Source organism: Copidosoma floridanum, unplaced genomic scaffold (genome assembly GCF_036245765.1).
Source record: "Copidosoma floridanum isolate Cflo_tuat_1 unplaced genomic scaffold, Cflo_Japanese_pri ptg000013l, whole genome shotgun sequence".
Taxonomy (NCBI): domain Eukaryota; kingdom Metazoa; phylum Arthropoda; class Insecta; order Hymenoptera; family Encyrtidae; genus Copidosoma; species Copidosoma floridanum.
This window is the reverse complement of record NW_028321890.1, coordinates 20,096,921-20,385,278: the sequence shown is the minus strand read 5'-3', so window position 1 is coordinate 20,385,278 and position 288,358 is coordinate 20,096,921. Positions and strand designations below refer to the sequence as shown.

Here is a 288,358-nt window from a genome sequence, read left to right as displayed (position 1 = left end):
TATTATACAGTACTAGTGAATCGATTTTCGCGTGTCGATCACCCTCTTTGTTACTTGCGCGAGAGGGTGGATGTTGATTTCGCTGGACTGATAAAATTTTGCTTTTGCAATACGACAATCTGTACATTAGAAGTATACGGAGGCTCGTTTTTTCTTTGCACGGTTATTATATACCGTGCCGCCAAGTTGGTACCTGTTACCAAATAATCGGGGTTTACGCTTTAAATAATCGTATGTTGCAGGTATATTTGCTAAGCGTTGAAAAAAAAAAGCGAGTAAATTCATTCAGAAATTAAATTTTGCACGACTACCAAATTTTTTGCAACAGCGACAAGTACGACCATACCTGTATGAGTTTTTTAAATAATTTCAATATTAGAATGATTACCTCAGTTTTCCAACTATTTTTTTACAAATTATTATTATTATTATTACTATTACTATTATTTGGATCATAGTTATCACGTTTTCGATTAAAGTGAGTATTACAAAAACATAGATAAAGATCCACAACTTTCCTCGACCACACATGAATCTAAAACATGTAGGTTGTAGCAAAAATAAGCGATTTTTTCATTTTGCGAAACACTTTCTTTAATTTTTAGAGCATTTAATGTATCTTTCAACGGTATATACCTAAAAATATAGAGAATTTGCATTTTCTTAGGATCTACAACTTTTGTATCCACATCTAGTGTCAGAGTTGAAATGATCTTAAAGATTTATTAACTTCTAAATAAAAGTGTGCAAAATTTTTTATTTCAGTGAAATCTATAACTTTTCCGATCACATAAACACCTTTGATGAAAATAATAAAAGATATTTCATTGTATTTTATTTTAGTTAATCATCGGGCAAAATACAAAAAGGCCAACTTATAAAAATATACAATTGTATGGTAGTTTATTGGCACGACGCATGTTCATTAGTAAAATTATACAATTGATAAAGTGCATGGAATATTATACATAGAGATGCATGGATATAACAAAAGTACAAATATGATTCAGGAAATATAAGTTCAGATAAAGTGAAATTTTTTTTTTGCTGTGAAACTTACTCTTGTATAGATATTTTCTACTCTTATTTTACAAAAAAATGAAAATAATAAAAATAATAAAAAAATACCAAGAAATGTTATTATTTAAACATCTGAATACAATTATTCGATAAAAAAAAACATTTCATAGGTTATTTTGGTTTAAAACATAAACAATTGACGTTTTGATTCAATGATAAGTTGATATAACTTAAGAAATATCACTGAAAAACATGAAAAAGTACTGTTTTCTTTCTACCAAAAGTACATGTTGCTGAAAATAAATATAATCTACTACTGTTTAGTGGGTATTCATCTGTAGTTAACACCAATTTATAAAAAGCTAGCATTTCTTTGGAAGCCTTTACTGTACTATACGTAGTTTATTCCTTTTTTTTTCCTTTAAAAATTTTATTAAAATAATATTGCTTCCAAAATGAATTAAGGAATCATTTGGTAGAAATTTTTCTCAAAATACAAAAAATGGATAATCTGGTAATTTAAAGAATCTTAGTAAATTATTATACGACCAAAATTCACACAAATTTGGTAAGAAAAACGTACATGCTTTAATAGGATTTTTGGTTACGTTATTGATTAGATGTTTTGTTAGTTGATTTACTGAATTACTGTTTAACAATAAACAATTTTGACAGCGTCTCTTACGTTACATGGAAGCTCATCTTTACACTTATACTATACAAAAAAGTCACTGTAAAATTTAATGCGAAAAAAACATGTAAATTACCAATTTCAATTAGTCACTTGAATATGACGCTTGTTAACGCAAGATTTCCTGATTTTTTACAAAGATTCTGCATGATTTGATAGACATATTTGTCTACTGGCATTTCTGCAAAAAAAAGCGTATTTTCTGCATGACGTTGTCCAGGAACTCCCACAGGCTTTGCAAAAACTCTTGTGGGTCTCTGTAGATTTCCCTTTATTAGTCCTACAGGATTTTTTACAGGTACTACAGATTGTTTTTTTTACTTGAATTTTTACTGTTTTTTTATTTTTTTCATAATTTTTTGCGACTCTTTCCAAGTCTCTCATTGTTAGAAAAGACAAAATCTTCCAAGTAATGTGATGGTGCAACATGTACATCCTCATTGGTATCAAAATATCTTGAAGAGCCCAGTTCAAACATTTTTTTGCAACATCCATTAACTGTCTCTTCTCGATTGCCAAATCGAGGCGAGTTTTAATCGCATATTGGTAGTAATTAAGGTCATTCTCGTCACCAAGCGATAAGAGGAACTCCTTACAAGCGTAAAAATAATATGTATTATTTAACAGTTTGACTAGAGAATCTAGTTCCATCGTGAGTAAACCAAAAATTGATATTCTGCCTATTTTTTCTTTTTTCAATTCATTTAATTTACTGTTGCAAGAAGTGAGCATAATGGACAACCCACTATGTAACTTGAAAAGTCCCTTTAATGGGATGAATACTGAATCCAAATTATTTAAACGTAAGTTAATGGCATAGTAGAATGTCAACAAGTAAGTTATCCTTCCAATCCTTTCGCACGTAATGAAGAAAAAAAAAACCTCCTCCATAATGGTACACATCATTAAATTATCTCTAAATTCCCACAGTAAACATGGTATTCTCATATCACTCATTAAGCTTAGTTGTCCAAGAAATACTTTTTCAGAATTTCTGTAAATAGAAAGCATGAGTTGTAAAAAAAAAAAATATTATTTACAATTATACGTATAAAACTCTATTTTTTTAATAACAAACCTGTTGGTTCTAATACCAGCCTTTAACAGCATTTTGACCATAGCGTAGTTACCTTTGTTGACAGCTGCAAATAAGGCAGTGTTAACGTCTGATGACTGATTCTTGCTTTCCAAGTTCATTCTATCTATTTCAAGTAGACGATCAACTAGTTGCTCGTTTGTTAGTGCGATGGCAATGATGAGTTCGTGCAGGTTCGGTACACTCTCGTCATGGCCAGCAGTTAAATAGTATACTATATTATTTATAGTTGAAAACGAATCAAAGGACAATGATTCACTTATGCGGACTCCTGCGATTTTGTTCAGCATGAAGTTTATCAATTTCATGTCGTATGACATTTCTACAGCTTTAAAAAATGGAGTTTCGTCGAGAAAGTTATGCGCACGCAGATCGGCTCCTAAAAGAAAATGTGTAATTTTTTTTCGTTCAAACTGCTCCCATCACTCGAAATTACAGAAGAACGTATAGGTAGTGCATGGAATAATGAACTCATGAAACAAAAACTCATCTTAATTATATAATTTACCTAGTTTTCATAGCATCGTTGTTTTTCAGTGAATTTGACAATACGCTGATACAAAGACACTAGAATAACTCCTTACCTGTACTACTAGGTAAAGATACAAATTTTTTTTTATCGAATTGAAGTCGTGTAAATAACTATTTAAATTTAGTAGTTTTCGTCGGATAAGTACCATCGTCTCCGGGGCTATTTTCCGATCCGAAGGTCAGAGGGACGTATAAGGTTGCCGCGGTGCGATGGCGCTTATGCGGCGAATCCTACGCTTGTGTCCCGAAACCTCAGGCGTTTTTGAGAGTCGGATGTGCTCTCGGTAGAAAAAGAATGAAAAATCGGTATTGTATGTACGAATTAATCGGTGCTCAAATTGTAATGCTTGTCCAACTCACCATATTCAATGAGGAGCTTAGCGATGTCGAAGACCCATTCCTCTCTAATGGGCTCATTTACTGCAAACAGCAAATGCAGTGGTGTGTCACCAAAATTATTTCTCGCATTGACATTCGATCCCTTTTCGAGCAAAGATTGGACAAGTTCTTTGTCTCCATTTCGGACAGCTCTATGAAGGTCAGATTCACCCAAATCGTCGTCGTCATCGATGCCCTGCTCCCGTAGATACTTTTTTAGGCTACATTTATCCAAGTGTCCTTCGTCGTGGTGATATGTCACCATATAGCACTTGAGTGCTTTAGGCGTGAAGTGACCGTGCGAATCTACTTTAGTCGCGTGGCTTAGCAGGTACTCGATAAGCCGCTGCAGCAGCACAAGAGTTGAGCTGCTCACATCACACAGTTCTAATAAACTTTTATAAATATTCGTATTCTTTACGCTAAAAAATACCAAAAACAACTAAATTAATTAATTAATATTTAATGAGATGAGATAAGATATGTAATGCAGTAAAAAAATTTTAGCGCCATACCCGAGGTCTACAAGCATTTGCACTAAATCGAAATCTCTGAAGTAAATGGACATATCTAAGAGCATACCATTTTTATATTTAATAACATTAGAGTCTAAGTTCATGTGTTCTATCAGAATCTTTATAACATTGAGAGGAGTTTGTTTCAGCTGATCAATCATCTCGTCTGTGGCCCAAGCTGGATCAGCTCCACTTTGTAGAAGGAGCTTGATGCCATTGATCTATGGATTTGAAACGATTAAAATTTTCAAAATTTTAACATTTCATGAAATACACACATGTCTTTTTTTTATGGCCAAAGAAAGTGGTGAACTTGTGAATTTTCCTCGTATATTTACATCCGCCCCATAATCAATCAGTAGTTGCATAATTCGCAATCTTTTGTGAGGATAATTAGACTCATAGACTAAATGTAATGGTGTTTTAAAATCAAGATTATAGTCGTTCACACACGACGAGTCACTGAGAAATTAGAAAACACATTTACAACTATATAAATGGGAAGTACAATAATGTTGAAAAAGAAATAGGCACTACCTTTCTATAATATCACAAACTCGGCCAAAATTGCCAGTACGAACTGCCTCGTGGAGGTATCCCTCTGTTCTATTTTCTTCTTCCATAATTGTTTGACCTTTTTACTTTTCTGTAATTGCAATGTAAAAAAGTCAGCCTGGAAAAGCTAAGTTACCTGATTGGTCCTGAGTTTATGAAACTATTTCTGAAAATATTAATAAAAATATAGAGAAAGTAATAGTCGATATCCATGGAGAGGTGAAACTCAGTTCTGCTACATAGCCCTTAAGATTTTTATTCAATATTTATGTTGCTCAAATCTATTTCATTATAGTCAGAAATAAATATTGTTTGATTACTAATATTTTCATTATCATTCGAATTATTTTACCGTTATATTATTTCATACAAATTTAAACTTAATAAAATTCTTTACTTTTTATTGCAATAGGAATAAAGTATGAAATGAACTCAATAAATTCATTCTCCCGTACAAAGTAATTTAAACTTTTTTTATTATTAATTACATAATTTAAATATTTTACTTTAAATTTAAAAAAAATCTTAATAAAATATTTCGTATCGATTTCATTAATTTATTACACAAGTAATTGGAGATTCGTCTTTATTATTTATATAAAGAAGCCAGGAAAAAAAGTAACAAACTTTCTAGAGCCCAGCTTCTATGCAAAACACCGATTAAAAGTTTAAGTATAGTTCTAACTCAATACAAAAAGTATGTATAAAAAACCGAAATGCTTCGATAAAAAGAGATGGAATAAAATTATTGTACAAAATATAAAGATAATTGTACGAAACGAGATAAAAAACATTATTTTAAAAGTATAAAAAAAACTGTACTTACGGTTCTGGCTCAACACGTTTTGTATCTACAATCTCTGGTTTTACTTTACAACTGTACAAAGGGTGCCCGAATCGACTAAAAAAAGTAAAACCACGCACGACACTGCAAAAAAAAAAAATTAAACAAGAGGTGTACAAATGATATCGTAGACCACTGGGAGAACTGTGAGCTGTGCGAGACACGTGGCTTTTACAATGATGTCACGCTTGACTCTGAAAAATCAAGCTTTAACAAACGTAGAAGACTCTAAATTTGTTATCTTTCTAAAGATAGGTGAGTTAAAAATCAGTCAAAGTCTCATTAATCACTCATTAACAGAATAATATTCTAGGTATTCTATGAAGTATATCATTGATTGTATATTTTACTTTTCATCATAAAATTTTTTACTTATCACTACGACATACACTTGAAGGTAAAAATTAGATATTTCCATGGGAATAACGGAGGATAAAAAATCAGAAGCACTTAAAAATAACGTTTAAAATGAATTCCATAAAGATATATAATATGTGTAGTATGTATGTGCAGCAAAGGTCACATGAAAAGGATTTTAAAAATTCATTAAAAATTGAAAAACTCAAGGGGCATCTTATTTAGCTATGTCATCATGAAAGTATGCGTCAAATATAACTTTATATTACTAAAGTGCGCATAGTGTCTAAAGATCACACATCAAAACGCAAAAATCAATGAATTCCCCAATAGGTACAACCGTCGAGCAAATATTATACTTGCAATACAAAATGGAGAAAAGGAATGCACCGCAAATTGTGTTAAGAAATATAATTCCATGAGTTTTAGAACGACGAGAAAATCGTAAGTAATGCAGTCAAAGCAAGCCTATACGTCCCATTTTTTCACATTACACGCGATCAAAAAAATGAAAGGTCAGCGAAAGTGACATAGTGAACACCATAGCTCTTTGCAGCAAATAAATAAACTTTATTGCTATTAAGTTATTTTTTATTCCCATTCTGAGAAAATATACATGAGGTATTCTTCAAGTATATTCCACGTTTTAGTTTGAATGGTCAGTTTTATGCGTACCGTACCGATTTTCTTTGCCTACGCTACTACACTACACGACTTTTTTCGTGTATCCAGTGCGAAATAAGTCCCCCCTCCCTATCTTTTACACTTCCATCAATGTTACTCCGTAATTGTTAACTTTTTCACAAAAGCATCCTTTAGTTTCTTGAAGAGACAGTAGATACACCAATAATTTTTAAAAGATATTTTCTGTCACTACGGCCGTGGTCACTTAAGCCCATGAGAGTGCGGCCCAAATCGTGCTTCCCCATTCAACTCAAAAAGTTCAACGCTAGGTAAATTATAGGTATTAATTTTGAGCAATGAAACTCTAAAAATGTAAATAAAATAAGGGTTTCATTACCAGCGCCATCTAGCGTTGCGGATTTCTGAACTAAAAAGTGGCCCTAAAATTCTGAACAAAACACGACGGTCACAATACCGCTTAATCCAGTTCTGAGACCGTCATTTTTGCAGGAGGAAGGAAAATTGACTCCCGAGCGCAAAAAAACGCGCGACGAGTTACTTGCCCCCACCATTCGACTAAGCTACGCTTTGATTGGTTCGGAGTAGCTGTCGATTTTTGATGCACTCGTCTGCTATTAGATGTGTAGTGCCTACTCCGAACCAATCAGAGCGTAGCTTGGCCAAATGGTGGGGGTATCTGACTCAATTTTGGTTTTCGTGACGGTCAATTTTTCTTTCCCCCTCTACTTTTTTATCGAGGCAGCTTCATTCTGATTGGCTCGGAGTAGCCACTACACGTCCAATGGGAGACAAGTGCACCAAAAATCGACAGCTACTCCGAACCAATCAGAGCGTAGCTTGGCTGAATGGTGGGGGTATCTGACTCAATTTTGGTTTTTCGTGACGGTCAATTTTTCTTTCCCCCTCTACTTTTCTATCGAGGCAGCTTCATTCTGATTGGATCGGAGTAGTCACTACACGTCCAATGGCAGACGAATGCACCTAAAGTTGACAGCTACTCCGAACCAATCAGAGCGTAGCTTGGCCGAATAGTGGGGGTCTCTGACTCAATTTTGGTTTTTCGTGACGGTAAATTTATTTTCCCCCTCTACTATTCTGTGCGAGGCAGCTTCATTCTGATTGGATCGGAGTAGCTACTACACGTCCAATGGCAGATGAATGCACCTAAAGTCGACAGCTACTCCGAACCAATCAGAGCGTAGCTTGGCCAAATGGTGGGGGTATTTGACTCAGTTTTGCTTTTGCAGATTTTGAACTCGGGTCAGTCAATTTTCTTTCTCCCTCTTCTCTACTGTGAAAATGACGGTCTTAGAACCGGATTGGGTGGTATTGTGACTGTCGCATATTGTCCAAAATTTTAGGGCCACTTTTTAGTTCAGACGTTCAGACAGAAATCCGCAACGCTAGATGGCGCTAATACTAAGCCCCTTTAATTTATATAATTTTCCAATCAAATATCAATATCATATTTGCCTTTGGCATATTTGCACGATTTTATTACAGCGCTTATCAAAACGTTAAGTGAGAGAGTGTCACAGAAATATTTACAACGAACGTTCACCTGTGTATGAGTGATTTTTTTACAATTAATTGAACTTCAATCTAAAAAGTTTGCTTTGCATAGTATACTTATACGTACAGTGTCTCCTGCGTCCTGACTCGGTGGTTCGGCTGGTTCCTGCTTCTTGCTATCAAATATAAGATTTCTTGGGATCAAGTGTTTCTCCGGGAACGTAGAAACGTTATCTAGTTATGGAAGTTGTGAGAGACGGAATTATTCTCGAAGCTGCATCTAGCTGTCTGTAATGGGGACATTACTGTGATTCGATCACTTCTGAAGCAAGGAGCAGAACCGAATGTAAAAAATGTCTTTGGTGACACGCCGTTGCACTCGTTAGCCAGAAACCATTCTTTCATAAAGTGTAGCTTGGAGCAAATTATGGAAATCTATCAAGTGCTTATTGAGTATGGTAAATTGCAAAAAATTCATCGTTACAAATAACTTATCTTCCGAGAAGTATTTGAGGAATCTCGTATTCCATAACTTTTTACTTTCAAATAAGTTGAAGAAAAAAAAATTTTTTGGCAGGTGCGGATTTACGGGCGCACAATAATCTCGATGAAACACCATTTTGTTTAGCTGTAAATAAAACAAAAAATCCAGATTTGGTGAAATCAATGTTGGCCAAAATCGCAAGAGTCAACGAGACGTCACTTGACTCTTCTGCAGTAAAAAGAACGTTTAGCTTGAGAATTCCTTATGACAAAGACGAATTGAAACTAAATGAACTTCTTGCTGCTATCACCTTTGGTTACGAGGACATAATTGATCGATTGGTGGACATTGATTACATCGACTTGGTGAAAAACAATTATTCTTGCGAGGATGTCAACTTGGCACTAGATATCGCTGCAAACGATGCCCTGTATTTTACCCTCAAAAGGCTGTTGGATGCTGGCTTCCGGACAAACAGGTTTGATATTCAAACGATACTATCTAATGAACATTGCTATAAATTTATAATTGAGATACATTTATAATTTATAGGCGTTTTCAAATGATTCTTTCTTATAAAAGACGATATTATGAAAAACATGTGAAGATAGCATGCTTGCTATGGGAATTCAAAGATTCCATAATTTTATATTCAATGATGAATTATGCCTTCTCAAATCTTACAAATAAACAAATACTCAACAAACTAACTTATGTGTTAGTTTTTTACTATGCCATCGACTTGTGTTCAAACGACTTGAGTGCAGAGTTGATTGGACTGAAAGGAGTATTTAAATTAAATGATAAGTTGGCAGAAGTACTATCTGTTTGTAATCAAAAACTGAACGAACTAAAACAAGTCCAAGTAAATAACGGAATAAGTGTCTTTGACATTATGACGATGCCGCTAGATACGTTGGTCAGATTATTAAAAAATGCTGATATCAATGATTCTTGCAGAGATTTTTGCTCTTTACTGAAAGCCAAACAAACACTTGGATATGACGAGTATGCGATAAGTATTCGCACCAATTTAGCATTAGAGAAAAGAAAAATAATGGATTCTGCTGAACAACGTTTAAACAAGGTTCTTCAAAGTATTCTCGAGACAATGAATTTACATAGTCTTCCCGATGAAATCGTGTTGAGTATTTTTGCTCATCTGAATACGAGAGATTTAGAAAAATTAGCAAACATTGATAAAAACTGAGGTATTTAAACTGCAATATCAAGGCTCTGAGTAAATATCCCTCATTAGTTTTTTTTTTTTATGTTCTTAGATGAGCTGTGTTACAGAGGAAGACATCAACATCTGAAATATTTATACTGACTTGAAATTATAGAATTTCTTTAACTGCATGGATTGTCTCGCGTAATTTATTGTCTTGTAAACTTACGTAAAACAAGTAAAAGTTAAAATAAATTTTGTATAGGAAAAATCCGTAGTATTAAAATGAACCATCTTGTCCCTAGTACAACTGAAATTTTCCGTATTAAAAACCTGTCTGTTTTACATTCAAGTCGCAAGCCTCTTTCCCCTAGACACATGCAAAACCAACTTATCGAGTCCTTGAAAGTGAAAACCAAAAGTACAAGTATATATCTTTAATCCAGTTGTTTCACGTGTATCCATATGTAAATGCTACCAGAATCCAAAGTCGTACGCCTTTATTTGCATTATTTCAAGTAAGTAAGTAATTCCAATTTTCTAATCTGATGGCCTTTCTTGCAGGTTCGTCGGCAAGGACAGAATCATATCCGGTCTAGATTTTCTCAAAGTGCCACACTAGAGCGAAATACCTTGCAACAACCGGAACAGCCGGAGATAAGGACGGGTTTCTCCAGGTGCATATATGCATACTCACTTGCACTTTGTAAAACCGCATTACCGAAAAATCCTTATCATTCCCCTGAATTAAAGTTTTCATGCATCACCCGACGGCCTCCTCCGGCGAAGTGGAAAGCGAAATATCTCGGGAGATACCTATCACACATGCATAAACGCCCGCTCCCCGAGAAATGAACGGGTGATGCGTAACTAACGTGATTCGACAATAAAACGCGTTACGGTCTGCGGTACGAATAGGAATTCGTTCATCATACACCCGCGCCAGTGAGCGCATATTTGGGTGAGCTGAGCAAGGACGTCTCCTCCTTTTTTGCCTCGAGAAAAGTACCTATACAAGAGAGAAAGGCGAGCGAGTGTATTGTTGTATACTTGAAGCGCGCGATTTCTTATGCGAGAAGAAGAAAAAAAATCCTTGCTTTGTATTCTTCTCTCTCGTTGTTTCGACGATGTCTCGGTTTTTGCGGTCTTTTGTTTGGTTTCCTTTTTTTTTTTTTTTTTCTTTGCGAATTCCGCTGGTGGACGTGCGTATACTTGTTTCAGATTTCGCGAGCCGATTCGCTTGCGCAATCCGATTTGGGTCTCATCGTGGCTTACCTACCCATTATAAGTCTCTTTTTTTTTTTTTGCGTGGACATTCAAATTTTTACTAGCTGATTTGGGATTATAATTATATTCTTGCGTTACCGAAGGGTAACGCGACGAAATTGATTGTACGCAAGTTTCAAGTAGTGATTGTGCACAAATGAATGATGCGGTTTAAACTTTTATACATCAATCAAGTGAAAATAATCCTCAGGTACTCATGTATGTGTTAGTGTCGACGCGGGTGCCTTCAATACCTGATGCAACCTTGCGCGAGCAGTTTTTTTTTTTACGCCTAATTTATACAGTTATCTCGACATGATCTGAAGCCAGTAAATCGAGTATACATTGTTCACGTAATTTTACCCATTATCTTTTTTTTCTTTCAAGCCAGAGTAATACCGTAAACGTTTCACGTTCGAATCACCAGCAGCGATTCACGTGTGATGCAATGTCGAGAAAAAAAAGAAACCAACGAGCACTACTGTGACTAAGCTATCAAATAAAAAAGAAATCTTCATATGTTGTTTTTTAGATACCAGAGCAATTAAACTAGATGGACTAGATCTACTATATAAGCTGAGTATACACTGATTTTCTTTCCAAAAATCCAGCTCCTCTCTTCAACAAAAGAAAGTGCTATCGTCGCTCCTTTACAAATTAGAGAGACAAAGTGCCCAGGATTTGCATGAGAAAACAGAGAAAACTTTTCCAGCTCCTCCTGGCATCAGCCAAATTGGCGCATCCCACTTCTATACGCTCGCTCGATAAAAAACATCAGACGGTGGATATGTTATCCTTTTTTTTTTCACTATTCACAACTGTGCGCTCGCAGAGTTACACATAGGTCGTTTAACTTGAGAGATGCGGTTCTCCCCCGAGAAAAAGCCAACGAGAAGCCAGAGGGCGTTTCTCGACCCTCGTCTCGTCAACTTCCCCCAAGTTTGGCATCAGCAGCGAAGCCTCGAGTTCAAATTGAAGCAATACCGTACCACCAACTTCGCCGTGACATTAGCCCGGATTACTTCGCACCCGCGAGCTTCTACATAAATGCAAAGTACCTGCATATTGCACACGTACCAACTCGAGAAAGCTGGACGTGTGAGCACTTGCTTGACGCATATACACATATATTATGAATAAAAAAAAAAAAAGAGCTTCGACCTTTGACGCGTTTGAAGTGTTTCTATATTACTTTAGATTTTTTTTTTTGTTCTCATTCGTCGTCAAAATGAAGGGAAATGAAAAAGAAGTCTCTACACGCTCAAAGAAGTTTCATTAACTCGAAATGTACAGCTGCAGGGACGAAGAATATTCTCGCGCATGTAAAAATGGCTCGTGAGAAGAAAAAAAAAGGGAAAAAGTATAATACAGCCTCTGGCGAGAAAACGCGCTGAGAGCCGCGGCGAACAATCATCGATTAAACGCTGTAACGATAATGTGTCGGGTGTGCGTGTGTGCAATATAATTGTATCGAGGGGCTCCAGCAGGTATATGGTTCTCACGACTGATTTGTTCGTACATAAATGTGCCAAACGCGTGTGAGTGTATATACTGGAGTTTCTAAAACTTTTACAACGTACTTTATACCGATCTATATACCAGCGTTAGTAAAAAAAAAAAAAAAAAAAACATGCTTGTCACGAGCGAGAGAGCGTGGACTACTATATATATATGTCGTCTCTCTAAACCGTGACAAACGAGGCTGATCGACCTGTCGATGAAGAGTATAAGCCTACGAAAAGATGAAGAGGAGACGGTGGCTCTGCGCCGAATTGGATTACTCGTAATAAAAAGCCGATCTCACACCCGACGTTTCCAACTGCATACACCCGGTTATCCCCAATTTACGCGATTAGCCTACTTTTCGGTCCATCCGGACAAGATCGCCCGTTGCACCTAATATACATGTATAACGTAGAGGAGAAAGTTCATTAACAGCGCGTACACGGTTCAAGTATATAAGTATGACGCTGCGAAAAAGTAAGTACAAGCGGGTACATATTGTCCCTTGCTCCCGTTGATTCGCGCGTACAGTGAAAAAGTATTTTTCCATCGGTATTAATGGCAAATCGAAAGCGTGTGCATTTGCAACGTACGTTAACCGGGCCTCCGCGCTAGATATCTTACAATGCACGCGCGCACAGGTGTACTTGTCATTGTCCCCGGGACGTATAATATACATGGGGGGGAAGTTTAGAAAACTTTGGACTCGTTCGATCGGTACGTGTATATATATATGTACAAGTATTACAGCGACGCCACGCAAATATTAATTACACGGAGTGAAATTGAATACACCCCCCTATATATATGTATATATATACCATGGGATAATGGGTTTTTAGAGCGGGCGCGCGTGTGCGGTGCATCTATGATATCGAGGTGGATTTTCGAGGAAACGTGTACCCTATAAATATATACATCGGAATTTCTACGAGGAAGTTGATTGCGTATGCAACAAATTTTTTTTTTTTTTTTTTTTTTTTTTCTCTCCTGCGCGCGTTTGCGGGCGAAAATACAGCTAGTTAATAACCGATCGTGCATTGTAATTAAAATTTTAGAGCGGCGAGACGGAAAGAAAAAAAAAAAAATTAAAATGCCGGTCGAGTGGTAGTACGAATTAACGAGAGAGTCGTTATTAACGGCGATGATCAATGGCGAAAGTAAATTTAATAAGGATGAAGAAGAAGAAGATGCTATATATGGTGTGGGTAACGAGGGCAGTAAGTATAATAACCATCTGATTTTCCCGTCATGCTGTAAATACAATATATAACAGGTATATGAGTATTCACAGTGAGTACATGTTCGTTAAACGCAAGTGATATAATTAACGCGCGAAAGTTTCGAAGGGGTAATTAATTACACGCATCGATACATCCATAAATAGCTTATCGTACACGAGGTATATCGTATCATCATCAAATGCCTTCTGAAACTTCAACCTCAAAATGTACCGGCTTGGCAAAAATTATTTTTTTCAATTACCAGACCCATTAACCGATCATGTGACTTCGGGGTAATGCCCACTCTTCCCTCTACAAGTCGTAATCTCAAACAAACCCGAAATACTCGTCCGTTTTCACTCTCGTTTGGAGACAAGTATGCATAAGAGGTACTCCAGCGGAGTCGTTTTTCTTATTTTTTTTTTTTTTTTTTTTTTTCTCGTTTCTCGCAATGTTTTTCTCTTCCGTGCGACAATGGCTCAGTGACAGAGTTGCTAAATGGGCGGCACAAGTACCGAGTTACACGGCATAGTTTATATACATGTATTTGCATCGAGACAATGGCGTCATTGTTTTGAGGCGAAAAACAAGGACCGCCTCCTTAAGCGTACAAGTACCGGGGGCTGATTCTGCTGGGCGACGTTTTCAATTTTTCGCTGTACTTACACCGGGGATTACGCAAAACCGATAAAATATAATTATATACATGATAGCTACACACGCGTGATTAGCCTAAGCGTTTGCGGAAACGCACGTTTTCATTTAACATTTTTTTTTTCTTTTTCCTTTTCGTTTGACTATCAAGTGTTCCGGGTGTTTTTTATTTTATTTTATTTTTTTTATTTTTGAGAAAAAGAGCTCGGTTCGCCAGAAAAAGAGAAACTCACGGCTTTCCATGTAAAGTCATAAAAGGAGCATACGGGTACACGCGCGGGGTGCGCGTAATCGAACTAGTATTTCGTGTCCAGTCGATCGTACGATCGCAGCCGCAAATGACTCATTTCTGGTTCATCGAACTCTCTATGGTTTTTGTCGATTGGACGCATCGTTACGCAAAAGGTGCGCTACGCGAGTAGTTTTTTAGGCCTAAAATGCAAAAAAAAAAAAAAAAATAAAATAAATTCATGCATAGGAGGAGCATCAACGCGTGACGCAAAAATTTCAGTTCATTGAACCAGAGCGTTTGTCGAACCAACCGATCGCTGTCACGCACCACATGGACTGACTACCCGGTATTACAATCTTCCACATCCCATCCTTCCTTTGCTCCCTCGCATGTATAATAATATACGTATATAAGTATGCAAGCCGCGAAGACGCCGTTATCTCGTCCTCCACGTCGCGTATCCATCTCCTGTCTCTCTTTTTTTTCTCTGCTTTATCTCTCTCGTCATTCGCATGCCGACTCTGTCCGCGTCTAGAATAAGCAGTGATTATATTATACACATGGGGTATTGAAACGGACATCCATCCACGACAAGGAACAAAGCGTCCGCGGCTCCCGACTTTTTGTCTCGTGTACCTGACCAATGCACACCCAGCCGATGCCCCACTTTCCCCCCAACCTCGATGCCAACGTGTGCTCCAAGCGGAATCTCACTCTCGCTCGGACACCCCGAAGGACACACGTGTATAACTTTCCTCCTTTCCTACATCACCTATACCCGTGAAAATCCGATTCGCTGTATATACGTAAAGGAGCTACGAGCGCTTCGAGGTACAGGTATACCGCGTGCACACACGGCAATTTTGACCGATTGCACCGCGAGGCACGCGCGCGAGGTTTCTCTTTCGTTAGCTATCGCCTCGCGAGAGTGGACCCTTGGGTACGGAGGACACTAAGTGCAGGGTGGATGTAAACTCGAGGACTAACGCAATCAAGTGTTTTTGGGACATAAGCTGCGTAACAAACGGACTTTGCACCTGACGCCTCATCCCCTTGTTCCAGTGGACTTTATTCGTATCTTTCCCCCGGCAGATGCGGGTGCGCTAGCGATCTTCATTGAGTGCGCCGATACCGATTTTCCACTTATCTGGTTTGCAGGAGATTGCCGTGACTCCGACGGTACGAGAAGTCTATGTGGTATATATGATTGGAAAATCGTTACGATCGTTATTGGTGTGGGTGCAATACACCGATTGCCGATCGATCGAATTGGCAGTGCTCTATACAGAAGCCTGATGTATTTGCACATCTATATATAGCATCTAGAGCAAGGCTGTATACGTACTTCATAAAATGCATGATTCTTTTTTTTTTGTTTTTCGCACTATCTTTCGCTACCGTCTGTGTGGATGAAAAACAAAGCCTGTACCTATACCACCCGAGCGAGATAAGAAGGGGCACGCGGTGCGTGAGAAATCCCCATCTGATTTTTCCCCCGGAATATTATCAGCTCTGTCGTACCATGCATAACTCGTGAGCCGTGGGCTTTGCGCGGTACTGCGCAGCAATTAAAACTTATACACGTTTGTCTGTATACCACGGGCCGCAGGTGTTATTGGAAGACGATAAACAACCCGTTGTTTCGATCCAATAACCCGAGTTCTTTGTTTCCACGTGTGTATACATGAGAACATTTTATTATAACTGTTACCCACAGCGTCGATAGCGTGTGTAATATACAAGAATGCGGAGACGCTTTTGCGCAAGAGGACAATAAAACGAGTACACCTATATGCAAGTACTATATGCCAATACCGACCACTGAAAGTCGAAATTCTTCCAGTTTCGCGATCCGTTGTATCGTAAACGCAACTGAGCTATTACAAGGTTGTTCTTTTACACCTTCGATTTTATTTCCCTCCCCCCCCCCATTTATGGCGCACGTTGCTCTTTCGATCGACCCACTTCTTTTTTTTCTTATCACAAGTCATAATAAGAAACGCACGCGGGGGGAAAGCGACACCAGCTGCCGCTCGATCATGTGTAACATGTAGATGCGTGTACTCGAAAATCGATTCGAATCATCTGTATCTGTTGTTCGAGCGAATGAGTGGAACAAAAAAAGTGGAAAATGATTGGTGGAAAGTGCAGAAGAGCCGGCAATCGGGTGACTGGTCGTTTTTTCCCTCCAAGCTGTCCCGATTTCAAACCGATTTTCGATACATCATCTGTGGTCGGACTCGAGTACGATTTTGCGGGTGTCTCTTAGTTTGCAAAATGTGAAAATGTATGTAATGTCATTTGGCACTTGCAAGACGAGCTAGTTGCAGGTATATATATATGTACCTATACGAGTACCGGAAACAATGCAGGAGCCGTTACGAAAGGAGGTGGTAAAGGATATATTTTCCCGATCCTGCAGTCCCCCATGGTGTGAATACACTGTCGTCCGCGGTGTATACAACTAAAGACAGGATGTAGACTGTCCACGGGTTGTCGTATCAGCCGTCGTTACCGCGTGTAATGGCTGTAAAGGAACATTAGTGCCTTGCAATCTCTGTGTTTTTTTTTGTTTTTTTTTTTTTTTTGACGAATGTCCGCACTTTCACTGCGACAAATTTTTTTTGCGTTTTTACTCGACGTTCCATATTTTCCCCCCACTGTATTATTTCAGTAGCGAATGCCGGTATATGGGCTCTGATCAAAGTGCCTTTAGACGTTTAGCGATTTTTAAACTTGGCGTACAGTGGACACTGTCTCCTCGACAAAAACAAAATCGCTTCGGAAGAATCGGGTTTTTTATTTAACTCTCTGTGATAGACCCCATCATTGATCGAATATCGAGAATACGTGCAATTGTGAAAGAATTCCTATAACAGACGTCCTTTCCAATCGGTTCGATGTGAGGGAATCGAATTTCTTTTTCCGAATCCAAAGCGAAGGCAAATCGAGATCGGGTTTTTCGAAAAGGAAAGCAATTTTCCACGTTTTCCCCTCGAATCCTCGAAAAAACAAAAGTCGCTCCAACAAACGGACTATGTGGATATGAATTTCGAGATCGATTCATCCCCACGAGCGCTCTTTTAAACATAGGTATATACACGCCCGCGTTCGCGATTCATCCACTCGAGCGCAATAAAACGCTTCAACCATCCGAGCGCATGTATACATTTATATCACAGCTATAACGCACGAGTAACACACCTGCCGTAAGTATACTAATTTCGCTCGATCGACCACCAACTCTTGGCGTTAAAAGCCCCCCGACGTGCTTATTAGTTCGATCAGAGCCGATCTCTTGTATACATGCATCTGGTCCTTTTGTCTCTCGCGCTCGCACACGAGCCTCCATTTACCCGTATAAATTACATATACCTCACACTTTGGCGCGCTCCAAAGCTATGTAATTTCCTTCCGATCGCGCCTCGTGCGTTGCATCGAACGTGTTTTACCCGCTTAAGGATCGAGCGTTAGTTGCGTAAGCCAGATATTATATTATTCCCGTCGCAACAAACGCACGCGAATCATCTAAATAACTAATCCGGTGCATACATGCCTGCGATACGCCGGTGTAATTAGCCGATCGATCCTATCTCGGGGAAATGGTGCGCGGACGAGCCTCAATTGCACGCTGCACGTAAGCTTTGTTGTTACCGGTCCTCTCAATGAGGCCTTGATTAGGAGGAGAGCACTGCACGTGGAGGGTATATACCCTCACTTGCTGTACCAAATACCTATATATCATTTCCCCCCCCCCCATGTACACATATTATGCACAAGCACCAGATTAGTAGCCCGTCGTGGTCCCGCAACTCACGAAAATTCGAAAGTGCCCGTGTATGTGTTGTATATTTTTCGCGGTGTGCAAAAAGTAGACGCGAGAGACTTTTTCCTTCGGCGACCGCAAACTGCTCCACATTGGGTTACTATCTTGTTTTACTTTTCCTCTCTTATTTTCTCTTCGCGCAGAGTTTCTTCCAGCCTTGATGTGTGTTTGCAAGGTGTATACACAACACATGGAAGCAAAAAAAACTTGGCTAAATTTCACGACGCTTCAAATTTGCACGGCTTGTACACACATTTGTTTTGTTTCTTTTACAATCAAGGTTTTTTTTTTTTTCGCACGTGATTTTCCCACTTTGACGCTGAAGTTTGAGCCGCGCTCACATGGAGCGGTACGTAAGTGCGTGCGATTAATTGCGCTCCCCCGTGCACGTACAATATGTACTTTGTAAAGTACGCGAGTGTAAATACGTGTAAAGATGGTACTGCGTGTATACGCAGTTATTTACCATGCGATTGCCGTATAGTATGCGTGCACAGCGTTCATGCCCAATCGCGTTAAATTCAGCGCTCGTGATAGTTGTTAATTATTTATTATACTTCGAGCATCAAAATTATTAACTCTCGACTTATTGCGCCTCGATCGCGCGAACCGCACAACTGCTTATCGAAAAACAAAGGTCACAGCTGATACTTGGGCCATCATTGATTAATCGGAGTAGGTGTGGGTACAATTGAAGCGGCAAGCACGTCGCGGTGCACCAGAAACCAGAGCGAGAGCAATAAAAGAAGCACAAGAGCTTCGCGGGGAATCTCAATGATTATAACAACTGCGGAGCGCCATCGGAGTGCAAGGGCTGTATTGGAAACTCCTTCGTGGGGTACACCGGGGGATGGAAAGCTAATTAAAAGTCCGGAATAATCTCGCGCCCTCGCCAATCTCCGAGAGACTGTGTAAGTAGAGATACTCTCTGCAATCGTTATAGTGGGGATTAGTGCCCGTTTAAACGTGGCTGTTATGCAGGGGTGAGCAAATTACGTGTTTGACGTATCTGTAATATGGAGCTATACTCGAAAGATGCTTTGTTGTTTTCATACTAATTGCACTCGAGTGCATTGTCATCATCGGTATTAAATCTATATACTATATGTGATCAAGTGCCTTTTTGTCTAAGTAAAATTACAAAGTAACGTTTTTTTCCAAGTAATTACAATAGTTACAAACGTGTGTTTGCAAACAATATATTTTTAGTTTCAGTTTATTTTTCAATATTCATTCGTCATTTGTCAAACGGTATTTTTTTTAAATACAGTGATCAACGAATAAAGCAATCTACAAATGAAACTAATCCTTTCGAGGACGCCTCACTGCGTCATTGACGATGACGATGAGAAAAAACGCGTTTCATGATGCGTATCGCGTTAAGGCAGTGTTTTTTTTCCGATTTATAAAGAAAAAAAAAAAAAGGAAAAACAGGAATAGCCAACGAGTGCGCGTGAAAGTGGAAAGAAATGGCCAACAAAAGAACCGGAGCTTTCTTTCGAACGCGGGATGAGTCGTAATAAAGTTCAGCTCTCGCCGCGCACGTGCACACGTATACACGTATTAAATGCAACGGCTATAGCGCCTTATCGTTGATACACATATATTACATTACATACTCGAGTTCTTTATTTCTTCGTTTCTTATAACTGTCACGGCTGGACATCGTACCTATACTCGCATTTTTTGTTGGCTCCCTCCTTTATTCCATTTTCACTTCGTTTTCGTTGCGAACTTCAAAAAATAATACTCCATCTCGAGTATGAGAACACTATACTTATGAAAACGTAAAATTTTTTTTTTTCCTAAAACCAACAGCGGTCCCCCTTTCTTTTTCTTTTTGAAGAGCAAGTATGGGTGCACACAAACATGCGCGCATACCCGCTCATTCATTTTGCCGGTCGGAGGCTTTCTAATTTAAAAATTATACATAATTCATCAAACGGGAAGTAGTTTAATGAGTAGAAAAATTTGTTTTATCTGCAGCACGCCTGTAACGAGAGAAAAGGAGCGAGTTGAAAATATATGCCACGAGCACCCGCGAGGAGTATTTGTGTACGGAAAGAACGGCTATTATGTTCGCATAATTCAACGCGATTCCTTGTTTTTTTTTGTTTTTTTTTCTTCCTTTTTCAAACCCCACATCGACTCTTTGAATTTGAAATAGTGAAAAATTGTTATTATTATTATTACTGTTATCATTATTATTATTGTTACAAAGTTACGAGTAAACAAAGAGGGAAGTTGTAAAAACGAGAGCATGTTCTACTGTATACAAAAAAAAGGGAAAATTAAATTTAATCTAGTAAAAAACAAAAGAAAAATGATGCCATACGGTCATATCGAGGTCAGTCGTGTATTTGATGGTTCCTCAGTATACTTTTACATAAAGTGTACACGATTGTCATAACGAGATAAATACGTTATAAGATGGAACAAATTAAACAATTTAAAGCGAAACATCATCAGATCGTCGCTATGATAAAAGGTGCATATCTTATCAACCGAAAAAAAAAAAAAAAAAAAAAAAAAAAATACACTACAACCTACTTCATGTAAGTTTCGCGAGTAGTGAACGGGTGTAATTGCATCAATTTGCAACCTCCGAGCGGCGCTTGGAAAATTTTCCGCCGTAGCCTGAAAAATGGTTCATTAATGGAAATGTCACTTACGTGTACACATCCACTCGCGCCTCGTGCGCTTTCGCTCCCGTACCGAGTTGCGAGAGAAAATTAGTCACGATTTCTGATGATGTGCACCAAAAGGCAAAATTTACAGCTTGCATCTCGAAAGCCACACACACAAAAAAACGCGCGAAAGTCTCGTACAGTTTCCCCCAAACATCGGATTGCTCATTTACATCCACGATGAAAAACCGATCGCGTAACGATGTAACGGAAGGACGTTGCGTCGAACATCTCATTTCCCCGTTCAATCAGCCGTCCGGGGAGTCCATCGGCTGGTTACGAAATTCCAAGAGCTTCATTAGCACGCCAGGAGCTCGAGGAGGCAAATTTGCTTTTCATCGTCTGGTCTGGCGACGGTCTTTTGCGGACGGAGCTTGCAACGTAATTAATACAGGGGGCCAAGAGCTTTCGAGAGTCTCTCTCTCTCTTTCTTCGAGGCGAGGGTTACCAACACCGTCTTTGCATATAATTCCCCAAATGATTTGGAAAAATGATCACCCGTATCCCCACCGCATACACCATCAAAGGGCACACCGAGTCTATAATTACGATACCGCACTCGCGTGTACATAAGACTTGGCTCTGCAACCGCATCGCTCGTAAACCCCACAAAAGCCCCACAATGGCACGATAATTAATTTCCCACGGGCCTCGAGTGATATTAGAAGATTCGTCGGAAACCAGCCTATCTTTCCTCGCGCGCGTAAAACATGCACTGTACCCGTACTCGATAAGCATATAAATATATTTGATGCGCGTGACTTTCGTAACTTATTCATTATACACATTTTGCGGTTTCTTTTGTTTGGGTGCATAATATAATATATATGGTCGGAAATATCGTGACGCAAGACCCGCTACGAAAAGATCCTCAAAAGATGCGGCTATTCGCCTCGTACAGGTATACAGATTACATGGGCGTGCGCGTGTGTAATGATCGAGGGAAGGCTTTCTTGATCCGCTGAGCGGAAAAGAGAAATTGCTGCCGATGCCTTCGCTCGTTCCTTTTTTTTTTTTTTTCTTTCCATGTGTGCTTATCTCTCGCCGTGCGTGTGTGCACATGGTACGCTTGGATTTTGTACGTAGGTATTGTGCTTTGAGTGTTTGATGGATTCACAAAGGTGTCGTAATGTGATGGAAGCTTTTACGATTTTTTTTTCTTTTTTTTTTTTTTTTTCAACTCGACGCTCGCTTTGAATTTCCCCGTGACAGAATTTACCTTTGAATAAGAAAAACCGAATAAAAATCAATTTTAATTGCTCACCATCTGGTTAAAAGACCCTATTGAAGTGATTCGTTGGAGTCGCCTTTTTTTTTCAATTCCATCATTACCGAAACTTTCGATGAAAGTCAATCCGAGGAATTAACAGAGAAAGAAGAGAGAGAAAAATTTATTGAATTAATTAAAAAGTGGGTCGTCGAAGCACTTTCTCCTCCCGACTTTGCTACACCAGTTTATCCCAAATAACGATACACCATGCCATTGTTCCGCCCACTGCACTTTATTTGTACCACTGAAAACAAACTTTTTTCTCCTTTCCCACTATCCCTACCCCCTATTTTTCTATTTTTTGATTTTTTAGTTGGACTTTTTAATTTAATGTAATCTTCCATTGGATGTAGTCGTCACCCGGTTTTTGAGGTCCATTCCATCGTAAAATTCATTGCAAAGTAGATGGATAAGCATAGCCATATCCCTAACGCGAGCACGTATCCTGTTCGCACCTTGCGATTCGCGTTTTACGAGCTTCTCGCCGCATACCTTTGTAAAGCTAAAGTGCATTGAACCTTTCCTTCGCAGCAGCCCATAAACGCACCGAAGTGAGCAACATGTGTACGCATAACTTTATTTCTATATGCATATACACGTACCCGAGGAGGCGACGCAAAGGATCGTTCAGTAATGCGTTGCGCGTCTCTCGGTGCATATATACATATTATACAGACGACAGGACGCGGTGGTTTGTTTTTACATTTTTTCCCTCCACGGGAATATACTTTTATTATATTTTTGCTCCATCAAATAAACTTTATTGCTCGAGGGTATGTGTATATTCAGAGAGTTATCGCGTCACGTGAAATTCAAACTTTTACGTGCATGCATATCCATCGAAGACCTTCCGAGAGATCGCGTCGAGAAAACATCCAGTGATACGGAGTCGTCGATCGACAATAAAAAATGCCACTTGTACATAAAATCCCCAAGTCGCGCCGATTTCTCGAGCTGATGGCTTTTTTCCAGTTGAACCAATAAAATGTATTAAAATCGTAGTCACGCGACGCCGTATAAGAAAGTCCGAGAGTTTCCCGAAAAAGCCATACACCTCGGAGGTTTTTTAAATTAACTTTTTTTTTTTTTGTTCCCAAAACGCAAGTTTGAGCAAAGGCCTTGTATACTAAAAGTATGAAGGAAAAAAACTCTGCATTCGATAATAGCACGCGAAACAGCGCCAACACCAACAATAAAAACAGCATCAGCAGCACGATAACAACGAAAGGCGCCGGGCGCTATACGTATACATATATATGTATACTATGGGCAAAGTGTAACGCGCCGCAACCTAGATCGCCGATCGCTCGACGCGCGTTTCCGGCTTTTCCCTCGCTCACACGTATATATATGCGCGTGTGTGCACGTATGGACGGACACCTCGCGTCCTCCGTCCGTTTTTGTTACAATCCGCGCGCTCGCCGCTATGATTTACGACTCTTTGGCCCATTCACGTGCACCGCGCGAGGAGAAAAGTGCTCGCCAGCTGACTCCGTCGGGAGACAGTGTGTGGCGCGTCCCGAAATCGGTTGACCCCAAAAAAAAAAGAGGAGAAGGCCGATGATGGTTTCGCGATCGTTATCCTAGTTCGGAGGCGTAGTTTCACGGATTAAAAATCGAGACGGCCTGCAGACGCCGAGGCGCTTCACGCTTTCTGAATCCCCACTGCACGCCGAGTTTTACTCCATGCAGGTTTTTCTTTTTTTTTTTTTTTTTTCCTCCTCCCTCCTTCTCTGTGTGGCTGCTTTTATCGTAGCTTATGGTTGGAAAATCGGTTATACGATGGGACTCTTCAACTTTGGCTCGGAAGCGGCGCTGATTTTCTCGGACGCGGTAATTTTAGGGTTGGCTCTTGCGATCGAGGAAAAGAGCCGTCCGCGTCTGCGAGAGTTTTTAATGCGCACGTGTACGTGGATTCAAAGAGTTTCACTTTCGATTACGGGTCAAATTGCTGGTTTCGACTATTCATAGGGAGCCTATCCGTGTGTGGTGCAGGTTTTATTTTTTTACGTTTTTTCACGTCAGGAGAAGGAAATTACGCAAAGGTGGTTGCAACGTTTATCCAAGCTGATGATTTTTCTAAGCTTATGCTGGTTTTGTCAATAATTTTTTTTAATTTTTTTTTTAAATATATATACATATTTGAAAACTCATTTCATAAAAGTAAGCGCTTGTACACGAGATACCATTGCACGCTTTGTCATTACAAGTCAACTTTACAACGGTTTTAAGGACTTTTCATTCACAAGTATTGTAAGCTAAGGGAAACAAAATCATACTTCGAGAGACAATAGACATAATGTTGTAATGATCTTGGAGAAAAGACAATTTTTTTTTTTTTTTTTTTATAGAAAGTATCGGTTTCAGATCGTTATCGAATTATTTCTCATGAATCGTCTTTTCTCTTATCGAGACAATTTCACGATTTTTGTTATCACAATAAACAGTTATTCCTGCTATTGCTGTGATCAATATGAGAATCAAGTAGTCCAGACGAAACAACCCACGTGTAGGGACCAAAGTGTATATTTTTGTAGAAAAACATCGCCAACCTCTGGTGTTTTTTTTTTTTTTTTCGTAAAGAAAGGACTCGCAACGGTGAAATCAATTTACTTTTCTGAACTTACCTACAGTGTTTTCCCGCATAGTTCGTAGTTCTATGGTAAAAAATTATTCCCGATTACAATTCGATCGAAAACAAAAAAGCGATTCGAGGGGCGCGAAAATTCAAACGACCGAGCCGAAAACCTCAAGCTCGCGCGCGCAATATACAGAATGTCTCGACTCACCGAATCAGCGTCCTTGGAACTCCGGCATCCAAACTCCAGGGGCAAACGAAGGGGAAAACTCACACACTGTGCCAGCAGGTAACCGTCTCGCGATTCCGCACTAGTGAAACAAAATTGGAGGAAAAAAAAAAAAAAAAAAAAAATGGAATCGAAGCACCAAAAAAAAAAAAAAAATAGCACCGATACAACGGAGTCGTACACGGCATACAATGTACAAGTACACTTGGATCGGCCGGTCTGTCCGCTCGGCTGGGACTCACTGGCCGAGCGGCCGTTTAGCGTGTCCACGGGGCCCCACCGACTTTTCTCTCGGGCCTCGCGCGCTCCACCTTGAATCCACGCGCACCAGAGGGGTCCCCACCTTTCCTTCGCCCAAGAAAGAAAGTAGGCTTCCACCTGACGCGCGCGTGCTGATGTCCTTCCCCTCCCCGGCATCTCGCGTTAAACCAACTCCCCCTCCTCCCTCCCTCGTGTTTTTGTGAATCACCTACTTGTGTATACAGATTATTTGTAAGTGCTCATATGTACGATTATCGCGTGCGTGGGTGAGCTTGCTCTCTTTGGCTACCTGCCGTCTCGCGAAAGTTATTGAGACACATGCTTGCATCGAATGGAACACGCGGATGGCTGCATCCGTCATTATTACGAGGACTCGTGTCGTTTGGAGACCATACGTTATAAATTAGCTCTCGCCTGGGCAGCGTCTCATATGTTGATCGATCGCGACGTTTAGTCACAGCGAAGAGAGCAGACACCGGTTTTTCTTTTTTCTCCCACGCGATGATCGATCGTTGATTATTACGTACTCAATTCACTGATGCTTTTGCGTTTATGTATACGTAACGATTTATTGTATACTCGAATGTAGCAAGTAGGTACCTAATTTGTAATTATTATTGCAGGTATAAAGGAAAATACCCGGGACGTCGCGGTGAGTTTTCCAAAAATACAGATTTACCGATTTCTCCGAAGATCGGTATTTTCTGAAGAAGGAGAAAGGGCGTGTGTACTATATTATGTACCTGCTGACCGCGACACGATCGCGCGACGATAATTTTATTGGAACGGGTGAAAGTGGTGATTCCCCCCCCCCCTGATATACTTTATGCGTATCGGAAGCATTTTTGGCGTGCTTTTTTGTTGGGGAGACGTTGAACTTGTAAGTATACGCAAAATTCAAAATGACGCTGTATGGTTACGTAAAGCCGTGACATTTTTATCGAGCGCGATGAGTGAATTTCTCGGTGAACAAATATTACGGCAGGCGTGATCGAACGCAAGAAAGTTGCGGTTTTGTAATTTACGTCCTTTACGGAAAATTTTTTTTAATTACTACTTACAATACAGTGCCTATAGCAAAATTATTTTCCAGACAAAATAATGCAATACAATGTGAGAAAACAAATGTTATACTTCAAACATACTTATCAACAAAATTTATTGCATTTATCTATCAGAAAATAATTTATTTTCTTAATGTTGTATTAATGAATAAATTTATTTTTTCTGTAAAAAAGCTCTTTATTCAGGAAAACAAATTTGGCTTGGACACGGATACTTTTTCAAATACTGCATGTTATAGTTTTTTTCTACAAAATCACAGTAACGAGGTACTTTTTTAAAATTTTTCCTATAAACAATGATAAACTATATATTTTTCAAAAAAAAAAAAGTATTTATAGTGTAAACATATTGCACTATTTTTTAAATCTTTTTTGGGGAGTCTAATTGTTGTTATGTAGGCCAGTTCTGTTTGTACCCAACAATATAAGTATCATTCGGAAGTAAAACAAGAGAGCCGAGTTTCCCGCGAGTTTACGACTTTTTGGAAAATGTATCGATAAAAGTGCCAATTTTCGTAAACGCCGGAGCCCGAAGTGAACACGTTCTTGGAACGCGTTTCCGTGCCGGTCGAACGTTGCGACGGGAATCCCATCGAGTAACAACGGGTCGCTAGAGTTTCTCTGCAAATAAATCAATGATATGAAAGTTTTTGCGGAACGACAGGGGGTTAAAAGTGGGTCAAGTGGAGGGGGATGACGCCCCCCCCCCCCCGATTAAAAAGTGTGCTATTTGCTCTGCTTTGATTGAGTGAAAAACGTCTTGACGATTTTGTTTTTCCGGGGTCATTGAGACGTTCAGTTTCTTCGCGATGTAAATTAATGTGGACGATAATAACTTAGTTCCGATCAACAACAATTTGGACACTTTTAAGGTACATTAACTTTTTTTCCATTGACGTATCAAATGCACTATTTTCGCTGGAAAAATTTGTCGTCATTGCTTACACAAAACAATGTTCAAAGATTTTTTTTTTTTTTAGCATCGTATTAATTTTTTTATTTAAAAACAAATATTTTGAATTCCAAGACAATCGTAACGGTGAATAACATTAGTCAGTATTGTATTGAAAAAATCCGTCCTCGAACATGCTTACCTTTGTTCCCTTCATAATGAATATTTATTTATCACCCAATCGATGTTTGTACACATCTCAGCTGTAACATGATAAACAAAGAGAATGTATTGCAATGAAGGATGTAGGTATGGTCGGATAGAAAGGAAAAATGAATCAATAGCAACAACAACGGTGGTATTTTTTTAAATTTTTTATTAACTATATTCCACAAGGACGAACGATGACGATCTACGAAAAGTCCTTTCTCCTGTGAGTGTCTGTCTGTCTCTGTGTTTAGGTGTATGTGTGTGGCTTAGCGATGAGAAGTTATACGTATAGTAATTTATTATCGCGAATGTATACTTTTCGACTCAACAGAGTCGCCTTATTGTTATTACATTATACTTGACGCAGATTTACACACGAGTTTCGCCCATGACGGGCTTACATTCTATATATATATATTATACGTTATATATATTTTTAACGCATCGTGATTAACGAGATAATCGATATAATATTAAAAAATAACAGATCGTTAGAGCTATGCGAAAACCAACAAAAATAACAATTATAATGATCGCTGCAACAGGTGTGTCTTACCTATACATATTTAACGAAGTTAATCAAGTGTAATCATACCCGTACACGCGATACCGCAGGGATTAATAGGACGCAACTGTGATACGGTGTGGCGGAAAATAAATTCGAAAAAACAACTATCGTCTCGAAGCAACTTATGTACCTATGCGCAATTTGAAGATGACGATATTTTTGTCTCGCTCTCGTCTTACACAACCAATCACTCGATAAATTCGAATTTATTGCTATAAACTAATGTACTTACGCGTGGCATCAGAACAATTATGAATTTAACTTTAGAAGCGTGCACGTGCGCACGTGTGTGGAATATCCGCGCCTCTTTGCGTCTGTTAATAATATGCTTATAAATCAACATGGCCGAAGAAAAAGTAGTGAGATCAATTTTTGAGTTTTCGAAACTCTTGTTTTTTTTTTTCGTCTTTACGCGTAGCGAAACTATTGAAACTCAGTTCGCACCAGATGTTACGTGAAAAATCACCGAGTACGAGTTACAGAGGTAACTTGTCCACTATACCTGCGCGAGATGTTTGACGTAACAATCGATCCGGAGAAACGAGAAATCAATATTGTGTGTTACCTAATATGTACGCTCGCACCGGATAAATGGCTTTTTCATGAATCCTGTGTAAATCACTCGTGGGACGAGAAGTCGGGGGTCCACAGATTTTTACCTAACGATAAAAAATTTAATGGAAAAATTCAATCAAAGGCGCTTGTTTCTAACTATGTCAGCCTCATTTTTGCATTGGAATTTTCTCAGCGCGAGAAACATCATTTGTACCCTCTAAAAAGGTTTTAAACCAACATAATCATGTATAGGCGACATTTTATTTATTTATTTATTTCTATTTCTTTCGTTTTAACCTTTACAACTACTGCGATTTTTTTCTATTAAAAAATCGTATTTGTTTCGACGCGTGCCTCATTTACGTACACTGGACTTTTTAAATTTATTTTTCAATCCTCCATTGTAATCAACGGCACATACGGTAACAGTTAAATACTCTTCAATCGCCTAAGATAATTTTTTATTTTTTTAACTATATAACATAATATTAACAGAAAACACATTTTCACGCGCTCCGATAAAAGTTTCTATTATAAACGGTAATCACTTTTCTATGATCAACGGAATATATAGTTAAGCGATCTTATCCCTAGAGAATATGTAATATACGCGGTGCGAAAACAAATATTTGCAAACGACGCAATTATTAATGCTTTTTTATTTTTTTAATCTTGTAGCACAATTCACTTGGTGTCTTTTACTGTTTGTTTTTACATCAACCAATTAGGCTAATGACCATCTTACATTTTATAAATGCGATCTACATTGTATTGTTGTTGTACGTTGAGTAACCAAACAGATGTAGAATTTTTTTTTTTGCTCCGCAATGCTATATTACTTTTACGCTATTATATAGGTTCATAGTATCTAAAATTTTCGCAGAATCGTACATAATTTAGCGATAGTAACTTTACGTATAATATAGACATTACTTTGGCAACTGTTTATTGCCCTTCTTATATATTTATTATTTTCTTTTTGTTTTCTTTGCTATACAACTAAACCACTTATCGTTACACGGAAATGCGAGAAATTACGCTATGTACACATTAAAATCTAACTCATTACCACGTACGCTAATGTTTCTACTATACATACTTATACATTCTCTTTAAATTATGTAATTGGTGTAGATTTTTCTTCTTGTATATGCCTTATATATACAATCCTTCAAATGATTACAATGTACGTCGATTTCGTAGTCTAAAAGGTTTAAAAAACACACTTTTGGCGTGATTAAAAGTTTTGTTACAATGTTACGTCTTTCTAAAAAAACAAAAAAAAATCATTCCTTTCAATAGTTTCGTCAACGATTGGGTAAATCATAATTCCGTAAATCTATACGTCGGAAAATCCCTTTTGGACTCGGTTTCCTTGTTAATTGTATCTGGCTTTGAACGCGCGAGTTTTACAGGACCAGTGACCACAAAAGTGCCTACATACGATGAAAAAAAAAAAAAAAAAAAATTCATCAAAAAAAGTGATCGATACCACCACAGAGCTTGTAACTCTATAGATACACATGGCGGTCAGTAGATAGATTTCAAAGGAGTTATAGGTACCTTTTTTTTTTATTTTTTCAGTTGTCCAGTCTGTGATTGGCTGATGACGTAAGAGAATCGTTTCCAACGTCACATTATTTCTCCTATATTTGGCGTAACGAACTATATAATCGAGCAAAGGAAATAATAATTGTCAAACCGATTTGGTCCCCAGCTATAATTATATTGTATTGTATCTTCCGTATGCGGTGCATGTATAGGCGTACGCGTACGTTATATTCTCAGTGCAATTATTTGGAATGTACTTTTAATTTTTTTTTTTTTTTTTTTTTTTTTTCAAATGCAACCGCTACGTCAATGATTTTTCATTTGTTGAGTTTAACACTGTCGTTAAATGCATTACGTAATTTGTATGAAATAAAATTGATCATACGGTCTAGGGGACTTTCTACTGTTTTCTCGATAAAAGAGAGTAGGTCAGTGTGTAACGGTAAAAATTCCCCAGACAATGAAATGGCACCAAATTACTTGAGTTGGGACAGTCATTTTTTCGTTTCTTTTCTCAATTCATCAATCAACTTCGGTAAAAACGCGTACAAATCCCAAGTTTGCGTACGGGCTGATTAATTAAAAACTCGCACGAAAAAATCAAACCCGCACATTTATTCTATAGATGTTTGTTTTTGGCCGAAAATCAGTTATTTCTTTATGCAAGGACTGTAATATATATATCAAGCCCTCGCCCTTTGAAAGCAGTAGTTGATAAAACAATAATTTTTTCAAGAGCGTCTCTTCATATCTTTCCCGAGGCGCTGTTACCCCATGTATTGAAGCTTCCACGAGTTGGGCGTTCATTTATTTTATAACAGCCAACAGCGTTTGGTATATCATTATTACCGTATAATAAACCAATACAAATGCCAATCATACAACAATAACCGTTTAGCATAGATCGCTGCTCTGCATCTCTGCTCTCATCGCTCGCCTAACTCCTAACTCAAATACACGTCTTTTCACCCGATTCTCCTCGCACGCCCGTAGTAATAATAATAATAATGATAATCATCGTCACAACATTACACTATGTTATCTTTGGTACACGCTAAAGGACGCGCTAGATCGAGAAGTTATCACACTAGAGTCTTCCGCGCGACGCTGCCCCTTTAGGCGGCCGGCGCCGCTACCAGCTTGCGTTGACGTAGCCTCATCACCACCACCAGGAGAGTTCCGCCAGCAGAACCCTGGAAAAAAAAAAACACCAACCGTACGCGCGACTGCGTTAATTTTCCTTTTTTTTTATTGATGCTCGATTATTCGCAATCAACTCCGATGCCCGGTTGGGTCGTGCTTTGAGAGAGTCGCTCGGAGTTGAAATAATACCGGAGGAAACTTCCTCGGAGAGGAAAAAGAAAAAAAGAAAAATCCGTGGCAGGTCGAAATGGGCTCTCGGGTTGCAACATCGGAACATAATACATATACAACGCAAACGAGCGTAGGTACCCACTCTGTATGCAAATGTGCGCAATTAGGTACGGTCCCCCTCTTGATTAGTATGGTTATTGCACCGAGTCCCGGAACAACAATGCGATTCTCTGGATTAGGAATGCGCCCCGAAAGGTGTATGGCAAACGTAACAGCTGCGCGTTACGTGCGCGTATTATGGGAACTGGAAAAAAACACGGAGGTGTATTTTTACTTGTACGGATGGAGGCGTGTATACCTATCTGTGCGGCCGATCCAATTAGGCTCTTATCTGCCCTGTACACCGCTAAACGTGGACTTTTAGTAAGAGCGTATAAATGCTCGAGCAAGTATTAGTTAATGTCCACGTGAATGGCATCTTTGGGTTTTTTTTTTTTTATTTTTTCCTTTTAACGGTTCGCGGTGGCTTTTAACTACTTGGTTTTATTACGGAACAACCATTATCAGGTATTTCGGTGTATAGGTATCTTTACGGCAATTTAGACCATATTATGTATGCAGTTCTAGTAAAAACTCTGAAAGAAAAATGAAAATTCTGATAATCCAAATAAACGTTTGTATGAATGTAAACTAAAAAAATTATGAAATAAATATCTATTGAATGTTATGTTACAAGTAACATTGTTTATTTGATGTAAATGCACATTGTTTAATAACGTTTATTTGAATTGACGAATTTTTTTTTCAATGCATCTGTCAAACGGATCGGTTAAAAAAAAAAAAAATTAATAAAACGAATCATATGGCAGTATGGTGATCAGCAGCTTCGCAAAAGTGAACGCTTCCACTGTTGCTCTATACTTGTAGACTGAGATACCGATTTTTCACACAACTCCGTGCGATACGACGGGAAAGCGCAATGTACGTGTATATACTCTTGCGCAACAAAGTGTGCCTCTCTCTCAACTCTCGTGCTAAGAGGGAGGGGGAAAAAATTAAGGCGAAAATTGTTGCGCGTTTGCAGAAACGACTCACCTGTCACTTGGTCTTATATCTGAGAAGTTTCAGCTGCACCGGATTCGAGACTTTCACGTGAAGCGCTATGTCCTCGACCGAAGCTTCGCGCAGGTCCGTGCCACCTACGGATATGACTCGATCGCCCTTGGTGATTTTTCGGCTCTCCGCTGCCGTGCCGCCCTCCACCTGTTGTTGGCACGTTTAAGATATTTTTTTTTTTTTTTTTTTTTAGGGGACTTTTGAGTGTATTAATCTACCATGGATTTGACCATTGGACCGACAGCTCAATGAAAATCCGTGTATCGTATCAAAGTTTTATATTAAAAATGTATCATGGAAAAAAAAAAAAATAGCTTCATGTAATTCTAACGTTTCTCAGATGGATAAATTTTTTCATTTAGCGATAAAATTATTTGTGTTGCGAATGAAACTGGTCATTACTTATATTATATCGTAACGCATAATTTAACGATTCCAAAGCATTAGTGGACAAATCTGTCAACTGCAACCAACAACTAACAAAGATGCGCTCTTTCATCCCTATCAGTTTGTTTACGTGAAAAAAAAAAAAAAAAAAAAAAAAAAAAAAAACACTTTGAATATTTTTCAGAGACGCGGTTCAGGGACCAAATGTTCTCTTTGCAAAATATCTCACCACTTCAGACACGTAGGCTCCTTTGCCGTTCTTGTAGCCCATCAAAATGAGGCCGGAGCCCTTGCCCGCCTTCTTTGTCAGCTCCACCTCGATCTCCTCCTGTTCTCTCTCGTTGCGATGCACTATCAGTATTACCTGAAACAATAGGAAAAACAAAATAAAAAAAATAAAAATTTCAAAAGGCGTCAGTGCAAACAAATTTGTTTCCTCTCAATGGTTGTCGGATAAAAAAACTCACAGGTCCCTGGGTGATCCTCATGACGGTCTGGTAAGCCGTGTCGTGGTCCATGGTCTTGGTGGGCTGCTTGTTTATGTCCACGATGCGGTCGCCAGTCTGCAGACGACCGTCCTTGCCCGCAGCTCCGTCCGGAAACACGTCGAGGATAAACACTCCGGTCTACGCGACGAGACAGAACATTCAATAAGTATACCTATATATACCTTACAATGTAAGTACGAGACAGGGACTCACGTTGGGCGTGTCGGTGCCTCCGATGACGGTGAAGCCGATCGGTTGGCCCTTGTCCTTGGCCATCTCGAGGGTCGTGTCTTTGCAGTCCTTGACGGGATCGGTTTTCGGATCGGCCGGTTTTTCCGGCTCTTTCGGCTTCTCCGGCTCCTTTTTAGCTTCTGCAAAAAAAAAACAAAAAAAACAACATAAACGCTCTCATCACGTGTACCGATCTCTCTTTGATGAACAACAAATAATCATCATTCGTACCTTTGTCAGACTCGACGGGCTCTCCTTTGGCCTTTTTCGCCTCGTCCTCGGCCACTTTCTTTTGGTTCGGATTGCACACTGTCAGCGTGACGACGCCCTCGGCTTTCTTCAGAAGCGCCGTCGCCTGTGACATATTTTTTATTTACGCACGTGATCGTTTCGCCTCTAAATTATAATGGCTCTCGGCTCACGTAGATAATATGGTAATACTCACCTCGTCGTACGTCGCTCCCATTAGAGTGTCCGCGTTCACTGCCAGTATCAACTCTCCGACGTTCAGGCCGGCCTTTCAAATAATTGCGATGGTTAAAATAATATACATCACATTCTAACAAACAAATTTCTCGAGCACGAAACTGTACAACTCAGACTTGGGCACGTATATAATCTTTCCAGTTATTTTTTTAAAATATGATTTCTTTGTTTTTTTTTTTTTTTTTTTTTAATTACTATACTCATGGCACAAAGTTCCTTCCAGATAAAACGGTTGCATTATAATTTTAAGGAAAAAAAATAGTCTGTATTGCGAATAGTGGTAAATAAAAAATTTTTCAATTATTTAGAAATCTATGGAATAATTGTGCCCAAACCTGCTACGGTTCAATCGTTATCGAGTTTTCGCAATTGAAGCAACAAAAATAAGATATAATAACAGCGAGAAAATGAGTAATGGTCCCGTTAACGAGTATAGATATTATTACCTGTTCGGCAGCACCTCCTTCCTGCACGTCCGACACGAAGATGCCGTGTCCGACTTCGGCGTGCTTTCCCTCGATTATCATTATTCCCAGGCCGTAGGTACCCTGGAAGAAAATTAACAACAACATAATTAAGATAACAATAATTAGATGCGTAACAACCGATCGGGCGACATTATACGTTGCTCTAGCAATGAATGCATACCTTCTTTATCGGCACCAAGTGGACGCCTTTGAATTGACTGTAGTCCTGAAACGTAAACATAATATATTAGCACAGGTTTGTACAGCTCAAACAAAACATTCCATCATTTGTTAATATTGTACATTTGGAAGATTATCTTACTTCTCCCGGCAACGGGGTTGGGAACACCGTGACTTGCGGCACGGCGCAGCTCTGGATGGCATCTGGTCTCCTGAAATGTTCCCAACGGAATCATGACATCTGTACACTTTACTTTTCACTCGTACCGATTTTATCTCAACGGGTCTCGCGTCGAGTGCAAACGCCCGTTGCGCAACAAGGCCAAGGTCGACCGCGTGACCGGCAAGAAAGTGAAATTCAGTGTACCGTGTATGGAGCGGAAGAATAAAGGAAAGTTTGACTCACCGCACTACGATGAACTTGAAGCTGGTGAACGGCATTCCCTTGATCATCGAGGTGACGTTCAAGTGGCACCTTCCTTGGAACACGGTGCCGTTAACCTGTGGCAAAGATAGAGAGAAAGAGAAAAAAAAAATGTTTTCCCAAGGAACATAATGGCCAAAGAAGCGAACGTACCTCGAGTATCTCGTCCCCGGGCTGGAGGATGCCCTCCTTGGCCGCGGTGCCGCTCGGGTCGATGCCGCAAATGAAAACGGCCATTTTGTTCCTGTCCTTGTGACCGGCTAGGGATATGCCCATTCCCGAGCGGCCTTTCTCCAACTTGGACACAAAGACTCGCTTTTTCAGGTTCGCGTATTTCTTGCGTATTTTCACTGCAAACGAAGCCATTGATTGTTTTTACGACTTATCGAGAAAAAGAGACAGAGAGAGAGAAAGCCGTAGACTCACTCTCCGTGTAGCCAAACTCGTCCTCCTCCTCGGGATCAGCCGCGATCTCCTCTTTCGTCCGCTTGACGTTGCCGGCGCTCCTTCTCGATATCTATTATATATTATTATTAGTGTTACAATATGGGCATGTATCGTTTTGAATCAAAAAAAATTTACAGGTCCGCGCGAAAACTTTCAAAGAAGAGCTCGAGAGCGCCAAGTGTTTCCCTCCCTCCCCGGGACGATTCGCAGCTACATGACGTTTCTCTCTCTATTGTTATTTTTTTTTTCGCTAAAAAAACACCCGGTGACCCTTTTCTCTTTGTTTTCACCACGACCAGCGGGATAAGCCGGGATGGAGATTCGGCTGTTATCGCGACTCACTGCGAGGCACGAGCCGCTGTGTTTACGGTATCGGATCCACAAATAGAACCCGCTGGGCTGTCGCCCCCTCACCCTACACGTGTATATATGCAGTATGTATCTAAGCTCCGCATCTCGAGAAGCTCCCTCGCGATGGTACCGATGCCCCGCGCAACAACTCGCTGATCGAATATGCATGTATATAAATTTAATTTAAAAAAAAAAGCTCCGCGTGCTTTGGGGAGCTTTGACGAAAATAACGGGGAGGGGGCGTTTTTTTAATAAGCGTGGGAGGCCACACGCACGCACGGAAGCGTGAATTTTAATCAGCGAGCTATGCATTTGCGGGGGTGTACACGAGGCGCGAGGAACGGTGAAAAGCTCGGCGGGAGCTTGCGGGAGAAAAAAAAAATCAGTGACGTATACATAGTTCCTCGGTCGCGTTTTTTTTTTTTTTTACAGAGCAACACTATAGGGGCACGTCGATATACAAGGCGCAGAGGTGATGTTGGGGTTGCAACACTGACCTCGACGCCGTTCTTGGTGTAGACGTTGCCCTCGAGTTCTCGAGTGTCCTCCTCCTCCTCGGAGCTCTCGCCCGACGAGTACTTGTTCTCGGGCTTTGGCTGCGCCGCCTTTGGCTTCTCGCCGTCCCTGCTCGACTCTCGGCTCGTTGGCGCTCTTCTGCGGATAGTTTGTTGGATTAGTTTGTTTTACCCACTTTCAGTTACTTACAGTGAACCATATTGCGGCAGAGACTGTTTTTGTGCTCTTATGAAAACGATACTACGTACTTTTTGTCACTCGGTCCGGGACCATCTGCCATTCCACTGGTTTGCCTCTTCAAATCCCTCTTTCCTTCCTGCAAGCGAAAGTCACGCAAAGTAAGTACACACACGCGGCACTGTCAACTCGGCTCTACTTATATCGCGAACAAAACAAAAGCCCAGTCGGCCAAAGTATTTTCCCGGTACTCGTGTTCGCTCGTTGTTGTTATTACATCGTCGTCATTGTTGTCGTCTCCTCGAAAGCTCCTCTCACATTCAAAAGCTCGGGTATACAAACATTCGTTGCAGCGAAGAGATATGTATACGGCGAAAAACGAATGAAGAAAAAAAAAACAATCCCTTTCCCCGGAGTTTCTTATGACCCGCGGGTGCAAGCTTTTATATTTTGCTGCTTCTAACAAGGTGAGAAAAAAAAAAAAAAAGTGGCAGTACGGGTGAAACGGGAGCGCGGGTATTTTCTTTTTCACGAGTCTCACGAGCCCATCCATCGCGCTGGTTGCCAAGTTGTTTTGGTGATGCGTTTCAAGCTCCATCCACCGAAACTTGGCGCATACTTTGGCGAAATCAATCGCAACAAAATCCCCCCGAGCACATTTAGTGTTGACAATGCGTGTATACCGACCTGAACGACCTCGGGCGACCCGCTGCGGAAGGACGACGGCGGCGTGCCAGGGCGATTCCTCGTGCTCTGCCTGCGACTGCCGGTCCTGTGCGCGCCTCCACCGGCACCACCACCAGCAGCGCCCTGCGCCTCATTATCCGGGCTCTGCGAAAAAAAAGCAAAACAACAGCACTCGCGCAGCCCTCGCGTCAAAAGACACTTTACTCCCTCCTCGAAACTCCGAGGGACGGACGGTAGGCACGAAGCCATAGCTACCGACTGACAAACACGCATGTGGCGACCCAACTTTCTCCGCGTCATCGTGCATTACTCACTTTTCGTGAGGTAACTTGTATACTCATACGGTTTGCGTCATACATATACACATCACTATGTTGTTGTTTCTTATTAGGTCCCCCCCCCCCGCCGACGTAAACGAGGCAAACGGTATACAACATAATTATTATATGTGCCAATCATACCTACACGCGAGCAAACGAGTCATTACTTCGATACACTTGGATTATTCATTTGTCGTGGGGTGCACGCAAGCACTGCTGGGCGCATCCGACACCGAAAGCTTACTACCCCTATATATTGTTCTCTCTTTGGCAGCTGCGCGGATGCTGCTGATGTTTTGCCCGCCGAGCTTGCGGCGCAAGCGCCACCCCCTCTCCTCTACCTCTTTGGGGGGAGGGAGGGGGGGAGTAGCAGATGCTATCGTACGTGTTTTTTTTTTTTTTTTTACGTCGCAAGAGGTTTTGGTTTTCGTTGAAGGGGAGGGACGAGAATCACCGAGTTGATGAACTAATCGTGTCGGAAGCCATACATCACTTGAACGCGGGCGGGATGGAAGCTGCTTTTTCGATCCCACCCCGAGTGGTAGGGAATTCGCTTAGTTTGCTCTTCCATGAATCGTTATCGTTACCCACGTATTTCTACCGAAAAAAAAAAAAAAAAAAAAAAAACCCAAGAGGGGTCGAAGTGAATCCTCGGTTCTTTCAACCCCGTTGGACAATTCCTTGATACGCGAGTCACGATGATCTTCAAATGTATTATAACGGCGGGTAGTGGTGCGCTTTTTGCTTTTTCTGCAGCCCTACACGTGAGCGGAGAAAGAGAGAGAAAGCTCGTGTTTTGAAAGCTCGCGTGTATAATTTTCACTTGGAAACAAATACCGAAACAAACGTTATTAACTGAAAGTTTCGCGAAAACACAACGCCATCGGAAAAAATCAGTACGTTCGAGCGTACAGGTGGACCCTGGACGATATTACTGAGATAAAAACAAGTAGGGAAATACACGGAATTATAGAAAATAAATCAAGGCTGGTGCTTCGTCAATAATCAGCCACAATGTGCGGGCGATTGTTCCAACCCTCCGTCCAGAGCACCATGAAAAGGAAAGGAACAGCGTTTAAACAGAGACACGTACGAAATTGACGCACTTGCGGGAGCTGCGAGCAAATAGCCGCGGCATGGTACAGCACACCCAACAAACTCGAGGGCCCAAGAAAATAAGAAACGCGCGAGAGAGAGAGCAGTGGCCCAGGGGCCGCGCTACAAGCTACTAAAAGCTCAGTCGGCCAATACCTAATAACCCGTACATCGGGCAAGCTTTCGCTGTATATGTATACAACCATGGACGTACCAAGGGAAAAAGAGAGGGAGGACCACACTGGTGTCGCGTGTCCGCGAGAGGGGAAGCCGGCCGTCCGAATCGGGGGTGCAGCGTCCGATGGACCGCGTCTTTTTTCCTTTTATTTATTTTTTCCACCCCCTCCCCCCCTTTCTCTCTTCGGCCCCGTCGTCGTTTTGACCCGCGTTTGTGTGTGTGTACCCTTTCGCCGCTGTGTTTACTCGTGTAATCTTCCAGAGTGATGAGTTATTGGGTTGATTCTCCGTGTGAATGCGCGTCTGTGCACGAGCTTCCATTAATTTTGGTATTGATTGGACGTGCGAATCGGGGATGGGGAGCGCGAAAGAAAAGTTTTTATTTTTACTCGGAGCACTTGCAGGTACACGCTTGATCTCTGGGAATAAAGTCATTGCGACTTTACTGTATCAAGTGGTTTTTTTTTTTTTTTTTTTTTTTTTTTTTATGCTCATTCTGACCAACGTGGTTTACGTTTCGTGTATATCCTTTTTTTTTCGTCCATTTAATCTGCCTCTACTCGCTTTCGATCTCTCTAATCGTCATCAACTTGTGCGCGCAAGATTCATTCTTTTGTTCTTTTGTGAGCGCCAATGCCACTTGCTCTTGAGATTTCAATTGTCTCGCTTGGCATCGCAATATACGAGTACACGCCCGAAAAAATTTGTATTCGTTTGTAATTCAAGATTGAAAAAAAAAAAAAAAAAAAAAAAATACTCCTCAAAAGCCACGCGAAATAAATCCACACTTTGTCCTTTCGTACAAAAAGTAATTGTTTCTTCGAAAGGAAATGGTAGGAGTGAAGAAAAAAAAAAAAAAAAAAAAAAAAAAAAAAAAAAAAAAAGAACACACACGAGGCTTTCTTGTACAAAAGAAGCGAAAGACTCACCAAGGTGACGAGCGACTGGACGGTGAGGCGCACAGGATTTCCCGCCGCTTGGATCGCTTTGACGGCCCGGTCGTGCGTGCTGTTGCGCAAGTCGACGCCGTCCACCTCGATTATCCGATCGCCGATCTGTGGGTGCCGAACAAGATTTACCAAGGATGAAAATCACGTACAAAGCCAATTCGAGGAGTGAAAATAGGTGTATGGCCAAGGGTTTCTTTATTTATTTATTGTTATTATTATTTTTTTTTTTTCTCAAACCAATGGTATTGAATCAAACTCTCTTTTTACTACACGCAAGTAACAATAAAGCGGTGAACTGTATGCCGATTCGTACAGCCGCAGATGAGTGACGAGTTGCCAAACAAAAGGGTCAAGGGTATACCCTTGGAAAAGAGAAAAGCGAACAAGAAGGAGTTTCCCAAAAAATCGCAACACCACACATCGCAGCGAAAGATCATTGAAATCTCCGATCAAAACGTTTGTACCGTAAGTGTCATCGGCAGGTGCACGAAAACTGAAAACTCGGCTCTCTCTTGAGAATATTTCTCTGGTATGCTTTGGTGGGAAAGTGTTATGCATAATATATACACTCACGTGAGAGATATCCATTTGTACGTATGTACACAGAGTGCACGATTTGCATGGAAAAACGAGGATAGCACAGATGGAATTTTTTTTTTTTTTTTTTCCATGCCATGCATGTACATATATACAAACGGGTGCACCGAGTTTGTCATATATACACACATGTATGGTATACATTCGTATGTTCGCGACAGGATATTGGACTCGTGTATACGTACAGGTATGTGTGCACTTGACGATCGAGAAATTGGACGTTCGGACTACATAACGATTCAAAGCTATATCATGATGTATACGTGTAGGTATATTGTATATATGCTACAGCGAAATGGGGCAGCTTTTAATGCACCGAGAGTTCTCGGTTAATTACTATTCTGGCATGCGCCTGATGGGTTTCACGACCTCTGGGTTTATTAACCGGAAGAAAATACTCATAATGTTATACAAAAAAAAAAATAAAATAATAATAAAAAACAAAAAATTAACTTATCGTGTGCAATAATAATGTAGGGAAAAGTAAATAGGGATTAGTGTTTTCGATTGGCTGAGAAAAGTGTTGAAAACATTTCAATTGCGTTTAGCAGGAGTTGAACAATTTTTTTAACAACTTTCTGTGCTATTTCAAATGCAAACAAACATTTTTAATGCAACTGTAATCAATTACACTAGTTCTCGACCATAGTATTTGACATAAATGTTTAAACTGATACAATGCTTGCACTTTAAACGATTCAATCAAATTTTTATTTTTTTTTTTTTAGTATTAAAAATTGTTTATTTCAAGTTTTGTATTTAAAACAAAGTAATATTTTATTTTACTTACAGTCTTTTGAATTTAAATTGAAGCTCATTCAGAATGAAAAGTTAGGAAAAATAGTTTCAATGAACCATTGTTTTCAAACAAAATATTCAGCAATGCATTTCATTTAAATGCTTCATTGAAACGGAGTGATAAGGCGTCTATAAGTGACTTTAATTGAAAATTTAAATAAAAGCGAGTTGAATTATTTTAAATTTTCTAAATATACCATCCACATCTATCTATTTCAACGGACGTGCGACCTGATATTTTTTTCATTTTATTTTTATTTAATTTAAATTTAGAAAAATGCTTGTTCCTGCAAAATAAGCTTGGAAGAGTAGCAATCATTTTTTGTTATTAAATAATTCACGATAGCAGTGAAAAAAAAAAAAAAAACAGTAGGTGCAACTTCATGATAAAGTTGTACAAATTTGACTAACCTGCAAGCCTCCGGATTTGCCGGCTGGACTGTTTGGTATGACATTTTTGATAAAGATGCCGGACACGTTCTGCGTTGAGCTGCTGCTCTCTTGCAAGTCAACCTGCAAAACCACATCTCGCGTTCAACGAAAGCAAGAAGAAAAAAAAGAAAAAAAAAAAAAATCTGCGCATTGGGAAACTACAGTAACGTACGCGCCCTCGGTTATTTCTTCAGCGAAATTGAAAGCTCGATTCGCCCGAAAATTCAACGCCGTGTATATACATAATCCCCCCAGCGGCGCTGTCACTTTAATTACACTTTTTAATTGAAAGAACAGCACTGTACCCCAGAGTGCATTAAGTATGTACACACGCACTCTCGCTCTGTGGCATTATATCAAACGTGCATTAACTATATATATGCACGACTCGGTGCATACTATTCAAATTCGTGCGATATCGGACGTGTAATCTCTCGGCGCGATCCAGTTTTGCAATCCAAGCACGTACATTACACATATATATCTGCGTTACCGGCAATGTATCAATTTCGCTCGACTGGCCGTTTTGGCATGGATCTACTAAATTTTTCACTAATTAATACATCACAGTAATCGGATATCAACGAATGAAATAAAATAATGTAATTTGTTATTCAAACGGAGTATAAGCATCATTGCATCAAGAGGGATTTTTATTTTTTATACGAGATAAGGATTCCCTTCTTTTTTTCTCTCGAATTATCCATCGAAATTTCATGATTTTTAAATTTTTAAAAAACACATTAGAGAAACGTCAAAAACAAATGTCTTTAACGACATGTTTTCAACGCACTATAAAAATAACCAATAATCGTTAAAAATTGATGATTTTCAAACGTAACATATTATTATTATTATTCCTATTGTTTTTTTTTTATTCTGCCACATATATAATCCGTATGATGTCAAGCGTACTATACGTATGGAAGCGAAATACTCAAAGGCACGTGAATAACCCTTTTGGCTCCCATGTGTATAGAGGTGTAAACGAAAAGGCAAAAGAGCTGACCTTGCCACCGACGATGCTGAGCCCGAGACTGGTCATGGGCTCGCGGTACACCTCGACGAGCCTCTCCGGGCCCCAGTGCTTCGCCCAGACGACGTTGCCGTCCTTGTCCCGGTGCGTGACCGTCATGTCGAGGGTGCGGCTCAGGCCACCGCCGCCCTTGACCAACACGAGCACGGACGAGGGTCCCCCCTCCTCGGGCTGGGGCGACAAGCTCGTCGGCGATGCGCTCTCCAACGACGAGAACTCCCCGACCCTGCAAAATACACCGTTTTACCCCTTTTTCTCCCTCCCCCCCCCTCCACGAGCACTGGTCACCCCTCACCTCTGGGTGGCTACGCTCCTCGACTCGGGGGTCTCCACCGGCTGCTCGAACTCGTCAAAGTCGCACTGCGTCCACTGGGTGTCCTGGCCCGTCTGCACCTGGGCCTCCCTCCTCGGGCTGCCGCACTGCACGGCCTTGGACTCCTGCTCGGTTTGCACCTCGGCCTCGCGGCGGGGGCTGCCGAAGCGCTCCTCGACCAGCGACTGGAGGCGCCCACGCGGGTACTCCTCCTCGAAGAACTCGGCCAAGTCCTCGAGCTCGTACTGGGTCGACTTGTGCTCGCCCTGGGTCTGGGTCTCGGCCTCGCGTCTCGGGCTGCCGTACGACTTGTACGACGCGCTCAGGAGGCTCTGGGTCGACGAGTAGAAGGTCTCGGGCTCCGGGGCTGGACTGCTCGGGTCTGTAAGCGGACATTGCCTACTGGTCAATTTTCGTCGTTTGGACGGTCAATGATCCCTTATAGTTTCAGAACTTTATGGGTAATGTAACATTTATTCCATTTGTGGTCCTACGATTTTTTTTTTTTTTTTTTTTTTTTTTTGCGGTTCAAACGTGTGTTATTTATTGGAGCTAACGTTTCTTTGCTTTCGAAAATGTTGAAAAAAGAGAGGGAAAAGTTTTCTTTTTTTTGAATGTTTCTAAGCTTGGGAAACATGTTTTTCTGTAAAATTAGAACCTCGTCTTACTACAACATTTTTCAATTTCACTGTTTGGAAGCCTCGAGCTGTTACTGGGTAATGACTATTGAACGCGAGTTTGATAAAGATACGATAACAACGTTAAACCGATTCGAATTTGTGACAAGTATATTGATACGTCAACTCGACCTCGTCGAGTGTGAGTTTGTAAGGTAACGTTGGGGTGTGGTGGGAATGACTATTATTATGCTATTAACGATATCATTTTTGTCACAGGCTATCCAAATCAAAAAACGTACCGTTTACTTTAAAAATCCGCCTTCGTTTACGTCTACTCGTACGAATCGCACGTTTTAAACAACTTCATGAAAAAAGTGGAATCAGAACGTAGTTTTTTAACAAGATTTAATAGAGTGATATTAATAATCATAAATACTTAACTGTCGTTGTTCTCAAGTGACGCGTAGAAAGTTGGGGTTAAACTGTTAAACTTGTCAAGACATAAAGTGTTACCTGTATACTGTTTTGAGACGAACACTTCCCAGGTAAGTTGAGAAGTGAATTAGTTAAACAATTATGTTACTTAACCAACAAGTAGTGAAATTTCTTGAGGCTGTATCGCTGTTTTTTCGTGTTTCAAAGATACTTGGTTTGAGTTTCAAGTCTTAATAATTGAAAGAAAAATTTTGGGAAGAAGCATCGTGCTACACGTATTTTGGCACTTTTCTTCCATCACAAGTACCCAATCGGCACATTCGTATGTTTTAAACCATTCTGTAAATATTTATTTTTCTTTTCTACAATTTTTTTCCAAACGTAACGTCCATGAACTGTCCCTCAGATGCTTTAGCTTCACTAAACTTGAACCAAGTTATTTTTATGCCCAAATATTAGCAAAATTTTATTTGTCCATCTTATCCATGAACATTCGATTCGAGAGATGCAGTCGATTTAAAAAACTAACCACAGCCGAAAATCTTTCATAGTAAAATAATTTTTTTTTTTAAATCACGTAAGTAAGTTATTTAATGGAAAAAAATGGATGTATAGTAATAAAAGTAACTATTCTTCCAGCAGCCGTTTCTTCCCAAAGATCATTCCAATCCCGGTCGTTGGGCTGTCAACAATGGCCGAAGGGGGCGAGCCCGAGCACCCCGGGAAAAAGCAAAAGCTCGTCCAAAGCAACGGTCGCTCGTATCGCTGCTCCGTGTGCGAGAGAAACTTGAGCAACTCCACGAGCTTGACCAGACACGTGCTCATCCACACGGACGAGCGTCCCTTCAGGTGCCCCACGTGTCCCCGCGATTTTCGCACTGCCTGCGATCTCAAGGCACACTCGCGCACCCACACGAACGAGCGTCCGTACCGGTGCACCACGTGTCAGCGAGATTTCAAGTACTCGAACAATCTTGCACGACACGCGCGCACCCACGTGGAAGCGCGACCCTACCGTTGTGCCATTTGTCAGCAGAGCTTCAGCCAAAGGTGCAACATGATGTCGCACCTGCGTATCCATACGGGGGAGAACCGCCACCACTGCTCGGTGTGCCAAAAAAGCTTCAGCACCTTCCGCTACCTCATCGAGCACATGCGCAAGGATGCCATTTTGGCGCTCTCCCGGCACGAGCAGAAGCTGCGCGAGGTCAAACCATCGGCCCAAAGCGAACTGCCTACAGCTCTATCGGGGATTTGAAAGTTTTTTTTTTATTATTTCCACACAATTTCAATGATTCGAGTCCTTTTGATGAATTTTAATACCCGTCACTGTTGTCAATCAAGTCAAATACGTTTGATCAAAGATATTGGTAACACCACTATTTTTAGGATTTACATTATCATATTTGCACTCTAATCTTTCGAGCTTAAAATCATCATCTGCTTTGTTTGGTATAATGTTCTGTTTCGTTTTGAAATAAGTTATTGTCCTATTAATAAAAAAAAAATTGTTTTTAATGTGTACAATTGAATAAACCGATACCGAGAAATAAAAAAAATTGTCAATTCAATTACGCGCCTTGGAGTGACATTATACAACATCTTCCCTATAGCCACAGAAGGCAAAGGCATCAAGTGACGCATACATCATCCTGTTCAATCGCATATGGAGACGAGATGTCCTTACCCACCTGTGGTATCGAGAAGCTCCTCGAGGGACACGGGGCTCTCGATGTCCTGGCGCTGGCAGGCGATCAAGCCAGTGGTGTCCTTGTGGTCTGAGGGCCGGCCGGCTGCCTCCCTCGTCGCGGCGGCGATTTCGTCGTCCCGTGGCGAGTCATCGTCCGGCGGGGGTTCCTCCTTGGGGACTAGGGCGTCGCGGATGCTGCGGTCGCGGAGACGCTGGTCGACGGCTTTGAGGCTCGCGCGGTAGGTCGCGCGCCGCGCAGAGGCCGGCTGGCGCTGGCGAGAGTGGCCCTCCGAGAAGGGCGAGCTGTCGGACAAGCAGTGCCGGAGGTCGGACGAGAGCGGTGGCTGATCGGGGTCCCCAGGAGCTGTGCAGTAGCTCACTTCCTCGGTACTGGAAAAGAGATCAATGGTTTTTTTTTTTTTTTTTTTTCTTCTTCCGGGATACCAAAGTTTATTTGTATCGGGAGATGAGCAATTTTTCCTCGAACGCATTGCGTGTACGAGATAATGCGTTTTTTCCAAACTGTTCTCGGATAATGTGTTTTTAATCGCATTCTTTTCAAATGTAGCTTACAAGTGCTATCTTCAAAAGTATAATTTACCTGGTTTATTTTATGCTCAGTTGATTATTTAAATATATAGGTATGTGTTACAGGAAGAAAAAATAAATATTGTGAGTTGTACACTTTACGCGAAGGAGTATCTGAGCCACGAATTTAATCAGTACTGATCCCTTTTCAGAATGAGGGTATATCCCCGTAAGCTCGTATAATGGAGATGTGCCATATACATGTTTGAGTCGTCATTTGCTGTAATGAAAATATAAAAATACCCGAAAAATTCTAATTAGCCGCTGTCACCGGTGTGATTGTGTTCTAAAAGTTTTGTCGTAATCGTAAATTAAAGCGAATTTTTTTTTTCTAAAAGCATAACGAGTAATTTTTTCAGCGAAAAAATAAATTACAATTAGAGTATGACAACCATTTGGAAAAAAATAACAGTCAAAGCATTTGAAAAAGTATTTAAATACTTGACTATAAATTTAAATGTACAAAACTTACTACACTTACGTTTGCCTTTTAATTTTTTCTCAACATTGTATTGCAAACAGTCATGAATAAAAAGTTCTTTTAAAGCAAACGGAATATACTTTGTTCCGAAAAAAAAAAAAAAAAAAAAAATTCCTTCGCATTGTTTAAAAGTCAACGAAGCAATACAATCGCTTCAACACATTTTTGTATCGAAAATCTAATGCATCATTCGTAAGTACTGTACAAGTATATTAATAACGAAAGAAAAACAAAATATCTTGAGAGTAAAGTGACGACACAAAGTATTCGAAAAAGCATCCATAGGTATATATTATACTCGAATCATCGTAAGCCCAAACTCCAAGCGCGTATATAAGCATCGTGTAGGCAAAAGAGAAAAACATTTTTCCGCGAGAAAGCGTTTGTTCGCCCGGTAGTAGTTACCTACTGCTCGACTTTCCGTTTGTCCTTCCCACGACGAAACCTGATATCTCTTTGATCGCACGGCCCCGGTTACATAAGCGCACACGGACGAGCGTCGGTGTTTCGGATTTCAAAGAGACCGGTCGAGTGGCGCACGGAAAGCTCTCGGGTATAGGGGCCGGAGAGAAGTTGAAGTGCGCCAATTCGAGCTTATATGTATACGGAGAGACGTCAATTTCGCGAAACGAGAGGAAAAAGGGGCACCTACCGAGTCGCGGGGGACCCGAAGAAAGAGAGGGTCAGTCGGTGTGCAACACTTTGCATGCATACGTATACCTACAAGAGGAAGCCACGTTTTTTCGCCCGACCTATCGATCGATCGTACACTCGCATCAGGTACAACAGTGGCGGGTGGCGTGTGCACACACAAGGTATATAGCGGCTAATAGGCTTGATACTTCTCTCCACGGGCGGGGATAAAGAATGGGCACGCGGTGGAGGAGGAATCTCTGGATATTTCTGTATTTACGTGCTGGTGTGGTATACGAGCGGTTACGCGAAAAAGTTGGGCTTCGCGAGTGTTTTTTCATTTAGGGGTGTTTTTTTTTTTTTTCTCTGTTTTTGGAGCTAATCCTCTAACGGTTCAATCATTAACTTTAACTTTTTTGTTTCGTTGTAACTGTTTTTTACGGTAAAATAAGGTGATTGGGAATGAAAAATGCGGTAAATACAAGAGGCTAACAAAACTCTTATCTAAAAAAAAAGCTTTTTTTATGCAGGCTTTTTTTATTTAAGAAATGGTACTTTTGCCTATTACAGCTTTTTTTCTAGATTTCATTAAATAAATGAAACTAAGTAACGATGTTCGGTCAAAAAATAACATTTTGGAACACAAGTTATAAGCACAATCAATTAAATTACATTCTTATTTTGATCATTTTTGACGGAAATTCCTAATTTTACAATTTCCAAGCATCAATCACTTGTACTTTAACCACCCAAAAAGTCATTTCGAAGTTTTTCCTTTAACTACTGAGCATATATATTTCAAATTTTCATCCAGCTACAACGAAAAGCTGTTTTCTTAAAAAATGGCATCCAACCCTTGATAGTATCAGTAAAATTGTTTTTCCCCACCACATGATATTATCCGGTATAATACAAGGCTGCATTAAATGGCTCAAAAACCATTTTCCGCGGAATCGCTCGCGTACATGATTTTCTAACGGCTCGCTTTCCATTCGGCTGTCCGTTGCAAGCTCTCGGTTTGCTTCGACAATCTATACCTGCATATACACACACACAGCAAATGGTAAAGGATAAAGGGGGATTCGTTTGATACGGAATGATGTATCGCTGCGGTCGAAAGAGGAAAGATAAATTGTGGCTTTTGCTTGTGATGTATGTTTTTTTTTATTCGTATACACATATGGATATGAAAATACACATGTATCCTCCTCGCTCGACTATTTTACTTTTTTTTTTTTTCCAGCTCCAACATCATTTAAAATCATTTGATGGGTGTACCAAAATACCCTGCCCTACTCAGGAATAATAAGCGTATATCCGTGAAGCACCTACACGCACGGAGAAATTAGGTCCACGTACAACCACAAACTCGTACATGCGCGTCTATTAATAATAACGAACGCTGTACCTTCGATAACTCCTCCCGAATAGCCACAGTGATCACGTGTATCGACTGATTATTATCTCTCGATGACGTTCGCGTCCTTCTTACGCTTCTTTTAATAAAAGTACCCCGAAATCCCTCGAAATGTGCATAAATTCATCGAAACGATGTTTCTTTTTTTTCTCCCTCTCTTTAATCGTGTTACGTAAGATTGTATTGTTTGTAAAAAAAAGTAATCTAGTGGTAGCAAAAGAGGCCTTTGGCGCGCCTTGGACATGGAATCTTAATTGAAAGTGTCGGAATTCCAACGCAGAGTGCCCCCTCGCTTTTACCTTTGAGAGTTTTTACTCGTCGGTACAAGTTATAGTGTAACTGAGTGGTTGGGTAATTGCAAATGACGCGGTTTTCAAAAGTTCATGCGCACCGAGAGTACCTTTTCTTTTTTTTTTTCTTTTTTTCATTAATCCCTTCAAGGAGCATCAAAACTAGCACAAAGCCACGAGAGAGCTCCGCTTCATCTCCCCTTAAATCCCTAAAAGAGCCTCTTGCTCTTCCTCTCTTTTTTTTTTTTTTCGCAAACGCGGAAGTGAAAGAGGATGAAAACACGAGCTGTACGTAGCATTTTTTCCTTTTTTTTTTTGGCTCGCTTCCAGTCGTTGTTTTCGGTCACACCCTCCGATAACGCATACCCCGCAAGCTCGGACCCTATATGTATACAACGTTTTCATCGACACCTGCATCCCTTCATCGTTACACGGATATCATGCGCGAGCGTTCCGCGGTCGAAGACTACATATTCGGGTCGTATCCCCCTTTTGGTTGTTCAGACATTCCACGTTGGCTGGCCCGGTGCCAAGTGCCGGAAGTATACCCCCCCTTTTTTTTTTCTTGGCTCGTGGAGGTGTATGAATTTTTCGCGACCCCCCTCTGATTTTCCGGATGAAAAGCCTAGCTATGGTGCTTGTCGATTTCTTTTTTTTTTTTTTTTTTTCAAACGAAACCTCTGCTGTATTATACAAAGAGTTGATAGAGTGAGTCGCTTGGATAAATTTCTGATCCGAAGGGCAAGGAACTCGAGCGTATCATTTTTGAAAGTTCGAGGATACGATTCGTAAAAAAAAAAAGAAAAAAAAATTCAGCCAACTTTACGATATTTGTATCACTGAAAAAGAGACAGATTGCCTCGGGCTTGCAGCGCAAAAGCAGTGGGAATCTTATCAGCACGGGGTCTCATCGGTGAACTTTTTTTTCCCCATTCGTTGGCTCGCGTGGTCTTACACACAACGAATAACGTACCCCCAACTGTATAAGCGGCAAACAGCACCCAAACAAACGCGATAAACTTTGAGAATAACGAGAAATCGTAATGGTACGATCGTAGGATGGTTTCAAAGTCGGCTCTAACGCGTATGCCCGGGTATACGTGAGAAATCACATCGTGTATATATATACATACGAAACAGAGTCTTCTTCAATTGATCTACTTGACGCGACTCGGCCGAGCGATCGGCAAGGTCGCCGCGATGTACATCGTCCACGTGTCGATATAGCATATACATACATGTATATCTTTCCTCCAAGGCAAGTCGTTTGTTATACGTACAATATACGTGTATAGGTAGGGGCACGAAGCGTTTGACGATATTTGCAATCGACAATCTTATAATACGCAGTTGGGGAGACGGTGGGGGGGCGTGAATATTTCAATCAATCGAGTTCGGTGCGCCACGTGGCGGGGGGGGTGGGGGCGTAAGCGAGGCCGGGGGGGTTTTTACGAGGTGATTCGCGCGGCTCGTTAAATTTCGTCCGTTCGGTAATAATATTTCACGAAGGGCGCGCTTGTGTTGTTTGTGTATAGAGTGCGGTTAACGAGGGAGTCGAGGGTTACTCACCGAGACAAGTATATACATATATACGCACTCTGATGGGAAAACTTTTCCCCCCCCTTGGACCCTGGACTCGGTGGAGTTTTATGGCCGATCCGAGGATTGGGTGGACGAAAGTATACGTTGAAACGAGGGTTGTCAGGGGGGAAATCGATGGTATTAAAAAAGTGTGGGTCGTATGAACAAAAAAAAAATATGTACAACAAACGCCCGTTTGAACAATCAATTGCGTATACATGTAGGTGTGGATTTGTATAAACGAGCGATTGTAAGATCTGCCGACGCTTCTCCGCGATTTCCTCTACACTTGTGTTTTTCAACGATGCTGTGTATATACAGCTGTTCCGGAGAAAGAGAGCAATCGGTTTCACGTCCAATATTAGCACGCGATCCCCCCTACTCCTATCCTTCTTTTTTGTTTGTTTAAGCCATTCGGTCGGATGAAATTGACCTGTACGAATATGTATGTGCACCGATTTACATGTGTATGTTACCGATATGGCTGGTGATCGCGAGCTGTGCGTATGTACATTCGCGTTTGATATCGTTTCCGTGTTGGACAAAACTACGCGAACTTGGAAGGAAAAAAACGGAAAAAAAAAAGAAAATGGTAAAAAATCAATCCCTTCGCGTATACGTATGCGTGCTCCTTGAGCTCTCATTAGCGCTAACTCGATGGAATCCGGCTCTTACGCAATTCCTCTTTGAAAGCCGGATCGCGCCCATCATGTAATATATATACAGTTACAACAACAATGGTCACGGAGGGGAAGAAAAGCGATGGTTGGGGGTGGGAGGGATGTGCTCGAACCGCAACATCGATCGTAAAGTTATGATAAGTTTTAATCACCCAATTTCCCAATATACATATATATACGAAGCCGATGTGTGTACCTATATCGTGTACGACGTACCCTGAACGTCGGATGAAAGAGCGCTTTGCGTGCCTCCTCCTCCTTCCCTTGGGCACGGAATCACCACGTATAGCACTAAATACGAGACACTGCAACACACCCACCACCACCGAAACTTATTGGCAACACCCGCGATCTGTATAAACCCGTCTCACGGTATCTACATATTTTTATTATTTTTTCGTGAAAAAACGCCAAGCGCGCGTACAACTGAGTGTCCCCTTCCTCGCGCAACAGACTCAGAAAAGCTCGCACGTCCGAACAAGCTCGCCCCGAAGAGGCTCTCCTCGTCCGTATAGCGGCGGACCAGCCGGTCGTGCGTCACTGCAAACTGGCTTACGCTGATCTAATAAACAACTCGGCCCGCCACTCGCCGTATACACACTGCTCGCGCGCGCGCGCGCGCACACACGGGTTTGTATGTAAAAAAAAAAAAAAAAAAAAAAAAAAAAAAAAAAAAAAAAAAGGAAAAAAAGAAAAAAAAAACGCGATTCTTATACGTACTCATCCATGAGCGACCCGGAAATACTTACTTATACTTACTTTCGCGATGGTACCGTCTTCGGGGATACGGGCAAAGGGAGGCGATGGGATGTATACCTGTACTCCCCGAGATAAGCAGCGCGTAATGGACGCGTGTACGTAGGTATCCGAGAGCAAGATACGGGAAGATGAATGGGGATGTATTATATAGGGGTGTAGCGGGTGGGTGGGAGTTGTTGGCGCGCTACGAGGCAAATTGATTGGGTTCCATCATAATAATATGTACTCGCTTTGGTAGCAAGAGAGAGAGAGAGTATTAACGATGCCAGTGTTGGATGTATATACCATGGGAGTAGCTGCATGTGCACAACTGTTTTATTGGTTTTACCATTTGCATATGAGGAACAGTTTTGAAGAACGGCAACAAAAAACTTTTAGTGTGGGACTGTGCACTTTCCGTAGACTATATAGGTACTCATCGGCGGGAGAGAGGGGGTGAAATGTCATTCCGTTGATTTGCGAGCTCTGGAGATGAAAGCGCGTCGGGAATAGGCTTTTGGCGGTCAATCGCGTTGGGGCGCGGGTGAGCGAATTTCGCAGTCAAAGTACGGAAAGTCAATAGACTCTAGAGTAGGGGGGCTTTGGCCTGGATTTCTTCCTATAAGCTACTTACTTTTCGCGTTTGAGAAAGTTCCGGCCGCGAGTCGACGAACTTTCGATCAAAGTTGGCCGGTTGTGCTTTTTATTATTTTTTTTCCGTCTACACGTGTGGGGTTGACCATCGCTGAAAAGGGTACCCTAAACTTGAGTGAACATTCAACGGATCGTTGCTAAATACATTTCGAGATGAATCGTACAAGGTAAACGTAGTATTGCACGTACTACCAACTCGATCGCATTGATGTAAGGATTTTTACCAAAGTACAGTTGAGTATAATTATGTACTACAGAAAAAAAGAAAAAAGAAAAATTGTTTATTGCCCATTTTAAGGATCAGCATTGTTTTGATTTAAGACAAGAGGGAAAGACTGGAAGCTACTGTTTTCGAGCCCAAACTTTGTATACATGTATCGTGTACAACGAGATTGCGATTCCATCCAAGAGAGCCATCGACGAAGTTATCTCTCGTCTACGTCGTGCACTGTCGAAGAGAAAAAACAGAAAATCAAACAAAATTTTCCTCGATAGTCGAAAGAAACCGATGTACACTGCCACGTGGGGGGTTGCGTTACCCCCGGCGTTCCTCGTAAAGTAGGTCGCGCACCACCGCCGTTGGAATGACAAAATCGCATTTACTCGAGGGGATCGACTATTCTCCGCGCATAATACACATCTGCTTGCGACACGGAAACGTACTCGGTTGGCTCTGCAATTTTTTTTTTTTTTTTTTTTTTTTTTTCCAAGTGAAATTTCAATACCCAACCGGGAAAACAAAGGGGTGCGTACATAGCAAAGAGAAAGAAAGACACAACTACCCGTCCAAAAATGTATGCTCCGATAAACTCCCCCCGTCGGGGCCCCAAGCGCGGCATCCTCCTCCCTCCGGTCTTATCTCCTCGAGCGACAGATTCAGCCGAGTCTCGAGAGCATCCCTATACGTACGGCAAAAGCGAGGGAATAAAACCGGCGTTTCCGCGTGACCGGCCCGCCGCGGATTCAGGTTGGATTACGCGCGTGACTCTAGAAACCCCCGAGTACTTAATTGCCGTGCTCGCGCGCGCGCTTGGAATCTGGGTCACCCTCTATATATAATACATTTCCGTCCATCCGTGCAGTGGGGCGGGTGAGAGGCTTTGGCGTGTCCCGCAAAGAGCCACTCTCGGACGCTTTGACGAATATTGCGGCTTGTTATACAGTTTACACCGGCAGGTGTGTGTGTGTGCGCGCGCATGATGTATATACATACAGGAACTTTCTTTAATCGTTCATGCGCCGGTAATTAGTGTGTCGAGTTGGTTTTCTTTTTTTTCCCCTTCCCCCCTTATTGGCGCTTGACCGGGAGTTTGAGTGTCAAAGGATTACACCTACCCGATTTTGGATGCGTTTAAGTAGTAACGGGCAAGTTTGGGCAGACGCCGATGACTATTCGAACTCTTGGCGATCCTTTTGCTTTATTGATCGATAAACGATGCGTTGTGTTGATGTTGCATCAAAGTCACGGAGATCGACCGTGGAAGGGATGTATTTTTACGTGGCGAGTCTAAGTACGTATACGTGGATTTGCAAGAGACGGGAACTACTAATCTGTTTACGCTTAGCCGAGGCTGAAATCCGTTTTGTGCACCAGCGAAAGCGAATTATCCACTCTCTATTAGATTTTCTCGATATCTCGATGATAAGGTTATTCCAAATCCTTGTCTCCATACGTATTTTTTTTTTTTTTTTTTTTTAAACAATGAGTGAAAAAAGGGTATCTCGAGACAAACAATTCACCTTTAAAAACGTACAGAATACACTTTTTTATTTATATATATTTTTTTTTTACTTTTTCTCAAGTAAAGATACAACTCGAGATACACTTTTCTGAGTTGTGTGTGCAAGAGCGACTCGCTAAAAATGCCCAGGGACAAAAAATCGAGAGGAAAAAAAAATAGTATATTACGTACCTAGGCCAGAAAGTGGGGCTATTACTGACCACGCTATATTATCGGCCGAGCCGAAGGCGAGGCCGGTAATGCGCGGTCAGATGTAGCCCCACTTTTTGGCCGTGGTACGTATACTTTTTTTCCTTACACCTCCGCCGAAAGTTCGTCACCACGGTTTTAATTTTGTTAAAAATGATGGTTTAAAGATCCAGTCAAAGATTTAGTGCATTATGCATTATTATTGATCGATCGGTCGCTCGAACAATACCACTTAAATGCACGTAGATGAGTGTACATGTGTATAGGTATATCTATATATATACGCTCGCCGAGACTGTAGTATACTATATAGAATCAGATTGGGCCGAGGATTTGTGCAGGTTGCTCGTGCTGGCAAAACGAGAGGAAGAGAAATCCGTTTAAATTCGAATCATGGATCCTATAAAGATCATTTTAAAAATTCTAATGTTTATATCCGTAAGTGCAAAATAAATCAGGTTATTATCAATAACTATTATAATTGTGATAAGCATAATTCGATTAAATAAAAGATTTCATAGTTTATTTTTGTAATATGACATGTATATACTACATTTATATACTAAATAAATCATTAAAGTGAAAGTAACTGATCAAAAAAACATTAATTAGGTAGTTTTAATTTTGTGTTGTGTACTCTGTTCATGTGAAATTAATAAATTTATTTATACATGTAAATTATGCAAAAAAAATATATATATATATACATCCAATAATTTATGTAAATAAATATCCAATGATTTTCTGTGTTGTATAAACTATAAAGGTTTTAACTCCGTTAGCCGTATATATATATATGTATTGTATAACTACTGCTGCTTCTCGGTGCTGAATATATAACTATATATATCTGCGCACTTCGTTCTGCGCATATATGGCAGGACTGATATGAGGCTTTTTCTAGCTCAAAATCGGGTCAGATGGAACGAACTTTCGGCGGAGGTGTAAGGAAAAAAAAATCCCCGCAATGGCACGCACATACAACACGCGCGCGCGAGCACCGTGCCTTTTTTTTTTCCTTCTCGACCCAGAGCTCCGAGCTTTAATGAGCTTACGAAAAGTAAACAAGCCACGCGATTTGGTTTAGCGCTACGCGGGCGGAAGCCATTTGTAAGCCAAGCGGCCGGCGCGCCGCACGCGAATGACAGGTTCATCGGCCTATATTTTACTACTACTTTTCTTTTCTCTCTCTCTCTCTTTCACTGGCGTGACCGCACTGCTCGATGAGAAAAACGAACGAAGAAAAATAAGAAAAAGAGCGAGGGCAGTGGCGACCAGTGAATTATAATTAAGAGCGCGAGACACGTGTATAGGCGCATCGAAGCGTCGGTACATCTGTTTTAGTGGTTATGCCGGTAATGTATACACTTAGGGGCAAGTTTTTAGCCCACGTAAAAATGGAAACCGCGTTAGTTGTGCAACGAGCGCGGAAAAGTATCTTATATTGTCTTGGCGAAGCGAATCGGATTACCCCGAGTTAAGCAGAGAGAGAGAAAAGTTGGATTACAGGTATTAGAAGATATATAGGTGGGTATCTCTGTGTACATACGCAAGAGCAGAGGGGACGAGTGGATCTTTTCCAAAAGGAAAAAAAAAAAAAAAAAAAAAAAAACTGACCTCCTCGACTTTTTGATCGTGATCCTCGTCCCTTCCGTGACTCGCTGGTCCGTCGCGCCGTCCAGTCCTCTGTCGGCACCGCCAGGGGGTTCGGCGACCGCCTCCTCCACCAGATCGAGCCCCACGCTCGTCAAATCGGCCTGCGAGTGGCTCGACGAAGCCGCCTCCTCGTCCGAGTGGCCGCCCAGCTGGAACTTGACGGCGCTGTCGCTGCAGACTCGGTTGAGCTTCCGCTTCCTTGGGAGCTCCTCCTCGAGGAAAAGGGGCCCCGGCTCGGCGGCCGAGACGCGCGACAGGTCCATGAGGATCTCGGGCGCGAGGTTTTTCTCGGATATCTTGTTCTCGTCGGGCCTGGCGCCCCCCAGCGCGTTCTCCGAGGCGCTGGGCTTCAACGGTGCCGGGACCTGCAGCCGGACCTCCGCTGAGGTGGCCTCGGGTTTTTCCTGCGAAGGAAAATTTATATGGGTTCGCTTGTTTTCGACCCAAGCAATGTCTTGCAATCAGTACAAAAACGTCTATTGGGATAACAACTGATTGCCGTCGATGTACCAATGGTGCGTGTATACTTTTAGTGACGGACACGAGTCCAAATTGATATCAAAACAATAGTTTCCGGACGATATTTACTTATTTATCGAGACGCCCAACGTTTTTATACGGATGTACAAAGAAAATTGTGCTATAACTTTAAAATCTGTAAATGTTATTAAAAATCTAGGAAAAAGTTTTACATCCATGACTATTCTCTCGATGAAATATTTTAAAAAGTTTCTATGTAAGAAATATAATCTAAAGTTTATTGCAAATTATTTGAAATCACGTACAATTTTCACTTTTTCAAACACATGGACTCTACTTTTTCTTTTTTCTAGATTGTTTTTTTTTTTTTTCCCCTCTTTATTTTTAATGCCTATTAATGTATACCTATTTTTCAAACGAAATAAGGCAAATTTCGATGACATGGTCGTGAGAGCCCCACGAAATTTTTGTTGTTTGGATCGTAAGAATTTCCGCGAAATACGAGCAATAACCGTGTACGCAATAACACTTTCCCTCGGAAAAAAAAAAAAAAAAGTACGAAACTCACCCTCAGAGGACTCCTCTCCCGCCTGGCCATGTTCTCAACGAGCTCCTCGGCAGTGATTATTTTCGCCGTTACAAGCTGGACCTCCTGCATCTCGGCGCACGGCTGCTGCGACAGCTCGTCCATGTCCACCGAGTCGAAGCTCTCGATACGAAATTCCTCCTCGACCGAGCTGATGCGCACCGTCTTCTTCACAGTCTCCAACGGCAGCGCCGATGCCTTGTCCTTTTTACATGGATTTGCAGAACAACAACAATCATATTTATCAAGTCCAAGGCCAGCGTGATATATTATACGGTGCCGTGTACCTGTGCATCCCTAACCGCGGACTCTTCCGCGTCCTCGCGTCTCCTCCTCAGCGAGCTGCGCTTCTTGGGTGGCGTGCCGGAGCCACCATCGACCTCCGGCACGTCGAGCGCGCTCCTCGGAACTGTAACCTCACCCTCCACCTCGGCGGTGCTCTCGTCCAAGGGCTTGGGCTCGAGCTCCTCGCGGCTGTTGCTCCTGCTCTGCTGGCGTTGGCGCTGTTGCTGCTGGTCGAGGTAACGGGCCACCCGATCGATGCTTTCCTGTTGGCGTAGGCTGCGCCTTCGGGAGCTCGCCGATGGAGCCTCGTCCTGCCTGTGGAGCAGCTCGGCGTCGCTCTTGCGCCGCTTGGACGGCTCGACCGGGGCACCTGCAGTGCTCGCAGAGTCATTTGGGTGACGAATGGGACGTGGTCAGGCGAGCTTTTTTTTTTTTTTTTTTTTTTCACTGGGTGCGTGCGCGGTGATTATTTGTTTGGTGCGTGTAATATATGACATGTGGGGGGTAATGGAACGAGTACCAGCGAGCTTGCGTGAGCTACTTTTGTAAATAATTACGAGACGCCTTGGGTCGTACACGGTAAATTCAATTGCCCCCGGGTACCTAATTTATGGAAGGTCAGATGGACAAAACGAAAAACACACCGTCGAGCTCATCAACTTGGTGTGTTTACACGTGGTTTTTACGATTAGGTACACTCGTTCGCCATGTCTAGAGAGGGAAGTTGTACACCGAGGATTATTTAAAACCCATTTGTTAAAATTAACGTATTGAAATGTCGCGTTGGTAGCACATGGAGAAAAACTGTCGTTGAAAGTGGAATACCCACCTATTTTCAGTATTTATTTCACTCGGCGGGTGTGCAAAGTTTGCCCTGTATGCAAAAAAATCGTCGACGCTTCGACCGATATATTACCGAGTTTTGGCGTTCCTCGACAAGAGGTTACAGGTGGGTATAATATCTCACCTGCTCCAAGTGGCCCTGCGTCCGTGGCATCAGGACTGATCCTCACAAGGGCCCGTCTCTGCTCCTCGAGGAAGGGCGTGAGCTTGATCAGAGGCGAGAGCGCCTCGTCTTTTCTCCTTGTCCTCGGTAGGACCTCCTTGAAGTCGAGGACCACGTTGTCCGTCGACACCGCCGGTGGCTCGACCGCGGCGCAAGTTGCTTTTGGCTGGCCGTGCTCGGGACCACTTGCGTCTGCGTTGTAAGTGTACATTACACGGGGTGGTGAGTACGTTTGGCTTTCATTATTGCATCGTAATTGAGGAACTGATTGTGTTTGATCGTGGATGAAGGTACGATACTGTCACTTTTGGAAAAGCTCGGTATCAGTGAGATGTTTTTTGAAAAAATAACAGAACTTGAAACATGAAAAAGTTTAATGAACAAAGGTACATTAGGTACGAACGCGACCGCAAAGCCAAAACTTTGGGATTTCATATGAGTAAAGTCTCACCTGATCGGGAGGACAGGAAATCGTTGAGATCGGCCGCGTGATCGGTAGCGTCGCTGTCCGGCAGGCTCTTACTCCGCCTGACTATGCACATCTGCGACAGGCGCTGCACAACACAGACATCAGTAATACATTACAGTTAAGCGTCCAAGTGGACGCGCATTCGTTCGATGGTATGGAGGTACATTGGTTCATTTTTTTGTTACTTGCCCGTCTGCACGGGGTGACGTGGTAATCTACCTAATGGAGTACTCGAGGGAGTCTACGGAGAATCGGCGTTTTAGCGACACGAAAATTTACCCTTTCAATTCTTTGCTGACTTTTTCATGGGGTCTTTTGAGGGTTAAACACGGGAAATATCGAACTATGGAACATTATTATTATTTTTTTTTTTAATTGTAAGGACTATCATATAATTATGGTGAATGATCGCAAATCTGGCCGTGAAAATCGAGTGGAAAAATAGTTTTTACACTGAGAAAAAAAAATTTCTTAGTAAGGTGGTATTTTAGTTTTACACTAAAAATATTTTTGTTTGAAATAAATATTTTCTTTAAGTAAGAAGCCATAATCTTATTTCACGAGATTATTTTTATAGACCTCGAAATATTCTAAATGTATTATCCTCAAATTTTTCTACAGTGAGTAGATTGGCTTGATTCTTGTATTTATTAGTGTGAAAGAAGAAATTATTTCTTTAATGTGGATAAAAAATAGTGGAAATGCGACATTGGAAATTATAATTATAAAAATTTACTGAATCGGTAAAAATCGGCAAGTTTTTCAAACAACGTATATATAAAATCTTGAAAAAAAGTTGTGTCCTATTAATTTTTTCAGGAAACCTGGTACATCCCAACTAGTACAAGAAAAAAAAAAATCCTCAATCGAAGGGTGATGGGAAAAAAAAATTATTTTTTCTAACCGTTAAAACGCCAATTATAACGCAACGTTACATTTGCTCTACTCTGTTTCTTCCTTATTTAGCTCTACGTGTACAATATATACGTATACAAACGAAACAAGCCCATTACCCTACACTGTACCCAAGAGGTAACGACCAATTTTTTTTGCCATCCTCCCTGGTTTCTTTCAAAACTTTCGCTCTCTTTGAGCGCAGGAATCTCACTTTTAACCCGCGCGGGGCCTCGGCTGCACAAAGCCTCTGTGCAAAAAGCAGAAAGCGTTGCGTTTATGTGTATAATGCGCGTGCGGTTACGTGTTTTTGTTGCTGCAACGCGTTCAGTTGTTTCGTTCTGCGATTATTTACTCGACGTATCGCGGCTGAGATAATCGTCGAGAAATTCTCTCCGCATCGTTTGGTGTTTTATTGTTTTTTTTTTGTTTTTGTTTACTATTTTTTTTTTTTTTTTCGTGCCCCGGAAAAAAAAGATTGCTCGCCAGGTGTGGAAACGGAGGAAAAAAACGCTTCGTTTAATTACGCCTCGAGTAAATTTTATTGGCGAATAATTGAGAGAAAGAGCTCCTAACGAGTTTTGCTCAAGTATTGAAAATTTAGGCTCAAAAGTTGAAAAATCTCCGGAATATCCCGATTCATCCCACAGTTTCATCGGGATTTTTTATTTGAGGTGATCGTGACGCAGTCTCTGTTTAATTTTCGCACGTGCACTGATACCCTCTATACTGCACAGGTGAGGGCATATTTATCCAGGGGAGGGATCGCTATTCCGAAAAAAATTGTCCTGTTGAAAGTTCTTCAATTATACGGTATTAAAACACGTTTCTATTTTCGCATTCACACTCGATAAAACGCTTTAAAATATCACTTATATATTTTTATTAATTTTTTTGTTCAATTTTTACTATAAATGAGTGAAGAATTTACGAAAATGTGACAGTGTGGTGGTATATGCACGCGAGAAAGATTTGAGTATGATATTCCTCTGAAGCAGAAAGTCTGAAAAATCGATAAAATTTTCACGCTCCAAATAACTTACCGATACAAAACTGCGTGCTCGATTTTCTCTTTCGATCGCGCGCATGTGCCGTATACATGACAATGCCGTGTTTGCACAAACTTTAGTTATCAAAGCCGCAAGTGATGCTTGATGATATATATATTTTTTTTTTTTCGAATTGTACAAGGTGAAATTCGCGAGATCGACAAGTGGTACTCTAATTAAGGAGGAAAGTGTGATTTCGCATACCTTTTTTTTGCCGGTTCATGTTTCCATGAATATAAAAATGTTAATCGGTAATTTCTCGCTCCGCGCGCAGATGCAGCTTTTATTGTGTTTGTAAAAAGTTTCTCTAATTTCGAGACCATGAGGTTGATTATTACTTTGTAACAGTTTGACGTTTCGTTGTCCTATGGATAAGTATTATTAATACCAATAAATCTTTCGTGAAAATAAAAAAAAATAAAAAATGTAGATTAGCATAGAAAAAAAATATTCTATTAGTTTCAGGCTGAAAGTCATTAGATTTCGCGATTATTGCCCTACATACCTCCTAAATTATATCAGTTGTCCAATAAAATGATCGAATGTATTGAGTTTTTTAATTATAATATCCTTCAATGATCACCCGCATCATTAAACATTTATACTGAGCAACCCAAACAAAACAAATCATCTTTATTTTTAGATTGAAAAAAAAAAAAAAAAAAAACTACATTGAGATAAGTATTTGTTTTAATTGATTAATTAAGAAGAAAAAAAAAGGTTCAGCAAAATGGGAATGAAGAAAACGTGTGTTTTTTGGGTCAAGAAATTAGGTTGCCCAGTGCTACAGCTCTTGAACAAACAGTACAAACCAAAAATACCCAGACGCAACAATGGAGCCATCAACGAGACCCTATAATTCACCGAATTCCCAGAAATCACGTCACGTAGCGTACACATTCACGCGTCGCACCAACAGCGCGACGAAGCTCTCGTTTCGCGAGATCCAATTGACGCGCGCCTATCCTATATATACCTTCTATACGTTGTTACGTTCATTTACGCGTGTACTACACGCGCCGGCGAATCATGGCTTTTCTTTTGTATGCTCGGCCGCACAATGACGCTCGTTACGTCCCTCCTCCCTGCAGGCGCTCTTTCCCTTCCCATTACAAACACTCTCTGCTCCGATGGCCTTCGGGATTCGGAAATTATTCGCGAAATTTTGTTTTTACTTCAACGCCGGTTAGTCCGACTGTGCGTTTCAATGAACAGTGGCTCGTTATTCCTCATTTTTGGTTTCATTCATTACGAGGTTGAATCGCCTGTTTGTTGTAAAATCAATTGACCTTGGATTTTTTTTTTTTTATCGAGATCATTAAAAAACAACGAAAAAGTCTATTGATGATTTAAAAATTATTGGTATCTATAAATTTAATGACTTAAAAAACTTGTGAAACCCTTAAATACATCAGAATTTCGACGGATACTTTCACGTGCGCAGCTCCTGGATATATAATTATATAAAAGTCACACGGTAAGCCGATTGCGTTATTTTCGTTTGAACATAAGCTGTTATTAAATAATAATACCACTGCCTGCGAATCGTTGAATTTTTCCATAAAAAAAAAACAAAAACTCTCCTCCTACGCTCGAGATTTAAATCCATCTTAAGTAGTACAAATTGTATTTTATTCTCGAAAACATAAGTACTCCACCGCGTCTAATTGTAAGTATATTATGTATAGAGCTACCTGTGACTTGCTACATCACCTAACATTTTCGTAAAGACAATTAGACAACATGATTAATTATTATACGCTCCAAACACAGTTTTATAAATGCAAATTATAATTATTATGACAATTTAACAACGATAACATTAACTATAATAATTACGACAATAATGATTCATCAAAATGCATTCAAGTAACAAAATCCAAGAGCAAAGTAATAATTTATACTTGAGTAAAAAAAAAAAAAAAAAATTAAAAAAAAAAAAACTTGTCAAGGCAATTTTATCACGCAAAAACAATTGAAATAAGTGTATAAGGACGAAAAAATCGTCATTGGTGAAGAGAAAGATTTAAACTCGTGCGCGTACAAACATGCCAATCATAATTCAAAGAGAGAATTGTATGTGTACACAAAGAGTCTGAAAATTTGAGGGAAAAAAAAATTATTCAAACCAGAAAACGACTTCATTTCACATCATGGGGTTAATAATATTCAAAATGAACAATTAATACATTCTATATCATATTATAGTATGATAAGAGACAAATTTCTTTGCATGTGGCACGGGGAGTGTAAGTAAGTGAACGTGTACTTACCGATCGCTACCCGATCAGATATCGATTTTTTCTACTTTCTTTTCTTTTCTTACAATATACTTATTGTCTAAGTAGTTCATCATAACGATTGTTAATCGCGCACGTATAAGCATAGCAAAAAAAAAAAAAACTTTTATTCCATTAACAAAAAAACAAAGAATAAGATAGATAAACAAAATTAGGATATAACATTGGGTGGTGTAAAAATCAAGCAATATATACCATGTTGATATGTACAATGATTTTCGTCTTTATTATCATTATCATCATCATTATTATTATTAATAATAATCAACGCAACTTGTATATTTGTATATTAATATCGTAGTACTGGTAAAACTGACACCATACAAGGACATATTGCATTTTACTTTTTGTTTTATTTGGTCATAGTGGTTGTGTTATCGAGTTTGATTATCCTTCCGCGTTCCGTCTCTGGAGTTTACAAGTTATTCTGAAAAGTAAGAGAATTTCAAAGTTAGGACCGCCGTCAAATCAGTGACGTCGTGGTATTTTTTTTTGTTTTGTTCTTTTAATGTACTTTATATCAATATGTAATCAGTAATTTTTTTTTTCTAATTGCAGTACTTGATATATGTATATAATACAATAGATTTCAGAAAAGGAGAAAAAGAGACTCAAAAAAGCATGGAAAAAAAAGAGATTACTTTGTACAACATTTGCATCGACCAGATTATCATTGTTATTTATTTGTGTATACTCGCAATAACAAAGTCTTAACAGTAAAAGAAAGAATTGTAGGATAAAACAAACAAACAAACTAGTAAGTATACAGTATAGTAAACAGGAGGGTATGAGGCAGCGGGAAACTCTTAAGTTCCAAGGAGTACGCACCCCAAAGCTTTATAATTTTTTTTTTTTTTTTTAATGTTTCACCAAACGATTTCATCTACTTGGAGATATTATTCAAAGTACATAGGCACACGTTAGTATATAATGCTAAAGATGTGATAATTCAAGCGTACAGGCGAATAGAGTTTTTAGAGCTTCAATCGTATTTGGAGTGATGGTGAGACAATACAGCGGACAGATAGAGGAAAAAAAAATATTTATGCATTCGTTAGTATATGCTTCCAATGCAGTGGTTAGTTATGCTTGATAATGTGAGCTTTTGGTAGAGAATATAAATAAATTTACAAACCGTTTTTTGATAGTCGCAAGTGTTGCGTACTATTATTTATTATGTACAGATATGTATAATTTTTTTTTTCGTACTTGATATTGGTAAAATACAAAAATATTTAAAGTATATGAAAAGTGAAATTTAATGCAAGTTGTGCAACTTTAAGACGCAAAAATTAAAAATTGCATATCTTAAGTAGTAATAAAAAATATACTTTAAATATAGCGTATAAAAGCATTCAACATAAGTAAAAAATAAATAAATAAATAAAACCTTAAAGTAAGTATAAAAGAAAATTATGCAATGCGTGAAATTAAAATAAATCAGAATATCATCCCATTGTTATTGTACAAAAGATCTATCGAATGCTCGCAAAATGCTTTTAGATAAAAATGAAGGGGCATAAAGTAAAAATTTTATAGTACAGGAAAAAAAATGTTATACTTAAATTCCTTCGATTCGGTAATGTACGGGATTTCTTTTGTCTCTTAAAAACTACACTTTGTCCAAATCGGATTATTGAAAAATCGTTTTATCAATAAATGCATTACGAGCTATTATCTATGACACACAACTATATCTGCAAGCGTAAAGTAAAGAAAATAAATACTAACTAAATAAATATGTATGTACAGCTACGATTTCTCATTCAATAATTTCAAAATAAAAAAAAATAAAAAAAACTAAATTCGATTATCCATTCTTTTAATAGGTCTACAAACTAGTCGTTCGTTTATTTTCACTTATTTAGATGATCGTTTTTCATCAAGTTTATATGTATTATCTAGCAAACTATATCCATCCGATATTCAAAAAATAAAATTTTATTCTATTCACAATCTATAATTTTCACTACTTTGTTAAAAATACCTACCTCTAAAAGGCACACGTACTCACTCCGCGTTACTATTGCACTCCCCCATTTTTTTTTTTCGCTCGTAAATTCGATAAAACATGAAAGTATCGGAGGAAAAAATTCGCCCGACCAAAGCAGCTCAGGTGCCACATGAAACACAGACGAAAGTCAGAAAATCCCTCCCATTCGCGAGAGCCGTGGAGAGAAGGCAATTTTTTTTCTTTCTCTCAAAGTTCCTATAAAAATTCAACGGAATGACTAGAGTCAAAATACTCGCACTTTTAAGCGTCGATTCAATCGATCTCGCGGCCATAAAATATACGTGCGACCGACCCAAGTAAGTGTATATACATAGCTATGTCTACTATTGTTCATCTCGAGCAGATCCTCGAGGTATACATAAGTATATACATAAGAGCTATGTCAGGTACGCATAATATTATACTGGACCTGCACTCCGATGTTTTTCTCAAGTACACAAAAAAAAAAAAAATTAATTTCGCTGCGGAGAGTCTTTATTTTATTTATACGTATGTATTCATTATTTTGCACGCCAAACGTCAAACGTTACAAAGGACTTTTTATGAAAAAAACAAAAAAAACCCAAATGACTGATCTCAATTGAAATAAATTTAAATGTGACTGTTGAACAAAAAGCGTTTCTTTTTTACGCTATACAAGTGTAGAGGATCGATTGCTGCATCTGCGCGATACAAGGATGTCAGGAATTCGCACTAGCAGTTTACTCTAACATCGTTACACTGCGATTCTAGCAATAAAATTAAGATACACCATCAAATGTTTACTTATATACGAGAGAAGCGGGTGGTAAAACGTAAGTGTTGGTAATTTATTACACATTACAGCTATCGCTACAAAAGGTATAGGCAAAGTATTCGATACTTGTAGAAAATTTTTGTACTAGTTACGTGAGTATATTGGGCTTGACGGGAGCCTTCGGGGTAGTTGCGGATAGTGCATCTGGAAACAAAACGGAACGATCGTACGCTTTAGACCGTCGTAAAACACATTGCTACGTTTTCCAAGTATATTAAATGCGCTATTTAGAGTAAAAAAAAAAAAAAAACAAGGGTCCTCGCGACGGGTTCTCGACGATTTTCCTTAAGTGGTTCCCGCTGCTCAGACTTCCTCTGCTTCATAAATAATATGTGACATGATGTTGAAAACATGTATATATTGGCGGACTTGTTTCCTTGTCTCTAACATTGTATCAGAGATTCGAGCAGAGCCATGATAACGTATTTACATTTTTTTTCTTTTTTTAGTTAAACATTTATACCTCTACGAAACTATGTTTATTTTACATGTACAATCAGTTTTTGTGACCCTGTAGTAATCGGATTATTTACAAATACGCACTTTCATTTCGATACTTTAGAAAAGTTATATTCAGCAAGAATGGTTTTCATGGTTTATGAAAAATACAATAAATAAACGTGATTAACCTAGTGTGGAAACTTAAAATTAAAGTATGTGTTATTGATTTTCGCTCAAAAAAAATAATGACATATTTTTTACACCAATTTCGTTTCGATTGATGTAAATTATTGATTTTTTTATGTGTGCCATTATTTTTTTTCTGAGCTATGTGACGATCAGGACATTAAAAGGAAATAAAATAAATGGAGGTTCTAAAATAAACAAAATAAAAAAAACGTACGCAACAACCTATTTATTGTTTTGTGGAATGAAATACACAGTATCACAGATTTTCTCCATTGTTTCACTAATTTTAATAAAAAAAAAATTTTAAAAAAAACAAGAAACAAATTGAAAAATCTGTGCGAAAAAGTGGCAGTGTGGTGTACCACTTTTGTTCAAAAGTTACCACTTATTTTATTTTTTTCGTTGGTAACACACGTAATATGACGTGTTTCCCAACAGTCAAATCAATAAACGTAGGTATAACAGCAAGCTTGCAACTTGCAACCGATTCTTCGCTTAGTTACTTCATCGCCGACTTCAGTATAGAGTCAAGCGACATCATTGTATCATTAATTATCAATGTAATATGAGTAAAATGATAAGACTTGAGTGTAAGTAAACGGTGACAGCAACATTGTATAATAACAATATTTATTATACAGACATGAGCTTTCTTAAAATTATTTTGACATATAAATAAGTCTTTGCAACATATACAAGCACAAAAATATGTTATTTGCCACATTAAACATTAATAAGGCACACTCGTTTGGACATGAACAATAGCTGCGTTGATCATGCGCTGAGCTAAAAATTGAACACACTTAACACGTTATTGTTACAAAAATGTGGAAAAACACAAACAATGTAAGCGCAAACAAAAAAATGTGTGAATATATTGACGATGCAGGATGTGATTTGTACAAATAAAACAAAACGTGGTTTGGCCGATGACTGTGTGTATCTACAAATGTTAAAAAACCTTTCTTCCTGAATTGATATGTTTAAACATGTTACTTTCATAGATGTACATTGGTTGTATCAAACGCAATATGTGCGCAAAAGCAGTTACTTTTTGAACATAAGTACATTTTTATTAAGTACATACTGATTTGTAGTACAGTTTTTAATCGCGTTTTCGGTAAAAGCTAAATGTTTAAAAAAAATTTAATGAATAAATGTTTGGATACAACTTGGTGTAAAAATTGGATATCTCCATCATCAATTTAATGTATATGAATCATATCAAATTTAAAATAATATTAACTTATGGTAAAATAAAAATTTTTTAAATAACTTTGAAAAATAATAAAATAAAATAAAGTATTGTGTACTCTTGTATAAATAGCTTTGATTCAATCAATAATTATATATTATATACATAGATAAATTAAATATTACGGATGTTTAATCAGTAATCAGTACTTATACCATATCACCTTTGCATGGGATTGATTATTCAATCCCCAAGATTAAATATGTGTATATTTTAATTGTAATACTGACGTGTTTTATTAATTTTGTTTGTTGCAAGTTTTCCAGATTGTCTACCAAGGATAGCATGCAGTGAAGTTTTCAAACAATGTAGAAAATCAAAAAACAGTAAATAATTAAATCTGAAACATTTTCGTAGAAGCATATAAGTATAATTTTAAATGAGACTTACTCACGATCTCTCGTGCAACATTTTCATCGCAAGCTATCCAAGGCGTATTAGATTGTTTCGTTAGACTTTTTTTTTCTCTATCAACTGATGTAATCAACTTCAAGATATTGCAAATAGTGCTGATTGCGAAAAAAAAAACCGAGAATGAATACAACATCAAAAATTCGGTTCGTTGAAAAGCGTATCAAAAATATAAATAAAATCAGAGGATCCGAAAAAACTGGATCAATTTTTGCCCCTGTGTATAAATTATACGTTACTTAAAATAAAAAAAAATAAAAAATCAACCGGAAGCTCATAATCAGGAGACGCGTAATTCTCCATCGTCGCGCTTTAATCGCGAAGAAAAAAATCATCCCCAACCCGGGCAACTTCACTTTCGATGTTGTACGGCAAAGTTCGAATGAATCACCGAGGGCTTTCACCATCAGCTTTGCTCAAAAGCTCTCGGACTTGACGAGATTGTGCTGATGCTGCAAGCCCTCGATCAAGCCCATCGGATGAGGTATCTGCAGCACATTGATCTTGCGCTCGCGGAAGTACTCGAGCCTTTGTCTGTGGCTGTCCACGAGCGGCTCGAGACTCGCGTCCCGTTTACTGAGCTCGGGGCGCTCGACTCCAGCCAGCACCGACAATTGCTGGTGCTGATGATGCTGATGATGTTCGCTCACCTGTGCTATGCTATCGGGGATGGGTAAGGGCTTGGCGACGCCGATGCGCACGACGCCTTTGGGCGCGCCCTTGAGGGCCTGCACCGCCTGGTCCAGGGTCGCGTTCTCGAGGGCAATGTCGTTGACAAAGAGCAGTCTGTCGCCCGGGATGAGCTGACCATCGACCTGGGCGACGCCACCCGGCACTAGGGATCTTATTACTATCACAGTCTCATTGGGGTTCATTGGATCCTGGATACACGAGAACAAAACATACCAACAACAAGTTACACCACGTACAAGATCAACTCGCATTGTTTGTAATAAATTTGAGATGTATCACCTGATAATCCAAAATGGAGAACCCAAGGCCTCTCTCTCCTTTGACCAACTCGATGATTTGTGGCTCGGAGCTCCACATCGCAAGCCCGGTCAGCGGCTCGAGGGAGCGAGATTTCATTTTATTCAAGCTCGCATCTGTCACGGTCGCGGTCGTCGTAGTCGAGGCCAACGACCCGTCCGACTTGGCCTTGACCAAACGATCCGAAGTCGGCAGCAAATTTTGCAGCGAGCCACCCAGTATGCTCTGCAATATCACCCACAGTTATTCATCAAGTAAAAGAAAAAAAAAAAGAAAAAGAAACGGAACAAAGGGACATTACCCTCGTCTGGAAGGCCGCTTGATGTTGGGCAGTGTCGATCGGACAGAGCGGATCCTGCGAGGCGATGTTCCTCCCGCAGACCATCCGCACGTGAATCGGCAGCTCTTTCAACACGCTCACCACCTCCATGTGATTGATGCCGAGCAAACGATACCCGTTAACCTAAGTAAAAAATCCGATATTGCACCGCAATCGATTCAACGTGAAAGGGAAGGAGTATATACACCGATCGGCTTACCTCCAAAAGCTCGTCCCCGGATCTGAGTATGCCATTCTGTCCGACCGGTCCTTGCGGCAAGATCGATCGGATGTAATGATGCGGCCGCACCTCCTGCCCGTTCTCGACGTCGACCGTACCCTCCAAGCTGATCCCGAGCCCGCTGCCTTCCGCAAACTTTTTCAGCTGCGCCACCTTATCAAGTGAACACCAAAGGGTCAATAACAGCAAAAATGTCCCTGTATAAGTATGTACAGACGAAAAAACAGGAATCGCACACCCACCACTATCTCGATGTCGGGGCCGACGATCTTCTGCCACTTGGCCTTGATGGCGAGCTCGATCTTGGGCGTCAACTCGGTCGAGGGATCGCTGAGCAAGGCCTCGACGTTCAAGGGCAGCTCGTCCATCAGCCCAACGTCCCGATCCATCTCCTGCAGGACCCCGCTGTCGACCGTTGTGTGGGACTCGCCTTCCGGCTCGATTTCCAGGGTCGTGTCGCCGTCCTTGAATCATGAAATCATCACCGTCCGAACAATCGTTATTTTTGTTTTGTTTCAAAATGAGCGGAAAATCCCCAATTGAAACTTGGCGTTGATCCACCACCGATATGAGCCACAAAAATTTGATTCCAAGCAAGAGCGAAAAAATAAAACAAACGTGTACAATATATACTAACAGCGCTGATGGGAAAAGTGGGCAGACTGGCAATGGAGGGCGAGCCGGGCTGGGGTAATCTGAGCTCGCTCGCAGCGATGGCCTGCTGTAGCTGCTCGTACTTGGGTCCACGGAGGTACCTTTCGAGACAAAGCACGACCGTTTGGCCGGTGCTGCGGAGCACCTCGACCGCCTCGTGGTTCGAGTAGCCCTGGAGCGAGTGCCGGTTCACCTCGACGATCCGGTCGTTTATCTGGATCTTGCCACTCAGGTCGGCCGCGCTTCCCTCGCTTATGCTCTTGACGAATATGCCCGACAGCTCCTCTGCAATGAGAATCATATTTTTTTTTTTTTTTTTTTTTTTTTTTTTTTTTTTTTTCTTTCTTTCCCCTCCGGTACAAGTCGATACCGATCCACTTACCCTTCTCGCAAACGTATCCGGCGATGGTGATGCCCAACCCGCAGCTGTCCTTCTTGAGCTCGACGGTGAACTTTTCCATCTCGGGCAGGTCCTTGACGTCGATCTGCTCGTAAGCGAGCTCGCCGATCGGCACCGCGCTAGTCACTACTACCGGCAGTGAACTGCGCCCCACGTCCATGATGAGACTCGAGCGGCTCTGTTTCGACGAAGAACCAATTAGTTTCGCGCGCCCAGAGGGGGGAGGGGAAAAAAAAAAGAAACAAAACAACAAAGAGAACCCCTCGGACGAAGGGGAGGGGCTTGGATCGAAAATCGATTTTCAACCCGGTTTTTCCCCGCTCCGAGGTATTTATCGGATAAGGAAGGGCCGATAATGACTCGGTGGCCCGAATTAATCAAAAGCGAACCTTTCGACTGCATTTAAAATCCTCCCCCTCGCGGATACACGCGGACGGAAATCGGCTTAGTTGGGTGCGCGTTGGCCCTCGAAATGGAGAAAAGTTGTAGTTATTGTACCTGCAAGTCGAGCTCGGACTCGGGCCCGTAGATACTGCCGTTGTCGAAGCTGGTGTCGGGGGGCCTCCTACCGACGGCCCCGTGAGGCTCGACTCCGCTGCGCAGGAGGTACCGGTCCAGTTCCTCCGGGTCGCCGAGGACCTTGGTCGGAACGATCGGAGCTTGGCTGCCCAGTGCCTGCGCGAGGTCATACAAATACACTTGTTACACCGATCGGTAGACCGCGGGTGGAGCAAAGGTTGGTTTTTTTTTTTTTTTTTGTCTATGGGTTGTTGTAATCTATGGTTATTGGTTTGAGGAGTCTATAACGACAAGCACACACGAGTGAGAGGATACCAGTGGGGAGGGGGGAGGAAAAGTCCTCCCACTGCGGGGCTCGTCCCACGCTTCGTTAGGGAGTTTTGCTTGCTCGTCACTATACAATGTCATCATGCGGGCCATTCGTTAGTTTTAATTAAATCTATTTTTTTGTCCGATACTTACGAATGGCCCATGGCACTTTATCAGCCGCGCTCTACCAACACATATACTACGGTATAAGCTATACGCGAGGTCTATGTCCTATCAAAGCCATACTACGCTCTCTTTATTTCTCTAAGACATTCAATTAAAATTTTTTAAATTTTATCATTTTAATTGGTACTATTAGTATTTATTATTTTAAAAGTATATAGGTAGTAAGCGTGTGTGCATTTTTTTTTTTTTTTTTTTTTAATTTTAGTTATATAATGACGCTTTTAAAGGTATATGCACATTTAAACATGAGTAATGCTACGACACATTTTGAGTGCTTCGACTAATGCTTGTATGGAAATTATGTAATATGTGCGGGTGTGTGCGACATTAATTTAAAAAGGTATAGAAGAAAAAAAAATAGTAAATAAAAAACCTGTACTATAACAATGAAACTGTAATGAAAAAGAAAAAAGGAAAAAAAAATAGGAAGAGCAAAACAATTCTCTTTTGTTCGCGAACGTGAATGCAGCAGCGCAGGGTTGAGTAATAAAAAGCTACATGCGGGGAAAATAAGTGTCCACTGAAAAATGGATATGCTGGAGCATGCGTAGGCACGTCGTTTGGAGATGGGATGAAAAGAAAAAAAAAGAAAAAAAAACAAACAAACAAACAAACATAAATTTGTCAAAAGGGCGGAAGAGAAGGGGCCCGTTTGCTGGTGAAAAGCCATATTGGAGGAAAAAAGTAAAATCGCAACAATAATAATGAACATCTAAAATAATTGTTCGAATATTGATTGGCCCAAACTCACTCCGATTTTGTCCCCGAGTACGGTGCTCTGGAAAATTTGTTGTTGTTTTATCGTGTGAGATTTCATGTCCCGCATCAATTAGTTTACTCATTATTCTGTATAATAAATATTCCAATATTGTTCAACGGAAGGTAGGCTGGAGATCATCGATGAAAAAACAATACAATGCGGCATTTCACATAGAAAAGTATCTCAGCCTAGCCTCCGTGGGCTCCAAAAAAGGGAGGGTGTAAAAAAAAAGAAGAAAAAAACACTCCTGGGAGAGGTACGACGAAACCCACCTGGTAGTCCGGGGAGGTTGGCTCGACGGGCCGAGCAACGACGAGGCGCACGTGGGTGCCCGACTGGCGCAGCACCGCAGCGACCTGTTCGCTACCCATGCCGCGTAGGTTGACATCGCCGATCTGCAGGATGTGGTCGCCGCTCTGCAGCCGATTGTCCTGAAAATATAAAATTTTCCATCCAAACGAAAATGTCATCATCTCGAGGAGAACTGATGGGGAGATTGGAGAAAACTCAGCGGGAGTGATTTCAACCCCTTCGTCCCAATTAATGAGAGGCTACGTTTTCGATTAGTTTTCTCGAGGAGCGAGTTATTTGCGAGGCTTCGATCTACTTTCATTGCCATAGAAAGATCACTCGGCCTACTGTATACTTCAATTGGCTTTTCGCAAAAATACATACTAATCGACGTATTGGTAAAGAAAAAAATTGCCAACTCAAAATTACGATAAATTTGATTCCAACGTATAGGTTTCAGTCATTTTTTTGTCACAAGTAATCAGATAAGGTCTTTCATCCATTCCTACAATTGATACAATGAAAACCTGTACCATTTTAATTTTGGCTTGCTCAAACAAATGAAACAGACAGTACTGCCACTACAAAATATGAGGAAAAAAAAAAAAAAAAGAAAAACGAGCACTCCTAGGTAATTTCGACACGCACGTATACGTGATGTACTTACGCGATCGGCCACTCCGCCGGGAAGAATGGTCTTGACGACGACGCCGGTACTTCGTCCACCGATGATACCGAAGCCAAGGCCGCTGCCATCGTTAATCAGGTTGATTACTTCCACTTGCGCCCATTCGGTGTTCAGCTGAAAGTAGACATGTAGACAGTCGTGCAATGAATCGTACAACTACGCCAATAATGGTGGTTCATGCACAGAGAGGTATTGGATCTTTCTCATTTCAGTTCGATAAAGGCTTTTATGCAAAGTCGCATGAAGAAAAACCAAGTGATCATCAGTCTAGCCACCACGTAACAACTGCACGTACCTATGACGATTGAATCGATCGGGAGGACATCAATCGCTACGACAACACTCAAAGAGGGGAATAAAAGAGCAGATATACGTGACGTATAGAGTCATACATGACGCGCGTAATATGCCCGGAATGGTCGAACAATAAACGTCGCTGTTAAAAGCGACGATTGGATCTGTGGGGGGGGGGAAAGGGGTCGGGGAGTATACTACATTGGACTCCGGCCAGACCAACATGGTACGAGCACGCGCGAACCATAGAGCTCTCCGATCCTCCCTTATAACGATCCTCGCGGACCAGGTAATTGTATTGTTTATGGCGATGGTAAAAGGGCGTCTGTTGATTGAATGTCGATGGAGACAAGCGCCGAGGACAATGCGCGGGTGGGTTTTCTCTCTCGGCATCGGAGGTTTATCAAAGTCTTCCGCTCGCGCGAGCAACTGTACACGCTGGTGAACAACGTGTAGTTGTACGGTACGAGCCGGTGCTCAATTAAAGAACGATTTCCAATTTGGGATCTTAATTGAGTTGGCGAACGGATCGGAGGGGGTTGGTTTGGAGAGTTAACGGATCTCTCGAGCGCGTGGCGAAACGAGCTTTTTCATTGTTCGACGCTGGGATGGATTTTCGGTGGTGTAATGGGGACTGATGTTTTTTCATCAATATACAGTTGTCACAAAGATGATGGTTTTTTAATTGACTCATACAGACTCGAGCGCGGATGCTTTTGCAAAATTTTTTGGTTTTTTTGCTAAAATCTACTCGTATAACACAGAATTGAACAAAATTGTATCCAGCGAAAACAGTGCATTAAAATTTGAAGGAAAAAAAATAAATTAGAAATTAAAGAGTCGTAAAGTATTTGAAAAAAGTACTTCAATATTTTTTATCTTAAATATTGTACGATTTTTCGTGTAAAGTGAGCGTTGCACTTATTTTTCAGAAAAAAATTTATATGCATAAAAAAAATGCATTTTTTTTAGGAAAAAAAATTCTTTCAAAGTATTTAAAAATCCAGTAAAAAAATTGTGCTAAAATTTTTGTTTCTAATTGGATCGATTAGTTCTATTGGTTTAATGAAATTTAATTATCAATTAACGATAATTTTTCGCAAATAAAATGAAAATCAACACGGCGAACAAATAATTTCATAAGTTGATTTACGTGTGCACTTTCACAAGGAATTTTCAGCAGCTTGCCAAAAGGTCATCACATTGTCAAAGTAATCTTTTAAAAGATTCATCTTGCCATCCTTCGGTGTGAAAAGCTTTACTTTTCCAGTTCCTACCATTATTTGACAATCACTAATCACGAGAAAACGAAAGAGAGAGAGAAAAAAAATTGGAACAATTGCAGAAAACGTGAGGGTCCAGAGAAAAAAAAATGAGCATTTCAATAACAACGACGACGACGACGACAAAGTTTGGCTCACGTTGAATGGGGAGTAGAAACAAAGAGGGGGTCCTACACTTCGCTCTTTCTAAACACCCGAGCTGAAACTTCTTCATTTTGGGAAAAAAGTGCTTCGCGGCGCATTGTGCTTGCAAAACTAGAGTGCAATTAATTGCCTGGGCTCTTGTGTGTACCTACAGCTGACTTTTTTCTATAGATTGGTGCTAAATCTTGACGATGACCTTTTTTTTTGCACTTTCGTTAACTGAGTTTTCCTCCCGTGAATTTCATTGGTATGCAAAAACAGCACCTAGCGCTGTTTAATTAACAGTTGTGTGACCAATCGCGACCCAATAAAAAAGCTCCGAACAAAAAACAAAATAAAAACGAATTGGTTTTCGATCGAGCAGCTAAAAAACTGCGTGCACGGCATTTTCGATGCGGAATATTTCAATAACACGCGTTCGTGCTCGCTGAAAATCGATCGAAGCTATACGCCCAGTCGAGAGTTTCTTTTTGACAAAACAACTAGTAGCGAAAGTCTCTCGATACGTGAAATGTCAGGATGAAAAAAAAAAAAATTAATTTTTTTTTGACACAGAAAACATGCGAAGAAAAGGGCGGAAAAACAGGAATAATCCGGAGTTGTCGTTTCCTTTGTTTCGCGTGAAAAATTCACCTTTGGCCTTCATACATATACTCTTTTGTGTCGAGCACGAGCGTTTACATCGTTTACATCATTTCTCATCCTCGTGTATCTGTACTATTTTTCTTTTTTTTTTTTTTCATCCAATACCGCCAACGCGGCACAAAAGCACCACCAGGCGACGAAAGAGTCGACAATGCTTCGTTATCAGAGCAGCGCAGGGCTAAGAAAAAAAAAAAAATAAAAAAAAAAAAAAAAGAGCAGGGCTCCGCACTCGTCCGAGGCGAGGAGACTTTTTCTTTGTATTTTCTCGGGAAAAATCGATCTACCATAGAACGCACGGGGTGTAGGTGTCGGAACGTAATTTCAGCCCTGACGGAGCGACGAAATTTTTCCCGAGTTCCATTAGTTGGCTGCGGTGGGGCTGGAGTTTTTGGCGATAGATCAAAAAGATTTTCAAACTCGCGCTCTGCATACGTAGATTCTCTTTGCGCGCGCGCATATGGATTCAATTTGCGTGTGCGTAGCTGTGCGGTGATCTTGTTTGGAAAATAAAACAAAAACTTTAAAAGTACAGACGGCAAAGTCGGAGGTGGAGCGAATATCGGACTTTTATGACATTTTCCGACAGGGGAGCAGAGTAATTTGCATAAGCAGCTAGAAGTTACGATGCAACTATGGAGATCAGCTCTGAGTACTTGAACTCTTGAAAATTTTGCTGATCAAATGAAAATGTAAGACGTTTTACAGTCCGCTTTCAAAACCGAAAATATTACACATCCAGATTCTGCTTACGTCCTAAACACACAAAGAAATCCTATGTGACTTTGCAACGAGTGAAAAAATTTCGAAATGGAAAACAATCAAGCTATTACATAGGAAATCACGTACACTTTTGAAGAGAAAAATACAGAATAATTTTTATCAAATTTAAGACAATTAATACACACACGCATGTGCACGACTAAGCATGTATTTTTTTCAACACACACTTTGAAACTAAAAGAGGTAAACGTAACTAAAAAATATACAAATTGCACGTTTCAATCAAACCCAACGAACCAACAGAGTGAAAGAAACAAAAAAAGAATCCTCACCACCATGTCACCACCCTTGGAAGCGTCACTGACGGCAGAGTTGCTCCTCTCAACGGGCACCGAAGCCCCGACCGCCGGCTGCTGGACCGCCGGCCCTGACGATGGTTGCACCACAGCGGCCGCCGATGACGACGATGTCGTGTGTCCAGTTGCGGCAACCACTGCTGCTGTCGCCGGCTGCGACTGCACCACGCCAACCTTGGCTTCCCTGTCGGGGCTGCTGCTACTTCCACGGGCGAGCACAGACGATACTGCTGCTGCTGTTGATGGTTGTGGGACTGTTCCTGCAGCTCCGCAGGCCCCGACTGCCGCTGCGCTTGCACCCGCCGCCTTGGACAACTCATCCGTCGCCAGAGAGCTCCCAATGTCTGAAACAAAAGAAACGTGATTTTTTTTTTTTTTTTTTTTTTTTTTTTTCATTACTTTGAGTTTTATGGAAAGAGAAAATGAATGTACTTGGTTGCGGGGTATTAATCAGAAATCGAAATCGCCCACCCTTTCTCGCCAAATCGCTGCATTTCAATAGACCAGCCATCCCAAAAACCCAATAATCCAAACATAAGGCGGAAATAAAGAGGTCATTAGTCGTGACCGCTTATCGGGGCTATTCAATTCGAGCCACTGCGCCAGGGTGGCCGTAAAATCGAAGCTCCTTAATCCGCGGTGATATATCTTACTGTGTAGCCTGCATATGTAGGGCGATCGGTGATTTCTTACCCATACCTGCATCTACTACCACCGTACGAGTTTCAGAGGGATCGAAGGGATGGCGTTTGTTTTTGCATTTTTTGTTAAAAACATTTTTTATACAGAACACACCGAGTATAATTGCGTCAAGAATTCTCGTGACTATCGAAAAAACCTTAACAATTAGTTCAACAAGATCTACGTTGATATCTAATTGGTACCAAAAATAAGTAGTATACATCGATTTTGGTCAGGCATGCCAAAATAGTGCAGTTTGGGTTATTCGGATCCACTACAATTTCAGATTCATATATTTATCTACTTATTATTGAAAATTAAGTAGTATAAATTCGCATTAGTCAGGCATGCAAAAACAGTACACTTTGTAATGATTCTGATAACCGTATAACCAAAAATAAGTAGTATAAATCGATTTTAGTCAGACATTCCAAAATAGTACAGTTTTCAATCATTCTGATAATCTTATTTTCCAGTTAGTAAAACCAAAACTCGTATTCCTTTCATATATTATATACTCATTACAAAAAAATAAGTAGTATAAACCTATTTTGGTCAGACATGCTAAAATAGTACAAGTTTGGATTGGTCTGATAATCGTATACTAAATTAGATTCGTATAATATCTTTCAGTACTACAAAATAAGTAGTATACATCGATTTTGGTCAGGCATGCCAAAATAGTGCAGTTTGGGTTATTCGGATCCACTACAATTTCAGATTCATATATTTATCTACTTATTATTGAAAATTAAGTAGTATAAATTCGCATTAGTCAGGCATGCAAAAACAGTACACTTTGTAATGATTCTGATAACCGTATAACCAAAAACAAGTAGTATAAATCGATTTTAGTCAGACATTCCAAAATAGTACAGTTTTCAATTATTCTGATACTTATCTTCCAGTTAGTAAAACCAAAACTCGTATTCGTTTAATATCTACAAAAATAAGTAGTATAAACATATTTTGGTCAGACATGCCAAAATAGTACAGTTTGTAATTGTTCTATTAGCCGTATCTACTGCTCAGTAGAACCAAAATTTGAATTCATGACGTAGAATATTATTCGTGAGCCCAATAACTCTTTGAGCTCTGCTTTTTCATTACGAATATCATTTTGCAAGCAATCGCGCATCCCAACGTAAAAAACAACAAATGCCATCAACTCGATCGAATCAGCATAATCAACTGACAATGATAGCCAAGCCTGGTTAATCGTGCATACGCACCCAAAACGAAACAAGCGCGAATAATCGCAAAGTACTCGTTTTCTATCGACTAATGATTCCTTTTGTTTGCCCTCGTTCGTATTAGCTCGCCCGCATCTGTCTCTCCGAACGCTCGCACACTCACACAATTGTGCAATCGGCACAAATGAGAGCTCGAGAGCGATTTATCTCGAAACGAAATAATCAAACAGCGCCGTGGACATAATTCACGAGATCAAGGATTAAATAGCGCGTCCGATTGATATAGTCCCCTTCCAAATGTATAATATACGCTTCGGTAGTCGAGAAATTCGACGGCCGTGCAATGATTTATTGCAAAGGATTTTACTGGTGGTGGTTCCAAAGCTATTTTGACGTATGGAACGGAGCTGTGCGCATTTTTTACGGAGGAACAGAGAGAACGTGTGCTCGGATGGCCGTTTTGTGTATCGCTCGTACGCCACAGGCTCGCAGGGGCATCGATCATCGTTCGCTCGAGTGATCGGTGTCGCGAGGATCGTCTGTGCCTTTGCGATAACGCTGTGCTGGAGATTATTTTTGTAATTTAAAGTTTAATTACGTTGATGGAGAATTTTAAATAAAATTTTTGTTGTTTGACGCGTGAATTGCATGGTTGGAAAAAAATAAATAACCGTAAGGTAATAGCTTTCGCTCATGGAGTACGGAACATGTTCCGATGGAAAAATAATGCAGCTCAACTATCTTCGAGTAGTAAAGTAATGTTACTATTGGTTATTTACATTTCACAAAAATACCCATAAATAATACAAGTTGCAGTTTACTGCTTTGTAGTGGTAAAATGTCTTGGAAACTGGGCTAATAGCCACTAAAATTAAAATGTAATTTGGTGTAGCCACACGGAAATTGTACATATTTCATATTTTTAATTGTTTGCAGGGGTATTTGAGGCTACTCTAGAAGATAAAATGTATACATTTGCAGTAAAAGAGATCATTAATTAAAATGACATGCAACGAAGAATTGGACTAGATGAAAACTTTTTTCGAAACTATGGGAATCGAAAAAAGCAAAAACAATTTTTTTTATCATTATTAGTGACTCAACTATCTAAGGCTTGACTTACTACAGAAAAGTACGAAAAAATTTCATTTCAGTGAGATTCACAACTTTGGCTCACGACTGCACATACACTTGTATAAAACTTCAAATTGAAAAAAATAACGATGCGTTTTTCTTCACAACTCTTGAGTGAAAGAATTTTTTTTTCTTCCTTTGACCTAATCTCTCTGAATTCAAACCATTTCATTGAAGTCACACGACGGATGTCGTCACATTATTTTTTTTTGTGTCATCGCATCATATTGAAGAATATACGTTACTTCCATAGAGCACTATAGTGTCTAATCTGTTATTCTGTACGAAAAATCAGTTTCCGAAAAGCGAAATATCAATTTCACGAGAGAATCATCCAGTTCGCTCAGTTGAGCCATACCAGCCAAATTGAATTACTCAGCTAATTTCGACGTGAGTTCAATCCTGACTACATTAGCTACTGATTGATGTGAACGCGTTCGTCACTGAATTGAATTTGATTGTCAGGAATTGTATTACTTGTCGGATGCTGTTTTATGTTTAAGTATTTGTTTGTTTCAGAAACATTTACTTTAGTTATACCTTACTCCACTGAATGTGACGCCGATTCACGTACAATTTCAGTTCCAAAAAAGAGAATTAAAATATATTTTATAATTTCGGTATAGTTTCTAAAATACACATGATATGCATATTCACAATAATTATAAGCCAATCATATACCCTTGCATTTATGAATAAATCTTCATAATTCGTTAAAAACAATAAATATACCAATCGTACAATTATATATTTTAAAATGTGTGTATGTACAAACGAAAAAAAACGTATAAAAAAAAAATTAATTGACGTATACACAAAAATAACCCAAAACCAGTAACTCGAAAACAGAGCAAAAAAAAAAAAGCCCCACTAGTGATAAACAAATTCCAGAGGCCGCAGTTATAGCAATTAAAAAACGAGCTCACACCATCGCGTAAGCCCGTAAAAAATGCAATCCCCTGTTTATTAACGCGTCTCCGTGGCAGCACGCAAGACCCCGAAATCCGATTACAAGACTCGCTCGAGGAGAGCTACTTCGCGAACGCAATTATTTTTTCATGCATAATCATACCCGAGCGAGCCCCAAGCTGCTGGCACCTTCATATTTCATCCTCTAATATCTCAGCCGCTCTGCCGCGGTGCGCATTCCTCAGCGGTGGCGGACAAACTTCCGTCTAATTTACCTTCAAGACTCGCGCGTCAAAATTTAAAGGTGAGAGAGCCAACTCTCGGGCCACGTAGTTGCTACACCAGCCCGCGCGATATTCATCTTTCGGGGATTTTTCATAGCACCGAACGTTGAAAGAGATTTTTTTTTTCCGGTGTGCGATTTAGTGGTGGTAATTGGCGCGCGACACCCAATTAAAAGTTTCCAACTTGCGAAGCAGCGCGTAACCCTCCCTTTAAATGGGCCACTATGGGGCTCGAGCCTCTCTGAACCTATAAGGTTTGCAGTTCGCTGAGTCCAAAGAGGGAGAACACGTTTTTGGCACGACTTTCTGAAATCCGGACAGGCTGTAATGAAATGGTATAATTTTTTTTGTTCAACGAGCGCCTATTGGCTGGACATTGATTTTATTGTTTGTCACGGTGGAATTAATTGTCATTTAATTTAAACGACCAAATTCAATGGAACGATGTACACCCACACGAACTCTGAATTGGCTGGAATCTTTGATGAAACTCTGCCGTGATTGCAAATTCCAGGAATTTCTTAGCGAGTACGCCATGGAAGAGCAAACGGCACTGTAATATCGCAGAAAATACACGTCAAAGAGTTTATTGCACCAGGGGGGAAAAAATGTCTTTTATTTGAGAGCCCCGTCGCGGTGAAATTACAAGTTGACTAACTCGATTTTAATGGAACCGAGAGGATGATTAAATGGCCGGGTATTTTTATTTACCCGGAAATGCAATTTAGTCTCGTGAAAGTAAAACGAGAGCAAGGCAAATCATTGGGGCTGGCGTCCATTAGGAGGGCTTCTTGTAGGTAACTTAGACTCCAGCACTTTGAAGTTTATAACTTGACTTAAAACTTTCAAACGAGTTTTTATTGATTCTCTTGTTGATAATTTAAAGTTCCGCGTGATGTATCCCCCTGAGAACTTTCAAGTACCGAGGAAACGAGAACTTTTTTTTTTTTTCATGCAAACTTTGAATACCTTCTTTTAATTAGTACGAATAATGATATGGTTTATCGCGCATCGCGTCGGTGAATATTTTTAACGATGCTTTGTTCGTGATACTTTCGTGAAACATAAAAAATTTATATAAACGTAGCCGAGGGAAAAAATTAAAAATGATATACATCAGTGTTTCAAGCACGTCTGACTGTAGCGGTGTACTTCTATTTCTTTTTTTTCCTTTTCACGTTATTAAAAAAAAAAAAAAAAGAAAAGAAAAAACTCGGGTAAAAAGATGTACTTGTGCTTTTTAAAGCTTGAAGCTTGAATATTTTCCATGAAATTCAATATGATACGTGGCATTTTTTAAATGTTGTTTTGCGTCATTAAAATGTGTTGGAACAAAAGCTGCTCTCAAGTACCCGTATGCGCAGGTTTTATGAAAATACTCTTGGAGAACTCGAGAAATTTTTCAACAAATTATAAACAGAGTATCAAACTTAAAATTTGAAAGAGTTTCTTTAAAATATGTCTACTTCGGAGTTCACTCCAAAACGTAAAAGTATAAAAGTGGTAAAGTGTACATTTCACCGGCGGTATAATTATATACGTACTGCAAAATGCAATATATGCATTGAGAAAGTAATCACGTATTTACGAGGTAAACCAACAAAATTATGGTATTTTGATAGGTAAATATTTATTTTAGTACAGTGAAGTTAAGTTAATTAATCTAAAAAGCATCAACTTGATACGTTATATGAAAGCAGCCAAATTATTCGGAAATTGCTTATTTTCGTAGCCAATCTTCAACAAAAGAATCATATTAACAGTTTTTTTACTTTCCTGTTCGAGATCACAGTAATCAGTTTCAATCTCAACTGATCAGCGCTATGATAATTATTTCAAATCACAAAAAACCTATCGACTCACAGTTAACCCTCGAAAAGAAATTAATATCGACCTAAATATCTCTTTCAAATGTAAAAATTGCTTATTGGGTGAATCATCCAACTGATGTATCAAAGTATATTTTTACTGAAGTTACACAAAAACAGCATCACCCGAAAAAAACTAAAAGCACACACTATACTGCTAACGAAAAACTGTTTTCGACGTTTTCACGGTCCATTCACTGCCGAAAGTAGCTTTTAGCTCGAACTCTGGAAAATTTTGAACAATGTTTAGTGCGCGGTGAAGCTCACGATGCAGCGACATCAGAAAATTGGAACGTCGTACAGCCAAAGTTCGAAATTATTTGGTATACACACACCCGAGGGGGTCACACTCGCGCAGCATTTAGAGCCACGTCCCAAAGAGAGGATATTTTCCGGTCAGGCCAGCTTCTGGAGATATGATTGCACACCCTGCCCACCCCTTGGTATCATTGACGATCCCCTGGGAACACGATTGCTCAATTAACTGCAGGCCACTGAGAGGAAAAATTTCTCCTCCCCCTTTTTCCCCCGCACCCTCGAGCCGGAAGTTCTTTGGGCTTTGATGGGTTTCGAGTGGACGACCAAGAGAGCCAAAGAAAATTGCGCACTCCGAGGTACTTTTGTTTTTTGCGGACAACAAGTGGCGTTCTTTTTGCCTTCAAAAAGCTCCATTAATTTACTGCTGCTGCTGTGGTTGTTGTTGTTGTTGGCGATTGCTTGCGAGCTTTTATGCGACGATTCGAGGAATTAAGGGTTATTTTTCGATCGAAACAACAAAAAATGAGCAAGTCATCGTTCTTACGGAGCGAATGCTCTTTAAGCTCAGATAAATATAGAGACACCGGCAGATCATAGCTGCAGAGTGCAAGTGGCCAGTCATTCATCTTCTCGCGGGTGTCGCTCGAATATCGATGGCCCGATACAACGTACGTGCACCCATGGAGGAGCTGAATTTCGATGAGGGCACATCACGCGCACTCCTATATCCCGGGAGAATGTACAAAATACAGTATGCGCATACGTGATTTTTTGGCTCCCACGCTGTTACGTCAAATTGAATTCCCACGCGGGCTCGGTCTATTTCTTTTTCCTTTTTGTGGAGTCCGCAACAGCAGCAAGGCCACTTTGTTGTGGTGAATTTTCAAAGCGCGAAACCAACAAAAAAACACGCCCCCTCTTTTTTCCTCGTCTTACAAAGATGGGGTGTTTTTTATGAGGTAGCTCCGATGAAGGGGGAAAAAAAAAATTGGATTCTCCTTTTTCCTCGCGCAATCTCTTTCTCGGTGGGCAGTCGACTGTGGAGCAACCTCGGAATTACGCGTGCGAAAAGTGGTTCCGTTTTTTCATCGAGACAAGCTCGATTACGTTTTTGCCGTTGCCTCGAGACTCGCATAATTTGACAATAATGACACTTTTTATCATTCTCAACGTGAGTAAAATTTTTTCAATTTGATGGACAAAAATTTTAACTTGAATGGCAAAAAGTGTAGCGATTGGTTCACCGTGGTACATCAGCTCCCAAAGATTTTACAGCGTAATTTAATCTCACATCTATTCGCGTGAAAAATCCCAAAAGTGAGAAACTTATGCAACGCGCGAGGGTACTCAACGCGTCATCGGCACTCGCGAAATTTATAGTTTAAGCGCGGTGCATTGAAATTTACATGAAACAAGGGCATAAAAAGGAGCCGAAAGCTGGGCGGTGGAGTGCATAATGGTGAAAGCTCTCGTAAAACGGGGATGGGAGAGGGGCAGCAGAGCTGATTCATTTTACGTGTAGGACGTACCTTGGGGGCTTCTTGCAACGATCAGCTCGACTAGGCCCCTCGCCTTCTGCAGTATGGCAATCGCCTGGTCATGGGAGATGTTGGAGTCCAGGGGCTGTCCATCGATCGCCAGTATCTGGTCACCCTCGACCAATCGACCGTCACTGTAACAGACAAAAACAGACAATCGTCGTCAACATTTTATTGTTAAATCAACACTTTGTGCATTATTTGTGCTAGAATATTTATTTTTTACATTTTACTCATTAATACTTTACTTAAAATAATGTTTTGTGGCCAAAATGATGCATGGTGTTTAAAAAAAATTGTAAATTACTTGAAAAAAGCATTAAAATATTAGTTATGTATCCCATTCTGTAATAACTCATTGCCCCACATTTTTTGGGTTCATCGTATTGTGGGTAGCAGTACAAAAACTCGTAATTCCGGGAAAAAAATTGTTTTTTTGTTCTCCAATTTCTTAAAAGTCTATAAAACAATTGTACCCCACCCCTTATACAACACCGTAACAGTAAAAACCCACCGACTAGCGGCATTACGCGTTCCCATATCCCATTACACGGAGCTTACACACGCGAGATCTTGCGCAATACGGATAGCCTGTGGGCTTTTCCTCGGGCATCATACACCGCCTCTAAAAATCCCATGCTCGTGCGATGGGTGTGTATACATAAGGATAATAACCGAGTTTTCGCGTGTGCGTGCGCTTCGACGAGTCATACGGTGCAGGCGGCCAGTTTACCGTGCCAGCAGCGTCCGGCGATCGATACCCCCCGTTTTCATATGCGCTCGTTCTACAAGAGGTGCTTGCCACTGGCTTTTTTTCCTTTTTTTTTTTTTTTCTTTCTTTTTGACATTTCGATATCGGCGTAGAAGGACGGTGGTCGTCAGACCAATGAGAAGTTATTGGGAAAGAGGATTTTAACGAGAAATTCCATCCATGCACTGTTCCGTTTTTTTATTGCTATTTGGGATATAAAAAATGCATATGGAACGAGGAATTGGAAGTATGATGCATACGAAATCAACGAGGGACTTTTTTTATGGCCAATTCTCAAACGAAGTGATTAAGCTCGGATAAACGTAAAGTTGTCAAAGAAACTAATACAATAGAAGATTAGCTTTATAAATAATTTAAAAAGTCAATGCTATGGGCTACGCGAGGCTAAGCTATTGATTTAGTCGTCACTACTGTTAAAATTCAACTATCAAAAATCCCTTTATTTGAGCCATTTCTTTGTAAATACTACATTTTCATCATGCCTCAATTATATTAAAAAAAAAAGTAGCAGATTTTTCCGTCCATGATCAATCAATCCGTCTTAATGTCATGAAAAATCAATTTGTCGCGTACTAACACGTATTACGCGCATTCAATACACATCGTAGATAAACCTATTCCCTCATATTCGCGCCATGTACAAAAGCGTCCTGAAAAACGATGCTCGCACAGTCACGTACCCTCGTATCCCGTAAATCACCAAAGAGCAGCCCCTGTTGCACGAAACAACAACAACAACGACGACGACACACGACATAGAGCGTGTTAGAATGAAAATCGCGTGTTGCTTGCTCTTTTGTATCCCTATACGTATAGTACCATACACAGATGTGTATGTATGTATGTATACGATACCTTCTTCGCGGGCATAAATAACAGCTCGGGTTTTGTATGAAAACATTACACACGCCAGCGGCTAATTTCCCCTATCTTTCATTTGTCTTCCGTATTTTATGTATTTATACACGCGTGGGTAATATATATATATATATATATATATATATATATATATACTTTGTGCTACATAATACATATACTGATACGTGTACACGCGGGTAGGGGTTTGCGTCGAAATAGCTTTATTTCGCATTAGGGTCAGCGCACAATGTATTATGCGCGCACGTGCGTGTGCGAGCAAAAAAAAAAAAAAAAAAAAAAAAAAGGTCTCGAGGTACATGACCCCGTTGGTTTCATAAATTATACCATTGTATGCTTTGCATGTAAGCTCCGGGCCGTGTACGCCGATGCTGCATTTAGAAACAAGTATTTCATGGCACAGTACGTGTACTTTGGCTGGCTAGTGCAAGCCACTGGAAAAATGTTTTCTTTATAAGCAACTGCTTTAACCTTTGAGCAAAAACTGAATGCTGAGGGTGTTGTTTGTTACTTTAAATATGGATTAAACAGCCATTTTTTGTTTTTTTGTTTTATATCAAATTTTGGTTTTTGTTTTGTTTGGCTCCTCTAACTATTAGCTGACGAAACGTCATAGAAATCACGCAGAAAGTTTAAGTCCATTAATATTATATTTTTATATGTATTAAACATTATCTTTTCTGAAATAACAAATCATCCCAAGTAACGCTAAATTAAATATTTACCGTTGTTTTTCTACTGCGCGACATTCGAAAGAGAAACATATGACGCAAAAAAGAAGAATCTATTGAGAGACTTTTTTCATCTACTTTTGCTTCAAGTTAAAAATGCACGAAGCTCAAGGGCGCGGGCGTATGTAAATGCAATATAAAAATAGAAGCAAGTAGATGCAGAGGTACATATGATACGTGTTATTTTTTATGCATGTACTCTTGGTGGCACGTAAATACGAGGCTATCATCTTTGTGCTGGTATCATAAGAACAGCGTGCTAGTCCACGTTGATAAAACTTTAATTAAACACCCCGAGAAATTTCTTTAATCAGCCATTGATAAAAGTCCTTTTTATAACGATCCCTCGAGATATGAAATGACGTGAAAATAACGTGGACACAATTACGTATACCCATCAAACCACACTACACTTACAATTCCTAATGAAAACTTCAGTATTTTAATGACACCCGAGCGCGTATAGCAACGACATCTCTTTCTCTCTCTGCAACAGCTTAGCCTTATCCTAAATGATCTCATTTCCGTAGAGTTTTTCCAATGCATATTTCAACAGCGGGAGACCAGCAGCTGTCCCCCGAAGACTTGCCAACTTTCAAATCCACGGCGAGAAAGAAAAAAATCCTCTTTTTCTCCCTCGAAATAGAGAGTAGTTTCCAATGAAGCCATTTGCATTTTTGGGAGAGCAAAGAGTGTACATGAATCGTCGATCATTGGTGTCACAAAAAAAATTTCGAGTCCAATATGAAGATAGTCAGCTTGACTATAAGATATAACTCAGATAATTTTTATGTTGAACCAAGTTGACGTTTGACACGACTGTGTTTCGAGAAAAAATTGTACTTTAGATAATGTCATTTTTTTCGTATTGTACTTTTTACTCTATAATCGATACAACAAATTGTTTATGATTGCATTGACGAAAGTACAAAACCAAAGTAACTGTAATCATTTTAAAACATAATATTAATCATAACTTTTGAAATATTTCAAACGTTTGAATTTTCGTTTTAAAGACTGGAAATAACTTTAACACGTTTTACTTATTGAAATACATCCAAACACACAGTAGTAATGTAAATTAAAGGAAAAAAATATTATTTATCAGAGTACATTTACACAATATTGAAAAAAGAGCAAACACAAAGTTCTAGACGCACTTCTTGTATTGGGAAAAAACTATAAGAGCGTAAAAGGAAAGAAAAAAGTACACACGCAGCCGGCAAGTGTTGGGTTCAAGTTTCAGCCAACTAATACACTCTCAGGCTGCAGTGCACTCAAAGATTGAAAGTCAATCGAGAGCAGCCGGAGTTTCGACTTTTGCGCGACTCGGATTACACTACATTTTCCTCGGTAACTTCAAGTTTTAATACCTTCCCATCTGTGCTGCCGCGATTAATTCGAGAGGTATATACTGGGAAACCTAAATCACGCAGCCACTTTAATTTAAACGATTCGCGTCGCGCGCGATCGCATCCCATTATAAACGAGCCATTTCATCGCGCCGGCAGAGCTCGACGGTGTTTACGCGTCCCAGCGCAGGTGAAATTTAAAGATCACTTGATCCCCCCCCCCGCGCTAACGGGCTTTGTCCCCTTCACACGGCGTCGTCAGTTTATTTTCGTAGCAAACTGGGGCGTGTTTGTTTTATTTATTTTCTTTTCCAAAGGGCGCCTTGAGCGGAGGCATCAACAGCAGCAGCTCGTGTTTTCTTAGCTCTCGGAGTTTACGGCTGGGCTGACTGGCGTAGTGTGCGTAAGTATACGTACACACGCGCTGGGCTGCATTAGCGAAATTCCAGTCGATGTCGAGGACCACTTAACTGCCCCCCTCCCCTCTTCTCTTTGACTGTACACGGCACACAGCTTGTAAATGCTCCGAATAATCGGTGCTGTTCATAACGCCAACGCGTCCGCGAATACAATGCGCTCGAGTCGATAGAGGAGTGGCTCGGTTTTGTCTCCGTTCGAGCGAGTGCTCGGCTTTTTTTTCTTTGATCAATTGACGAGTCAGAGAGGTTATTGTCTCAAGGTGGGAAACGGAACCTCCCCCTCTTCATATCTACCAAGGAAAAAAGGCTGTCTTTATATTGGCTTGTACTACTTAATTTAGTGTATAAAAAATTGATGTAGCATGATATACCGAAAACGTTTTGTGAATCGGCAGTTTTACTACTTGAATAAGTGAAAAAAATCTTCTGCTTTATTATTAACTTGTTGTATCGATTTGTAGTATTGATAAGTTGAATGTACGATTTATTAGAATCCAAATGCTCCAAAGTATATTTTTCTTTCGTACCGGAAAGGGGAAAAGATTGGCTGACCTAATATTGATTTGTATTACTTAGTTGAGTTTGTGTAACGTGCTTTACTCAATATATCTAAAATTTTAGAAACTTTGATGAAAAAATATGCAGATATCAGGCTGCTTTAATACTGACCCACACTACTTAAACTAATATTCCCAAGTATTAAATCAAAGTGAAAGTGTAGAAGACAATAAAATAAAAAATTCTTTTTTTATCATACAGTATAATTACAACGGATGAATTTAATTTACTTTACATTGAATAATACATTGAGAAAATAATCTGCCTCAATATTGACTTACACTACTTAATTTAGTATACAAACGAATTAAAAATTTTTGCCATTTAAATTTAATTTTTTGTATTAGAATGGAAATAAATGTTGATGTAACTATTCATTTAAACAACTTTATTTAATAAATCTTACGATTTAATCTAGATAGAAATGTAATATGTAAAATATTGCCTGGCATTACGTTGATTTGTACTACAGAATGCAGTGAAATATGTACATAACAGTAATAATATCCAACTGAAAATGTTTTTTTCTTCCGTATCGGAAAGTGAGAAACAATCTGACTTGACGTTGACGTGTACTCCTTAATTTATTAAAGTGTATTACTCAGAAAAGTTTTTTTGTAGTAGAATATGGAGGTGAATTGGTTGTCTTGATCTAACTTGCACGACTGAATTACACATTTTAAAATAACATATCCAAATATTTGGCTTAAAATTAGTAAATTGCAATTATATGTTACATGTACTGAAAATCTTCTACACATTTTATTTTCTACATGAACAAAGGAAAAGTAACCCTAATATTTTTTTACTACTTTATTATATTTACTATGTATTATACCAATAACATCTAAAAAACGAGCTAAAAAATAATTTTTTTTCTACAATGTAAACGAAATGGTCTGACCTAACATTGGCTTGTACTACTGAATCCAGTTTGAAATATTTTGATATTTTTACATTGAAATATGTAAGAAAATAGGCTGTTTCTAATTAGTACTACTTAATTCAGCATTGTAAAATAATCAATCTTAATAAGAATTCCATAAATTAAAAAATAATTTGTAAACAATATTAACGTACTCATTTTTTATTTTTTTTACTTTAACATTACTCACAGAAAATTAGAGGTACGAATAAAATGAGGATTCCCTTTCACGATTGTTACTGTACAAATACCACAGAATACGTAAATATTTATATCGTGGATTATTATTATTCTGAGATGCAAGCCAATTTGTAGCGAAATTTCGTATTCTTTTCACCAGAATCTTATCAAAGATAACAAGTATCAATAAGTAAATTCAACAGCAGCCGTCATACTCCATTCGCGAGCTTGAATTTTCATAAAAGCCCTCACTCATATTGATTTCCCCCAAGCGTTTCTCCGTATTCAACATCACTCGATTCATACTCAATAAAACGAGTAAAAAATCCAATACCCAGAACAGATTCCTCGCGTACTCCGTAGAAAAATAAAGGGCAAAATAAGCTTGATTAATTAATCTGCTTCAGCCTCGTGATCCTTCGGTGTCTAAAAAATAAATGATCCACAATAATTCTCGATTCCAATCCGAGTAAAATCCCCGTCGAGACCTGTTTACCAAACAGCCCGAAAGTTTTCGCACTCCCGAGTTTTTTCTGGAATCTCATTACACCGGCTACATCGCACCCCAATTTTATTTATAAATGAAAAAACACGCTGTATCGAGAAAACGTTGTTTTTGCTGGGCAAAGAAGCCTTCTTGGAAGATAACGCAACGAGGAGAGAAAAAAAAATATGCAACAGCCGAAGCTATCCTAAAACCAGGCAATATTGGATACGGTAAAGGGCCATAATCGGTCGGCCCCGGACTCTCTCCGTGCTCATAAATAAACATGCAAAGAAGAAGAAGAAGACGAAGCAGCTGTCAGAGCTTCGCTCCACGTAAACACAGCAGCAACAGCTGGGAGGGAAAAATATTTTTCAATTTCCCCACCGAGCGACCGGATTCAGTTTCGCTCGAGCAAACGGGAGGGGGGGGGGAGAAAACGAAGCACCGCGAGCGGCTGGATTAGCCGGGATTCGATTTTCCTGTTTATCCCCGAGCAAACAAGAGTAACTCCTTATTACGGCAGAGCCGCGCCCGGAAAATCATTGTACGTAGGCGCGGGAGCCTCGTTTCTCTCCGGGGCACAGACCCACGCGAGTAGTCGCGACCTACATATGCGGGTCTCTTCGTTATTTTGCAGCTCTGCGCACGTAGTATACACTGTCACGGAGTGGGATGGAACGTGCAGGGAGAAACGTAAGGCCGTGGTCTGAAAACGGGCGGATCATTTTTCTCTTCATCTGTGTGTGCCGAGGGACACGAAAAAAGAGCCGGGAGGCAAAACTAGGCTCCGTACATGCGCGCTGATAACGGATAACGTACCACGGCTATCTCTGCGGGAGGATGGATGGGACGTGGAGAGATAAACCCAGCGCAAAGGGCTGCGGAGTCGCGATAGAAATCGGCGGGCTCGGTTTTGTCCTGTTGTTGGGTTTTCTTTTTTTTTCCGGGCTTTCCCGCATGTCGTATAGCTATACGTTAGATCGGAGGGAAGCGATAGGAAAGAATTCGCCAAAGAGGTGCAGACGCGAACTGCTCCGCGGGAAATGTGCACTTGGTGTGATTTTCATTCTGCTGATTTAGCTCTGCGCCGTTGGGACGGCTTCTTCCTGACGTGGGCGACACATATACATACCATCGTCGGATTTTTGTTGGATGCATTATTATGCATGAGCACAGAGATATTGCGCGCGGATGTGTTTTTCATTAAGCTTTTCGCGCGTTCGTGAATTATTCATGCAGCGGGAATTTTTCACGCGGCGTGTATAGTGTATTGGTTATTTGGGGTGGCTAGAAAAAAAAAAAAAAAAAAAAAAAAAAAGAAAAAAGTACATGTACGCTAACGAGATTGGGGTGGAAAATTTACGGCCTAATGCAGATCGAACTTTTTTTTTTTAATACATAAAGTAAAAATAATAAGGGATTCCATCTAATTTTTTCAACATATTCAAACTCGTAGTTTTAAGGACTTGAGCAAAGTTTTTTGACTAATGGTAAAAAGTATTTACGTACAACACCTTAATATGTTTTTGGGCTACGCTTTAGATCGTATATTCATCATAGAGATTCATCACAACTCTTCTGACTGACCGAGTAGTTCCTGCATTTACCGTGAAAGTTATCCCGAAAGCGCGACGCGCCAAGAATTCCTTTGTATACTGCAAAACGTACGCAAGACGCAGGTAAGCAGCTCATACACGTGTTAGCGCAAGCGTTAGAGAGCAGTGCACGTCACATCGGGAGGTACAAGTATGCATCCGTACAAGAGATATTGAAATTCCCAGCATACCCAAGGAACCTCGTGTATGTACCTCTTTCTTTTCGACTCGCATATTCACCGAATTTCGACCCTTCCCTGGTAACGGGAATTCCTCGTCGAGCCCCATTTTTTTCTGAATGTAACGTAATACCCCGTTGATACAAGAAAGAGAATCAATTAATCATCACCTCCTGCCTTGCCTCAAACTCACCAAAACAGATGAACAAGTACGTAAAAAAATAAGCTCGTCGGAGCATGAAAAAAGCCAGTAGCCGTCGGTATTGCTTTCTTTCTTCGCTCGCGTGTGTCTCATGGTACAAAGGCGCGTTTCAACCCGACATACCCCGTACGTGCGAGGTAGGTACCTATAGAGGACGAAATCAAGCACGTTCAGGTGATGAAAGCGCACAGCACCCACACCTCCATGGGGCTCTGATTGCGTTAGGGGAGGAAGGGAGGTAGAGTATAGGGTTGCGGGAGATGCCAATCAGGCATCGACCGGGTTTCCGCTGCATCAGCCGGGCGGATTTTGTAAACGAGGGCTCGTTAGGTTGTATAGGCGAGGATGGATGCTTTTACATCTTTGAGCGAAGAGGTTTACAGATGACGCTTTGGGGCTCGCTGCTTACGTGGATGATTGATGAAGCTCTGGCCGTTGTGTGAAATTTGATCGATCGGTTCTGGGAAGGTTTGCAGCTCTGGGGATTTTTTTTTTTTTTCTTTTTTCATCAAAACTGAACGAAAACACCAGTCGGGCTGGCTCTGTAATTTAATCCCGCCAAGAGAACGGCAGTAGAGGACTTGCAAAGATAACACAGACTTCGCGCGCATAGGGATTTGCAAAATTAACTATATACGCGAGCTGACTCGAGTCGAATTAGCTCGTGTGAGCTGTACAGCTCGTCGCGTTGAACTTTGGCGCTTGCAACGCGCACTTTGCCTAATAACCCGGGAAATTGTATGGTGTTTTTCTCGTTCGCTGGCTCAAAACGCGCGTGGGAGGGTGTATAATTTGACGACGTTAAGGGAAAACGGTGCAAGACGATTTAAAGGGTACACACGAGCGAGATGGACGTATCTATATGTAGTACAGGAGGGATCGTTTATTTGACAAAATTACGGTGCACGGGGCATGTAAGACAGGCTTCTCCTCTTTCCTTTTTGGCTGATCCTTTTTTGCTCATCAGCCGAAGGTCGTTAGGTCGTTGTTTGCTGACGACGATTTCAGCGATGGAGTGAGTGTTTATTCATTTGTGTCGCTCGATATAGCCGCGACGTTTGGTACACCGATAAATCAATTAGGTAATAAAAACTTATACGTAAAAACGATCAATTTTTCAATATTTATAATGTATATGTATTGGCAGTGTCGACGATTAAAAGAGGTTGGGAAGAAAGAATTTCCTTTTAGCTGCTCGTTTGCTGAACGTGTCCGCAGATATATGTACGCGTACCAGAGTGTCGCGAGATGAGAAAACGAGTGGAATATTGATGGCGGGGTCGAAAGTGGTGATGGTGACGCATCGTTCGTGTAATAGCCGGGGATAAAAGGTGAGGGGGGAATAAGGAGCGTATAAAATTTTACGGCCGGTGTAGGGAAGAAAATGGGTAATCCAGCTAAAACAATGTTCAAGTTTGGTTGAAACGTTAGTCGGGATCCAAACATAAATTTAAAGCCATTACAAAGTAGTTTACCATCCGCTTTGCGATCCAGAAAATAAACGGAGCACTGAGCCCCGTTTACGATTTAATTTTAGAAAATTGGAGAATTTAGAGAGAACGAGCTTGCGCTCACTGATATATTTTTCCCCCCTTTTACATTTGGTTGGCACGCACGTTTGTCCAGCATCGATGAAATTAAAATTCAGGTGGCGTAATATAATTTCCGGGACGAGGCATCAGTCTTTATTACCAAAGAGGCCGTGTCATCGTCAGATAGAAACGTACATACTTATACCAGTGAAAAATGATCGCGGGATGCGAACGAGGGGTGGGGCCGAAAGAGCTTTTTTGAGTTTCTTCTCCGAGGCGCGTCAGGTCCTCCTCCTTTCTACCTCTTGGCGTAATTTTGCTTTCAGGCGGACTATACATGCACGACAGTTTGGGAACTCGGAGAAGACGAGGGAGTGCGAACGTGACGGGGTAAGCTCCCTTGAAATATTTCCTCGAGCGCCCTTCGCTCGTCTTTTTGACCTTTATTTTTGTTTTTTTTTTTTTTTGTTTTCTTGTTTCTCACACCATGGTTAAACATTTTTGCTTGCTATACAGCTGAGTATAAATGCAAGGAAAAATTTCTAAAACTACTTTGTGCCTTTGTCTCGGTAAATTGAAAACGCAACTGAATAAGTGCTCGTAAAAGACCCACCGCCAACGGAAGCCAGAACACAACACGTTTAACGCCATAAAAAAATAGAGAACATCGACCAAAAAAAAAGGCACCACGTCGAGTGGCTGACAAACTGCAACGAGCGTCGTCCATTAACTTCGCCTCTCCCTCTCTCTCGTGGGTAGAGCGTGTTGTTGTTGTACAACAGGCCCCGTACAAGCATCGTTGAACCCACGGCCTCGGCCACAAACTCAAACGCGTGTTCGATGCGCTCGTGCAGCTGGCGTACTACAGCAGGTACACAATGTACACGACGTGTAACGCGGCTTGTTCCGAGGGTCTATATTTTTGACAGATGGACAGCACCGGAGAGCTTTGACGTAGCTGGGTGTACGCGGTGTAACCGTATATATGAGAGACCCAAAGACAAGCACGCATCTCGTTGTATACGTGTGAATCTTACCGCGCCAGTGGGCAGGAGTGTGGCTCATCTTTGATAACAATGCAGCCACGTGTGTGTGTGGGATTGCGTTTCTCCGTGTCTCTCTGTGATTTCAGCCGAGCGTTTACGGTCCGATGGCACCCGCGGGGCGTTGATTGTCGTCATTGTCTCGTTCTCTTTGTGTGCTCCGTTCATCTGGCCCCGCTGTGTTGCGACGAGGTGTTTGTGCTCTGATTTTCACGGCAAATGTAATGTATATGTCATTTACGCCGATGCTCGTTTGGTCGAGCAGTTTTTTGTCTCGAGGGCTTTGTTGGTGGTTTTTCTTTTTTTTACGACTGTGGGATTAATTGTATGGATTTTACAGGGCTTGTTTTCGATGCAAATGAAACTACGCGCAGTGTGTACAGGTAGTGTCAAGTGGAAAGCGCCAAGTATATGTATTGTGCATACAACGTATCGTAATTTGGTGTTGTCTACACCTGGTAGCGGAGCGCGGCTTTTTTCAAAGGTTTTGATTCTTATCAGTAAGAAGAATAAATGAGGAGGAGGGAAACAAAATCACGTAAAATGTAGAATTAGGCGTGAAATTTTGTGGTATTTCATATCATGGCCTGTAAGACACTCTCTACTCGATGAATAAAACAAAGGGAAACAAAATAACGCACGTTTACTCAAGTTGTACAATAACGAGATATGACACGTGCAGCAGGACAAATAATCGGTATTGACGCTTCTCAATGGCGAAGGGTAGAAAAGAGGCGAACAACGCATCGTTGCGAAAATTCAATAGGATTCCCGTGAGCCTGGTACATGGTCTTCCCCTGCATTACGATTGTTTCTTCAAATTCCACTGGGTCAATGTTACCCACGTAGTGTTCAAACAGCCTTCAATTCATTCGTTTCCTCGTAAATTCTAATTGCCGGAGTAAATGTTTGAACTCTCGTCCATTGTGAAATCAAATAGCCGAGCCCGAATTTCAAATTTTTATTAGATGGATCAACGAGGGGATGTTTTTTTTTTTAATGGAACATATCTGGGGTCGAATTTTACATTGTAAGCTCGTCAAGAATCGGCGCATTGAAATGACGAGGGAGAGGGGTAAATACCTATATCTTGTTATCGATCGACGTTTTGAGGCAGCGAAGGATGCAATTGTTTGTTTTTCCCCTTTGCAAACCATATCAGCCTCATTACGAATGCTAAGAACTGCGCACTTCGTCGCATTAACATTTTACGCAGTTTAAAACATATTGGCCAACCAGTAATATCCTTTATATTTTGACTTTCAAGCGATGCCAATTCGCTCTGTTGGAACGATTACGCGTCAAAGAGGAGAAACACCAATTCAGGGCCGTGCGTGTAACTTCCAATCGATACCCACCGGTATCATTTTGATCTACATTATCGTGTCCACATAGTGAGCGCGTCAAGTTATAAACTCATCTGAAATTATTGTCTACGTTAATCAAGTGACTCCCTATCGGCATCCGGCAATCCGTACCTTTTCCTCAAAGTTTATTCCAATGATTCTTCGAAATGTGCAAACAAAAATCACACGCTGAAAGCCCCCCCCCCTCAAACTCTCTATCAGTCGGTTGAAATTCAGGACAATGGGACGAGAAAATGAACAGGGAGCTGAGAAAAAGTTCTTCACAAAGGCCGAGAAGCAGCGTAACAGAGTCATCGTGGTAGTAGAAAGAAGGAGGCATCAGGAGAGGAGAAAAATGAGAAAGGCTCGCGTTTCAACTGCCCCGTTCCCGAGAGCCCATTATTTTTCCCTTCGTTCCAACCTCGGCCTCGTCTCGGTATCGCGTTTCCCAGCGCTGCCTTTTATACACTTCACGCGCAGGAGGTAAATTTACAAGGGCAGGGGGAAACGAACGACACACCCCCGTAGGGGAAAAAAAAAAACGTCTTTCGCTGTACTTGATGATCATCTCGTGTGTTCAACTCCTCCCGTAAAATTACACTCAATTTGGTATATGTATATACATATGTGCGTTAAAGAGGTTGACGTAACACGTTACGCGAGTCAGAGTTTTCTTGTTGGATTAATTGGACCCCTCGAGCTGTAACTCCGGAAAATTGCACTCTCAAGTTTCCCTCCCACCCCCTTCACTTGAAACGAGCTTGAAAAAAAGTCCCGAGTGTTGGTACGTGTCAAAAAGACCGTTTATCAAGAGTCGAACGACAAACTTTGCAAAACCACGAGTCTGACGTCGAGACAAACAAGATCGTCCCTAGCCCGTAATCGACCTAATTACCGAAAAAAAAAAAAAAAAATGTATGCCCAGTCCACTGGTTTTTCCCATCGCGAGCAAGAGGAGAAAAAGGCACCCTACCGGAACTGCGGAACAATCTCCCACGTGGCCTTGCTGGCTTTTTTCTCATTGGTTCACGTGCACCTGGGGAAGAAAGCCAGATGGGAAACGAAAAGCACGTCCTAAACCTTACTGCGCACGGCAAAATAATAATGACCGCACGTCTTCCGTTGGCGTGTACGTGTGCGTTTGAGAGAGCGAGGGTGCGAAGTTAAGGGGTCGCGAGAGATAGGTAGACCGTGAGGCGCTTGTATATCGATCTCAAGACCGAGGGTTGAGTCGTGGAAAATTCGCGACGCGACGTTCGGAGGTCCCGGGGCAAAAAGTTTGCTGTGGTTGACGAGGCTACGTTGAGAAGGTGCACGTGTGAAAGAGCGTTTTTGCGAAGGTGCATGTCTTTTCCTTTTTTTTTTTTTTTTTTTTTTTTTTTTTTTGCTGTGGGTGTCTGACCACTTTAGACTTATGAATGAAGTCTGGGGTGGTGGTATTTTCCCGGTTACGTGGGGTATTACGTCCACAGAGATTTGAGCGCGTTTTTTTTTTACTTTTACACAATAGTTTGAGAGGGAACAATTCTACAACATGAGGGAACAATATGTGACAGCAATGTCCAAAAGACATTTTTGTTTCAACAAATCTACTTGTCAACATTGCTGTGATATACATTATTTAAAATTTACTAAAGGGTTTGTTATTGCCAAATTACGAAATTTTTTTTTCTTCTTTTTTTTCAACCAAAAGCTGTTTCGATCAAAGAGCCAGCACTGCTGATGTGCGAAACTAGGACTATTTATATTCATATAAAATACATTATAGTAGTGGTCAATTTTTCTAGGAAAAAAAAAAAAAAAAAAAAAAAAAAAATCATCCGTGCACGATAAACACGCTCATCGCACAAAAGTCAAGTTGCCGCGTGCACGGAGCAACAGCAGAGGCGCGTTTTCAAAGAAAGGGCGCAGCGCGCCCAAGTGCACCCGAACAAGCGCGTAATCGCAGGAGAAACGAAGAAACGAGGAGGAGAGAATCTCCCAGACTGCCCTCGACACTTGCACATATTACACGGAAGCAAAAGCCGCACTGCAAAACCAGTGTTATATACGTGGCGAGCACAGCTGCCGCTGGCAAACTCTCGAGGGCATGAAAAGTTAATTGGCAACATTGGTCGCCGCAGCCCTTCCAACCAAGCGCCGCATCACACGGTGGGCACGTATATGGTTGTTGGCCCGGGAAAACGTGTCGTCGCGTCCAGATGCAAAAGTCACGAGAGCCCAGCCGTCGTGGAACGATCGATTTCACCAGCAGAGTTACGGGAAACATCAAACACTTTGTTCGGTAGTAAGTGCCAGGGTTGGGTAAAATAATTTACAAACTGCCCGGTGGGAACCGCGTCGCCTATAATTTACATACACCCGCGTAAGAGCGGCAAGAAGTGTATACGTTGGAGTGTCGTAGGGTGGAAAAAAAATAAAAACTTCTCTGCTCTCGTTTGGGACAATTAAATTAGCGCGTCGGAGCCTCTCGCGCGAAAATGAACGAAAAAATCGGGGGGGTGAAACTTTTTTTGCGCTGAAAATAACACGGCGAGAGACGGAGGAGGGCGCGCTAACTGAAAGTGCCAACTACCTGCTGGATTGGCCGTTTAAGCGCGAAAAAGAGAGAGGAAAAAAAAAAGCGTGGGCCACTCGACTGCTACTGTAGATTTTTCACTTTTTAAAATACTATTTTTCTTTATTTTTTGTCTCTCTTTGAGGGTCTCGAGTCGCTTCTTTATTGTTTCCTTTTGTAGACGCTTCATTACGTTTTTATCGACTAATCGATCGCCTTTTTTTCGTTTCGTTTCACGAAATTAATGTATGTAAGTATGGACAAGTGTTCCCAACAAAGCAAAATCCAACACATCTTGATGTTAATTAAAACTTTCATCATTTACGGTATGATAACTGATTGATCGACGATCTCATACAAAATCGACCGTAACGACATTATCGTGAAACTTTTTCGAAACAACAACACTACATACCTGCATCACAGACCGAGAAAAATATTTCCTCTATGTCTCTCTGCAGTGGCAGTCTTATCTTTCAGATCAATAAAACACATTTCTCTTCAATTTGCTCGAACGTAAAATTATATATATGTAACCACTCGCGTGTGTGTACGTACGGAACGTACCAATGAACCCCGCGGGGAACGGGGAGGATAAGATTGAATCGATAGCGCACGTGCGTGCACGGGGTGTATTTATAGTGCTCGGTGGTACTTTGAAAGGAAAAGAAAAAAAACGAAACAGGAACCTTTAAAGTGCTTTTTTTTTCGTAAAAAAAAAAAAAAAAAAAAAAAAGTTGAATATCCATTGGTATACTTTTTTTCGCAATCCTCCCTGTACAGAGCCAATTTCATCATCCCCCGCTCGCTCAAAGCTCAAATCCAAGGAATGTAAAAAAAAAAGGCACTGCTCTGACGAATGAAAGGGGATCAGGAAATATAGAGTCAAAGACGAAATCCTCGAACCACCTCGGTAATCCGTCCTTCGCTGTATATATATGTACCCGTTAAATCCGTACTAATTGCGTGTGGTCGTGCAACGAGGGACAAAGGCGTAACTGGCCAGGGTAATAACCGACTCTCCGGTATATAGTACACCTTGTACGCTTACACGATAATAGTAGACCGAGCGTCTATAGAGTCGTACGCGGAGGCGAGAGTTCTTTCATCGTATCGTGTCAATCGATTTTTCGGAGTTCAACGGCTGCGCGCGAGTCTCCCCGCCACTGTATCGGTTAATGGGGGACTGGTCACGTCTATATACATGCACTTACCGTACACGAGCATTTTGCGGTTAGAGATTTCATACACGCGAGTACATACGTGCATTATCAACGCGAGAGCCGATAAAACTTGATTACGAAATGAAAAAAGAAAAAAAAAAAAAAAAGACGCCACAGCCATTGTACTCGGTACCACGCGAGCTTCGAGGTTAACGGAGAGGCGTGGATGATTGTACGAGCATTTATACCCGTGATACGCCGTTCCTTTAGAATTTAATTTCAAAAATTCGCCGATGATGGGGCGCACAATGGGTTCGGGCGATGTGTGTTATCTCGTCGTGCAATCGCGCCCAAAAAAACGAGCCCCGCGGGCGTTTTGTTAATTTTATTCTTTCGGGTCTACGAGCGCCGCGCCATTCAATTTGCATTCAATTACATTTACGGGCGAGTGTAACCGAGCGCGTGACTGATTTTTTTTTTTTTTTTTTTTTTTTTTCATTCGACTATACGCGCACCTGCGCGTGGTTAAGTGTACATCCGTCATCTCGATAATACGAGAGTACGTGGGATAACGAAACGCGTTGGCTTTGAAGAGAATTGCGCCTGTTTTTGTACATGCTGGGTGCTTTCTACTATATAGTCGGTCAGTGCTCCAAATGCCCGATTAAAAAAAAAAAAAAAAAAAAAAAAAAAAAAAAAAAAAAAAAAACATTGCTAATCAGTCCGACGAATGTTGGAGATCGTCGGACCGGCGCGTGTACCTACGTTCATAATAATGTGCTTTATGTTTACCGAATACACGTATTGGGTATTAAATAACGAATCAGCTTGTGAATAAACCTCGTATAGGCGCGGGTGAGACGGAAAATAATATAGAAAGTAAATCTAAGAGAAACAAATATCCCTTGTAGTATGATGCCAATACTCGAGCACTGGATACCTTGCCTCAAAAAAACCTGAAAGAGATCTGTATATCCCCGATCGAAACATGTATGCACACGTACAATCAACCCCATAGAGGCTGCTGCAGTTAGATCGTTTCCCCGCATGAACCCTTACCCGAGCTCCATCACCGCCGACCGCGACAAGGCAAATCGATCAGCCCCAAACCTATATTATGCAACGCTCCGGAAACGGCAAGCTGAGCGATCACGTCACCCCATGTCTTTTGGCATCACATAATATATATGTAGGTATATATACATATAACCCAGCAAAACAACTAATGGAGGAAATCCCAAGAGGATGTAGCATACGTATACACATATAGTTGGGAATTTGGTCGCGTGTGCCAAGAAGAAAGCTCATCAAAGTAATAGCATGTACCAGCTCCTCCCCTTCTTCCCTTCTCCTGCGCTCGCATGTGCACTTGCTCGGAGCATCTCAAATTAGTCGGCAGCTCAAAACTCGTTTGCTCACGTGTACCGCATATATATTAATTGTATACATATATAGGGCACGGAGGAGCGGAAAATCGACAAAAAGGATCCGCTAATGAGACCCAACTTTACTCGGGGCCTTTCTTAATCAGCAACCGACAAGGAACAAGGTATGGATCTAAGCGTCCACCCTCGGAGGACGGGTAAGTGTAATCATATGTAGACGGCAAAAAGAGTAGTACACGTACCTTGCTCATCTAATGGAGCACGTATACACATATTTATAATATATAGACACGCGGCGAGCTTGCGCCTCGACTGTTATCAGCGATGGTACAAAGGGGGCTGCCTATATACCGGAGTTTCGCGTTTGGAATAATCAAGCTCACTCGTACAAATGTGCATTTTTTTTTTTGGGTGACATGAACCTTCGTAGTATAAGGATAACAAGAGCCGTATAGGATGACCGTTCGATTGGTTCAACCATAAAACATAAGTGCCAATTACTGCATCATTGGGGGCGACGCACGAAGCAAAATACAGTCAATGGAGAAGGAGGAGGAAGGTAAAAATGGGTCACTTGTGCCGATTCTTTCTTCGATCAGTCATCCCGCGCTGTAAGAAACTTTTTTCGTACAGCACCAGCGAGTGGGAGAAGAAAACAAAGGAGGAGGAAAAGGCGACCCACCCCCACCGCTATATAAAGGATGTACTTCGCGTGCTCCGGAGGGAAACACAAGTATAAACGAGCTTACACGCGTGCTGGGTGTAGGGAGCTGGTGAAAACAAGGGAAAGCCAGCACGACCTGATTTTACGGCCCTATACCATGTCTTGAAAAGTTTATGTCTGTCGCGTCTGCAGGGAGGAAGACCGGGGAAAATGGACAAAAACACGCGAGTCGCAAGGGTTTCTCTGTGCGCGGTACAACGAAATGCCCTTTTTTTCTCCTTCCTCTGTCGTTATACTGGCACAAAAATTGCTGAATTCACGGATACATCGTGCGCCCGCGAAAAGTATACCATCGATCCACTGGTGGATTAATCTTCGATGAGGTGTGGGGAAGATTGATACCGCGATGTGTGTATATTTATGGACGATGGAGGAATTTCTCTTTTTTTTTTTCGGTATCGATTCGAGACTTGGAGGGTGAAACTTGTGTGTGTGTGTCTTCCAACTGGAATGAAAAGCCATTATTCGCGTGGTCTATAGGTGAGATGGTGCGGTCAAAGTTAAAAGATCACAATTTGTTTTGTCCTGAGAAAAAACATTTTCACTCGTCCTTTTCTCTTTGAAAAGCTCACGTGATTCGTTTGAACGTGTGGACTGGGTGCAAAAATATTTCGAGTTAAAGGGACCTTTTCTATTAAACTGGATTCTTACGGGGCTCAAGTTATTTAGTGCTGCGGTACAGCCCTTGCAATCGAGATAAGCACCATACCCATGTCCGTGGGCCCCTACAGGATCCAAATAATCAAGGGTACACGGCCGAGGGTGAACTGGCGCACGTGGTCTCCACAGGGTGCGAGCCAGAGTATTTACCAAGGGCAAATCGTTCCCATTACACCTGTATATATGGGCTGAATCGTAATCGATACACCGGTACGCTTCCCGTCGCGGAGGAAAGTGGAAACTGCGGAGATGGAGAACCTATACCCCGTGCATCGCCCAGCTCGTGAATGAAATCCATGTACATACCCGCGCGTGTATACACTGTATCCAGCATCGGTGGAGCGCTGAATTGAAAATCAGAGGGGACAACGTAAGAATTCCCAGCCGACGTGGCTAATTAGTCCCTCTGACCAACCCACTGGTGTGACTTCCCTTGGTTTCATATGGTTATGGGTCTTGTACTACACGTCCGTGACGTGGGTTTCATCAGCGCTGCCACCGAGGAGACACGAGGGTCCCTTTTTGTGTAGGTAATTTTCTCGGGCTCATTTTCGCGGCTATTGTGGCTGGATACAAAGATCCCCCCCTCCCCCGAGTTAGGAGGAGAGGCACGTATTCCCTTCAATCATCGGAACAGATGCTCGTGTCAAAACACCATCGAGCCTACGGCCTCGTGTTGGTGGAAACGAAAGGGACGAGTAGATTAATTTTTCCCTCCCGCACGGCTCGTAGGTGCGATCGATAGTGCGACGCTGAGAAGGCTTATTGGAAGCGAAGCTGAGAAACGACAGGATTTCCTTGCGGTGTGCGTGGCAACGAAAGCCACTAGGGGGAGGTGGGGGAAATTCGCCAATCACCGTACGAGAGATTGGTATAATCACGTTATTTTTATAAAACAGGGCTCAATTCAGGTTTACTACCGAGCAGTCGCGTTGAAATCAAGTAAAAGGTGATCTCGATGATAAACAGACGATGACTCTATAGTTTATCAGTACTGAGATATGTGTCTGACCAAACGCGGGGGTCGACTACTGAACAATCGGCTAGAAAAGTGACAAAGTCGGATGAGGTACCTTTTTATTCAAAACCAGCACGGGTTAATTAATATCGAAACGTAGCTTGAAATGAAAATGTTGCAATTTCAGAGAAGACTTGAGACAAACACGTAGTTTTTCTTTTAGAAAATAGGGACAGCCGCAACTTACATTGAAATCTCATGGATGGCAACGTACACGGCTTGCGGGGGAGGGTAACATTTTGGCGCGCTACACAAAGACCCGATTAATGATGAAAACGAAGACATACACACACATGCAAACATGTACCAAATGCGCGAGTTGGTCGATTGTATACAGATGGCTTGTGCGTATATGTAAAGGCGTCAGTCAAGTATTACTCATACTTACGTATGTACATACATAAAAATCGATCGGCCGTTTCCTCGTGCGTGTAAGCCATATACGTATACACATCCATACAATGAGATGTACACGCGTAGCCAAGAGAGAAAGACGGAGGTAGCGAAATGAAAAATAATTTTTAAAAAACCCAAGTATTTATGTTATGTACTAAAACTGGCAAAGGTGTAGCGGAAAATAAAGCCCATTGATGGGATCGATAAATCGCAAAAAGTATATAGGCTCACCGGGCCTAGAGTTGCATGCACCAGCATGAGTCATAGCAGCGATCATCCAGCGGGCTCGTAATCGTTCCCTTCTTCTCCGGGAGGCCGCAACTTCCCCTCGTTTCGCGGGTCACCGCGCTCGACTCTCACGTCGTCTTACCCACCACAACCGGCTCTTTTAGCGACGGCCTGGCCTTCATTAGGCCCTTGGACTCCTCTCTGACGCCGGGACCACTTGTCGCTCCACCTTGTCACTGTGACCCAGGGGATACGCGAACGATCGACCATTCGGAGTACGGCATAAGCGAGGTGGTGTGCAACTCGAAAAAAAAAAAAAAGAAGCAAAATCACGTGTGGGAGAAAGAAAGGAGGTTGGTGATCGAGAGGAACAGAAGAGAGACAGAGAGGAGGAGGAAGAAGAAGCCCGGCCTGCTCGGGCGAGGAGGCTCCTGGAGCTCCTTCGTCGGCGGCTGCTCGTCGGTAACTACCGAGCCGCGCGCGCCACCCTACACCCCGAACTTCCTTTTCTCCCATGTCTCTCTCTCTCTTTCTCCATGTGTGTGTGTATTTCGTCGGCACTGCTACTACTGGTGGTGGTACTTGGGTGGTTGCCACCACCGCGGACATGCGCTCTTTGGGGCGAGTTGTTCATCCCTCTCTCTTTTTATACCCCCCACATACACATACAAGCGACAAACCTCGAGAGGCAGTGAACTTATATACTCTTATATGTGTACGTTATGTGTGCTTCTTTCTTGCAGCTTCTTCTCGTCTGAGCTTACGTGGATTGTACTACTGATGATACGGGAAGCGCAGCTGTGAATCGACTTATCTCGCTCGGGTAAGGTATACAGGGGGCGGGGAGGATATGGATTTTTTGGGGGGTGGGTATAGGTTTTTTTTTTTTTTTTTAATTTGATATTAACAAATAGAAACAAATTGTTTGACACCTTTTTCCCCCTGACCATCGCTAATGTGGTGATTGAGATTGTACGGAGAGAAAAAATTGCAACAGAGTCGAAAATGTACCAAATTTTTTTTTTTTTTTAAATTAATTGATTGTGATTTCTTTTTTAAAATTCACTACGGTACATGCATATCATTTTAATCAAGAGCAAAAGAACAAAGAGAAACAAGAGACGTGACAGACTCTCTGCAAAGAGTTAAATCTTTGCTCTCACGTCTGATGGAATTTTCGTTCTAATGATAGTCAAATAGCAGGTAGTTGTTGAAAATTCACTCGTTACCGCGACAGAGGGTGCTTCGTTATTTTTACATTACAACCCTGAAACCATAATACTTGAGATTTCCTCAAACAATTATAGTTAATCCAGACTTGGGTACAATTGCGTTATGGATTTTTAAATAAAAGTCACCCTCACAAATGTGTTTTAGCTAGACAATCTTTTTTTCTCTTGTTAGGTATTCAACGAAAACTTTACCAACAAATTATCATCTTCAAAATTTGTCTCTCCTTCGAAACATGATGCACTACTTTTGTTAAAAAAAAAAAAAAAAAAGAAAAAGCTCTTCCCCCTATGAAGAGATAGTTTTTCAATTTTTCACGAGCTCGAAATCCATCCTCTTCTTTTGTTATTAGCCCTCGAAAACTAATTTCACCGACTAAAGGTGGAAAAACCCCCAGATAAGTAGCAGAGGAATCTCGGAGGCTTGAAATATTTCGTCCCTTTGGCGTATCGCGTGCCAAGGATAATACGGCAGCCGTCGAAAATCCAAAGCCATCCAAATGAAAAATTCAAACAACTCTCCCCGAAATGTTCCGGACAACGAACCACCACCACCACCACCACCACCACCACCACCACTACCACTACTATATGTACCTACCAGTCTGAGGTAACGGCTCTTTGCGCGGAGCAAAGAAAACACCCCACAGCACGAGAAAAGAATCACATTTGAAAAAAATATGGCCCTCCGCTATACCTTTCCCTCGGTGCTAATCCAACGCGACGGTGCATACCTATATACACGGGGACGTCTCAACTCTGGCGCACAAAAGCCGACTTTTCTTCGGAGGGATACCCTGCTTTCTTTCTTCCCCCGGACGCGTATACAATTTTTTTTCTTCTTTCTTATACCCTCAAGCCTTTCCCTTTTCATCGCGGTCAATCATCTTCGCGGCTACGCGTGTATACACGCGATGCACCGAGACTGGCTGTGTACACCGCCCGCAGGGGCTGGGGGGGGGGGCGATCGCCGGGCTTTCCTTCCTCCCTTTGTTTAAAGCACCACGGGCCGGCGGGCTCGTCTTTTTTTAATGCGCGACGAGCAGCTGCCCGCCTCTGGATAAATTACAAGCCGAGAGACGGGAAAGAAAAAGCAGGGCGGGTTGATGCACGTGCAAGGGGGGTGTAAGGGAAAAAAAAAAAACGTTCGCGCGCAAGTATTTATAGAAGGTGACGGGCCGCTCGCTGTCGCTTTTTTGCCGCACTATGCCCCCCACTCCCCGTTTTTTTTTGCCTTGGTTCGTCTTTCGCTTCGGTGGTCCACTCTCTTTTGCCCGCAAAGGCAGTTTGATTTATTTTGGAGACCCCCAAGTGTACCTGTATACACTCCAACTGTGCTGTGCTTCTGCTACGGTGTTTTTCGTCCATTCTCTTTTTTTTTTAATAAGAAAACGCAGACGAAGGAACTGTATAAGTAAATTAAAAAAAAAAAAACCAATCAATATTTTTTTTTTTTTTGTTAAAAATCGAGATATCACATTTTTTTAAATAAAACATCTTCTGCTTTCGCAGTTGACTCTTCGATCGTCGTCTAATAGCTTTTAGATGAATTTTCCAATATGAACGACTTCATAATAATTCCCTCGTTCTATATGCAACAAACTTCAAGTTTTTATGATAATATCCTTACCACTGCAGTCCGGGGGGTGCAGTGAAACTGCGGTTGAATCGCAAACGCGTCTGTACAATGTGGGGGCAGTACCTGCACGTGTATACGTGACAAGATGAAGCTGTGGAGCTCCTTTTTGTACTTACTTGAATTTGGATCCTTTTAGCTACGGGTCGTTTATTCTCAACAATAAAGGTTATTTTCATCGTCCTGCTTATATTGTGTAGGTGTTTAAATTAATTCTATATTCCTTGTTTGACTTTTGACGTGTTGTGTGAAATCAATTTTGATGTTTGACCTGATGACGTATATTGTCAAAGTAATTTAACTTTTAGTACTCACAATGCAACATATTTTTGAGAGACGCGAGATGTTTGATGAAAACCTTGCAATATTGTGTGGAACAATGTTAATATTCATTTACTCGAAACATCGTTATAACTTTGTGAATAAAAACTTCATTGTTCAAATCAATGATACTGTTTAATCTACTGAAAAAAACCATGCAAATAAAAATGAAAATTCTAGTCTTGGCAGATAATAATTACCGATTTATAGAAAAAATAATTCACAGCCAAAAAACATGTTACTATTATTGACTGTTATTTATTGATGGCTTTTCATTTCTTGCAAATTTTAATTGATACGTGTATCATTGGAGATATTCAATTACACAAAAAAAACGACCTCATTTTCAACACACCTCATAGCAAAACTTCATTTCCGACGCGATGCAGAGAGGAAGCACGAAAAAAAAACAGAAAGAAAGAAAGAAAGAAAAAAAAACAATTGACCTCAAAAGCTCGCGAATTTTAACATCCACACCGGTTCATTGTAAGAAAAGGCAAACTATGTACAGCGTCACGCTCTTCTTACTAAGCTGACAAATGCTCGACAGAACAAACAAAAGTTCCTCGGGAAAATTAAACACACACTGGCGGGACGATAAAAACTTGGTAAATTATTATTCCCTCAAGCGCAGGAAAGAAAAGCTCATTCAGGCGAATCCACCGTATATATACAGGCGCGATTTCTCTAAAGAGGCCCTTAAAAACCGGGGCCATAAATTTTGCCTACACAACAGGAGCAGCTCTCGAGGGTGGGAGCAATTTATCGAACTTGAAAGGGTAAAAACAAAAAAAAAAACCCAACACGAGGAGAGGGCGCTGTGTTGGGCAAATGGAATCGCTTCGTAGTAATCACGCTTGTTTGTTCGCGTTAGAAGAAAATGAGAGAGAGAGAGAGAAAAAAACTCGGCTTGCAGTGGAAGAGCCAGAGGAAAAATGGTACACGTACGACACCTGCACCCGACAAAAAGGACACTCTCGAGTGAACAAAAAAAAAGAGGGAGAGAGCGGAAAATCGATAATTTGCGGACGCATGCACTCGCACTGGATTTTTCATTGTAGGAAGAGAGATGGGAGGGTTGACTCGTTGACGTATTTCACGAGGCGCCTCTTTCGCGTGTACGTCTTTTTATTTTTTCGCTAAAACACGCGACGTCCTGCTTTTCTCTCAGTTTGTATACTCGTTTCCTCTGCGTAAAACGCGAGGGATGTATTCTTTTACGAGTAGCACGTAAAGCGCCCGCAGTAAGCTTTCAGGTATAATTTTACCATGATGGTGTACACGAGTTTTTTTAAATGCTTGCCCAAAACTAGGCTACATCTTTTTGTTGACAGGCAAGTGTAATGATCTTACGAAAACAGACATACACAGAGCACTTGATTAGCTAATACCGATTGCGGGAAATGCGTTCACTAGAAATGTACAGCAGTTAATAATAGAGATCGGTGCATTACCTGAATTTCTTTTCAGCATTTGAAAAGATTAGAGGTATATTACATCAATGAATTCTCGCATTCTTTTTGCAGTCACTCAAGTATCTGCACTGTGGTTTCAAACTATAAAATTATTACAACTATTTTGATTGGTACTTTTTAAAACGAGTAGCTAAATATACAGCTGGAAATAATAAACATAAACGTTGTATGCAAAATAACACAAAACGAAAAATTTTGCATGCATTTAGATTGCATCAACTATTACCTGAAGTAAATTATATAAAAAAAAAAAAATAATAATAAAAAAATAACTATTCTTCTTGTAGGGGACTTTCTGGTTTGAATAGGACTTATTAAATTACAGCATGGCAATACAAAGAAACCTAACCATATCAAGCAAGGGTTTCAATCAAAGTGGAAAATTCAAAGTTCATCTACTACTGTGAAAATCTTTACAATAATCTTCAATTACCCTTACATAACATACGTTTTTCGATGTATTTTTCATTAATTTCCTACTCAATTGGTAAAGGTAAAACTGTATACAAACACAAACGTCTGTTTAACATGTTGCATCACAATAATAGTTTTACAATACTTTCGTAGAAAAATGCACCATTTTACTTGCCAAGTAATAAGTTGCTTATTAAATCTGCATATTGTACCCATTTATAATAGTTATCTTACCTTCCTGCGATTCCATTTGGTTGAATTTCTTGTAAAAAGATTCCCAATTCACCGCGATCTTCGTTTTGCAATCCAACAACACTGAATCCAAGACTTGTCCCTTCTGATTTGAAAAGCTAAAACCATAATAATCATACAGAAATGCAGCAAAAGTTGGTTATTTTTTAGAATAACGATAATTTATAAAATATGTTATACTTGAATCGTAAAAATTTGTCGGCCTTTGGCTGCAGTTTCAATAACTTTTTGGAATTCTATAGCATACGTTGGAGTCATTATTGGAGGCATCCCAATCACTTCTGAAGTTAAACTAGGACTTGTAACCTGAAAAGAAAGAATATTTGCCAGCTATTTTTTAACTTTCTTAAAAAATAAATTATGATTCAACTACCTGTGCACTAGTATCTTCACTACTGCTATGCAGCATTTGTGCCATTGAAACTCTTTGATCATCAACATCACTCTCTTGATATGGATTAGTATAAATTCCTTGTCCAACAGGCTGAACAGGTGTATTGGGAACAGATAGTTCTAGTTGTCCTCCAAGACTGATATCAAAGTCACCAGGTAAAATAGATGGATGTTGGGCAAGCTGATTGTTCAGCTCTGCCAGGGAATCTTGTATTGTAACAATACTACGGAATACAGGATCTTCGAGCAGGGAGATCAATGACTGCAAATCCTGGCTTGTGTGTAGCTGCAACTTTGGGTCATCGCAGTCCTCCACTCGCTCATGCACATGCTCCAGCAAGTGCAGAGCTGTTGAGATATCTGCAGATTGAAAATTACTTGATATAGGGAAAAAGCAAACAAATTTTGGATCTATCTTAATGTAGATTTTCAATAAACTGTACTGCCAGTGAATAAAACTTAATTTTATGTCAATCAATTTTATTATTATGGTCATTAACACTTTTGGAGAATGATTTCTACCTAGAATAGTATATTACAATCATGAGCTGATTTTGTACTGACAACATAATTATTTCTATAAACTAGTAAGCTATGAAATAAGATTTTGAACTTTGACAAGTACTTGATGCTAAGTTTCTCAAAAAATAAACAAAGTCTTACCTGTGTTCAACGTCATTTTGACTGCTTCACACTAATCCCTTAGAAATAACTCTTCCCAGGTGATCCTGCAATCAAACAAACTATGTAAGGTGCCTGTTCACCATCCAAATAACACCCTCGAGTTCTTCCATCACTTTTAACATTTACAAAACACTGAATCTCATGCAACAACAACGTATACCTGGACTCAACAAGGGCGTTTGTTTTCTAGAGACTCTGTTTCAATGAAACCCAAGACATTAGCCCATACAAGATTAGAAAAATAAGTAGTTTGACGTGCTGACGTTACACACGTATGCAAACGAAGAGAAAACAACGCTTGGACGAGTTTAGAAAGCCCATTGTACAGTGTGGTTAAGCCAACTTGTTTACGAATGGGGAAGTGAGTAATAATAAAATAGGTCGACTCGAGGATTATGTAGGTAGGTATAGGGGTGTGGAGCATGCCTCGAGAAAATCAATAAAAACAATTACTCGAAATCAATCGTGGGGGCAGCCACATTCGGAGTTGCAGCGTCTTCTCTTTGGAGCTTTTTTTCTCCTTGCACTTCGTTTTTTTCACCTTTTTGGAGCACTGGACGACGCACACCCAAACCAACCGCTGCACTTCCTAATGGTCACACCAATGTTGGTAAACTCTCTTTGTGTATGCCGTTAGCTTCCCCCGTAGAAGGACGATCTTTATGTATCCTGGAGTTACACTATCGACGACTAATCACTAATTATTGAGCTGCAATAGTCGGATTCAAAGTTCTAGCACTTCCAGCCTTCAACCCAACGTTCACTGTTCACTGAACGTCGTTCAGGCTACAGCCTTCCAAAGCTGTACACTGTATTGTAATATAGTATATATATGTACATCAGCAGCAGAGTAGTACTAGTAGTAGCAATACGGGAGTATGCACCAGATGCACCTGCAGCCTGCAGGTGGCTTGTAGGAACACAGGTACACTATACACACCTGATACACACTCTCCACCCTCTACTCTCTTACAATCTACATTAAATTTGCACTCTGCCAGGACTTGACTGTGTGTATGATATACCAACCTCGGTATAGCAAAGTATATTTTAGAAGATCAAACTGCAGCGTTGTAATGAATAATATTATGAATCATTGTGGATAGAATAGTCATATATAAAAATAAATACTTGAAATGTAAATGCTAATACGCCGTACAGTATTAACTTTAAGTGAAAATTTATATATAGGAGGTAGACCTTCAGATAAAAAAACAGACAGTAAACTTGCCGCAATTAGCACAGACGATGTTAACTTTTTATTTTATACTTATAAGATTAATTGCGGCTGGTTTATAATCGATAACATGGCTCTACTGTGAGTTGTAATAATTTTTGGATCAGCGCCATCTAGCGTTGCGGATTTTTGAACTAAAAAGTGGCCCTAATCTTTTGACTCACAGCATTGGCGCTTGGAGCCATTTAGCTAATTATAAACCAGCCGCAACTTGTTTCGTAGCTATAAAATCAAAAAATAACAGTACATGTGTTTTTGGCGGCAAGTTAACAATACATTTTCTACCAAAAATTTGACCTCCCACGTATTTATACTTTTAAAGATAAATTTTCGAGTAAAAATGTATTGTTAACTTGCCGCCAAAAACACATGTATTGTTATTTTTTGATTTTATAGCTACAGTATGAGTTGCGGCTGGTTTATAACTAGTTAAATGGCTCTAAGCGCCAATGCTGTGAGTCAAAATTTTAGGGCCACTTTTTAGTTCAAAAATCCGCAACGCTAGATGGCGCTGATCAAAATAATTATTATTTTACTACTCACAGTAGAGCCATTTAATCGATTGTAAACCAGCCGCAATTAATCTTACAGGTATAAAATAAAAAGATAACATCGTCTGTGCTAATTGCGGCAAGTTTACTATCTATCTTTTATCCGAAAATCTACCTTCTAAAGAAATTTGGATCATTAAAATACTTAATGCTTATTGTTGGCCAAGATAAACTTATTAATTGCTCGTAGCAGCAGAGAAGAAATCAGGTTTATCTCTTACTAGAGTACAAAATCGGTTCTCACCAGCATTGCAACCGTATAACATTAGAGAATTAATAGAGGTATGGTGTTTCGAATATTTTATCATGTAAATATTTATCTGGAGATGCTCAAGAGGCAGGTGTATCCAGTCTAGGTTAAACATAAGACTAAGTAAGAAGGCCCCGAGCTTACTTGCTTAAAAGTTAAAAGTATTCAAATGTGATCAAACTTGTCATCTCTAATACTTAAAAACTTAATTATTACAGATTTTAGTCAAACTCGGTTGTGTTAAAATAATTGTACAAAAAGTCACAAAGGGTACATTATTTTTAAAGCCAGGCAAAATTGATTTTAGTAAGTAAATTTTGTAAAACCATATGCCACGTTTAATATATTGTTTCAATTTTTTTCATGCAGGTGGTAATCCAATTGTAGTTGCAAACAGTAATAACTACGTTATTGAGTCTGATACTCAGTGTGCATCGAAATTTGGAATATTCCTAAGCAATAGGTCTGGCAACTTCGATTTTTTTTTCGTAGCTGTGATTGTAATGTACACAACATTATGTCAATAAATGCAATGGAAAGATGATTTTATATTTTTACAAAAAAACTTATCGAAGAAAAATGTTTAAAAACTCTGACATTATAAGTATGGCTCTTCTTGTTTTTGATGTATTTCAATTAACAAAAATCAACACTAAACGTTACACTTAGCAAATACTTGAAATGATTATTAAAAGGTTATATGTAAACTTGCCGCAAACAGCACAGTAATTGTCAACTTTTTATTGTCTATCTAACACATTAGTTGCGGCTGGTTTATGATCGATTGCATGGCTCTATAGTAATAATTATTTGGATCAGCGCCATCTAGCGTTGCGGATTTTTGAACTAAAAAGTGGCCCTAAACTTTTGACCCACAGCATTTGCGCTTAGAGCCATTTAATTAATTATAAACCAGCCGCAACTCGTACTGTAGCTATAAAATCAAAAAATAACAGTACATGTGTTTTTGGCGGCAAGTTAACAATCTATTTTCACTCGAAAATTAATCTTTAAAAGTATAAATACATGGGAGGTCGAATTTTTGGTAGAAAATGTATTGTTAACTTGCCGCCAAAAACACATGTACTGTTATTTTTTGATTTTATAGCTACTAAATAAGTTGCGGCTGGTTTATAATTGGCTAAATGGCTCTAAGCGCCAATGCTGTAAGTCAAAAGATTAGGGCCACTTTTTAGCTCAGAAATCCGCAACGCTAGATGGCGCTGATCCAAAAATTAGTACAACTCACAGTAGAGCCATGTTATCGATTATAAACCAGCCGCAATTAATTTTATAGGTATGAAATAAAAAGTTAACATCGTCTGTGCTAATTGCGGCAAGTTTACTGTCTATTTTTTTACCTGAAGGTCTACCTCCTGTATATAAATTTTCACTTAAAGTTAATACTGTACGGCGTATTAGTATTTACATTTCAAGTATTTATTTTTATATATGACTATTCTATCCACAATGATTCATAATATTATTCATTACAACGCTGCAGTTTGATCTTCTAAAACATACTTTGCTATGCAATATCAACAATGAGTGTGCGTGTTTTTTACAGAAACACATACTTCGCATGTATAAACTGAAATAAAATGATCATCTATACTTTGAAGATTTCACACCAATTATGAAAGATTTTCGATGTAAAAAAAAACATTAGTTATGGAAAACGAGACAAAAAAATCTATTCACGAAGCAGTTTGTTCTGGGGAAGTTGTACAAGTTCATATAATATTACGAGAGTAATTTTTTTCTTATAAACTTTTTATTGACTTTGCCCCTTTTTTATTTTAATTCTGTCATCTAACTCTCAGGGATCCGTCTTCCGTAAATGATTATAATCAAAACTTTGCAAACCCGCTACAATTGGTCTATATTCACGTTGCTACAGCTACTCCTACACCAGCTGACGACAGATTGCCAATATTACAGCTGCTCATCGATTATAGAGCAGATGTGAATAAGCGAGGAATAGGGGCTTGGTATGGATCGCCACTACACTTGGCAGTTAAAAAAAATCAGGTAAAATTTTCTTTTATTAAATAAGTTGGGCAATACAAATTTTTTACATTCTATTTTTTAGATTAATGGAGTGAAGGTTCTTCTTAAACACAAAGCTGATCCAAATCTTTTAGATGTAGAACATCATACTGCTTTGGGCGACGCAGTGTTGTGTGGTTGAGATTCCGAGTTGATAAAGCTGCTCCTAGATTACAATGCCAATCCCAACATTGTAATTTATGGGTATTATACACCATTACATACAATCATTTTTGAAACCAAATGAAATCAGGCACAGCTCCTCCTGACTTATGGGTAGGACGTCAGAATTTTCATTTCATAAATTAACATTCTCCAATTCACATTATATTGATTTATATGTGTAATAGTGCAAAGTGTGCTGTCGTTGACAAATCTTTGTTCCAAGCATGTAAGTCAGGTCAGCAGGAGCTCATTGACTCTGTACTGAGGCACGCAAGCGAAATGGATTCTCATGGGCACTTTTCGTTTAAAGCTTTGATATCTTACATGATGACCGAGCCGCATCATTTTAAAAAAGGAACATGCACTATCCTGAAGTTACTGTGCCAAAAAGATGAAACAAAGATTAATAATCTATTAGAAAAAGGAGAATATGTCAATGTACAAAATTTTTTTGGAGACACACCCTTACATTTATGATTTTGTACTCCAGTAAGAGATAAACCTGATTTCTTCTCTGCTGCTACAAGCAATTAATAAGTATATCTTGGCCAACAATAAGCATTAAGTATTTTAATGATCCAAATTTCTTTAGAAGGTAGATTTTCGGGTAAAAGGTAGATAGTAAACTTGCCGCAATCAGCACAAACGATGTTAACTTTTTATTTTATACCTGTAAGATTGATTGCGGCTGGTTTACAATTGATTAAATGGCTCTACTGTGAGTAGTAAAATAATAATTATTTTGATCAGCGCCATCTAGCGTTGCAGATTTTTGAACTAAAAAGTGGCCCCAAACTTTTGACCCTCAGCATTGGAGCTTAGAGCCATTTAACTAATTATAAACCAGCCGCAACTCATACTGTAGCTATAAAATCAAAAAATAACAGTACATGTGTTTTTGGCGGCAAGTCAACAATCTATTTTCACTCGAAAATTAATCTTTAAAAGTATAAATACATGGGAGGTCGAATTTTTGGTAAAAAATGTATTGTTAACTTGCCGCCAAAAACACATGTACTGTTATTTTTTGATTTTATAGCTACTAAATAAGTTGCGGCTGGTTTATAATTGGCTAAATGGCTCTAAGCGCCAATGCTGTGAGTCAAAAGATTAGGGCCACTTTTTAGCTCAGAAATCCGCAACGCTAGATGGCGCTGATCCAAAAATTATTACAACTCACAGTAGAGCCATGTTATCGATTATAAACCAGCCGCAATTAATTTTATAGGTATAAAATAAAAAGTTCACATCGTCTTTGCTAATTGCGGCAAGTTTACTATCTGTCTTTTACCCGATAATCGACCTCCTACATATTAATACTTATGGAGGTAGATTTTGGAGGAAGAGTTTTTATCAAAAAGTTAAATTCGATAATCATTTTAAGTATTTACTAAGTGTAACGTTTAGTGTTGATTTTTGTTAATTGAAATACATCAAAAACAAGAAGAGCCATACTTATAATGTCAGAGTTTTTAAACATTTTTATTCGATAAGTATTTTTGTAAAAATATAAAATAATCTTTCCATTGCATTTATTGACATAATGTTGTGTACATTACAATCACAGCTACGAAAGGAAATCGACGTTACAAGACCTATTGCTTAGGAATATTCCAAATTTCGATGCACACTGAGTATCAGACTCAATGACGTAGTCATTACTGTTTGCAACTACAATTGGATTACCACCTGGATGAAAAAAATTGTAATGATTTCTGTGGCGCCTAATATTGATGTCTTCTACTATCCAATAATTAAATATATTTGTTTATAGCTCAGTGCCACAGAAATCGAAATCTTCCTATAGTCCTCAATAATATGAACCAAATAATGAAATTATAATATTTTTATCAGGAGCGGATTTGCAAGCCCACATCTTTCTCGACTAAACACCGTTTTACTTAGCTGCAGCGCATATACTAGACATAGATTTACTAACTTTACTGCTAATGGAAATCACAGAAATCCATGGGATGATGCCACTCGACCCTTGTGAAACTGAAGTGTTCTCTATTTTAGACATACCCTATAATAATGAGCCAAAGCTGCATGAACCTATTGTAGCCGTTTATTTATGTAACGAGCAATTCGTCGATCGCTTGCTTGACATGAATTACATTTACTTGGTCAGCAATAATTGTTGTAAAAGTGTTCAAAGAGCGCTGGAAATAGCGTTTGTCAAAGGCCTGTACAATATTATTAGAATGATGTTGGAGGCTGGCTTACAATTCATTCAGTAAGATTGTTAATCGATAATTTCACATGTTTATTACGTTTTTAGTAATCAAACAATATTTTTATTAACAGGCACTTACATGTAAGGGATTTTAATCAAACACGATACTACGTGAATCATTTAAGCGTAATATGCTTATTCTGGGAGTTTGGAGATACTTTAATGATGAATAGCTTATTTCAAAGTTCCTTCCACGATGAGACCAAATCCTTTTTGTTCATACAGCTTTTATTACTTTTTTATCACGCCATTGGTTTACATTCAAATAATTCGAGCGCAGGATTTCTTAGAAAAATAAATTTTTTTGAATCACACCCGCTTGCCTCAAAGGCGTTTTCCATTTGCAGTGTCGATCTGAAAGAACTGAAAAAAGATAAACTAGGCAATGACAAATCCATCTTTGATATCATTACAATGCCATTCAAATCGTTTGTTACATTATTGAGTAATGAACAGTACCTTAAAGCTTGCACTGATTTACGTCGGTCACTTGAAGATAACAGAATTCTATTATACTACAATTATGCAATCTTAATCCGCCTTGATCAGGCTATCGAAAAGAGGCAGTTGTTGGACATAGCAAGAAATTTTCCAAGCAACGTGTTTGAAGGTGTTTTAACGCCAATGAGCTTAAAAAGTTTGCCGGATGAAATTATTTTTCATATTATCTCGGTTTTCAACGTAAGAGAGTTAAAAAAGCTTACAGAAACTAAAACCTAGACATTTAAATTCTACAATAGTAATGTCATTTCCAAAAACAATGTACGGTTAATTATTAAATCATACCTTGACCATACGAGCGTATTTTTTTTTTTGTTTTACTTTACCTGTTTTTCACCTACATGTAAATATATTGTTAATTAAATACATGTGTACACATACATACATACATTTTTATCTAGTCAAAATGAGACTAAGGTACTGTAAGAACACGGTATTATAAGAATGTGGCTATATTTATTATTAATAATTTTATTCAACGGAAAAACTAGCGAAGTTACGTTGCAATATAATCAGATAAATCAATACAATAGCTTGGAAAATTTGTCCTCTACTTGAAAGTTGCGTTTTTTGAGAGCTTATTTTTCACGTGACACATGAAGAATCGAGTACCTATTAATAGTATCGAAATTTTTCGTGATGAGCAAAAAGTTTTTAGAAACCCTGAGCGCGGATTTAATCCCAATAAAAAAATTTTTTTAAAAAGATAATAAATTGTAAATTTCTCTTTTAAGACTGTAACGGAAAGTTGGATGAACTTGAGACGGTCAAAGTTAATGGTTAATAAGCTTGTTTATGACATTATTACAATTCGAATAGATTGATGTAAGTTATCATGATGCTTCCGAGGAATTAAAAAAAAGCTCGAATATTTTTAATCGGTATGAAAAAATTCACTTTGTTTTCTATCGAAAAAAAAAAAATAAGAATTGGATACCATAAAAATCATCTGAATAAAAATTTTTTAAAGTATTTTTACACTACTGAAGTTGAATACTCTTCAGCAAATCATGTGGAATCAAACGTACATACATACTATTTATCGCAAACAACGATTTCTGTGTAATTTTGGTAAATCATTTTTATAATTACCTCATCTGATCTAATAAAATATTTTATAAATCATATTATTCAACCCGTTCGATTTTAATTACCATTGATTTAAAAAATACGGACAAACAAATAGTACATGATAGTAAAGAACGTAAAAAGTACGAAAAAAAAGTTTTTATAGCAAATAGCAAAACAATTTAATCATCAAAGTTTGCTTAGGAAGATTGGAAAAAAGATCATTATCTAATACACATTGAACTGTGAGAAAAAAAAAAACATTTTCAATGGATCCACAGGAATGATTTTATACTTCTGTTGATAGTACTGTATAAAAAGACCATTAGACGAGTTTAAGCGTACAACCAAATCTACGAAAAATTTGATGATTTTACGATGAGAAAAAAAAATTAATAATCTTCCAACTCATCGTGCACATAATTCTTTTAGCCCAAGCAACCAATTTTTCAAATTAATTCAGTTGATGGCTCATCTTTTGAATACGCAACGAACAGGAACTCCCCCCCCCCCCATTGTTAAAATTCAGCTCAAAACAATTAAATCCCAAAAATCAATGAACGCAATAATTTCGTTTCAACACCGGCGCGCACCACCTGCCCCTTCCCCATGACCGGTATGACCCTCATTTCTCATTCTCGCCTCGGCCAATCATTCAATTACCATACACCCGTATACGGACATATATCGACCATCCATACTCCCTCTGTAACGGCACGCTCAAAAAAAAAAAAAAAAAAGAGCTAACGAAAATGAAATGAAAAAAAAAAAAAAAAGACTCGCTCCCCCACAATCAACACCACAGCGCCTGACACTTTGATAAGTACATTATACAGGTGTTTTTCAGTGACTCGGCACGTACGTACATGTACCCATGTGCCATTTGTTGCACATGTATGCATGTACCTAATACCTATACATGCCGAGCACTGCAGCACACAGGTGTAATGCTGAAATCTCTAATCCGTGGTTCCGCGCCGCGAGTCCTCCTGTCCCCCCTTCATACATAAGGACACACCATACGCGTGGACTGATGTAGTAAAAAAAAAAAAAAAAAAAAAAAAAAAACATCTGCATACACGCTACACACAAGGGTCCGGCTCGATACATGCATGCATCATCACGGTATAGTCACATATATATAGCGTGGTGTCCCATTGAAGCGCGTATAGGTCAGTCCCGGCGTTTTCCCGGATGTAGGTACGCTGGCGCGGAAACCGAGCACAATGAGACCGACTTCCGGACGACCCCCCTGTGCACACTTGTGTATACGCGGGTCCTCGCACGAAAAAAAAAAAGGGGGGGGAGGGCGAAGAAAAAACAACAACATTAACGCGCTCGCGTCGACAGGATCAAGCAAGGCCGGAATAACGCGCGCTTTACCGGACCCCACCTTTACGGAACAATATATATACAACGCATATAATATGGTCTCTGCGTCTAAATGTATAATGATAATTACTGTATACCCCCCTGCAAGCTCTCTCTCATCGCGCGCGCATTACGCGAGTGCGCGCAACACACATCGTGTGGGTGTTTACTTCAGGATAGGCGAGAGATTTCGGAGCGCACCTCAGTCAGATTACGGGTGCCGGTCGCGTTGGGCGGGCAGGGCCTCCTACAGTTGCCTCTTGTACACTGTTGACGCAATGTGGAACGATACGCGCGAGTCGCGCGCGCGAGGCTCGATCGAGTCGTGACGGGTGTTTTTCGATTTTTCGCTCGATTTTTGATTATTTTCAGCTAATCGAGATAAAGGAAGAAGGATATCGGCTTTTTTCTTTCGTTCGCCCGACCCCCGGCATTCATGAGAGAACGCGCAGTGGTGCCTGTCCTAACGAGCTTGCGTCTGCGATCGGCAGGAGATCGTTATATAAGTAAGCTCCTTTTTTTTTTTTTTTTTTAATTGCTTTTTGTGGAAAATTGGCGAGGTTTTATCAGGGGTCCTTGGGTGGACCATTATCGAGTTGGTTGATTTTTTTTTCTCGGCAATTAACGACCGATCGACTACCGATTTCGTATCTAAATTTCTTTGTTCCTTAACGTATTTATTTTTAAAAGATTTTTTGCATTTGCTCTTTTTTCATGCCATGCGTAGTTTCGTAACACAAGTCGAACAGTTAAAAGCTCAGCGTGAGAAAAAACGCGCGAGTTTGGAGTTGCAGGTTGCATTGTAGTGTTAAGTAGTGCGTGCTTTTGCATTTAATTTCGAAGCCTTTGAAACATAATGTATACTGTAGGTAGTTGCGGTCAATCGAGCCTTTATTGTCAAAAGTCCCATTTTCCTTTGCGCATTTGCATGCCCCACTTAGATCGCGAGTTTTGTTGTGTGCGTGAATCACTTGGTTGATTTGTGCTGGGTTTTTTTTTTTTTTTTTGTTTTTTTTTTCTCGTAATTAGATAAGTTCAGAGATTTTTTCAAATTTATTGCCTGTAGTTCAAATAACTTTTAAAATTAGTTTAATTATTTATCAATTTGATGTGCTAAAGTATGAAAATTAAGAAAGTGTCGTTATAATTTTCAGCATCACCGTAATAAAATTATAGTCTGAATGAATACTTTAGTACGTCATGTTATCAATTGAACAGAGGTATACTTCATTGTACATTAGAAATTAATTAAATTTATCTTGGATGAATGATTTTATGATCGTTATAAAAGAAAGATTCAAATACAAATAATCGAATCAAACGAAAATTTATTGAAAAAATTAACTCGAAGTAACCGTATGAAAAAAAAAAACTGAAGGGTTGCGCGAGTAATTTTTCCGTTGTCTTTTTCTATTTCTTACCATCTTTAAACGCTAAGTATTCATCTTAAATCATTCATTCAAGGTACACACTAATAATATATACAGTTGCTTATCTTAACGCTGAATTACCTCTCTGTACACCAACCTAGCAGCAACTAACTACAAATGGACCTATAATAACAATGAAAATCCTGTATACAAGGATTGTACCCGTAAAACCTTCAAAACGTGCCAGCATCGATTCCGCCAAAAAAAAAAAAAAAGTACAGCACGATAAAAACCAACTACTGCTCATCAAACCGAGACAAAGGCTTATTGCCACAATAAAATCCACCGAGTAGTTCATGTTGGTTTTTTTTTTTTTTTTCAGCTCATGCTCATAGAGTCCCTTTGTGAATCGTAGAACAAAAAAAAAAAAGCCGAGACCATACGCTAACGACTCATCATCATCATCATAGCTTTCGCAACGCGCTATACATACAGGCGTATTATCGTTTCGATCGCGCGCTTAGGCCCACCGCGACCGTAATGGTACGCATATTTATATAGGTACATATCTCCTAAATCCATCGCGAATCATCATCGGCATCCTTGCTCCCGATATGAAAAACCAACCGCGGCCCCGATCCTTCATATATGCGTATAAATAATATCGTCTGACACACGTGAAGGACTTTTACCCAACATCATCGCCATTACGTACGTTGTGTATGTAATAAGCGCAAGCTCGGGCGAGAGATTCCTGGCGAGCGCTCACCCCGAACCGTTTCTCCATACCCACAGTCCACTGCCACCCGAGAGACAGATATGTATAAAAAAAAAAAAAAAAGAGAGGGTACACCATCGTTATGCATACATAGGTATAGACGCCCGCAAAGGCACCAGAGCGTAGTTCCAACTTCCCAGAGAGAGAGAGAGAGAGAGAGAGAGAGCGCATTATTGGGGGATCTATTATCTTCGACAGTTATCGCGAGTGTAGGTGCTTGGTAAAATAGGAAAAGGGAGAGAGAGAGATATATCCGCGCGTGTGCCTTTCGATGTACTTTTTGTCCTCTGACGAGGGGGGGAAGGGGGTTGCTAGCCATTTTTGTGGCAAATTGATCCTGAAATTTGCGCATCGGGATAAGATGATCAACACAAGTGCTACCATTTCGAATTCCTTTTAGTTTTTTTTTCCCATGATGTTATTTCAACTATAAAGCCCCCAAAAAACTTATCATTGCGCAACGTGTTTTGATCGATGTGTTTCCACATGAAATGATCGGTATGTGGTTAAAAATACATTTTTTTTTCCTACCTTATGACACAGGTGGTATTTTTTTTGTTTCTTTTCCACTATCCTACTGTTATCGGAAGCTGTGTATGTGGTTGGAAAACAAAAAATTAGGTCACTTGCCACCACCTGTGGCTTGATAAAAATTGTCATTGTTTGATCAAAGAGTACATGGTGTGCAGCGTTAATCTGTACGTACGTATAAGTAAGAGCAAGAGTTCATATTTGACATGGGCAACTGTGTAAACGCATGTTCATCGCATTCCCTGAAAGGTAAACATCCCGTTTTCCATTTCGAGTACCTCCACGTCGGGCTTGCACTCGTGAATGAAAAGGAGAGGGAATAAAATTTCCCCCCACAGAAAATGGCACTCCGATGATCTCACGCGATTTATCTGGACATTAATCTCCCCCCCTACTTCTCGGGTTTAATAATTTTCACCCAACAGCATCGAGTCTCCGCGCGACTGTCACGCGTTTTGATTTTACCTGTTGTGTCCTATATACATGTATAGCACACGTGCATTGCCGTCCGAACTCCCCCTCGATTCATCGCGCGGTGACAGTACGCTTTTGAAATCGGCTCGGTGAACGTTGTTGGATACTCCCCCGAGAGTTGCGCGTTAAATAAAAAAAAAAAGGGGGATTTTGTTCCGTGTGCGAGTCCACGAAGAAGAAAAAAAATGCCTTTGTGAAAAACACACATCGCTTTTTTTTATTATTATTAATAATGGAAATCATCAGGAGTACGAGTGTGTACTTGTAACAAGAAGTGTTTCCTGTGTTTAGAAAGTGAGATTTTTTTTTTTTTTTCGCGCGAGTTTGGTCTATACGAAATGGGACGAATTTTTTCGCTCGGTACGATGGAGTTTTCACAGTCGTGGTAAGCCAATACATTCGTTGGGCCTGGGGCATATATTTATATTTTTAGGTAAAAACGTGCAGTTCGAGACAATGCCGATTTCTTATTTATTTATTTATTTATTTATTTTCTTCTCTATACGAATGAAAATTAATCGCAACACCAATTGCAGTCCCACTGCGAGTGACATGACTACTTGATGGTGCCGGTTATCAGACTTCAAAATGATAAGGATTCGTAATATGCTCAGTATGGTTCAAGCTATAACTGTTCTCACGGTGTTGAAGATGCTCGTCAACGGTGAGGCCCGCAAGTGTACAATTGAAGCAGTTTTTTTTTTTTCTTACTTTTTCATGTACAAGCATTCGTCAATCCAAATTTTCTTTGCAGCGCAAACTACGTGTAATGGTGGAGCGGGTAGGCTCGCCTACGAAAGACTGCCGGATCAGCAATTGCAGGGCTTTGACGACGACGTGGTGAGTGATGACGATGATCCCCGATCCTATGTGATTTTTTTCATCGATATCTCGAATAACATTGCAAAAAAAAACTCCAACGCATCAGATAAGGGACTCTGCCCCGCCGTTCCGGGTGCTGGAGAGATGCCAGGACCTCTGCCTGAAAGACCGCACGGCCACCAACAACCTGGTGCGCGCCTGCTCCAGCTTCGACTTCCAGCCGGGCAGCAGGATAGCCTCGTTCAGCGGGGCGGCCGAGTACGAGGAGAGCAGCTGTTACCTAAGCTCCGAGCAGGCCCAGCCCGAGGGTATCGGCAACCTCATGATGGTACCGAACAGCGTCCACTTTGCCGAGATCTGTTTGACGTGTGAGTTGATACATGTAATATATATAAAAGTACTGCTTGGGCGCGCGTGTCTCCTTGTACGCCCGACTGTACCGGACGTCCCTCCACTTGAGGAGCCGCGCAGTTTCATAATATACTTTTGCCGATAACCTTGGGAATAAGGATTTTTCATTGCCAATCGTATATTATGTGAGAGAGAAAGAGGACAAAAAGCGATACACGTACTCATTAAGTGCTGGTGTATGTACACGGGAACGAGCCGATGTACAATTATACACCGTCCCAAGTTCAAATTCTAAATTACATACGGAACGCGCCGATTGCTTTGTTATTTTCATCCTCTCCCCCCCGTGGATGCGCGAAAATCCGAAATTCCCATCGGCGAGCTAATCCGAGTTCCGCGTCCATTGTTTCGCGCCGACGTCGACCTTCCCCCCTTTTCGGTGCATCGTAAACTCATCTCTTTCGTAAGTTTACGGCGCGGACAACAATCGTTAAGTACCCAAGACTTTGCGCGGACGATATGATGAGGTAATCATGAGATGATGTGCACGTTCACGCAGTTCTGGATTCTTTATTGTACCTGATGCCTATACGTGTACGGGCGCACGCATTATTTTCGATTCAGCGCGATTCAGGAGAAGAGAGAGAGAGAGAGAGAGAGATCATGCTCGTTTGAATGACAATGGCGCGAACAAAGAAGGCATCGACAATGCGATTCAAAGGGCGAACGGAGCGTGTGCGGGTGGAAAGGAACAAAAATCACACACGCACGCGATCGTCACGCATCGGCGCTCCTGTGTCCACGCGTGTATGTATACATGTACGTGTTTGTGATACTTTGTTGCAGCGTGCATTTTTCACGAAGTATAATATACATGTATTATTGTACGTATACAGAGAGAGGGCAATGAACAATTAGCGCGACAAAAGACGTTTGCGTTGTTTTTTGCGCCCAAAAGAGAGAGCCGATGATTTTTTCGCGTTGCGTCTTTGATCGCGTATAATATATTGACGCATTGTCGACCGATCCGATTGTTCCTTTGCCGATTGACGATTCCCGTAGCCAACCGAATAGAGAGGGAATGCCCGAACCGGCGCTACGTTTTCGAGAGGCACTCGCGGAAAAAGCTCAAACTCCCGGCTACGGATGTGAAGGAGGTCACCGCTGCCAACAGGACAGAGTGCGAGGATCGGTAAGGGATCGTTTTTGCTCTCCGTTGTAGTCGCGTGGTGGTATGATATTTACCATCCTTGCCCCGCTCAACAGGTGTCTGAACGAGTTCAGCTTCGTTTGCCGATCGGCCACCTACGACGTTTCCATGCGCAGTTGCTCGCTCAGCCGATTCACCCGGCGGACCCATCCGGAGCTACTCGAGGACAGCGCCAACTCGGAGTACCTGGAGAACACGTGTCTGAACGGTGAGGCTTTGCGAGAACCTATTCTCGAGATCGGTGGTGTCGAAAAATTAACAATGACCGCTATGGTTTCTCCAGCCGAGCACCGTTGCGACGGTCTGTCGGTGTTCATCAAGGAGGAGAACAAGCGTCTGCGGGGCCCCTTCGAGGTCGACATCTACACCAACTTGACCCTGGACGAGTGCCAAGCGCTCTGTCTGAGGGCGGAAAAGTATTTTTGCCGAAGCGTCGAGTTCGACGAGCAGACTCGTCAGTGCATCATCTCGGAGGAGGACTCGGTTTCCCAGAGGGACGACGTTGGCGTCAGCAACACCCCTAGCTACCACTTTTACGACCTCGTTTGTTTGGACAATCGTACGATTTTCGTTGATAATACCTATTTACGTTTAAGGGAATCTCGTAATCCTGGCACACAATGAGCTTTTGTTCCAATAAATCACTTCTTTTTTTTTCCTTTCATTCATAACTTTGACGACCTGATTTCACAATCGCAAAAATTCCACTTTTGGACGCACCGTCGCACTCATATTTACGCCACGTAATCACCTCCGCACATCTCCCGTGTGTCGCAATAAGTTATAATCACACCTATTCTCTATATATCAATCCACAACCTTCTTGCACGTGTACGTTTCACCGCACCAGGTGCACGTGTGCATACACGGTTTATCGGGAAAATAACAGTAGAAGGAGAAAATTGAAAACCGTAATAAGCCGGCTCGTCGAGGGAGAAACAAAATATTACCACCTACATTATAATTATACACGATGTAAAATATTGTACGAAAGAAAAAAAAGACCCACATGTACATAAAGCCGAGCCGTGCGATGTAACACAATGCTCGCTTACGAAACCCAGATCCATCCATAGCACGAGGCTCCGAGTATCCGGACAATAGCGTCTCGTCCCACCTGTACTCGGACGGTCGCCGGCCGGACACGGCTTTCCAGCGTTTTCGGAACTCACGGCTCAGCGGGGAATTCCACTCCGAGATAACCGGCAGGAGTCTCACCGAGTGCCTCGACGAGTGCCTCAGACAGACCAGCTTTCAATGCAGAAGCGCCGTTTACTCGGAGCACTATCGCACCTGTCGGCTCAGCAGGTTCAACCAGAAGGACGGCCATCGCATCATTTACGACGCCGATTACGACTACTACGAGAACCTCATGCGTGAGTCACAAGTTATTTCTTACTTTTTTTTTTTTTTTTTTTTTTTTTTTTTTACGATCGCTCGCCAAGTATATTTTACACGCTTTACTGCTCATGAACCTTGACGATCGAGTGATTTAGTGAGGATGCGATGGATTATCCAACGGAAGGAGCGACATGCGTATGTATTTGCACACACCGCGTAACAAACACACTTGTTTTATTGCAGATCAACACTTGGATCACGATGGACAAACGGCGTACCGACCGGATCCCTTGGGCCAGGATACGAAGCATGGGCGGCCGTTTCTGGGAAGACCTGGTGAGAACACGAATCCAACGTGTCCCATTTTTTATTTGACCAAGATTCGACAGTAATCTTTTCCATGTGAAATACAGGATATCCAGAAGACTACCCGAACGGAAACAAGCCCAACAACAAGTATAACCCAGCTTACCCGGCCAACCGCTATCCGACCCACTACCTACCGGGCGACGAGCGCTACCCTCCCCCGGGTCGTCCGTACTACCCGCCATCCGGAGATCGGTATCCTTTCGACGAGCGTTATCCAGTTGGCGATCGGTATCCCATTGTTAACCGATACCCGATGGACCGCTACCCGGCTGTGGACCGTTACCCCATGGGCGATCGTTATCCCATAGGTGATCGGTATCCGACCACCGAGGACACCTACCCAATGCGTCCACTCGGTGCTGGTCGTTATCCGAGTAGACCTCCTCCACCTCTGATTCCCGCTCGCCCGGGTCCATCCCGGTTCGCGGGGGTCATTCACCGATACCCAGTGGTTACCTCGCTCGACCGACCCACGGGGTATCCACCTGGTCCGAGGTACCCCCTTGGCTCAACGGGATTCCCACCTCCGCCCGATGAACGCTACCCATCTCCGGCGGTGCCCACGCCGCTGGATCGCTACCCTTTGCCCGACGACTCGTTGGATCGGTATCCCGGGAACATGGACGCAAACCGACTGCCCGATCGGTACCCCGGGGAAAGGTTCCCGGACAAGGACGCCTACCCGTTCGCCGACAGGTACACAAAAAAATTGTGTGTAACGAAAACGACGTGCTTCAATAAAACTTTACGCAATGAAACTCGCAGGTACCCTGGCTACACGGGCAAGAACTATGTCGAGCGGCCCATGCCCGTGAGCAACAGCGGTCCTTACCCACCAGCTCGGCCCTCGACCGGCTACACGGGCGCCAACAACGCCCTCGGTCCAGGAGGCCCAGAGGGTCCGGTCGGAGTCCCGGTAGGCGGTCCGGGTGGCTACGACGAGGGTGGCATAGTCGGTGGGGGCTACATCGGCGAGGGTGGCGTCTACCACAGCAGGCCGTTCGGCAACGGCGGAGGACCGATCATCGGCAGGCCACCCCTGGTGTCGCGTTGCGACGAGCAAGAGAACTTCCGCCAGGTCAGCCAGGGCACGCGGGTGCGCAAGCCCTTCGTGCGCCGCTACACGACCGCCGCGTCGATCCAATCGTGTGGCCGCGAGTGCGCGGACGCCCGGGACTTTGTCTGCCGGTCGTTCAACTTTAGAGCCTACGCCGCGCTTTACGGCGCCGAGAGGGACAACTGCGAGCTCACCGACCGCGACTCCAGGGACATGGATCTCGGCAATCCGCTCTACTACGATACCTCGTCTGACTACGATTTTTACGAGAGGAACGACGGCAGGCAGAGCAACGACGAGTGCCTAGACGGTGACTTACTTTTTTTCACTCTCTTATAACATAAAACAAAGGGTCGTATATCGATTGCTCGGTTATGTCGCTTCAGTGAGCCAAGTTTGCAACGAAGACGGTATGGAGTTCACGTTGCGCACCCCGGAGGGCTTCATCGGGAGGATTTACACCTACGGGTACTACGACCGGTGCTTCTTCCGTGGAAACGGAGGGACGGTCAACGTTTTGAGGATCAGCGGGGCCCAAGGGTACCCCGAGTGCGGCACCCAACGAGTAATATTTCATTATTGTTCTACACCTAAGGTGAATCGCGTGTACTATAGTTGATCGGTAATCGTCTTTTGCTGCGTGTTTCAGTACGGCGATACCATGACGAACATAGTGGTGGTTCAGTTCTCGGATTACGTGCAAACTGGGCGGGACAAGCGCTTCAACCTGACCTGTTTGTTCCGGGGCCCCGACGAGGCCGTCGTCACTTCCGGCTACATAGGCGCGGGGTACGTATACCCTAGCGTTATCTTTACACTGTAAACGTATATACATGCATAGGCAATATCAATTAATCGTGGTAATGTGATTGAACATCTCAGTAGATCCGGTGCACCTATACCCATCGAGTATTTACCAGCCGAGAATACGCTGAGCTCGCGAGTACGGCTCCTGATACTCTATCAGGGACGGCCAACGACCACGATTGCCGTGGGAGATCCGCTGACCTTCAGATTGGAGGCTCAGGATGGGTATGGCTTGAACTTTTTTTTTTTTTTTTTTTTGCACCTATCACCTTTTGCACACGATTCGCTAACAGTGATGTAATGAACCTCGCAGCAGCTACAACTACGCAAACGACATCTTCGCGACGAACGTCATCGCGAGAGACCCCTACTCCGGAAGGAGCGTCCAGCTCATAGACAGATACGGGTGAGTATTATTTAGGGAAAAAAAAATAAAAATAATAATAATAAGTTACGACAGTCTGACCGTGGATTTTTGGATGTCTCTAGGTGTCCAGTGGACAATTACGTGTTCCCCGGACTGGACAGGCTGCGAGACGGCGACAGTCTCGAGGCCCGGTTCAACGCCTTCAAAATACCCGAGTCGAACTTCCTGGTGTTCGAGGCGACCGTGAGGACTTGCAGGGACGGTTGCCAGCCGGCCTTCTGCTCCTCGGGCACGGGCCGAAGCGAGCCCTCGTACGGGCGTAAGCGCAGGTCGATCGACGAAGCCGAGCTGAGGAACGTTACGTTACCCGGGATGGTCAACGCGACCGAGGAGATCGTCAACGGCACCAGTGCCAAGGTCAAGGACGCCACGGAGGCCCCGGAGGAGTTTGTCAGGGAGATGATCGAGGTAGTGGAAAGGTCGTTAAGACGCGCGCCCTGGAATTACAAAGGAGGATATATATATTTTACAGGTTTACGACTCGAGGTACGACATGGCGAACGACAACCACGGCGAGGAGAACACCATATCCGAAAAGAGAATAGCCCCCGTGGTGATCGACACAGTCTGCATCACGCCGAGCGAGTACTACGCCCTAGTGACCGCCGTGGTCGTTCTAGCCGTGTTCTTGGCGTCAATCGCTCTCATGATTACGATCATTTACAGGTACATTATATACAAACACATACAACGAAGATGTAAGTACATCGTGAGAAATCATCATTCGGCTCGCTCTTTAAGGAAATACGTCTACTCGGTGGCAGTGAAGAATCGTCAAGCCGACAGACAATCGCACGACTGCGCCCGCAAATCAGCGGACAACTTCTCCTTCATGCGCTCGGGCATGCAGAACCCGAGTCACTCCTCGTGAGTACATACACGCTTATCGCGATCTCGAAATCACCGACCGAGAATCCGAGTATCTATCGAGTAAATAGCCAATTTGATTTTTACTTCTAGACCGATCGCCCGATCGCTCGGGGGCATGATGGGCCGAAGCTCCTCGACGGCTCTGGCCGGGGGCTCGGTGCACCGGGCGAGCTTCGACCCCAGCGAGCCCATCTACACCGATCCGTCGCTGTTTGAGGTTCCCCGACCCGCTACGGCTGAGCCGAACAATCTACACGACGAGAACTTTCGCATTATGTGAATCGTTATTATCTATTAGTATACGTACTTCGTTGTTGCATTTTGATTTGAAGAGTGACGAGGAAAGTATATAGTAAGTATTAGGAAAATATGCATACATGTAAGCGCGAAAAAAATCCAACAATAGTACATATTAATCTATCCATACATATAACTGGGAAAAAAATACATTTTCCATTTTTAATTTTCACTTTAAGTGGACGGACGTCGCTTCCGTTTCGCAAAACTTTTCAACACACTTCAATCAACCCCAGAGCCCTCAGAGATAAGCTTTCACGTACTTAAAAACACGATGAAAAACCAACAAATAAAGTTACTTTAATGTTAATAATATGATAACGTCGGTACGGTAATTTGATCCCAAACTGCCAAAACTGCATTTGTAAATTGTATACAATAACCATATTTATATATTACATAACTTATACAACGTAACGAAATCCTTAAGTATAATAATATTATGATTATATATCTTAGCCAATAACCTACAACCTATGTATTTTTATATATATATATACATGCACATATTATGTATCAACCACGTGTATCAATAAACTCTGTAAACACAAATAACAATTGTAACGACGCACACGAATAAAAAAAAGCCTCTTTAAAAAGCCCCGTCCTCGATCTTGGCGTCGTCGCACTCGTCCCTCAGTTTTTGCAGCTCGTAAGTAACGCAAATCATGCGCATCCTGGCCTCCTCCTTCCTGTACTCCGCCTCCTCGAGCTTCAGCCGGGCCTCTTCCTTGAGCAGCGCCGCGGTTTCCAGCTTCAGCTGCGCCTCGGATATCGCGTACTCGTACATATCGTTGCTCTTCTGCGTTTTTATGCACGGCTTCGGGGTCACCTTGCTCTGCCTGCACGTGGGCTGCAGCTTCTTCGGGGACGATGGCGACGAGGTCTTCCGCGTCTTTTGCCTCTTCGACGCTGGCTCGAGGCCAGGGTCGTCCACCAACTCGTCGTTGCCCTCCTGCTTGTCGTCTACCGCGTCCTCGTGAAAATCTACACAGAATTAAATCACCACAGGTGTGTAAAATCACATTCCCTAGATGTTGTTTTCATCTCGTGTATGGGTTATACCGTAGGGCTCCTTCTTGACGTCGGTGCAACGAAACGTGGGTACCATGAGTCCCTCGAAAGCAAAGGGCTCGGACTCTTTTGGCTGAAAAACGACGTTCGGCGGCAGTCCCAGGGTACTCGCCGGTGGCAGCTGCATCGTCAGGTCTTGCGCGGATTTACCACTTAAACCCTCGTTGACCCGGTAATCACTGTAAACCCCCACCCCGATCACGCACAATTTTTGTAATCATGTACAATGCACTTGAGCACAAAAGCGGTAAAAAAGGGGCACCGTTTGTCCGCGTCGCGGTTTCTCTTGTTGGCCTTCATGTTTTCCCAGCAGCGGCGCAGTTGTATGGATGACCTCGAGTTTTCCGAGCCGACGAGCGAGTTGTACTCCTCCGTCAGCTGGGACCAGAGTGACTTGCGCCTCGACACGCCCTCGGTGCTCCCGTTACTGCTCCTAGCGCAGTCATCCTCGGTGTTGTTTTCGTGGCCGTTGTGCAGGTGCTTGGCTATCAGGTTCACGAGGATTTCTCGCTCCTCGAAGCTGTACGTTTTACGGGTGCCCTTGCCGCTCGCCGTTGAGGTTGAGGACATGTTCGGGTATACTTATGGCTGATGCTTATTTTGGCTTCGATTGGCCGATGTTACTGTGACAACTAAGGGTCTCCGAGGCGACCGATAGATCGGTTGCGTTATACTTAGTGTTGAAGAAAAAAAAAAAAAAAAAAAAAAACGCCGAGCGTACTTTATTAATTTAAGGACAATGTGCGCTGGGCTTCAATGCGCAATTGAGGTATAGGTTCAAATTGACATGTCAAGCTAATAGGGGCACAACTAGTGTGTGTTGATTAAGTTGTGTAGCGATTTTTTAGGAAAAAACAATCGTAAAATACAATGAGAGAGTTGTATTTCGAGTGCAATATATTACTTTTATCTAGAAAAAAACCTTGTGTAGCATGTTAATTTGCAAAGTTACGAGAAAAAAAAAACATGCAAGAAAACTAATTTACTGATTAAAGCATTAGTATAGTGAAATACAAATTTCCTTCCTCAAATATATGTGCTTTGCATTGGAAACAGTAATAAATGAAAATTCTGTAGTACTACCTTCAATGGTATATTTCAAACGATTATTCAATAGCGCAGTTAAAAATATACATCAAAATACGTTATACCATGTTCTCAGAGTCACAAATACTTTTATGCTCTTTATTTGCTTGGACAAACTACTCAGATATCTTAGAATTAATGATTACGTTACCTGTTACCTATAACTTTTTACAACGTAATGGAATATTACATCAGCAGAGCAGATTCAAAGTTACCAAGAATTTACTTGGCTTCCCAAAAATCATTTCACTTTTAAACTACAGATGTTTCAGTAAGCATAAAACACTGTAATTCATGAAAACTTCATTTTTTGTCACCAATCATACTGTGGTACTTTGTACGTAAAGTTATCACTTGTAACAATTGTCACTCCAGCTCCGTAGTACGGAATAACATAGTGGGAACCATCAGCTGGCCCAACTATTTGTGTAGCTATCAATATCACATCACAAAATTGTCCAATAAATAGAAAACCTAAGGTACACAATTTGAGGAGTCCAATTCCAGGATATCCAAGGTAAAACCTGTCTACTCCAAACATTCCCAAAAATATAGACAGTAATAGAGATGTTTCAAATGAGTAGCCATTACTGAAATAAAGCAGATTAATCATAAAACGAGTTTTAGAAAACTGCATGTTTCATGAATAGTAATTGTACGTACGTCCACTTGCAAGGTATGTCTTTCTTGAAAGTATTGTTTTGGGTTTCTCGACAGATAAGTCTATCAGCTGCTAAACATACCACTGAAAAATATTTATAATATTTCTATTACACATTAACTGTAACTTTACTTTCTTTAAAAGGTTAGGTAAATTTTTCAAAACACTAAGAAGCTAAATACAGTGTGTTCTAAGGTTGTCAATGAAATACTCACCACTGGCTCTATTCTTCTCCGTGCAACCTTTGGGCTGTTGAGTTTTGGGATCAATAAAGTCATAATCTGGATGAGGACAGATATACTGCCCCATTCTAAGATTATTGCAAGAAATAGTGATAGTATCATTTGCACCTATTGTATTTAGAAGAATAAATAACAGCAGAAAAATAAAACGGATTTTAATAAATCTTGTCATTTTTGTTGCTCACACAAGAAAAATTCAATTAAAACACCATTTTGTAAAAAATTTAATCAAAACACTTTTTCATCCACATTAAAGTTGGTACTTTGTTATTGTTATACATTGACCACATTGTACACAACTGACATCTGATACTGACATGCGAATGCGGTGCAAAACAAATTCCGATAAGAGTTAACTAAAGGTCAATTTTCATGGTCGCTGGTTTGCCAGCGTCTATAGCGTCTGTCTCGATACTCTTGATCAGGAATCTACTGCCGGGAAGGAGGGCGCTAATGCCAGACGCCCAGACAGCCTCTCTGAGCCAGTGAGCCTCATTCTTACAGCTTCCAAATCTTTATTTGAAACTTTCATTCACATCTAATTGGTACTTTAGATCAGTTCAAATCCCACTATTTACAAAATACAGTTTCCAACAATTTAGAGACATACAAAATTGAAGAACTCAGCTGTAGTGTCAAATACAAATGTAAATACTAGTCGATTGTGGTTAACCTTTAAAGCTCTCATAATATATTTTGAGTTTAAACACCAAGAATCAACAAAGAGGATCAGACTCACTATATACCAGTTAAGAGATTCTATGGAATCAATGAATTACTTTCACGGATTATTGAATTTATTGGTCGCATAAAGACGGGTAGATGAGAATCGTTAACTGTTACTATTGTTGGTTCTCTCATATAGTATCTATTTATATTAATCGAAGTACCTAAAGTGACATACTATCGAATTCCTTGTCATTTAGTTTTTTCTCAGTACTTACTTTTCTACATATAGTGAAGTATTTAATTACGATATTGTAAGACGAAATTTCATGAAAAAAGTACTTGTCACTCAATTGTATAGACTTATCGTATTATCGACGACTGTAGTTTTTCAAACAACATTTTCTCAATAAATAACGAAATGATTGACAAATTTGTAATAACTATTAATATTTTTTCTGTACAGTCTAATTAGTTAACATCATTTTCAACCATATCGACACTTTCATTGGCATCTTCATCACTATCCTCATAGGCATCCTCATCAGTTTCATCATCGGCATCTTCGTCGGAATCTGTTTCTGCAGCTTGATCTAATTAGAAAAAAAAAATGGTTGGTTAAAATAATTGATAAACTATACTTGAAGTAAACAATTTTAAAATGTAAATACCTATGTTTGTATCGATTTTCGCAAGTTTTTCAAGTCTCTCATGTTCAAGTTATCAAAAATCTTCCATACGATTTCATCCGGAAGGCTTTTCAAATTCATTATCTGTAACATATCTAAAAGAGCTTCATGAAGATGATTTTTGGCAGCATCTAATATTTTTCTTTTCTCGAGTGCCAGATTGATGCGAGTTTTTATCACATGCTCGAAAAACTCATTGTTAAAGAAAGAGTTACTTCGGTAGAATAATCTGAATAAAAGCGAGCACGTATCAAAGTATTCCTTATTATTAAGTAATTTGACAAGGGAATCTAGGGGCATCATAATGATATCATAGTAGGACATTTCATGCCATACTTCGAATGTTTTTAGTTCATCAAGCTTATTGCTGCAAGTGGAAACAATATTTGACAGCACTTTATTCACTTTAATGATTCCTTTCAGGGCTACCAAGTCTGAACTCAAATTATTCGAACGTGAGAGCATGGCATAGAAAAAAGCTACAAGATTTATCCGTCTCTTCCGTTCTAGATATACAAATGAGTATGTAATAACTTCACTGAAGGCATAATATATCATACTGCTTACAATATTGTGATCCTTGTACTCCCAAAATAAACATGCTATTTTCGAAAAAACAACTTCGTTTTCGGTTTCCCAAATAAGAAACATTCGAAAGTACCTATTACACAAACGTTCTTTGATCAACGTAAATAAATTAAAAAATAAATTTTTATTACTGATCGAATAACTAACCTATGGCTTCGGAAACCAGCCTCTAACAGCATTTTTGTGGTTCTATAGAGACTTACAGCAGCAGCGAGAGCTACACTCATGTCTTCGCAAAAAAAATTTTTTTTCGTCAAATCAACGTAATTAAGATCGATCAGACGATCGATTAAATTCTCGTAACCTACAGTAACGGCAACAAGGAGTTCATCTAATCGTAAGTCATTCTTATTAAAAGGAATCCTCAGTTCTCCGGCGGTCCGTAAAGGTATATCAACCGACTTTATTTCTTGAATGCCTGTGATTTTAGTCAACATCATGAGCAGCAAGTCTCTATCGTTTCTCTTGTTTATTTTTTTTACAGCTAAATAAAAAGGCGTTTCATCAATAACATTGCGTGCACGCAAATCCGCTCCTGTTAAAACATGTTTACATTTTAATTGTTAGCTTAAATCACTGTAACACTTTACAGCCGAACAAAATTTGAATTATTACGCAAAAAGAGTTTTTAATTTACCGTATTCAATAAGTAGTCTACCAATGGCGTTAAACTTATTATTTTTTCGGGTTTTACCGTGTTCTAAATCAATTAGTAAATGTAAAGGTGTATTGCCAAAATTGTTTTTCACGTTAACATCTGCTCCATTCTGAAGCAGAGTTTTGACCTTTGATTCGTTCTTATTATTGACAGCGAGATGCAATTCCGAGTTACCCATTTCAATATCGAAATTAATTCCCTGCTGAAGTAGTAACTTTTTGAGGATGCAGTTTTCCTCATTTAAATGATGGTTCGTGGACTCAATATAGTGTACAAGAGCTTTGGACGAATACTGTCCATGAGAATCTATTTCAGCTGCATTTTTGAGTAAGTACTTAAGAATTTGCCGCTGATCTGGTTTACATGCTTTGAGTAAACATTTGTAAATATTTTTACTCTTTGCACTGTAAAGAACAAAATAACATTGTCACGTGAAAAAATTAAAATTAAATTATCATGCAGAATATTCGGTAAGAAACGTGATAAGACACTTAGTATATCTTACCCACACGCTACGAGCTTTTTTATAAGATTCAGAGAGTAATTAGCAGCAACTGCCAACTCTAAAGGCGTACAGTCATCAAGATCAACAGTATTGGGGTCAGCCTTGTGATCCAGCAACATCGTAATGATTGATTCGGAAGCTTTCCATTCTAAAGCAGTAAGCAAAGCTGTTGTACCAAAGGTAGTTATGATATTAGGATCAGCTTTGTTTTCCAAAAGAACCGCCATCCCTTTGATCTATTTAATATTAAAAATTAAAAATTGTAGTGCCTTTTGTTATTTGTTTGAGAAAAGTGTTACCTGATTTCTTCCCGCAGTTAAAATCAGTGTTGGATCATAGCTGGGATTCTGGTTATCCCTTACAAGCATATTAACATCTGCTCCATAATCAACAAGCAGTTGCATCATTGGTAGTCTGTCATCAGCTTGTTGGGGGTTGACGTAAGAAACATGATCATAGACCATTTGTAATGGTATTTGAAATTTAACGTTGAAATCATTAACGCAAGTTGGATCTCTAAATCGTGGATGAGAAAAACAAGGGAAGATAAAATTGCATAACGTACTCGGACAAAAATTATTACCTCTGCAAAATTTCACGTGCTAGTTGAACGTTGCCAGAACGCACTGCATCATGGATAGATTTACCCTCAGAATCCGGCATCATGAGGTAAGTGTATGTTTGTTGTACTTTTTATAAATAAAAAAAATAAAAAAAAAATAAAAAAAACATGAGCTTAGTGTCTGAATTTTCCTAGTCAACCCCAATAGTTTTCCGATATCAAATACTACAGCCCAATAAAATCAGTGCGTGCAGATCAAAAGTAAATAAAACATAAATGACAAGTACGTGTACCTATCACCTTATCTATTAAAAATTTTCCGACTACAGCTTAAAGATTGACCTTAAGCAACATGCAAATAATTTTTCAAGTCGATAAGTCATGCTCATTCTAACTTAAAAAGTTACACTATTTGTCATTTAAAGTTATTACTCTTAATTTATTTCAATTAAAATATATACCTGATAATCCACCTTGACAACTTTTTCACGTTAGCGGAGGTTTTCAATTTTGTATAGGTTAAAATCTGATCCAGTGATCAGCCCGCGTTTGGCGTTTCTGTAGAAGAAAAATTTTAAAAGACACAGCTATATAGATAGCGCCGTTTGCCGGAGAATTTTCCGAAAAAGAAAAGGGTACTTTTTAGTATTAAATCAGCCACGCTAGATGGCGCTGATTGAATTGGCCTGTGGGGATCCTCTCACACATATGTACGTACACTTCGGCTCTCCGTCCTTCTCCAACCATCCGCTAGGCGTCTAACCATGTCACTCGACCTTCTCGCAAGTGCCCGGATTTCATGTTGGTTAATATATAACGGCGTTTAAGATTGAGCTAGGGTATCCCCACCGATATAGGTGTCTAAGGCAGGGAGCACGTCATCAGCCTTACTGATGAGTCCTGGCGTGCTCCCGGGACGAAACATCAAATAATATTTTCTCACTTATCATGGCATCACTTGATAGCCATAGGCCGAGGCCGAACCGAGTGGCGGCGAGCATAAAATCGAATACAACAGACTACGTTGGGTTCTATATTTACAATTAGAGGCAGTGGAACAATTACTGGTGGTAATTATTGTTATTATTATTATTATTATTATTATTATTATTATATGGAAAAACTCTTTAAAATGAATGTGGAAAGGTATGGCACTTGCATGACCTTATAAGTAAAAAGCTGTTTCAAGTTATGAAATAATTTTATTTTTATTACACAACAAATACAATTAATTAAAATATTTCAAGTTTGATAAAAAAGAAGTAAAAGTATTTATTTCTTTTTTTTCCTATCGACAAATCTATCTAAAATTAAAAAGAATTTCTTTAAGGAATAACGATGCATGTAGGGTATGCATAGTATGGCAGCGACGCAAGAGTAGTTTTTTTTTTTTTTTTTCTATTATCCTTGTTCAACATTTAGCAAAACTTGACTATTTGCAACTTGGAAGGTAACAAATCAAAAAAAAACAATACGCAATGAACTGAATTCATTGGTCGAACAATGGGTTAAGATCAACAAGTCGAGCATTGTTGAATTTTTTTTTATTGTATCGTCACTTGAGTTTATCGCGCAACGACAGCTATCTTCGTAAGCTGAATTTAATAAATTTAACTGCTCGATGCTTATGTCCCTTGCCTTTAGTTATGTGTCTATTTTTTTTATGTTTGAATCTCAACCAATCACACATCTCCGTCGCTAATTAATACTTAGTCTTATTATCATTTAACTTTACTCTGTTTCTTTTTCATATTTGTCATCGTCTTTCCTTTTTTTTATAATAACTCTGTCTCCAATACTTTTGTCGACTTTCTTTATTGACTGTCGCTCTTTCTCTCGTTTTTTCTTTAGAATCTTAACTTTATTTTTATCACGATTTGCCTTTCAGTTTTCACTTTTTTATTATTTTCATTTACTCTCACGAAGAATCCGCCTACGAATTATAATATTTATATATGTATATATATTATAATTATAAAATACATTAGTGTACATTTACAAACAACGTGGATTTTTTTTTTTTTTTTAAACATCGACGTCCTGCACAACGTTTTAATATACGTGGGAACTTGCGTGATACGCGAAAAATAATGTAATCCAGCAAATGGCATAGTTTGTTTTTGTTTTAACTTTGTATTGTCTTTTATTACATATTTTATTTTAAAGCCATTCGAAAAGAATCAAATGATTTTGAAAAATACCATTGCAATAAAATGACATGCACAATCCAATGGAAACGAAGGCTCGAATCCTTACAAACTAAAACCAAATGATGTTGGATTGTAAAATATATTCTGCTTGTAGTTCATGTTTCACTTTTACAATTAACAACAGTTAGCTTAAGGTTTATTTCTATAACTTTGTGAATTGCAAAAATTAAATCACTTTGCTCCCTTGACTATTTTGAGTATATGTCCTGTTAACACTCTATTTCTCTTTCTTACATTCTTCACCTTTTACAATGCGGACGATTATCAGGACGATTCAGCAGGCACGTCGACAGTTAGAACAAGATATTTCTATATTTTTTAACGCCCTAAATACATATTTACAAAGCCTCTAGTAACGAGGCCAAAGTTTCTTCTTCTTTTTTTTTTTTTTTTTTTTTTTTTTTTTTTTTTTCTTTTCCCTACTTCTGATTTAATTGTCTTTCTTTAACGGAATCCAGAATGCGCATTATTTCGCTTGCTTGATCAATTCGTCTATTTTGCTTTAATATTTATATTAAAAATTAACAAAGCATGTCACTAGCATTGCTCCGAGTTATGTTCACTATTATTTTCTCAAAACGTTAGGTTATTTTTATTGTTATTACTATTATCTGCAGAAGCTATCGTTTACTTTTACTAAAAATCGCACGAGAGTCTGAGACACTTCGTCGTTCAGCTACACGAAGAGCGAAAGGAAAGATCTGAGGCAGTCTTTAACATCATCTTTATTTTACATTCATGAATTATGAAAAATAATCAGGTGTCTAAATGCTACGCGAGTGGAAAAATAGGTTAAACTTTTTGGAATCAATGTCTACTTTTTGTTTATTTGTTTGTCTTAAAAAGCACGTTACGCACGCTAATACACTTTCTCATTAATATCTAAAAATTTATCTTCATTTATTTTTTGTCAGTATTATTTATGGACTACTTGTCTCATAATTGCTATATTTTATAATGTTCTTTTTTTTCTTTTTCTTTTTTTTTTTCTTTAATATTTTGTACTTAAGGTTTTAATTTTTTAAATATTTTTTAAAACGTTACATTCTGTATTAACATTTAATCAGAGAATCTAAAACATTTGGCACTGCAACAATAATACTTTAATCAAAACGCAAATCAATAATTACTTTTCATAATTCATCTAAAATAATCACAAACGCGTGTACCCTCTATGTAGAAAAAAAAAATGTATCGTCCGAGGCGACTACGCGACATACACTAACGCGAATTCCGGATACAATTCTACAATGAGGCAAGAACAAGTCAACAAATTTACTGACCCTCTATCTCGTTGGAACGTCCAATCGTACGAACTTTCAACAACTATACCTAATCATTGAAAAAAGGAAAAAAAAAAAAAAAAGAGATTTAAAGAAATGTTCTCCAAAACAAAAGAAAAATGTCGTGACAGCTGGAAAGCATTCATCAAATTCCCTTAACAACTTAGCTCTTATCACTTTTTACGATTACTCTTAACAGATGCAACGGAAGAAGCGAAAACTAAAAAAAAAAAAAAAAAAAAAAAAAGAGATAGATGAACGAAAACCTAGTTGCAGGCGCAACGCACGCGATCCTGGGCAGATCAGGCGTGACGTCCGACATCCGGAAGGTATAGTGGTCAGATGATCGCGCTGCATCAGGATCTTCCGGGTGTGGAGTTGGTTCTGTAAATCAGGTATCGTTAACAAAGTTGAGGATCTCGACGAGCCCAGGGGAGGAAGAAAGGGAAGAGCGCACCTGCGCGACTCGCCACTTCTTAAAGGGTCAACGGATTATCCGACAACAGTCTTCTGCGAATCCTCGCCCTCTCACGTCCCTACGTATCCCTAGGAAAAAAAGGCAAATTATAATCTTCAATAACAAACGTTGATTCGAACGAGCAGCGACGAGGCGTAAGTATGCTTACTTTAAAACGACCTTTTCCATTAGCATGGAAAGCCGAGCGTCTGAATGATTGGTCGGGAGCAGCGCTTTAAATATCTCCTTGACGAAACTCTCGCTCATCCCTGGCGACGTTCTCTCCGCGACTTCGAAGGCACCTCTCAGCTCGTCCAGCGCACCGACATGTCTACTGGAATTGCTGGCGTCGCCATTGTCCCTCGCAGCGTACTGGTATCTACGCTGCAACTGCATTCAAAAATCATTATTATTGTTAGTGCTATTTCTCAATTATAACACTTCACGCAGTTGTTCCTTACGAAAAACTTTGTAACAGAAAAGTATAAAATGACAATTTTCCTATGCCCATCAACTCGATGCACGTCTAAAAGCAAACGTAACTAAATTCTACCGGTTAATTAATCCTATTGTCCCGCAAGCCATCCCGACCCCACTGAAAGGTCTCAAAAAGCATTGTCCCAGCTGAAACCCAAAACTTTTCATCCCCCGAGTTTTCAAACATCCCAAGCCCGACTCGAGCCAGCTAACAACGAACTGGAAAAAACAAACATAAAGGAAGTAATTACATCAGACAGTAGTGGAAAAATGACGCCGTTGACGATGGGACTGCGCGGATGTTTGAGTTCCTGCGAGCTCCTCGGTCTCTGTAGCTGCTGTTGGTGGTGGTGGTGATCCCTTAGCTGTGGTTTTTCCTCGTTGCGATGCTCCACGAGCACCTCGGACTTGGTTTTCCGCTCGCGCTGTTCTCGGCTGTTGCTCACGGCGTTGCTGCTGTTTTCCTCGTTGTCGCGTTCGCGGCGACGCAGCACGTTGTCCCTGTCCTTGTTGGAGCTCCGCAACGTCGATTCTCGGCTCGACGAGTCGTGATAGTCGCGACCGCTGCTGTCCACCACCGACGACACCTTTGGCGTTCCCTCGTGCGTCCGAGACTACAGGAGTGGCCAATATGAAAGATTAATGTTTCTATTGCTGTGACTGCGTAATTTTTTTTTTTTTTTTATTTAATTTAATTTTTAAAAAAAGGGTATCACGATCTGGTTTTAATTTAGTTTGCGTTGGCGGTAAAATAAAAAAAAATATCTATATATATATATATTTTTAATACATAACAAAAACTCATTACCGAAGAAAAGCACACGATGAGCACGGCATTGATCAAACGAGCCGGTGCTCGTTGCATAAGTAAATCAATAGATGCATCCTCGGCACTTGTTTGTCTATAAATAAACAACCTCGGTACGTACAACGCATTGTGCGAATTTTTTGGAAGCCGACCAAAATACCGCGAGGACCCCTAATCTCATTAACCCGCAACTAGAGATGAAAAAATACTACTATTTCCATTTTATCAAGCCTACCCTTGCGATGATGTAATCACCAGGTTGTTTTTTTTTTTTTTTCAATCATTGTTATTGTACACACGAGGCCAATGGTGTTTTTTCGAACGGTATATAATCGAACGCGACGGAAACCATCAATCTCCAGCCCCGATGCAATACGCAACGCGAAAAAGCAGCTCGAGCAAACTTTCTAGAAATGCCGGCTTGAGTAACAAGGTCTTATTAAATAAGTCCCGAACGGTATACGTGTGCGCTTATTACATACAGAAGAGAAAGAGTTGGACGGACGGGCGAAAGGTGGATAGAAAAAGTTTCTCCTCGTTTCCGCAAATAGTACATAGGTGCAACATATATATATACATATAGATCATCATAAGCGTTATTTGTAAGTAATGTATGTACCGGGGTGTGCTTGTTCTGTATGGAAATGTCCCTGGAGTCGTTCTTGTAGTGATTGACATTGGACTCCTTGGGCGGGGACCTGGAGGCACCGTTCGCGTGCGGCTTGCTCGGCTCCTGTTCCCGCTGCTGGGGCCTGTGGTTTGGCGTATGATTAGCGTTCGACGACGTACGAGATTGTTGTTGCTGCTGTGGCATTGGATCTTCGCGCAACGCCACGGGCAACATCGAGGGTCCCTTCAGCCCGTGCGGTCCTTTAACTGTCATTATCCACGGCTCGTCCATGTCGCTGTCCTGCTTGGACTCTTCCCTGTGACACACATTTGTAGGGGGGATGGTCAACTTTTGCATTTTTTCACGGGTCAAAAATAATAACGCTGTCAAGCTTTTCAATCGGGAAAAAAAGGTGGTGCAACGTCATTGCCTATACTACAAAAAGGGCTTGGACTTACGAGTCTGAATTCTCACTCTCCGTCTCGGATTCCTCGCTGCGCTGCGACTTCCACTTCTTGTACCTGTCGATCAGGTCAATCAGGTACGAGTTCTTTTTCGCCTTGCGGATGAATTGGAACTTTAGCAGCTCCTTTGCCGTCGGCCTCTGTAACAAAGCGTGTATATTAACATTTTCTTTTTTTTTTTCCATTTCATTTTTTATGACGAAAGTTGAAATATACGAGGGCATAGTCAGACTTTGACACGATTGTTTTATGGCTTTTTAAATAATTTACAAAAAACATATGTTTTACCGAATGAAGGGCAGATATAAGTACTGTACATTTTTGATATTGTAATTTATTTTCAAGTATAAAATACTCTGTTATTTTTTCTGCAACTTTGACTATATTCTTTGAGTCCAAATGGTTTTTTCTTCCAAATTTTAATTGGACGAAAAAACAAATTGTTGCCAAGCAAAATCAGTATTCACAAAAAAAAATTTATCATCACGAATAATGAACTGTAAGCTTCAATAAAAAAAAAAAAATAAAAATAGAAATGTATCCGTGCCCAAGTACAAACTTAGTCGTTGCGGGGGTATTCACTAACGGCCAATTAAATCAACAGAAGAACCACGTTATGATTTGGCTGAATCGTCGCGAGACTCGAAAACCCTTTTCACCATTGCGCAAGCAAACGCTCAACGGAGCCGTGGTGACGGACGGACACGGGTCACGGTAAACGCGCACGTATATGCGTGTGTACCGGCACCTTATCACTCGTTGAAATGATTTTTTTTTTTCTTTTTTTTTTTTTTATTTACCGAGTCGCCACCCGCTGCTTGTACACGTGTGACTCAGCGCTGGCTTTGATCTCGCTCGGGTTTCAGCGCGCCCGTAACGAATGATGATTTTTGCATCGAGGCATATCGAGTTTCGACGTGCCGAGTTGACGTTCGGCGATTCAGACCCGCGATAGGGGAGAAGGAAAAAAAAAAAATACAACCACGGGATCACAACGAGATCGACGCGTTTGTTTACCGATACCTTGAATCATTGTTGACGAGCCCGTACGAGTATATTTTATATATAATTTATATTTACGATGAATCGCCAAAAAGTCGAGACGATGATACAAGACGCTCAGCAAAATGCAAACTTTTGGTGAGCGCGTTTGTTATTACGCAAGTGCATCGGGCAGCCGATCGTTATCCGATGCTTCGATATTTCCTTCGACAATATAACCCACGTAAGTATACCTATACCTCACGCTTTCGACTACACAGGAAGCGGAAGGTCAAAAGGGAGGGGGACTAAAATAATCATTTATCGTGATTCGTCTCCATGAGCGGTGAGTGATTGAGACACGTTCACCGAAAAATCGGCATTTCGTGGCGCTAACCGATCCGAGTACGAGTTTTACTTGGAAGCACCACTGAGAAAGGAAGAAGGGGGGAAAAAAAGGCACTCACGTTCTCGGGGTCCTTGTTTAGACAAGCCTCGACAAACTCCTTGAACTGCTTGGTGTAGTTGCCGGTCAGCTGGGGTGGGTTGTTCTTCGGTATGAGGAACAACACCCTCATGGGGTGCAAGTCGCTGTTGGGCGGCTCGCCTTTGGCGAGCTCGATCGCCGTTATACCCAGTGACCAGATGTCCGCCTGTAATGTATTTTATTTTATTTTTTTTCAACATCCAACATATTTTGCAGGCTTGTTTTTGTTATAGTCCTCCTCCATTCGTATCATCACGATCGAGTTGAATTAAACGCACGTGGTACGGGTGACGCGGGCAAAACAGTTTCATTGACAAGATGATATGTACTAAATTACGCGCGTGGTGCACCAACTGTCGGCGAGTGTACTTACGTGATATTTTCGACTTGACGTCATACGCATACATATGCACGTGGTTTATCACAAGTGGACCGATTCCCCGAAACACCGATGGTGCACGTTTGTTTATGAAACGTATTTTACAAGAGTGATTCGGGTTATTGGCTTATCAGAGCATAAGTTGGCTTGTCGAAACATGTCAGCATTATCAAATTGTATAAATGGGTATGATAATAGTGAGGACGTGACTCGCCGATGAGGTTTCTTTGAATTTCATTGTCCCGAGTGGACTCGGATTCGTTTGTTGTGACAAAAAATTTGGTTCTTGTATACTAACTCTGTGTCATATCTGAGAGACCACAAGCTCCGTCTCATCTTCAAAGTCGATCGAGAACGAAACGTATAGTTATAGGAATTGTAAATATACTCTTAATTAACTTCTTTATATGAATTGTAATTAAAATTATTTTGTCGTTTAGTACATAGTATGTATTTAAATACAACAATTATATAAAGTACTTTGATTTTTTTGTAATTGTAACAAAATATCAAACAAAGCGCGTTAACAAATTAATGCATTGTTTCAAATAAAGTGATTCAAACTTTTTTATTTTTTAATTACAATTGTTTACATATTTTATTTCAAATTAACAAAATATATTACTGAAAAAGGGTAAACACAATTGTGTTCGATATAATTGTCTGAAATAAATCACCAATGACATATCGAGTAAATGATTTAAAATAATATGTCAATGAGAAGAATGATGATTTGTTTAATTTACTAAGTACGGTTGTACTTACAACTTTGATCAACATTTTTTTCAATTACTGTATTTCAAATAAAATAATTGTTGTAATACATATAAAATAATCTTAAGTACTAATAATTGCTACCGGAAAAAAAAAAAAAAATGTTTTTGTCAACTACAATCGTATCGGGTTATAAAATTTCCCATCTCTGTGGGTATATACCGTTGAGAGCACTTAAAAAGACTCCTACCTTGGAATCGTAGGCGGACTGTTTGATAACCTCCGGTGCCATCCAAAAAGGCGTGCCGACGAAAGTGTTGCGCTTACTGGTGGTATTCGTCAGCTGGCCCGCGACTCCGAAATCCGCCAGCTTTACGTCGCCCATTTCACTTAGCAGAACGTTCGCCGCTGTAATTCCAATCGCGTAAATGATTACTTTTAGTGTTTTTCACTAAGCACTACGATCGAGATTTAATTTTTTTTTTTTTTTTTTTTTATCTCGGTAATAAATCTCTTTCAGTTCGCAGCTCTTTATTTTTCTTACCAAGCACGTATTTTTTAATTAATATACAAAAGAATTTTTATTTTTCTCGGATCGGTAAAAGTGATCGAGTATAAATTTATCGGTTATCACCAGCGTCAAGCGATAATATTAAATGCCGATCAAATCTCTTTATCACTGGCTTGGTATTTCAACATTACTCGGTAATCAATGTATCGTCTATTTTACGTAAGAATTGCATGAAAAAAAAAAAAAAAAAAGTTCAACACATCCCACTGTAACTTCAACTCAACTCAACTAATCAGGGAAAGATTCGAAATCCCACTCGTAATAATCCCTGCGGTATCCAATAAGGTATAGTTGGCCAAATCCCTTTCAAATGAAGTTCCATCGTTAGCCCCGCGCGCGAGTGCCGTTCATCGTAACTATGCCCAACTTCTGCGAAAGCGGCTCTCAAAATTCGCTCAAAGTTGGTGTTGTCTCTATACTCTGGGCGTGCGATATCTTCCCTATCTTTGATCGTAATTGCAAGGGTACCGTCTTCGGAAAACTGTCCTTTTGTTTCGACAAAAAATGCTTGCTGCTGAAATTTTGCTTTGTCGGCTGGTCAAATAAGAGTTTTTTTTTTTTTTTGTTTTTTTTACGGATTATTTACTTTTCCTGCGAGATCTTTAAATTTATTGTCAAAAGAATATTTTTTTAGACGATAACACGAGGCAAAAGACCGTGTGATGCAATATTTGAAGAAAGCGCCCGTCATTTAGTTCAAAGTTGGAACAAGGGCCGGACCGTGAGGGCAAATTCTCAAGAAAGAATAGCTTTTGGACCGAGTCCAAGGTACCTAATATTTTTTTCCACCTGTTTTTCAACCTACGGGTATATATCTCTGCTGCTTTTTTTCACGATTTATAGTAATCCTCACTGCAAGATGTGATAGAAAAAAAAAAAAAAAAAACACCATTTCGCTCACCTTTAATATCGCGATGCAGCTTACGCTCGCTGTGAAGATAGTCGAGGCCTTTGAGTACCTCCCTGAGGATGACCGCTATGTGCATCTCCTCGAAACTCCCGGCCTTCATGAGATCCAGTGCCGAGCCGCCGCCCAGATATTCCATGATGATCCACAACTTTGTGCCCTGCAAAAATAAAACACGTTTACCATCGAAAATTCGCTCGTTTGGAAATTAATTTCAAGGAGAGAGCGCGAGGCTCATTATTTAATTAGGTATGCGCGGGAGCCCCTGCACGATTGTTAACTTTTTTTTTTTTTTTTCATACAATTTACTTTTAAATTAAATTTCCTTTTTTTTTCTTTCTTCATGGTGGGTAAACTCGGATGTACACGGTGTTTTTGCACTCGGGTGGCCGCGGTGAGCGATTTTTATTTTACTCGCAGTTGTAATCCGAGCTCTGCATCAGCCAAGTACTTAATACTCGTGTATAAAGTGTGGATTTAAATTAGCCCGCGATAATTTGAAAGTAATTCGTATTTATGCTGAAAATTAATTCAAGCCGGCTGCCTCGTATTTTTTTTTTTTTTTTTTTTTTTTTTTTTACTCGTAATAAACAACGGTGGATCAGATTAGCAGAGCCTCGCATCCTACACGTAAGCAGCAGGTCTCGTAAATATACACTGAAAACAAATTTCTTTAGAGTCAAGAAAATATTTTTACTAGAGTAGTTGCAAGAAAATAAACTCTTGAAATAAGAGTATCTTTTCTTACATTGAGAAAAAATTTACTTTAAATGAAAAAACATTCCTTATTTTAAAAAATTTCATCTTGTTTCAAGAAAAAATTTACTTGGAATTACGCTACTATTAATTAGCATAAAGAATTTTCCTACTAAAAAACAGTGTTATATATATATTTTTGTTAGATAATTTTAGTTAATTTTAAAACGCTCGATAAAACCTATTAAAAAATTTAGTTTTTGATGAACAAAAATTTTCCCAACGCAAACGATGCATCAAACTTTTCCTAAAAAAAAAAAAAAATTCTAACGCAAAAGCGGCCACGCACCCACCGTTTCACCACCTTGATCGCTCCTCGTGAAAAATGATGCGTAGTTACTCACCTGATAGCCACGCAAGCGCGAACGCACAAATAAATCAATCAGAACCAAGATTACCCAATTCGCTCGTAAATCTATTAGAGAAACCTGTACAATGCGTCGCACCAAAAATAAAACGAGACCACGCTCGTCTCGCGTTGCTGTGCGTATGGAGGCCAAGAGAGGATCAGGGCGAAGAAAAAAGAGGTGAGCTCTACCCCCAATAATTAAAAGCTTCGAATACTTCGGCACACCTGAAGGGGTAAACGTGATTACGCCCCCGCGAATGTCGGAAGGAGCGAGAGAACGAGAGAAAATTCGATCCCACCGATGACGCCTTACATGTGTGCAGTTCGCGCTTACGAGGGAGCTGTTGACTGGAGAGGTTGTTGTTGGTATGAACCCCCGTATCGATGGCTAAGCAGCAATCTACGTGTGCTATATGTATACACTACGCGTTTGTATGTTCCCACAGAGGCTTAATTATTACGGCGCCCCCCACGACACTGGCCAATCTCTGGATTACATTCGAGGGGTAGTGCACGGAGGTGATTTTCCTCTCGGCCCTTTGTGGATAAATCCTCTCGTTGCACCCGAGTGCCTCTCTTATGTTGGTTGTTGTTGTTGATTTTGATTACGGACCAAAAAAGAAATTGTCGCTTACTCGTAGAATTTTTTTAATGGTTTTTGCTAACGCTGCTTGTATAAGGGTGCGAGCAAAATAAAGGCCATGAAGTGTTGTAAAATTGTAAAAATTGGGCAAGCGCAGGTGCGATCGTAAGCCTTGAAAGCACTGTAAATTCTTTTGACTTACGGCGAGGTCGTAGAGAAAGTTTCAAGTGTGTCTGACTAGTACACGACCTGTTACTACTTGCGAGAAAAATGTCGGTGCAGTATACGAACACTTTTTTTTTTTTTTTTTTGTTCTTTTGTACTTTTTATGGAAAATGATGCCTCTTTCTCGTTTTTTTATTTAAAAGGTAAAACTGCTGCGTGTTATAATAAAATAACACGGTTTTCATCCTATGAGTATTTTCCAAATAGAATACCAACGAGAGTGCTTAATCATTTGAGGAGAGTTTTTCAAGCAATTTATTGTAAATACAATTTTTTACTGCCAATTGTTATAAAATTTGAGATTTACCATTTGGATTTCGTCGGTAACTTTCACAAACAAGTCCCAAAGACTTACATCAGGTGAATTACGCAGATAGAAAACTTTTATACCTTCCAAACGTCTGTCCAAGGCTATCTTTCCTCGGGTATGATATCCAAATAATGAGCCATGATTTTTCTCCACTACTAGCTCCAACATAAAAGTTTACTCAATATTATGCCCGTAAACGTAATAAAAATATTCTTTTTCCACGCGAACGAAATAAATATAAAAAAAAAGGACAAAGTTTTACGACAGCCATCATTCGGACGATTAGACGCGATAGACGAGGAGTCAATAATGACAACAACAATCCAGGGCATAAAAGAGCAATAACACCATAACAACGGAGCCAATAGAGTTCACCGGCGACTCTAACTTGCACCAAGCACTCGCGAAGCGCAATAAATGCAGCGCCTTAATGGCCAATCTCAATATAAGCGTCACTCGGATCAATTAAATTCAATCGGAACCCCTCGACTCTCCCCCTCTTGTTTTCTTCCTCTTTCGCTCTCTTTGTTTTTCCCACGTCCCTTTCATCCACCCCTTCTCCCTCCCTCATCTTAGCAGAGAGCGAACGACCCGTTAATAATCTGCGCGACGGCCGGCCAATCGGGTGATAAGGGAGCAAGGACGCGAGCGCGGTAATCCACGAGTGTACTTCTTTTTCTCGCCTCCCCCCCCCCTCCCTTTTTTTCCAACCATTTCCAGTCTGTAAACCATACACCTTTTCATAGTGCTTATCCCTTTGCTGTTACATGTCTCGGTCGAAAAATGTTCCTGTCAATTCTCGGAATGGTGTTTGCAGAGACAATAACGTCACGAGCGGTGATTGTTGCTGTCACTGTCACAGTGATGGAGACCGATATTTCAAGTCATAAGGGATGATTTTAGATGCTGATGAGCTTGTTACCATCACTATTTTTTTTTTCTAAGGCTTCTAGCGAAATGGAAATTTATAACTTTATGGTATAAAAAATAGGGGAAAACATTTTTTTTTTTTTTTTTTTTTTTTTTTTTTCATCTATTAGAATTCAGAAAATTATTTTAGAGTGTACCAATTTCGAAAGAATTTAACAGATAATAAGGAATGGCAAGAAATAAAAGGGAAGGATGGAAATTTATCAGGAATCGTCTGGAACAATCTGAAGGTGTATACGTAATTACTGTGCACTGGAGTGCAACAGATTCTGTTTTATCCACGTGGCACTGCTGCTGTTTTAATGGCCTTTTTTTTTATACTTAGAGTCAAAAATTTTTAAAACTTTTCAAACTTCCAACAAAGTTTCGCCGTGACTCGGAGAAGATGCTTTTCAATAACGAGTTTGTTTAATTCTGTGTCTTGAAACTTGGGGACCGAAACTTTGGCGATTCTCAAACTTATTTTCTGGACAGCACTATTAAAAGTACGTAAAACGTCTGTCGTTTAGTGTTATTTTTTAGTTGAAATAAATTATTTTCAATTTAAATTCCGAAATGTATACTCGTCCCTCGGAAAGCATTAATTTTTTGGTATCTATCTTTATTCTTCAATGATTTGATACCATTTTTGTAAAGTTTGTTTTCACAAAAACAATTTTCTTGGAGCCAAGAAAAGAATATACTAGAATAGTACCAAGTACATATTTTTATATTATCTTGAAAAAAGACAACATTTTATGATGTCAAGAGTATTTTCTTTTATTGGTAATAAATGTTTTTTATTTTATTTTTTTTTTTTGTAAGTATAAAAATATAAAATCTTGTTTGAAGGGATTATTAAATTGGAAATTTTCTTTCAGTATACATTACACTTCAGGGGGGCCCTTCACTTGACATCTTGAAATCCACGTACTTGCTCGGGCCCCACGGAAGCGACCACAAATTTATGTTCGCCCGCAATTTTCCGGGACTCGCATCGTCGTTTTATTCCCCCGATCCACCAACTCGATTTTCCGCGCCTAGGGTAATCAAGTTTCCAACGCCCCGATGATGGGACTAACGAAATAACGCCACGGAGGAGGAGGAGAAAAAAAAATGAAAACACCACGCCTTTCGATCGATGACAGTAATCTCATGCAGTTTACTCGAAGCAATGGCTGGAAATATTTCCACTGCAGGGAATCGGTGTTGATGTTACAAGTAAAATCGATCAAGGCCTTTTTATCCTGGCGCGTATATTTATTTATAAACCATCCAAGAACTGTCTTTACTTGCCCGACGTGTTTCATTTGTGCTAGAAAATTACAAACAAATGGATCACGTAACCCTTGTGCTTAATATTTTTTTAATAAACATTATACATTTATGGCACAGTAAAATTCATCGATCCGTTGATTCGTGGCCCACGTATGGAGTAATTGCTGTTTTTTCAATATTACCAATTATTAAATGACGCAAGCTCGATGAGCTTATTTTTCAAGTATTTCGTACAACCCTTTGTTGCACATTATTTTATTTATTTTTTGATACTCGAAAATACAGTGCAAAGTTTAATTTTTCATAAAGTTTTCAACAAAAATTAAAAAAAAACAAAGAAATTTGTCGAGTACCGTTTATTTTATTGTAACAGACCCTTTTTTTTTCTCCGATACTTGTTTTCCTTTTACGAGATATTAACATTCCCAAGTTTGCTTTGCTGTGGAAAGAAAGAAAAAAAATATACACCCACCATTCAAAGGCAAGGTTTATTAAACGCGATGGCGACATACATTCGTAAACAAACGACATCCTCCTGAATCATCGTCACAACATCATCCTCACGCAAACAGAGTATGCGAGCCAAAAAAAAAAAAAACTCGATCGTTTACATTTTGCGGTGGGTATACAAGTGTTATTACTTATTCATGCAAACCCACGTAGAGGTTTGAGATCCCATGCAGGGATACGACCCAACGAAAAAGTACAAAAAAGAAAAAAAAGGACCGAAGTTCGTTCAACCCACCGAGAGTCGTTGAATCGATCCCTAGCTTTCGTGCTGCCTTCTCCACTCCAATTATACGGCACCCCCCCCCCCCCTCACTGACGTCAAACAACCCACTATAATGACGCACTTGAGGAACCACACGCGTATTTTCCGTCGAATCAAATGAAAAGTGTACCCAATATACCTATACGTGTCCCAAGAAAGCCTACAAATTTAAAGCCTGCACGCGGAAGCTAAGTAATTAGAAAGACGAGGAAGCGAGCTTTTTTTTCCTTCGCCGGTAAAGAGACAAAGAGATAGAGGGAGAAGGAGGATGCGGCAAGGTCGTCCGGGGACCTTGAACTTTCCGCTATATGGTTGATGGCCTCACAGCGAGGGAGAGAAAGGCTGCTACTGTTTTTTTATGACCAAACATCGAGCATCTCCGAACTGTTTACCTTCTACGTGTTTTGGGAGAAAAAGAGAGCTTGCAGAGCTTTTTCCATTGCGTTCCCCGTGTTGCGGGCGCGCTTTAGTTCAATAAATAAACGAAGCGCGCTAAACTGTGGGGTAGCTACGTGTGTATAGGTGTGCAGAAAAAAAAAGTTGTGCGCTTGGGTTTATTCGATTGGCCTCGAGAAAAGTGCACGCAATTGCCGATTGAAATCAAATCCCATTGTCTTTGTCATAGCCCCTTCCTCCTCTTTTTTTTTTTTTAACGGCACTTGTATCCTTTTTTCTTTTAAAAAAGTTTCAGGTACTTGCGCTTAAGGATACTTTGATGTAAAAGAGCGTAGTTGAGAATGAAATTGAAAAATAAGAACAACTTTCTTACACGGGCAACCGATGACGTGAAATTATCAAACCATAAAAACAACTTTTCACGCCGAACATCGATGGATTCAAGCAACTTTTTGCCAGACTATTGTAGTATAACGTAGGTATAATCAATCAATTAGCACATCCATCCATCCATGCCCTCCGGCATCGATCCAGACGAACAACAGACTCACGGTCCAGCGCCTCTTTATATCCCTGCACAACGTCAGAAGCAAAATATCCCCCCCCCCCAAAAAAAAGACCCCCAAATAAAAACACAACAAAACGGCGACAAAAATAGCCATTTCCAAGTTCATGCATAATGAATGCACCTGCTCTCAACGGCACTTTCTTTTTTTTTTAATTTTGCCTCTCTTCTCCTCCGGTTGGCTGGCATATACGACAGAGAGCAAATACGCCGGGCAAAAACTATCGTGGGAGCTGCACTGACCCTGGCAGTGATGGACGACGCTGCCGTATTAATCCCCGCCTCCCTCGCGTCACACCCGTACATATACGTACACATTTTGCCAACAAAAGCTGCGACGTCGCGCAAAAAACAACCCGGGTGTTTTTCCCTTTGCCGTACGCGTTTTTAAATGTCGATAAAGCGAGCGCCGAGGAGCTGGATACGTATACAGGGAGGACCTGTTTTTTTTTTTCCCCTGTGGTGGTAAGCTCCGGTGAAAGGAAATTTTGCGTTGGACATCGCGATGCTTTTCTTTGCACGAGCTGTACAAAGAGGGGAGGGGGGTGGGATGAGAGAAAAGTGCCGAGTAATTGATGTATTATACACGTACGTATACGGCTCGTTTTTTCCTCCCTCCCTCCTTCGCGTGTCCCGGGAGATATTTCGATTTACGCGGCCATACTTATGTATATAATATACGCTGCTACCGGCGTCGCTGCTTTGAATTTCAAATGTATACCGTCTGGCCCTTCAACGCGTTGGGCCATTGTTGTTTTTTGTTTTGCTTTTGTTTCGATTTCCATCTATATATTTATACACACGAGGGTACATTGTTCATGAAAAAAACAATGTTTTCCAACCAGTAATGGCGATAAAAAATTCATTAATTCGTCGTATATACAAATTACATTTTACATAAAATTAATCATTTTCATTGGCAATCGGAATTAACGTCAATCTAACGATGATCCCTTTCCTATATTCTACTAAAAAGAGTACGGTGCGTTGATAATTAAATGACACTTGTGCGTGTCAATGGCCAACTTTATATTGTTTCCCTTTTCTTTTATAATTGCATCGATTTTGATACGATGTATAAATATTTATTTTAAATTCCCTTATGATTCTCCTGATGGGAGTAAGAAGAGACATCAGTGGCATAAAGTTAATACGTATAAGGTACGGGCCGTGCAACGCCCTAGGGACCTTGAAGTTGATTATGGAAGGTGAAAGCATCAGCAGCACAGTAGCACGAAACAATAAGCGGTGGTCAGCTTCCTTGGAAATGTTAAGAAACGCGCGGTTGTGCACGATGTGGAACGCGTACTGGGTGTATTTGCACTCAAAGTATTGTTGGAGTGTAATATCTGGACACCTTTAAGATGAAACCAAAAACGGGTTATTATTGGTGCCTGATGCAGTGTAGACCTTAACATAATAATACAGGACGAGGGAGATCTGCGATGAAAAGCTCGTAGATTTTACCTTTCAACAAAAGCCTTGAAATCCACATCCTCGGCGTATATGTTTTAACTCACCCTCGAAAGTGAAAGAAAAGTGCATCTTTTCCTACGATCACCACCAAAAGTATATAATGTATAACCTTATGGTACACGAAATGACCCTCCCACATACATAAATCGAGGAGGGGGGAACAAAGCAGCTACGATGATTTTTCAAAACAGTCTGCCCACACGCGATGAATTATCGATCGGTGATGATGATCGAGCGACACGTTTTTCACGGCTGATGAGCAATCGTTGAATGCTAATCGGCTCGACTTTCTATTCCCTTGGGCCTCCCGATGCGTGTACACCCTCGGCCGTAGTCGTATACCAAAAATAGAAGAGGAGGAGGAGGAGGAAAGAGGTGAGAGCTCGAAGAAAGGCTTGGGAAACGGAGAGTCGGTGTGTCCCTGGTGTAGGTGCGCCCCGGCAAGAGAACCCATAAGTCGCAGCGACTCTTGTATAATACGTATAATTACACTCTCGGGTGGAGGGAAAAGAAAGAAATTCATCATTGCGGATGCACACGGCATCGGGGTGACATCATGAGTAGGCGTGCGTGGGTTGATCCCTCACAGAGACTCCTATGAATACACGTTTCGTCACTGTTTCACGCGATTGCATTGTTTTCCCTACACCTCTTTTGGGAGCATCACAATTTACCCAGTGTCTATCCAATGTGCACATATAGGTACATTTGACTGCGGAGCTGGAATAGCGAGGCGCAGGAAACAAGTGATACATCTATATTTTGTATGGGATTATGAGTCCCTCCCTCGCTGTTACGGAGGAGCGAAACTCGATTAGCCGGATTTGAATACGGTCGTTGTCGCATGGGTATCGTCTTTCCATCATCGGGTGTCCCTCCATTTCTCTCTCCTACGTGTATAGGGTAGCGTCGAGGGGACATTGCAAACAGCACCGGAGAGTGCGGGCGCTCGGAAGTCGTTTAGCCCTTTGGAATTGGAAAATAATTCGTCCCCCGAGCGGACATTTGTGCAGCCGTGGCTACGTGTCTCGATCGTTTGTACGCGATACGTGCAGGGATCGAATGTTTAAGAAATAACAAATAAACCGAGAATGGCTCTTCGATTATCAATTTTTAAATGCTGATCATCAAAATACTCGGGTAAATGATTAATGGGCGCTTTGCAAGAGACTCGATTTTTTTTTATTCGCGAGATATACGTGAACCACGCTTCCTTATAATTTTTTTCCTCGATTCAAGATAACAAAGACAAAAATGAAGTACAAAAAAATCCCACGTCACCGAGACGTCGTTCCTCGTGCGCGACTGAACAAAAAATACAGCCACTGCACCATGGATGAAAAAAGAAACCGTCAAATAAAAATTCCCGATCTGTAGAGAAACAGTGTGTCGCCCAACACCAACAATCGAAGCGCGCGTCCCATTGACAATGCGTGTAGTCATTATACACCGAAAGCGCCTCGAAAAGAAAGGAGGGCACCCATTACACATTTTATTCCGGTCGCACAAAAGGCTCTGCTACAATAAAAATACGAGAAAAAAAAGAGAATACAGCGCTAAAAAAAAAAAGGAAAAAAAGAAAGAAACTTTAGGGAGGCGATGGGGGAAAACGGGCAGCTCCGTGTATACGCCCATAGCATGAAACATTGTTCTCCACTCTGTGTACAGGTACTGTCACACCATAGGTATATATACATTACTCGTGCAAACAGCGCAAAGGAGAGAAGAGACAACGAGGAGCGCAATGCATGTATCAAAAAAAAGTTTTTTTTGTTTTTTTTTCGCGAAGCCAGTGTATATACTTACATAACCCAGTCATACGAGATTCATCATCACCCACGTGCTTTGTCGGGGGCGTCGAGAGAGCGAATTACAGTGATTCGCCGCCACCACCGCGTCCGCAAAAGGGCCGCAAAGCACCGAGGCGTGGTCATCCATGTAACAACGCATTATATTATGCGTCGCGCTCGGCCGGCCATTAAGCATCGCCTCCTTTATTTTTCCTTAAACTGCTATCCGTCGAAATAAAAGAGAAGAGCACGCGCGTGTATCTTGATATGCAAGGCGACCGGAAACCTTGTCCCGGATCCAAATCACCAGTATGTATTACACTGTCAACCACATGGCTTGGACAGGCGCTGCGCATAAATCGCACACACGTGTATAGGATTAAATTTTCTATACATTACAGACCGCTCAATTAATTCCGCGCACGGATTTGGTATACCGAATGTAATATGTATCGCGTGCACGCGCGCGACTTTACTCGTACATATAGCTTCCTCTCCTCTGGCTCATCTAAGCGGATGTGCGCTCGGATCTAGGTTGGCTCTTTGAACAATCCGTCCTGTACAATGATATATATATAATATATGTTCGATGATGGACGCATACTTATAGTCTTGAGACTATCGATCAACGCATCAATCGGAAATATTTCGTCAATATATACATAGACTAGTGTCACTAGTTTTATTAACATCGTAAAATGATTGTCGCATTAAAAAGCCAAGTTATAAAAATGTATCGGTTCGCGGGCAATGTGTACCTGTTAAAGTGAACATCGATAAAATTAACAACCATTTAACGATTGATTTTACGACTCTGACATACCTATACTCAATGTGGTTGATCATCTATACCTACAGTTATACTTTGTACCCAAGATGAATCATACTTAATCGTGTATACGTAAAAAAAAAAACATTTTGAACGAGAGCCGAGGCAAAGAAAGGATCAATCGGCGAAAAAAATTCAATCTCCGCAACAACGCGTGACTCACGAGCAGCAGAGCACTACCGAGCGTGTAATATATATATACATACAAAGTCCGTCAAAGAAATCTCTCGCAACACGCGATGTATCTTTGTCCCTCCTTCCCTCGTTTTGTATATATATATACACACACGCGCGGTTGTGTAATCAAGGATCCGACCCAATTATTTGCACTCGTACTGCTCAAGCATCATAAATAGAGAGGGAGGGAGAAAAGGGGGGGAAAAAAACTTTCTCTCGTTATTTCTATATAATGTACACGGTATAATATACACGCGGAAGGCAAGAGGATAAAAGGACGTAGTTTGGCGCGTAAGTGTAAAAATCGAGGTAAAAATCTCACCTTGAGGTAGGATCCATAGTACTTGGTGACGAAGGGACTGTCGCACTGCGACAGAACCATGATCTCCTGTTGTATGTCCTCGATCTCATCCTCGGCTTCCTCGAGGTCGATGATCTTTATGGCGACGACCTGTTGGCTGCGGTTGTCGATGCCCTTGAACACCTCGCCGAAGCTACCTTTGCCGATCCTCTCCTGTTTCGTGAATATCAGCTCGGGGTCCACCTTCTGGAATCATTGCAGGTACGACATTCGGTCAATACTCGAGCATTACATTGTTTCATCTATATTGTTTATCATTTTATCGTCATTTATAATTGTATATTCATTATTATATATATACACGATGGGTTTGTCGTGCTGCGTGTGATTGGCTAAATACGTAAATCCATTTTTTACGGTCATTGCTATGATGATCCACTACAATGGAGTACAACTACATCAGTATGTCCTCTCAAAAGTCAAGGGATAAATAATGTATGGTGTCTAAAATTTATAAAAAAAAAAGGAGGTCGTATAAAAAACGTACCAAACCTATGTGTATTTCATCATAATCGTAGAGTCAACATTGAAAATTACTCACATTAAGGGCAACAAAAAATACATACAATTCAGAAACCTGTATATTTTTCCCTGTTCATGTATAGTCCATAAAAAAAGAAAAAAAATTTATACACTAAAAAACCTAATAATAACAACGATGATACATGGTAACAAGGAGGTGCGAAGCGCGTCCAACGTAATTATTGATATTAAAACGGTAAATGTTCGCTATATGAAAAAGAGAATGTTCTTTTCATTACATGCATTATACAAGAGTGTGATTTTATGACGTGAAAAAAAAAAAAAAAAAAAAAAAAAAATGATTCATCACGATAATCACGCGGAAATTCTACAAATTAAATCGTCACGTTCGGTCACAACTGAACGACTTCACGTAACGAGTCTTCTCCTCTATACTAATTCGTTTTTTTTTCCATATACCAATACAGCAACAGGTATACATAATTGTGTACACAGGCCAGTAAACTTTCCATACGGGTCATACATACGTGTGTGCGTTGAAAAGCCGGATACTAAAAGTTCTTTGTTGTTGCAGTACCTATATAGGTACTGCTGCCGCATGACACACCTTGGCTTTCTATATACGTACTTACGCACCCGTATGTTGTATACATGTGCATGTATACGTTGAACGAAAAATCGCAAGTGTCTTTGTGCAGACGTTTATGAAAAATTAATGTCTTAGCCAATACGTGTATATGTGCGTATGATATACGATCAGCCAGACGAATCGATGCGGCATGAATCATATAGTTTACAAACATTTTCTAGTTGCGTAAGCAGTACGGGATTGCGCACGTGATGAATTTTTACGCACTGATTCATCGGGTTCGTTTTTTTTTCTTTTCTTTTCTTTTTTTTTTTTAGCTAGCAAAAAGAAAAGGGTAAAAATGTGATTCCTATAAAAATAAATGACAATGAGTACCGAGGGCGGTAGAGTAAATCGTCGTGTAGTAAACCTAAAATTAGAGTAGCGCCGTCGTCGGCTGCTCGACCGCAAGTGCGTGTATTGCGTGTATGTACGAGTGTATACGGCACAACTGTAGACATATAGTGCATGCACATACACGGGTAATTCCATTGGAGAGCATTCATTTACTCCATCATATTATATATGGCACTGAATGCAATCGATATGCATATACGACTTCGGGTCTGACCATATTTTGTTTATACTACTGTACATGATGAATTAGAAAAATCGTATTGAATAAAAATAGTGTGACGCTTGATTTCACTCATAAATGGAGTTTGAGAACCAATTTTTTTCCTCTCTGACTTCGGGAGAATTTAGTTTTTTTTTTTATTATCTGTGGTTTTCTTTAGCAGAGGCTGATTAGAGATTTAAAAAATGTTCACACCTTCGTTTCGCTGTAGAAGCGCGCAAAAAAAAAACTTCAAAATTATACTTGTCTTGTTTAAAATTCAAGTGGATTTTTGTATTTATTATCCCTCCTGAGTAAACTTACAATTTTTTTAGACTGGGTATTAAAAAAAATTAATGTTGGGAACACAAGTTCCGACAATCAGTTCCAAACTCAGGTGATTTTGATCATAAATTGGACATAAATTGACGGACCTAAGACCTGAACTGTGGCCACATTGAATTTTTCATGTGACAGTTGTTCATTTGCTTCAAAAAGTCTCGTTTAAAAGAGATTTTCATCAAAATTCAATTGATTCAATAAAAAGAAGTCATCTTTCCTTAAATTTTTCATAAAGAAAAAAAAAAAAAAAAAAAAAAACAAGATAGTAACCTAAACGACAAAATGGCCCAAACCATTCTAACTTTTTCATTATAACCACACGTGGTACAACTTTTCGTGTAATCTCTCATATATGTGTACACGTAGATAGCCGCAGGCATCACGCAACAAGAGAAGTAACACATAGAGTGCACGAAAAAAAAAAGGAAATCGTTCGTTCACCCTGGCCTGATGCTGATACACAACCTCCTCCTCCTCCTCCGTCCACTCATCAGACGTACTGTATATATAATTATACCCGCGTACTACATTTGCCTTCTGAGACTTAATACCGGGCTCCGCTCTCGTCCTTGCCTCTTCCTCCTCCCTGGATTAATACATGCAGTTATGTACAAGGGGCACATGCATATATATACCTATACACACGGGAGGAACGTCAGAGATATGCCGTTCGCCTTGGCTCGATTTTCTCTCTCGCATTCGCTCTCCATCTGTACAACACATAATAATAACAATAATAATAATAATAATAATATGTATACACGTGTGTGTACCAACTAACGGATGCTCCCGATGACGTCACGCGCGACAGGCCAATTAAGCGCACGAATATTACATCGTATACGGGTGCAGGGGACCGACTCCTGATATTGTACGTGTACACATATAGATATACACTACGGGGCGGATCGATTCGCGACAAAAATAAATGCTCATGGTTTCGAGCACCCACTGCGTTAATTTTACCGTAAGCCCCCCCCGCTCTCCTTTTTTTTCTTCGTCTTTTTCGTGCGACGACAGGGTTAAGCCGTGCGTCTTTTTAACTTGTGGACTCTGGTACAAGTTTTCAGGGACGAGTCGAATTTACTGTATACATTTACGCTCTGTGTGACAGCGTTACGTCGCAAGGGGCTATTTTTTCGTGCAACGAAAATTTTACGTCTCGTAATGATACGACGTGCATCGCAACCGGAGATTCATGGCTGCTCTACTCTAGATGATGCATCGTATGATCTTGCGATCCGCCACACGTGAATTATACCTGTATGTATGTGTACGTACACAAGCGCATACATTCATCAAGATGAACAAACGCGAGCTCGTAAATTACCACCACTTGATTGTCTTTTATGTATATATACGTACAGTATATGCCATTTTGTGACGTGTACGCGAGGCTGCACAGTTTCGCCTCATCTTTGTCTGAAAGTTTTATTACTTAGACAAGTTGGTATACCCTGATGTATGATTAACTCCGTGTACTGTTTCAAAAAGTAAAGCCGATCCAAGCAATAGATCATTGCCTTTGGTGCATTATAACAAGGACACCCAATTTCCAATTAAAACCACCTTTTCCCGTACCCGCGTCAAGGAGAAAAAAAAAAAAAGGAAAAACTTCGAAGACCACACCTGCAGTTTCAAAGCAAAAAGAGCGATTTGTTAAAAAAGTTTAATAATCCAAGCGGGAGAATGTAACCGGGGCTCGATGCACTCGCTTCGGCCCCTCCTCTCTTACCTCACCCGTGACGACAATAACAACAAAAGATTAATTTCGCCGCGTCAAAAGCTACCACGAGTCGTATATGTGTGCACTGTATAACCCACGCCTAAGCTCTGTTCTTCGTTTTCTTCTCTCCCATCCGCATATATTAATGAAAGACCGTAAACCAGCCGATGTATGTATATATCATAATATATACGTCGCAAAGCAAAGATCGCGCGCGGCGATTGAATGCACGGGGATGATAATCGGCTTTCACCCGGCGATTCCCCCATTTCTCTCTCTCTCTCTCTCCGGTACATTATATATCTGCGAGGCATAGATTAAATCCCCGATGTGTATATGTATACATACCCTGGATATCCATCCCGTTTCATTACGACGAAGAGGGTTTACGATGTATATCTATAGTCTAGCGCAATATTCGCTCTTTTATTTTCTTTTTTTTTCTTTTTTTTTTTTTTTTTTCACGCGTCCCGGCTGTGCGCGCGATTATTGTTGTTATAGCGCGTCGCGGTGTGTTGTGCGAGCCGGTGATGGAAACGGCGGCAGGAAATTGGCGCTGCAGGAAATTTCGCAAGCGCTAAAATTGCGCGGGGCCAAGTGTTTAATGCTATACTCGGAAAAATCACCGGTTGCGTGTCGTTGTCGTCGCGCCTGGAGGGCTGATCTTTTTTTTTTTGTTTTTTTTTTTTTATTTATAGCACGCGATGGGTATATTATACATGTTGGAGCTGGAAATTTAAGGTAATATATACGATGCAGATACTGCGTTGCGTGCGTGTGTGCGGCTTTTTCATTTGGTTGCGGGTGCATTTGTTTCGCAATGTTTACCAAACAGGGGAGATCAGTTGCCACAGAGTATATGGGACCACTGGTAGTTAACGCATGAGGTTTTAAAAAAAAATTAATCAGTGGGTTTTTTTTGACGCGTGCTGATTCGTAAACGAAATTTACATACCACTGAAATTTTGGACAATTTTAGTTTCAACAAACGACTAATTCTAGTGTTTTTTTAAATTTGTAAAAAATAAACAATACAATGTTATGCATTAGGTATGGAAGCAATGGGCATATTTTTGCCGTTAATTTGTAAATGCGATATTTGTCACTTTGGTTTATGTATCACACTTTCTCCTTTCCATGAGGTTGTTTGATCATTTTAATCCTATAGCAGTTGGATTGTGCCTATATGTAACGGTAAAAAAAATTATTTTATTTATTCATTTGTGTGTGCTTAATAATTGTATATAAAACTTTAAATGATTTTTTTTCCGATTTTTATTAGTTAAATAACTTGGGTTACTCTGGAAAGTTTTTTAAATGTTTTGAGCGTAAAAAGTGAAGTGTGATCGTTTACACGAGTATGTAAGTTTTGACAGCTTTTTTTACATCTTTTTTTTTCCAAAAATGTATCGTTCAAGAAGTGCAAAACAAGATCTGTAGCATCAAAACAAAGTGAAAAACCGTAAAACTTGTTGTTTTTTGTTAGTATATTTTTCTACAAAGAAAAGCGCAAAATTCATAGGAAACGAGTGGTCTAGTCCATCGATGTAAAAAATTTTGTTTTGCGAAGCTGTGCACCTTATCATTATTAACCTGAAATAGATAAGAATACAAGAGTTTCCATGTTTTACGAGATGACTGGAAGTACCATTGGTAAAAAGACAAAAAAATAACATTACACTATTAAAAAAACAAAAAAACAAAAAACAAAGAGCTGTCTGCAGTTTGGAGACACACACCTAATACTCGTTTTTCCAAAAAATAAAACAAAAAAAAAGCTCCCACGCAAACGAACGAAAGACCATGGTGTAGCAATCGTTAGAGTTGTAGCTGGCTCGACGTCGCGGAGCTATAGCAACGAAATTCCCCGACCTGTCCTCAAACTCCCTCTCGGCCCATCACCCATCCCACGTTGTACACATATGTGTGGGAGCGTCGACGTGTGTGCACACACGATTTCCACTCACCTCGTTGTCCAAACAGAGGTGAGCTTCGCTTCAAAAGCGTCCTGCACCACCAGCACCACCCGCATCCTCACCATCGAATTCTCGAGAGAGGCGTATACTGGCGCACTCGAAGCGCGAGTCCGGATCCCGTAATGCCCACTAAAAGCCTTTCCTCGGTCCCAACTTCGTCCAGACGGTAGCCAAACAATCTCGTACTCCACCGGCTCGCTTGTACTTGTACCACAGAGCCCCGCGCCTCTTTCGCGTTTGCTCGCCTGCCGTCGTTGTGCACGAGAGTGAAAAAAAAGAGTACAAGTGGTAAAGAGAGGGATAGAGATTCCGAGCAAATTACAATTAGCGTATACGTGAAAAGGTACACCTACCTTCTATGCTTGGACACGTTGGAAGGAAAAAAGGTTAAAAGAGGTGAGGTCATGGAGTAGCCAAGGGATAACCGTACAACTGTTATTGTCGTGGGGGGGAGGGTAGTTTGCGCTATGCAAGTGTAGTTGTACCTTTCCGACACTTTCTTACGTCTGCACGTACTGCAGTGAGAAAGGGAATGCGGCAATATGCATTTTGTATATGAATTACTGGCAAGCAACACGCCCAAAATAATAACTGTACAAAGGATTGCAAAAAATTGTTCAAGTAAATAAAAAATAGTATGTGTTGCTGGATACTAATTTGAGCATCACTATACATCTATGCGTGAAACTGGGACGAGTTTGCCAATAGTACAATAATGTGCCACACTCGTAGATTTGAAAAAAAAAAAAAATTTCAAAATGCAGTTAGCGTATAGATTCGAAAAAAGGTCGAGCCATTATAAGTTTGTATTTTTCGGAAGAGGAGAATAGTACGCAAGATGATGCAAGCGACGTAATAATGTTTTGCATTACTCGCGAGATTTAGATGACGACATATAGGTGTATCTCCCCTTCGTTGGCACAAATTACTGTTTTGACGCGTTTATGACTGTTGTGCCGCTCGTTTGCGAAAGGAGAACTTGTGGGGGCCCGCGATAATGGGCCATTCCGTCGCGGAAGAAACAAATTAGAGACGATATTACCACTTTGGAAGTGCACTCCGAGTTTGTAACCCAGCTGGTGTACGTGTAGATCCAATGGATGGCTGTCGAGGATTAATTTGCAATTTTTGGGTGATATTGATCGCTCGGACGGGCAAAAAAAAATGTTGAAAGTTTTTAACACTTTGTCGTAAAAGTATATGTATTTTTTATGTACAATTAGTAACGGGAGAAAACAAACAATCTTGCGTCCTCCGCCCAATTTCTTTACAATTCGATCAATAGTTACATTATTATTTATCATTTAAATTATTTTTCAACAAGTGAAGAAAAGTGCATTTTATGACGTAATTTGGATAAACAACTAAATATAATTGTTAATGAAAATACCAATAAATTGACGATTAAATTTAATTATCAACTGAAAAACATATTCAATGAAATTACGTTCAATACTTGATTTAAAAAATTTTCATTAAAAATTTAATTTTGTTCCGAATCTGCAATTTCAAATACAAAAATACAATAAAAAGCAAAAGTTTCCAAGGTTTCCGTCGAAATATCTCTTGGCACTTCCTGTGCTAAAGAGCCAAGGGGTGGAAAACTTGTGCACGAAAACCAGAGAGATCGTGACCAGCTGTTGCTCGACAAAATGTCAATTAAAATCAAGATGGGTTGAAATGTGGGTCGAGAGCATATACGGCGCACGTGTTGGCCACGGTTGTATTGGTACTTTATTTATTGTACGCGTGCATCGAGACGAATCTAATTAATTGATGGTAAATAATAGTTGTACTATATATGAGCATCGAACAATGATAATGATGATACGTATTGTGTTTTTGTTTTCCTATTGTTACATACCCATTACTTTACCATTTGAATGACATTTTGGCATTATGCGATTAAGAACGTCCAGTACATGTGGTTTGGCGAGTTACAAGTAACAAAGTAAATGTGAAAATTGAAAGGGGTTGTCAAGGATATTGGCTTATTCTTTACTTTATTCATGGACCATAAAAATAATCAATTTGTAAATCAATTCGGTTCATCAAAAACTTATTTTTATCATTATTATGTATACATCAATTGTGATTACAAATTTCAAAAAAAAAAAAAAGCTCGATTTGGTCAAATATAATATAATCTATCCTTAAATGGCAAAAATTTAACTGATTAATTTGTACAATAAACAACCATAAAATAGAATTACGTCAAAAGAAAATTGTGTGTTAATCAAATCAATTACACTTGACGAGACCATTACAACTTTCTTTGATAAAAATATATTTTTTGTCACAAAAATCTCCGCGGTGTTTATACGTTCGTAAAGTCATACCAAGACAAATCCAAACTTTCGGCGTTTGAACCCGAAAATTTTTTCATAAAATCACGTCTGATTGCGCAAACGGTCGCAGTTGAAAGATAAGTCGAAACGAAAAAAACTCTCGACACGCACAAAACAGAGACGAGCCACGGACGCGAACAATACGAGTCGCACTTATTGCCAAATGGGAACCCATTGTGTCCCGCCGAGGCTCAATGGGGGAAAGGGGGGGAGAGACGCTTACTAAAATAGAAACCGTTAATGGGCACGTGTTCGCGTAGCCGCCCACGCGTATACCATTGTGTGCGGTTAACTGTGTCACCGAGATCTTGGATAATTACTCGTTGGTCTAATTGGAATTCCAAAGGCTCGATGTGTGCGAATGACGCGTGTTCCGAAATCCGGAAAATTTCATGTCGGACTCGGGGTGTCTTTTGCCTTGGGATCGAGATAGAAAAGCTCTTGTAGAGCGGAATAATGTCGCTTCAAAAGATATCAAGCGGAGGATTGTGTCGTGCATCGATTAGATCGGCTCTGTAGCGCCGAGTCACGTTTAACTCGTCATTTTTTTTATACATTTATTTTGCGAGATTTTTTTTCTCCCCCCCCCCCTCCCATAGAAATCTAGACTTTTTTTTGCACTACAAGTATACTAAGTCGAAATAGTTTAAAAAAAGAAAAAGTAATGAAAAACAGTTTATTTCTTCGAGATATTTATCCCTCTAACCACTCGAAATAATCTATAAATAGCAATCATGCCAACCCCTTGTTTGCAGTTCCATTGTACTCAAGTCGTTCCATCTTCGATAACAACACGTGGAGTGATTCCCATCTCGTATACCATACGCATTTACTCGAGAGATGATATTTACGAAAAACGTTTCAAGCGTACAAACACTTTGAACTGAAACGCGCCATGGAAAAACAATTTTCCCTTGGTACACCGACACACCAACTTGACCCCTAGAGGGTCTTCCAAAAGCCGCGGTAGAGAGATCCAAGCGCAATCAAGTATCTTTCTCTCTCTGAGCGCACAGAACAGCAGACACGAGAGAGGAGAATCAAAGGCTCCTCTATACCACATACAAATATACAATTCGTACATCTCCAAAAGAACTGGTAGTTATAGATGCGTACACGCGAAAGCCATGTATATATTACAATACGTACAGGCATTCGGGTCAATACCGCGTGGTTCTTCCTATATTTCTCTGAAAGTATGCGTGCAACTCTCTTTTTTCGCCGTGCACGCGCACAATAGGCCATCCGCGCAAAAGACTCTTGGGCACGCTCTGGATACTCCGCGAGGAAGGATGGGGAGGGGGGACGTATAGGCGAGGAGCCGCGATCGGACGATGAAAGTGCGGATGTACGGCCGACGAAAAGCTACGTGGATATACCGATCGTCATGCCCAGCGGCAACGGCATAGAGCAGAGGAAATCGATCGTCGCGGATGAGTCGGTCCGCTTCCGTTTTATCTCGTCTTATATATATATATATATATAGGTGAGCCGGAGAGCGGAAGGAGATCGGCGCGGAAAAATGCTCGCGCGTGAAAAGGCAAAGGAGAAAACCGTCAAGGTGGCCGGCGGTGTTGGTTGCACCGATCGACCTTGTCGCTCTCCGACTGCGCGGCCTCGATCGCATATCTTCCTTGCATTTCTCTCTTCCAATGACGATTATACATATGCATACATACTCGTACGAGAGTACATATATACAGAGAACGGAATGGAGGGAAATAAGTGAAAAAACAAACCAAAGAGAGCCTTTCGATACTTGCGGTCCCCGGCGATCCTGTTACATTTTACACCGGTACATTTACCTGTGCATATAAGTATAATACATATACGTATACACGCCACTGTTGGCGTGCGCCATACTGCTCCTGAGTCTTTAGCCAATAGGTCGAAGTGGTCTGCGTTACATGTAGGTATGTACGCACCAACCATACGATAATCAATGTAATACGTTCGATACGTTTACAACGAGGTATATATTTGGAGCGCTCGGAGACCTAATGATTGTACATGTACCTGTGAGTCATCGTTTAAAATTGTCTCTTTTGTCGTCTTTTTATCGCCGAATACTTACTTGTTGAGGAACGTAACGTTAATAATGTTTCCCCAATCGTTAAGTGTGTTATTATTAATTGTGTTTCACTGCGCAGGTGCCTTTGATACGATTATTGTCGATGACACTACGTACAATTGGTTTCACACAAATGGCTTCTCCAAATGTTATTTCGTTTCAATTAGAGTGGAATCGTACGTCCAGCATATCGATCGATTAATTGCGAGAAATTCTTGGAATGCTCTGTAGCGGCGCAATAGTAGTTCTCCTGATGAGGATTGCATTAGTGCACTAATGAATTTATCCTTTGTTTGATCTTCTTGGGAGGAGAAACTCTTTAATCGATGAATCATGGCTTATTGCCTATTTTTTTTTCAATTATTTTCACTCTTGTGATCTCCTATACCGATTGACTCAATGTACAGGGTATATATTCATTTCCTGTGGAACCGAATGAGTGAAACTGGTGAAATTCACCGGTTTTACTACGAACTGCAGCGTCAAGCTGAGAGAGAGAGAGCAAGAATAGCTCCCTCGATCTCGGGCGGGACCGTCACTTTAAAATCTCCGACACGGAAAACTCCATATACATTTGCGGTATAAATCGCCGACGACTTCAAGGACCTCTCACCGGCTGATGCGCACTTTTGGAATAATATAATATAACACCAGCCACCGAAAATCTCGCGCCTATATAGTATTTCGTTCGGATTGAATTAAGTATGCCATAGAGTCCAGGTTGTTACGACGGACAGAATTCACCGTGTGCCGATAAGATGGGGATACTTATCGATCGACGGTTTAATTCACTTGACGGTGAATTAGATAATAATCAATTCCAGGATCTATTGTTTTCAAAACTCAAAGGAGCTCACTCTGATGTATTTTCATCGAAAATTGTAGAAGGAACAAAACACACGAAATCGATTAAATAAATGATGCACCAAAGCTTCAGACCCACCGATTCGCGATCTTTGTACTGAAAAAAAAAAAAAAAAAAAAAAAAAAAAAAAAACCGTCAATACATCATCCCCTGCTATTATTTCTGCTCCTTTTTCCTAATGAAACTCCACCCAAATATCTCGGTTTCCCGAGAGTTTATCAAATCAAAGAATACTGCAGGCAGATCTAGATTGGGTAAAGTGAGAGCGTTTAAAGCTGCAAACGCAATAAATATCCCCGATAGAGTTGGCGTACCGTGTATCCGTGTGTACGTGTATATACATACACCCAACACACAAGCACGTACGACAGATAGATCGGAAAGTGCTGGAGGGTGCTCGGAAAAGGGATATATATATATATATACGTATACATACACGGTATAGAAGCAGCGACACCCGGTATACATTTTAATGAAATTCCGCAAAGGAGAAAGAGGAGGAGGAGGAGGAGCCTCGTAAGATATTCCACGGGGCGCTTTTCCACGCGCACCCGAGCCGCATGACAACTGTAATATACAGGAGGTCTCTCCGCGCTTGGGCCCGTACGTATGTGTGTATGTGGATATAACGTACCGTTAAACAGTTGGGTTTTTTTTTTTTTTTTTTCACAACGATGGCTGGGCTTTTTTTTATCTTCTCTGAGTGGAATGGGGGGGGGGGGAAGCAGAGAGCCTCGTTATACGGGTACGTGAGTGCGATTAGATTTTTTTTTTCTCTTCGTGTTTGTATATACAACGAGAAATGAATTGATACGGAGTTTTGGGTAGGGAAATATTGAATAGCCGATCGATCGGATATTGAAGGCAAAAAATAGTATCAAATGATCGGTGTTGCAGCACTTTAATTTTTTGTTAATTCGTTGACAATGTAATTTTTTCATCGGTTATTTTATTAATTAGATAAAAATGTACAAAAGTTTTTTGCAGATTTAGTATATCCACATACACCGAGTGGATGAATTTTTTTTGCTTTTTTTGTTTGAAAGAACTTTGTAAATACTAATTATCTTCTTTCAATGTACTTAGGTTTAAACATAAGTAGTAGTAAAGAAAAATAATGTACAGGAAACAAATAAAAAACAATCTATAGTTATGTGTAAGAACAACTTTCTGTCTCTCCTAACGTGCACCGATTGGAATGATTTTATTACTACTAACAACACCATAAACGTGCGTAACAATCGTACGGACGTATACCCTCGAAGATCTTCGGGAAAAAAGGCAAAAAAGCGTATATATAATATACAGAGGGGGAAAAATGAAAAAAACTTACCGAGGGCGTGGCACACCTGGCCTGTTGGAGCAACGTGGGCCTGTTGTGCTGCTGCTGGGACGCCGGCTGCTTCATCTGCTGCTGTATCGCCGCGGCTCTCTGTATCTCGCGCCGAGAGGGTGGTGGTGGCGGTGGCGGCGGATGGGACAGGGGCCTACCACCACCGCCAGGCACTACGTTCACGCCGGCATTGCGGTGCGTCACCGGAAACTGGCCCCAAGAGTGCCGGGACTGGGGGTAGTAGGCGCCACCCGGAAACTGTGCCGAGCCATTCAAGTGCGTCGGGCTCATCACCGCCGTTTGCTGGGACTGAGCGCCGTTGCGCATTTTTTTTCTTTTCCCCTCTTTTTTTTTTTTCCTTATCCTCTTTTTCCCTCTCCCTCTTGGCGAGACCTTTTTCTTCCCGCTCTCTATGCCTCTTTTTGCGTTTCAACGCATGGGTGCAGGCCGGCTTGTTTGTCCTCTCCTTTTTTTCCAAGGTCCCCGATTCTTTTTTTTTCTTTTTGTTCACCTAACGCACATTTTCACAGCTCAGCGGCGGTGTCGGCGAGGGCTTCGCTCCAACGCGTTTCCAGCGCGTGATTCTTTTATGGGTTCTTTACTCCCGAAGGAGGAAAAGGGACGAGGCTTGGGCGTCAATGGTGGTGCAGCCAACTGGCCATCGGCGTTTTCCCGAGTGAAAGCTGAAATTTATGGTTATGAGAGACCTTCGGCCGCTGGTAGCGCGCGTGTGTGGATTACGAGAGTTAATTAGACGATCGGGAGACGTCGATGAGTTTCTTTTTTTTTTTTTTTTTTTTTTTTAAGGAGAAGCTACGCTTATAATATATATACTGGCATCGCGGGAGAGAGGGAATCGCGATTCTTCGTGGGTACGCGGAAAACATGTAAATTTTTTTTTTTCTTCTTTTTTCATGTTCGATGTTTTTGTAGACGCGTTTTCTCACTATTAATAGTTCCGAGTGGGAAATATTGCGAACGCAGATATTATGTACTGGTTTATCTCTTGAAAACAATTTTTAATGAAAAATCATGAGAGACATTTGCGGTGGGCAAAAACAGATAATAATTTATGTTGTTGTGAAAAGTGAAGGGGAACGATAGGAGATCGTCTCTTGACCGTTGGCTTTTCTGGCATACTTTTTATGCGCAAATAAGTTGCGTTGTTTACTCTGGTTTTAGTTCTCAGTTTCGGATGTTAAGACTTAGGGTGACTAGGGGGTCTCGCATCAACTAAATTTCAACATTATTTACAAGGAGTCGTGGTTGTACGAGCGTTCGTTTGATCCCACATAATTTTTTGATTCCAAAGTTAAATAATTTATAAAAGGTCTCGTCGGTGTGTCAAGTATCTCTGTACATAATCAAAATGAACAAGGGTACATACAAAACACATCAAACAAAACATCTTACAATGAAACCTTTTTTTTTTAATTTTTAGTACCCACATGAAAAATAATTACAACTCCTGCCTTAAAGGTGATTAAATTTTTACTTATTATTTATATTATGTATTAGAAAATTTTTTACTCACCGAAAATTCATGTATTTATATAAACACGGCTTTGAAAATATATCGAGGAAAGTGTATGGTTATGCCTGTCCTTACAGGTCACTATCGCAAAAGTTAAAATAGTTATAACTTCAATTAACTCGATGATTAATTAATATTAAGCTTGTTAGCACGATAAATTTAGTTGGCCAAAGTTACCCCTCAGTGAAAAGTACTCAGAAACACATGTACACAATGAAACGCCAGAGTAAAGCCTGGGTCACCAATTATCTATATGTTATGTGCACCAGATTTGTCAATGGCAGATGTATTGCAGTAATGCGTGATTGTGTAAACATTGTTCAAAATATTTCCTAAAAGATAAAAAGTCACAACGCTGTTCAATCATTCATCTAAGAAATCCCTTCACAAACGATTTACTGATTAAACAAAAAAAAATTTACTCCCCACCTACGTCGCGCGTATCGCTTCGCCCCACAACTTTCTGGCCCCAAATTGCCCGCGGAGCATCTGCTCCACAAGCTAATCATGCACACACAATACACACCCATACAAAGAGACAGCCAGCACCCGGGAGTAGATAAAACGACGATGAAGACGGTGCCAATCTACAAATCCCCTTTTTCTCCGTTATCTCTTGTCTCTCTTGCTGCACCTTTTCCTTATCATCAACTGGGATCGCTATGTGCACGCTGTATACTCAATGCACACACACAAGCTCTTCGTTATCTCTGTAATGCACGCGCGTTTACATCCACACAAACTCTGCACAAGAGACAAGTACAGCCCACCACCGGCTAGTCACAGTCTGGTTGTACCCCAAAGGTGCTTCTGCATCGGAAAATTACACCCTGCACGCGGAGCGTGTATACATATGCTTAGCTTTTTTTTTTTTAGATGGCCGGTCGTCCCGATTAGAGTCGCCAATTAATGTTTACAGCGAGTATTACCTCCCGCCTCGCTTGTGAAGCTCAGCTGTCGCGCGAGAAAAAAAAAAAAAAAAAAAAAAAGTATAAGTAGCGCGTTGTATGACTTGTACGTGTATACATTAGATAAGAAAATGCGGGCGATATGCGAGCTGTTGTTTGCAAAAGGGTGCTCTTGTTTTCGAGATTGCAGCTCTCGTCAAATCGTTGGTAATTTCACACAATTTAATCATTAGAAGACGGCATTGTTTTTCCAATTGTTATTTTTGTCTTTGAATTTACGCCGCGATCAAGTTATTTAGCAATAATGAAGTGATATGTTGTACATCAACAAAACGACGAATAACGGGGATACGATGAAAATAAGACGAAACAAAAGATATGCCGAGATAATAATACAGTGCTATAGCGACAAGTCCATGGTACTTTGTGTCGTAAAGTATTGTTTTTTTGTGCACCAGTGCTTATACATGTATATTGTGACCATCGGTCATGTAACTACATAAAAATGTATCCATTTTTTTTTTGTTACGATGTAAGTTTAAAATTAGGCGCTCATAAATATCAAGCGCACTCGCGCATCAAGTAGGTAATTTTCTGGGAGCTTGTTACGCAGCACATCCCGTACCGTCGCCCGCGCCGCAGTCACCGAGCCTAACGCTAGCACTACATGGAAGAATCACAATATGTGACTTGAAGCGACTACCCGTCTCTTTCTCTGGCACATCGGTATCATAAACAAGGACAGCGAAGATTCATATGCCGCCCTAAAACCGAGGTCTCATGTTGCAGCTAGAAGAGAGACCTGACACTCTAACATTGACTCCCTTGCTTGGAAGGCTACGAGGCCTCTCTTTCCAATCGAGTTTTTGTTAGCAGTCATTTGTTGCGCGCCTTACAACACTTTGTATAAATCTCTTTCTTCCTTTTAATTCATGCGTTGATTAATATCATTATTAACTATTTCATAATCTTCGGAAATACTTGAAACGCAAATGTTTCATAAAGAAATTGTTTGTCATAATTATAATCCATTAGCGTCCTTATTGGTAAAACGGAGTAATTTTGTATAACCGACGTTCAATTTGGATTACTGTTATGGTCTTTAGAAAACGAGTTTAATGATAATATATAAATTAAACGTATAACTCAATGGTCTTTTTTTATCCCCAATTTCGATTTATAATTATTTGGGTTATTCCTTCACCCTTCCGGGTTCGCTTGATCTGTTAAATCGAGTTAATAGTGACCAGCGACCTTCACCATTCCTCGGTGTTGTCCTTTCATGCCCCTTTTTGTTTAATAATCCTAGTGTGTGCGTTCAAAGGTAAGATATCGAACGTTACAATATATATTTTTATATATTTGCGCAGGGGTGTTTGACGCGTAAAAAAATCACTCCAACCTAAAGTTACACCTACATCTCGTACACTAATACTGTTATTGTTAATAAACCCAATAAATAAATAAATAATAATCTAATAAATAAACCCAAATTGTTTGAACCACAAGAAATTTTTAGTAACAATTGATATCGCTTTGCCACTTTTTTATTTTTTATTTTTAATGACTCACATTACAAGAGGCTATCATATCGGTGAAGCTTAGCGTACTTTTTTACTATAGATAACGAGAAATACCAGTGATATTCGTTATCTCCTCTGAAAATTTCCATACGGATCTTTGTGAGTAAGAATTGCGGATCTAAGAAAAAAAAAAAAAAAAAAAAAATACCATAGATAGGGAGTTGGAAGATCGGCACTGACAATTTGCCGTTTCCACCATAAAACGGTTTATGCCCACAGCATCAGCTGGAGAAACGCGATTCATCCGGAAGCTGCGCAGTAAAGAGAGAAAAAAAAGAAAGAAAAAAAAAGTGAGTGCAAGCCGGAAACCTCGCACGATAGACCTGTTCTTCTTATGCCTCGCGTGGGAAAGGCATACAACGTAACTGCAACACGGGAGTGAGTCGATGTCTGCGCGAGAGAGAGGAGACACTTTGATGGAAAAATCGACTCTCGCGAAAAGTCTCCTCTATTTTCGGCCGGGGCTTAAGTGACAGCTACTCTTCTGGCCCCTCTTCTTCTTGTCTCAGCGATATTGCAGGTGACACGAGATTCGCGAGGAAAAAAATAGCAACTAAAGTCGATCGATGGATCGGTATGGAGAGCGGGGAATTTACATTTTTTTTTTCACGGTATATTTTTATTAGACATTTTTCACGGACATTGTTTACGAAGGTTGGCTACTGGATTTCCGGAATTCATAGGCTCGGCTTTTTTTTATTCTGGATGGCAGGAATTTCGTATGGAAGTCTCGTACGAGCGGGAAGGCGAAACGCGGAGAATTTTCCAACCACTTTTACGAGGCTAGCCCTGCTATGGTTTTTAACTGACCAGTACTAAATTTTTTCAGTGTAAGAACGAGGGGCATTTTATGTTGGCTATATTTTTGTTTTCCTCGAGTTTCTGGTGTGTACAAAAAAAAAAAAAAAAAAAAAAACAAGACATGAACAATTTAAAAAAACAAAAACTATTTTAAACAACAAGTGGCTACATTAAAAAAAAAAAAAAATATATGACATGACTGATACAATTTTATTCTTACGTGAATAATATTGGAAATTGTTTACAAATTAACTTTAATCTGCTTGATAAAACCAAATTATTATCATCTTCAGTATTCTTCAAAAAAAAAAATGTTTATCCATCGAAAACAAATGATTTGTGTGTGTATTACAAATGTATGAAAAATTTGTCAGACAGGTGGTAATCAAATAATCAAACAAAGTACAACGAGTAAGTATCATTTAGATTCAAAACATTTTTGTTTCAACCCTCGGAACCAAGGCAACATTTTTCACGTATACTTCCAGTGCAAGATCCCAAGTTTTCCTCGAAACGTGCAGCTATCAAAAAAAAAAAAAAAAAAAAAAAAAAAAAAAAAAAAAAAAAAAAAAAAAAAAAAAAAAAAAAAAAAAAAAAAAAAAAACGCTCCAGAGGACGAAGGGAGAGTCGATCGACTGCATCATAAAAACACCCACGGAAATAAAAATCTCGACACAGGCGTATGGGAATAAATTGAGCCTATAAAGCCGCGCAGTGGAGGGAGGATGAAGGGGAAAAAAAAAGTTGTGCGCGGTAGCAACAGCAGCAGCAGAGCGTCGGTAAAAAGCTCTCAAAGCTCGGCGCAAAAAGCACCTAAAGAGAAGTGGCGACGACTCTTGTGAGAGTGTGTGCCGAGTACAGAGTGTACAGAGAAGCACACATTTGCTTGTACGCCCTTACACGGGGGGCACACGGAGGGTGGAAAAAGAAATAGGGAAAGATAAGAAAGGTAAGTGGAGCGAATACGATAGAGCGAGCGGTAAAAGAAGAAGAAGGAAAGCATATATATACACATGTGTATACATGCATAAACGAAGAAAAGGGGCAAGAATAAGAGGAAGACTTGGCACCTCGCTGCTGTGGGTAATAAGAAGAAGGGCCGTGGTGCAATGCTTGCCTTTGGTCTCTCCTCCCGCGCAGCACTCGAGAGAAAGGGGAGGGTTGCGGCGTAAAAATTTATTCCCAGCGCCGCGGCCTACTCTGTTTTCCTTTTTTTTTTTTTTTTTCTCTCCCCATCGCGCAAACTTTGGGGCTGCAGCGCGCAAGAGGGGCACTTCATTAAACGACGCTCGCGATTATGAGGCCACTGCTGTTTCTGGGCGGAACGGAGTCGCTGCGGCCTGATGGCGCCCGGGCGTATAAACAAGAAGAAGCCGCAGCGAGTGTATGTGTATACGGTGCTGTGAAAAAAAAAAAAAAAAAAAAAAAAAAGGTTTTTGCCAGTGTGTCGCTGACTTCTGCTGCTGGTTTTATGCCGCGGCCTGGCGTGTAGTAAGTATCGCGTTTATGGCTGCGAGAGGGAGATTGGTTTTTTTTCACGGCTCTCCAACATGCGGCTTTTTAATTGAAATTTTTGTGTTGTCTTGGTCGTTGCAGGTGTATTGTGTGATTTTTTTTTTCGGAGCAAAAAATTAAGTGAGTATTCAGGCTGTGAAATACATTTAAATGCGATACGATGTGCACTGTGAGCGTTCATATTTACATTTGATTCATTTCCATTTCAAGTCCATGTATTTGATAACAATTGACAAAAAATTGTAAATATTCAAACTTTACAAGTTATTCTCTTATCGTTCATTGAGAAGAAAAAAATTTCATACTCTACACGTTAAAGAGTTGGAGAAAACATTAATTTTTAAATAATTAAATAATAAACTGTGGGTACTATTTTAGTTATTTACTTCTAGCACTGGTGAATAATGCATCGATTGGGATTTTTGTACTAAATTTCAGTTTTTTTCACATCCAATTTGCTACTTACTTGTTTTTTTTATGAAAATATAAAGTTTATAATCAAACAAAAAAAAATAAAAAATCACAAAAGACGCGATATAATTATCATTATCAAACATTTTTAAAACCCGATAATTTACGATTGGTACGAATTATCAATCAAATTTAAGGTACATTCAAATGACCATAGTCACCGTCTCTCATTATTAACAATTAATCTCAGATCTTAGCTATTCTATCGTTTGATTATACAAGAGAATATACTCTTATTTGAAGTTACAGTTAACAAGCTGCAGACGTATATTTTTTCTGGAACTCATTTTTATGCAAATTAACCAAGTACGAGTTGTAGATCGCTAAATTTCAAGCGCACACTAAAATATCGCTATATTTAAATTAGTCTCTCTGTTGAGTGTACGATTCAGGCATTAAAATGTCCAAAAAAAAGTAACACATACGAGAAAAAAAAAAACATTTTGTTTATCAACAGACTTAAATAAAATTTTTAAACAGTTTTTTTCCTACATTATGTAAGTTTTTTTGGCAAACAATTTCATCATTTAGCACTATTAAAACTATAATATTAAGAAATAGTATTTTCTGATAGATAATTGCAATAAATTTGTGATGTATGAATTTATTTTGAAGTATAAAATATTTAAATAATTTTTCGAATACCTTAGAACTTTTTTTTACGTTTATTTTTTTTCGTCTAAATTTTTTTTCCTTTAAACTGTAATTTTTTTTAGGCAATACGTGTAATAAGTAACAGTTATTGCATGAAATTTTCAGAACAAAATGAAATAAAAAAAAATGAAGTCGATGTTTGTTGTGTTTTAAAAATAAAATTTTTCTTCTCGTGTAACGGAAAACTGGAAGAAAAAAAACATGTGACTATACACCCCTCGAATTCCGTTTTTCGTTAATTACCCTGCAAGTACTGGCAGTTCCGGATTTTTAACGTACAATACATACATGAGTTACGAGACCACGATCATATAGCATTGTAGGTCGCACAGCTGTGCGTATAGCACACCACCCATGTGGGGACGTACATATACACGTTGCAAGTTTTCAATTACAACCTTGACAGATGCGCGGAGCACAGTTATTCGCGGCGCCTTGCAGTTTCCCCAAAGTAGGCCAAAGTTCCTTTCTTCACGGTAGCGAATGATAAATTTTTGAGAAACATATATGAAAAATTCGACGCATTCGGCACTGGTACATATCGGACGGATTCATGAATAATGCAGTCTCCAATATTTTGCAAAAGCAATAAGTTTATTGTGTTTTTTAGTGCAATGTACACCTACCAGAGAACGTAATTAATATTCAGCCATATAATAAGAATAAATAACGGTACATTGTATGGACACAGTGAGGTTGAATGTTCTGCTAGAAAAAATACTTTATACGAGTTTTAATTGAGTTGCGTTTTTTTCTACATCATGAACAATATTTTTTTTTTTTTTTTCTTTTTTATAAAATTATACGAAAAATCATACTTGATATTCGTTGTCTGTGTTTTAAAGGCACAGGCGAGTGTCATTTGCTTGCAGATGACTCAAACGAGGTTGCATAAATTTCATGAAATAATTCCTACTACTGTATTGCAATTTAAAATAGATAGGAAATTGAGAAAAAAAAAATCTTCGGAAAAGACATCCTGTACATCAACAAGTAAAATATCCTTGAAAACTCTCTTCCAAATCCAAATACCGCAACTTCAACACACTCGTATGAATACGGAAAAAGAAACTTCTTCCACATCTTTTCCCCTGCCGCATTTACGCACGCCTACTGAAAAATCGCGCACGCAACAATAACAATGAAATCACGAGCATAGCGCGCAAAATTTTTTCCCCGTCAGGCATTCCTCTATCTCTGCTTTGATTGTACCAGCCATAGAAAGCGCGTAGTTCGCACGAGCCGAATACTTTTGACAAGTGTATACGTATATAATATACGCAAAGGAGTTCAAGGCCGGCTGCTTGTGCGGCGAAAAGAACGAAACGCGCGCGTCTATGAAAATTTATTAGTGTCACGCGCGAGAGAGCGCCTTGCGAAATATCCCCTCTATACCCTATTCTCCAAACGACGAAAATTCTGTAATGCGTCGCAGTGAAAACGTGGGAAGAGACACCATAGATAATATCGACACGCATGCATACACGCAGAGGGAAAATATATTACGTCGCGGCTATTAACTCCATCGCGTTTATATGTGTGTAAAAAAAATGAATAATGTACACGAAAGATGCGGTGTATGGCAGTAAAAAAAAAAAAAGTGACGGCTGATACCAATAGGATTGTTCCCGAGGATGATAAGGAAAAACGCTGCAGTCGGACTCGGCCGTTGGACGGGAGAAAAAAAAAAAACTTGGACCGTAGGACCGATGATTTATCCCACAGCGATAGGTACATAAAAGAGAAAATTGCGGGGCCTCGTTAACGTTTTCCGGAGCGTCCGAAAAGGCGAGTGTCGCGCGGGGGAAAGAAAATAAAAGAAAAAAAAAAAAAAAGAAGAGTAGCCAGTGAACAACGGGGAGTTTCTACACGGAAGAGCCGCAATTCCTGCAGTGGTGCACTGTGGTTTACGACTCGAAGGATAATATACTCGAATAGACGTTGTTGGAAGAAAAAATAAAATAAAATGGAGAAAAGGCTCTCGAAGCCACAAAGTTTTGCAACGCGCGAACGCGGGTAGCCGAACAAAGAGAGCCGGAGATCGTTAATCGGCTGGCGTGGGCGGCTGTTGTATCGGGAAAAGAGACAGCCTTTACCTATATACCGATACCTAATCCTTTCGTTTATGGTCGGCGTTTTCTCGATACTTACGGAGAGAGGACCGGCACGCGGATAGCGCGTTGGATTGATACGCGATGTATGTATATACATACATGTATACTAATAATAAAACGAAACGACGTTACCTTTCAGCGCGACGGGAGACACGTTTTAAAACGCGCTTCAAGTACAAGGTATGCGTGGTATTGTTCTCGCAGGTATTTCACAAGATGTATTGTTGCGCGCGCGAGTACCCATATACCTAAACACGATTGACAAACGCGAGAAGAAGAAGAAGAAAGCTGTCGTGTTTTTTTTTTTTTTTGCAAAATAATGTCACCGGGTAAAAGCTGTAGGTACACGATGTTTTTTTTTTTTGTTTTTAGAGCCACATACGCGTGAATTATTCATCGAGGCGAGCTTTGTGGGAGACAAAGGCGCAAATGCTGAGCAAAAGATGTTTGAATGTGAAAAAGAAAGGCAGTTATCAGAGCTCGGCTGGTGATGCTTCTCTCTTTTTTATACGTACAATGGGTGTAATCGCAATTTCCTGAACCATACAGGGATATATTATTGTCATTGATCAGGAAACAAGTAATAAGAGGACGAGGGGGCGACTGATAAATCGACTTAATGGCACCTGATGACGAAATACACTTGGGCTTGGAAGAACGCACAAAAAGAAGCACCATCAGACAAGCTGCAACAGGGAATCCACAGCTCACGCACCGGCACGTGGAAAAACCCATCGGTATAGTGGCTGGAAAAAAAAAGACAAACAAACAAACAAGCAAACAACGAGAGGCAAGTACAGAACAATCGGAAGATCTTTCGTGTGGCTTCTCCGAGTCTCGGGGAGATACGACTGTCGATACACATACGCACGCCGCTCGTCTATTGTTCTTCCTCCTCATCCACCTCCACTGTATATATACTTCTACTTCGAGCGTAAGTATACCCAATTGGACTTGTGCCGTAAAAAACCCAGACTCTCCTGTTGTATCCCCCGTGTATATACGTACGTACTACAGTCAAGCTCCCTTTCCTCTTCTTATTTTTCCTTTGTATACAACTGCATTTTTTGTGCGTTTGCGACGAAGAGAGCACCTTTCCGAGAACTCGTGTCGAAGGGTAATGTATCACACAGAAATCCCTTTTACAAAGTTTTTTTTATAATATACACGCCCACGCATTCGGTGCTAAAAATAAAAAAAACATCGATGGCATGGGGGCGAGTATCTATTGCATTGATTTGTGTACGAGACGAAGTTCTTTTTCCTTTCCGTCGAGTCTAACGAGGTAGTTTTGGAAGCAAAAACAAATTCTGAATCTATTATTGTTGGATGGAAAGAATTATATTGATTGGACGATGTAAAGTTCGTTGACCATTTTTCTGTATATTTAATTAACGATCCCCATGGTTATCTGGGGGTGAAAAAAAGAAAAAAGAAAAAATTCAACCTTGAACCCGAGGAAAAAGCCCCACAGCTGAAAAAGTACAGGGTACGCCAACACAAGAAGGAAAAAAAGAATCTCGAATTTACAAGTCTCGGTGGTCCATGGTCGCACAGGCAATTTAAAGAGGAAGGGAAGGAAAAAAAAAAAAAAGTAAAGCAAGGCACGTTCCCTTATTCCACGCACGAGCGTCTTCGTCCCTCCTCCCGGTACTTGTACGCTATATATACGTTATAGGCGAAGGAAGGAAAGGTACAGGAAGAGGGGAGAATTTGGCCAGTCGCCGGCTTCCTCGGGCGCGCAATTTATGAAATGCCCCGCGAGTCTTTCTCCTTTCATCCTTTATTTGTGGCTTGAGATTGAAAAAACAAAAAAAAAGGGAAAACCAAATAAACGATAATCGCGATTTGAGGGTGTTAAAAGGTAGTATATACAACAGAGCTGCTATGAATTTCAAATGGCGATCGAGTGATGGGGTAAAAGGAGCAGCGACGACGGAGCTCTGAATTTTGCATCTCCGAGCGACCGGGATTTCACCCTCGGCTATTATAGCGTGCCACGATGACTCTCAAGCCCTTATCGGCAACTGAAACGACAATCCGGGGTACCTAAAGTGCCACACGGAAAAAAAGTTCCGGTCATTCTCGTCACGTATACGTACCTAATTGTAATTTTTGCCTGTTCCTGTAAATAATATAAATTAAAGTTGGAAACGTTTCTCGGCTTCCTCTCACGAGTACAACCAATGGAGAAAAAAATGTATGTATACCAATACACAAGTAGGAGCTCGGTTCTCGCGATTCGTCCAATTTATATAATAAGCCTCGGTCAACTTGCCCCTTCGTTCTCTTCTATATATACGTTTACACTTACACAGCGCCACGTAGAGCTAATCTACAATATGTCCAATACAGGGTATACGCTTACCGCGAGCTGTATATATACATGTAGCGAACGGGTTAGTGAAAGTGACTCGACGCCGCTGCTTCTACACGGGAGAACAGTTGGCTCCTTCGCGAGGCGCTTGTAACATAATGTGCCTTTGTGTCGAGATGGGAAACCGGAGATGTCGCGAGGAGTCTCCCCCCTCCCTCCCGTTTGCCCCTTTGTCCGCACAAATGATACTTGGTTTTGAAAGTTCAAGCGGATAAGGTTGTGCTTTTTTCCCCCCATTTCACAGCATATACACGCTAATCCAGACACTCGACATCCTAGGTCGTTTAAACATGTACTTGATAAAAGCGCGCCTCTGTAAGTAAAGTGCGTGCGCTGCGCTTTCACTGGGGTAATATTTTATGCACGCCCGGGTGTGTACACTTGGGCCGCTGTTTTGCCTATGGAAAAATTTTAACGCGCTCGTGCGGTCGCGTATACACGCCAGAGATAGCAGCTTTGAGAAAGCGAGTAGCATATGGTGGGGATTTTTTTTTTTTTTCTTTCTTCGTCTTTTTCTCTCGCGATGATTTTTACTGTGTATTGATCCTCTCTCGCGACAAACTCCCCCCTCCCTCACTCGTGTACGCTTCAAACGAAAGAAACACAGAAATATGGGTCCCCCTCCCCAAACAGAGGTGATTTGAATGCAAATGAGCAAAGATTGCCCACATTCCTCGGCGCGACGATCGAGAAAAACCCGATTCTTCTCTCGGATGTGCGTATAATCACGTCTGGACCTATACACTGTGAATTCGAGTGTGTAAGACTTGACATTTGGGTACACAATTTTTGTCACCGGATTTCAAATACACATTTGTTTGGAGGGTTCCTTCAACAAGACAAAGACGTACTGTAGACCATCGCGAAAAAAATTGAAAAACTTATTGCTTGTGTACCAAAGAATCGCTGATAAATATAGAATTGTGTGCCAGAAAAAATGTAGGGATACTTCTTCAGTGATTTGACGAATTGATGAATTGTCTATGACGACTTTACTCAAGGCAAGAATTTTTTCCTTGTTTATTAAAATTATACCTTCGTAAAAATGTCACGTATATTTCAATGAGCAAACGCGTGAGTTGTGGATTTTTTAAGATCTTTTTTATTCTTGTTTCTAGGTAATTATAAATTAGACAAAGTCCAATAACCCAAATTTCCTACCAAGCAGGAAAAAAAAAAAAAAAAAAAAACCAAACATGCCCCACTATACGATTATGCTTCCTCTCTCTCCCTCCGTGGCCCGCATTTCGCCCAATCTTTCTCTAGTCGCGCGTTTTCACCGCGAAAGCGGCTCGCGGCTACTCGAAAACTCGCCCAAGCTCGTATAATGGCAGTAAAGAGGTAAGCTCTCGCGAAATAGATGCATACTCGCACAGTTTCACGGGGAAAAGCCGTGGAGAAAAAAAGGAGAGATAGCACTAAAAGCGAGACGATTAAATATTCCACGCAGACCAAAGAAATCAGCCTATCATCCTTCTCTCGTGTACATCAGGCTTTGGTTGTGCATTTACATCCATCGCACAAGATGCACCTCCTCCTCCTCCTCAGCTATACTTATATATTATATGTTTGCCGCGAGGAAACTATTTCTCCACGGCTCTCTTTTGCTTCACTTCGTGACTATGTGCCGCCAAGCAGGAGGCCATCAGCCGGTCTCTCTCTCCTCCCCCTCTTGCACTACACGTATATCCCACACATACCCTTACGGTTTATGCTCTACATAACCCGGCGATGCAGTACACACAGGTATGAGGTAGTACACGTATACACCAGCCTACCGTGAGAATTAGCCTAGCGTGCAGTGCCCGAAAACACACTAGCTTACTTTTTACTCGCCGCTCAAGTGCTTTTATTCTCTCTCTCTCTCTCTCGCTTTCTGCTTTTGCTGCCCTATTGTTTTATTTATTTTGTTTTTTTATAATTATTTTTCGGACGCTTTTCTTTAATTCTATACCGTGAGGCGACTATAAGGGGCATTTTCGTTTCATCAGTTGAATCTTGTTTGCTCGTTTATTCAAGAGCAAGGAAAAACGCGCTTATTTTGCAAAGAAGGGTCTTTACGGGTGAACGGGATTAAAATGATACTTTGTTCTCGCTCGGGTATATTGTTGGAGCGCTACCGCGGATTGAGCGTTTTGTTGGAGGAAGAAATTAAATTTAACTTTGTTTCCTGGTACAGCATGCGGTCGCGTTGTTGTATACTTCGTGGTTTCGGTGGAATCGCGTCGTTTAAGGTGGCTCGGGACTGTAGGACGTATTTTTTCAAATGTCGAAAAGTCTCAGAGAGCACCGATTATTCGAGAAATTTAAATGGTAACACGAAGTTTCTTCATATGATTTCATGCAACAACTTCTTTGAATCTACAGGTGCTCGTTTTAAAAAAAAAAATAATGACAATATCCGTGTACTGATAAAGATAATAGGACAATTCCGATTGAGAGTGAATCTCAGCTCAATAAACAATTTATTTTAATTTAGTTCACAATAATTTTACTCCTACACTATCTATGATTTAATTTGGTACCAAAACTATCGCCAGACTTGGAAACAATTATTTTATGAATTTTAAAACACTTTGGAAGATACTTTATTTCGGAATAAAGTACTTTTTTACGCTAACAATACAATACTAAGAATTCTTCTTTTCGTAAAAGATAAGTGCAATACTAATTAAATATTGAAGTTTTGTTAAGTGTTTGAAATCAAACATTTAAGTACTTTGGTTCTTTTCTTTTACTAAACTATTAAAAATTTTTAGTAACACAAATGCATGATAACGTCGATTAAAAAAAAAAAAAATTTCTTAAAAAATTTTTTATGAAAAAAAAATTATTTTCGAGTTAATTAGAAACCCGAAACAACTCAGTTTTTTCTTTTTTTTACAGCGAATAATGATGGTTGTTTTCTAAAGCATGCAAGTCACTGTTTAAATTTTCACTTAGAAAGCATTTTGCTTTCGTCATTTTAGCATGAGCGCAGCAGTTAAACGCAAGGAAATTGAAGCTCTTAAGGCACATTTTCGAGACACGGACACAAAGAGAAGCCGAATTATCTCGTTTACAGCTTGTGCATGAAATTGTTTCTGTTCAAAGGTAATTTAGCAATTTGTACGTCATACAAGTATTTTCTAATTTCACCTTGTGTTTTCACTATAGAGTCAAAAGTGTAACCATACGTGAATCTTTTACTTGTTTTCTTTTTCTTTTTCTTTTTTTTTTGTGTGTCAAACAAATCTTGAACCTACTGATACGAGTATGGTCGCATTATATAGGTAATATCTTATCGGGTTTTATTAATAACTCTCGAGTAATTTTTATTTGATTGGGCTAGAATTTTTTCTTGGTGATTTTGTCTATGACGCACTAGTTTTTATTTGGAGAAGTTTCATCAGAGGAGAAAAATGCAGGCATTTATTTGTACAAGTGGGCTCTACTAAAACTAAAAAATTTACAATTTTTTTCCTACAACTTTAATATTCACGCTTTACACTAGTATGTAACGAAAAAAATTTTGTCCAATACAATACAATGTCCAATACAAGAACAAGTTTTTTTAATGTATCATAATTTTTTCGAATTGAAAAGTGACTAAAAAGTAGAAAAACATTATTATTTTATCACAAAGCGTCGAACGTAAGAGTTTGAGATAAAAAAAAAAATGAAAAAAATTATGGGTACAGAACGATTTTTTTTCCACAACATTACTGTACAGCTCTAAACGACGAAAATGATTCATTTAGCAGCTATTGGTTATTTTTGACTTATAAAATTAAACGTGAAACTTGTGTTTTTTTTTTTTAATATATCGTGTTTTTGATGGTTAAACTTAAATATAATAAATTTATCAGTCGTGCCTCACATCCAAAAACCTGTAGCTTCTCCCCTTCCCCTTAACTCAGCCCCTTTCAGCTTCAAACATTAAAAAAAAAAAAAAAAAAACTCTGGAATGCATATGTTTACCGCTTACTCCACGTGACACGGAAAAATCCTAAACCAAGTCAGCTAATTTTCAACCGTCTCTTGAATAAAATGAATAAATCAACTCACGACGCTTGTACTTCTCAGGTAAGACGCATTTTTTTCGTCTGTATAATCATAAACGCTGGTGCTAGCATAAATTAACTCGCACCGCTTATCAATTATCCAACTGCGCACTTTTATTCCCTATAGGTATAGACAAAAAATTCCGTTCAATTTGCAACTTTTTTTTCATCGCGCAACTTAACGCAAGCATGTTTTCTCCCACCTCATCTTCGAAACCTCATCACGAGAAAACGGGGAAATTAAAAAATACATCAATTTTTTTTTTTTTGCTATCAAGAAAAAAAAAAGGAAAACTCATCGACGTCTCGCGACGGGTCCCGGGCAACAAAGCCTGCACCGCAGACGTGACTCACATTACACGTTACACACATATATACGTGTACGGCGCTTTGTATCCGTGCGACGGTACACCTATGAAAGCATACCAACTCGCCAGCCCAAGAATTGCGCACTAAGGATCACCAGCACCAGGGCCAATGGTACGTATATATGCCAGTAAAATAGGCACTTGCACCCAGCAGTGGCAGCGTTTTACACGTTCCACGTAACGTATGGCCTTGCAAATCGTCGTCCAACACAGCACAGATATGCATAAAACTCACTCACTCGCAAAGACAGGGATCCCGGGACGCGCAAATCGACCGATCGGCTGCCGATTTCCCGAAGATCGGTACACATATGTTACTCGAAACCGAAAAAATAACCAAAAATTCCACGCTCCGCGAACGACGACACTACACAATACCGAACGATACCGATCCCGCGGGCTACACGCGCCAGTCGACCCGTACGCGTATGATATATTTGAAATATGTGTGTATATGTATAAAAAAAAAAAAAAAGAGGTGTGCGCTCGGCGCAAAAGGTCTGCTGTAAAGCCCGTGACGACGGTGGGACGCAAACTGACACGCGGCCGTGCGCTCGGCAAGAGTATTGGGTGTACCAACCAGCCAGCCAGCCGGAGAACCGGAGAGCCAAGGAGGCGCGAGCGAAGAAAGGCGCGGGAGCGTGCATGTGTACGTGTGTTGGTCGGGTGTACATATTATACGAGAGAGGGGGGAGGGGAGGGGTACAGGGGGGAGACAGGAGAGTCGCAGTTACAAACGCGACGTCATCGACGAGAGCCGTGCCCCGCTGCCTGCTCCGTACACCATCGCCCCGCGGTGAACGGAGTGTGGGTATATTATACCTCTCGAAGCGGAGTGGGGAAAGTCCGACTCTCCTTCTTTATTTTTCTCTTGTATTCCTCCTTTTTTATCGCCGTACACTTTTTTATTCTTATTTATATACATACATAGTATACCGCGCGAGGGTATACGTATACGTGTGTGTGTGTGTGGTATACGCTTACATTGTGCGCGAGAGAAAAAGAGGAGCGAGCCGTGCAGCATAACGCGACTCTCTTGGGCATTAGGATGTAGCCATGGTACTTATACACTATGGGTGCTCTTCTGTAATATACCTAGTGTGGGTTCACCTTACTTTTTGGGCTGCGAATATTTTTTTATTCGTCAATTAAGTATTTATTTATTTTCATTTCGACCTTTGGTACCTGGATGTTCTGGGCCTTTTTTTCACATTTACCGTAACAGGTGAACCTTTTTCAAATCAACAAAAAACATGATGTACCTGTTCTTTGCGCGTGGAAAAAAAATCATTGTGAAATTTGAAATCGGACCGTAGACACACACAACCTGCTGGACTTGTAGCAGCAGCCCGAGTAAGGAAGTTATGAAATTTCTCGGTCGAATATTTACCAAAAGCTTACTGGTATGGTAAACTGTACAGGAAGCACGTAATCCGGTTTCGAGATATAACATTAAGTTGGTATTCAACGATGTCACCGTTGAGTTTCCACTGCTAGATAAAAATGTTATATATATTTTCATTAACTTTAACAACTATAGGCATAATTGTATCACTAAGCGAATGCTTGGTGCAATAGTATACAGAAATAAATAAATAAATCGTCCTTTAAGTATTTTATACAATTCGCATACGATGCCATTTTTTGCAGCTTTTTATCTTCGTTACAAATTCAGCACCTACGGAGTTTGAATAGCCAGCGGTCCCATGTAGGTTTATACGTATCGACTACTGATTATGAGTATACATAAGTCTATGATTGCAGCGTTACGGACTCCCCGAGACAATGGGCGCGTAATAGAACTGCGTGGAATGCGTTCGGGGCCGCAAGTATCGCGGTACTAAATTTATTTGTATCACACCGTGTTATTTTGCATTGTCTTTTCAGCGCGTTTCTATTGTTTTTTTAAAGATCTTGTGTTTTGGTTTTGCACAGCCGATACATTACAAACTGTTTTTCATGGTTCGATCTATCAAGGTGATATTGGAGAGAAGGAAAGCTCTTGTTTTGAATTTTGAATATTCATCAACGTGTGTCCAATCGGATGCTTCATTATTACTCCATACGCAGGCTTAGGGAACAAATTTTTTTTATGAATTTTTTTGAACACTTAAGAAATAAATTTTTGTTCCTGAATAAAGTGAATTTTTTGGCTGAACGAATTGTTTGTTCATCACCGTCCACAATACAATATTAAGAAACAATTTTTTTTCCAAAGGATAAATTAAAGTTCACTGTGAAGTATAGTTTCAAATACTTTGACTGTTCTCTTTTTCCTAAATTTTTTCTTTCCTTTGGATTATATTATACTGTTTTTTGATGAAAAAAAAAAAGACTTTTGTTCAACACTCAGTTAGGAGCAATAATTAAAAATAAATATTTTGGGCACACAAAGAAACATTACACTCACAGCTAAAAAATATGTTCAAAAAACATTGAAAAATTATCCGTGCCCAAGTCCGTCATTAAAAGTTCATTAGCGCCATCGAAAGGAATAATCGTAATCTCAAAAAACGGGAGAACAACCGCCGCACACGGGGCTCCTCTCGCTGTACAACGCAGTAGAGTCCGTATATAATTATAATCATAAACTCAAGTTTCTGCGAAACAACAAATTTTATTCGACAAGCACTTTGTTTTCTTTTCACCATCGGGGTTAACTCGCTTTACATCCCAAATTCCACGCCACGTATTGTTAGCTCACAATCTCGTGAGATTCCACAGAAAGACAACACTCTCTCTCAGACATTTTTTTACAAAATTTAAAATTTTCCTCGTCGGGCAAGCAAATATTGTAAAGAAAGTGCCCCATATACGAGAAAGGAAGAAAAGAAAAGGCGCAAACATCACTCCTCGACACTAAATCCCCGTCTAAAGATAAAAATGCACGATACCCCATGGGCGACAGGTAGCACATTGATAACGAAAATAATACACCAGGTGAAAAATACATCCTTTCGCCGCGGATAAGGCAACTTTTTAACGAGGCTAAGAAATATTTTCACTCCGTTTCGCGAGCCAGATAACACCTCAGCAGGTATATATACATATTATATACTGGTATACCAAGTTAGTGTATACGCGATATATATATACGCTGGGACAAAGAGACTCGGGGTCCTGAAAAAGGTGAGCGTTTTCACGGCTGAGTACGTCTATATAGTCTGGAATAGAGGAAACGAGCACTGTATACGTATATAACAGACGACGAAGGACGGAAGAGGGAAAAAAGACGCGAGATCGTATTGCCGTATATATATATATATTATATTGTACTCGGCGAGTGTAGTCATCCGTAAACCCGATACTTGTACCTGTACAGTAGCTTGTATCCTAGAAAAAAAAAAAAAAAAAAAATTTTTTTAATGTACGAGAGAAAGAATAGAGCGAAAAAGCGGAAGTGTCGGGACGGTCGGATACTTATGTATTGTTTCCGCCTCTCGGATAGTGGCATCGAATCGCCGTCCGTATTTTAACAATGCAGTGTAAAAACAAGGCAAAAAGCAGAGATAATATATAATACAAAGAGACTGCAGCCTCGATTGGTTTGCTGCACTTTATATATTATACGAGATATTATACGTGATGTGAGCACGCGTTAGCCACGTGTATGTGTGTCCATGATATCGTATAATAATGGTATAACCCCCAGGGGAGAGGAGGGGGGGGAGGAGCTAATACAACCATGTATTTTTAATGTAAGAGTGGGTGTACCGGTGCTACTGTTGTTATGTCAAGGGAATACATCGTAATATCGGTGTAAATCATCTCGTGGCGGTGCTGCCGATGGAAAGTTTCATCCCTTCCAGGGCTCTGCGGTTAATCTTCTCAACCTGTTCCTCTTTTTACATTTTTTTTTTTTTTTTTTTTTTTTGTAGTGGGTGCAGGTATTTTTCTTATGTAGCTCCTTTGTAAGGTATACGTATATATACTTTTGTGACCAAAACTACAAAATCCATTGTACTAATCTACAGTGACACTATCGACAACGATAGTTTCATCTGAATTATTCGTCATGTGTAACGTGTCGTTCGGTATCGAATGAAATGGCCTCGGAGACCAGCTCTTTTGGAAGAAAAGAAATTTCTGAAAAATTCGATAAAACAAATGCATCACCAATGTGATAGCATAGACAAATTACAGATATAGAGTACATAACGAGCGCAGAGATAAGCGAGAGATAATGAAAATTCTTGTATTAAAAAAAAAAAAAAAAAAAAAAAAAAAAGATAAAAGGTTGCACAATGTTACTCACAAACGCGATTATATTTTAATGACCTACGTGGAAAAAAAAAAGAAAAAATCTAAAGGTACAGCTGTTGCGAGTGACAATGGGTCGTTAATATGTGACAATTCCCATTGTCATGCGTGACAATTTTTTCCCCCTCCTTTAAACGCACATCCTATTCGATGGATTTAAGTAGAAAAAAATCGAGAGAAAAATCGACAGTACAGAGTAAATTCTTCCACGTATGGGTGTATTAATCCAGAAAAAAAAAAAAAAAAAAAAAAAAAACTTAAAACCCCATCATCATCTCTCTCCACATCCACACACTAGAGAGCAACTTTGATCGGTGTATGTATACACTATAGGTAATAATCACTCGTATCAATAATATACAACCATATCGGCAGTCCCTTCGATCCATCAAAATCAACCCCTCCCAGGTATACATATTGTATCAAGCACCGAGTTGCGTGTGCGCGAAAGCGCGTACAGTCGCAAATACATGTAACATAAATTCCGCATTCTATCGACGCGCCAATGTACCGCTACGCGCCAGCCTCTCTCCTCCCTCTGTCTCTTGCATATATTATACTTTACACTGCGCGGTCATCGCCTTATTTTCCTGCGCGTATTACTTTGCGTGCACCTCAACAAGCATATAATAATATATATGTATACACTCGAGTAAATAAAGCGCGTCATTGCCTCTCGCGATTCATCGATTCGCGAGGACAATCACTCCTATATATATGTCACGGTGGGTGAACGAGCTGAAAAACACCTGGATGATAAGTTACGACATGTATCCTTACTGACGCGCATATATAGTATATCATATTTATAGCCAAAAAGAGATCACTCGGAGGTCAATGGCTTTCTCTCTCTCTCTCTCTCTCTTGCGTATACCAGGTGTCACACGACAGCTGTACATTCGTGCAATATATATGCACCCGACACATATACCACCGTATATTATACAGTGGAAAATGCGAACGGGACGCGCAATAAGATGCACCGGACGCGCAGTGCTGCGAGAGCAAGTTGTGGGATAAGGTATATAACTTGTCCAGTGAGTGTCTATAACGCACGTGATGGCGAGTGCGGCGGCCTGCAAGCTGTGTGTGCGAGCGGCAGCTGAGGGGGAGGGGGAAGCGTATTAATTGCACGTTTGACAGGGAGATAACGGTACTTGATCTCTTGATGCCACATATTTTATTATATACCCACCTGAGTGCATGTATAAGTAACTGCTTGTTGTGTACGTGCACGCGCTCTTTTTTTACGGATGCAGATCGTGTGTACGTGTTTGTGGCGGGTTCACTACCCTCTCGTAGATATTTAATTGCACGGAAGTGTTTTTTTTTTTTTTTTTTTTTTTTTTTTTATCTTATCCTCCTTCCTGCTTTTTTTTTGTTTTGGATCACGATGGGATGTATTTTTGGAGCAGTTGCCGGCAGAAGGATCAACGAGTGGTCCCAAGTGTGGGACGTTTTGGGAACCTCGATCGAGTTGAAGAGGAAGAGCGGTGCGGATGATCGATTTGATATACGGGTATTTTCGATGCGTGCACGCTGGTCCTTTGTACTTACAACGATTGGTTCAGCAACAAAAGCGGCTGTGTCTAGTGGACCCATCCAAATTTTTATAAAGATTTAATGCACCCAGGGATCTAATTTTTTTTTTTTTTTTTTTAAATGAAACAGTGAATACTTTCTTGTTCTATATGATTTATAGAGTATTCACCCGAATCCTTACCGATTAGAGACTCGATTCGTATTAGAATTGGCTAAACTAAGAATTGTTGTAAAAATTGACTTCAAGAACAACCACAACAACAAATGCTCTTCATTTTGGAAGAGTAAAAAAAAAAAAAAAAAAAAAAAATTTCGTTTTCCATTGATGGTGGTCATCGGGTTGATTATCGACAAACATGAGACAGTATTTATTTCTTTTTTTTTTACCTAAACTATAACTGATGAAGATAGAGCTGGACAAAGTATGGAGTGACGCCACTCTGTGGTAAAAGTATTATACTTAAAGTAAAATGAACGTCCTCTTGGTAGTACGTCACTTTGTTGGTCAAGAAACTTTAACCCTTATATGTTTTGGTCAGTTTTTTTGTTTACACGAAAAAAGAAAAAAAAATATGTGCCCAACGTCATTTGATGATCTACCTGACGGACCTAATGGAGTTCTTTTGGTATTCTTTTTTTTTTTTTTTAATTCTTCACAAAACACGGGACACCTACTCAAAAAAAAAAAAAACAAGAAAATCCCACACCATTGAACGATCGAAAAAGTCGAATCGCGAGATACAAGTAGGTACACACAAAAGCCTGCACCACCGCGCTATCCTTTCCCCTCCAAAACCAGTAGCAGCTTATAAAAGCCGCTCTCTCTCGCGGCAGAGGCAAGGCGCGCATTTTTCTTACATAATCCTCGAGAGAAGGAGATCGTGACGGCAAACTCCCCGGCGGCATCCTCTCCTCTCCCATGCATTTATATATAGGTATATATGTACGCACGACAATCAGTCGACAATTAAGGACGTTCGGTAGAGATAGAACCCTGTGATGAATCTTTTTAAAATTTTAACCAGACGTTCTTATTGTTGTTACAATATAGCTGTTAAAATTTCAAGAGGTTCGTCTGTTTCGTTTCCGAGATATTGAATTTCAAAGTTCAGTCATTTTAACACGGTCGCTTATGGGGAAACTTACAAAAACTCACTCCAATTTTTTCATATGTCACAGATAATGTTATTAACTATATGTACACAAAGTTTTACGACGATTGTCTGATTAGTTTATGAATAAAAAAATTAAATAATAGTTCGACAAAAACGCAACGGCAACGTCGCAAGAAGCGGGAAATTCAAAATGTTCCAGGACGTAAATCAGTAAATATTTGAATATTATCGTAGATATTTATGTATTTCTGTATAAAACATAAGCTTATATATGTGTGTGAGTGTATGTACATAGGTTCCACCCGTACCCATAACAAAACAATGTATTATAATAACAGATATTTATTTTTCTTAATAAAATTTTTAATTTGTAATTTTTATACAATACAATTTTTTTACACAAAATAACAAAATCACATGCTTGTAGTAATTGCAGAGACTAGAGTCTGTCCTAATTATTCAACATATCACTTTCAATGAGACTTTTCAAGTCACATAAAAATTCAAGAATTTTATTTACATTAGCTACGAATATAATTCTATGTACATATATCTGTCAGAAGTCTTTTTAACCACCTGATGTGTGATTTGTGTGTCCATGAACACTCAAACATTGGAGACCCGTGCGGCGATGCCAAGTCTTCATTCATCGCTACTTCCCCCTTGCCCCGCAAGTGGTTTCCCCCCGCTAATCTCTACCGAACGTCCTTAATCCCGTGCGAGTGCAGCTACCGCTTTGCCGCGAACATTCTTGAATTCCGCACGTTACCCCCATGTAGTATATTATATATTCACATGCGTCTGTGATACTTGCAATGAAAGTTGGAGGTGGTCAGCGAAGAAGACGGAAGGTATATAAGAAGTAAACCTTGGAGTTCATTGCGCGGTGATGGTGCAGGCTATCAAAAGCATCGATACTTGTTAGATCGTGGTATAGGAGCAGGAACAGTAGAACCTCGCGAACCAGAGCACAGAGGATAATCTCTGTACTATACGGGCAAACTCTTGTACACATACACGTATGTAATACGGTACGGTAAAGTGAAAGGTAGCGACGAGAGAGCGCGTGCAAGCGTGTGCGTTGGTATAACCCAGGTAGACATATACTTATATACGAACACAAACACACATGACAATTCTTTGAGCGAAGCGCGCGACCTCGACAACAGGGCAAGCCGAAGTCGAGGTGCTCGGTGGTGCACGTATACATGGAACCACAATGACGGCGAAGTCGCGAGGTGAGCCCGGCAAAGTTGAAACCGGCAGAGCCAGGGCGCGTGTGCTTACCTAAGCCGGCTTGTAATCCACTTAGGAGAAAGTCTCGAGACGGAGTCTCTATACCCCTTTGCTCTACGTCGCGGCGTCTCGCGACCCGTACGTGCGATCCAGCAGCTATGAACTTTGCGCGCTTGCTTTTTCGAGACTGTACGGTGATGATGAAGCGGAGTTACGGGAGGCTGCTGCGTTGAGGAAGTTTGCCGAGTTGCCGACGAAGGGGATTATTGGGTAATAATCATGGTGGCATATTTTTTTGTGTCTACGGATGGAGAATCTATAAAATCGAGTCAACGCATAATAACAGTGGGAATTCTTCAGACGATGAAGAAAGACATTCGGAATTTGTCGTTCTCGAAGTATACGCCCACTGAAGTTTTAGGGGTTGGTTTTATTATAATGGTGATACTGGAAAGAGCAACATTTCAAAATTAAGTCATTGCTGGTCGCCTTTTTTGTGGCTTCACTATAACTATTACAGTTTATTGATGTACAGTCAAAGAGATGATTTAGGTGACATCTTTAAAAGTCTTGAATAATAGGTTTAATAACTTCATAAGTTTACGAAATAGTTTACAAAAAAATACAACCTCATCATACGCAAACTCTATCAACTCCTTCAGAACATTTCATTGAATATTAGCATTGTTTGATGATAGTATCAGCAGTGGAGTTACCTACACAAAGTTTTGTTTATTAGATAATTAAGTTGACCAATAAGGACTATCATTGACAAACATTTCCTTGTCTTCCAACAACGAATCTAACTGTAAGTATAGTTATCCTTCGATCCTTACTGCTCGTTGCTGTCGAATTAGTAGATAAAGTACTGTTTGAACCAGACATAACTTTTGTCTACTCACGACTGGTGACTCGATAATTACCTAAATGGCTGTAAAAGTAGACCGAGTAGTCACCGAAAGAAGGCGATTAATAATTTGAATTTCAGCCATTTAGCTAGTGGGTTTCACACACACAAACTGTGTACCTCCAGGACGTGACTTTGAAGAATAAAGTAGGACCTTTTCTAAATGGAATCATTACTACGATCAGAACGAATAAAGAAATAAAAGTAATGCGAATGTAAAAAAAAATAAGTTTCACCGCGTACGTACATTTACATACATACATATATAAATAATCCAAGTTATTGATGTTCTGACCTCTCGCGTACCCATGCACCTTCAAATGAAAATAAATACCTGGTACGACACGCCGAGTCCGTGCTCACCGCGTCTTATTGACCGCATTTATATTCCACTCGATTCATATTTAATACAAACTATAATGTCGCTAGAAAAAAAAGCGCACGCGCGTCCACCTTGACTTTGAGTACTATACTGCGTATTGCGTTAGACGAGAGGGACGTGTAGCGGTATAAAAAAGGATAGCAGTAAAATAAAGTAGTTGATAAGACCATCCCCAAGTGTACTGATTAATAATTCAGTGGTCGGTGTTCCGGGTGTAGAAGAAGAGCGTAGCATTATACGTATAGGTAAAGCCCGAGGAAACGCTGCTACTGTATAACGTCGGTCTGTCCATCCATCCATCCGTCTGTATGTCTGTCTGCGGTTACCAGACACTACGTTCCTCTGTCGTCCTTTACGCGGACGTGGGGTTCGGTGTACATGGGTTATATATCACGTGCATCCAGTGGGTGTATAAAGAGGGAGCATTAGGAGGATTCAGCGGCAGCGGCCGGCCAATCGTTGGTAAATACTTGATGGTCACGGGTCCAGTGGAATCCCAATGAACCGACACGCCACTTTGGCATACCGTGTATATACTCCCCCAAGTCGTCTTGGCCACTTTTCTCCCCTTCCTTCGCCTCCTGTGTAATATACACCGTGAAATGCTTTTCTCGGGGATTTTCGGGTCCGGTTGCGATATTTTTCAAATTTTCGGCTCACTTGCGAGCGAATTAGGGTAAGGTGCTGAATGCACAATTAGGCTGGTAATGCGTGGCACATGACGGGAATTAACTTTTATTTTGTAACCAGTGGAATGTTCTTTGTGGATTGGACATCGGTTCCAATGTGTTTGTAGGAAATCAAAATGGAAAATGGTGACAAACCGCGCTAAAATAAAAGAGGTTATGTTGTACAACTATTTCGTGGGTCGGAATTTAGGTTCCTGCGTATGTTTACGCTATAAACGTAAGTAATACACCAAATACCCGTTATTGGTTAATTGATTTCACACCAGTTTCAACACCAAGAGTCAAAGAATAACACTGATCTCTCCCAAAATTTCTCACTTACCGACAGCCAATGATGTAGACATCAGCGTAAATAAATTTTCTATGAGACATGTTTTTTCATTAGTACACGGGTGAAACCAAAGCAAGGATCTTGACCTAAACAGCATAATTTACAAATCGATTACATGCGGGGTTTTAGTATGTACAAGTACAAACTGTAACCTGTATGATTTTCAGGTTAGCGTAAGAATTAAGGTCCTAATTTGTTCCAAGCAGACAATCTTCCATAGTGACTTCAGCTGAGGAAAGTGTCCATAGTCTTTCTTACCAAAAGTTGGTTAGAATTACTCCTCGCACCCTTCCTAGAACGCAAGTACGCTAGTGTTACTCTTGTGTAACGTATCGATAAATTATTTTGATTACTAACATCATAAAAAAAAAAAAAAAATATACTATTTAAATAAATACACCTGCAAAAGATGTACTCGTGCGGTGTATATATGCTCGTGAAACAGGTAAATTTTAAGCCGTAATGAAATCAAAGTTTCTAAAGCCAAACTCGAGGTGAAAAAAAAAAAAAAAAAAAAAGTACCACTATACGACCCAAGCAAGGCTGGGCTACCCGGGAGGGATTTTCGCAAATCAATCCCCGAGATTACACAAGGTTTCTCTTTTCCTAGCGCGCTTCGACGCTGATATTGCGAAACGTCACGTTTCGTCGTCGCAGCCTGCGCTGTGATTAACACTTTTTTCATACGGGTGTGGGTTTTTTTCATTATTCTTTTTATTTTTTCTCAAGAAAATTTACTCTTCTCATACACGGTGTTCCATGGCAGCTGAGCATAACTAACTGGAAGAGATAAGCCGGCGCTCTTTTTATCAATTTCCCGCAAAAGGTGAGGAAAAGAGGAAATATCCTCCGGGATTTAGGCTTACGCGGAGCAACGGTTGTTGGAACAACGACGCATCGGTAAAACGTAAAAGGGGGAAAGTGGAAGGAGTCGGAGGGACAAAAAAAAAAAAAAAAAAAAAAAGGGGTTCAAACGAGAGAGAAAAGAATGAGCACACAGCCACACACACAGGCCGATGTACGTATAAAGTCGCGGGCGCCGCGCGAATACCAATTTTTTGCACAGCGCCACGACGCCGAAGAATTTTCATGCCGACGTACGAGAAATTCCTTCCTTTCTCCTGGATCTCGCCCAGTTGGGAGTATAAGGAGCACCGAGGGGGAGAAAAAGAGATATTCCTCAAAGTATGCGTTCGCGGATCGGGGGGAGGGCGGCGTTCCCTTTGGTGGCTTTTGTAAGAGTTGTGACTCAATGTCACGACAACGTATTACGATTTCCAAACGTTTCAGGAGGATCGCTTTGCGCTGGCTTCTTTTTTTTTTTTTTTTTTACCTTGTCCATTGCGATTACGGTTTGATGCTTCTGCGAAACGTTAATATATTATACTTTTTTTTTTTGGGGACACGTTATGTATGGAAATGCCTCATCATCTCGTATATACGGGGTGTGTAATTATTAGGGTCGTCGTATTTGACCATCAAAATTTGTTTTCGCCCTGGACAACACACTGACATTCAATTACTGAAGATTTGCTGTCTTTCATGACCGAGTAAATTTTGGTGTAAAGATACATTGAAAATTTAAAGAAGATTTGACGATCAGTTACTACGTATTGAAAAATGTCTACTGTTCTGACGAGTAAAATAGAGAATCACTCTCTATGTAACACATTCTAATCATTAATCATGTTTTTTTTTTTTTGTTTTTTTTTTTTCAAAACATGTTCATTCACAATCGCAGAAATGCATACGATTGATAGTTGAGTTAGACTTACGTGTGACGACATGAGTTTGGTATGAAAAGATCATCACTCACCTGGAACAAAAAGAAAAATCAAACTTTACTTGCATGAATACTTGAAAAAAAAAAAAAAAAAAAATATTAACCAGACAGTTAGGAACCAAATAATGCAGGATGAAACCCTAAAAAAGGTCAGGGTTTTATTTAATTCACTTTGCAATGTAGTACAGCAACAGCTACACCATAATAATTCCAGATCAACTGGTTTATTCCTTTATATACTACAGAACCATAACGACCTACCACATTTTAGAACCATCACCAGAATGGCCTATCCATCGCAGTTTTGCTGATCTACCAATGATTTTGGTAAAAGTACCGATGCGATCATCCCCGCCAGATTATAACTTTCCCAGTTTCCGTACGTTAAGCAACCAAGATCTTAGATCCACGGCAATGATCGGCTCTCGGTACTCACTTCGCGTCCGCAACGCGATACAAATTTCCCGTTCGAGGAAGAAGCGGTCGACCCACGCGATTCGTTCCGCGAAAACCTCCGCATCAAAGAACGAACGAAACCCCGTCCGATGAGATCACGCACGCATCAGCGTTCGATCCAACGCACTTGAGGTGACACAAGAGAGTCCCATTTCTCGGAAGCCACGAGGAAATATCCTGACACACTGCGAAAAGGGGAGCCCCGGCAGTCGTAATAACAGACCAGGAGAGAGAACCGCGGAAGCTCGGCGTTAATCACCTCGAGGAACGAGGAATATAGGAGCGAAAAGCCTGCAGCATCATCAGCGGCGCGTGTGTCGCAAGGACGTTCCCCTTCCCTATATACACTTGTACACATGTAACGGAGAAACTTTTGGTACGCACGTGTAAGTATGTAATATGTACACGGGTCCTGCGGAGGCCTCGCGGGAAATATCACGGAGAGCTTCCGCTCTGCTGCCCGTTAGCTATATAGGTGCACTCGGTGTGTGCTTGACTGAGGCACGGCGCCCTTGGGAACGACGGCTAATTGTTCGGACACGGAGCTCGGGTCGTGTCTATTCTTCTTCCTCCCGCTGCGCGTCGATTAACTGTAACAGATCGCGTGTTAACGGCTATTGGAACTGTTGGTCTTCCTTCCTATATGCTTGTCCTTCCACTTCCTCCCCGAGATTGTTATTGTTAGTTTTGCCAATTTTGTTGGGAATAATTGAATTTTGCTTCGAGCCCAGGTATGTAATGTACGACTGCAGGACTATATACATAATTATGTACCGCGAAGGATGAGGGTCAAGGTCGATGATGTTCCGTGAAACGTTTTTGGGTATAGGTTGCACGTGTCTGTCGAGGTAGGTATATTTATGTACAGCGCTGTATCGAATAGCCATACCTATACATGTGGTTCGCGATATCTCTGGATGAGCAACTATAGCCAAAAGAGGGTCGAAGGCATTAGCGGCATGTAATTAATTTTCGCTCGACAAAGTCCTCATACCGCGCACACGCACGTGAGAGCACGCCGCAGATACAACTAAAATTCATCGCTGATGCAAGGTTATAGAGTATACCAGAGACTAGAGCAGCTTTTATTTTAGTGTACCTACGACACACATGATGGATGTACATGTATGTGGTTACCGAGACGCGTCGAACTGTAATAAACTCACGTTTCGAATAGGTACGGTCCACGTGCAAATAGACGGAAATTGTATACGTATATATATATATACCGAAACGCGCTCGGATTTCGATTGATTTTTCTTGTTTGCTTTGCCAAGAGAGACCGTCAGCATGTCCGTCAGCTGCTATTATGTATATTATTACTCCAGCCATCGTCGAGCGATTTTTGCATACGGGGCACATAGATAATTCAAATTCACGGCCCTAATTGCGACGAGGTGTACAGAAAGCACGTGGGTTTAATTTACCGCGGCGTGTGTGCACGTGCACACGGGGAATGAGAAATCATGTGCTAAACCGAGGGTATGTTTCAGTGACCATTCGTTATTGAACATAAATTGATGCGAGCTACTGCTTACAACCCTTGGTTTGGTATATATGTGTACATATTTATACGCAGTGACCCTATACGCGCAGGTAGATGTTAATTAGTCGGCACTGTAGCTGTGCACGTGTATTGTAAGCATGACCGTATATTTGAGTTTAACGGAACAATGGTATACCTATACTACGCTTCAGTGCTTTTGGGAAGCAACGTGTTGGTATGTGTTGTTTTTCGCGAATACGTGGGGGTGAGACACTTACTCATCGTCGTATGGTTTCGCGCTCATGTCACATCAGCAGTTCAGTCGTTCCTATTTCATATAAAGGAGACGCCGAGAAAGAAATTCAAACTTTTCATATGGCTTTGGGTGTATACGTGAGCTCGAAATACCGGGCGAAAGTGGAAAAGTAAGGAAGAAAAAAAGGAGCGAGGTCTTTCTCTCGGTCGAGTGGGTTCTCCTATGGTATTTTACCTGTTGGCCGGAGAGCAAGGGTTAAACGCGAGCTCCGAATACGCGCCGAGGGAGAAGATATTTTAATCAAGCGAGTCCAGTTCTCTTGTTTTTTTTTTTTTTTTTTTTTTTTTTTTTTTTTTTTTTTTTTTTTTTATACTCGTTAGCTTTATAACGTTTGTTCTTCCGAGACGGGTTCATTCAATTTAGTGGAAGTATGATTGTTCTTCAGCCCTTCTTCACGGACAATTAATATTCTTTGTTTTCCAGATTTCACTTGGCAGTGATTATATAGCCAATAAACTCATGAGCTACCAATTGGGCTATCCAGCTTGAAGGACAAGGCTTCATGAACTGTTTTTTTTTTTTTCTTTAACATCAAATACTGAGCAACGGTTTGGCACGGCGGTACTTGCGTACTGATCAACTGATGTGATATAACTTTATCTTACTGATGGCCAGAGATTTTTTGGACAATAACATTTTGAATTTGAGTAGAGAATTTCAGACGAGAAGAGATTTTTCACACGCAGAAATACCGTTTGAAATTAAATCATTATAACCTGTGGTTAAAGTGTCAAGGGTTCAACGCAATTGGCATTTTATACCATTAAATTATTATAAGAGATCATGATATTTAGCGTAAAGTAACAATAAACAGTTAAATTAATGGGCTTTATTCATCGCGCGAACAAGCGAAACTGAGGGCAACATAAATCATTTCGGAAAGAAAGGAGGATGAATAAAGTATATCAGCCACGTCCTTGGAAGGAAACCACCGCGTACAGGTTTACAAATTTAAAGCAACTGCGGACATTTTTTTGGATGAAATGGTTTCTCCCCGACACGCATCGGTACAAAATTCAAAACGTTGCTAAAGTACAGCAGCTAAAATAAATTTTAAACGGACAATTTCCCATACGATTAGCCCATCAAAGCTCAATCGTTGCAACAAAAGATATATCCTCAAACAGACCCAGTGACAACAAAAGTCCTCGCGATTGCAGCCGCGGTGAAATACCAAATCTTACGCAACACCACACGACCATCACCCCATCTCCCATTCCCTATGTTAACTCCAAGCGGCTCGATCAAAAGCTGCGAATGCAATATCTCCCTCCGCGGCCAGGGTCGCGCTACGGCCCCGTCGTCACAAAGGACTCCAATAATATCCAGCCGGTTCATTTGCATGCGGAGCCCGTTGCTGGTGCGCACACCCATTCACTGCGCTCCTGCACTCGCCGCGACGACGCCGACGCTTCTTTGGCCCGCACTCGTACAGTTAGCAAAGTGCGTCAATATACCCAAGGCGCACAGCTCATCCAAACTCCCTCTGGGCTCCCTCCAGACCCTCGCGAGAATACATGCGCATACGTGTACACACACACACATACATATATATATATATATATATATATATATATATTATATACAAGCATGAAAGGGGAGCTCTGCATGAAGCGAGCGACTCGGGAGCAATCCAAGCCGGGTAACTTTGTCCCTCTTTACTCCCCTGATCCCGAAATAATTTAGATAAGGGAAAGTAAGTATTCGCGTGCACGATTTATATACCCGCCAGAACACTGAGGCGCAATCTTATCTTGTGCTCGTCTCTTTTGTCTCTCGACCTTACGGCCCATTGCAGTTCGTCCTGAATAATCGTTGCTTTTGATCAAGTTCCCGGGGAACAGCGCGAGGAGGATTATCTGGAAACGGAGAACATCACGGCTGAAGGATACTTATTTCATTAAAAGATGGTACTTTTGCTATACCATTGGTCCTTTCATCCCGGGACTGAGATTTTTCGGGAGATGTAATCAAATGCTGTTTCATCCGTGCAAACGGAGGTGCCAGAGCTTGGAGCCCTCAACGTCATTAGCATCGTTTCTCCCCTTGGCTACGTGTAATCACGAGCCGTGTGTGTATACCATCTTCCTCGTCCTCGACTGCTCTTTGATGAATCAAGTGCTTTACGTATATGTATATACGTGCATATACAGTTTTTCATGAAATTGAAAAAAAAAAAAAAAAATATGACAATGCCTTATGATGGTGCTCCCCCTTGATTGTCGCCTGCATGTGTACCAAATTTGCGCAGGGGCCCGGAAAATCGGTGTCACGCTTCGTTACTTCCATCAGCAGTTCCAGCTGTGTATTCAGAGATAGAGAGCCACGGTGAGGGAGGGGGCGACTGTATAATAGACAGGGATTCGATTTTCATCGAGGGAAAATATCACCCGTACAAATATGAGCCGAAAGTGTAATCCACCCTACGGTACACACAAACACATGAACATATATACATGTACATCGCGCACTTGATTAACAATCCGGGTTATACGAGGAGGGGGTGACGCGGATACCTATTTTTAGAGGTCGTCTGATTGCGCCGGCTCTGAAATTCGAGTTTAAGCGGGTCTCCATGCAGGGGGCGGAGGGTGAAATCGTCTTTTCCCCCTTTGTACTAAAAAAAAAAAAAAAGAGGGTGGGAGAACGAGGGTGAAATTGATTTTACGACGACGCGCGCAAACTCACCGCTTTCGAGGTGCTGAACTGCCGATCGAAGTTGTTGTTGCTGATGTGGTTGTTGTTTTTGGCGTTGGCGGTGGATGTGCCGACAATCGGGTGATTGTTGTTATTGTTATTGTTGTTGTTCCCACTGTGGTTGTTGTTGTGATGATGGCTGTTGCGCTTGTGAAGTACCATGGCGGCAAACATTTTTCAAATTGTCTTATGAAGAACTATATGTGCCCCCAAATTTTTGCGCTCCTTCGACTGGCGTTGGCCGAAAATATACTTCAGTAACACCAACTTATTTTCAGCGGAGTGTGTCCATCACATTGTAGATTTATAAGCTCTTATGCTGTGCGGGTTTTAACAGAAAAATCAATACTCGCTGCAGGTGGAGAGAGAGAGAGCACAGGTGAACGACTCACGTTACCCTGCGCACTTTCGTTCAAGGAACAAAAAAAAAAAAAAAAAAAAAAAAAAGTAAAACCATGTACCAGTTGCGTAAAATACATATGGTGCAAAGTATAGGCGTGCATCGTGTATTAAAATTGCACGTTTGATTACTCGATGGGTTTCGTAATGATATCATACCGGGGCACGGTGAGGGCTCTCTAGAAAGTTGAAGCATATGTGCGGTGTGTTAAGTACCTCTTTACAAATACAAAAGCTTGGTAATTAAAAAGGGAAACCAAGTATGTGATGTTTTTTAAAATAAATTACGCAGAATGACTCGTAAAAATAGCAAAATAGCTATTTAATAGTTAAATGAGAAACGGCTCTTTTTAAGATGCCAAACACGAGTGCGAACCGTTTGTGCGATTCTGCGTCGTTTTAAACAAAACCTACGTAGATAATGCAGTAAAATTGAATGTTTCAAGTTGATTGAAAAAATTACACCTGTTACGAAGACTCGAATAAAACAAAACAAAAAAAAAACCTAAATTAACGCACGAGAAAAATACCTTGGAAAACTATGAGAAAATTTAATTGAACGTACAAACATCTAAACTATTTGAACAAATCCAAAACAATCCGACCAACAACCCTAAAATCAGATAATTTTCCTCCTGTAAGTACTAGCCCGTCGTAAGTATACTATACGTGCATGCACATTCAAAAACAGCCTCGGGGCATCGCGTTTTGCTCGCTTGAATCGGCTGCACAGCGCTCACTTACGTACGGGTACACGTACATGAAGAAATCTTTGAAAAATCGCGAGATAGGAGAAATAAAAATTAGGAACGCAAACTCATTTTACAATTACACATATTGCGGGTTATAATTTTTTCCAGGTTAATGGCATTAAAAAATACCAAGCCCCATGATATTAAATCCCTTTTTTTTGTAACTCAAGTTTAAAGATTATTTACGTAGTGGTAATAATTACAGTTTATGTTAAAAACAAATGAGTTTTTTGAGAATCTTATTTGACGTTTAAAAAAGGACACGAATCAAAACTGGAAATTTTCTATATTTTACAATAATTTCGTCTTTAAATTATCGATAATTTTGTATCAGACGATATTTTACATCATTTTTCTGTTATTAATTTAAATTTTAGACAATAACAACGATTAGGTATAAACATCTCGATAAACATTATATGGGATTAAATGAAAATCTTTGTTTTCCTTGATTCCGTGATTTTTTTTTTTTCAAAGATTTCGACGTATAAAGGCAGTAAAGTGCGGTTACATGTGTGCGCGTTGATTTACATAACTTCCGTAGAGTATCGCGCCTCAACACGCACCGCCGAGCTAAATAACAGCCAGCGGGAAGTTGACGGCAGGAAAATGCAGGCGCGTCGTCCATACCTATATAGTAGCTAACCTCTTGTATTTAATAATGCACTTACTTATATGCGCGGCAGTTGTGTGAAATGTACGTGTTTGGAACGCTCAAGCGTTTAATACCTACGTACCCAGAGAAGTTTTTTTTTTTTTTTTTTTTTTTTTCATTATTTTAGCTACGAATAATAATATGTTTATAATTTTTGGTTTTGATGAATTTTTAGAGGCACATTTTCGTAGCTATTATTTTTGTTTGTTCATCGTGTATGCCATCAAAACATTTGTTATTTTGATTTTTGCTGGCACTTTTTTGTAAACGATGTATTTTGCGTAAAATTATTCAGTGGACGTAAGTGTTTTGTCGTACACTGAAAAAAATTGTTTTCTCAAGATCAAAAAAATTTACTACAACAGTTTCAAGCAAATAATCCTCGAAATAATCACTGGAAGAAGAATTTTATTTTCTTACTTTGAGAAAATATTCTTGAAATATTTTTTGTAAAACAGTTTCAAGTAAATATCATTCTATTTCAAGAAAATCATTTTATTACGTCAAGATTATTTTCTTGTTTGATATGAATGATCTACTTTCTTCAAGAGATTATTTGCTATGATAGTGAATACTTTTTTGTTCTAAAAATTTTTTTCTCAAAGTAGTGAGTTTTCTTGTATTTTTTGTATATACATACATTACTTCTCACACCATCAATATTTTTTAAAAAGCGTACTTTTTAGATGAAATTGTAAACTTTATTAATTTGACTCTAACAACTAGCTGGTATTTTTTAAGAAACTTATTTTCACGCTTCAAAAATAAACGCTAATTATTTATTGTATCGGCAAAAAATTAATGTTGATACAATGAATTAAAAAATAAGCAATTCGTTATGACTCAGGATCTGACAAAGACAGCAAACGAGTATTTTTCCGCGTTTTTCGTACCAAATCGCGTTCTTTGATCATCGCAGCGAAAATTCAACCTAGTTGAAACGTCAAAGCTATGAGATCCACTAAAAAAAAAAAAACCGTTGATTACAAAAAAACTTGGGTGAAAAGAAAAAAAAAAATTATCGAGCTTAGCGTCACTCGGACGAGTAAATTTCGGTTGCCACACGCACAGAGTCAGAGTGTCCAAGAGGCGAGCTTTTAAAAACCACTGGCGATACGATAATCGCATCGAACTAATCCACCGTTCCGACATAGATACACACGCGCTGCACCAGGCCAACTTTTAATGAATCTGTCGGACGCGTCGGCGGACAAAAGCCCTCTCTTTTTCTCTATCTCGTGTCACAGTCAGCTGTCGTATGGCCTTTTAGCACCGCGCGGATTGTCCCTTCGAGCAGAGAAGCAGAGAGTTTCATTATGAAGCGGGTAAAAGGGAATATAGACAGGCGACTTTTTTTTCAAATTGAATGTGCAACAATCGAGCGAGTCTCAGACGCGAGTTTATATGGAGGATGACACTTGTCTTCTTGTCGCGCGTTTGCCATTTTATTTATACAGCCGAGTGTGATAAGTATATAGACGCGTCTGTCTGCTTCGACTATAATTTTTTTTTTTAACCAGCTGTGTGACTAGTAGTTTTCAGATGAAAAGGATCAAAGGTTAATAAAATGGTTTCTGTCATGAACATATTTTTCAAAAAATTTTCTTTTTTTACTAACAAGAGGTACGAGTTCGCATTAATCAGATTAGGGCACAATAATTGTATGGTTTTTAAAGCACTTTCAAAGAAAAATGTTGTTTCTTCTGAATAATGTTTTATTGCTGAAAAAATATTTCAACTATCAAAATTAAGGATACGACATTTAAGAAAATTGTTCTCCTGGCAGATGAGTGTAGAACACATTTAAGATGTAAAATACTTGTTTAACATTTTTTACTAGACTAAAATTATTCTATCTAATCAATGCATTAAAAAACCACGTCATTCAACTGTATACCTGCTATAATCGCGGACTAAAACGGGCAAATCGGAATATTCGGAAATAAACCCCGCTTTTCCATCATCAGTTTGTGTAGATTCCACCTGCCACGCGTCTGTTGAATTCTAAAAATACATATTACCCCGTCCAACCACCGATCGAGGCTTCACCTGTCACAAATGAATGTTTAATCAACCCACGGTGGCAGCGTTATTGCATTTTCGGCTGAATTTTCGAAAATAGATCCATGACGCGTGTCGATCGTTGTATCGGTTCGTTGAACTGTCCGAGGAATTTCCCGAAAATCCAAAAATCCCGTTTATGTAAACTGTCAGTCCGAATAATATTTAACACTTAAACATGGACCCAACTTGACTACTATCTTTTGGTATTGCACACATAGGACATTAAGTATCTTTTTCATAAATCGTCGATTGGGTATTTCAGCGATGGAAGCTAAAAGCCCTTTTTTATATCACAATACAGTATGGGATGATGCGTTGATTTAAATTGAAGCGCAATATTGTTCCTGTGCGCATAATTAATAACTGAATAATCCATGTGAAATCTCAATCCGGTATTACCGTAATTATAATATACGCGAATGAGAGAAAATGGAGTTGGTGAATTTTCCGAGATTTTCCATTGTACCTCATGTCCCTACTCCGAGTCATTGAACATACGCATTAGTGAATGCAAGAGAAACGTGAAAATAAAGCAAAATACGTTTTGAACATTCGTGAAATTATACCGTACAGATATTGTATACATATACATGTATTTAGTATATTGCCGAGTAGTCCAAGTACTGTGAAACATTGTGAATGACAATTTTTATGCACTTTGGAATAAATTTTTTTCCGAGTTTTTATAATGCGTGTTCAACAAAAATTTTGCTCCTTATTTTACGAGTATTAAGTAATTTACAAAGTATGTCAATATGAATGATTATTTTTTTCTAATATTTTGTTTTACTTTTTTTTCTTTGAAAATTGTACTGCTATTGATACTGCAGTAAATAATGTTAAATGGTACGTAATAAATACTAAATAATAAAGAAAATTTTTAGCACAAATAATCTGTTGTATATATATATATATATATTGGAAAATATTTACGTATTGTACGGACGCGACGATGAAAAAATAATTTATCCCCGAAGCTTTTGGCAAACAGTATTTTTCTTTTCTCGCAAGAAAATTGTCGTAATATCAACGTTTTTACATTCTCAGTCTTTAATCACCCGCCCAAGAGTGTATTTTTCTCACATTTTAAATATTTCATCGCACACAGCGGTAAACACAATGTGATACGCGCGTGGGAAGAAAAGAGGCATACTAATCGAGAATACACATGCACACTAAACCATAATGCGCTACATTACAAACAGCAAAGAGTTGCTGTTGCACAACCGGTTTTCCACTTGTAGTGTTGCACCCCCAACAGGTTTTGCTGCCAAAATTTTACGCTTTCGGAAGAGTATGTACAGGAGGAGGTGAGATTATCGCGACGCGTATTTGTAGTGTGTGTCTGGGTACATTTTTTGACAAAGCAACAACAGCAGCTTTGAAAAGTGAAGGATCAGGGGATTAAAATAATTAACATACGTAGCTCGTATATGCACCCAAGTAATTTTAATTGTGGGGGCTTCTTAAATAATCACGTATTTTTCGAGGTATTTTTCACACAAATACTATTAAAATAAATGACCGATGAATTGTATGTTCGTTTACTCAATAATTACATTACTCTATAATGAATATAATTTTAATTTTTTTTCTGTTCTCGTAGTTCAATTAAATTCAACTTTATACATGCACACTATTTGTCTATAGTTAGATAATTATTTTTCATAAATTACGTTTGTCTTATTACATTTTAAATGCAATAAAAGATTGACAACACCTTCTTTTATTATTTCGCTTTCCAAAGAAGCTAGGCTTACTTTTTTTATATTCACAACTACTTCTATTTATTATTTTTTTGTAAGCGTAACGTGAAATTTCAAACATTAACTAAATCAAATATAAAATACGTAGCTTTGAAATTTTTATTACTTGCATTCAAATAATGTTTTATGAAGTGAAATCTATGAACGTTGATTCGAGCTTCATTAGTAAATTGCATTTTAGATTAAATTTTGAGTAAAAAAACTGTAACGTGAAAAGTATATGCGTCGAAAAAATAGAAAAACATTAGTCAACTTTCGGTGCAATCATTTCTTAGGCCGTCATAAATATTTTTTCTCAAGTATTCAGTGCATAAATAACCTCTATAGTAGATAAAATAAACTAACAATAATTGTTTTGTCGGCAATATAAATATTACTTTGTATTCAAAATTTTTAATCGTCCCTGACTTCTTTAAGTCGATGTTTTTGTTGTGCAAATGATATTTTCGAGTTTGTGGATCAACCATCCAATGCGTACAATTAAAATTTCCTTATACACATTATTCTCTCAACTTTGATATCAATAAATTGCACCTGCTTCGATACCATATTCTACATTAGACAACCAGAATCGTTTAGAAAAAAATCACAACAACCGCACATCAAAGGTGAAAAAAAAAAAAACCAGCTAGAAAAACTCGCGCGACGTTCAAACCCAAGAGCAACAAGAGCACTTTAGGCCAACTCGATCATATAGGTACTGTATACGTCAGCGGCACTAAAGCAATTGATCCGCGCTGTAGACCCAATGGAAAGGCTCGCTCGCGCCGCACAAAAAGTACACCACCAAACGATGCGGCTCTATCTTTAGATCCCGAGCGGTTTTAATCCACAGCGACCGTCTATACCCGTTAATACATCCACAAAATAAACTCGTAGGTACATCGCTCGAATTATCTATATCCTCCGCCTCCGCGAGCAATAAAAACACCAAATGGAAGAGACTCCGCGTTTTGCCCACGGTCCACAAGAGATGTAGCGCCCATAAGTTCACAAAGCCGATTTCTCGTCTCGTTGCACGTAGGACCTAGACTAGACGTCGCGATGAAGCTTATTTGGCCGATGGAGTAAGTACGGGAGCAAGGGCGCCGGCCCTTATTCACTTTCCATTCCCCTTGGAGTTGCATGTAGGTACATCTATACGCACAACAGCCGCCGCGACTCGTCGACAAGGGAGAAAAAGTTTCGTGTGTTTCGTCCCACCCCCGCGGCCGATCGTACGCGAATCTCCCGTAGCATTTATCCCGTCTCTGTTGGTCGTACAAAAAAGTTCCAATGCACACGTATATATACACACGTAGAGTGACGGGAAAGTTGGCGGTGGCAGAGTCACGCGACGAGAGTCGGATACGTATATATCGCTGCCGATTTGCGTCGGCGGGACTGTGCGCCGTTGGGAAACATTACGTGTTACAGATACAGCAGCCGAATTTCGCGTCTAGTAAACGTGTGCTTACATTTCGGTTTTACTTTTCGTCGGTATCGGACACCTGTGTGTAGTGTTGCATGGGACTTTTTTTTCCCATAGTTTAGAAAATGAATATCGTTAGAAGGGAAAATGGAGAGGTGGATATGGTGCGTCGGTATTGATCAAACATTCTTCAACATGGGTGGTGTTTAAATAGAAAGAAATTTAAAAAAAAATCTTTTTTTTCTAAAGTTATGTCCAATAAAATGGTTCATCAACTTTTTGCAATTGTTTTTCTAAACTTCGGAATAATTTATAAAAATACTGTGTCATATAAAAAATTGGTAAAGTATACTTTATGCTTGAACTAAGCTGGAAGATTACAAGACATTTTTTTTTTTAAACTTCCATGTTAAAAAATTTTTTATTGAGAGATATTGTTTCTACTAATTAAAAAAAAAAATACAAACCAGTGTTATTGGTAACACAGCACAACTATAAATATTGTCAGCCATTTTTCTGTGAAATTAGTAATTTTGTAATATATTTAAAATTCGGAAAAATCCCCCATTTTTCAACTATTCATAATTTGTTAAAAAAAAAAAAAAAAAAAAAAAATATTTTCGTACAAAATAGTATTTTACATTATTACTTTAACTATAAAAGGAATGTTTAGGTTGTATTTTCTTTTTATTTTTAGCTAAAAAAAAAAAATTTATAAAATTTAACCTTCAGCACGAAAAAATCAGGTCCAAATACTTCTTTTCCTCACTGTCACTAATTTCACCCAGTCTACATTGGGCTTCGCTGGTTATAGACACATTGGAAACGCTCTGCTTCGCTATTTTTAACACCTTCGCAAATACTAAAAAAATACAAAGTCCACTTGCAACGTAGATTTAATCTAAATTGCAACTTTTTTTTTTATCTTTCAATTCTATTTTCTATCGAAGAATTCAATCGAAATCCCTTTACGCGCGAAACGAGTAAATAATCAAATTATCGACAATAGAAGGAAAAAAAAAAAAGAAAAAAAAGGGAGTAAGGCACCGGCTTCTCCCCGTCTCCGTCGACAGAAGCAGCAAAAGTAATTGAACGTCGTTCGATTCTTTTTTTTTTCTTTTTCTTCTTTTCTCTCTTCCGGCGCTTTTGCGCATTACAACGTTATATCCCCGTCTTTCCTTGATTTCCTTTTCTTAATTTTCTATGATCGGAAACGACTACATACGCTGCCACATGTTTTTAAACTTTATCCTATAATCCATACCACTTTGCACCATATATACTTTTACAAAAAAAGAAAAAAAATCCTTATTAACGACAAATTTTGCAGAATTCTATAAAAGTCATTCAATTTCACCTGTACTCTCTCTCTCGGACAGTAGACACGCAGCTGTTAGTGTCCGACCGGCGTAACGCTTTAGGACTCCGGCAGACAGCCGGCTTCCGAGTTCAGCAAACAAAACGAGCGCGCACCCCTTGGGGACGAAAAAAATTATCCCCAAGAGAAAAAAAAAAAAAAATCGGTAGCATCAAAACAGTACTCCCTTTGAGCGAGATAACGACAAAAAAGTGTATCAGCACGTACGATAAGAAGGTGCAGGCGATAGCGGCGCGACGCGTCGACTGATGCTCGCATAGTTCATGTACTCGGCGGTGCCTAGCACCAGCCACACGCACACACACATAAAACAGCGTGAGAATACACAAGGGGGGCGAGTGGGCGCGCGCGCGCAACCCGGCGCTTTTTAACACGCCAGAGCGGACAGCCAACCCCCGTCGTCTCCGAGGTGTGCATGTATACACAAACGCCCGCACGAACCGAGGATCGGCGTCCAACCCCCGTCGTCGTCTGATGTGCGCATCCTTGATGCTGCTTCTTCTCTTGTCGCCCCGGACCACCGGTCTAGCGCCGGTAAACACCAACCCCCCTACTTTTATTGTATATACTCATGAGATGTGTGGAGGAGAAGCGTGAGAGGGAGGAAATGCAGGCTCGATATATGGTTGATTTTTTCATACGTTACTCCGTTGCTACTCGGAGAGGCTATATTGCTCGTATTGTTGATGAAGAAGACTCAAAACTGTGTATTTTAACACCTTTTGGAATCGTCTGTAACTTTCATGCGTGTGCGTGCCTACTCAGGAAGAGTTGAAGGGTGCAGTGGCCGATGAATCATATTAAATTTATTGGTTTGTAAGACCTATAGGAACTTTTAAAGCTTTTGGTAGCTCGATTTGTTGCGTACAAGATTTTACAATAAAATTATGGCTTGGTTTCGGGAGTCTTTGCACGAACTTGGATAATATTAATAAACAAGCAAAAATCTCATTTAAAACCCTCTTCTTTTACTTTTCGTTCAAAAATTATGTGTATATGTTTGACCTTGTTTATACTTCTCCAATTACTTTAATATGTAATCTTAATTTTTAATAGCAAGATTTTTATTCTGAAAAACTTTATAGTAAGAAATGGTATCAACAGACGGTTCTTTAACAATGAAAGAATAAATGTTTACAAACGATAAAAAAATACGGTACACGGAAACTGATTCTCTGGCTTTCAGTTGAAATTATACACTCTCCTGGAGTAGTTTAATAGATACTTAGTTGTACCTCTCATTGATGAAAATTTTAATTAGAGGCTGATCAATAAACAGTGTCTTTTTACTGCGCATTACCAAACCCTAACATGTTTGTCAATAATAGGAGAGTAAAACAAAAATTATTTTTTCAAGAATAAAAATTTTCTTCAAATTCTAATAAGGTGAAAACTTAAATTTTTATTGTACAGCTGCAGTAAGAATAAAAAATTTGTATATTGCGAACTGTAAAAAAAATTTTTTTGACGGATTACTTAAATAAAACTGATCTATCAAAAAAAATGTTGGCTATTTTTTTTTTTTTTTTTTTTTTTTTTTTTTTTTTAATGAAAAAATATAAAATTTAAAATAAACATATTACCATGTACCAAAGCAATGAGTCATTCTTGAAATAGTACTAAAATTTTTCATCCAAGAATTCGCAAAAAATAATTTAAGAAAATTGAAATATCACAAGAAATTTAAGAAAGAATTGAATTTCAATTGTTTCCATGCCATAAAAAATAAATTTGGCATGTTTTATCATATGTTTCATGCAGCCTATATCTAACGTTTTATATGTTTGTATGAATATTTTATACTGTATTGATTTCGTACATTTTTAAATATTTTGTGCATTTTTAAGTATTTTGTACATTTGTAAATATAAGGATGGAAATAAAAGTACAACAATAAAATTTATAATAATGTAATAGTGATAAGCTTTTTGAATTAATTTTTAAATGAATTTAAAAAAAATTTTTGTACCTAAATAAAAAATCCAATGCACACATTTACTGAAACTGAGTTTTTGAATTGATCATTAATCATATCAATAAGATCTGCGGTCATTATTCCATCCCCTATGTTCTCCACGTAATCCTGTACAAAATATAGAGGAAACGCAAAAAAAGTGGATCAGCGCCATCTAGCGTTTCGGATTTCTGAACTAAAAAGTGGCCCTAAAATTCTAGACAATACACGACAGTCACAATACCACCCAATCCGGTTCTAAGACCGTCATTTTAACAGTAGAGAAGAGGGAGAAAGAAAAGTCACTGACCCGAGTTCAAAATCTGCAAAAGCAAAACTGAGTCAAATACCCCCACCATTTGGCCAAGCTACGCTCTGATTGGTTCAGAGTAGCTGTCGATTTTTGATGCACTCGTCTGCCATTGGACGTGTAGTGGCTACTCCGAGCCAATCAGAATGAAGCTGCCTCGATAGAAAAGTAGAGGGGGAAAGAAAAATAAAAACCAAAATTGAGTCAGATACCCCCACCATTCGGCCAAGCTACGCTCTGATTGGTTCGGAGTAGCTGTCGATTTTTGATGCACTCGTCTGCTATTGGACGTGTAGTGGCTACACCGAACTAATCAGAGCGTAGCTTGGCCGAATGGTGGGGGCAACTAACTCGTCGTTTTTTGCGCTCGGGAGTCGGGAGTCAATTTTCCTTCCTCCTTCTGCATAAATGACGGTCTCAGAACTGGATTGAGCAGTATTGTGACCGTCGAATATTGTCCAGAATTTTAGGGCCACTTTTTAGTTCAGAAATCTGCAACGCTAGATGGCGCTGATCCACTTATTTTGCGTTTTCTGCATTTTGTACATTATTACCGAATGAGGCTTCAGTATGGCAGTAGCTTTTGCAACTTTTATGAATATTGAAGTGTCTCTTTTTGGATGAAACCCTTGTAATGTATATATGTTGAGATATCTAAGTTTCGTGAATTGCACTAATTTCTTGAGTTTGTGATGGGAGTATTGGAATCAATAAACATCGAAAATAAACGACTTATCTTAAGAGGTTATGTCAACAAGTGTTTACAATTAATTTTGCACATCTACTATTATTATTTATCCAATATTGGGACTATTTATCTTAATAATTTAAGAAATTGAGTATGAAACTTCAGACGTGTGGTAAAAGAGAATAAAATCTGTTTATTTCTGCATATACTTCAATTTTAAGTAGGCACTTGCATGTCTAGTGAAATTCGAGGTGAAATTATAGTTGTTCCCGAGACTTAAACAATCGTTAATAAAATAAAATTTATAAATGCGTATTATATTGTTCTAAGAAAGTTGTAAAAGTTCATAAAATATTACGAGTAATTTTTTTTTTTTCCTAATAAGTAAGTTTTTCTTGACTTTTTTTTATTTTAATTCTGTCATCTAACTCTTAGGGATCCGTTTTCCTTAAATGATTATAATTAAAACTTTGCAACATTGCCACAATTGGTCTATGTTCACGTTGCTACAGCTTATCCTAAACCAGCTGACGATGATTAGTATATTCTCAGGCTGAAATTGTTTCTTCTTGTAATCAGTCGTGCACTGGGAAATGCGATGGATTAAAAGCATTTTCTGATAATCACAAGGAAGTATAACAGAAAAGGAAGTATATGTATTTCTGGGGTGAAACCATAATCTCGACATAATTGAATTTCCAAATTTTCCCTGAATATTTGCATACATATTTGCCCGTATTTTCGTATGTTTTACTTTTCATTTTTTTAATTTTTAAGTCAGCATTTATTCACTTAAAGAGTATTTTTACATGAAATACGATCATTACTCACTGTTGCATTTAATGGTTCAAAACATGAAAGATTTTTGATGAAGTTAAGAGAAAAAAAATTACACTCAAAATTGCATAAAACTTACAAACAATAGCTTACGCTTTTACGTATCTAAGTATTACTAAAAAATATACATGGGCATATTTAACATTCCTCTGTAATATTATCAATAGTCAATCAGCCATATATAAAAAGATAATAATAATAAATAAATAAACCAAATCGTTAAATACATAATAAATAGTTGTGATGATAAATCTTCTTTTCGAGCGCGGACGGAAGATCAAGTTTGTCCAAACGGTCAAGAGAGCCAAACTACAACGACGACGACGACGATTCTCTCCTTGTTTATATATTTTTTCGCTTTTCGTTTTTTAAGGGGAAGTAGTTCTCTCCCTTTTCCTCTTACTGATATACTTTAACCGCAGCAAGCGAGGGATCGAGTTAAAACCGGTTCGTCGAAAGCACCGCGTCAGAGATATTACCCTCTCGCTGCTAAAGACCCACCGACGCAGAAGGTTTCGCGATACACATGCTGCTGACCCGGCAGCTTAAACCTCACAGCAGCGAAAATTCGAAGCGCCGAATGCTTGATAATAAAGATTTCCGGTTTTCACATAATACGTGTTTGCGCAGACGATAACATCTGGATTATAATAAGCACAATTTTTTCATCGTCTTCTGTACACACTCGAGAGTCTGCGCTGCTGCGTAGACAGCTTGGGAAAAAAGTCAGATGCAATAACGGGAGGTTTGAATAATTAACATTAATTAGCACACTGCATAAGTAAGCCTAATAGTTACCGATACCGCCCACGTAGCTGCACCTCTGCACTTGCAAGCGCAGCGGGAGGAAACCTATATGGATGTTTGCTCTTGGACTGCATCGTGGTAGCAATATCTATTGCTAATACGGGGTACTAAGTATACGAGAATATGATTTGCCCTTCTTTAGACTGTTAGTTAAGGTACACTAATTTCATGTATGGGTATTAAAAAGGGTCATTGAAAGAAAATATTAAGCTCAGTGTCGAATAATGATGATTGGATAACTTTGTCCAATGACAAAAAATATCCAACAATACCACCTACTATTAATGAAAAGGAACAACCCTTTTTGCAATGAATAAAACCAAAACCTGCAGCAAAGTATAAATCACAGATTGTAAAACAGTCGATAATTCAACGATACCAAAAGAAGAAGCACTGTATGAAACGGGGAGCACATGCTCGCAAGGTACGATAGAAAATACGGAAGCTTCGATGCGGTGCTTTAGCTCGAAAGATACACCATTCAAGTGTGCCAATAAGAAGCGAACCAAATGGTAAATGCGGACAAGCACTGATGCCGCAACAGTAGACCAACACACTTGTGATGAGTGGTGCAGAGCCTTTGAACCATCAGAGTGATAAGGAGTCCTACCACCACATGTTCAATGGCGCATCATCTGATGGATTGACCACCACAGCCATCCTAGAAGGGAAAAAAGGCCACAGTCGTAGTCGTTTTTGCTGGTGATGTACTGCACCGTAAAAAGAAAGGCACGCTAGCGTGAGCCAAGATTTCCGTCTATATGTATAACATAAGGAGGTGCGTGTACAAGTACTACGTATACGTATGGTACGGCAGTTGGTACAGTTAGCGTGGATTCGAGTCCTGAAGGCTTTGCTGGCGCCCCCGCGACGACGATCGACGTCTAGACTTACTTCGGTGCTTTTATTGTACTCGATGAGAGAGAAGGGCGCAAGGAACTTTGCGCTGGTGGTAGTGAATGACGGTACCTATACGGCAGAGGTCGTTCGAAAGAGCAGTTGGTCTTCCTTTGACCCATAGCCCGTAGCTTTCTTTGCTGATCAAACTTCAATTAAAAGTCATGGTGGACGAGGTGGCTCGGGAGGAGAAGTTTTCAATAGCTTGCCGGGGATATTGATGCCTCGGCGCGCGGATGTTTGATTATGGGCGCGTATATACGTTGGGATCTATGAAAAGTAAGAAGATTGAGGGAACGAAAGTTAGATGTGTGTACGAAGGTTCTTCCGTAGAATATAGAGTACATTGTCCAGGTTCGGAATTACACGACCTGAGATGTGACTTGGTTTGACCAATCTGAGACGTGATGACTTTAAATGGATTCTATCAGATTTCACTAGTAAATTTTTACTCTATCCACGTTTTTTTTTGGCGCTGAGCTTAAAGTGCTTTTTTGATAAATTTTTCAACGAATACTGGTTATTGGAATTTGGTAATTGTTTGTGACACTAGTTTTCTTCATAAATTCTTTTTTCAAGATTTAAGTATTGGGGGTCAAACTAGATTAGCCAGACCAAGAGACATAAAAAAAAAAGATTACCCTCACGGAACATTGAATTTTTTTAAAATCAGAGGGTGAGCTGCTTTTGGGTTTTAGTTTCATCCATCTATTAACTTTTTGGAGATTTCCATATGTACGTGTATATAATACAACTACCACTCGTTTTCCTGGATACATATATACGCAAAGGAGGTAGAGGGTAGTTTACAAACTGCGAAGTATTTAAGGGGGAAGTATTGAATTTTGTGATTACACGGTACATGAAATTGCGCAATGGTACTTGTATAGTATGCCTGTTTTTGGTTCAAACCAATTGTGTAGCTGATAATGGTAGTTATAATATTCAACAGACTAATTAAATTTTACATGCAACCAAGCAATTTTTTACATATTTGTCAACATATTTTTAGTGACTCAATTTCAACAGGGAAGATTGTCAATCTAAACTTGTTGATAGCTAAAAACGTTGTGTTAAAAAGTAAATTTGTTGCTCCCAAGTGTTTCATAATTATTCAGATGCAAGCCGATGCAAGCACCATGCAACTATTTGAACAAAAAAAAAAAAAAAAAAAAAAAAAAAAAAAGAAAGAAAAAAGCGTAACCCGACCATTTCAAAAGAATGTTTTTCAGCGGAGCATCTAAAAAATTTGTCCAACGAGAAACAATGCATTTTATACCACGAGTCTGGGCAACGGGGTCAGATTTTTAACTGCCCACCCAAGGTAGCCGTGTTTGCTCTCCCAAGTTAGTTTCGCTTCCCTTTTCACTCGCACAGCCAAGTACGCCTCGAGAGTTTCTTTCCCCTGCGACTGTTGCGCCATGTTACATTGTACCACGTCCGTTTGTGCGTATGTTCTCTCGACGATATTTTCTTGTTTCCAAAGGAACAGACGGATTCCCTGGTGGGTGGGTATTGGAGAATTGAATGAAAACGCACTCGGGGAAACGCGGAAATTGAATTGAGTCTCCGCTGAGCTTGGACGTGAACGATTTCTGCAGAGTTAGCGGCGATTTTTTCTTTTTTTTTTTTTTGTGTCGTCCGGTCTGTAGTCCAGGGCACATAACTGGCGGGCCAACTTTGGAAGAGGAAAAATCGCCGCCGGTGAGTTTACTCGGGGGACAGGGAGTGCTCAGTGTCTCATCCTTTGTCCTCGTCGAAACTGGTGGAATTTCGAGATTTTTTTTTTTTTTTTCGAAAAAGAGGGAACTTTGATGATTTTGCTTGGCTTCGATGTACCATACGAGGTTTGAATAGCTGGGAACTTTCGAGATGCCACTTTGTGCGGTGCATTGACTTGTCTTTAAGAGTTTTTTTTTCTGCAGTTGCTTTTAATTTATACAATAATTACATGTTTTCATATACAGTAAATATGTATCTGCTTGGTTAGATGTAATTATTTCTTTGATGAATGAATATGATACTACATCATAACATAGGGTAAAGTTGTTGTACCTTAAAGTGGGTATACCTATATTTGGAGACTCGAAAATAAAAAGAAAGCAAGGAGCAGTGCACATTAAAATTAATGTGATCAACACAAATAAAAATTCTGCGTCATCAAAGCGAAAATGGTTACCGAAGTATAATTTTCAATAAACCGGACGATTGACGGGTAGGGCTGATGATCGGGTGAAAATTCAAACGAACATTTTTTAAAAGAAACAATACATAATTTTTACTTCAAAGAAGCAAGTGCTCCTAATATTTTTGCAATTTACGTGTCGCTCAAAGTAATTTTTCAATATTTAAAAATAAAAAATATTGCAAAAAATGTCGGAAAAAACGCCCCAAGCATGTGTTTTTCAAAAAAAAAAAAAGTAAGTCTGACAAATGTTTACACACAGCGAACACCAACAAAAACAAAGGCATAATCACCTCTGGTGAATCAGCGAAAAATCCCCGCTTCCAATTTTCCTTGCACACCCACCCGAGCTTCAGTACTAAACACAGATGACGCTACGATTACCCGCGAGCGCTTGATTTTTTTTTCTCTGCCAGGTACAATGAAAATTCCCGATAAGTATGCCATGGTACCTACACATTTATGTGCACACATGCCAAAGTCGTCGTCGGTGCGATGGCTTCGGGTTTCTAAACTTTTTCTTCGATAACTTATAGTGTAAGCGAGAAATATCCCGAGGAGGAAGAGAAACGCGCGAAATTGGATTCTTTTCTCCCCCTGCATCGAACCCCCACGCACTTACGCTTCTGATTATCGAAGGCTCACAGGAAAAGTCGAAACTGCTCTAGGTGTAAGTAAAACGACTGACGGGCAGAGGAGGAGGAGGAGGAGGAGGGCCACACTAAAAGGACGAGAAGAGGAGGGAAGGGGAGCCGATACCCTTCAGCCAAGACGAGGAGGCGAGAGCTTAGCTAGAGAGAGTTTGCGTGTATATACACGTACACATATATATCTTTCGGTTGTTACCCTGGGCATCGACCGTCTGCCCGCCTTCTCGCGTCGTCCTGAAGGGGATGGTGGGGGCAAGGACCTTTCTATCTGTCTCTCGAAATATCTCTCTCCCCTCTTGGGTGCATAGGTATAGTGGTGGTAAGCCCGAGGAGGCACTGGATCCAGGGGCTTTCACCTTCTCATCTCGTTCCTCGCTCGTAAATAAATAACTCGGGATGTATAAGCGAACTACGGGGTGTTACACCAGCGGCTCTGTGCGTGTAGTTTTTAATGTATGTCGAGGAGGAGGGCGGAAAAAGAGGGGGACGGGCTCCATATATACGTTGTATTACACGCTCGGCGATGGCTGTGCGCGGAGCAAATGAAAATGGAAAAATATCCGCGCGAGATGGTACGAAATTAATGGGAATATTACCGGTGTGGCGTTTCATGCGCCAAGTGTGTGTGCATGTGTGTATGGAATTCATTTCAGCCGAGATGGGAGATTCGAGTGAGGGAAAAATAGAAAATCGAGCGAGTGAAATTGAAGCGATGACGTGGCGTGATCCATTTGTGGAAAATTTACTTTTTTTTATTGTGTTTTTTAATGCACGGATATACGCTACAATGGAATCAATTTCACGCGGTTAAATGAAAACAGTAACTCATGGTCCAGTTGTCACTGACAGGAGAAAAGTATACCTATGTGCTGTAATCTGTTTATTTTGAAAAAACAAATAAAGTGGAAGCATCAACCTTTCGTTTAAGGGATACGAGAAATAAGTGTGTATAGGTTGTACACTCGAGAGAAACTGGGAGTCGGCACCTTCGTTAAATCAACAGCAGAGGGGACGAGGGGGGGGGGAAGGACCTCGGGTGCGAAAATTCGCACGGCAATCGATACGTCCGGAGGCAGTAGCTCCTTTTTCCTTCTCACCGCCTTCTTCCTTCGGACGGACGCCTCCTGTGCTCTTTCTCGCTTCGGGAGTAATTCCTTTTATCTCGGTTGTATCTATATAGCGCGCGGCGAAGGAGGCGGCTTTTTTCCTCGAGGTGTCTATTTTTTTGACAGATGACGGGGGCTGCGCTTTTTTTTTTTCTGGAAAAGGATTTTCGTTGACCCGTAAATTTCAGGCTCGATTCGAAGGGACCGACTCGTCAAGTCAGCCCGCGCCGCGGCTTTTGTTCGGGACGAGCGTCTTTTTTGCGCACCAGACGAGCGAATTTAAATTGCAAACTTAATTTGCGAGTCCCGTCTTTCCAAACATAAACTGCCCGCGGCTGTTCAGACGAATACGTTGTATAGGCCGGTTTATCATCATGAAGAAGGCGAGGTATTGTGTACGTGTATGCGTCAACAACTCAAAAGTTTGACGGAGCAATGAATATTCATCCCTTTATTTTAAGTTTATCCGCTGGGTTATTTTTTACAGCCGAGATGGATAGTGTACCGTCCTAACGAGGTTACGTACAGGCAAGACGAACTAATACCAAAGAAAATGTTGTGTTGGTCTTGAAAAAAAAAAAAAAAAAAAAAAAATTGAAAAAATGAATTTTACTTGCGATCTTGAGTCAGGAGTATTACTGTCTCGGAAATGTTTCATAGTTTTAACAAAGTTTTTCATTGAAACAACGACCTTTGGTAAAACAACTCAATAAAGTTTGTGGACTTGCCCTCCCCATTTTACGAATAAAGCAGTTGTTATCTTACCTACATGATTCGGATGGTAGAAAATAACGTCAATAAGTACTAATAAATTTTCAGCCGCAGTCGATGAGTTATTTAAAATAAACGTTGTGTACAGACTATAGCGGACTATAGTGTATGTATAACATTAAAATAGTTAAACTATAGGAAAAAAGATTAGATCAAAACTTACGGCTTTGATTAGACAAGTTGTAATCAAGAGTAAGAAAATTTAGAGATATATTTAAAAACAGTATTGAAAAGCAAAACTATGAAGGGTTTTAATTTGTTAGTGTAAGTTTGTAGTCAAACAGTACTTTGAATCACAAAATTTCTGGCGTTCATATTGGTATTGTCTTGAAAATAAGACCAGTGTATTGTATTGTACATTATCTTGAAATTTAAGACAATACAAGACAATTCCAAGATTGTGCTCTTGACTCTTGTAAAGCCTTACACTAGAGTTGAAAACACAGTGGGTTATATAAGATGATTAAGAATTCAATAGTTATCTAATTAAAATTTTACTTACATTTGTTTGAATGGTAAAATGTTGTATTGAACAAAAGCTTACCTGAAACAGAAAAATATGTTCAAAGTTGAAAAAAAATTTAAATTAAATATAAAATATAAGACATAATAATATAGCTCATTTTTCATGTGAATGAACAGATAAAGAAAAACTCTTTCGAGATTAATACTACTACATAAGAAGGAGCTTTTAAAAAATGTTTATCATATAGTATAAAATAACAATTATTGGACATAAATGGATTAAGATAAAGTCTCTAATAAGAAATTTCAGAGGTAATTTCTGAACCAAAGAACCTTTAATTTTCGAAGAAAATACTCATAAATTCGGTGGCTGTACTATATGAATAATATTCTGAAACTACTTTCGTCAGTCTTAAGTCAATAAGGAGTTAGTACAAAAAACTTTTGACAATCAATATTTGAAACAAGCAAAAGTCAAGTTGAATTTATCAAGATGAAAGTTCAATACAATGAAATTCAAACTTTTGCAGCAGAGCAATCTACTATAATATAACCGCAGTCGCGACTTCGTAAAGAATTTATCGGACTTTGCAAGCGTACCAAACTAAACCGGCCGAATCAAATTCAACCTGCGCTGCTCTTCAACTTTCCCAAATACACTAACAATGGTTGAACGCGTGCTCAGCAACGCATCCCTCGGCAAAGCTTCTGCTGTCTGTTGTTGTTTTAGTTTATTTCCCCCAAGTCTCGACTCCCTCAACTCGTTTTTCCGACGAGCTTTGAAATCCATCTACCCTCCACTCTTTTTTTCTCCTCCTTTAATTTTTTTTTATTTTTTTTACACGTAACGCTTTCCAGTGATGTGAACAACGTTTTCGTACTCTGTATTGGACTTTCAAAGGTTCTATCGGTTGTTTTGGACAGTGGAATACTCGGAATGGATGTTGGTAATACCGCGTGAAAAAGAGTTATGCACAATGTCACGGTTTAGTTTTAATTATTTTAATTTAAAGCAGGTCTTTTCCTTAGCCATTATTAGTCGGAACCACAAGGTTTGATCAAAAATTAAAATAAAAATGTGTATTTTTATCTAGAATATTTTGTAAGTAACTTTCGTTCTGTTTTACAATGTTTACAAAAGTAAAAAAAAAAACTAGTAATAAAAAATGTATGTAGTACCTTTAAAAAAAAACTGTTTTTATTCATCAAGACAATTTTTTTTTTCTTCGAGAGTTGAAAAAATAAATGGTAATGAAAAAATCTATTTCAAACATTGATATATCAAAGTACCAATGTACCTTTTAGTCGGTTGATACGTATGATGATTTTGGCAACCATATAAAAGCAGCTACTAAAGATTTATCGCAAAAGTTTAAAAAACTGGTAACTACATTGTAAATAACGACTTATTAGCGTGTCTTCTTTTAAAAGGATTTATTCATTTTATGATTCTTTTTAAAGACATAATGAGATGAAGACTTCTTTTCGCGCAACTGTAGGCTTTCTTACACTATTATGTATTGTGTTGTGACAAAGTCTAGGAAAAGTTGAAAGTACAATAAAAATTGTGTATTTTCTAATTACGTACCGTGTACTTTATTGGCTGATGTCGAGTTGCGGCTGAGCGATAAGCTTCGTTTTATAATTTATGTTGAATTGCGGCTGGCCTTTTCTTATCTACTGTCGAATTGCGGTTACTGTTACTATTTACGTATTTATCTAAATTATATCGACATACAATAATATTGTCAGACAGTTTTGCGTTAACTGAGCCAGCGAGAAGACGCATATATTCACCAGTCATCTATTAATTCTTTCTTTTCATTTAATTGTTGTTTTTTGAAAAATAGAGTTCCGTATAAGTGAGAAAGGAAATTTTTTAAGCAATTACTCATCGTGCATGGTCATCGAAATAATGTATGTCCCATTAGCCTTTTTTTTACTTCCTGACAAAAGTACTTCTTCGTACGAACAAGTTTTTAATATATTAATTGAATGACGAATGTAAGAAACTAAAGCTGTCGTTCAAATCGAATACCATATACGCAGATTTTGAGCCAGCAATTCACAGTGCTATTAATAATAGTTTGCTAAATACAAACATCTGGACCTGTAGGTTTCATTTGGGCCAAAGCTGGTAGCGAAGAATCCAAGATAAGAAAAGGCCCAGCCGTAATTCGACATACATTAGAAAACGAAGCTTATCGCTCAGCCGCAACTCCACAACTTTTCTCTTTTCAGCCGCAATTCGACATTTGCGACTTTATTCAGTAATGGTTTTGCACGTTTATTTTATGATATTTTGTTCATTGTTTTTTCAAAAAGAAAAAAAATTGAGAAAACAATAATGATTCAAAACGTAAAACCTCAAGCTTTGCAGTGAAAAAAGGAAAGTTCAATTAAACATCCATGTAGTTTGAATGATGAAAACAGAGAATCTTAAATCAATGTATAATTTTTGATTCTATATCGCGGAAAATAAATTTTGATAAAACTTTGAGACATCATTTTTGGCACTCAAATTTAAAAATATTCTTTGGAATTTATTTTGTTTTGGTTTTTTTTTCATATATTTACGGTAACTAAAACCTTCGTAGTTAAACTTTTTTATAGGTACTCCCATTAATTTGTTGGTACTGAGATGCAATGTACAATACTTATACCCTTGAGTAATGGTATTCATTAGCATTGTTTACATTTTTTTTTTTTTTAAGTTAAAGTACGCCTCAACCGTTAGCCAGTGAAAATCGTGATTTAGTTTGATCGTGTCGATTTAGACTAATCCAGAAACTCGTTACGAGGACTTTGAAGCATCTAACGCGACGTCGATAATTTCATTTGGTGCGACGCTCTCGTAGACGCGTATGTGTGTATAATATCCATGTGGTTGGGATGAGAAGTGCCAACGATACGATAGTATAGCGATGAAGCTTCGTTAGATGTGTAACTACGCCTGGGTTTCATCGTAAACGTGTTGGTGGTAGTAGAGGGTAAGTACGCGAGTCGATGGGAAAACTGCTCGGTGTACACGAAATATCTGCTATGCAAATCGCTGATCCTTAAGTACACTAACTAGTTCTAATTACATTATGTACACCCCGAATACACCCCACTTCAACTCAGTGGCAGCTTGATTACTTCTGGTGAATAATGAAATCACAGACTTGTGATTTTGTCTTATTTGTACAAAAATTACGTGTAATTATACATCCAATGTGGAGGTGATGGTACGAGTACAAAAATGAAACAAGATATCAAGTTTGTAAAAAAAAATTTTTGTATGCATAGTACATTATTTACAATTTCGGCTAGAGTAAAAGTAAGTATGCTACTAGTGTATATCATAAAGTTGATTTTTTTTTTTTTTTTTTTTTTTTTTTACAAATTTATTACAACTCCATGAAATTAATGCTAAATATTTCATTGAGCAAAACATGTTTTGGCCAGATGGTGGTAATGTGGGGTACGGTTGTAACGGCGATTTTGTTGAGTTATTTTTCATACTTGGTAATATGAGTGATTAGTGTGTGAAAGTTTTGATTTAGTGGCTAAACGTACAAGTTGAGTAGGGAAAGGAAACGGATAAAAATAAAACTTCCTGAATACTCTCTATTCAATTCTTCTAGCTAATATCGATGAAAAAATAAGAACGGGAAAATGAAAATTACATCACAAAAATATAAAGTTCGTGGAAAAGGATTAAAATTCAAAGAGCGGTTTGATTGGCACTTTGGAAAAGCCTACTTAACCAACAAAGTGCAAATGCATTTCGGGAAAGCGAGACGCGCAAACGAATGTAAATTCAGTCGACGGAACGTCGAAAGGCGAAACGACCCAAAGTAAGTAATCTATTTAAGCAGTTCCAAGAGGTGGTATGCCGCATCGAAATTCGAGAACGAGAAGAAAGAAGAGCACGCCAATGAGCGCTAATTTTCACGTTTCAAACGCGAAAGCCTACAAGAAACAACAAAATAATTTTAAAATAGGCAACGCGGCGAAAACGAAACACACAAAAGCCGAAAATCCCCGGATATTACAGAGACAAACATGAGCACACGTGATGATCGTTTTGTGGTATGCGGCAACAGACGGAACGTATGGATAGGAGGAGAAAAATCACCGAGGCGGTATTCGACGAGGAATCTCGGCGAAAGTAGAACGTGTATGGGCGAATTGCCGTGTACACCGTCGCGGGTCTCTCGCAGCAGCCGCGAAATGGAAATGGACCCGCGCTTCATACACTTGCCTTATTATATAGGTATACCCCACCAACTTCTTCATTCGTTCATTTTTTTGTTTTTCTTTTGGCTGTTTTAATTTTTTGTCATCCCTTTTTTTATTGGACACGTCAGAGAACTGCAATTTCGCGAGCAAACTTTACCAAGTTTTACCAGATTGAATCGTGGTTGTGTGGTTGCGATTACTCTTTTCTGGAGGATCTCGTTGCTAAGATAAAACGAGCTGGTTTGGATCATGGCGATAAAGTGCCACACTCGTTTTATCCCAAGAATATATTTTAAGTAATTCTTTGAGAATCGATGGGTGTTAAGATTTATTTCGATTTTAATTTTACTTCAGTTATTGTTTAGACCAAGGACTTTTTCAACCTAACAAAACACGACTTCTTTGATCAACTGAATTAAACGTTTACTAATAAAACTCATAGAGTTTTTGATTGCTATGGCAAACACTAAAAGCCGAACGACAAATTTTCCACATTGTTTTATAACATTTGAGTTATTTGATGACATTAAAATTACTAAATCCAGTAAATATAGTAAAGTGTTTGAATTTATGGACAACAAGACCTTAAAATTGTTCAGAAATATTCCACATTTCTCAAGCTGTAAGTAACTTTCAGGCACTCGATAGAACACTCCGGAAGCCGTGCATATACGAATGATTCGACGCTCAGGTCGGCGTCATTAGGCTCGTAAGCGAAATCAGATTGCTACAGCACTGTATAGATGGTAATGTGTAAGCGTGCACGAAGCACAAACATTATCGATCAGCTTAATTAATAATATGCTGGTTAAAAATTAATGACAGTCTATTTAAAATTTACGTGGCCATCAGCCTTGAGAGATAAATATTGTGGGTGTGTATTTTGGAACTCCTTAGCTAGTATTCCTGACTCAATCTATGTAACTGAATATGTATGGTATTTTACAGCAAAAATTATTTAATAGCGCTATTTTTATTCAATTTCAAAACTTTTTTTATCGGTAATTATGTTTCAAGACACCTATAGTGTAAAAAAATTGCAACAGCTGCATATAGTCTTGTAAAAAACCTAGAAATTACATTTTTTTACACTCCACCGCATGAATGATATTCTAATGAGCTAACCAATTAAGAAGTTAAAAAGCAAGCGTAATTTTTTACTTAAGGCACCTTCCAGCTTTTAAATCACCTTTCAAATTCATACAAACATTTTTTTTTTTTTTTTTTTTTTTACAAAAACTCTCTTTTGACTTGTCCAAGTGTTACATGACTCTCCATTGAAACTTCTCTCTCGAGAACAGCCAACTTCATTGCTCATATACCCTTTCCTATTTTCTTCTCTTCATTCATATTCGAAGCTACTACTATGCTCTCTTAGGAGTACTTTACATGAAAAAAAAAAAAAAAAAAAAAAATTACAAGGCACGCAAATAAAAATGCAGGGGACGAATGCGCATGAACGTATACACGTACCCGAGGGAGAGAAGATGAGAAGAGAGAAAGAGAGCGAGTCTGTCATTGAGCTGGTTTTTAATGAGGCGTTCCCTTTCCGTCTATTCTCTCTCTCTCTCTTTTTTTTTTTTTCTTTCGCATGTTGTTGCCAAGAGAACTAAGTACTGGACGGAAACACGCCGTTTCACATGACAACGTCGAGTCGTATAGATTTAGCCCATATATACAGAAAGTCCCTTAACCAATCGATTTCTGGACAATACTTGTTGCCATCGCCAACGACAATAGTATACGCCTATCTATACACAGTAATAATATATCTGCCACGTGAGTGAGTTAACACGTTCACACGTGTGTCTTTAAAAAAGTATGTGTCCATGCAAAGTAAAGAGCAAGTTAAATATCACCAAATAGTTTATCGATATCTGTTTTTAATCCGAAATCTTTATTTTTTTTTTATTTCCAATCAACTTCCCAACAACAAACAAATTTTTACTAATTTGTTTGAATTTGTCATATTTTGTTTAGTCTGTTTGCTAGTAGGGCTGAAGAGAAAAAACCACTACAAGTACTTTATACCCTTCTTGTTTCCCTTTTATTTATTTCCTGATTTAGAATGTATTGGTTGCAAGTCAATTACACAACAACTGTTCGGTTTTATCCGTAGGTACACATGTATAGTGTCACCTCTTAAGACTGACACATTTGTCAAAAGAGCAAATGCGTCACTTTTGTCGTGTAAAGAATAATATTTGCACATTACGGGAGTTACGAGTCACGCGGCACCCACATAACACGTACTAACTAGTTTTACCCTAGTCTGTTTACACGCGTTTATGAACATGAAATTTAACATTCATTTAATTGGTCATTTCGTTTCTGGTTTCGAAGAAAAATACAACTCCACTGTGCAATGGAAAGTATGAACTGTGTCAGTCGTGCCATCGGCAACAGGAACACAGCAGCCCACTTAAATTCAGCGTACGTGTGTCAACGTTGTTAAAACATATAGGCCTTCTAAGGCGAAACAAGGTAAAGCTCATTTGTATTATCAGCAGCGGAATCTTGTGGTGGTCGTTACAGAAAACCAGGAATTCTTTTTGCAAGCCTACAATTGCTGTCGCTACTCGACGTTCCCAGAGTAAGCCTCGTAAGTTCGATGAAAACGATACCTCGTTTATTTTTTTCGTATCCGCGTAAAAAATCCTTTACAAGGAAAAAAAAAAACAGTTGAATCATCCAGTGTGCAATTACACGTTTGTAAAAAATTATATGTGAAAAGCTTGGTTCTCTATTAATTAAGTCATTGTGCGGTATAAGTTGGAAGAAAAAAGTCCTCAAACGATTCAATGTCAATGTTACAGGCAGTTTTAATTAATTGTTCGCACGAGGCTTGTAACAACAAATTACTTCTTGAAAACTGACGAGTCACGTGATTTAGCCCCTCCATTCAAGATATTATCGTCAAAGACATCGTACATACATCGACTTGTTTGGAGCTTTAAAAAGTTTCAAAATATTTGAACACCGTATAATAGTTTTAATATTTGATTCCATGGATTAAAAAATCATGTCAACAATAGAAAAAACGTGCTTTAATAGTATTATTTAAATGAAATTGAAGTGCAGTTCATTGAGTATTTTGACGACGGCGATGAAAGCTACCGTTTCACGTGGAAAAGAGATAATGGACATTATCCGTAGATTCAGATATAGGTACCAGATCTTTGGAAGTCGATTCGTTGTCGTTGGTTTTTCGTCGATCCCACAATTTTTAGTTTAAAATTTGCTGTTTTATCAAAACGTATTTTATGTGAAATTGCTGATGAAGTGTTAAAAAGCTATAATTTTTAGAAAAACGTTTTTTTTTAACTACAGAGAGTACGTATCCATTCTATACATAGTTTCTAGACAAGTTTTTTAACCTACCTACGTTATTTTTAATTGTCCCTGTAATTTTCCTATATTCTACAACTTGTAACGTTTAATCTTCTAAAAGTTTTATTTTACTATCTCAATTCTCTTCAGATTTTTGTATTAAAATATATATATGACACTGTGCACTGCTACTAGAAAAAATATTAAAAAATTATTAAGTGTAGGACAATATATTTAAAATTTTTTTTAACAGTTTTAGACGAAAAAAATTATCTATTTCTATGACTCAAGTAATTTTCTCCTTGTTATTTGTTCTTCAAACACACAGGAAAAAAAAAGTTATTTCACGTGCCACACATAACCCAATACATAGAACCCAATAAATCGATATTCAATTATAAAGGTTCATCCCGTCCTGTCTCCGAAACTGTGTCACATCCGCCAAAAAAGTTATTAAAATTTTATCGATTGTGAGATATTGGATGTATATTGATTAGACGATAAAGAAGTAGCTTAGAAAATTCATGAAATTCGTAATAAAAATATATCAACTTGAAAACAAGTCGTTATTTTCATCGATTTTCGTCGATGATGACTAGTTGAAGCAAGCCTTCGAATTTTTAGGTATGTGTACGTAACTTCAAGTTGCTCAAATATTTGTGAAGTTAACGAATGTTAATTATTTGGTCAGTAAATACTGCTCGGCCCTGCGAAATTGCTGCCCATTTCATACTCATTTAGTATGCATCATTAGTGGTGAATACATTAAACTAAGGTACCAGTTGATAAAAAAAAAAAATTTCATCGCCTCATTATAATTGTGATAAAAATGATTACAAAATCAATAAAAATAATTTTAAAGTAATGATTTTTTAAAATTATTGTTACGTAAAAATATTACGAGTTGAAGTTACTTGTATTGAATGTTAATTCAGTGTATTTGAAATAGATTTGAATAATGGCAATAAATTTTCTTGCGTCAATTCAATAATTATATTATAATAAATAATTACCAAAACCCTCTGTTTTTAAAAGCTTCTCTGTCACGTAAAAATGAAAAGTTACAAAGTAAAAAATGTTGCAAATAAGTGTGAACTTTCGTAAAGGATTTTTTTTTATTAATCATATACCTATTGGAATAAATGATTTAAATTACATATTTTTCAATTAACGTTCAAGTGATACGGAAAAAAAGAAATTGGTTCCAACGAATCAATACAGCTCATGCCTATTACACAACCGATTGGCAAAAGAAATCTTCGAATGAAAAAAATATCAGGGCAACTTTCTATATACTAGGACAGAGAGAAAATAAAGCGATTACTCGCGAGAGTAAAGTTGAGACATCAAGGTCGAGTGATTTTCCGTAGCGCGGCTACAGGCACCGAATGGACAATTAGGGCTCATAGCCCGCATGTGCCAACCCACTATACGACGAGTACATGTGTACACTATAGCTACAGAGCGGGCAACTCCGCAATGCACGGTTCTGCACCTCCCCAGGGCTTCTTTCTCCCTCGCCCTGTAATTTCATCACAGCTTGCCTATACAATATACATACACGCGCTTCCCTCAACCTTCGCTTCCTTAAGTACTGCTCCCACCTCCTTTGCGAGTATATACATCCATCCATCCATCTATCTGCCCTCTTTTTCTAGTGTCCTTCTTATTTACACTTTCCCCTCTTTATCATGTACATCTCAAAGTCAAGGCGGAAGCTGTATTGCAGCAGCGACTACCCACAGCATCACCACCAACTTTCGCTGGCAACTTCAATGACAGAGCCGTAGAATAACGCAAAAAGTTATTAAATTTTTAATCAAGCACATAAATCCTCCCGTATCTTCTTTTGCTTCTGGTCAACCCCTGCAACATCCATACCCATTATGCGGAAGCTCTCGGGTGGCGGTCGATGCGCTTTATGCATCACGTAAATCTCTCGGTTCACTCCGACGATCTGTTTTTTTTTTTTCCTTCCTCTCATTTGCCGTAAAATCCAAAAAGAGGGAAAGACGAGAACATTGTCCGCCGAAGGACTATCGGTAATTGCACGGCTAATGAGCCGATCTTTTTTTTCGTACCAACCAACGGCCGCATTGGGTACTCGTTATATACAACGCAGCAAATTGAAAACAAGCGTACGGCCGGAGTAAGGAGCAGCAGCTGGTGGTGGTGGTGGAAGCTGTCGATCGATTTTCCGATATCATACCAACAACGACTACTAATTGAAGAACGCCGGGGGAAAAGGGATTTTCATCTAATTTGCCTGCGATTCGTGCGGAAAAGGAGATCACGGGGCGCCCAAGAGGAATTCTATTTTCATCCTCTTCGCTTGCTCCTCTCACCTCCGTTGCTCTAGCATATTGCTGCTCGTCCTCTCATTTCTCCGCTGACATATATGTGTATGTACAATACGCTCAGTAACTATATTTGTCTACGATTTTTTTCTTGATGATCATTTTTTCTTTTACCTGATAAAATTGGAATATACCATTTCCTTCACTCGCTTGGGTTTGTTTTATAAAAATCATCAATGGCGTTCGGCTCACAGTTCAAACCGCGATACGCTTCCGTTAGCTGTCATTTACCAAGCAACCGATACAATGATGGTTATACGTGCAGAAGAGATCAATCGATCATCGAACTGGCGCGTGTCGTAATTGTTTACTCTGGGGAAATCAATTTTTGGAGCTCGTTCAAAATGTTTTTCTTTACGTTGTTTTTTTTAAAAGATATTTTTAAGTGAACCAGTGCATGCGTGTATCGTTCCATTGATGCGTTTATAAGTGGTCGTGTTCTCGTCATCCCCGATCTTCCTATTTAAATTCGTCAAAGTGGCATTACATGCACGAGAAGAGAACGCGATGCATGATTATTGCGTAATCAAATGATCCCCGCGTAATGGGATTAAATGGGCCCGAGTGCGCTTGTTTAGCTCTACTTTGGGACTGTTATAGGTATATATACTGGACATCCATGGTTGTGATCTATAACGTGTATACTATCAAGTAACATCATATAATACACTTGTACAGAAGCGGTAAACAAATTTAACGCCGATCGAATGTTCGTGACCTCTTTTCGGCATTACGATACGAGACAATTAGCCATTCCCAAGAGATTGGTTTTTTGAGTTTCTCGATTTGACGAGCTTTCGCCAAGGATTTTTTAATCTGAAACATCCTCTCCAGCACAGTACAGAAATCGTTTCCATACCAAGAGCTGTACCAATCAAGACCCTAAACAACGATACGAAAGAAATGAATAGAAAAAGGCCTACATTGTCCACAATCGCGTAAGTTGCAGTAAAGGTGATCTCGATATAGTTTGAATTTCATCTCAGTTATATAGCAAATGCTTACACTAGACGGGAGAGGCCACAATCACACGAGAAGCTCAAGAGAGAAGCGCGCGGCAATTAAATGCGAGCCAGGAATCATCACACACTCGAAACAGACGCAACAACGGAACAGCAATACAAGCACAATTAATTGGGTACAATGTAAAATTTAATTGCAAATTAGTTCGTCATACTACGAATACTACAAAGTGTACATCTGCATCATGTATACCGTGTATGTTGTGTCCACGTCAAAGATAACTAATTTCATTGTCCTCTCCTTCTCTGTTGGCTCATTGGTCTCTTAGTTTTCTTTAGAAGAGCAACAATTTACCTATAGGTACACGCAGACAAGGGCCTGTGACGAACTAAGCTGTGGTGTACCATTATCATATGCGTTTGAAAGACATGTTTACCGCCAAAGATTAGATTGTACGTATTTGTTGCTTCCTTCCAATGAACACGAGTCATCTTCGAACTATAGATGATCTTTTTGCTACTATAAACGTTTCGATGTTATTTTTTCTTCCCGAGGACATGGTTGTATAGTTAATGCTGTTTAGCATCGTATTTTTGCGAACATTGTAAGAAAACCCATTATTTTTTTATTCTACTTTGTCGGTGAGGTGGGTTGACGCGGGAAGAAGGAGTAAAAAGTCAAAGGTACCATGAAAATTCTGCCCGTTACTCGATACAGTCGAATTGCAACAATAAACGTGCAAGGGGGCGATTGAAGCTCGTCGAAACTCACACGCCGTATACGCGCGTTCAATCTCGATCTCGTCACTTTCGGTAAAATACAGCACAAGTGGTTTCTTCGCGTATTACACACATATAACCGCTGACTCGCTAGACAAACCTCGCACGTGCTGCAGGTCAACGTACCACTGACGTGTCCCGCGATAGGTCTCGATCTTTTTATTTTATTATTTTCTACTTCCTTTTCTTTGCCTCGGGGGTGCATAAGCCGAGCATAAGCTTTAAGTCTGAGTGTATCATATACATGGCACAAGAGGCTAAATAAGAAAGACACATGCGGCACTCGTGTCGGGCCTTCGATGTTTCCGAAAAGTTTTTCTCTGTGTCCCAACTGAGGATGATTTACGGCTTCGCCACACCAACTTGAACTTTCCTCTTTTTCAGAATTACGATTCTCCTTGGGATCATCCATCCGTCCTCGTCTGTGAGTCTGCTGCTTTTGCGTTCTTGAAATTCAAATGCCCGGCCTATATTGATGCTATTGTCACGTGCTTGGAGTATATATATATAATATATATAACAGTTGTTTCAGAGACAGAAAGTTGTTTCGAATGATAATTTGGTAAGTCTTTTAGTGCCAATATCTCAGTTTTACTTAGATAATTTTACGTTTCGTGTGGGGATTGTTTGAATAAATTTACGATAATTCTGTAGGAAAAAGGGATTATCATATTTTTAGAGACAATTATCGAATTATCGTTTATGTGAATATTACAATTGAACGCACTAATAATAGTTGTACATGGTTGACGAAATTCCAAAATGTCAATCATTCAAATAAATGTCGGGAACAGCAATTGTGAGAGGCAATTATTAATGATAAACGACACATTAAATTATTAGTTATTTTAGAGTTGTTTTGCAAAAATAATTTTAAAAAACCCGTAATCCTGACGATATTTTTTAACTAATAATGAATAAGATTCTATAACCATGTTTTTATAAAGATGAAGCTGATTCAATAAAATTTTAATCTTGATTAAAAAACAGAGTTATATTTCGAAATTAAGTCCATGCAAATTTCAGCAGTAGCAGCTCGGTACCTTTTATTTTTTTCCAACTTGAACTTTCTACAAATTACCATTTCGTGCCAATATCCGGCTTACACCCTTACTCTTGCACGAAATTCAAATGCATTGGGAAGCGGCTATGATGAGAACCGGAGAAAACTAGTTACCTTGGAATAATATCTCTGCACGGATCCCTTGTCCATTTCTCTTCCATTCGTCAACTTACTTAAAAATTTAAACCGAAAAGCTCACTGTCATTGTGATATTGGATAAGAGTTTTATCAGTATCAACTTTGGCGTGTGTGTGTATCAGAATCAGATGGTGAGTCATAAGGTATTGTATAGATAAAAAGGCCGTGCGTAATCGCACACCTCCACGTGAGTTTCCAGAGAATCAAGTTACCTAATCTTCTAAAATATCGCTTTGACGAAGCAGTTTTTTATTACAAGTATCATTGTCCACCTCCCCCCCCCCACAAATTAAATCAAGCTTTTACTTTTTTTTTTCTCGATGTATAACTATATTAATAACACAAAATAGATACACGTTGCTTATTTTTAAATAAAACTAATACTTTTTAAATTGCAAATTGATGAATGTAATCAAATGAAAACAATTTATATTTTTCGAATAAAATCAGAAATTTCCATTTCTACTATAAAAATATTATTTGGCAGTTCAATAGTAAAGTAAATAAGAATATATATTTTTGCAAAGTATCCCAATTTTTACTACTGATCAAAGAAGGAAAAAAAATTATAATTTTGGCAAGAGAAAAGAATCAAATTACCACTTATCTTATCTATATAGTGGCTGCCGCTAGTTCGCTCACCGAAGCAATGAGGCACTGTTTAGTAAGAGAATTGTACACTATTCTAACAAACAAGTTTGGTAAACGCGAATATGAATCGTGTTCATTGACGATACAGACAAACAAATTCAGTACAAACAATAAGTATGTACGTACGTAAAAACGTATACAATGACACTTATTTTATTAATGCTTGAACTCTCTTATCTCTTTCCAATTTTATTTGTAAGTTTTATTTAATTGTAATTATGGTATGTTTAAAATTATCTGATAGTATTGCCTCGTGCCAATATTAATTTTACAGCCAAGCTCATGTGTTTGGAAATTTACGAAATTCAACGGGAGCATGAGAACTACGCGTGTATAGCCAGTCTTTGGGACCAATTTTTTGGTGGCCAAGCTTCGGTACATTTACCTTACTTATGTCGTAATCCAAGAAAAATCATGAAGGAGGTAGAAGGAACGAGATTTAAGAACGTACGTTCTTGTGGCACACATTTAACTCTGGTAAATCAATATAGGTATGGTTATTCTCTATAATTCAACCTGGAAAAGTATATTCGCTCTGAAAGCAATAAAAAACTCTCCAATTTATGTTTTTTTTATTTTTTTTTTTATAGATTTCGACATACGCATGCTTTAATTTCGAAAAGAGATAACTATTGTAAAGTGCTTAACATCACACGCGGTATTGAAGTGCTAAAATATACACACATACGCAAATTACGTGTAAACGGTCAATGAACCAGCGATAACCGAATTGCGACCCGTTTGATATTTGAATGTATACATGCATATGGCAGAGAAGAGGGAGAGGAAGCTTTCAATTTTTAATATATGTTAAGTATACACGCGACACGGCCGACCAATGCACGCGGGAGAGAAGAACGAAAGATCGGTTATTTGCTCGATAGGAGGGGCAGGTTAGATCGATTTTTAGATAATTTTCGAGCTGATATTTGGTTATCTAATCTCTACCTTCTGGTGGGGGGTTTTCTATATCGTTTCATCTCATTACATCTGCGGTGTTAGTTTGTCAAAGATTTATGTGTTGTATTATATTTTTGCACATAATGTACGCTTCTTTTTCAGCTTTATCTTTGCCATCGGGTTTGGTGTATTGTTTTGTGACGACAGAAGAGAGATGTAAATGAAGCGATAAAAACGTTACTGGTGAAGTAAAAATCTTCATGATAAGTATCTGTTTAATTATTAATCTTATTTTTTTTAATGGTATTCAATTAAGATTTAACGCACTAATGCTATTATGTATAACAAAAAAAGACAATGGAACATTAAGTTTACATTTGGAGTACTTGTATTAATTGATCATTAAAAATAGGCACTGCAAATCAAAATGCTCAACTTAATTACTAACTACAGAGTTATCGTTGGTCTGCATTTGCGAAATAATTATTTATCACCTTATTATCAACTATTGAACTAGATTTATCAAAAAATCACCCAAAAAAAAACCTCAAACACAAAGTTAAAAAACGTAAAACTTCCTATCGTATGTTTTTTTTAAGTACTTTCACATAGTGTTAATTATTAAAGAAATAATTAGATAAACTGAATAGAGCTGATAAAATTAGTTTGAATATACGCAAGTTATTGTAATTTCGAAAACGTACGTATTTGTCTTGAATTATTTTACATTTATTCTTATTCTCATTGATGACAAAACAATTACACAAAATATAAATATAAATTTACAGAAAAAATTTTACAGAACCAATCAAATATTTAGTAGAATAGCAACAAGTAAATTTTCCCTTACTTAACACTAAAATTATGTACTCATTAGAATTAAATATTTTTTTATGTAAGAATGTATTAAGTATCTAACTTCAAGTGACATTATTATGTATTAATTCATATGCAACAGTAAATATTTTCTTGATTATAAGGAATTTTCCTTTTATTTTTCCATTTTTGAAAATCACAATATTTATTCATCTCTACGTATTGATCGAAGTATAATATTTTTGTAAAAACTTTTATTATTTTTCAAGGACTGTCATTTGTGCGCAAAAAAATTATGCCTGTAACTAACCTGATTTAATTATAATTATTGTTAAAATAACCCTTTAAATAATCTTGCGAGGGGTTAAAGAAACATACGTAAAAAAACTTCCTCATAATTATTTTTCACGTTTCATTCGATTTTCCCTAGGTAGTAATTATCACTTAAAATTATGTATCGTACACTAGGAGTACAATGCACGTATTATTTTACTCTTAAACACATAAAAATTAGAAACAAAAAACTTATTCCGGTCCATTGATTACCGACGATCGGTTACGTAGAAAGAGACAAGCCCACGCACGATACCCATTACCTAATTAGTTTTCCGGTAAATTTTAATTCGTCAGGAAATAAGAGAGCACATCACCTGGAAACTGACGCACAAAGGGGCATTGTATCCGACATAAGGCCTACGTGGGTGTGTGTTGACCAGTGAGCAAGCGCCAGCTTTAATCGCGGATGTGCTGCTCGCCTTTGTCAATTTTCCATAGAGTGGCGGCTCCCTCATGAGCGTGAGCAGCTGACATTATTATGACGTGCCGACTATACCTATACCTTTCCTATTCATATTTTCTCATTTGACCTTGATGATAAAAAAACTGGACGAATCAAAGCCAAAGCTCTCGATTCAATCCAAAATGTATACTTAATCGTAGGGAGCAGGTTTAAGTCGACGGGCTTTTCACTTGTTTAAGGATCCAAATTATTTCAGACTTGACAATATTTTTGGAAAACTTCCAAATCATTTCAAGTATTTATTTGTTCACTATTTTAATTTTAAATCCAGAATGATTGCATGATTTAATCAATTTCACGAGATTTGAGGTACAACTTTATTAGTTCGCAGTTCGTGTACATTTGTAAAAAAGACTTCGTTAACACAGCAACTGGAAAATAGTTCATAATACCAATATTGAGATAGTAAAATAAAAATTTAAGTACAATTCATACGAAATCCAAAAAAATATTTTTCATACTTGAAAATACTGATTCAGATTTTGTAAGCTTTGAAATGAGTAAATTTGATTGAACATTTAGGTATTTTATCGACTGCATAATATATAAGACTCGGTGCTCTAAACTTTAACTCAAATAGATTTGAAAATTTAATTCAGCTCGCATTAAAAAAAAAGTCAATAAAATATACACCTCTACCTACAATTTCACAGTTCAATAAAATTAAAAGTGGAAGACCTGCCGTATAATCCGGTATAATCGAGTTGTTTGCGATCGATGAATGTAGAAAAAAAAAAATTATTATTTCCCTGAATACTACGTAAACACACCTACAAACGTATCATTAATAAATCAAGCATGAAAAATTAATTCTCAGCAATGTAAGTACAGTATTATTCCACACAACACATACAGTACTTGTATTGTGTAGCGCAACACGCAAAAAATAGCCAAAGCCTTTCAGCAGCCGTAAAGGAGGAAAAAAAAACCAAAGCGATTTTACAAGAGCTTTCCTTAAAAATACCGTACATGCTGGCATTCATAACTCAACGCGTTATCAACTTTAATCCAACCTTGTTGAACTCGCGAGCGCCGGGTATAAAAGGTGCAGGTATATACAAAGATAAGAGCAATCGCTAAGTACACAACACAGACGCGCTTATGGTAAAACGGCAACAACTTATTGCATGCAGGTTTACATTTCTTGCGGTTCACGTGCATAATGTGTATATATATATTGAGAAGTGGAAAACTTTCAAAGCGCATTTAAATATAATCAGACGGCAAGCGCAAGAAAATTGTCACTACGTTACAATGGCACTTTGTATATTTTTCTTTTTTACAACAATAATCGAGCTTTTCCACTAACATACGTACACATACACGTGGAGTAATACATATGCGTACAACAATATAATAATAAGGGCCATTTTACTTAGGCACACGTGGCTCATACATAATATTAATACTACCACCCGTAAATTCTTCTTTTCAAGTGCGAGGGGCTACTTTTATAAAAGACTCGCACGCATTTTTCTCTTTGTTGCCTCGTATTTCTGTTGTAATTGCACCTTTGAACTCATAAAAATAAAAAATAAACAATCACACTGTTTTAGGGGAATTTTGCACTCATCCGTCGTCTGGGAAATTTGTACCGTCAAAATCAGTAATGTTGAATGCTGGTGCTTTTTTCACTTCTAATATGGTAATTTTCACTGTGCTAAATGTAGAAATTTTTTACGTCATCCAATAACGAAGTATAAGTTTTGGAAGAGTTACATTATTATTATCATGCATAATATGTTCTGAAAAAAAACCTACTTCTAAAATTGAAAATTAACGGTTGACGCATAAAATATAAATAAGAATAATAACAAAATTAATAATTAAAAAAAAAAAAAAAAAAACCTCAAGCTCACCTTATTGTATACAGGTTCATTCTTATGTACTTCACTGAAAAAAAATATAGCCCCGAGTAAATAAATAAATAAATAAACGAATAGCGCAGCAGTGCAGGCTCGTAATTTTTTCAAAAAACCGTAGTCACGGAATTCGGGCGAATCTCCAAAAATGAAAATAGGCCCCTTAAATATTAGGCACGACGTGCTCGACGACAAAAAAATCGGCCAAGCATCGTCCTATAAACCTAACGCAGGGGTGCAAAACACAACAAGACGAAAAAAAGATGCCAGCAGAAGGAGGAGGGTGGAGGGGATGAGAGGGTGATATTGACAGTTTGCCAGCTGGTGGTACTACTTAATGATGGCAGTTCAGGCTCGGGGTCAGGTTAGCTCCACCACCGTCCACGTTTCTTTCTCTGCTCTTTTCTTTTCGCTTCCGCGTTTAGGGGTCACGATTCTTCTCAACCCCTCCCCCACAGCACGTCCCATCTGTTCTATATACATATACGCGTATGACGCGATTGACTCTCTTTGTTCCTTTCTTCTTCGCTTAGTCCATTATTTTTTTTCTCTCCCACGCAATGATTATGATAATAGTTCCGACGATGTACAAGCTATCACTGGTGACTGTAAATGACAACTAGCACGAGTGTGGACCAAAACTCAACACCATACGCGTGCCCTTTTTCCAAAGATTCAAAAGTATGGCTTCTTCCTTCTATTTTTTTTTTTTTCGCGTGCATGCAAACTGTGCCACTGCCTCTCCTGGCAATCCTCTTTTTACCTCGGAGGGAATTTAAAATGCGGGGGAGCTTAGCTCGCGACGATGCACAAACACACGTGTGCGAGACTCCAGGGAGCGTGTGTATATGTTTACGCTGATAATAAAAGGGGCGCAGAAATTATAAAAAAAAGGGGGATTTTGGTGCACTACATTTGCTTCTTCCCCCATTTGCTCCTCTCCCGCGGGAGAGTTGGTAATACAAACCTGTGCTGTACATGGAGCTTGAAATGATAAATTTTTGAGCTGTTGTTTCACCTTACAGTTTTCATGCAACGCTTCAAAAGTTGAGTTTTTTTTTTTTTCGTTGTTTGTTTTACATCTCTGGCGTGCAAGTACAACAATGAGCATTGATAAGTATGCGTTTATAACGCAGTCGAAAATTAACATGAACAATTTTTTTTTTTTTTTTTTTCTGATGGCGTGAGCTTGGATAAAATTGAGTTCAATTTTTCACGGTTCATAGTGTCATTAGTGTCAGCATGAAAACGAGTGATTGATACGTTTTAAAATACACTTAGAGCTCGACCGACGAATTACTCTGATAAGGTTGAGTTTGGAAGGGTGAGCGAAGCATCAGGCTTGTCACGAACTTTTATAAACTAAATAAATGTTTCACTTTATGTTTTTTATGTTTAAAGGTGTATTTTAACAAATGATACTTTGTCCTTGATCAACTATTTTCACTTTGTAAAATAATTTTAATTAAACTTACAAATCTCGTGATCTGATTCTACTCGTATACTTGTATGAGTTTATTAGTGATCTCGAGTCGTAATTTTATTCAAGAATATACATATATACGTTGCTACGAAAAATACCAGAGCGCGATCCAACCGACTTTGATTTCTAAACTCTCTACAAAAATAAGTAGTATACCTCAAACATTCAGAGAGAGAACGTTGAACATTTCGGCAAGAGAAGAAAAAAAAAAAAAAAAAAAACAATGCGAGTGTTCTAGTTTTTCTTTTTGTTTCTTTTTCATAAATCCATCTCTTGCGTCACTCCTACACTTCGATTACTGGTCGAACAAACACGAGAAGCAAATAATAAAAGTATCGTATAACACGTGCGAACTCATACAACAGCCAAAAGTACCTTCTTTAAAAAAAAAAACTTCTTCGATCTGCTGTGGTTTAAATGCTTTACTTTACTGTACAAGGGACGAAATGTCAGGTTCAATGTCAGACGCGTGTGCATAGGCAATGAAAAGACAGACTCACCTCATTGAAGGCCATCTTCTTCGCTAGGCTTCCGGAGTCGCGGGAGCTGCCGGCGCCTGCCTGGCCCAGCGTTCGCCCTTTGACGCTTCCTCGTGGACGGAAGAAGCGGTCTGCTCCTCCGCCGCTGTCGCCGTTGACGACAACAACAACAACTTCACCCTTTGCTGCTGTTTCTGAACAGCTCCTCCTCTGAGGCTACGCTCCGCTGCTACTCTCGACCACTGCTGAAGACGATTCAGTCGCGATGCACATCGAACTGGCTGATGCTGCACCAAATTCTTAGAAACGGCAACAACTTGACGGCAAAACAACCGATCACCGATTGATACTTCAGTACTGTTCTCCGTGCCGCGACACATGCGGTCACACGGCGGTCTCACGCGATATTTGTTCTTCCACTGAACCACAACGTCCGCGCCTCATGTACTCGGGTATTATATAAATATTAAGTATCTTCCTTCTTTTTGGTTTGATTGTCGTTGTTTTTTTTTTTGTTATCAGTTCACTGAAATTGGCCTTGTATCACACACGCGTATGCTGTTTTCGAAGCACGAGTTTAGGACGACGATGACTCGATACCGACTACTGCGGTGCCCCAGTGGATGCGTTCGCCCGTCTCATTATGCACCAGGTGTTGCAGATCGCCGCAGGCGAGAATAAAATGCGCCGTCGCCGCTGCTCCGACTCCACTCTGTTGCTGTTTGCATGTACAACCTATAGGCTGTACGTATACCTGTATAACTCCGTGCTCCGTTCTGTCGCGCGTGCACGTGTATACATACGTATATTATGATCGCGTCGTTGTGTGCTCTACAATTATAGTTATACGGATACCTATATTAGGTATTATAGGTGTTGGTATATACTAAATCGTAAATATAGCTTAGCACCTTAGCAGCCGCGTGCGAGAGTCTGTATAGAGCAGCAGTAGAAAGAGACTGCACAATACATGTGTATTGTATATACGTTACCTATACGGGCGCCTTGACCTCCGCACGACTGAGCGAGACACAGAGGCCAAGAGGAGTCAGCAACTCACCAGTATACATGTAACTTACAGGTACTAGTGGTACTACCTATAATATATACTAGGCTTCTCTTCGGCGTGCCAAGCCAACACGACCAAATTATTTATTGTAAATTCTATGATGTTATGTTTGTACTTCAAGTGTATTAAATTAACATTGAATGTTTGAAATTTTCTTCTTTCTTTCTTTCTTTCTTCAAACTTAACTGCACAGCAGCAACTTTGTCTCTCACAAAACTGATAACGATTAAGGCGAATTATGTTGCTTGCTCCGATACTTATTTATTTCTTGATTTAACACTTTTCACTGTTTTTGTATTCATAGATATATGTATATATATTTGCTGGTTTCCAGTGAACTCACATAAGCCACGCGGTGAAGAAGCTAACACAGGATCTCAGGTACATGGTTGCACAGCAAGTGTGAGTACCTAAGTGTATTTATAGGTGAAAGGGCAACGACGCGTTGCCAACTTGAGTCACATTCCTCAGGTGTGTGCTCGCGAAAAAAAGGATGATAAGAACATCAGAAAAGAGAGAAAAAGGACGACTATTACCCGCGTATATACAGATGTAAATGTATATAGACCGACACTGTGACAATACACTTGCACAATACTTGCACTGATAATGTAATTTCTTGTACACAACGGAGCACGATTAGGCCAATGTTTTTTCAAGCACAGAGAATTGACACATGAGCTTTGTCTAAAGAATAATATGTTGTATGCTTGGTTAATTGACAACACCAGTAACCACTTCGGAGCAAATATTACCTAGGTGTTGCACACTTGGTTTGTCTGTTGTGCACCAGCTTCGGAGCATCGGGGCAGCGCTTTATGTTGTGTATACATATGATGTGTTGTGTCTTTCTCTCTTCTTCTCGGCGGGGGCGACGAGCGACGACGAATGGGCTCGCTCTCTCTCCCTCTGTTCTACTATTCTTGTTCTTCTCCCATACTCTTTTTCTTGAACTTCTTCTTACCCACTGCCGAAGAGCACCTTTACTTCAACACTCGTGTACGTGCACTTTGATGTTTAAAGAGGCAATAAGTACACAATGCAAAAGATAAACGAAGTTTGTTTGCGATGTCCTAGCAGTCACTGGTCAAATGAAATCTCGTCGTCGTCGTTGTCATCGTGTTGTGGTCGTGGTGACGGAGAGACTTAGCCTCTTTATCACAATTATCACTGTTTCTAAGAGTTTATGTGGTTTAAGTACACGACGTATGATGTACACATGCGAAAACGACACACGATTGTCACACCGCAACCACGGGCGCTTTGCTGCTCCGAAACACACTAACACTTTTTTTTTCGCTACTATAATAACAAGAGTCTACGTGCGAGTGTATTTACAATATCGTCGCCGCGTCCGTTGCAGCTGCCGTTTTCGTGTTTGCAAGAAAGAGAGGCGAGAGAGCAGAGCAAGACCCCTGCCTTGCTGCCCATCTTTTTTTTTGCTAGCTCTGTTGTCGCAAATTCAGAAAGTGCTGGGTATATAGTAAACAACAGACAGACCAGCGTCATCTTCAGTCGAACTGTTGAGTTCAGGCGTTCTATAGGTTTGAAGATTTGAAATAATTGAAATTGGAAAAGATGTCAGTTGAAAGTTCAGACGGTAGAGGGAATTACTTGACGGTGGGTACCGCGCCGCAGTCATGCAGTTATCAAAAACGGCAAAAAATAAAAATAAAAAAAAACATAAAAAACAAAACATGAAATGTGGCATAACGTAGTCCATTAGGTACTCAAAAGCCAAATAAAGAAATAACAACATAATTCGAATCGATCGATCGATTAATACCGCCAAGTTACATACAATTTTATTAATGTACATTTATTCTTACTAAAAAAATGTAGATTGAAAATTAAAAATGTCAATAAAAATCTCTATATTGAACAATAATTTATCAATTCATAGTTGCAATTTGCAGTATTTGCATTTGCAATAATTGCAATATCACAACGCTACTAGCGCCACAGTGCCAAACCTCACACCCACTACTGCATCAACCGAAAGTCCGCGCAGTTCCACACAAATCCCCACAGCATACTTTTCCCATGTGTTTAAGTCTTGGGTGACGTACGTTAACAATAATTGAATAATTTATGTTTTATCCTTCAATCATTTTAACTTTGAAACATTTACACCCCAAGCACCGCGTTCTAGTGTTTATCCACAAAAGAAGTCGACAGTTATATCGATGTTGATCGTCGCTTGTCATTGTTTTCTCTCCGCAGCTCTTCACCCAATCAATAGATACGTAAACGTAAGCGCATAAATAATAAACAAGCCGGGCGATACAGATACAATTAAGCTAGTCAAGTGCAAGAACCGTGTCTCCGTAGTCCGCGATCGGTGTATATATATAGCTAAGTGCGAGGAACAGAAGAGAAGCAAAGCACACACACCCAGAGCGGAGGTATGTATTAACGTGTATCGGTGTATCATTATCCAATCCATAAACACACGTATCGGGGCTGGGCGGGCTCATTCTGCATCAGCTTAATGGACGATTTTGTGGCGCAGCAGCAGCGTCCCGTCGTCGTTGGCCATCGTCACCTGTCCCAGAAAAACAGCAAAACGGCGGCACTCGACGTACTCCACTCAACGTCGGCCCTGCGTCGACAGCAGCCATCATCAGCAGCTGTGTCGTCGTCTTCCTCTCGTAGCGTAGCGGCGGCCTACTACTCGTCGTCGTCATCTTCGTCTACAGCTGTAAGCAAGGCTGCGCTACTCCTTGCGGGAGGCAGCAATAAATCCGAGGAACGAAGTAGCCACCACAAAAGCAGTACAATGGGCAGATCGAGGTCGCGGAGCAAGTCGCCGAGCAGTAGGCGCCGCCACAAGAGCAAACACTCGCACAAGCATCGCTCCAAATCACGCGAGAAGCGCTCCAACAGCAAGTACACCGAAAAACCTCGTGAAAAAAGCTCAAAGTCCAGGTAAAAGCGTCTACAACATACATAAGAACATCGCATTATCAACAGTACTCGTGGTCCTCCTAGTACGACACCCGCTAGTCGCCATCTTCCCTTGTTTCTCTCTCTTATCTACGCATCACCTAGCCCGCAATACGTTCCTCCTGTCCCACCCACGCTTTTCTCTATTGTATACTAGTGTGCATGGTTCACTGCGACAAGAGTGCAATGTTCACACATGCGTGTGTATACATCGGCATAATGGGATACCGTAACATTATTGATTTTCTCTTCCGACATTCGTGTATACAAGTATTAAAAGCTCTTCGTATTTTCTTGACCTATTGTGCAGAAAGCGCTCGCACTCGGAGTCGTCCAGCAGCGCATCGGACGTGTCCGACGACGTGCACGTTGTCACGCACAAAAAGCGCACGTACCGGGAAAGAGAACGGAAAATGGACGAGGTCGAGCGGCTTGCGGAGATGGAGAGACAAAGGTTAATATTTATGTCAAGCGCACTGCCATGCGACTATCTGCACTTACATGTACCAAATACATGACTTACTATGTATACTTATATACGTTTGCCTTCATAGTATGTGTTACTGTCTTCATTATGTAACTACTGGTACAATAGAAACTACCGTCAGTAGGTATCTATTGTAGATTACCCAAAATCCAAGTATCCGTCTACTTGTTTCACTTAATGTGTATGTAATGCAGGCATTGTACGCTCTAGATATCGAAAACATTTTATTCTCTAGAAAAATCGAACGGATACCCTTTTTTTGAAGTGCTATCTACACACCTTTCTTTTTCATCACTTGCATTAAATTACAGTTGAACAGTAGTTTTAATCTTCTAAGTGTAAGAAAAGATTTTTTTGTTTAAGGCGTCAAAGAGAGGTGGAGCAAAAGATTGTGGAAGAAGAAGCCGCTAAAAGGATAGAGGAGCTCGTGCAAAAGCGAGTGGAAGAAGAGCTGGAGAAGCGAAAAGAAGAGATCGAAGCTGAAGTGCAGCGACGTGTTGAAGAGGCTAAAAGAGCCATGGAACGACAAATGATGGAGGAAATGGAGTGGCGACAAGCTAAATTACGCGAAGAGGAAAAGAGAAGAGAGGTAAGACTTATCCAAAGAAACATCGGTATTTAGCTCAAATACTGATACTGCTAACTACGATTCAGATTTATTGATTTATCGCTAATATTCACACTATTTGTGTATGTGTATAAAGTAAGAAAAGATGTAATTTTTAAATTTACTTACATCAGTTATTAATAAACAAAATAATTTTATTTTTTATAAAACGCGTTGAACATATAATTAATATTTATTTTTACATGACTTAGCAGTATTACAGTATTTGGGCTGGAAGCATTGTGGTTTAACTATATTTTTGAAACCTGAAGCATAAAAGAACCTCAGTGCTTCCTATATTCCCCAGCATCATTTTTAGTCCTACTGTGGGGGTTTGCTTAAACGGTCCTATAAGGTTTTTTTCCAATGTAGGAGCATGTAAGTTATTTGTAAATGATCAATTATGTACCTACACATGTATGTATACGTACATATCCAGCACTACGTGAATTCAGGTTTATGTGTTTGTACATACATATACGTAAACATGTGATTGTTAAAAGAAGAACAGATACAGACTTTTGCCGGGCCACACGTGTTGTAGATCCTGAGTTGACTTTTTTTTTTTTTTTTAAATATACAATGTTAAAAGACTTTGGTACATTACACGTATGTCAACCAGAGACAAGCCTTTTCTACCTGTGATTCTACCAGTAATGGAAGAAACTTAAATTACAAGATAACAGACCGACATAATTGTTTTGTGAAGTTTTTGTTGAAAGTAAATTATATTTTGTGTTAAAATTTGTTTTACAAATATGAAATAAATTAATCAGTTAAACTTTTTTGACAATAGCTCTATTTAATAATTTTGCCTTGATGAAAATTTGATAATTTTACAAAAGCTCTTAGTAGCTACAGCCAATTTATGAACACTAGCTTAGGACCTGTCAAAGTTTTTGTTTTGAAAAGTAAATATGTCACGGTCAACTATAAATTGTGAAACAAAGTTGAATGAAAGACAGTGAGTTGAACCGGGTCCAGGTAGACTTAACAAGGCAGAAAATTAGATTCTCATAGCGAGCAAAGCACGACCTAGCAATTATATAGGTCGCCTTTCTAACTGACTACCAACAGAAGAAGCCGGTAATTTACTCACTGCCGTGTGATTGTCGATGAAGAAGGCAGCCCCTACATGAACTGGTGAAAGCGTCATTCAGGTATTATCCAATTTATATTTTCATAATTCACTATATGAATATTGTTCATCATAACTAGCGTTCCTTGATAAATTGATGTTTTTAAATCACGAGGAAAAATCTGTTAGGGACCACCGAAAAACTAAACAGCGGTCAGGACGAGCATGTTGCAATGTTTCGTTTGATAGCTTTCTAATGAATAATCTGTTATTTCTTATTCAGGGTAATGAATGGGAGGAGAGAAGGAAAAAGGATAAAAAAAGTCTAAGTACAACAAATTAGTTATAATAATATCTAAGAGTCAAGCATACTTATATTTCTTTTCACACTTACAATGCTATTAATATATAATTTTTAAGTAGCATGCACTTATTTATTTAACAAAACCAATTTTTATTGACTATTCTCTTGGGATGTTTATTACTAGAACTCGTTATTGTACTAAAATATGAGATGAATAAAATTTGTTAAAAGTATATTGTAGCTTTCTTTTCTTTCTCTAGTACAACAAAAATAACTCATATTTTTTTGTATTTTTCAAACAATCAAAAGCAAGATTTTTTTTGTTGACTGTTCAATGGACTCTTCGTAAAAGACAAAACCAAATTCTTTTTTTTCCCTCTACCAAAACCTAATCCCCGCTCTCATGATGTTATACCTAAGGATGTGCTGATAAGCGTAGGTTATTATTACATAGCAGCACCAATGATTTTGGACTTAAAAAGGAAGAGGTGTAACTAAAAGAGTTGACTCATATTATTAATACATCATATAAACGTCATTTACTGTCGTTGTAGGAGGAAGAGCTGAAAAAACGCGAGGAACTTGAAAGGATCATGGAGGAGAACAACAGAAAAATTGAAGAAGCCCAAAAGAAACTGGTGAGTTGAATAAATTAACGAATAACTAATTTGTTAAACATTGCACAAGAATGTTGAGTCTTTTTTACATAAACTGAAGCATTACATTGTTTTATCAGATTATTTAGTTGAAAATATGTATGAAAATTGTATTTTAATTTTTTTTTTTTTTTCTTTTTTTTCCACAGGCCGAGGAAAGACTCGCGATGGTAGAAGAGCAGCGGCTAATGGAAGAAGAGAGACAAAGAATGCGAAAAGAGCACGAAAAACGCGTCAAGGAAGAGCAGAAAAAAATCCTTGGCAAGAACAACTCCAGACCAAAACTCTCTTTTTCACTAAAGCCAGTTACGTGAGTCTATTCATTCGGTGTAGTTTTTTTGTTTTCTCTTGTGATATAAAAAAAAAAAAAAATGCCCTTTGATGTCTCTATCGGTTGGAGCATCAGCGCAAAATGGACTCGAGAGTTTTTCTCAAGGAGCAAGAGCAGCCTATCCTTGAGACTTTAACAAATCTGCTACAAAGTTGACGATTTTCGTTTTCTGTAATGCAATAATGTAGTTAGTCCAGATTTGTACGAGTGACTCATATATACATCGTCCAATGAGATTTTTTAAAGTTCCAAAGATCAGTTCTGTTGTTCTCTACTCGAGTTTTCCAAAGAACCTCCGTTCAGCTTTGGAAACGTGTAAAATGCTTTTTTTTTTTCCTTTTTTTTTTTTTTAATCGGTTTATTTTATTGTAAAAATCGCGTTTTTATTATTTTTATTATTAGTACTATAGTGTTATATCTTGTAGAATTACTGTGGATGAGTGAGTGTAGTTTGAGTGGACTAAGAAATTCAAGGTATATTTTGTATAAAGTTTGCAGTTATCTGCGATTTTGCCTTCGAATTTTATTGGTACTGTATGTAATTAATGTATTTATAGAAATGCATATAAAAATATTAAAAATGAAAATTCCTTTTTTACAAATAAAAAAAAAAATTATCTTTGAAAACAAGAGTGCTTTTGAGTTATTATTCCACATACAATTTAGTTCCTTCAATTCAAGGAACTTGATTAATTTATCTGCTTAAGATTGTCTAATATATACCTACATAGTTTATCAGATGATAAAAATCTGTTTCATCTTTTAAATCAGTATGATTTGCTTCCATACCTTGTATAGTTAAATTACGATACTACTGTTCTGTACATTAAAAGTTATTGTTTCTTAGCTGTGGATACTAATAAATCGATGATTTGCACTACAATTGTCTGTCTTATTGGGTTTAAACCCATAATTCCCAATTTCCTTTGATATTTAATTTCAATCGTATTTCTGCATGAAATGTATGTTACGCTAACAGTCGCATGTATGAAAACCAATTATAATTTAAAGTAGATGAGAATTTTTTTTTATCAGATTGAACCGATATATTTTTACTTTTATAGAAAAAATTCATTTAAAATATTAAATGTCATTACCACATACTTTTTACTGTTACAATTTCGTTCACAACTTAAGTATTGTATAAGATGTTTAACTCTATTGTGGAGTATAATCACTAAAATTTTCAAAGCTGGTAGTAAATAATTAAAACTACAGTTTTTTTCCTGAGAATTTTCTAATTGACATGTCTACACAAATAATTCCGTCATTGATCAGTATGGTGATTAGGTAAGTATCAAAATTGAATATACTGTATAAAATAAGTTTTTGATAAAACATCGTGAAACTAACAGTTTTTAAGTTTTGACTGATAAAATCTATGCAACAATGATTTAAACACTTGTACTTTTTAGTAACTCTCATACATTATATTCGTTAGCATACTTTATTATTCCTTACTTTCTATTTCCTGTACTCCATTCTCTTATAGTTTATCGTTTAGTGACATTTTTTCTTAAAAGTTTCTTAACATAAGTACGCTTTTTAGGTTCTTCATGTAAATTTTTACTTGAGTTGTACTGAAGTGATGTTATGTCATCACTTTTTAATTTATTATCATTATTATCAAAACTTAGTAAAATACGGAATTTACAGTACATATTTTAACATGGTGTAATTCTGACTTGATGAATTATGTGGAGCAATTGTTGACGTGATTTTGTTTCAAGAAATCCTGCAAACTAAGGAAGCATTCTTACTTAAACTTAGCCTCAATTAAATTACAGCATCTTGATGATTAATGCAATATAATTGTTGTGGAATTATCGATTTCTAAGATTGTTGTAAGTACTGGGAATCGTGATACAAATTGTAGTGGCTTTTTTGGTGAGTCACTTGTCTGGCGTGTGGTCCGTGATCGCCACGTTCAGAAGTTGACGCTTGCACCAATGCACCGCCCAACCATGCGACGTTACAACGACCTATACGTAACTTATCTGCTGGCAGTGCTGGCAGCATTTGCGGATGCCTCTGAATTTATCATTCTGGTAAATAAAGCACGGCGTAAAATATACGTGAAGATTTACACACATATAAAATGTAGTAATTATAGCAATCACTACTAAGTAATGCTATATCGCCGAATTTATTAAACCACATAAGTAGAATATCTATACTTTTAGATGTCAATTTATGGGTAAAAAGTAAATTGTAAAATTGCCGCAAATGGCACAGAAAATGTTAACTTCTTATTGTCTATCTATCAAATTAGTTGCGGCTGGTTTATAATTAATAAAATGGCTCTACTGTGAGTAGTAATGATAATTATTTTGATCAGCGCCATCTAGCGTTGGGAATTTTTGAACTAAAAAGTGGCCCTAAACTTTTGACTCATAGCATTAGCGCTTAGAGCTATTTAACCAATTATAAACCAGCCGCAACTTGTCTCGTAGCTATAAAATCAAAAAATAATAATACATGTGTTTTTGGCGGCAAGTTAACAACACATTTTCTACCGAAAATTCGACCTCCCATGTATTTATACTTTCAAAGATAAATTTTTGAGTGAAAATAGATTGTTGACTTGCCGCCAAAAACACATGTATTATTATTTTTTGATTTTATAGCTACAGTATGAGTTGCGGCTGGTTTATAATTAGTTAAATGGCTCTAAGCGCCAATGCTGTGAGTCAAAAGTTTAGGGCCACTTTTTAGTTCAAAAATCCGCAACGCTAGATGGCGCTGATCAAAATAATTATTATTACTACTCACAGTAGAGCCATTTAATCAGTTGTAAACCAGCCGCAATCAATCTTACAGGTATAAAATAAAAAGATAAAATCGTTTGTGCTGATTGCGGCAAGTTTACTATCTATCTTTTACCCGATAATCGATCTCCTACATATTTATACTTATGGAGGTAGATTTTGGAGGAAGAGTTTTTATCAAAATGTTAAAATTTGATAATCATTTTAAGTATTTACTAAGTGTAACATTAAGTGTTGATTTTTGTTACTTGAAATACATCAAAAACAAGAAGAGCCATACTTATAATGTCAGAGTTTTTAAACATTTTTATTCGATAAGTATTTTTATAAAAATGTAAAATAATTTTTCCATTGCATTTATTGACATAATGTTGTGTATATTACAATCACAGCTACGAAAAAAAAATCGAAGTTGTAAGACCTATTGCTTAGGAATATTCCAAATTTCGATGCACAATGAGTATCAGACTCAATAACGTAGTTATTACTGTTTGCAACTACAATTGGAATACCACCTGGATGAAAAAAATTGTAATTTTTTGAAACATAATATATTAAGCGTGGCATATGGTTTTACAAAATTTACTTACTAAAATCAATTTTGCCTGGCTTAAAAAATAATGTACCCTTTGTGAGTTTTTGTACAATTATTTTAACACAACCAAGTTTGACTAAAATCTGTAATAATCAAGTTTTTAAGTATTAGAGATGATGAGTTTAATCATATTTGAATACTTTTAACTTGTATGCAAGTAAGCTCGGGGCCTTCTTACTTAGTCATATATGTACCTAGACTGGATACACCTGCCTCTAGAGCATCTCCAGATAAAAATAAAATAATAGTATGTGTGTTTTTGGCGGCAAGTTAACAATTTATTTTCACTCAAAAATTTATCTTTAAAAGTATAAAAACATAGGAGGTCTATTTTTTGGTAGAAAATAGATTGTTAACTTGCCGCCAAAAACACATGTATTATTATTTTTTGATTTTATAGCTACGAGACAAGTTGCGGCTGGTTTATAATTGGCTAAATAGCTCCAAGTGCTAATGCTATGAGTCAAAAGTTTAGGGCCACTTTTTAGTTCAAAAATTCCCAACGCTAGATGGCGCTGATCAAAATAATTATCATTACTACTCACAGTAGAGCCATTTAATCAATTATAAACCAGCCGCAATTAATCATACAGGTATAAAATAAAAAGTTAACACCGCTTGTGCTGATTGCGGCAAGTTTACTATCTATCTTTTACTCGAAAATCTACCTTCAAAAGAAATTTGGATCATTAAAATACTTAATGCTTATTGTTGGCCAAGATAAACTTATTAATTGCTCGTAGCAGCAGAGAAAAAATCTAAGTGATAATAAAACCTTGAATAAGAATCGATGGAGTTTTGAATAGGCGTGTTTTGGATCGTATGCTTGGAGCAGTATATGTTATTATATAGACAGGCCAGGTTTATCTCTTACTAGAGTACAAAATCGGTTCTCACCTATTGTAACCGTATGACACTAGAGAATTGATGGAGGTATGGTGTTTCGAATATTTTATCATGAAAATATTTATCTGGAGATGCTCTAGAGGCAGGTGTATCCAGTCTAGGTACATATATGACTAAGTAAGAAGGCCCCGAGCTTACTTGCATACAAGTTAAAAGTATTCAAATATGATTAAACTCATCATCTCTAATACTCAAAAACTTGATTATTACAGATTTTAGTCAAACTTGGTTGTGTTAAAATAATTGTACAAAAAGTCACAAAGGTTACATTATTTTTTAAGCCAGGCAAAATTGATTTTAGTAAGTAAATTTTGTAAAACCATATGCCACGCTTACTATATTATGTTTCAAAAAATTACAATTTTTTTCATCCAGGTGGTATTCCAATTGTAGTTGCAAACAGTAATAACTACGTTATTGAGTCTGATACTCATTGTGCATCGAAATTTGGAATATTCCTAAGCAATAGGTCTTACAACTTCGATTTTTTTTTCGTAGCTGTGATTGTAATATACACAACATTATGTCAATAAATGCAATGGAAAAATTATTTTACATTTTTATAAAAATACTTATCGAATAAAAATGTTTAAAAACTCTGACATTATAAGTATGGCTCTTCTTGTTTTTGATGTATTTCAAGTAACAAAAATCAACACTTAATGTTACACTTAGTAAATACTTAAAATGATTATCAAATTTTAACATTTTGATAAAAACTCTTCCTCCAAAATCTACCTCCATAAGTATAAATATGTAGGAGATCGATTATCGGGTAAAAGATAGATAGTAAACTTGCCGCAATCAGCACAAACGATTTTATCTTTTTATTTTATACCTGTAAGATTGATTGCGGCTGGTTTACAACTGATTAAATGGCTCTACTGTGAGTAGTAATAATAATTATTTTGATCAGCGCCATCTAGCGTTGCGGATTTTTGAACTAAAAAGTGGCCCTAAACTTTTGACTCACAGCATTGGCGCTTAGAGCCATTTAACTAATTATAAACCAGCCGCAACTCATACTGTAGCTATAAAATCAAAAAATAATAATACATGTGTTTTTGGCGGCAAGTCAACAATCTATTTTCACTCAAAAATTTATCTTTGAAAGTATAAATACATGGGAGGTCGAATTTTCGGTAGAAAATGTGTTGTTAACTTGCCGCCAAAAACACATGTATTATTATTTTTTGATTTTATAGCTACGAGACAAGTTGCGGCTGGTTTATAATTGGTTAAATAGCTCTAAGCGCTAATGCTATGAGTCAAAAGTTTAGGGCCACTTTTTAGTTCAAAAATTCCCAACGCTAGATGGCGCTGATCAAAATAATTATCATTACTACTCACAGTAGAGCCATTTTATTAATTATAAACCAGCCGCAACTAATTTGATAGATAGACAATAAGAAGTTAACATTTTCTGTGCCATTTGCGGCAATTTTACAATTTACTTTTTACCCATAAATTGACATCTAAAAGTATAGATATTCTACTTATGTGGTTTAATAAATTCGGCGATATAGCATTACTTAGTAGTGATTGCTATAATTACTACATTTTATATGTGTGTAAATCTTCACGTACATCTTACGCGGTGCTTTCTTTACCAGAATGATAAAATCCAAAGTTGATACATATTTAAAACAAATCTCTTTCTCCCGTAACAATGTAACAATTATATATAAGCTGTACTTAAGTTTAAATAATGGAAACTGTCTGCCTTGCAACTTGTATCTTGTATACGCGCTTTCGTGCACTTGTACTAGGTGTTCTTGTGCATTCATTCATGCTTGTTTTTCAGTTCTTGTGCGTGCAGCTTATGCGTTTTATGCGTAGGCGGGCTTCTGTACGTTGCCGATTGCCGATGCTGACGCATTAACTTTGTGCTGCTCAAAAGCTTAGAAACAAAATTATAAAAATCGGAACAAGTACACACACGTCAATGTGTAATATATATAAATTGATAGTAGTATTTATTTGCAATAGCTGTAAAAAATGATATAGATTCAAGTTTTTAAATTGTAACTTTCCACTTTAAAGTGAACAAGTATATAGATGTATAAACAGACTGATGCAGTTCAGAGACCCCCACTGCGAGTGTTATCACTAAATAACTTAATTAGAGGATCTGTGTAAAAAAACACAATTAGCCGTGATACCACATGTGAATCGTGAAAGTACGAGGGGTATATTTATCTATCTAAATAAGTATAGTTATATCAATGAGGCGATTATTATTATTCTACCCCAACCTCCTGCAGAGACTACTACTCTAGATCCGCTATACGCAAGGCTTGGTGAGTAGGTATAAGTGCACACTATATAGCATTTACCAATGCACAAAATACTTACACCTCGTAGCCTCGTACCTCGTACTTGCAAGTTGCAAGTATAATGAGTCTTCAATTAAATGCCTCTGGTGCATCTTGTGTGCTAATAAGTAATGTGTGTTGCCACTCTACTGTTTCTTGAAATCGTGATAACAAACATATTTTTCAGAACAACTTCAACTTTACGAGTACAAGAAATAGTCTAGCAATCGTGTGGTGTCGTTTGACCGTGACAAAAGTTAATGCAAAAATGGTGCAGAGAATATCTACGCCACGACGTGCGCAGGAACACGACGACAATACCTACATCCTGATGTGTTATCTCGGCACTTCAAACCAAGATCACATAAAATGCACAATAGTTAAGGATGTGGATTCCAAGTACTGAGTGTATCGTTGTTCGGTACGCCTCTCTCTCTCTGTCTCTCGCGATAAGCGCACAAGAATTATTTAGTACATGTTATTAGTCACTCCCATAAGTATATGTTTTATATATTGTCCCCTCCTTTCGTTGTGCATTGTGTATGTTACAAAGTGTTAATCAGCAACAGTAGTAGCAGGCAGAACCTATGTAGCTGCTACTCTAGTGTAAACACACAGAATATCGACGTAAATCATCATCGAGGGGTAGGGATCGGATGCTTTTAATGCCCCTCGTCCAGAGCATTGCCACGATCGTCATCCGCAGTATCATTGTTCAGATTATCGTTATCGTCATCAACGTCGTCATCAGCAGCGACGATGACAGCGACAGTATGGAGAAGGCTCAAGGAACATCGGATGGGCGTTGGTATGTAACACTTACACACGCACATTGCACGATTAAATTATAGATGGGGGGTTTTTTTAACAAGCACATGCATATCAATTGTCATCACTTATATTTGTATATATTCACTCTCTTCCCCCCGTGCTTGCTCCGATTTTTCCCCTTGTCTTATTTAAGCAATGTCTTATGTATTTATACTTGTACTTATCTTTTGGGAGATAACTAAAAATGAATATATTATACATTTTTGCTTTTTTTTTTAACGCAAACTTTTTATTCTCTTGGGCTCTGGCATGTGCATATTTGCACGGATATGATCATTATTATTGCCAGCTTTGTTTCAATAATGAGGTACTCGAGTTTACACGGTGTACGATTCAGAAGTTGCGTGTCGATGACTCAATTTTGTTGTTTTTGTTTTTTGAATGCCTGTCACCGTGTCTTGTTTACGATGCGCATAAAATCATTAAAAGGCAATTTATGATTGCTGGCTATGCCCTCTACCTCATTGTTGCTATCAATAATTATTTTCTATCTTTCTGATTTGCTGTCTGTAAAAAATTTATACTTTTGCATTTTCAAGCCATCGACAATTTTACTCAAGAGGGCGAGTTTCGATTGCAATTGAACGTCGGCGATGCCGTTGTTATAAAAAGGGAATGCGACGATTGGTATTACGGCTACAAAAGATACGAAAACAAATATGGAATATTTCCCAAGACCTACGTTTGCCTTCGACAAAGGTTTACCAGCATGGAGGCCCTTGTCAACGAAATCACAAGTGTTCTCAGGGAATGGGGCAATCTCTGGAAACAGCTCTATATTGTAATTACTTTTTTTTGCTCCAATATTTGTTCTCTTTTTTCCACAAGATACGTTTTCTATATTATTTTCGTTTTCTAATTTCTTTCAGACACACTCGGAACACTTTAGTACTATGCAAAATCAAATTTCAGAACTCATAGGATACAGGAGCAAAATTTTAAGCGGTACCTTAACAGTCGATGAGTTGAAAGATATAAAAAAATTGGCTACGTCTAAAATTGATACTGGCAATCAGTTGTTGGGGCTTGATATGGTTGTGAGAGACGAGGATGGGAACATATTGAATCCAGAACAAACTAGTACTATACAACTATATAAACAGCACGAGATAGCTGCAGAAAGAATTAGAAAGGCCGCGGTCGACATAAAAAAGAAACCCATCAAGCCTCAAGCTCCAGTTTATTCGTTCATTTTTTATGTTAATATTAAAAATTTTGTTTGTAAAATGGTGGAAAATGTTGAATTATTGTTAACATTGTACGATTGCAAAGAAATGAAAGCCATAACTGAAAATTATGTGTTTACCTGGAGCAAACAAGGTCTAATAACAGACATTGATCAGTTGCATAATCTCAAAGTTTTATTTACCGATCTCGGAAGCCGCGACTTGGCCAGGGAAAAAGTTTACCTAGTTTGTTATGTCATTAGAATCGGGGGTATGGAAGCCAAGGAGATAGACCATAAGCGCTGTAGTATTATGCCAAATCAAAAATCAAAGCACCAAGATTGCATGAGAAGACCTTTTGGCATTGCTGCCATGGATGTCACTATTTTTATCAATGGAAAACTTGAGAGTGATCCAGAAGTTGAACACTGTTTACCTTTTTTACAGTTAGTTGAGATTCATTAAAATTCCTTATCATTGCATTTTGCTTTTCGTTCGGCTCTGTTTGTTGCTTTTTTCTTTCTTTCAGATGTTGTGAGAAGGAAAGCTTTGACGCTACCTTACGACGATTTCTACAACAGAAAGAAGTTAATTTACAAAAAAATAGTAGTATAGGAAATAATGTGGGCCAAGGGCTATGGTGCAGTTTGAAGTTATTGAGAGGGGATATCAAGCAGGTGTGTATAGTTGTAGATTTGAATAATATTTACTCTTAATAAAATGTAAAAAATATTTTGAATTGTATTCTTTGCAGGTAAAGGATGAGAATCCTCATTTAGTATTCGGCAACGTGTCAATTGCTCGAAAAATGGGATTTCCGGAAGTTATCTTGCCAGGAGATGTTCGCAACGATTTGTATTTAACCTTGGTGAATGGTGAGCTCGGCAAGAGTTCCAAGTCAACCGACAAAAACATCGAAGTGACTGTGAAAGTATGCAACGAGGACGGTGCAGTAATACCAGGTGTCATAACACTAGGCGGCGGTACGCCGTCGATCGATGAATATCGCAGTGTAATTTATTACCATGAAGATAAGCCCAGGTGGTGCGAGACCTTCAAAATCGCGGTTCCTATAGAAGAGTTCAAACTAGCTCATTTGAAGCTTACGTTTAAGCATCGGAGTTCGAACGAAACGAAAGACAGATCGGAGAAGCCGTTTGCCCTCAGCTACGTGAAGCTCATGCAACGCAACGGTACGACGTTACAGGATACTCAGCACGAATTATTAGTTTATAAGATTGACAATAAAAAGTACGAGGAAAGCGAGACGGGTTACTTGAGATTGCCGTCGACCAGAGAAGAATTGAACGAGCTTAACTTGGAGAAGAAGCCAAGTTTTGGTCCTTTAAATTTGTCTTCCAAGGATAGTTTTTCCATAGCTACTAATGTGTGTTCAACCAAATTGACGCAGAACGTGGATTTGTTGGGGTTATTGAATTGGTCGTCTTCTAATACAGACCTCAAAGAATCGTTGGCTGCATTAATGAAAGTAGATGGTGAAGAAGTCGTTAAATTTTTACAAGTACATTTTCTTCCTCATCATATTTCTTGTGACTGTCAATGACGTTGCGTATTATTTACCAATTTTATATTTTTCAGGACGTTTTAGATGCTTTATTTGGTATCCTAATGAGCAATACAGATAGTGATGATTACGACGATATTGTCTTTGAGTGCCTTCTTTATATTATAGGATTAGTTTCTGATCGAAAGTATCAACACTTTCAGCCAGTTTTAGATTTATATATTTCCGACAGTTTTTCCGCGACGTTAGCGTACAAGAAACTTATAACTGTATTGAAAAAGCGAATCGAAAGCATAGGTGCTAGCGATGGCCAAGAAAAGGACATTTTGCTTAAAACAATGAAAAATCTGCAATACTGTCTGCGATTTATAGTTGAATCTAGGCTTTTGTTTACCGAGTAAGTTGAAAGTCTGCTTGTATTTTTGGCCTTTGAAAAAAAAATTGTAACATCCCTATAACAAAATTCTCAGGCTAAATCAAAACGAGGAGGAATTCTCGCTAACTCTTACCGAACTCTTGAGGTCGATCGTCGACCTTATGAAATACGAGACCGATGGAACGCTGTTGGTTCAAGGTGCCTGTCTGAAATACCTGCCGTCCACAATACCTCATCTGTTGAAAGTCTACAGTGGCAAGCAACTCAGCATGATCTTGATTGACTTGCTGGTAACTCTACCCACTGGTCGACTAACTAAGCAGAAAATGATGACCGTCAACGATATCGTGCACAGCGAGTTGTTTTTAAACATGGAGTATCGGCAGATTCTGCTCCCCAGAATCACGATACTTGTGCGCGATTTACTCGAAGCCAAAGATGAGGTACGATTAATACGCCATATATTTTATTTCACTTCGAGCGTCATATTTTTCTACTGTTTAACTTAGTGTGTCATTTAATTTTTACTACTAATAAATCGCCATCCACCTCGAGAATCACCACATTACTATTTTTTTTTTTTTTTTTTTTCTCAATGAATGTGTCGGTGAATCAGTGTAGTTTTTTGCTTTCTTGTTTACCGTGCAGCCTGACGTCCTTTCGTTACACGCTCACATATACATGTTTACACATACACCCACACCTTACTAACGAGCTTTTTTTTTTCATCCTTCTGTATGGTAATTTCTTTTGTAGCTTTTTTTTCTGGGTAATTGAAACAAGTGCGTAGAACAACAGTTGCACATTTTAGTAAGTTAATTAGTTACGTATTTAAGTAGATTGTACTGCATTTAAATATTTTAATGCTTCTTTTTTATTTTTTTTTAACATTATTGTATCAGAGATGATGTGTGCTACTTTGATGCTTGAACTGTTAGTTGTTATAATTTATCCGTGTCTTGAGAATTAATGGCATGTTTGCTCATTAAAAAACGTGATTAATAGTGCATGTAAGTATGTAATCAATATGCTCTTGACGAATTGGATCATGGATCTACCGAGCACGTTATTCTTCATAATTAATTCACCGTCTCATGCATTTTCATAATTTTATTTTTTCAGTACATCAGTTCCTTTTTTTTTATTTATTTTTTTTTTTTTTCAATAAGAGCAATGACGAATTATTTTGTAAATGTCTCGTACTTAGAGGAAAAATACTGAAGATCAAAAGTACATCAAACTGTATGGATGTGACTTGGTGATTCATCAGAAAAACACATACAATGTAAATGATTCGGTTGATGATGTTTGAGGATGATAAATGCATGATAGTGTTGCCTTTTGAACTAAAAGATTTAAAAAATCGATAGGCGACGAGGTCGAGCGACAAGTCAGTTATCCGATATTGTCTTGGATTTAATTCCCGTCTCGATTAATTGACACAAGCACCGCCTGTAATTTGAAACTACGGAGCGCAGATCTTTGTCGCCTCATCGGTTACGAAATACTTCCTTGTGTCTATACTATATACTACTTACGCTCTTGATGGTATTTAATGCGTTTTTCAATTTTAAATTATGTTTTGGAAAAAACTTTGCAATACGTCCAACGTGACGTTAACAATGTGCTTTTTTGCCGTTTGAAACAACTCGTTTTTTACTGCTCCCGAAGTTGCACAGGTTTTTTTCACGCTTGATTTAAAAAATGACAGACAACAAAGTGAAAGAAAAAGATAATGCAATGCCAATCTGCTCTATGGATTCATGTGAACAATCTTATTCTGTATGTACGTGGATGCAATGTAGTGAGTCATTGTTGTGTGCTTTTTCCACAGCGAGATATCAGACAAAGATGGGAGCAAAAAGTTTTGGCCTTCCTGCTGTATATTTTATATTGTACGAATAATTAATGGCTATGGTGTTATTTTTTTTTTTTCTTCTAATGTATATTATTTAATACATATATTTAATATTATTTTTCTTAATTTATGTATCTCCTGAGTTTGCACTAACCTCGGGTTATTATTTTTTTTTGTTTTATATTTTACATTTTTCCTGTGTGGTTGGTGTGGTTTTTGGTTTAAAAAAAAACAACAACAAAAACAAACAAAAACTCTCTACGCGCGGTATTGCACAAAAAAAAAAAATAAATAAAAAATAAAGAGATTGTCGGGCCCGCCTGGCAAAAGCGTGGCAAAGGCAGCCAGGCTGCTCGGTGAAAATCGGCATCGACTCAACCAGCATCGCGGCTACTCCGAAGAGGTAAAATATACTGCTCATTTTTTGTTGTTCCTCTCATCAAAACCGTAGGCACGCTGATCAAACGTGTCCTCGTTCTTGATTTATTTATTTACTTATACCAGTAGATTTATGAGAAAAATTTTTCTCTTGCTGCTGATGCATTTTTTGGTAAATTCAAAGTGGTTTTTTTTTCTGTGCCCGTTCAGGTCGAACTATGCATAAAGATACTGTCGGACGTCCTGGACCTGACATTCAGGAAAGACGTCGGCTCGACTGCTTCCGACATCAAGGAGATCATGTTGACAGCTCTCAGAACCATTATACAAACTGTGATAAATATGGACAGGGAAAATCCTTTGGTGGGTAATTTGGTGGCTGTTATGCTGTCGATTTTTAGGTACGTGCAAAGGCCTCTTTTTTCATACATCAAATGCAAATTTAAAAATAAGATAAAATTGAAAAAAAATTTCCAGACAAATGACCCACCAGCACTACCAGATCTACATCCAGCACTTTGGCACGGAGTTCGACCTGCTGGACTTTCTCATGGAAATACTGATGGTGTTCAAGGATCTGGTATCCAGGAGCGTATTCGCGCACGACTGGTGCGAGATGATAATGCTCCAAAACAGCGTGATCCTGAAAGCCCTGCGTTTCTTCTCGACGACGATACGCGAGCTCTTCAACGCAAACTTCGAGCAGCAGGCCTGGTCGAATTTTTTCCACTGCGCCATCGCCTTCCTCACCCAGCCGGCCCTCCAGCTCGAGGCGTTCTCGCAGGCGAAGCGCAAGCGCTTCCTCGAGCGCTACAAGGACATGCGTCGCGAGACCGCTGCTGAAATACACAAGATGTGGATCAGTCTAGGCGGTAGAAAGATACTCTTCGTGCCCACGCTCGTTGGGGCGATCCTGGAGATGGCCCTGATTCCCGACCCTGAGCTCAGAAAGGAGGCCGCCATACCGATCTTCTTCGACATGATGCAGACCGAGTTCTATAGCTCGAAATTCGTCGAGGGCTTTAGCGACAAGAGGAGCCAGGGAAAATCGCTCAAGGCCAACTTCAACGAGTTCGAGAACGAGATGATCGCAAAACTCGACATTTTGGTTCGTATACATATTATGTGCTGGCAGCAGCACAATGTGGTAGTTTGTTTTTTTTGCTCGACAGCGAGATTGACGGTGTGGTCGTTAGCAAGGTCGTAAAGACCGTCTATAAATGGCTGTATGCGTTTTACAACCGTCGTCGCTCGCATTAATTAATGGCTTTGATTGAACGAGCGGTGACGTAATGCGGTGTACGCTCAGCAATATTTTTTTGACTTTTGGAGATATATTCCACAAATTTACAAATACAATGTCTACTTGACTGGGTCGAGTTTTTGTAAAACTCTTTAACATATCGTGATGATTTATTCAACAGGTCGAAGGTGGTAAGGGCGACGAGGACTTTCGTGACCTGTGGGTGAAAGAAATGACTCCCCTCTGTGAGAATCACAAAACCTTGCACGAGCAAGGCTTGCGCTTCGTCGACACGGTGGCCAAGTTAATGGACCATTTGTTGCAGTACCGCGACGTCATTCACGCCGAGTCGCAGGAACATCGGATGCTGTGTACTGTTAATCTTTTGGAATTTTATTCCGAGATTCACAAAAATGAAATGTATATAAGGTGAGCTAATCCCGGTGAACAAAACTTTGTTGTAACGTTTTAGGTTGTCGAGTATCAATAACATTGAACATAAAAATTATTCGTATGTTAACAATGTGTGTTGTTATGTTCACTCAGATACGTCAACAAATTGTGCGAACTTCATCTGGAGTGTGATAATTATACCGAAGCCGCTTACACGCTGCAACTTCACAGCTGCTTGCTCTCGTGGAACGACCAGCCCTTATCTTCCCTCCTCAAATCGAACAGATATCCGTCGTGTCAAACGCACCGTGAGCTCAAAGAGTGCCTTTACAACGACATAATCGACTACTTCGACAAGGGTAAAATGTGGGAGGCAGCTTTGTCCATGTGCAAGGAGTTGTGCGTTCAATACGAGGAGGAGACCTATGACTACCTGCAGTTGTCGGTGTTGCTTAATCGAATGTCGAAATTCTACGACTCGATAGTCAAACAACTGAGACCCGAGCCCGAGTACTTCCGGGTTGCGTACTACGGGCGCGGATACCCGCTCTTCTTGCGTAATAAGGTTTTCGTGTACAGAGGAAAGGAGTACGAGCGAATAAGTGATTTCTGTTCGCGGATGCTCAACCAGCTGCCTAATGCCGAGCCAATGAACAAACTGTCGCCTCCAAGTGATAAGCTAATGGAGTCTAACGCACAATACATTCAAATAAACAAAGTTGATCCTGTGATGGATGAGAAGAAGCACAGGTTGAGCGGGAAGCCCGTTACCGCTGAGCCTGTTTTGAGGTTTGTGCTTTTTTTAGCTCTTGTACGTGCAGTTAATTTCTTGATTTAATCCTTGAATGGAACTTTAGATATCACCGCGTCAACAACGTACAAAAGTTTCGATTCTCAAGACCAGCACCGAGGAACGGTGAGAAAGATAAAGAGGCGGCCAATGAATTTGCGTCTCTATGGCTTGAGAGAACCTTACTAGCCACTAGTCATTCACTGCCAGGTATACTTAGATGGTTCCTTGTTGTCAGTAGTGAAACTTACTTGGTAAGTCCACTGGAGAATGCCATTGAAACGATGGAAGCTACTAAGGCTGCGTTAAGAGATCTTATTGTTTCACACAGGTAAGCCATACATATAAATGAGTTTATCCTAATATATGTAATGAACTTTAAAAAATGTATGATATTTTATGTTACAGATCAGATAGCAGTCTTCCGTTAAATCCATTGACGATGAAGCTTAATGGAATATTGGATGCAGCGGTGATGGGAGGAATTGATAATTATGAAAAAGCATTTTTAAATGTTGAGTACAAAGAAAGTCATCCCGAGGAAATGAAAATTTTAGAGAGGCTAGAAAATTTAATAGCAGAACAAATTCCGTTGCTCGGGATTGGTTTGCAAGTGCACAAAGCAAGAGCATCACCAGAGCTTGGAGCTCTGCATCAGCGTATGGAACAGTGCTTTGTTTCTATGCGCACCGAAGTTGAGGCAAAATATGGAAGAAGGGTAACGACACTTTTTGCTCGACTATTCATTAAGTATCCTTTCTTTGGATTAATCGAAATGTCATTATGATTTTTAGTCCTGTGATTTACCAGTTGAGATTTCAATTCCATCAGTTACCATAAGACGACACGTGCCAAAGGGAGACAATAATCGTTTATCAAGCTCCAGTATAAATAGCAACGAGTAAGTAGCTGTTACAATAGGTAACGACATGACTAATGAAAAAATTACATTTTTTTTTGCTTGCCTTAAGGTTTTGGTTAAAGATAAAAAAATTTACCCAGTAATCGAGCGATTTAGAGTAGATAATGAAAAGGGTTTCTTGAGCAAAACAATCATCAGTATAAGCACTCGAATCACAAAGATTATTGTTTTGTTTAATGCGCCGTGCGACAATTTTCTGGCAATTTTTTGCGTTTAGTTGCGGTACTCGGTCCAGAGTCACTTCGCTCACGAGATCACAAGTTGCCGCGTTCAAATCACTAGCGAGCTTCAATTTCAACAGTTCTCCCATCTCGGTATTGCCGAGTGTCGGTTTGTCAAGGTAAAAATCAAGTGATGGTTAACGAAGCAAACGCTTCATCCAATATTCTCTTTGCACAAATCATTGCTAAATATACCACAATAACCGACACTGCAAAGCGATTAACTGTGTCCTCGAAGAATTTCGGAAGGGGGTGGCAAGCTTTTCACTCTGTTCTTGGAAGTATTTTTGTGGTTACTCAGAAAAAGAGTAAACGAAAAAATCTCATTGTGTTTTTTTTTTTTTCATTTTGTCGCATTTCTTCAAAATATCATATTTTCTTAACGTGCACCAACAATTCTTTTTATTCGCTTGATAATTCGTTCACAAGTTGTTTTGTTCAAAAACCATTTAACGGTGTAAGTCAATGTTGGCATGATATGCAATTAAAATCACTGAACAAGCATAGACAACTAATTGATAAATAACTACGTTTTACTTAATATTGACTAAGATTTTTAGACACGACCCATACACATACAAAGTGCTTATTTTTGTGCTACAATTTCATGAAAGTAAAATTATTGATCACCTAACAAAATCCACATTGTTGAAAAATGACTCACGTTGTTAATAAAGTTTTAAACAACTTAAGTAATAACAATGGTACTAATCATTTCTTTTATTGGTTTTAACAAAATTTCCTTCAGTACTATTTACGGAAAAAAAACCATGAAATTAACATAAGTAACATTTATAACACTAGAACACTTAAGGAAGCACTAAACGTTCATATTCATTCAACTTTTAGAACTAGCAACTCGTCACGCTCGCATATATTATCCACGTCATCCTTGCAAAAGGCACTTGGTAGCTCGAACACTGGTACGAGCAAGAAAAAAGACACTAAGCGACGAAGTAGCCGTAAAAGCGACAACTCGATGACTTTGAAAACGGAACAACCGACTTGCCAATGGTACACCACACCAGAGCCGTCACCAGTACAGTGCCAGCCTTTGTCGCTCATATCTGCCTCGACACCAAGTCTTCCTTCAACTCCAGTGTTTGAACTCCGGCAAGAGGTGAGCGAATCTCTATTTTATCATACACAAAAATTGTTTTTTTTTTTTTTTTTTTTTAATATACCACACCGTTGACTTTCAGTTAAAGCCAAAGCGTCCGTTAAGGTCAGAGGCCGAGAAGGAGCGACGACTAAGTAATCGATTGTCAGGCCAATCGCAGACGTACCTGCGATCAACGAGTAACGGCCTGGATGCTCACAGTCAAGGCCAAGGCAATCGAGACAGCATCGGGACAACGGACAGCACAGCTTCCGAGGATGACCCGCCACCTCCGCTTCCTCTGAAAACGCGCGAAGTTGACTATTGCAACTTATCGGAGGACAGCACGTCATTTAATTACTGCAGCACCGCGACGCTTACCGCCATTCGCAACACCGTGGTCTACCGTACGAAAAACAAGATGCCCGTGCCATCAACGTTGGACATTGTCGACGACGGCTCGAAGCCACCAACGCCGCCACCCAAGCCCAAGAGACCGATCCGAGCCATGGTGTCACTCATCAAAACCCCTCTTATCTCGCCAAGCGATTCGGAAAGCTCGAATCAGGACTCCTCGACGGCATGACAAAGCTCCCGGCCATGCTTCGTAGTTGTTCATCAATACCTGATTGTAGTTGTAGGTGTAATTTTTTAGCGTACCTTTTGGCGAATTGTTTTGAAGAAAAAAAAAAGGTTTTCTGACAAAGGCTTGTTTTTTTACGTAAACTCGAGAGAAAATATTTTTATCGCGTATTAGATTTTTATAGCGCTATTATGTGTGATTCTTTCGAGAGAGTTGCACATTTTTTATAATACTTATTTACTTTTTTACTCAAGTGGGGAAGCCATGACCTTTTGATGCTAAAAAATGAAAGTACCTCGAGGGACTTTCATGTAGGGTTGTGCAAGAGCAAGTTTTCATTGCTTTGTTTTTTACGTTTGACTTTATCCAGTTGAAACAATGACAGAGCAATATCCTACAGTTGTTGCATTGGATGTGTATTTTACAATTGGAAGATGTATAAAACCCATCAACATTCAATGGTTTTTTTTTTTAACATATTAAATTTATACTAAGGACGTAAAATTTTATATTCAAGTTTTCATCATTAGCAAACTTGTTGGCTATTTATATTGTTAAATACAGTTTGTACGTACTATTATTATCTTTTATTGTTATGCCAAAGAAACCACTTTTAGTATTATTTCTTTTTCATGCAATATTTCATATTAAGCATAGTATTATTTAAAAAGTTTTTAAAATCAATTATTTTTATTAACGCCATAAAAATATTTAAAAACTAGTCCATTACTACACTAATTTAGAGTACACATTTAAAAAAACGCATTAGTAATCGAAAATGATCAAAAGTTAGTTGTGCCATTGAATTATGTGAAGAGATTTTGTATACTTTTAGATTTTCCTTTGCAGGGACCAATTAATTATGACGTCAATAGTTAAAACAACCGCTCAAATATGTTACGTGTCTTTGTTTAAATAACAAAATATATTTATTAACTGTATGCTGTTTGCTGTCTTTATTTACGCCTTTTTAAATTAATTCTCTCCTATTTCTTTGATATCCTACTTTCCAAATTTGAGAGAAATAATTCGTTGCTCAAATTACAAAAACCTTAACAATAAATAAAATCAACTTAGCGAAAACAATCCCCCTTTTCCTATTGGTATCCTAAGAAAAGGATTTTTCTGGAATGGTGCAGAGCATGAAAAATATTCTACAAAACATCAACATTTACTCAAAAAGTTTGTAAAAAATAATACTATCAAAAAACATGATTTTAAAAAAATCGAGAAATATTACACAGGATAAAATTCTATTACAAAGAGACCAAATTGAGTAAATCTCTTTTACCGACGTAAGAGATAATGTTATCCAAAATAACTCGCATGGAATGTTCATTCCAATGTAACAGGTGGGCAAGGCCCGTTGTTGCCTTCACGATGAGTTTTTCATGCTCAAACGCTTTGGTAAAGCGCTCGATTAGTAAATCACTGTAAATAGGAAACCTTTTCGTGATGTACTGCATCTTAAACAGGTCTTCGATATTTTCAATTCTAGTATAACACCCGATGTTCCGATCCAGGAGCATGTGGAAAAATGTTATGTTTGTATCGCTAATCTGAGACGATCTCATGAGCTCCAGTTCATCCCGGCAACGGGCGTAATATGTTTGCACCTGCTTCTTTTGCTCATGCAGTTTAAAATTCGTCGGTCCGTCTTTTCGATTGTTCGCTTCAAACATGGCTTGATGTCTGACCAACATATTTCGGTACTTCGATCCGTTGAACTTATTTTTTAAATTCAATACAATTTGATGCTCGAAATCAAATGTCGCTCCGTTTTGCAACAAAAATTTCAAGAACTGACTGTGTAAATACACATTAGAGAGAACGACGTACAAGGGCGAATCATCGCATACAGCTGAACAATTTGAACAATTAACATTGGCTCCGTGTTCCAATAGCAATTCCATGCATTTTGAATGCTGGTTTATCTGAAAAAATGTATCCTTTTTTATTGATTTCCTTACGACAACTAAAAATATGGTACTGCCCAACAGAAAAACGAAAAGCACACACAATGAGGCAGTATCGTGCAAAATAAAATACTAACTTCATTTAAATTTTTTTACCTTTCCGGGAAGTTGACATTCAAAGTAATCGTCATAATTTTCGTCCATAGGACATAAATCTTCGGTAAAAGTCATATGCAATCCTCTCAGTTCTCTTAAGTAGTAGCAAAGAGGACTGTAATGGTCTGCGTCACAAAGGTTTGCCAAGGCACCGTTTTCAAGCAATAGTTGTAACATATCGACGCGAGTATAGGCAGCTGCCCAGTGCAAGCAGGTGATGTTTTGTTCGTTCATTCCGTTGATGTCGACACCAATTTCAATGAGCCGTTTTACGAAATACAAAGCATCATTTTCAACGGCCAGATATAGTAATGATTGCCCGTATCGATTCTTTTCGTGAATATCAGCTCCCGCATGAAGCAACATTTCGAAAGCTTCAACAAATCCAGAATTAATAGCATAATGCAGAGGCGTGTCCCCGTAATCATCTTTTGCGTTTATGTTCGACCCAGCTTTGATCAGCATTTTAACAATTTTGCATCTATCATTTTGCTTCATTCCTGATACATAAAATAAAATTCGTGATTAATTATTGTGCGTACTGGCACATTTATAGAAATTACGTTATTTATTTCTGAGCAAACATAATATTATATAAAAATGTACCATCTTTGGTTAAAATTGCATCGTGCAAAGGAATTTGTCCATCAGAATCAGCAGCATTGACATTGGCACCAGCATCAAGTAGCATCTTAACAACATCGACAAATCCATTCCTGACGGTTACATGAAGAGGGCTCCGTTTTTTCTTAAATATGGCCTTTTCGTGATCCGCTCCAGCATCTAAAAGGACTTTTGCTACTTTTGCATTTCTATTCAACAAGGCGATTGCAAGTGGTGTATCTCCATCGTGGTTCCGTTCATCTTTATCACACCCAGCTCTTAAGAGTTTGCTAGCAATAAAATCATTATCCGTTTTTGCTATGAAATGCAATGAATTGTTTAGTTCTTGGTCGTACATTTTTGGTAAGGGAACATGATTCAGTAGCTCCAGCAACTGCTCATGGTTAAAATTTTTCCACCACTGAAAAAAGAATTAATGGATATTTTACAAGTACATACTGTGTTTAATTTATTTATAATTTTATATACCAGTAAAATAATAGTTACTTACTGTTTCGTGTGTCCTTAATTTTTTAAGTGACATTTTTGTTGTTTTTTTTTTTACACTGCTGCTGCAAATATCATTGCTTCGTGTGAATCAAGACATGCTTCAGCAGCTAAAACAATACAAAAATTCATGTTATTTAAAAATCTACAATAATTTATGTTGAAGACAAGTTAATGAAACATAAAATGATTCAAAACATCTTAAAATAACAATAACGCAACCAAGAATGTTAAATAAGATTTTGCCATCAATAATAATATTACTTCGTTTTTTTTTTTTTTTTCAATGTACATAATTTAAAATATACAGCACTAAGTACTACATGCAGAGCTCCACAAAGCCAAGGTTAGATTAAACATTTCCGTGAGGTAAAAGTAAAACCGAAATAAATAATAAATACAATTCATGTGTATCAAAACAACGTGTGTTGTTTCCATTCTCTTCTCATTGTTAACAAACAGCTATGTATCGATACTCAACAGAGTTAATTCAAGTTTGTTTACATTTGGCTATTAAGCAATACATGAATCACTTATAAATTAAACTTACATTAAGTAAATAGTTTCCATGAATGAATGACTAATTACAACTATATGCAGCTCCTGAAAAGTACCCTTATTACCCTTAACCCTTAATATAATATAATATCATTTAACAATAATATCCCACAGCCATTACCCGTACACAAAACATTGATGGACTGATGGTACTGACATCGTAAATGGATGCCAATGTGATGCCAAAATGCCTAATTCCATACTATACATATTCCTTCTCTATGATATCTTGTTTACAATTTACCTGAAAATGTACCTCCAAAAGTATAAATGTAGAGCGATTTTCAGGTACAAAATAGATTATAAACTTGCCGCAAATAGCACAAACTATATTGAATTTTTATTTTGTATGTAAAAAATTAGTTGCGGCTGGTTTATAATTGATTAAATGGCTCTACTGTGAGTAGTAAAATAATAATTATTTTGATCAGCGCCATCTAGCGTTGCAGATTTTTGAACTAAAAAGTGGCCCTAAACTTTTGACTCGTAGCATTAGCACTTAGAGCTATTTAACCAATTATAAACCAGCCGCAACTTATACCGAAGGTATAAAATCCAAAAATAATAGTACGTGTGTTTTTGGCGGCAAGTTAACAATACGTTTTCTATCAAAAAACTGACCTCCTATGTTTTTATACTTTTAAAGATAAATTTCTAAGTGGAAATAGATTGTTAAGTTGCCGCCAAAAACACATATACTGTTATTTTTTGATTTTATAGCTACAATATGAGTTGCGGCTGGTTTATAACTAGTTAAATGGCTCTAAGCGCCAATGCTGTGAGTCAAAAGTTTAGGGCCACTTTTTAGTTCAAAAATCCGCAACGCTAGATGGCGCTGATCAAAATAATTATTATTACTACTCACAGTGGAGCCATTTAATCGATAGTAAACCAGCCGCAATTAATCTTACAGGTATGAAATAAAAAGTTTACAGCGTTTGTGCTGATTGCGGCAAGTTAACTATCTATCTTTTACCCGAAAATCTACCATCAAAAGAAATTTAAAGAGAAATTCAAAAGAAGAGAAATTCAAAAGAAGTTAAAAGTATTCAAATATGATCAAACTCATCATCTCTAATACTTAAAAACTTGATCATTACAGATTTTAGTCAAACTTGGTTGTGTTAAAATAATTGTACAAAAACTCACAAAGGGTACATTATTTTTTAAGCCAGGCAAAATTGATTTTAGTAAGTAAATTTTGTAAAACCATATGCCACGCTTAATATATTATGTTTCAAAAAATTACAATTTTTTTCATGCAGGTGGTATTCCAATTGTAGTTGCAAACAGTAATAACTACGTTATTGAGTCTGATACTCAGTGTGCATCGAAATTTGGAATATTCCTAAGCAATAGGTCTTACAACTTCGATTTTTTTTTCGTAGCTGTGATTGTAATATACACAACATTATGTCAATAAATGCAATGGAAAAATTATTTTACATTTTTATAAAAATACTTATCGAATAAAAATGTTTAAAAACTCTGACATTATAAGTATGGCTCTTCTTGTTTTTGATGTATTTCAAGTAACAAAAATCAACACTTAATGTTACACTTAGTAAATACTTAAAATGATAATCAAATTTTAACATTTTGATAAAAACTCTTCCTCCAAAATCTACCACCATAAGTATATAATATATATATATGCACGAGGTCGATTATCGGATAAAAGATAAATAGTAAACTTGCCGCAATCAGCACAGACGCTGTAAACTTTTTATTTCATACCTGTAAGATTAATTGCGGCTGGTTTACTATCGATTAAATGGCTCCACTGTGAGTAGTAATAATAATTATTTTGATCAGCGCCATCTAGCGTTGCGGATTTTTGAACTAAAAAGTGGCCCTAAACTTTTGATCCACAGCATTTGCGCTTAGAGCCATTTAACTAGTTATAAACCAGCCGCAACTCATACTGTAGCTATAAAATCAAAAAATAACAGTATATGTGTTTTTCACGGCAAGTTAACAATCTATTTCCACTTAGAAATTTATCTTTAAAAGTATAAAAACATAGGAGGTCAGTTTTTTGATAGAAAACGTATTGTTAACTTGCCGCCAAAAACACACGTACTATTATTTTTAGATTTTATACCTTCGGTATAAGTTGCGGCTGGTTTATAATTGGTTAAATAGCTCTAAGTGCTAATGCTATGAGTCAAAAGTTTAGGGCCACTTTTTAGTTCAAAAATCTGCAACGCTAGATGGCGCTGATCAAAATAATTATTATTTTACTACTCACAGTAGAGCCATGTAATCAATTATAAACCAGCCGCAACTAATTATATACGTATAAAATAAAATTTTAGTATAGTTTGTGCTGTTTGCGGCAAGTTTACAATCTATCTTTGACCCGAAAATCGATCATATGGCACTACATAGAAGTGATTACTACAATTACTACACATAAATTCACGTATATCATACACCGTGCTCTCTTTACCATCAGAATGATAAATTCACAGGCTGTATTCCATTAATGCTATACTTACTAGCAATTAAGTTACGTAGGACGTAATAAGAAGCGAAAATATATAGCGAAATCAAGAATGAGGAAACCTGCAGACAATTGGTGTCACAATGTTCATTTCCTCCAGTATCAGAGTCTCTGCCAGTATAGTGTTTACACACAGGCATTACATATGTAAAATTATTAATAAAAGCCGATAAACGAAATTAGCTATAACTAACAAATTGTGTGGAATTGCTGGGGGTTAATCTTCAATATGGCTCTGTATGTGCATCATAGATTTAAACAAAAATTAGATATTTAGGTCTTGTTACGATTTACGGGATACAATATATTTAGGATTCAAATGGTCAAAGCCTGATAACGCACTTGTAATTTTTCTAATAAAGGTACTTCTGACATCATCTGTAACTACAACAGGTTGTATTTTTTTTGGGCCCCGCTGAATTATTTTTCCAACAGTAATGTAATGAACAGCGTTACGGGCTTTTGGCAAAAAAAGAAGCGTCATGTACGAGCTTCCGTACAAATGCGTCGAAAAATCTCGATATTGTGACGCACCACATAAACATTTAAACTTCACCTTCGCATTCATGTAACGGCCGTATTTTAATCCATCACCTACAGCGAGCCGACAACTGAACTCGCACCTCGCAGAGATGCAACAATAGATTCTTCAGCGTTACAGTTTCAGTTTGGAAAGACTAATCTTACGAATTCGCGAGCTTGTAAGTAGCAACAGCCGAAAGACAGGAAATAATCTACCAAATTTTGGTAACACCCTCAATCTCACTTGTAATACGAAACGTTCAAATTGCAGCTCTCAATGCGGGAGTGCGTGTGTATGTATACTTGTGAGAGCATTTTTGCGGATGAATTGGATCCATCAGGTTTTCGAATCGCAACAGATTTTTTATTTTGGTTCTCTTGAATGGATGAAAGAAAAGTTATCAGCTATCACTGGTAACTGTAATATTATATGGAGTATGTAACCAACAATTAAAAAGATGTATTTTCCTTCCAGGCAGGCCGTGATCAGCCAAAGTTGTTTTTAATAGACTACGAGCTCGTATCGTCAATTTAGCCTTTTTTTACCGATTAAAACAAAAAGAATAGCCTATCGTTATCTTATTTTTGTCGTAACTATAGTATACAGCAAAATATTACTTTTTATCATTTACGAAAGTTTTCGAACTTCAATCTCTGAACATCGCGTTTCAATTGACTTTGAAAAAATACCGATATTCGTAGAATGATTCATACCTTTTTTTTACAGCCATGTTATAAAATGTACTTTCAAAAATAATGTTTGATTAATTTCCATCTTGATAAGTAGGGATACTCTGTTGGATAAAAATTACTTGACAGTGCACCATACAATATTATGTACCATACGATACTATATTCGTGCTCAAACAATTATTTTCAGATAAATAAAATTACCCTGACAGAAAATATTTTAAAACACGTAATACAACCGATTTATCGTTTTTTTACTACACTACCAAAAAATTGCAAGTTCCATCCGAGTCACTGATAAATCGTTAGTTAGGTCAATTTCATTTATCCTGTTGTTATTGCAATAATTCGTATAAGTTGTCGATTTTTGAAAAAGTTTATTTATTACTTCCAACGTAATAATTATATTGTCCCTGGCATCCAAATGCCGGGAAAGGAGGGTCTTTAGTCATGGAAGTTGTTAAAAAAAAAAAAATCCCTCCCCGTTATGTATATACGCCTTTTTCCAAGAAAGACCGACTCTTCGAGAAACACGATAAGGCACGGCGAACAATCTTAGTTCTCTAAGCGAACAATTCATTATGGCACGTAAGTATAGGTAGGTCCAATACATGTCTAATCTTATCATAAATGTTACGGTCATTCCCTTATATCTATCGATAATGTATACGAAAAATGTATGAATAGTACGTAGTATCACGTAACAAAGGCTGCGACGTATCCTTTGCATAAGTATTTGTCAGTGCGCACGTCTATGACACAAAAATTACATATATACCTATGTACAATGTACATTTGTGTGTATGGTAGAAAAAACAAAGGAGTGTGAGTCAGCGAGAAAAGCAACAAGTTGGCAACAGTCTGTCCTTAACTTCGATCCCGTTCATTTCACCGTAGGTACACCTACTTAGTTACTGTACCGGGGGTCTATTGAAATCCGCGATAAAGATGCAAAATCAAGGTGCAGCGGGCAGAGGAGCGACCAGAAAAAGTACGTACTTACAAAAAAATATATCCTTCCGCGTAAGTGTACACCTACTACGTTGCATAGGAGTGGTCACAATACGCCGGTTATTTCTTTCTTTGTTTTATTTCATTGACCGGTGTTTAATTGCCGTTGTAACGTACATTCGTACACACATCGTATTACATCCTTAAAGTTGAACTTTCGGCGTGGAGTACGCGAATCTGATGTACAAATTTTTAATAAATTTCACTACGTATCGGTGATTTCGGTTCTATGTTATGATTACGGAACTTTTTTTTTTTTTTTTAATTCGCCAAAGAAAAGATGGCTGGTTTCCGTTGTGCGCTTATTATATACAACAACGCTATACGTTGTTTGAACTGTCAATGTATATTTATCAACATAGGTAAATAGTGCTTGCTTGGGTTATTGCAGTCAATCAATGGCCCATTATTTATCTATCGATGTAGGTAAAATATTATGCGTTAAATAAATAAAAAAGTTTTCCTCGGTACTAATACCTACAGTGCTGAAAGTCAAATCAGAACGTTAAACCGTGATATTTATTAGGAAAAGTCTCCGTTGCCAAGATATTAAAAGAAAATTAATATATGGATGATTTTGCGGTCATTTGATCGGTCCATTCCTCCGTTCCTGTTACATGAAATGTATGTGCATATTTTATATGCATACAGATATATACTTGGATTAGGGACTTACCGATTTCACCGAACTATACTGAAAAAAAACACGCATCCTTCGTTTGAGTGAAAGAATACGGGCAAAAACAAAGATATACTTACGCCCCATGTACGCCGATAAGTTTCAGACGAAATGCAACCAATAAAAAAATGTGGCCAATCTACGAGTGAAAGTTAGAGCTTTCAAAGTAGAAATTGAAATTAATTTTTTTTTCCATTCCAACTAATTACTTAAGAAATCACACCACTGGAGTTAAAAATTGATTTTTCATTTCATTATTTCATATAAAATACAAATATATAAGGTGTCAATATCATCCGACTTAGCGTTAAAAAAGGTGCCAATTCGACTGAGCGCTATTAACATTTTAAGTTTCACGAAAATTTCTCCTTATTTACTAGCCAATCAAACGGTAAATTAAATTGGCCAATAATAATTGAGATTATGCCCTTTCAATTACCATTTATCACGTCAGGCTGAAATGGCACCTTATATTCCTCCTAAAAACGTTATTTTTTTCATAAATGTTTTATTCGTTAGGAACAGACGTTAGAAATTGGAGGACACGCAGTGCTCAAAGGCCCGGAAATGGACTTGAAGCAGGACCCAGAACCAAGAAACCAAGTCAAAACAAGTATAAATATTAATTAAATGATGTATTTAGCAGATGCTTAATTTTACCATATACATTTTATATGGAAAATGAAATATATTTTAGCAGATACTACCATTATAAATACTTGTATATATTGTTCGCAGCAGACCGATTAATCAAAGAGACAAACATGGTCCCAGGACGACGCACTACCAGTCCTACTTCGGTTACTCCCGTTTGAAGAATTTAAGCTCAATGACAAACAGCAACGACGTAATGACAGTGATTGCGGAGAAGGAAAGCGAATTTCAAAAACTGATCAGCCACGAAATGAGTCCCGATGCTCTCGTACTCGTGCTCAACGTTTTAACAGCAATTTGCAACGCAAACTTTGTCGAAATCATCGCTCGAATCTTGAGCCAAGCTTGCTCGGACAGCTTCCTCAAGACTTTGGAGAATTACTTGTCCAGACTACCGCTCGAAGGTCCCGCCGAACGGAAGACCAACATCCTTTATCACGATGACAAAAATAGGTTTGCTCGAACAATATATCGTGTCTATGTACTCGGCTGCCAAGCGTCAGATGACAATCACCGGACATTTTCGCCAGATATTCACCCGATTTTCTCGTGATCATCACCTGATGTGTGATTGATGACAACCAGCTGATTCAAATGATATGACATATATATATCAGGTAAATATCAGCTGAATTTCAAGTGAATATCGAGCTAAACTCTGTTGAGTGAGCTTCAATCACCAATAACACATCGGGTGAAAATCAGGTGATAATCATGAGAAAATCGGGTGAATATTAGGTGATTATCGTCTGGCACGTAGCAACCGGATGACTTTCGAAAAATAAAAACATTTATGTAAAACCGTGCACAATAATTCAGATTTTGGGAGAACCTCAACAACTTGTTCAAGAGAATCATCGAGCTGCTGCCACGTACGGCTTGCAACAAGCTACTTCCACTTTTGCAAAAAGTCAACATGATTTTAAGAAACATCGATACGAACCAGACGTACAAGATCGATGACAAAGTCAAGGTCGCCTTTGAAGATCTTCTCAAAGAGTTGGAAGAGGAGATACGAAAAATCGAGGAGAAAAACGTGAAGGATTCGTCAGTTTTGAGGCACGAAATCATTCAGCTGGAGGGACAACCACCGGAAAACTATCGCGCGTTGAACGTCATACCGAGGCTCGAGGATTTATACGACGAGCATCCGTTTTTCAGGGCGTGCAAGGTAAAGGACGCCTACGACTCCGTGGAGCACTACTTGGACGTCCAGTTTCGCTTGTTGCGCGAGGATTTCTTGATGCCCCTGCGCAGCGGCTTGAAGGAATACCTGAGCGGAAACCAGAGGTACAGAAACGGGGACTTTCGCATTTACAGACACGTGAGATTGTTCCCGCTGGAATCGAGCGAAAACAACATCGGCAACAAACTGTCGTTCGGCAAGTCCAAAACCGCGACCTGGCACAGCTCGAAGCGCTTCATGTACGGAAGCCTCCTGCTGCTCAGTCGAGACAACTTTCGGACGGTCCTCTTCGCCACGGTCTCGGGGTGCGACAAAAAGTACATCGCCAACGGCTACATTTTAATCGAACCCTGCGCCGGTTCGGCAATCACCACCGATCTGTACCAGTTCGACTTTGTTGTCCTGGAGTCGAAGATATTCTTCGAGCCGTACTTCCAAGTGCTCACCGCCATGCAGAACATAAGCGCCGAAAACTTTCCGATGGAGGCTTACCTGATCAGAGCCGAAGTTAACGTCCAGGTCCCGGCTTACCTCCGGCATCAGCCGGTGTTGAGATTCAAAGATCACCGTCTGCCCGTCGAACCCGACGAGCCATGGCCCACTGCCAAAGAACTGGAAATGGACGAGTCGCAGTACAACGCCTTCAAGAGTGCCATAACCCAGGAATTTGCGATTGTACAGGGTCCCCCCGGCACTGGGAAAACGTTTTTGGCTTTGCAGATAGTCCGCGTTTTGCTGGAGAACGAGGACAATTGGAGGAAACACGGGCCCATTGTGGTCGTTTGCCTGACCAACCACGCCCTGGACCAGTTTCTCGAGTACATCCTCCAGTACACGACTTCGGTGGTGCGCATAGGAAGTAGGTCCAAGAGCGAACTGCTGAAGAACTTTACGCTGATGAAGAGACGCGAGGCCTTGGGCATCAAGAGCCGCGGCGGGGCGATGATGTTCCACACCAAAGAGGACATCGAGCACGTCCTGTCGGACATAAGGAAGTACCGGTTGTTCAAGAAACACCTGACAACCCCGAACATCATAGTACCCTTGAAGTGTCTCTTCAACGAGTACCCTTCGAGCCAATTCACGTCCGACAAAGAACTGGTGTACTGGCTGACCGGGATCAACGTCAATGACGAAGCCAACCCCAACGAGCGCACGAGTCTCAATCACCTGGAGGTTGAAGCTCCCGAAGAGGCAGACCCCGACGAAGAGGAAGACGCCAACATGTACACCGACAACGACATTATCTTCGAAAACATCGGCATAAAGCGCTTCTTTCACTTGAACCCGACGTATCCCTTGGATATGATTGATCAGAAAATTCATTCGATACAAACAGAAATTTGGAGGCTGCAGAACAACCTTTTCAGCTTTTTGCCGTTCAGCGACGAGCTCGAAGAATTGAACAGCGAACTCGATGCTTTGAAGGAACAAAGACTTCACATAGCGGTAAGTTTCACTGGTATCTGGCTGATTTGCAAAAAAATGTATATGTTACAAAGAGAGTTTAATCCAGAGAGAGCTGAGTTTTCATCCAATCCTGAGCTCAGTGCGCATAGAATCCAACGATCCGCGCTGGAAAGCTTATTGGAGGTGGGTGGACACGACCGTCACATTCATAAACGATCAGATCGTGGAATCCGAAGCGAAATGCCGGAGAATGAAAGTACAGCTCGAGCAGTACAAGCAATTGGCGAATTTGGAAATTTTACAAAGGCACAAAATAGTCGGTCTGACCACCACCTGTGCCGCCCGGATCCAAGCGTCCCTGCGTGCTCTGAGCGTACCAATAGGTATAATGTAACAATACAGCGTACAAAAATTTATACATGATTTACGTTAAATAATTTGATTTTTGGACTCAGTACTGGTTGAAGAGGCCGCGGAAATCTTAGAGGCCCACATCGTTAGCTCGATAACCAAGGAGTGTCAACACGTGATCCTCATCGGCGACCACAAGCAGCTTCGTCCCAAGGCCTCCGTGTACGAACTGGGCATCAGATACAACCTGAACGTGTCGTTGTTCGAGCGTATGGTCAACATCAGAGGCGAGTGTCTTCAGTTGGCCTACCAGCACCGAATGCGACCGGAAATCTCGAAGCTGATCACCCCGTCGATATACACGACGCTGTACAACCACAAAGTGGTTCGGGATTACCCGAGTGTCAAGGGCGTGGAGAAGAGCCTTTTCTTCTTGAACCACGAGAGGCGCGAGCAGCCTTACCGCGACGAGGAAAGCTGGAAAAACGAGCACGAAGTGAAGTTTTTCCTCGCGTTTGCCAAATACTTGCTGTTCCAGGGTTACGGGCCCTTAGACATCACGATTCTTTGCACGTACTCCGGGCAACTGTTCACTTTCATGAATGTACGTCGTTTTTTCGTAATTTCACTTGTACCGGGATACAGTTCGTTTTTGTTTTTTTCAGGAAATCCGTAACCACGCTTTACTCAAGGACGTGCGTGTAACGACTGTGGACGATTACCAAGGGGAGGAGAACAAAATCATCCTTTTGTCCTTGGTGCGCAACAACGGAGCGGGAAACGTTGGCTTTTTGAAGGAGGAGAACAGGGTTTGCGTCGCTTTATCACGTGCCAAGTATGGTCTCTATGTCATGGGCAACATGAGGGATCTCGTTGTCAAAAACAACATTTGGCCAAAGATAAACCGAGTGTTGGAGGAGGACGAGTCCATAGGTGACGTCTTGCGATTAAAGTGCCAAATGCACCCTGATGAAACTTTCGAGGTGATCCATCGTGATTTTTATAAATCGCTCGACCCTTACAAGCGAGTACTAAAAATTGGAAAATGTTTCTCAAATGTATAGATGAAAACGGCGGACGATTTCAAAAAGTGTCCCGAAGGGGGTTGTTCGAGGAAGTGCGACTCGTTGTTGCAGTGCGGGCATCGTTGCACCTCGGTTTGCCACACCATGGACCGTGAGCACAAGGATTATCGTTGCAAACAGACGTGCCCCAAAAGCTGCCCCAACAAGCATCCGTGTCTGATGAAATGCTACCAAGCTTGTCCCAAGTGCCGAGTACCGATGGAACGGGAGCTCAAGTGCGGCCACACCGTGGACGTGCCTTGCTTCATGGATCCGGAGTTTTTTGAGTGCCCCGTAAAAGTACGTACAATCGCCTTTGAGAAAACGCATTTGTCAATGGAGGCTATAACCATATTTTTTGTTCCTCTCGGCAGGTAAAGGTGACCCTGGCAGATTGCGATCACGTCGTGGAAAAAGAGTGCCACCAACGAATCGAGGATTGCAAGTGTACGAGCGCTTGCGAAATCCGTTTACCCTGTGGACACGCGTGCGAGGGAAAATGCCACATGCGCACGGATCCCGACCACCTTTTGGTACACTTACGAGATCAATCATCGCTACAGTATTATTTTTACAAACGATTAGAAAATTCTTTTTTTTTTTTTTCCTTTTTCTCTTTTCAGTACAAATGTATCAAGGAGTGCGCCAAAACCAACAAGGGCTGCGAAAATAATCACGCGTGCCCGAAGCGGTGCTTCCAGGATTGCGAGCCGTGCAAGATCCTCGTGAGAAAGGTCCGCTCGTGCGGTCATCAGTACCCGAAATTCTGGTGCTCGGTAAAAATCGAGGACTTTCCGTGCTACAGAAGTTGTAAGCGCAAGATGAGCTGTGGCCACTTTTGTAAACTGAGGTGTTCCGAGGAGTGCAAGAATTGTCCGGAAAAAGTGTGTTTAAAAAAAAAAAATCTCATTCAGTACAAAATCTTTAACAATAACCAACTTGCAGATGGAGAAACAAAGTACCTGCGGACACGCCATTACAGTGAAGTGCTGCGAGGAAGCGACGCCGTCGAAATGTCACGGAAAGTGTCCCAAGGTGTTGCCGTGCCTTCATCCTTGTACCGAAAAGTGTAGGGACCAATGCACCGTAGCCTGCAAAGTAATGATCGAGTTGAAAGAACCGGCGCGTTGCGGTCACGTCTTTTCAGTTCCTTGTTACTTACAAAACTCAGGTAAAGACACACTGGGTATTTGAAAAGAAAAAAAATATTGCTACGCATTAAATTTTAATTCTTTCGATTGATAGACACGAGCTCTCCGGAAATATTGAAATACTGCCAAACTCCGTGCGATGTCGAACTGGCGTGTGGTCACAGATGTACCGGCAACTGCGGATCTTGCCACCAAGGACGAATGCATATTCTTTGCAAAGAGCCCTGCCGAACCATATTCGTTTGTGGACACAAGTAATCCATATTTTTTTTTTTTTCCAAGCGAAATTTTGAAAGAAAGAAAAAAAAAAGGGTTTACAGAACTGATATCATTTTTGCGATTTCAGATGCGAGACACCCTGCAACGAGGAGTGTTTGCCGTGCATCAAAAAGTGCGAATTGAAATGCCAACACAGCAAGTGCAACAAAAAATGCGGCCAACCTTGCGTATCTTGCAAAGTAAGCCCGTACCTCTATATTGTACAGTTATAGATCAACGTATATGAAAAATTCTCTCTTTTTTGTATAGGAGTGGTGCGGCTACAGATGCAAACACCGCAGGTGCACGAGACGTTGCAACGAGCCGTGCAACATAAAGCCGTGCACTGAGCCCTGCGACAGGATTTTGCGGTGCGGACACGCGTGCGTTGGTTTTTGCGGCGAACCTTGTCCCATCCTCTGCCGAATTTGCAACAAAGACCAACTGACGGAAATACTGTTTGGCAACGAAGATGACGACAATGCCAGGTATGCATTTGTATGATTGCCGTTGTGATTCTTGTTTAATTATACGATGAACCTGCGCAGATTTGTCCTGTTGCCGGATTGTCGGCACTGTATAGAGAGCGAGGGACTCTTGCAGTGGATAACAACGCTGAGCGCGCCAGGTCAGTCGATCCAGGTGAAGTGTTGTCCAAAGTGCAAGACGCCGATCAAAAGTTGCATGAGAGTCATGAATCAGATAAAGGAGGATTTGGCCAATCTGATGGCGGTGAAGACGAAAATCTTCTTCCAAAACAGGAGGGACTTGGAAAAAAAGCGAAAGGAATGCTTCTTCTTGGCCAAGCACATGATCGGCGATCCCATTGTCAATGGTACTGTATACGGTCGTTTTATTCATTTACGAATTTTTGTACAGGCTGAGGAACGTTGAATTTTGTTTTTCAGGATTTCCAAAACTGAAAAACGTTTTTCAGCGTTTGGAAACGCAAGGGAAAGAGGTGAACAAACGTAGACAGCAGATTTTAAGCTTTTACGAGATCAATGCCTTCAAAAACATTGTCGACATATCGATCGAGATAACGCACACCTTAAGGTTACTCGAAAAACCTCATACGTACAACTTTATTCAAAAACAAGTTGAATTTTTGACGGGCAACGTACCAAAAACGCTGCAAATATCCAAACAGAGGCTGGAGGACATTCAACTGGAACTGAGACGCCTGCAGATAATGGTATATAGTTTAATGCATCAATTTCCCGAAGCTGCTTCGTAAATTTTATCTCACCGCTATTTTACTTTTTACAGGTGAAATTCCAAAGCACTTTCAGCAAAGCCAATCTGTTGATTGATGAAAAAGAATACAACGATTTCATTTATAAAATGGCTGGCATCGAACGATTTTCCCAACAGGTGGAAACGGAAGTTATAGATAGCTCTCATGAATTGAAAAAACTCAGCGAAAGAAATACGTTGATCGTACGAGAGACTATTGTGAAAGCCATAGGTCTTTCAAAGGGTCACTGGTTCAAGTGTCCCAATGGGCATTTTTATGCGATTGGCGAGTGCGGGGGAGCAATGCAACGTGGAAGATGCATTGAATGCGGGGCAACTGTTGGTGGGGGACAACATCAAGTTGTAAGGGGTAACGCGCTGGCGACGGAAATCGATGGGGCTACGGCTCCTGCTTGGCCAGGAACAGTATAATAATCACTTTTTTTATTTTATAATAAATTCATCATAACATCCATGATACCAACTATTTTAAGAAAAAATTGCATAGCTTGGGTATTTTTCAAAAGTTATATTGTAATTGTGAACATCTTATGTGAATGTTAAGCTTGTATCGAACGAAGTTTTGCTCAATAAATGGATTTTCTTTTACTTCTAAAAATCTCACATGTTTTTTTTCCTCCGATCACTGTCAGTAGGTATATATATTTTTGTCTTCAGTGATAAGCAATTTTGTTCTATGAATACAAAAACTTGAGACTAAAATCTTTATATAAGTACGATATTCGCGTTAATGCAATGAGCCACATGAATATTTTTATGAACATCAAGCAAGGGGGTCCTAAGTGTAACGTACGAGTAAAAATAGTAACGTAACATTTATTTTCGAATCAAACCAGTTACGTTGAACGCGCTATTTTTATACGAAAATTTTTCGCATGACAATAAAATTTCATTGCAAACTATTATTCATTCAATTATTGTTCCCAGAATACTTTTACATCACGACAAAAATATTTATTTTCATTCGGAAGGACATTAATGATACTGTCGCGCACGTTATAGCGGGATCCCCGGAATACAAGCTCATTAAATTCCCTCTCTACTATTTTCGTCCTTTTTAACAGCTTGGAAGATTGTTCATGTTTTACATACATACACTACGCTAATTTCTTGATAGATCCAACATCATTGGGACTCTTTAACATCAATAATATGGTATCGGTATTTTTAAGATTTTCCTTCACACCGTCCCTTATAATTATGTAATCATCAAGGAATGCCTAAGTGAAACACGCCATTTTTCGTCACTCGAATGAAAAATATGCAAAAAAAAAAAAATTTAACGCGCCTG

The 288,358-nt window shown here is 39.4% G+C and overlaps 14 protein-coding genes across 24 annotated transcripts; 6 read left to right on the top strand and 8 right to left on the bottom strand.

The window, feature by feature from the left end:
- Nucleotides 1-8,417: 8,417 nt before the first annotated feature.
- LOC149374951 (uncharacterized) lies at nt 8,418-9,959 on the top strand. Its single transcript, XM_089590932.1, has 4 exons — nt 8,418-8,602; nt 8,722-9,106; nt 9,181-9,839; nt 9,909-9,959. Exons 1-3 carry the CDS (start codon nt 8,572-8,574, stop codon nt 9,836-9,838), a joined length of 1,074 nt encoding a protein of 357 aa, XP_089447058.1. The 5' UTR covers nt 8,418-8,571; the 3' UTR covers nt 9,839; nt 9,909-9,959.
- Nucleotides 9,960-30,269: 20,310 nt separating this feature from the next.
- LOC106639269 (inactivation-no-after-potential D protein-like) lies at nt 30,270-46,466 on the bottom strand. The gene is made up of 21 exons (XM_089590919.1): nt 46,101-46,466; nt 43,337-43,736; nt 43,015-43,267; nt 41,985-42,086; nt 40,158-40,283; nt 37,637-37,780; nt 37,021-37,088; nt 36,754-36,910; nt 35,885-35,975; nt 35,612-35,808; nt 35,441-35,535; nt 35,177-35,246; nt 35,036-35,080; nt 34,834-34,935; nt 34,347-34,418; nt 34,133-34,256; nt 33,884-34,041; nt 33,650-33,808; nt 33,412-33,546; nt 32,775-32,942; nt 30,270-31,558 (listed from the first exon to the last, which is right to left on the bottom strand). Exons 3-20 carry the CDS (start codon nt 43,138-43,140, stop codon nt 32,778-32,780), a joined length of 2,136 nt encoding a protein of 711 aa, XP_089447045.1. The 5' UTR covers nt 43,141-43,267; nt 43,337-43,736; nt 46,101-46,466; the 3' UTR covers nt 30,270-31,558; nt 32,775-32,777.
- Nucleotides 44,310-45,848, top strand: LOC149374950 (uncharacterized). 2 transcript variants are annotated; one of them, XM_089590938.1, is made up of 2 exons: nt 44,310-44,519; nt 45,052-45,848. In XM_089590938.1, the coding sequence occupies exon 2, from the start codon at nt 45,101-45,103 to the stop codon at nt 45,665-45,667; it is 567 nt and encodes a 188-aa protein (XP_089447064.1). In that variant the 5' UTR covers nt 44,310-44,519; nt 45,052-45,100; the 3' UTR covers nt 45,668-45,848. The 2 variants fall into 2 exon arrangements, with proteins under 2 accessions (XP_089447064.1, XP_089447063.1); XM_089590937.1 differs by having other exon boundaries at nt 45,049-45,848.
- Nucleotides 46,093-59,647, bottom strand: LOC149374949 (uncharacterized). The gene is made up of 6 exons (XM_089590740.1): nt 59,557-59,647; nt 59,067-59,297; nt 58,102-58,469; nt 57,797-58,018; nt 56,710-57,152; nt 46,093-46,489 (listed from the first exon to the last, which is right to left on the bottom strand). Exons 1-6 carry the CDS (start codon nt 59,645-59,647, stop codon nt 46,093-46,095), a joined length of 1,752 nt encoding a protein of 583 aa, XP_089446866.1.
- Nucleotides 59,648-64,045: 4,398 nt separating this feature from the next.
- On the bottom strand, nt 64,046-113,446 carry LOC106639270 (patj homolog). Of its 3 annotated transcripts, XM_089590917.1 has the most exons (20): nt 112,773-113,446; nt 112,299-112,363; nt 111,616-111,995; nt 111,423-111,548; nt 111,225-111,340; nt 85,579-85,721; nt 77,699-78,066; nt 74,260-74,394; nt 73,574-73,732; nt 73,293-73,319; nt 72,026-72,202; nt 71,510-71,705; nt 71,111-71,412; nt 70,716-70,937; nt 70,453-70,626; nt 70,215-70,376; nt 69,896-70,138; nt 69,574-69,804; nt 66,720-66,771; nt 64,046-64,244 (listed from the first exon to the last, which is right to left on the bottom strand). In XM_089590917.1, exons 2-20 carry the CDS (start codon nt 112,312-112,314, stop codon nt 64,240-64,242), a joined length of 3,234 nt encoding a protein of 1,077 aa, XP_089447043.1. In that variant the 5' UTR covers nt 112,315-112,363; nt 112,773-113,446; the 3' UTR covers nt 64,046-64,239. The 3 variants fall into 3 exon arrangements, with proteins under 3 accessions (XP_089447043.1, XP_089447044.1, XP_089447042.1); XM_089590918.1 differs by lacking the exon at nt 66,720-66,771; XM_089590916.1 differs by lacking the exons at nt 64,046-64,244; nt 66,720-66,771; nt 73,293-73,319 and having other exon boundaries at nt 67,597-69,804.
- Nucleotides 113,447-125,443: 11,997 nt separating this feature from the next.
- nompA (no mechanoreceptor potential A) lies at nt 125,444-132,434 on the top strand. Its single transcript, XM_089590739.1, has 18 exons — nt 125,444-125,564; nt 125,655-125,740; nt 125,829-126,090; nt 127,136-127,265; nt 127,340-127,491; nt 127,567-127,842; nt 128,348-128,659; nt 128,868-128,960; nt 129,038-129,689; nt 129,759-130,360; nt 130,437-130,615; nt 130,700-130,839; nt 130,933-131,082; nt 131,174-131,263; nt 131,347-131,692; nt 131,757-131,950; nt 132,026-132,151; nt 132,245-132,434. Exons 1-18 carry the CDS (start codon nt 125,489-125,491, stop codon nt 132,432-132,434), a joined length of 4,056 nt encoding a protein of 1,351 aa, XP_089446865.1. The 5' UTR covers nt 125,444-125,488.
- A 609-nt stretch (nt 132,435-133,043) lies between these two features.
- Nucleotides 133,044-134,095, bottom strand: LOC106639273 (uncharacterized). The gene is made up of 3 exons (XM_014352791.2): nt 133,768-134,095; nt 133,517-133,666; nt 133,044-133,438 (listed from the first exon to the last, which is right to left on the bottom strand). Exons 1-3 carry the CDS (start codon nt 134,093-134,095, stop codon nt 133,044-133,046), a joined length of 873 nt encoding a protein of 290 aa, XP_014208277.2.
- Nucleotides 134,096-134,647: 552 nt separating this feature from the next.
- bisc (TM2 domain-containing protein 1 biscotti) lies at nt 134,648-135,986 on the bottom strand. The gene is made up of 3 exons (XM_014352850.2): nt 135,488-135,986; nt 135,275-135,356; nt 134,648-135,201 (listed from the first exon to the last, which is right to left on the bottom strand). Exons 1-3 carry the CDS (start codon nt 135,684-135,686, stop codon nt 134,925-134,927), a joined length of 558 nt encoding a protein of 185 aa, XP_014208336.2. The 5' UTR covers nt 135,687-135,986; the 3' UTR covers nt 134,648-134,924.
- Nucleotides 135,987-136,605: 619 nt separating this feature from the next.
- Nucleotides 136,606-139,731, bottom strand: LOC149374948 (uncharacterized). Of its 2 annotated transcripts, XM_089591410.1 has the most exons (8): nt 139,644-139,731; nt 139,204-139,309; nt 138,920-139,136; nt 138,621-138,856; nt 138,095-138,519; nt 137,605-137,992; nt 136,852-137,530; nt 136,606-136,773 (listed from the first exon to the last, which is right to left on the bottom strand). In XM_089591410.1, exons 2-7 carry the CDS (start codon nt 139,284-139,286, stop codon nt 136,852-136,854), a joined length of 2,028 nt encoding a protein of 675 aa, XP_089447536.1. In that variant the 5' UTR covers nt 139,287-139,309; nt 139,644-139,731; the 3' UTR covers nt 136,606-136,773. The 2 variants fall into 2 exon arrangements, with proteins under 2 accessions (XP_089447536.1, XP_089447537.1); XM_089591411.1 differs by lacking the exon at nt 136,606-136,773 and having other exon boundaries at nt 136,866-136,964.
- Nucleotides 139,732-140,364: 633 nt separating this feature from the next.
- GckIII (Germinal centre kinase III) lies at nt 140,365-247,653 on the bottom strand. 3 transcript variants are annotated; one of them, XR_016293007.1, is made up of 11 exons: nt 172,635-173,325; nt 160,268-160,492; nt 149,525-149,690; nt 148,303-148,460; nt 146,940-147,125; nt 145,486-145,631; nt 145,037-145,343; nt 143,861-144,223; nt 143,302-143,522; nt 143,133-143,221; nt 140,365-143,059 (listed from the first exon to the last, which is right to left on the bottom strand). XR_016293007.1 is itself a non-coding variant. In XM_014352861.3 (10 exons), exons 1-10 carry the CDS (start codon nt 245,175-245,177, stop codon nt 143,212-143,214), a joined length of 1,797 nt encoding a protein of 598 aa, XP_014208347.2. In that variant the 5' UTR covers nt 245,178-247,653; the 3' UTR covers nt 140,365-143,211. The 3 variants fall into 3 exon arrangements, 2 of the variants coding, with proteins under 2 accessions (XP_014208347.2, XP_089447905.1); XM_014352861.3 differs by lacking the exon at nt 172,635-173,325 and adding an exon at nt 245,163-247,653 and having other exon boundaries at nt 140,365-143,221; XM_089591779.1 differs by having other exon boundaries at nt 140,365-143,221.
- Nucleotides 247,654-248,217: 564 nt separating this feature from the next.
- On the top strand, nt 248,218-253,478 carry Arglu1 (Arginine and glutamate rich 1). Of its 4 annotated transcripts, none has more exons than XM_014352824.2 (6): nt 248,220-248,615; nt 248,698-249,138; nt 249,467-249,610; nt 249,992-250,232; nt 252,187-252,270; nt 252,438-253,477. In XM_014352824.2, exons 2-6 carry the CDS (start codon nt 248,702-248,704, stop codon nt 252,600-252,602), a joined length of 1,071 nt encoding a protein of 356 aa, XP_014208310.2. In that variant the 5' UTR covers nt 248,220-248,615; nt 248,698-248,701; the 3' UTR covers nt 252,603-253,477. The 4 variants fall into 4 exon arrangements, 3 of the variants coding, with proteins under 3 accessions (XP_014208310.2, XP_089447270.1, XP_014208312.2); XM_014352826.2 differs by having other exon boundaries at nt 248,221-248,615; nt 250,007-250,232; nt 252,438-253,476; XR_016292948.1 differs by lacking the exon at nt 252,438-253,477 and having other exon boundaries at nt 248,218-248,615; nt 249,992-251,410; nt 252,187-252,258.
- A 5,760-nt stretch (nt 253,479-259,238) lies between these two features.
- Nucleotides 259,239-271,529, top strand: mbc (dedicator of cytokinesis protein myoblast city). Its single transcript, XM_089591650.1, has 19 exons — nt 259,239-259,336; nt 259,391-260,011; nt 260,574-260,815; nt 260,904-261,646; nt 261,730-261,877; nt 261,955-262,722; nt 262,800-263,122; nt 263,196-263,544; nt 265,264-265,362; nt 265,548-265,738; nt 265,815-266,445; nt 266,762-267,009; nt 267,127-267,762; nt 267,831-268,094; nt 268,172-268,481; nt 268,558-268,664; nt 268,903-269,025; nt 269,756-270,026; nt 270,109-271,529. The coding sequence occupies exons 2-19, from the start codon at nt 259,963-259,965 to the stop codon at nt 270,589-270,591; spliced, it is 5,985 nt and encodes a 1,994-aa protein (XP_089447776.1). The 5' UTR covers nt 259,239-259,336; nt 259,391-259,962; the 3' UTR covers nt 270,592-271,529.
- Nucleotides 271,246-274,501, bottom strand: LOC106639274 (uncharacterized). Of its 2 annotated transcripts, none has more exons than XM_089591651.1 (5): nt 274,321-274,501; nt 273,775-273,880; nt 273,267-273,684; nt 272,661-273,160; nt 271,246-272,522 (listed from the first exon to the last, which is right to left on the bottom strand). In XM_089591651.1, the coding sequence occupies exons 2-5, from the start codon at nt 273,805-273,807 to the stop codon at nt 271,845-271,847; spliced, it is 1,629 nt and encodes a 542-aa protein (XP_089447777.1). In that variant the 5' UTR covers nt 273,808-273,880; nt 274,321-274,501; the 3' UTR covers nt 271,246-271,844. The 2 variants fall into 2 exon arrangements, with proteins under 2 accessions (XP_089447777.1, XP_089447778.1); XM_089591652.1 differs by having other exon boundaries at nt 274,450-274,495.
- A 4,343-nt stretch (nt 274,502-278,844) lies between these two features.
- On the top strand, nt 278,845-287,618 carry LOC106645048 (NFX1-type zinc finger-containing protein 1-like). The gene is made up of 17 exons (XM_014360802.2): nt 278,845-279,037; nt 280,256-280,349; nt 280,475-280,843; nt 281,210-283,025; nt 283,093-283,369; nt 283,442-283,941; nt 284,003-284,320; nt 284,402-284,701; nt 284,776-284,934; nt 285,025-285,285; nt 285,347-285,572; nt 285,647-285,806; nt 285,899-286,010; nt 286,081-286,298; nt 286,359-286,645; nt 286,719-287,005; nt 287,080-287,618. Exons 1-17 carry the CDS (start codon nt 278,995-278,997, stop codon nt 287,476-287,478), a joined length of 5,826 nt encoding a protein of 1,941 aa, XP_014216288.2. The 5' UTR covers nt 278,845-278,994; the 3' UTR covers nt 287,479-287,618.
- The last annotated feature ends 740 nt before the right edge of the window (nt 287,619-288,358 follow it).

What these genes read in the sequence shown, in the direction of transcription:
- LOC149374951 (XM_089590932.1), top strand. Translation starts at nt 8,572, where the DNA reads ATGGAAATCTATCAAGTGCTTATTGAGTATG. An exon ending in TCAAGTGCTTATTGAGTATG is followed by an intron (nt 8,603 to 8,721) that starts GTAAATTGCAAA and finishes ATTTTTTGGCAG; the next exon opens with GTGCGGATTTACGGGCGCAC. An exon ending in GCTGGCTTCCGGACAAACAG is followed by an intron (nt 9,107 to 9,180) that starts GTTTGATATTCA and finishes TATAATTTATAG; the next exon opens with GCGTTTTCAAATGATTCTTT.
- LOC106639269 (XM_089590919.1), bottom strand. Translation starts at nt 43,140, where the DNA reads ATGACGGTCACGCACCGGGACAAGGACGGCAACGTCGTCTGGGCGAAG. An exon ending in TCCAGTCGCTCGTCACCTTG is followed by an intron (nt 37,781 to 40,157) that starts GTGAGTCTTTCG and finishes TTTTTTTCGCAG; the next exon opens with AGCCCGGATAATGAGGCGCA. An exon ending in CGAGTTTGGCTACACGGAGA is followed by an intron (nt 35,809 to 35,884) that starts GTGAGTCTACGG and finishes CTTCGTTTGCAG; the next exon opens with TGAAAATACGCAAGAAATAC.
- LOC149374950 (XM_089590938.1), top strand. Translation starts at nt 45,101, where the DNA reads ATGGCCGAAGGGGGCGAGCCCGAGCACCCCGGGAAAAAGCAAAAGCTC.
- LOC149374949 (XM_089590740.1), bottom strand. Translation starts at nt 59,647, where the DNA reads ATGTGCATAGTCAGGCGGAGTAAGAGCCTGCCGGACAGCGACGCTACC. An exon ending in CGCAGGGCCACTTGGAGCAG is followed by an intron (nt 58,470 to 59,066) that starts GTGAGATATTAT and finishes CGAGCACTGCAG; the next exon opens with GTGCCCCGGTCGAGCCGTCC. An exon ending in ACGATCAAAAAGTCGAGGAG is followed by an intron (nt 46,490 to 56,709) that starts GTCAGTTTTTTT and finishes TCTCTTTTCCAG; the next exon opens with TACCGAGGAAGTGAGCTACT.
- LOC106639270 (XM_089590916.1), bottom strand. An exon ending in GACAAATTTTTACGATTCAA is followed by an intron (nt 111,341 to 111,422) that starts GTATAACATATT and finishes TTATGGTTTTAG; the next exon opens with CTTTTCAAATCAGAAGGGAC. An exon ending in CAACCTCCCCGGACTACCAG is followed by an intron (nt 72,203 to 73,573) that starts GTGGGTTTCGTC and finishes GACCTCGCGCAG; the next exon opens with GCACTGGGCAGCCAAGCTCC.
- nompA (XM_089590739.1), top strand. Translation starts at nt 125,489, where the DNA reads ATGATAAGGATTCGTAATATGCTCAGTATGGTTCAAGCTATAACTGTT. An exon ending in CTACTACGAGAACCTCATGC is followed by an intron (nt 128,660 to 128,867) that starts GTGAGTCACAAG and finishes GTTTTATTGCAG; the next exon opens with ATCAACACTTGGATCACGAT. An exon ending in CAACGACGAGTGCCTAGACG is followed by an intron (nt 130,361 to 130,436) that starts GTGACTTACTTT and finishes ATGTCGCTTCAG; the next exon opens with TGAGCCAAGTTTGCAACGAA.
- LOC106639273 (XM_014352791.2), bottom strand. Translation starts at nt 134,095, where the DNA reads ATGTCCTCAACCTCAACGGCGAGCGGCAAGGGCACCCGTAAAACGTAC. An exon ending in GTGCCCCTTTTTTACCGCTT is followed by an intron (nt 133,667 to 133,767) that starts TTGTGCTCAAGT and finishes GTGGTAAATCCG; the next exon opens with CGCAAGACCTGACGATGCAG. An exon ending in CGTCAAGAAGGAGCCCTACG is followed by an intron (nt 133,439 to 133,516) that starts GTATAACCCATA and finishes AATTCTGTGTAG; the next exon opens with ATTTTCACGAGGACGCGGTA.
- bisc (XM_014352850.2), bottom strand. Translation starts at nt 135,686, where the DNA reads ATGACAAGATTTATTAAAATCCGTTTTATTTTTCTGCTGTTATTTATT. An exon ending in GGAGAAGAATAGAGCCAGTG is followed by an intron (nt 135,357 to 135,487) that starts GTGAGTATTTCA and finishes AATATTTTTCAG; the next exon opens with TGGTATGTTTAGCAGCTGAT. An exon ending in GACATACCTTGCAAGTGGAC is followed by an intron (nt 135,202 to 135,274) that starts GTACGTACAATT and finishes GCTTTATTTCAG; the next exon opens with TAATGGCTACTCATTTGAAA.
- LOC149374948 (XM_089591410.1), bottom strand. Translation starts at nt 139,286, where the DNA reads ATGATGCCGGATTCTGAGGGTAAATCTATCCATGATGCAGTGCGTTCT. An exon ending in AAAAAGCTCGTAGCGTGTGG is followed by an intron (nt 138,520 to 138,620) that starts GTAAGATATACT and finishes TGTTCTTTACAG; the next exon opens with TGCAAAGAGTAAAAATATTT. An exon ending in GCTGGTTTCCGAAGCCATAG is followed by an intron (nt 137,531 to 137,604) that starts GTTAGTTATTCG and finishes TTTGTGTAATAG; the next exon opens with GTACTTTCGAATGTTTCTTA.
- GckIII (XM_089591779.1), bottom strand. Translation starts at nt 172,961, where the DNA reads ATGCGCAACGGCGCTCAGTCCCAGCAAACGGCGGTGATGAGCCCGACG. An exon ending in CCAGGTGTGCCACGCCCTCG is followed by an intron (nt 160,493 to 172,634) that starts GTAAGTTTTTTT and finishes CAATGATTCCAG; the next exon opens with AAGGTGGACCCCGAGCTGAT. An exon ending in TTTTTCCACTACTGTCTGAT is followed by an intron (nt 143,523 to 143,860) that starts GTAATTACTTCC and finishes TTTTGAATGCAG; the next exon opens with TTGCAGCGTAGATACCAGTA.
- Arglu1 (XM_014352824.2), top strand. Translation starts at nt 248,702, where the DNA reads ATGGACGATTTTGTGGCGCAGCAGCAGCGTCCCGTCGTCGTTGGCCAT. An exon ending in GCGGAGATGGAGAGACAAAG is followed by an intron (nt 249,611 to 249,991) that starts GTTAATATTTAT and finishes GTGTAAGAAAAG; the next exon opens with ATTTTTTTGTTTAAGGCGTC. An exon ending in AAGAGGAAAAGAGAAGAGAG is followed by an intron (nt 250,233 to 252,186) that starts GTAAGACTTATC and finishes CTGTCGTTGTAG; the next exon opens with GAGGAAGAGCTGAAAAAACG.
- mbc (XM_089591650.1), top strand. Translation starts at nt 259,963, where the DNA reads ATGACAGCGACAGTATGGAGAAGGCTCAAGGAACATCGGATGGGCGTT. An exon ending in TGAGAGGGGATATCAAGCAG is followed by an intron (nt 261,878 to 261,954) that starts GTGTGTATAGTT and finishes TATTCTTTGCAG; the next exon opens with GTAAAGGATGAGAATCCTCA. An exon ending in GTTATGCTGTCGATTTTTAG is followed by an intron (nt 265,739 to 265,814) that starts GTACGTGCAAAG and finishes AAAAATTTCCAG; the next exon opens with ACAAATGACCCACCAGCACT.
- LOC106639274 (XM_089591651.1), bottom strand. Translation starts at nt 273,807, where the DNA reads ATGTCACTTAAAAAATTAAGGACACACGAAACA. An exon ending in TGCAATTTTAACCAAAGATG is followed by an intron (nt 273,161 to 273,266) that starts GTACATTTTTAT and finishes TTTATGTATCAG; the next exon opens with GAATGAAGCAAAATGATAGA. An exon ending in AATGTCAACTTCCCGGAAAG is followed by an intron (nt 272,523 to 272,660) that starts GTAAAAAAATTT and finishes ACATTTTTTCAG; the next exon opens with ATAAACCAGCATTCAAAATG.
- LOC106645048 (XM_014360802.2), top strand. Translation starts at nt 278,995, where the DNA reads ATGCAAAATCAAGGTGCAGCGGGCAGAGGAGCGACCAGAAAAA. An exon ending in AAGAAACCAAGTCAAAACAA is followed by an intron (nt 280,350 to 280,474) that starts GTATAAATATTA and finishes TATTGTTCGCAG; the next exon opens with CAGACCGATTAATCAAAGAG. An exon ending in GAAGATGACGACAATGCCAG is followed by an intron (nt 286,299 to 286,358) that starts GTATGCATTTGT and finishes GAACCTGCGCAG; the next exon opens with ATTTGTCCTGTTGCCGGATT.